General features: G+C 33.7%; 2 protein-coding genes across 6 annotated transcripts; both read left to right on the top strand.

The window, feature by feature from the left end:
- Positions 1-3,387: 3,387 nt before the first annotated feature.
- On the top strand, positions 3,388-6,458 carry LOC143232464 (carbohydrate sulfotransferase 1-like). The gene is made up of 2 exons (XM_076467952.1): positions 3,388-3,442; positions 5,679-6,458. The coding sequence occupies exons 1-2, from the start codon at positions 3,388-3,390 to the stop codon at positions 6,341-6,343; spliced, it is 720 nt and encodes a 239-aa protein (XP_076324067.1). The 3' UTR covers positions 6,344-6,458.
- An 80,672-nt stretch (positions 6,459-87,130) lies between these two features.
- On the top strand, positions 87,131-286,205 carry LOC143249496 (zinc finger protein 423-like). Of its 5 annotated transcripts, XM_076499430.1 has the most exons (7): positions 87,131-87,269; positions 101,892-101,999; positions 180,277-180,366; positions 262,622-262,836; positions 263,943-264,302; positions 280,714-280,914; positions 282,363-286,205. In XM_076499430.1, the coding sequence occupies exons 1-7, from the start codon at positions 87,230-87,232 to the stop codon at positions 285,639-285,641; spliced, it is 4,293 nt and encodes a 1,430-aa protein (XP_076355545.1). In that variant the 5' UTR covers positions 87,131-87,229; the 3' UTR covers positions 285,642-286,205. The 5 variants fall into 5 exon arrangements, with proteins under 5 accessions (XP_076355545.1, XP_076355554.1, XP_076355574.1 ...); XM_076499439.1 differs by lacking the exon at positions 180,277-180,366; XM_076499459.1 differs by lacking the exons at positions 87,131-87,269; positions 101,892-101,999 and adding an exon at positions 162,603-162,706.
- Positions 286,206-288,358: the final 2,153 nt, after the last annotated feature.

Below are 288,358 nucleotides of genomic sequence, written 5' to 3'. Positions count from 1 at the left end.
TCCAACTTTCCTGAAAGCCAGACGACGTAACATGACAAGTCGCAGTCATAAAGTTTTTCTGTTGTGTAGCAGCGTTATGTTTTTGTTCACATTAATATTCATTTTATATTTTCTAAAAAGACAAAACGACTACTTTGTGAGGCGTAAGTACAAGATCTGGAGTACTGATTGTTATTCACTCAGAAATTCAAGTTTCTTTGTTCTGATGAAGTATAAATATATATAATACAAACATGATATTGTTTGTTAGTTTTAGAAAAAAGCTACATCTTAGGCTGCCTGCTCTCTGTCCACCGTGAGGAAAATAATTCCCCCTTTAGCATTATGAATCCGTATACTTAGAGCTGACCCATCGGGGGAGTGGGGGAATCATGATATATTTTGAAGAAAGAAGATTACTGCTTTAGCTGACCCGTATATTATGATTTTTTTTCATATTTCATTAGAAATACAGTTATAGTAGGAGCCCCCAAAACATAACGAAAATTTTCCTTTTTTGGTAAGGTAATAATTGATTAAGAAAGCAAATCAATTTAGGATACTGTTTTACCTTTTTATACCGTGCTATTTGTATGAGGCCCAGCATGGCCAGGTGGTTAAGGCGTTCCACTCGTTATCTGAGGGTCGCGAGTTCGAATCTCCGTCGCTCCAAACATGCTCGTTCTTTCAGCCGAGGGGCTTTATAATGTGACAGTTAATCCTACTATTTGTTGGTAAAAGAGTAGCCTAAGAGTTGGTGGTGATGACTAGCTGCCTTTTTCTAGTCTTACGCTGCTTAGTTAGGGACGGCTAGCGCACAGAGCCCTGGTGTAGTTTTGCGCAAAATTAAAAAAAAAACGAACAAACAATACTTGTATGATACATTATCGCACAATAGATTCTTACAGTATAAAACTCATTTTATTAATCATTCAAAAGGTCATGATATAATTGTGTAGATAATAAGAAAAATGAACTTCAAAGTTATTTGAAGAAAATAATATATGTATTTCAAGGCTGTTTTAAGTGTTTTCCTAACAATTTATGTTTTGAGGTTAAGCCCTATCTTGCTTGTTGTTAAACTATAGCAAAGAAATGTTAAAATGTTGTATACGCAGTAAATAAGATTCGATTTGCACAGAAGAATGATCAAATTAAAAAGTGAATCATTTTTGAAAATATCACAAGTAACAAAATTCAGATGGAAATACTAAAAATTTGTTAAACTTAAAATAACTTCAGACATACCAAATCTTTGACGTAATTCCAAAATGTCATATTCATTATCAAAGAAGACAAAGGCATATCTATAAGAAAATCAATCCCAGTCTATTTATCGTAATATGAATATATGTGAAATTTATTTATGTAACATTCCACGTCGTTGATGTTGCAAGGGTGGTGAGATATGTAACGCTTAAAATTATAGCTGGTCATTATTATAACTGTTTATTCAACATGAGCAAATACGTTTCATATTTTAAACTATACCACTCCAAGTGAACAAAACCTAAACCTAGCAGCAAAGTTAGACGTTTCGAAACCTTTTTTATCGTGAACTGTTACAAAAGTGTGTGTTTAAACAAATCCTAAACCGATTTGCTGCATGTTTCTTATGTTGTGCTGGCTTCGACACTATAATTTATTGGCTTGACGTTAAGGGCGCTCTACCTGAATGTCCTCGCCATTTCAGGGATGGGAGCACTATAATGTAACAGTCTATCCCACTTTTCGTTAATAAAGAGTATACCAAGATTTGGCGGTGGATGATATTGACTACTGGTTTTACTTTATTCTAACATTTTAAAATTAGTGACATCTAGCGCTCTCGAGTAGCTTCGTACAAAATTTAAACAAGCACTTAAAGAAAACCATTTTCATTATAAAAAAAAGCGAAAGAGATGTTAATAAAGTTACATAAATATTGTATATGAATTATCAAAAATTTGTAAGTGGTGAAAATGATCACAAATCGATTATAATTATCGGTTTTCGAACTATTTGTATTCAGTTTTTAATCAAACTTTGTTCGATAGGTTGCCCCAGTATTGCCTTTTCTCCAATAAAAACACGTTGCTGGTGTTTACTTATTTCTTTAATTTTTCACAGAGTTATTCTTAGACGTAACTGAATAATAATTCGAAGAATTTTTATTGTGGTGAAAAATAGAAAATCAACCATTCATTCTGCTTAAATCGAAATGACATATTACGTTTCCGTTGTAGCTATATCATTATACGTATATATTCATATCGAACATTATGCTGTGTGTTATTTTGTCGTAGAGTATTGTCTTTTTAGTGAGTATTCTGTGAAAATGATAGGTCCTTTTCTCCAAGTCATTTCACAAACCATTATCACCAGTCATCATTGACAACAGTTTTTTTGTTAGGAGTTAGTCCTATTTGAAATATAGTTTTTTTCTTACTGCACGAAGATAATAAAATATTTCCGGTTGATATTGCAGCAACAATAGGAATAAGGACTATTCAAAAAATTAAAAATCAATAAAACTACTTTTTACTGATCTAAATGCTGATTAGTTTCATCATCTTTCAACTCAGCACATCAAAAAGCCATAAAGATTTACCACCTTACAAATCAAAACTAACCGTCACTGCTTTATTTATTCACGTTACGACTACCTTTGCGGCCTGGCATGGCCAATCGCGTAAGGCGTGCGACTCGTAATCCGCGGGTTCGCGCCCGCGTCGCGCTAAACATGCTCGCCCTCCCAGCCGTGGGGGTGTATAATGTGACGGTTAATCCCACTATTCATTGGTAAAAGAGTAGCTCAAGAGTTGGCGGTGGGTGGTGATGACTAGCTGCCTTCCCTCTAGTCTTACACTGCTAAATTAGGGACGGCGAGCACAGATAGCCCTCGAGTAGCTTTGTGCGAAATTCCAAAACAAACGACTACCTTTTCTTTATTACACAAATAAACATAAAAACACATCACATCATAAAAATTATTACTACTGTTGTTTTTGTATTTTTGTAGTTTCATGCAATGGAAGTTTCTTCAACATTATATTAAAAACTAAGAAAAACAAAATATTACATATAATAATCCTTACCATTTTGCATTGATGTTCTGGCTACTTTTTCACTTTGCTAAAAAACTATGTTTGAAACAATATACAATATATAACAGCCCTAATCATTGTTGCTATAGTCTCTGATGTTATAGTACTTTTTTTTTCGTTATATTAACACGTAATGCATACCTTTATAGTGTAAATTTGTTTTCAGTCCTACAGGACTATTTTTTAAACCAATGAAAAGAATATTTTGTTTTTGCTTTTTGATTTGATTCTTTCATAACGTAGTGTAACTAAATACTGTGGCTTTGTGAACCTTCTGCAATTCTACAATATACTACCAATATTCTACAAAAAAATATATGAGATGATAAAGGAGGCAAACCCTATCGAAGTGTTCCCTGATGAGAATAAAACAAAAGGCAAAATCAACCAAATCAAATAATAAACATGAAAGAAACGCAAGCACCTAAAGTCCGAGCAAGTATTTCATTATTGATTTTGTACTTGTTGGAAGGTATTTCGTTATGGACTCTGTACTTCTTTGAAGGTGTTTCACTATGGATTCTGTACTAGTTGGAAGGTGTTTCATTATAGATTCTGTACTCGTTTGAAAGTGCTTAATTATGGTTTCTGTACATGTTTGAAGGTGTTTCACTGTTGATTTTGTACTTGTTAGAAGGTGTTTCATTAAGGATTCTGTATTTGTTGGAAAGTGTTTCATTATGGATTCTGTACCATTTTACTATGGATTCTGTACTTGTTTGATGGTGTTTCGTTATGGATTCTGTACTTGTTTGAAAATGTTTCACTGTACTTGTCTGAAGGTATTTGATTGTGGATTCTGAATTTATTGGAAGGTCAACATGAGTATTCATCCAAAAACAACAGAACAGCAAAAACAATGTCGTTTGTTTGCATTTATTTTCATGAGAGAAAGAAAGAAACAGCAAAAGAGCAAAAACGTAAAAGATAAACAGTTTGGAAGATGGTGCACTTTGTGAAAATGTAGCCAAAAATTGCAATTTTCAAACGATCATAAAATTTCAAGTATTTATACCTAAAAAGACTAAAGAATACCCTTGAAAATATTTGTTGCTGTTTTAATTTAGTACTACATGCCCTATTTCAGTGTTCAAATTCCGAAGTTAACGTTCCGCAGATATCGGCAGATATGAGGACATTTTGCCACCCCGAGGTGTTCATGACGTGTTGAAAGCTATAAACAACACCTTATAAAAACTAATCAGTGTTTCTTTATGAGTTACAGTAAAAGCCACTGTTTTCATCACAGTAAATTACATTTATAAGAAAAAACATATACTATATCGTAAAAAATCCTAACCATTATCACATTATGCAGTTGTATTACTGCCATTTTTTTTTCATTACATTAAAAAAAACTATACAAATATAACGTATTATAAAACAAAAACAACCTTAATTATTGCTTTATCCATTACGGTTATGGTCAGTTTTTATTTATTGTTCAATAAGTGTTCACTATATCCAGCCTCACGTAACAAATTTGACTCTTTTTTTTCTCTTGGCCTTATTGTAGTTTTTTATTTAAATTTTTATTTATGTAGTTATTTAAATGGAGTTTTTTTTTACTTCAAAACTGTTTCCGACTCTGATAATTAGAAATGCGATTAAGTGCATTGATATGATTGAAAAATATTTCCGAATTTCATTAAGTATTTGCGTGAATCATTTCAAGTTTCTTCAACTGACCAGGTAGTAAGTTTGATTATTATTCGACCACTCTTGAATATTCTGTACGCTATAGTTTTCGTATTAAAGTTGTAACCTACATAAAAGTCATATTTATTTCCCAACCTTACAGTAAGATATAACAGTCTTGAATCATGCTTATAAAAGCCAGATTGTTCAGGAAATTATTGTTATGTGTGGTGGACAAGATAGTGGAAAAGTTCAAGTACTGGAGCTTTCGATTAACATGTGACATGGAAAACACTTTCTAATTCAACTTTTGTATACTTTCTGCATTCGATGCTGATTTAAGGATTACGAAAACTTAAATATCAAATATTTGAAAAAATTACTATATATTTATTCTGTAATGGAATGATAAGTATATGGTATCTTGAAAAGTCAATTTCATAACTAGCTATAGTTTAAAGTTCTGGTCAACATGCATCCTCGTGTTTAACTAACATGATAATTATTAGAGTTTCTATGTTTAATTTAGTTATCCATGAATCATAAAATTTTAAATCTGTTGCATATATCTTATTATTCGTTTCGAATATACTGTTTCCACCATAAGAGAACAAATGTTTCATACAAACATTTATCATGAAAATCAAACATTATTCTAGTTATTCACATCTTTTGTGATTTATTTTCACTCTCCATAATTATAACTATATCTTTATATATTTATGTATTTTTAGAAAATTAATCTCATTAACTTTATTTTTCAACTTTCAATTTTCATTTTTATGTTTTTGGTTAAACAATAAAATTGTCGTCATGGTATGATGTTTGAATAATCTGGTTAAAAAGAACGTAAATAGTGAACAAGTAATAATATTTTAATGGCGCGTATGTATGTAAAATAAGTGGTTTTATTTTTGCTTTCAAGCACTGATTCATGAAGAAATAGTAATAATACTATTTATTAATTGTTTTTAGCTTTTCCTTCTACTCCTATAAAACTTCACATTATACTACTGACTTACGCAGGAGATGGTTCTTCATTTTTGGGAGACATAATTCAAAGTCATCCCGGCGTTTTCTATATGTTCGAGCCTATTCATTTTTTTGGAGAAGAAATACCGACGATGATAGAATTTCTCTCAGATATTTTCAGGTGCAAATTTAAGCGGTGGATTTCCTTTCTGGAATGGGCCAAACAGAATAAGAAGTTCAAAAACCTTGAAAGAAATTACCACTACTGGACAGCTTGTTCCACCAAGGAAAAGGATAAATGTTTTGACGTTAACTTCGTTACATCTTTCTGTAAAACCAGTTTAATAAAAGTCGTTAAAGTTATCAGGTTTTCATTAAACGAAGTAGAACACTTACTGGAGAAAAATAAAGACTTGAACTTAAAAATCATTCATATGGTACGTGACCCTCGCGGAATTATGAGGTCGCGTCTAATGGAAAGAAATATTATTTTGTGGTGTAAAAAAAAACTATGTTCTGACTCCAAATTCTTATGTAACCAAATTAGGGATGATCTCACTTATGCGTGTAAATTAAAAACAAAGTTTCCAGGAAAATACAAACTTCTACGATACGAAGACCTTGCCAAAAGACCTTTCGAAATAACTCAAGATATATTTCAGTTTTAAGGGAAAAACACACTTTCAGAGGAAGTTCTACAGTATCTAGCAACACATATTAATGGAATAAGGTTTCCAAATTCCCAGAAAAATTTACCTCGGGAATATACAACGATTAGGAACTCCTCTGCTTCTGAGACTTTACGGTTAAAAGAACTCCCTTTTAATGTCCTTTTAAAAGTTCAATCTGACTGTAAAGATGTTTTAAGTCATATGGATTATACTTACTTCAATTCTTCTTTTCAGTTAAAATCTACACTACCTTTTGGGAAAAAGTTCAATGAGAGTAATATATGTTAATGAAACGATTGCTGTGATACGTAAATTACTTTCGGTTTGATATAAACAAGGAAATTTCTAAAATTGTTGTTCTTGCAGATTATTTGTATTGTTAATATCTCACAGTGATATGACTAAAATTTGTTTTATTTTGCAACATTAACTACACCATTGATACTGAATACTCACTTCACACAATTTGTTTGTTTGTTGTTAGACTTACCAATGAGGCAGTAAGAAGGACAGTGTGTGCGTGCGTGTGGCCTATACTTTGATAGCAGCTTACAATGAGTAGTAATAAATAAATAAATAAATAAATAATATTTTATTACATTAAATTAAACACTGTTAGTTAACTCCCGTCCTGGTTTAAGTCTTCATAAAAGAAAGCAAGCAATCAATGGTTTCATTTGCTTTTGAGTGTAATGACGGTTGTTCTAAAATATTTTATAAATGTTTCGTTCTTTTACAACTTATTGCGAGAAAAACATCTGTTTTTTTTCAAAACGTCTATATAATAAGGACGAAGATTGTTATGATATTATGGTAGTGGGTTAGGTTTACCTAATAGTTAGTGTATATGGACTGTGAATCCGAAGATGCATGGTTTCCATCCGATTGCAAGATAAATTGTTTGTTATAAATTCTGTGAAATAGTAGGTGCGCTAAAACTGTGGCGATTAAACTCCAATTTTCGATTACACAAGAGTTGATGAAGATTGCTTTTAGCACTTTCTTCACTCAGGTTCATCAGTTTGAAATTAGAGACAGTTATGCACAGTCGGCATTTGTATAATTTTGCACAACAATTCCAAAATAAATCCAGCAGCGAAAATGGTGTAACAACAGTTTCATCCGTTGAACAAATCTTGGACTTTCACCTACCTCTACAGCTTTTATTAAATAGGTTTCACATTTTTCAAGCTCTAATCAGGACTTGTTTCAAAAAGACGAGTTTACACTTTTTAATTTCGTAACTTTTAAAACTTTTGAGTCATTGAACAATTTTTTTGTATTTTACTCAGATAGGAGAGTAAGGTCCCGTTCTTTAAGTTATAAATGATCTGTAGTGCTGCTATTTATTGACAGAGACAATATTTTCTGCAGTCTGTAACTAGAAGTAAAGATCCAACCCTTATCAGAGTTTAAAATTAAATGGAAATCTAACACAAAAGCAGCAAAACTAAAAAGTATGTCAAAATTGCAATGTGTTCATTGATTTTGTAATTAAATATCTTTTTACTGACCTTTAAAGTTTTAAGAGTTTTTGAACTATCCAACACTTGAGGAAAAGCTTGATTTCTCTCGGAATCCATGAAATCAAAGTAAACGATTCTTTCCAGATAACACAGATGAATAGGCATATTTTAAGAAGATGAATGCCATTTCAAAGGAAGAGAGAGCTCTAACTTCTCGATGCAAAAGCTAGAAAACTTCATGAAATTATTGTATAAGGTGTTCGAAATTCGTAATATGCAGTAAGATAGAAAAATTTATTAGTTTTATGATTGCTATTGTCTTAAAAAACTAGAAAGAAGCGTAAAGTGTGATTTAAGCATATTCCACATTCATAATGTTTGTAGAAATAATCTTAATGAGTTAACTATAGAAGGTTGAAATTCTTACGGGAGGATCAGTATTGGAAAAGTAACAACACTGAGATATTAATGTGTACACATTGTTATGAAAAATAATAATATTAAAATATGGACCAGTATCATGCTATAATTACAAACATATTACGCAATTATAAAATTTGAAAAAAACTTTGTTATTTCTACAAATAATTGGTAAGTATCCTTAAGATTGCAAACAAAAATTAGGGGATATCATGGTTATAAATTAATTCATATCTATTTTCAGACTCTATAAAAGAGCATTTCTTTCAGCTGTGTTTATATTTGATAACCATATGTTGCTCATAGATGTAATCATGTTTTAATAATTTTCTATTCCTACTCTCCTATCTTAGCTTACGAGTTTTCCATCAACTAAGCTAACTGCTAAGAAGGCATTTTATAAGAATTTAAACTGCCATATTCTTCCTCCTTTTCACAAACAAAGCTTGTCCTCAGATCTGATCCCAGAGTTACAAGATGACTATTAATTTTTACCGGTTTATCTTCTGGTAATTTAAATTTTTGTGTCTCTTTATACACTATTTGAGCTCGTGATCGCTCACACTATAAGCCAATGCTTTACCATCTGTGCAAAAATGATAAACCACTAGCAATTACTACTAAATTACGTATTTAACAGGGTCAAACATTATATAGTTGTTATGGTGCTAGATTGCGGAACCTCGAAAAAACATTGTCTCCATGATTTAGTGTCATGAATGCAGTATAAAATGGTGATGAAAAATTCCACTATTCAGTTATATAGACACAGTAGGTAGTGTTAACTAGTGCTCTCTCTTCGATCTGGGCCCGAAATGGTCAACTGTGTTAAGGCGTTTGACTCGTAATCCTAGGGTCGCGGGTTCGAATCCCGGTCGCACCAAACATACTCGCCTTTTCAGCCGTGGGAGCGTTATAATATGACGGTCAATCCCACTATTCGTTGGTAAAAGAGTAGCTCAAGAGTTGGCGGTGAGTGGTGATGACTAGCTGACTTCCCTCCAGTCTTACACTGCTAAATTAGGGACGGCTAGCACAGATAGCCCTAGAATATTGTACGAAATTAACAAACAAACAAACAAACCCTCTGGTCTATCATATGAAAATTAGAGATGACTAGTACTGATACCCTGTGTATAGATTTGTGTGTAATCCAACAAACAAACGTGTTAAAAACCCATACTAACAGAATATAAACCAGTTGATCAACTTATTGACTTAACGCACTTAACATTGTTTCCTGAAGAAAATAGTAAATTGTTACTACATACTGAAACACATAAGTTTGTTTATAGTTTTGCTAGACAAGGAAAATTAGTAAATCTTTTAATATTATGTTGTGCTAGAGAAATGGAATTTTGAATAGCCACATTTCTTACATAAAAATACATGCGGTTTATTTATTTTCTTAGGAACACTTACTTACGACCCACGTCTTTAGTTTTAACTAACTGTAATGATTTGTATAAAGTTTGGATTTGTTCCAGTCATCAGTTACTCATGAAGGTTTTACATTTATTTTTTGTACAAATCGATTACCTACTTCCCATCTTGTTCTAACATCGATATTTCCATTTTTAAACAGAAAAAATATTCACCAAAAATTGTTAATAAAATTTCATCTAAGTGAGAAAGGAAAGAACAATTAATTTTAGTTGCGGTATAGCGGCTGATGTTATGACTCTGAGTGTTGTTTTTTGTTTATACCGAGTGCAAACTTTTCATGCATAGCTTCGCCATCTCTTAACCGATTTGAAAACTAATTAACGTTGTGGATTAAAGAGGCCAATCCTTTTTATCAATATATTTGACAAGGCCTAATGTTTCATTGATCTGTTTACTCTAATCCTGCCTAAAATAATTTTAATTTGAGTGTAGGCTGGTAGAAATCCTGATAATTAATAAAATGTAATCAGGTATATATGATTCCCACGCTTGGCATTGCTAACGTACAAAAATATAGATAAAAAAAAAGGTCTCATAGATTAATTTGCTCTAACCCTACCTAAAAGAATGTCTAGTACGGTGACTATTGAGAGTTTTCTGTACTTATGTCTTTGTGGGCTGAATATAAAGAAATATCACACTTTAGTATACACGAAACATGATAACGTAGCTTATTTGAATCATTAAGTATATCAGAAGAATGTTAGCTGACTTCGCAAGGAAAATAATATTGAATTTTAAAAGTCCAATAAACCTAGTGAAAGTGTTCACAAGGCATTATAAGCTATACTATTTTCGACTTACAATACTTCTCACTAGATAACAAAAACATTCGTAAATTAAAATCTTTATATTGCTATTTGACTGTATGTTTTTGAGTAACCACCAGTTTGTGTGACATGATTTTTATATCTTTCAGAAACTAATTAGACACGGCAATAAATTAGGTTCATATGACAACTATGGTTGATTTTTATATTTTATATTAATTTGTGCAACATCCTTGGAGTGCTTACAATGCGGAAACGAGATAAAAGTATAGGGTATTAAGTATCTTAAAAATTATGTTTAACTAACAGAACAATAGATTAGAAGCTATTACTTTATTTTAGTTTTGAAATTAAAAAGTTATTATGTTTGAGAACTTTGTTATTGCAAAAGACAACACAGAAAATGAAACGTTTATACTTTTCGAGAAGACACTAACAGAATAATGAAATCTAAAAGCCTGACCTTTTAAAATCCCTAGTAAATCAATTCTACTGAAAATGTTATACTTATTACTAAAGCTGTATTAAAAAGCTATTATTGACTACCACAAATAATATTTGGTACTGTTTTTGTATCTACGAGAGGTTTATCTTCAAGAAACAGTAGAATCTAATTATTTAATTTTGTACCCTATTTTTGTTTTTACATATTGCCTTTCATGTATTCATTAAAGTAGTTATTTTTACTTTTTAACTTACATTTTAGTACAAGTTACACAGATCACTTTTACTTAAATATACACCTGCTAATGTGTTTGTAAAGTTCACACCTCTTATGCTATTTTCAGTCATGTCTGTCAGAAATATATACAGATCATTAGAATCTTTAAGAAACACTATCATTATATTTCAAATGGTTATAGAACGCTAAAATAACTAAATGGTTTATCATAAATGTGATGTCTTTAATTGGTGTCATCCAGAATAGCTAATGTATGATTGTGAACATGGAGTTACTGACTGAAGAAGCCAGAACACCCAAATTGGTAAAAGTGAACATGATGTAAACATTTAGAAATTTAACCTGATGTTATATTTTCCCTACACTAGATAACAATATGAGCTTGATTGTTTGTGCAAGAGTGAAATAGTGAAGAGCACAATTTACAAGACATTACAAAATAATACATAAGGTGTTACTCTATAAATGAGCATACAATTTTGATATTTACCCAACTGAGGAGTTACGTAATAGTGACCCACAATTTTTGTATGTATTGAAATCTTAAATCGACGATTAATGCTATATAAGTTAAGAAATGATTCAGTGAGTGATCAAATGAAGAAAATTTGTGAAAGAACAGTTTTTAAGTGTGGATAGACTTTCTTTTCAGGAAATGATTCGGTAAAAGGGCGAATGTAATTGCAAGTTGTTTTGAGAAACAGTTCAGCTGCAAAATAATAGGCAAACATTCTGTTTATATCTTTATTGTAAACAAAAAGACTCCTTGTAGATGTTTTGTTCATATCTTCATTATAAACAAAAGGAAGGACTTTATGTGGAGGTTCTGTCCATATGTTTATTGCAAAAAAATAAAGAAAAGATCCCTTATTGAAGTAAAGACATTAAACTAAACAGAGCTCAAATGTAAAACAGTACTAGCTGCCTATGATTTTTTTTTTTTTTTTTTGGATAATGGTAAAATTAACTTTCTTTGCTTTGGTGCCTAATTTCCCAGCAATGCCAGTCAGAGCTTATGAGAGAGCTGAATCATGGTGCTGAGAAAAGTTTTGTATTTTTACTTCAACAACTAATTTCTTATTATCATACACTGTTTCTCTTTTCACTTATTTTATCAGTTTATTTCAACACACCACACACACATATACATAATGATAAAACTGAAAATTTTTTTTCTTCAAAAGAAAAGAACATTAACTGAGTGCAATCTATAGACCCATTTTGCAATGAGAAAGAAAAAAGTGCCTGTATTAGAAACCTTCAAATTATTACTAATTTTAATGAAATTAATTTACAATTTGTATCATTTTATCAATGTTAAAATAATGCCTCACATAAATGGAATTATAAACATTTTATGACGTATATAAAACTGAACACAGATTATCGTTTGTAGCTATGGCAACATAACACGGTGGTTAACATCATTAAGTTAAGCGTAGTTTATTGCTTGTAACCATGGTACAACAATATAAAGTAAGTATTAAAATGTTTTTGGTGTAGTTAATTATAAGCTAAAAGATGATATGTATGAAGTAATCATGTATGTATGTGTATGTATGTGTATGTATACGTATGTATGTGTATGTATATGTATGTATGTTTATGTATATGTATGTGTGTATGTATGCATGTGTATGCATATGTATGTGTGTGCTTTAATGTTTATAGTTTTCTTTACAAAATTTAAAATAAAAAACGAGAGGCCTGTTCAGATTTCGATAAGATATTCGTTGAGGGTTAAATTAACTTGTTAGTTTATATTGTTGGTTAGAATAAGATTAATAAAACACAACAGTTGATTCACGTGCTTGACTCACACAATTTTTTTATATATTTTTATCATTTTACAATTTCTATTACCCACAAATATCCTTCTCCAACCCCTCTGACATTTATATTTCAAAATCTAAGTAAGTAACTTCTAATTTAATAGTTAGGTTTAGGTGGTTAGCATGTCAATATGTCAACGTGAGGGTCCAAGGTTTACAAATTGTAGACAAAAAGTTGATGATGGTACTATTATTGCTGCTATGCTTTTAATTTATCATTTCAAAATTATAAAAAGTTGATCCGTAGGTTCACTGTGTAATTTTTCGTGAACTTGCGAAATAAATGAGCAATCTAATAGTAAAAAAATGAAAGACAATGATGAAACTAGTTTCATAAGTAGCACAGATATGGAACTCTTCTGTCACACGAAGTGATTACCCTTAGTGTTTCAGAGCTCATTGTATTGCTATGTGGTTACCAATACGTTGTTATTGTATTAATAGGTTTTATTAGTATGAATGAGCTTTTTCAATCTTTTCAGAATTAATCTGGTAGATAATAGTACCAGTAATTTGTGAAAGCATATTAACGTCTTTATTCATTATAATTTTCTAAATTACAAGTCCAATTATCAAGTACTTGAAGTGTTATGTTTACTTAAAGTCACACATACTGAGTCTGTTTGTTGTTGAATTTCGTACAAAACTGTTTGTGAACGACCTGCGCTAGCTGTGCCTAAGTTGAAAGTAACAGACTAGAGAGAATGCAGATAGTTAACACTACTCACCTTTAAATATTGTGCTACTGTTCTATCAACAAATAGTGAGATTGAGTGTCGCATTATAGCGCCATCGAAACTGAAAGGACGACAATGTTCGTTGATAGCTTGTCGATTCCAGATTGCAAGTCGAGCGCTCAAACCATAAAACTATCGTATTGAGCCTTGACATAAATTTTCATTAAGAAGCTTTAGTTTGTAAATTAACAACGTAAAGCTTCTTTCCAAGAATTTGTTTTTGTAGTGCAAAATTAGAGAATAAGTTATCTGTTCGCTACAAGAAATCGAATCTAAGATTTTATTTAACATTGTAAGTCCATAAATTTTATAATGATCTAAAGTGTGCGTGGGGTGAACATCGATTAAATAAAAAAAAATGTCCTGTTATAATTCTGGAAATTTTTTATAACAATAATTTGCAGATTAACTGATTTCCATTTCCACCTCTTACTTCTATTGAGTTCCTCACAAGGCTGGTTGTGCATGTTGGTTGGAAGAATGAACAATACACACTACATTAGAAATAAACAAACAAACAAACATTTATTCAAAAAGTGTGCCCTTTAACGTCAAAGTTTTTCTTTTTTAATTAGCATTATTAATAATATTAATACATAAATTAAATGTTCTTTTATAAGTAATGTTTACCTGGTTATCTCTGACCAGTTCGATTTGCCACTAGAGTTCAAGATTAGCAGAAAATATATAAATATTTTAATCCTGTAACGAAACGTTTCTCTTTACAGTTGATTATGCATACTAGGCAATTTAAATAAGTAGTTTGAACTATGAGAAATAAGCTACATTATTTACAGTGAAGCTATTTCAGAATTTTCTTAGTAAACGATCTGCAAATTCTCTATTCAGTAGCTGAATGACTTGAATAAAAAACAACTATAAATGAAAACTCAACTTTCATTAATATATTAACAGTTTCTATCGATATATCATTATCGATTTATATGTAGGTTTTGAGCTTAAATTTAACATTGAACTACTAGTTTCCATTTGTAGGAACAGCGCCATCTGGCGACTACTTTAAATGACATATTCTAGTGTTGTGCATTTGACGCAAGGCGCTATCATACATGTATTTTTTTCCCTATTTTATTTATTCAACTATTAAATATACTCATCAGACAAAGTGTATTATTTTCACAGCCTTCTACTAACTTCTTTTCCCTCTGTCTCACACAGGCTTAATGAATAGTTGAATAATTTTGATGAATGTTTTCCAGATGAGTATTTCATGAGCCTCACTGGTTTAGGGGACGGGGGTCTCTGAGGGATATTATGCCTAAATTAAAGTTCCATGCATGACAAGTTTTACTGAAACCCATGAGGGTAACAGTTGTCTCTACTGGCTGCTTATTACCAGTTTGAGTATTTTTCTTTGTCGCCAGCTACGACAAACTTAATGACCTAACATAGATTATACTAGAGCTTTTAATATGCTTTAATTACGGATACTTAATAAATAATAAATATTTTTGAGTATATTCTATTTCTGGTAAACATCACAGAGCCAGACAAATACCACTTATGATTATGCATATCTGTAAAAAAAAAAAAAAAAATTGTAGATTAAAGAAAAGATTGTGTTCCCAAACACAGACTTACATGTACTATAGCAGAATTGTTCTTGTTGTGGTGATTTTAAAACATGTTTTGAGTCTTTTCATTTCAAATCGTTTACTTAAATACATTCTTGTCATTTATAAGTCACATTTTTATGAAGTGTTTGTATAAAATTCAACACTATTAACGTGTATGAACCAACACACTACTGTTATGTTTTGTTGACCCGCAAAGATTATTTTAATTTTCACTAGCCATTCAGACACAAAACTTGCGATTTAGTTGTCCAGTTTTAATACTTTTTTTTTTTATAGGGCGTGTGCGTGTGTTCAACATCGGTATAGAATTTGTATTAGATAAACATGTTCCTATATTTTTAATGAGGAATGAAGTTATTATTAATATTATATGTGTTTGCATATCTGGTACTTCTTGTTGCATTTCTAATATAAGTAAGTGTCCAAATTTTCTTATACGCTTAATAGAGTAAAATGATATCAGAGTTCCTAGGCGTAAAATGGCTACCCCTGACATGTGCTGCCATCTAGAGTAAACTATATGTAACTACTGTTTCTAAGACTGCTCATTTAACCAGCTGGCGAACAGGCGTGAATGTGAATGATTAAAGAACAATTTAAATTATTTTCTGAAGTGTTTATGTGAGACAAGCATTTCATATTTTTCATTATTGTAAAGTAGACTTTTTTTCAGAAAATTTCACTTTGTTGATTTTAAACATTGAGGAGATATAGACAACAGAATTTTCCATAGATACACAGTTGAAGTTTACTGATTTTTTTTAAAAAAAATTGCATGGTAATGAATGGGTTGAGATAAAACGCTCCCACCATCAGCTTTCTTAGAGCTGTCTTACCTTCTAAGAAATATAAACTTCCACCAAAAGGTTCAGCTGTAATGACGTCTCTGCCTCATGCAAGTAGTCATGTTTTTTGTATTATTATTCTTGATAAGTTTTGTTTGTTTGTTTGTTTTGAATTTTGCGCAAAGCTACACGAGGGTCATCTGAGCTAGCCTTCTTTAATTTAAAAGTGCAAGACTAGAGGAAAGGCAGCTAGTCATCACCATTCACCGCCAACTCTTGGGCTACTCTTTTACCATCGAATAGTAGGATTAACTGTCACATTATAACGCCCATACGGCTGAAAGGGCGAGAAAGTTTGGCGCGACGGGGATGCAAACCCGCGCCCCTTAGATTACGAGTCGCATGCCTTAACACGCTAGGCCATGCCTGTTCGTTTTTAAAACATTATGCTTTTTCATGACATTAATCTTAACTAGTGAAAACCGCATTGAAAGTCAAAATGGTCGTCTAGCCCAGTTATATAAAAATGTTGCATCAATTATTTATGGTACATTTTATGGTGATATGGTAAACGTTGATATATGACTGCATATTCAATATAATTAGGTGTTATGTTGATATAAGTGTTAGCATGTTTGCATATGCCTGGTAAATAAGGTTTCATTGACAGGATCAGATCGATATAATTTTGTTAAATAGGTTTTGATATATAATTCTCATTTGATAATCATTCGTTTATTCTTGTTGATAACTAGTCAGTAACAATACGTATGTCTGACATCAGCTGACTAAAAGTGTATTTTATACTTCAAATTTATACATACGACCGGTAACAGGTGTATTTATTATGTTTATGTATATACTGATACATAACTCTCATTATATTATTAATAGTGTTCATTGTTTCAACATGGTAAGTGTCGGTATAGATACCAATATGTTTATGTATACGTGGTAAGATTTGGTATATAAGTTTTAGTCTGATGAATATCAATATATCACTAGTATGATATAAATGTTTGTTTCTCTATTTTGTATTACTAAGTCTAGTCTTTGTACAAGCTTGATATATGTTTGTGTATGTTATACGAATGGAGTAACGTAAATATAATAGGTTATACACCTGGTAAGTTTTCCATACACTTGATGAATGTCGATGTACATCCTATATCAAATAAGTGCTGGTATATTTCAATATTATGTTAAATGGCGATGTATGATTGATAATAGATAAGTGTTAATATTTTTATATGACTGATATGTGGTAGTATATGACTATTATCATATAAATATATTTACTGTTATTTTTTTTTATAATTGTCAGTTGATGACTGAAATCAAATAGTCGTTAGTTTAACTTTGAGCTTGTTGTATGATTTATATGATTGTTATTAAATCAATGTTTATATTTCTGGGAGTAGCTGAGAATGGTCTATATATATTTTAATTGTGTTTCTGTGTATTTTATAACTGTTGAAATACAACTGATTTCAGACTAATGTATTCCTATATATCCTGTAACTTGAAATACAGTCTTAGCCCCAATATTTGCATATTTTGTAATAAATAAGATTATTATTAAGATGGAATATAAATACACTTAGCGTTGTCAAACTGAGAAATGCATTATATTAAATATCTTCATATGTAATTTGTATAATAAGACAGTTCCTATGAATATCGGAAACAGTTTATTAGGCAGCAAACACTTTTATCAGATACACGTAGAAAAATGTTTAATTAAGCATTTCACCTATCGCAAAAACCTTACCAAAACATATTGTACTCTAACAGCCTCCGCAACACGATGAAGTATACTGTCAATAAGGTTATTGATGTAATCCGCCGGAATTTCATCCCAACTTGTTACTAGAAGGAGCTGCAACTCGGCTACAATAACGGATTTAGGATCATAGCAATTTTCCGACTCAGTTCTGCCCAGCAGCTCTCAATGGGAGTAAAAGCTATGGACTCTGCTGGCCATGGTAATCTTTCAACATTCTCCTGGTCAAGATAATCCTCTACTACATACATAGTGGGGGTAATGACATTATGAGCTTGAAACATACAGTTGCTGTCAAACCTTGTACTACCATACTGCAGAATCATGTGGGCTCCATATAGGAAATACAGACTTCCCTCATCTGTTCTACAAGCAAATGATGAGTATGAATTTTATCATCAACTTTAACAAGTCAGAAACAGGACTCATCTCAAAATATGTTACTAGTGTCATAACTGTAAGTTGGCATATTGTCTTGCCCAACTAATATGGTGACGGCAGTGAATTCTGGTTAATATCATTTGCAAATAGCTCAACTTGAAAAAAAACCCTTGTTTGATTAGTTTCCTATTCATTGTTCTTCTGGATGCCCTCAAATGAATGTATCCATGTTATTCCTGCCGTGAGCTGTTGTAAGACTTCTATCGACCATGATGTGTTAACCTGATCAAAATACGGTCATCTCGGGCAATAGTTTTGGCGTTTACCAGTATACTTTTTTTGCACAGCGTTTTCTGTGATGATGATTCAGGATTCTGGATACAGTGCAATGGAGGTACCCTATTGTTTTAGCAATGTCCATTTGCTTCATACCATTTCTCAACAGTCAAACAACTTGGAGTCCTGTAACTTCTGGCACGTGATGAGGCATGACTCTATACCAATTACAATGAAATTCTTTGAACAAAACGTTGATCTGTTTTGAAAAAGAACGTCCTTTTATACAAAAAAGGCGTGTATGTGTGTTTTGATGAACAAATGCTCAAAACTTAGACTAAAATAACAACACGTAAATGTTTGTCTGATCATACGTTTCCTTCCATTACTACCCAATAACTATTCCATGTATATAGACAATAACATCAGTATATAAGAGTATGGAAACATATTGACCAATACTGTATTTAAAATACAAAGACGAAAATACAAAAAAAAAACACATAGGCGAAGATATCAAAATTAAATAACAGGTTTAACAATTTATTAATTTTTGTGTGTAAAATACAGCAAACATAATTACCACTATGTTTCCATATCGCTAATAAACGAAAAATACTCTTCTAATGGCATAATGATTAATGTTTGTGTTAATGTCAGTAAATAATTGGTAACATAAAATTATATCAGTATTTTTATTGTTAGTAAGTTTCATAACATAAATATTAGTATTTGTTTGTGTTTAACTGAAGAAAACGTCAGTGAAACAATGATAAGAGATAAGCACTTGTACCAGGGTTATATTTTTTGTGCCATACAATCGGTATTTTGTTTCTAAATGGCTGTTAATATAAATTCAGTATTATATAATTCACAATTTGATACATAACTGATTTTTAACAAGTGGTATATGAGAATTAGTATGTTAGCAAGTGTGCTTATTTTTCTGTATATATGCAATAAAGTAAAAATTGCAATAAATACATATTACTGAAATATAGAAACAAATGTGTTATCTAGTGACGCGACGAACAATTACTTTTCGTTAGGTTTGTTTGTTTTTGAATTTCGCACAAAGCTACACAACGGCTATTTGCGCTAGCTTTTCCTCATTTAGCAGTGTAAGACTAGAGGGAAGGCAGCTAGTCATCAACACCCACCGCCAACTCTTGGGCAACTCTTTTCCCAACCAGTAGTGAGTTTGATCGTCACATTATAATGCTCACATGGTTAAAATGGCGAACCTGTTTGAGGTGACGGGGATTCGAATCCGCGACCATCACATTATAAAATCAAGCGTTTTAACCACTTGACCATACCGTGACTTTTCGTGTGGCTTATTATGACTTTGACCACTTGACCATACCGTGTGGTTTAATAAGAAGATAAAATGAGTAACAGCTATATATTTTTCAGGACTTGGGTGATCGTGTACAACTGGTGAGAAAGTAATGATTCAACTGCAGACCAAAGAAACACAAATACATTATTACATTATTTCACTTATAGGAAGTTCAAGGTCGCTAGACTGTAAATTAAATTATTTATTTTAGTTTTATCTCAACGTACCATCAAAAACACAAATAATCAGCACCTTTAACTGAAAAGTAAAACAAATTTATTATTTGGGTCTAACTAGTAAGGTAAGTATTTCTCGCTGTTTTTTGTTTTTTTTATCCTATTTTGTACTTGAATATCACATTTGATTTTTTCTTTGTATTTCTACAGGCCCGGCATGGCCAAGCGCGTAAGGCGCGCGACTCGTAATCCGAGGGTGATAACTAGCTGCCTTCCCTCTGGTCTTACACTGCTAAATTAGGGACGGCTAGCACAGATAGCCCTCGAGTAGCCTTGTGCGAAATTCCAAAACAAACAAACAAACAAATTGTATTTCTACCCAATAAACACAAAAGACTGATAGCATTTGAAATTTTCTTGAAAAATATGATATAATAATAATTTCTTATCGAATTTTTCGATATGAAAAATTTAAAATGTTTTTCTGATCTTATGATTTCGGTAGGAGCTTGAAAAACCACAAATAACATAAAACTTTTATGACTGGCAGCAACATAAAGCTTATAAAAGAAAAGGCTTAAGACTAAATGTGATCTTAATTTTTAAAGTTTTAAAGGTGCTTCAGCTGTTAAAGGTATTTTTTAAGTTGTTTATTCGTTTCTTTCTTGTGAGACTTATCCATTTGTTTGTTGTATTACATCCAGTTTATTTGGAAACCATGAATTGAATCATCTGATAACATAATTTTTAAATTCGTATTGTGAAACAAATTTGTTTTAAATAAAATTCTAAGAGCTAATTAAACAGAATTTAGACAGCTGAAATAGATTAGCTCCTCTCAGTGGTTCAATGATAAGTCACTAGATTTATAACGCTATAAAAATCTGGTTTTAATACCTGTGGCAGACAGGGCGTAAATAACCCGTTGTGTGGCTTTGTGTTTGTCAATGAATAAAATGAAATATAAGATACGTAAAGAGTTTGCTATAACAAAGCTAATCCTAGTGGTTTGAATATGTAATATTAACTTTTGTAGAACTAGTTACCAAATGTACCAGTTTCTAGGTAGAACCTTTTTTTTTTTTTATAAGCAGACATTTCAATTATGTATATTTAAAGAGTAAATAAGTGGTAACATTTAATTAGTAAAAGATCTGAACAGCTATTTATGTCTCAGTTTTATGCACTAACGAATAAATTAATGTTTACATAATTGTAATCACCTCTGTATCAGTTAAGTTTCAATCATAAAAGCCTCTTAACAATTCGTTTTCTATTGTTGTTCTTAGCTGCAGCAAAGCGGTTCATATATTGGTTTTAAGTTTTTCAAGTACAAATTTTTAGCTCATAACTTCTTCATCTCTAGCCCGGCATAACCATGTGGTTAAGGCACTCAACTCCTAATCTCAGCGTCCACCAAACATGCTCACCCTTTCAGCCATAGGTGCGTTATAATGTGACGGTCAATTCCACTTTTCTTTGGTAAAGGAGTAGCCCAAGAGTTGGCGGTGCGTGTTGATGACTAGTTGCCTTCCTTCTAGTCTTACATTGCTAAATTAGGGACGGCTAGCACAAATAGCCTTCGCGTAGCTTTACGCGAAATTCACAACCAACCAAACTTTCATCTCTTCACCGATTTGAGATCTAATTACAAGTTTGGACTCACGAGGTAAACACTTTTGATTGATGTATTCGATAACACTTAAGGTTCCATAGATTAACTTACTCTTATCTTTCCTAAAATAATTTCAAATTCAGGGTAAGTTGATAGATATCCTGATGAGTAATAAAATCGAATCAAGTACACGCTCTCTTCACTCTTGTCGCTGAAGCGCAAAAATATAACTGACAGATAGGAATGAAAAAGGCTTCAGATTTATTTACTCTAATTCTGCCTAAAATAATGAGGTGCCGCGGCTGTTGAGTATTTCCTCTTGCTTTACTATAAAATGCTTAATGTTATGTATAAACTATTTCTGAAATAAAATCCACGCATATAACTTGTTCCACCTGAGTAGTATTAACAGCAACAAAAATATCTCCTTGAAAGCCAGCTTGATTGACTATTTATTCTGTGTATTTTAAAATAAACAGCGCCCAGGGCCAAACATTATCGAAATAAATTGTACTGCTTGGAATTAGAGCGATATTATGTCAGTTGTTTGTTACACGATAGCTACACAAGGGCTATCTGCGCTAGTCGTCTCTAATTTAGCACGAGTAATGGGATTGACTATCACATTATAGCGCCCCCACGGCTGGGAGAGCGAGCATTTTTTGTGTGATGGGGATTCGAATCTGCGACCTTCAGATTACGAATCGAACGTCTTAAACATCACAACGTGCTGGGCCACTATTTCATGTTTTGTCAGAAAAAGTAACTCCTTATTGAATATCGTAACCACCATGTTTCCATAAAATACTTTGTACTTTGTTTTTGTGTGAAACATTTTGGTTCAATTTGAAATACAAAACAGTAGATCTTTACCAGATCATTAAATCATATGATTGGTACAATGTTTTGTGCTTAGACGTAAGAATTCATGTCACACTTTTAAAGTTAACACAAACTTATGATTTTATAACGAATACTTTCTGAAATAATTCCACTGCTTAAAGAACTACTGACTCATGTCACATACACACTGATACTAACCAGATAAAAGTCAGTAACCTGGTCTTGAGACATTCGTTACTCATAGTTTAAAGTTTATATCATACTCCAGGAACCATGGGCAAGTTGTTTTAAGTTTCGTTATACTTGCTGCAGACATGTGTGTTTACATATTTAAGGTGTATTTAGTTCCTATTTCACAATTGTTTTCATAGTTTATTTTAGAAGTAATAAGCAATAAGTATAAAATTACACATGTCTGGAAAAACGTTTTAACAGGAAAACGAGATATATATGAAAAAAATCTGTCTTTTCATACTGTTTTACAAAAAAACATTTTACAATGGTTTGGAGAAGGAGCAGAGTAGGTTGACTTCTCGTGTGCTAACAATTCAGCTGGACAGCATTGGATATGGCGTAATTTGCGCATATGGGTTTCTATTATTTGTTTGTTTGTTTTTTGAATTTCGTACAAAGCTACTCGAGGGCTATCTGTGCCAGCCGTCCCTAATTTAGTAGTGTAAGACTAGAGGGAAGGCAGCTAGTCATTACCACCCACCGCCAACTTTTGGGCTACTCTTTTACCAACGAATAGTGGGATAAGCCGTCACATTATAACGCCCCCACGGCTGAAAAGGCGAGCATGTTTGGCGCGACGGGGATGCGAACCCGCGACCCTTGGATTACGAGTCGCACGCCTTAACGCGCTTGGCCATACCGGGCCAGGATTCGTATTGTGTGATTAGAATTTTTTCATATAAACTACCACAATGGGCTCCATCCCGCACTCATTAATTAAACACATAGCAGTAGAAAGAGGTTTTAATTCTGATGTTGTTAGCAGAGCTGTCAAAAACAGGGTTTGGTTTGAATTTAGCCCAAAGCTACACAAAGACTAGAAGACTACAGGAGCTAGCTGTCCCTAATTTAGCCGTGTAAGGGTAGGCAGAAAGCAACTAATAATCACTCTTTGGCTACTCTTTTTATCAATGAGTAGTGGGATTTACCGTTACATAGTAACGTCCCAACGGCTGAAAGAGTGATCATGTTTAGTGGAATGGGTGTTTGAACCCGCGAACCTCGGATTGCGAGTCTTCTTTATGGCCCATCAATGTATCTCTCAAAAACTTGTATATATATAGTGTATTATACTACAATGTACATATGTTGTTATTACCCAAAACAAACTGAAACAATAATAAAAAATAAAAACTCGGCACCAATTGAAAGAATCTCAGGGTACAAGCTATAATGTGGGATATTAAATGTACCCTAGCCCTTAGAGGTGACTGAGGAAGTAGGACGCACACTGCGGTGGAGATACACCGTCTGTTACTCATAACCTCCATTTTCCAATTTCACATAAATAAATAAAATAATGTAAAGGAACAGCAATAGGAATTAAAATAATAGATATAGAAATAGAAATTAGGAGAGCGAGATGTGAGTGCTCATGCATACAAAGTTCGACATCTATATCACCATTTTAATTTACTTAACTCTAACAGTACTAATATTCTCTAAAATATGTATATACATTTAATCCGTGATGACGAGAAAACCCACTTGCAGAGAAAAATACATGTGTGAAAACGGATGGTGTAAACCAATACAAATGAACACCTGTATACTTATATTAATAAATATAATCAAACATTTAAGCACGTCCTCTACATTCCTACACTCAATTACATAACCACCTTCAAACGTGTGGTCAGCTATCGGTCAGTTATCTCTTTTTCTCTTTGTGAACCTGACGATGACCGAAGAAAGTCGAAACGTTGTTCGCCCCTCTACATAAAAAAATTTTCTCAGCCCATACCAGCCGTTTTTACATGTATATATATATACACGTATGTATCATTCGCAGCTAAAACAATTAATAAGATGTTTTGAATAAAGACATTCATGTCTTAAATATTGTCCAAGGAGGTTAAGCTTGATTACGCTTTGGTTTTAAATGATACTCAGTACAGGAATACATATACAATGGCCCTCTCTTCCTCTCTTGTTTTTAATCATCAAACAGTCTTGTAAGTTAAAAATTGTGTCCGTTGGTTTAGCGATAAGTCTGAACTTTTATGGCATTAAAAATCAAATTTCCATACTCGCAATAAGCATAGCACGGACAACCCAGTATGTAGCTTTCTGCTGCAACAAACGAACTATAAAAAACCCTAACGGTTTCAGGTATACTTTAAAATATGTTTAAGTTTATATCAAAATAACTGAATAAATAAAACAAGGACATATTTAAGTCTTCCACTTAAACACACATAAAGTAAATACATTTGACGAAGATCTTAAAATGTGGTAATATAGCGGGCAGCACAGCTGAAGAATTGTGTTATTTATGATAAAAGCATAAGTTTGGATACCGTGATAGAGTTTTGCAGCTGATTGACATCAGATATGGAATTACCTTGAAAATAATCTAATGCGCATGCTTGAAATTTTTTTTACTTGAAATCCTTAAATTATTATTTTTTTAAATGTGAATACAAGTATAACATCTTCCTACGCACACGAAAAGGCAAACGCCAATATGTTGATTCTTGTGGTTCATGGAGATGAATGTCAACAGTGAAAGGTAATGATTTGCATTGAGGATACGAATTTCATGGCATTATGTATGAAATTTGGTGTAAAAAAAAGAACTAGCAAAATTTTACAACATATTTCTTGTCGAAAGATATGGTCCAGACAAGCATTCTGTTTCTAGTGCGTTTACTAGCTATGGTATGGTTTCTTTCTTCAGCATGGTAAACAGGAGACTTGGAAACCCTGTGTATCTACAGAAAAAGCCAGAAACATTTAAAAACTTCTCGAATATTCTGGGAAATATTGTAACAAACTATGAAGCTACCCCAAACGATATGTAATAATACTTTACGACAGTACCAACAATTGTAATAATAGGCTGGTATTATTGACAAGTGAGAAAAGAACTATGGGGCGGCTACCTAGGACAAGAACAGCTTTCACGCTATAATGTCATCGTGAAGTAGATCAGGATGGAGGGTGGACTTACCTGTGGCTAAAATATTATCTTCACCCAACCTTCCTCATCCAGAAATAGCAGAGATAATATAATGCAACATTCATTCCTTCAGTAGAGGATTCTCAAAGTGCATAAGAATTGTTGTGGATGTCGAAAAAAAGTCCCAGGAAACGTTGCAAGTGTGCAGTAACAGGTCTTTCTTGTCCAGCTTTTTCCTTATGTAACAGAAAATATGCACATGAAGTGTATGACTATCAGATGTTTTTAGAAATGTTCTGGTTGCAACATTAATCCCATAATGGACCACTGAGTATGCACAGCTTTTTAAGGGAATCGCCAAATAGCAATTTTTCTATATTATTTCATTGACGGTACTGACACTTAATTAATTGAAATCTTTTAAGCACCTCTTTAGAAAGTTCATGCGGCAGTTTACTTTTGGAACATGACATTATAAAGTAGTTTAGTTAATAAATTAAGCCTTCACCTTAAATATTAAATATTTAGTTATTTGTTTTCTTCTTGATACGTTAATTTTTGTTAAGTATTTTAATAAACACAAATTGCAGATAAAAATGTTGACGTTTACAAAAAGATACTATGTGTTGCTATATTTATAGAACTGCGATAGTTACTGGCTCGTAATTTGAGGGTAGTGGGTTTGAATCCCCGTGACAAAAACATACTCGCTCTTTCAGCCGTGGGGACATTATAGATTGACGGTCAATTTCACTATTCGTTAGTAAAAGAGTAGTCCAAGAGTTGGCAGTGGGTGGTGATGACTAGCTGTCTTTCTTCTAGTCTTACACTGCTAAATTAGGAACGGCTTGCGCAGATAGCCCTCGTGTAGCTTTGTGCGAAATTCAAGAAACAAACAATACTTATTAATGGTTTTTAGAAAGAAGATTGTACAGTCTACGGCGTATAAAAGAATTCCGTATTTCGTTATAAATAACCTAGTCTTCCCTCTCATGTTTTGAGTACTTATGAGAACTTTGTTTTTGAATTTCGCGCAAAGCTACACGAAGGCTATCTGCGCTAACAATTTCTACTTTAACAGTGAAAAACTAAAAGGAGGCAGCTAGTCATCACCACCCACTGCCAACGTTTCGGCTATTCTTTTACAGGTAAATAGTGGGATTAACAGTTACGTTACAAAGACCCCACTGCCAAAAGGAAGATCATGTTTGATGGGGTTAGAATTCAAATCCGCGACCCTCATATTGCTGGTCAAATGCCCTAGCCTCCCGGTCATGCCTGGCTAATTTGTTTTGTTTTTTAACGAGAAGAAATTCTTTGTTTAACGCATCTACACAATACAAAGACTACATCTTCCAAACTAGTAATGCTTGAAGACACCATACATTTTGAAATTTAATTTGTGTTTTGGTTAGAGTGCGCAGTATTTCATCCATTTCAGATAAGTGTGCTCATGGTAATTTTTTACAAGATGACTTCGGTACTTGGAAGAAAAACATTGGCTCTTTCCATCTTAATTGTAAAAGAATTTCTTTTTAAACATCAACCCTTTTATAAACTATAAATTTTGTTTTCTTTCAGTCTGCTCTCATTTGTTTTATTTCTGATTATCTTTACGTATTCACAACATGTTTTTTTTTTTACTTTTGTTTTCCTCTGATACTTTAATCATTCTTCTTGTTTAGATTCTCTTCTAATTCTCTCGCGCTGCCCTTCAGTGCATTTCAAGACTACTTGTCTCGTTATACAAACTATCGAGAGTGTTTTGTGGAACATTTATGTTAAACTCGTTACGGTATTTCGCATTTCAAGCTGAGCTACACTATATGCAATTCATGAGCTAAACGTCAAATCATAAGCTCAAAGGTTCAGTCAGAACCACCTTTAACTTAGAACAGCTGATCACATAGAGGACAACCAGTCAGCAGCACATGAGGCCTTTCCGGCTACCCTTAAACGAATAATAGAATTGACTGTTGGGTTATGATGCTTAAGAGCTCAAAGTGCAGAGTACGATAGTGCGGCTCAAGTATTCAAGTGCACAGCCATGCGCTTTTATCTTCATGTTATACCCTACACAATAGAAACATGCTTTAAAATGTCTCCTCCACTACTTTTATAATAAGAGAAAACTTTAACAGTCCTCTCATGATAAAATTTTCGACGCTATGATATTCTTTAAAGCACAATCATTAATAGTGTATTATTATTATTTTATAACTACTATTATTATTTATAAGTAGTAAATATTTTATTCTTATTATTTTACATGTTTAACTTAGTATATGACTTTAAAACAAACCTAAATCTCCTAAACTATCCGAACCTTATGAGATATTATCGAGTCGGCAAAAAATATCGTTATGAGCCTGAAAGTTTTTGTTTTTTCAATTTCGCGCCAACGTACATGAGGACTATCTGCGTTAGCCGTCCCTAATTTAGCAATGTAAGACTAGAGGTAAGGCAGTTAGTCATCACCACCCACCGCCAACTCTTGGGCTACTCTTTTACCAACAAATAGTGGGATTGACCGTCACATTATAACGCCCCCACGGCTGGGAGGGCGAGCATGTTTGGCGCGACGCGGGGGCGAACTCGCGACCCTCGGATTACGAGTCGCACGCCTTACGCGCTAGGCCATGCCAACCGTGGGGGCGTTATAATGTGACGGTCAATCCCACTATTTGTTGGTAAAAGAGTAGCCCAAGAGTTGGCGGTGGGTGGTGATGACTAGCTGCCTTCCCTCTAGTCTTACACTGCTGAATTAGGGACGGCTAGCACAGATAGCCCTCGAGTAGCTTTGTGCGAAATTCAAAAACAAACAAATTTATGCTGAGCAGTACGAAGTTCAAGGTGAACTGAAGAAGGATTTATACGACTTTGAAAATACCTGTCCTCATAATAAGAGATTCAAAGCTATTTGTGTTACTTACAAAGGTATAAAGTAACATGAAAAATCACTTTATTTTTAATTTATGAAACATTAAGACTACAAACTCTCATCGCCTTCTTCCCTCTCAACTAAATGTATTTTTTATAACTTAATACAGGTAATTCAAGGAGAGAGTTTGTTTGTTCGCGCAAAGCTACACGAGGGCTATCACCGCTTGCTGTTCCTAATTTTGCAGTGTAAGACAAGTCATCACCACCCACCACCAACTCTTGGGCTACTTTCTTCCCTTTTCCACGAATAGTGGGATTGACCGTAGCATTATAACACCCCCGACGGCTGAAAGGGCGAGCATGTTTGGTATGACGGAGATTTGAACCGGCGGAGTAGCAGTTGAGTGCCTCAACCACGTGGCCATGCCGGGCCTCAAGGAGAGAGACGATAAGAACATTCAAACACTTTTATTGTTATTTTGATATCTAGCGAATCAAAATTAGTGTTATTTCTTAGCTCGTGTATGACTGTAAATTTTCTTTATTGCCTTCTTGGTGGGATTAACGGGTAAAGTGTCATGGTTTCTGATTTGTTACTCATTTCTATTTTATAAATGCGAACCTGTTTTTCATTTCCAAAAAAAAAACAAAAACAAACAACAATACATCAACCAGTTGGAGAAAGTATCATTGTTTCTAATACAGCAGTAAAATTCCGTGAAAAAATAGTTGTGCTATATTTTATTCTAGTACGAAAACTTAAAGTGTAGACGTTTTTATTCATGTTGAAAATTGAACCTATACACAAATCTGTCTGTGCTACTTTCTGTAATTCGTTACTAGTAGAGGTTTCTGTTTGTATTTAAAGTGTAAATTACTCCAGACTTGTTATTTTGAATCTGTCTTACCTTTTAATTTGATTTCATTTTGACTCGTTCAATTTTCATTTTTCTTTGTTATTTTGGTATATGGTTATGATGTTTTACCTTTCTTAACAGTTTTATTGCGTTGCTTGTATGAGCTTTTATTTGTCTTGTGCTTTCATGCTTTAATAAGATTACTTGATTTACTTATATGTATATACATATATATTATAGCAATTTTCGTTTTTGTAGCATACACAACAGGCTATTTGTGCTATGCCCACCACACGTGTAGAAACCCTATATTTAACGTGATAAGCCTCTAGACTTGTCGTTGAATCACCGGGGGGCATAAATATCTTTGTACTTGTCTTCATTTTTTCCCCATTATGTATCTCAGAGTAACTCGTGCATATGCCCAAATCCTCAAGGTCAGAACATTGCACAAACGTTATCCTGAGACGTTTGACGAACATGAAGATCTGTTTCGTGTAACAGCCCAGCACATAACGTTTTTCAAACAAAATACAAACAGAGCCTTACGCACTTTAGTGCCAGTTGGATAGGTTGAGTTATTCAGAATAAAAATAGCGACTTTAGAAACTGCTTCATATAACATTGATTGTATTATAATGAATAATTAAGTAAAAATTTTTCTTATCGGTTTCAGAATATAATTCATTTGCCAAGTTAAAAATTATATAAAACTCTCATTACTCAATTTCCCTGCAATCTTACAGAACTATAATTTAACCATAAGACTTTATTACTGTATCAAAATTCTATGTATTTTGCCCTCAAAATATAATTGTTTATGAACATTTAACATTGGTTTGTATAAGTTATTGAATGTTCAAATAAATATCACTTATTAATGCTTTTTCTAAGATTGCTGTTGAAATGTTAGAGGTACTTTATGTTTGTTCGTTTGAAGTTTAACACAAAGCTACACAATAGGCTATCTGTGCTCTGCTTACCTCGAATATCAAAACTGAATTTCTACCATTGTAAGCCCGCAGACCTATAACTGTGCCACTGGTGGGGGGGGGGATGTTAAATGTAATTATTTGTTGTTCGTGAAAATTATTTTGAAATGTATTATATTCGATATAACGGTAATCAGGAAACGACCGTTTAATAAATAATTAATTTTCATATTAGTTGTTCTAAAGCTGTGTTCATGAGTAATATGGTAGACGTCAAGATTGTCTCAATAATGTGTAGTTTGATTAAACAATTTTACATCACATTTTTGTAGGCATGATTTTTTTTTTTACGTTTTGACTCTTTTAATAGATATCTCATTTTTAAGTGGCTGATACCTGTTTGTTTGTTTTGTTTTTGAATTTCGCGCAAAGCTACTCGAGGGCTATCTGCGCTAGCCGTCCCTAATTTAGCAGTGTAAAACCAGAGGGAAGGCAGCTAGTCATCACCACCCACCGCCAGCTCTTGGGCTACTCTTTTACCAACGAATAGTGGGATTGACCGTCACATTATAACGCCCCCAGGGCTGGGAGGGCGAGCATGTCTGGCGCGACTGGGATTCGAACCCATGACCCTCGGATTACGAGTCGAACGCCTTAACCCACCTGACCATGCCGGGCCAAGTGGCTGATACACGATCAATTCATGGTAAGTATCACATCTTTAAAAGCTTATTAATTTTGTTTATTATTTTTGTTTGTAGTTTAGTAGAAAGCTACGCAATGGGCAATCTGTACTCTGTCCATCACGGGTATCATTGTAAGTCTGCAGACATACCACTGTGCCAGTGGTGAGTGCATTATATTTTGTATTCTTACCCATTTTCTAGCTCATCATGTCTGTAAGTGGACAGTTCTTTTTATTTCAACTTTTTGGAGTTTGTATATTTGTAATGTTTTGATAAGATACATGTATTTTAAACCACAATTCCCTAAATCTAGCTCTAGCATTGTTTCTTTTTCAAACATTTTGAATTCAACTAATATTCCGTATTTTTATTGTATTTCCTTATATGTCAGAACTTTTATTAAACTCTTCAAAAAACAGTTACTTTTTTAACTGTTTTTTTACACGATGATATACGTAATTTCTCACAATAAGCCTATTTCGAGTTATGTTGGTTTATGATCGTATTGCTTCGGCCAACTTACCAAGCTGAAGCCTTTCGGTGTTTCAGTGATGACGAGAAACCCACTTGTTGAGAAATGTATATGCAAAAACGGCTCGTTTGGGCTGAGAAAACACTTTACATAGAAGAGCGAACAAGAGATGACCGAAGAAGGTCGAAACGTTGTTCGCTCTTCTATGTAAAGTGCTTTCGGTGTTTATTTACTTAGAAGTTGGGTACACCATTCTTTACATGTTAGTCTGTTTTATGTGAAAAATGAAATTTATTAAACGATCCTTAAATCATTTTCAATGAAAAGGTTAGAAGTTTGACGACAAACAAAACTTTGTGCAATCACGATAGATCCTTTTTCATGACTTTCGGGCTGAATGGATTGTAAAAAGAATTGGATGTGACGTAATGAACTACAGCTCGTTTGCTTGTTTGTAGTTAAGCACAAAACTACAGAAGGACTATCTTTGTTCTGCTCATCACGGGTATCGAAACCGGTTTAGAGAGGTATAAATCCGCAGACATTCCACTGTCACTGGGAGAGGGCAAATTATGGCATTTGGGTTTGTTTTCCTTGTGATAGACCATTTAAAACATTAAGATGATTAGTCATGAAAAGTGAAATTAAGCTTAATAAGACGAACTAAATGTAATCAAATTTAGTGTGGTTTTAATGTATGTATTAAATTACCTTCGGTATGCCATTTTATGTGGTAATCTATGCATACCAGTAATACTTTTAAAATATATGGGAGACCACAGTGTTTCATCAGTTTGAATATTTTGTGTGCTGTATTTATGTTTGAAATCTCCAGGGACGTCTAGATTTTAATGTTTTAGTTTAATTTTCTCTCATACGTTTTCTTTCCAACTCTGGCCGACAAAAATATGTTGTTGTTTTTTTAATAACCACATGGGTTTGAATGGCAAATTTAAAATCTAGCAATATATATGACATTAAGCTAAACAAACAGCTTTCTTGTTCATATAAGTCTTGCTTTAGTAAAACATATCTTCATGTTTTCACTTCTTTTTGCATTCTTAGTTGTTTACTAATTGAAAAAAAAATGTTGTACTCAGTTTTTCAACTCTGTTCTTCACCACATATTTCCATTTAGGTTTATTTCAACAGAACAGTTTTTTTACTGTTTTTTATGTATTGAGTCTGATATTTATCGTGTTTGTTATTCGAATAAGGGTTAGGTGTAATCTCTATGACATACATGAAGATAGTTTGCAAGTCACTGATGTCCCTATTGATTCAACTCTCATCAAAGGTCATTCTTCTGGACTAGTGAATTGGTGAATTTCTAAAACATTTATTTTCTTAAAAACAGAGTTATAAAATACTTTAGTTTTAACTCTACTTCACGCGATAAAATAATTTTTCTTAATAATAAAGACTGTAGAAAAATTACATTAAACGAATCATCAAGAGAATCTTACTAAATGTTTTTTGGTCTAAGAGAATAGAGTTCACGAACAGAATGCAGTTAGTGAGCGTCAAATATGCCCCATTCTCGCGAGACAGTATTGAGTAGCCTTTTTGTGTTAAGAAATAAATACACAATAATAAACATAAAAATATTAAGAAAATTAAATTATATAACACAGCAGATCTGCTTATTTGCATACGTGAGTGATGTATGAATAATGCCTGTAAAATCATGATTTTAGTTCGGTTTCTGAGAGCAAGAATTTTCAACCACAGTTTCAGTTTTCGGTTTCGATTTGAATTCTTCAGAGAAATCCATTGTAAGATGTCAGCACAAAATGACAGTCAGTTTTATTATTTGTATTTATGATTGAAGTAGAGGGCCACATCACTATGAATTTATTGCGTATGTTCAATTGTATAGTTATCAAGTGGGTACCGAGTTTTGGAATAACTTTTATATTAAGAAAACATTCTATTTTCTTGGATATTAAAAAAAATTGCTTTATTTAGAATTTAACGTAAAGCTACACAAACGCTATATCCGCATATTTGTCATTAAATTTGAACTCAGACTAAATGGAACGTAGTTAATCTACAATACCAAACCAATCATTGACTTCTCTTACCTCATCAAACAGTGAAATTTAACTATAATTCTCACAGCATATCAAGAGTGGTTTGGTTTGAATTTCGCGCAAAGCTACACGAGGGCTATCTGCGCTAGCCGTCCCTAATGTAGCAGTGAAAAACTAAAGGAAATGCAGCTAGTCATCACCACCCACCGCCAATTCTTGGGCTACTCTTTTAAGAACGAAAAGTGTGATTGACAGTCACTTATAACGACCCCACGGTTAAAAGGGCGAGAGTGTTTGTTATGACGAAGATTGGAACCCGCGACCCTCGGATTACGAGTCGAGCATCTTAATCACCTTGCCATGCCGGGCCCACTAACAATGAACCTTTAATTAGATTAAATACCACATACACCCTATCAAGCTTTCGTTTCATTTCCTGTTACTCTTTCTATAACTTTGCAGTGAATGTTTCATTCAACTTTTAAAGTAGCTTGATGGTTGTTCAATTTTACGGTTGTCTTGAGGAAAGGTTGATTTCATGTTCATCAATAAATTGTAAGAAATGAATATTCAATACATCAGACGTTAATATAACCAGCTTCTTTTTATTACATTGACTTTGGTGAACAGTTTATTTAAAACGAAAAATAACTTTTGTTTTTGTATCTGGAGTTACATTTTGTCAAGTCTTTTTGCTAGTCTTTTGCCATTTGCAGGTTCAATAACCCTTATTTGTAGCATAAAATACGAGGTCACTAAGTTTGAATTGTGGTTTCAGATAAATGCGTGTGGCAGAAGGTACAGATAAGGTGATTACTTAAATATTATGCATTCATATCAGATTAAGTCTTTTTATCATCACTCCAATAACTCAATGAAATTCGACAGCATTTTCTGCTCTAAAGTAAACTTAAATATACGGGACAAAAATGAGAGAAAATGTAGATCAAACCATAAGACTGAGAGAAACGCAATTAACTGGGTTAATTCTTTCGTTTACAGGAAGCTAGAAATGGCTGACCTGAAAACGATACTTCTTCGTTTGATTTTAATTCATTGTACTACTAAAGATTTGTTGTTGTTTTTAATTTCGTGCAAAGCTACACGAGGACTATCTGCGCTAACCGTCTCTAATTTAGTAGTGTAAGACTAAGAGGAAGGCAGCAAGTCATCACCATCAGCTGCTAAATCTTGGACTGCTCTTTTACCAAAGAATAGAATAGTGGGCTTGACCATAACATTATAACGACCCCCTCCTCCGCAGCTGAAAGAGCGGGCATGTTTTGTAGGATTCGGATTGGAACCCACGGACCTCAGGTTTCGGATCAAGGACCCAAACCACTTGGTCATGCCGGGCCATTGCCATGTGTCTTGATAACAAAATACTAATAAACAATGTTTTTAAACCATCCTTATGCACATATCAAATTGGTAAAAAGACTTCTATCTAAATTTTAAGATAAATTTTTAAGCTATTACAAATAGACAAACTGTAACAAATGAAACATTAAGTAATTAGGTTACCTATTCAAAAGCTGTGGTTGTTATCAAATAAATCCATATTCGAGTGTAAATATTTCATTGACTATACCCAATGAAGAACTAATATAATGCCTGAAAGTTTTGTAATCGAAGTCAAAATTCATTATGATCTGATAGCATGTTGTAACACAATCACATCCAACGTATTGAGCACCCTATGGTGGAGCTATACAGAATACCTGTATAGCACTATGTAGAATTATCAGCCACCTGTTGTCACTCCCGCTTTAAAGGATATTCCAAAACATAGGACGGCACCCTTTAATCTGAACTCATCGATACAGTATACAGGACACCTGCACTAAAGTGGATTCTTTGTTCTATATGTATAAATGTTAACTACTGCTGTCAAACGTGTGCTTCCGCTCGAAATATGAACAAGGAAAACGTAAATTTGAATGTTAAATAAATACTTCAGCAAAATTGCTGCGTATGTAATCCAATGTTATTATAGCTCACAAAAAATATACAGTATTCGTCAGAGCCTTAAATAAATCTTTAAATTACTGGCCAGCAATCATTCAAGATCAAACACATTAGTGTTTTTATTTACTGCCTCAAGTAGACGATTTGAAAAGTTAAACATTTCTTTCTTGATGATTTGTTCCCCGAAGCCTGAGTATACAGTGAATATTCTTTAAAAAGTATCTGAGGCGAAACTGATGTTTTAATTTCCTGCGAAATCCATATAAAATGTTGAATAAAAGGTATCACAATGTTCATTTACTAAATAGTGTAACTGTTTTTTGTTTTTTTTCTGTATTTACATTAAGCCTATTTCAGTTGGCATATGTTATATATTGAAAGCATGAAGCAGTATCTATGGTTCATGTCTATCCAATTCTTTCTAGCGGAACACAGTACTATCAATTACTAACTAAACTTATTCCGCTTACAGCTACTCGAGGAAACGTTATTTTTTATTCATGAAACGCAATTTTATCTTTCTTACTCCAGAACCAATATAATCTACTGTGATCATGGTGTATGGTGTTTTGATAGTGATTCAACAACACCCTCTACTATAGTTAAAAGTATAGAAGAAATGCATCCTCGAGAGAATATATGTCACAACTGCCTGTGTACAAACGATGTCCATCACGCACCGAACGTCTTCGACGTACATTTGTAAACAGACTGACGTAAAAAAATCCCAAAAAAACGAACAATATAGAAATCCCAGAGCATGTTCTCCATTCGTTAAAGCCATTGCCGCTTTGTATTGGGGGAATAATCTCTCCAGTTTGTGCTTCTGTTCAGAATATGAAGAAACCACGACAGTAAAACTGCTGTGCTTAAAAAGGGGAAAATACCTGAGGGAAATTTGAGAAATACGCTTAGTATACAGGACGAGAAAAGGCTTAACTACATATTGCGCAGGTATGAAATATGTGATGCCATTTTCCCAAATACCTTGAAACAGAATAATAAATCGTATTTATAAGGAAACATAGTGTTCACTTTATGTTTCATTACAAAGGTATGCCTTATGAGGAGGAAATGTTTTTTTAAAGATCTGAAGAGCAGAACTAATTTTAATTAAAATTTTGTTCGTTTGAAGAAAGTCGATCGTTTCTAAGTATCTTAGTTGCAAATATCTTCTGTTTTACGGTTTTAACCTTCATTCTTAATGTTTAAAACACAATAATATATGATTAAAATTTTCTTTATAAAGAAATTTGAAAGGAAGATTCAGTCATTTATTTTAACCAAACATATCCTCTGTGTTACTGTATTGTAACTTGTAAGATAATTAAACAGATGGTTATGATAACTCAATTATAGTAACCAGAAAATCAATAATACGGACTACGTAATGACTTCTAGTTAAATTAGCACGTATTCGTTTTGTAGCCCATATTTCTTGACATACTCTATTTGGTATTGAAATTCTTGTTTTACTGCGTAATAATATTTGTATATGTACTTCACCATATTACTTGTCATTCGTATTTTTACTGAAAACAAAATTTGATTTATGGTGTCCTAATTACAATCGCACACCATCAGATATTTATAATAATTACATCGAATAAAAAAGGTTACACAAATTTGTTTTGAAAAAGGGGTATATTTATATTGTATATAACAATGTGAAGGGTATATTTATTTTATATATAACAATGTGAAGGGTATATTTATTTTATACATAACAATGTGAAGGGTATATTTATTTTGTATATAACAATGTGAAGGGTATATTTATTTTGTATATAAAAATGTGAAGGGTATATTTATTTTGTGTACAACAATGTGACTAGACTTGTCGTTCAACTAGCTGTGTCTGGAAAAGTGTTTAGCCAACAAGTTATGGTTACATCTTGCCACATTTATGGAAGTGTATAATGTAACAATGGCAACGCTACCAAGATAATCTGCTGTAGTTCCAGTTAGCATCACCATACCACCCACCCTCCACGCTAAGTGGTTGACTGTCACTCTTATAACACACCCATATATTAAATATCGAGGAATATTTTGTGATATTGTACAGGCTCAAACAGTGATTGCCAGCTTCAACATCCAAAGGGGTAACCGACTTTCCGCTACAATTATGGCGTTCTTGTTCATATTAGGTCTATGAATTTACACGAGGTTTCTAAATTGTTCGTATTTTCTTGTGCATGGACTGTATCTGTTCCTTAGGTCTCAAATACGCCTTTGACCAAAACACTTCCATATATATGTGTGTGTAAAGAGATAAAAAAAGATTTATAACTAAATTCATATTTGTGCTTGTTCTATCTAAGTTAATCTTATAGTTTGACACAGATGAAACTTTTTCAAAATCTAAAACTTGACTTTATACTCAGTGAACGTAGATTATAATACCTTTATGTATGATTTGGGGAAAATATATTTTTATTTGCATGTAAGTACAAAGCTACACAATGGAGTGTCGGTGCTCTATTTACCACATGTATCGAAACCGGGTTTTCAACATTTACAGACTTACCTCTATGCCACTTGAGGTGGGAAAATATGTAAAATACAATTAACATCATTTTAAGTCAGATAAGCATGTGTTCCTTTTCTCACTAACTGGTTGTTAACAAGCTTTTATAACACTGCAATTCATATTTATCAGATTAATTTCTATCGTATTTTTTACCAAAGTCAAATAAAAGAAAATATTTCTTTAAACTATAAAACTGTGTAAATCGTTGTTTTATATATAACTTAGATATAATTAATTGAACAGCTAATTAAAACATAATAAATTATTATTCGATTTATGTTTAGAGATTATTCTATTGGTTTAGTTTTTGAACATTAATTAAACCATTCGTCTACAAACTACTTATAGTAATCAACACGTGTTTTTCATATTCACAACCTTAAATGTTAGTTTTCTCAAGTTTAAAAGTTGCGAATGCTTTCATTTGTTTCTTTAGAATTGAGCATAAAGCTACACAATAGGCTATTAGTGCTCTGCCTACTACGGGTATCGAAACCCGTGTTTAGTGGTGTGAGTCTGCAGACATACTGCTGTGCTACTAGGCGGCAAGTTAAATGCACTAAATTATTTTTACTGTTGATTAATGGCTCGCCACAACCAGGTGATTAAGACACTCGACGCATATACTGAGGATCGCAGGTTCGATTCCACGTCACACCAAACAAGCTCGCCCTTTCAACCGTGGCGGTGTTACAATGTGACGGTCAATCCCACTATTCGTTGGTAAAAGAGTAGCACAAGAGTTGGCAGCGGGTGGTGATGACTAGCTGCCTTCCCTCTAGTCTTACACTGAAAAACTTTGAACGGCTAGAGCAGATAGCCCCCGTGGAGGTTTGCGCGAATTTCACAAACCAAACTGTTAATTATCAAATACTCTTACATCTGTACTTAATATATATGCCAAATAAAATCAAAATTAAAGTAGGCTTCCAATTATAACTTTTATTAACATAATTCATAATATGTTACAAAAATAAATATTGCATTAATTTACTCCGAAAAGCGAAATGAAAATCACACTTAGGATTTTTGAAAACGTACATGTTTGTAGGAAGAAACGTTGAAGGTCATCTTACTAACCAAATTTATCGCTCTGATTAGCCAAGAAATATGTTGGACTTTTTTGAATAATAATTCCAGAATGTCTGGCGTCTTTATAGATTTTCTGTTTCCTAGGTGGTCCGAACATAAATTATCTTAAGCTTGATATGTAAATATGTAAATTTTTAAAAGTACAGGTTATTCCCAGGGGTAAAGTAATTTTGCAGGTATGGGAAATATTTTGAATGATATACGATTTATCTGTGTGGTCTGATGTATTAGAACTTCGATCACGTGCGCACAGACTGCTATGACCTTTTACCAACATGACGTCGTAAGGATGAGGAAGAACCAAAAGTTTTGTATGACTTCTGAATCCTGTTTTATTTATTTATTTTCAGCATCTATTATACTATTTCAACTTTTATACATGTTATTAAGTTTCGAATCAGTGGTCTTGGTCGTAAAAAGACATGTTTATTGAAGGCGATAAATATAAATTTAATCCTCACAAGCACGTTACTTCTTTTGTTTTCAATACAGTTACAGTCTGTATGTGTGTATGATTTTCTTATAGCAAAGCCATAGCGGGCTATCTGCTGAGCCCACCTAGGGGAATCGAACCTCTGATTTTAGCGTTGTAAATCCGTAGGCCTATCGCTGTATCAGGGGGGTCTACATTCTATATGGATACGGCTCGGTATGGCCAGGTGGTTAAGGCACTCGGTTTGTAATTCGAGAGTCGCGGGTTCGAATCCCCCGTCACACGAAACATACTCGTCCTTTTAGATAGCAAATAGCTCGATGTGGTTTTGCTATAAAAATCACACACGCATGTATAATGTAACTGTATCGAAAACAAAAGAAGTAACGGGTTTGTGAGGATTAATTTTATATTTATCACCTTCAAGAAACATGTCTTTTCACGACCAAGACCACTGATTCGAAACTTAATAACATGTATAAAAGTTACGGTCAATCCCAATATTCGTTGATAAAAGAGTAGCCCCAGATTTGGCGGTGGATGGTGATGACTAGCTACCTTCCCTCTAGTCTTACACTGCAAAATTAGAGACGGCTACCTCAAATAGCCCTCGTGTAGCTTTGCGCGAAATTAAAAAAAAATCCAAACCACATTTTATCATATCTTCGCATATTTAATAAAGCAAAATAGTTTCAATTCATGGTTTTCCATTTTTTCCTGTTGCATTTACTCATATAGTTTTACTAAAGGAGCTGTTATTCCATAGCTTTGATCAGTTATGTTAATATAGTAGATATATAACTTTTTATTATTATTATTAATCTTATCTCTAGCTTAGGAGGCGTGGCTTGGTTCCGTGGTAGAGCACTGGCCTTTCGAACCAGGCGATTGGGTTGGAATTCGCATCACACCACAAGACTTTGTATATTTTAAGTTTTCGATGCGTTACAAAAGTAACAGTTAATTCTTAGCGTATATAGTGGTGCTGACTGACAATATTCATTGTGTTCATGTGTAAAAGTTTACGGATGGAGACAGAAAATGATTTATTGTTTTGACACAAATACAAAACTCAAAGACTTTATCTCAAAAACTGAGTCTTGGTATTTAGCACAGACCTTTCAGATAGTTCACTAAATGACACAAGCCAGTGATTTTAAAATTCGTAACCTTGAATCATTTGTTAGATCTACTAATATGCTGCAATATAAAAATCTATATTGTAAAAGGTAGGGAGCACGGCATGGCCGGGTGGTTAGGGCGCTCAGGTTGAGAGTTCGAATCCCCCTCACACCAAACATTCTCGCCCTTTTAACCGTAGAGGCGTTGTAATGTTACGCTTAATCCCACTTTTTGTTGGTAAAAAATTAGCCCAAGAGTTGGCTATGGATGGAGATGACGAGCTGTCTTTCCTCTTGTCTTACACGGTTAAATTAAGGACGGCTAGCGCAGATAACCCTCGTGTAGTTCTGCGCAAAAAACAAAAAACAAACAAATAAAAATACAAAGGAAATGTGGAGGGAGTGTATCATGAAACATAATGGACCTAAAGGGTCCCCATCTCAGTTTTTTTATTTTGTCCTATTCGGATACATCAGTTGACCATAATCTTGCTAAATATAAGGCTTTTAAAAGATAATGTATCACAGATCCACGCATTCTTATCTTCCGTTGACAGAACCTCCCAATGCTAGAAACCGGTTCTCGATACCCGTTGTGGGCGGAGCACCAATAACCCTTTCAGTAGCTTTGTGCTTAATAACAAAGAATAATAATTGTTGAAAGGAGCTGGAAAAATGATATATGAAATAATTAAAAATTTGTTGCGATAAGTCTATCAACTTAAAACACAGGAAACATGGTTTTATTACCCCTGGTGGGCAGAGCACAGACAGCCCAGTGTGTGGACTTGCGCTCAACAACAAATAAACAAATACAACTAATTTGTTTTGTATTAAGGTTACCACCACAAATTTTGTTGTCTTTAAATTTTTTCAGGAACTGATTTTTCCTATTATTACAAAATGTAATATACAAATTTTTCACGAAGACCGATGTCTTCTGATATTAAAAACAAAAAACAAGACGGTCCAGAAAAACTTACAATTTAATGACTTGTTGCGCTTTCACGTATATTGTATTACATTTTGTAAACATTCGTTGAAAAAACTAAATATAATAGTAAAATGTTTATGGAGGTAAGACAAAAGTGTTGCAATTCGAGGATGTTTTCTATTGTGATTCCATAATGTCCTCAAATTATGTTATCTTAATAATAGTGGATTTAAATAAATTCAACATTCCAACTAGATTATATTGCCATCTGCTATCGAGGTTTCATACTTCTCAGGTTTCGGTATGTGGTAAGATTTAATGTTTCCTGTCTTTGTTTTCCGTTGACTTTATGTTCAACATCTGTACATTGATCTTTTTATCTCTCTCTTGTATGTTTTTTATCGTATGCTTTTGCTTTCCTTTGTATCAGATTCGTGTCTTCTTGAAATTCCTGTTAAATTGTAATTTTCAAAATCACAGACGTACGTGACAATAGTCTTTTTAGACAATTTCTGGTGAAGAAAAAGTTTTAACGACTTCTAACGATTCAAAATGACGATTTTCACACTTAAAGAATCTATATAGTGACAATTGTGCGTAACTTCTTCCTAAGTGCGTACGTATTGTGACACGAAATGAGATACAAGTGTAAAACTGCTGTTATTGCAGTATCTACAAACTGTGGTTTCAGAAAACAAAACAAAACAACAAACAAACAAGTTTTTGTATTATACATTGTGCTGTCGTAGTGCTCATACCTATTTATACAAAAGTTACACCTTCACCGTACACTGGTTTTATACAGGTGGAGCTGTACTAGAGTCTTCGCTATAGCACATTTATTTAAAGGTCATCCATACACTTGCAAATGGTAACAGATCATGGTTCAGTGAGAGTCTTAAATTACTTTAAAATTGGATGTGCAGTTGGCATGGTTACGTAAAAAATTCTACTTCACTTTTATACATGTATGTGTCGGGCTCTGTTTTCTTGCCGCTCCACAGATTTAACATTCATCAAACGACTCCGCTAACTTATGTAAACTTACAAGTAAGTTTTCTCTCATTTTCAAGCCTTCTCAATCTTCCCATATCTTTAATGGCTTTTTTATCCTTGTAAAAAATGTTACTTAATATTATTCAGCAAAAATGTAATAAAGATCTACAGCAAGAAACAAGAAAATATTCCTTCAAAACAATTTTTATCGTGCAGATTGAAATATTTTGCATTAGACAACTAGCATGTCTTACCAGCAAATGAAACAGAAAACAAGCTTTTTGTCAAATTATTCAACACTTCTTTACCTTTTAAGGTGTCTTACTACATGAAAACGCTAAAACATTTAACTACATCTTTTTTATACTAATACAACAGTTGTCTATATACCCTAAAACTGTTTCAACACAACGTGTTCTTTGTGTTATAACAGCACTTTGATAAATGATAATTCCCAATGTTTCAACAAATCTTCTACAGAAATTGGATATGCTATATTCAAAACATTTTCGACTCTCACTAAGTCGTTGCTCTCCTTGTTCGCCCTTTCAGCCGTGGGGGCGTTATAATGTTACGATCAATCCCACTATTCGTTTGTAAAAGAGTAGCCCAAGAGTTGGCGGTGGGTGGTGATGACTAGCTGCCTTCCCTCTAGTCTTACACTGCTAAATTAGGGACAGCTAGCACAGATAGCTCTCGAGTAGCTTTGTGCGAATTTAAAAAACAAACAAACTCTCCTTGTTGCTATGTCTGGACATACTTTATTTGACCACTGTGTATCGTAACAATAGCTTTGTTGCATAGTTTACATTACTAAAGGTTTCATCGCACGTTTATCATGTCTAAGGTTTTGGCATTACAGATTTCAATACATCTGTATTTTAAAACAGTTACTTGTAACTGATAAAATCAAGACACAAATTAGTGTGTGGTGCGGCCGAAATAACCTGCAGGACATACTGTTGTCATTAGCAGGACTAATAGTTTAGCAATTTTCCCCTTTTTGTATCACAAACTGTGGCAATCCAAACTATCATATATTTTCAATGAATATACTCTACTAGGCCTTTATTTCACATTCCAAAATTCAAGACAATTCGTTAGAAATTACATGAGATATAACATCTTCAATTTTATTGAATTTCTCTTATTATTTTTCACTCCCCCCTAGTGGTACAATGGTAAGTCTATGGAGTTCTAACGCTGAAAGATGGGATTCAGTACAGGTGATGGGTAGAGCACACATAGCCCATTGTGTAGCTTTGTGCTTAATTCAAAACAACAATTTTTTTTTTCGCGCCGAAAGTACGAAAACTTTACTTAATTGAAAAAAAAAACTTAACTGGATTTTTTTTTAAATTTGGTACACTGATAGATTGTTACAATTTACAATTAGATGTCAGATTTCATCTAAATATAATCACACAAAGTTATTCAAGACAAGACAATCAATTTTAGCCAAAATATTTTTGCACATGTTTACACATAAAGTTATATGAGCTATCTGGCTGAAACTGTTACTACAGCTTCATCTTAAAGTAAATATGGATCTTTTCCATTTTCGCCATTCGAATTAAAGATAGCTGATTTAGAACAGCAAAACTAAAGAGCAGACATGCAGATATATAAGTTTTGATCGAACCGAGTAAACTAGATCAGCAGTTTCTAGCTCAAATTTTCAAAATAATAATGCGGGTGAACAGATATTATTCATTGCAACTTTTAAACAATGGAATTTTCCTAATTAAAGAGTGTTTAGTGTAACGTAATATTAATATCAGGTTAATCAATTAGCGTAAATAATGATGTTTGCTTGATACGGCTGTATCGAGTGCATGAGGATGATGGCATGAAACTGTTAATTTAGATTCCGTGACGTTACAATAAAGGAAGCTAATAACGCTGTTTTAGATAGGAAAAAACATTACCATATATTTTAAAGAATATGGTTGGTTCTGTAAAATATAGATTTGTTCAAAAAATATGATTGCAATTCTAAAATAAATGTTGGTTATAATCTTACTTGCTGTGATTTGCTGATATATATTGACATTTAATTATGCCATTCAATCAAGAGCACCTTAGACGTGAAAAAAGAAAAGGTGCGACCAGAAAAGAAATGAACTCAAAACTGGTGGCCAAACTGGTAACTACACTTATAGTATTGACAGGACTTTTACAGCACATGTTCAATCATTAGTTAGTTAGGCCACGTTTTCTGTTCAATTTGAGACGTGAAGGTGGGTAAAAACCTACAGGGTATACATATACTCAGGAAGTATTTAAAATTCCTGGAAAACGTTACATGATACTAAGACATTTTCAAACCATAAGTATACGAGGTCTGTTAAAAAAATACGCGGACTGACGTCATAAAACAAAATGTACTTTATTTAGAAGTTACAGGTCTGGGACCCCTTCAAAGTACTCTCCTCCCCAACGCACACACTTATCCCAACGGTATTTCCACTTGTTGAAACAGTCCTGGTACGCTTCCTTTGTAATGTCCTCTAGCTCCTTCGTCGCATTTGCCTTAATCTCGGGAATCGTCTCAAATCTTCTTCCTTTCAAGGGTCTTTTGAGTTTGGGGAACAAGAAAAAGTCGCAAGGAGTAAGGTCAGGTAAGTAGGGGGGTGGGGAAGAACAGTGATCGAGTGTTTGGCCAAAAACTCAAGTGTTCTGAAAGCTTAATTTCGCAGCAACGCGGTGCATCTTCAATTTTTCGGTCAAAATCTCGTAACAAGATCCAACTGATATCCCACACTCTTCAGCAAGCTCCCTGACAGTCAGACGTCGATTTGCCGGCACCAGAGTATTGGTTTTGTCGACGTGTGGGTCGTCAGTTGACGTGGAAGGACGTCCAGGACGCTCATCATCTTCAATAGACTGTCGACCATCCTTAAAACGTTCATGCTACTTGAAACATGCCGTACGCTTCATAGCAACATCACCGTAAGTCGTGTTAAGCATAGCAAAAGTTTTAGTCGCAGATTTTCCAAGTTTAACACAAAATTTCACAGCAAGTCGTTGCTCCTTCAGGTCATTCATTCTGAAATCCGCCAAACGAAAAAATCGCACTTCACTTAAAACCGCGTAGCTAATATACAAATGAAGATATCTGCAATCGGAAAATGGCGTCGTAATCAGCTGATATGTGCGAACCTAGCGACACCAAGCGGATTCCCCTGGAACCAACTGGAGCCGCGCAATTCAAACAGTCCGCTTATTTTTTGAACAGCCCTCGTATGTTTATCTAAAAGTTATAGTAAATTTGAAAAATAGGTTTGGTTCTTGGTCTGTTTATCAGGTCACAAACCATGCAATTCCAAAGTTTTTTTCATTTCAAAATTAAATCGAGTATGGTTCTTTAATTTCGACAACATTATAAATTATGTAGAACAATAAATGCAATATTTACACATTTTTCAACTTGTGTTTAATATTATACATAATTAACAATTGAATAATTTAGTTCTATTGTAGACTCTATGCTTTTTTTTTACCATTCACAAAGGTATTTCAGATTGGAAAACCAGGCATAACTTATATCTGAAATAAACTCAGTTATGTAAAGTTTTTTTTTATTGTTAAGAAGAAACCTACTCAACAGACTATTTGTTTGTATCAACCATGAGTATCTAAGCCTACTTTTTCAGCAGTATGAGCCCTCAGACGTATGCTAAGCCACTAGGAGGAGGGGAGCATTTTTTGAAAAATTAAAGTCATTTTATTTATAAACTAATTGCGTAAGTTGTTTGTAAAATTTTTACTGCGTCTTTTATACCCATACAGCTCGGCGTGGGCAGAACTATTAGTATGTTGAATTGGTTAATAACAAGTAAGCTGCATGAGTTCCAGAAAACCGTACATTCTGATGTGTACCTTTATTGCTATATGTATTGTTCTCTAGATATATATAAAGGGGATTAATATTTAGATTTATGTAATGAGAGTTAAATCAAAGTATTTTTTAATTACTGTCATACAAAACTCAGGCAGTGTTTTTTATTGTTTTATAAACAAAGTTTGTTCACTCTGGTCAACGCTTGAACAGCATTACTTGAACATAACACAAGTTCAAGGCAACTTAATTTAGGTTCACACCTGAAACACTTGATACTAATACACTTATTATCCTTAGCTCAATATATGTTTCTACTACGGGTGAGCAAACCAAAGATCGATAAAAGCATTATTTTATTTATTTTGCACGCAATAAACTGAGGATATTAACTTAAAATCGTTAAACTTAACGACGACGTTATCAGAGTGAACGATACAAACATTTTAGGTCTACAAAAACTGCCTTTTTAATATTTTTAAGGATGCTGATAGTACCTAAACTAACTGGTTTTAAACACTTCAACGAAGGTCTCCGTTTATTTAACTGCTTTGAGTTAATTTCCACGGTGTCGTGCAGCCTCACCTTCCAGTTTTATATTTAATTAGCCCCTATGTGTGTGGCCCTTGAAGATAAAACCTGTGCGGTAGCAAATATCCACTATTCACTTGATGTGACTGTGACGACCTACGCTCAAAATGAGGATTACTAATAGCTCTTTTGATTATCTTTTTTATTGAGGTCATTGATACACCGGACAGGGTTGTCTACCTAAAGATTGCGTCAGCAGAAACTTGAAAAGGAATCGTATTAATTAGATTTTCCATGAACATGTGATCAGTAATTATGGCTACACGTACACTCATACACCTACTTTTACACCTACGAGTGATATAATGTGATAGCTTAATTGTAACGCTGTTATCAGGAGAATAATGTTGTGGCTAAATATACGAATGTGAAAAACGTGCAAATTATTATTTTTCAATTTTTCAGTACGCATCTGATAAAATTAGTACACATTTATAAGTGTAAATAGTAATAACCCGAGAACTTTGAAAAGGGGTGTTTATTACGTTTGTCTTTAACTGATTTTTTTTAATCTGTGTGTTTATCCAACATGATAAATAATGTGAGTGACGAAGAAAAAAAGAACTAATGAAAAAAATGTATTTTATATGCTTAAAAATTGTTCTATCAATATTATATAAAATTATAAAAATAAATGAAAATTTATATACGGTGAAATTTGGTTGGTTAGCTTCTTGTACAAATTTGAACACAGTGGTGAGCAGGACTTCTGTTGTAAAGCGGTATTATGAAACTATTCATAAATGGTTTTGTGATAAGAATGAGCATGAAGAAAAAGAAAACATTTCTCGAAAATTCAGCAACAATAACAACATGCAGTCAAAAGTTTGGATGAAATTTGTTTCAGGTACTTTCAACGTAGTTGCTGCTAATTTTGAAATTTTAAAAATTATTGCTCAACATGGAAAAATCTCTTAGTGATGGGGAGTATATTAAAGAATCATGACTAGAATGTACTCTTTTCCTTTTTGAAAGTTTTCCAGAAAAAGAAAAAAATATTCATCGCATTAAAGAATTGCCAGTGAGTAGAAACACAGTAAAATATGTAATATTAAAAATGAAAACAAACATAGCAGAACAGCTAACAAAAGGTATTGGTTCATGTAAATTTCTTTCCATTTGTCTTGATGATAGTGATGATGTTACATCATCAGCTAGGCTGGTCATTATTGCTCGATTTTGTAGAGGTAATGACATATACGAAGAACTAGTTAACTTGGTAATGTTACCTGAACATACCACGAATTATCCAATCGACGAGTTGACCTGTCAAAAATAGTTTTCATGACAACTGATGGTGTGCACCTAGTATGACTAGTAAAGAAACAGGTTTTGTAAATCTGTTTGCAAAATATTATACACGAGGAGGCAAAAGCTGGCATTAAGGAGATTCAAAAGTGATGGAAATTGTGACCCAGGTAGTTAATTTCATTTCTGCGCATGTTTAAAAAAAACAAACAGACAATTTCATAATTTACTGAGAGAGGCGAATTCGGTGAACACAGGACTACCTATCTACGACAATGTTTAATGGCTAAGTAGAGGCTCTGTCCCTAAACGATTTGTTGAGCGTTTGGATGAATTTCATCTGTTTTTGACAAAGGAAATTTTTTTTGTAAAAAATTATCTGATGTTGTGTGGATTTGTAGATTGATTTTTTTTACAGATTTATTCTCACATTTAAATGACTTCAACACCAAATTGCAGGGATCTGACAAACACTTGATATCATGTTTGATAACATAAAAACTTTTGAAATCAAACTGAAATCAATTTTTTAACGTGATGTTTACAATGGCACTTTTAAATATTTCCCAAACTTAAAAAAACACATGACCGATCCTGGAATTCATGAGGAAATATACATTCAGAGCTTGCAAATGCAATTTTCAAGCATCATTAATTCAACTTTTGAACAATATTTTTTTTAAGATTTAATAAATTCAGGTTATTTAAAGAAACTACAAAATGCATAAAGTATGCAGACAGTGTAACGTTCGGCAAACTGAAATGCTGCAGACGACTGACTTGTGTAATTTGGAGATGCAACTGGTTGATTTACAAAGCAGCTCAATTTGGAGGCAAAATTTGTCAACTTAATAGCTGAACTAGAAAATACCGAATGAGATCGTTTAATGACTCTAGAATTCTATTCCTGAAACATTTGACTGTCTGAAAATCGTCGCAAAGGCAGTGTTAACAATATTTTCATCAAAATATTTATGTGAGTCATTATTTTCAGTGATTTACTTTGTAAAGTGTAATTATAGGAATAGACTTAATGATGAAACTTGTAAATTCACAAAATACCTTCTGTTAATATTAAAACAATGAATAAACGTAAATAAAAAAAGAGTCCATTATTATTGTTACTACTTCATTAATTTTAACTCTTGTGAATTACTATAGTTATTAATAACACGTAACTCGTAATGCTGTTTCATTTAAAATAATTCAGAATAATAATAAGTGATATAATTTGCTACTAAAAATTACCATGGACACGTGAGAGAGTTTTTTTTTTAGAAGATTATCCTTAATTTGGGAATACATTCTCAAAAAGGTTCGCCATCCATGAATTAGAGGGAAGACAGCTAATTATCAGCAGTCACCACTCACTTTCGGTGTGTTCTAATCGAATAGTAGAATTAGACTATTACTTTATGTCATGATACAAAATACTATTTAGTGCAGATATGATTATTTATGTTGCGAGTGAATATTTTATTATTGTTTTGTTTTCTTTGTAACAAGAGAAGTAAAAGGAAGTATGTTAAAGTAAACGTTAAAGTAAATTTATTCACGTAGAGAACATATAGTGAGCAAATGATTTAATAATAAACGTATAAATAGTGTGAGATAAACAGATAATATCAAACACAGCAGATAAGAAATAAAATCACTAAAGAGAAGATCGGGTAGAGAAGAAAGGCCAAACTATTAACATTGACCTAACGGTTTATATATATATATATACATTAGAGTGAGACTTACTGTGTTAAAAGAGATAAGAATCATAGTTTATTTCGTTAAAAGAGTTCTAAGGTATTTAAAAGCCCTCTGGACTTTGACAAAAGGTAAATAATTATTTGGAAGTAGGCCTAAACAGGAAAAAGGACTAGACAATTTTAGAAGTATAGGAGACAACCGTGGTAACGAAACGTAAGTAAACTATTCTCGGATGAAAATTGTTCGGCTTATCAACTGAAATTGTAAATGAATTGAATAAGCCTAATTGGATTTTTGACAAAAATAAGAGAATTGTAGAGTGTTTATAATATGACTGTGATAATCTATATTGTAAAACATTTGTTGTACATACGTTTAACTAGTTCGTAATATATATTATTATTAGTGAAGTGAGTGATGTTTGATTATTTTTATTACCTCTTCAGATTTACCGTCAACACGTTACATAAAACTAGTGTTGAAGAATCCATAGCCCAACAATCACACAGTGTGTATTTATACTATTATAAAACTATTTTAATTGAGCATTGGCGAACAACAGCCCCAAATTCTGGAGTGTGATTTTGCAACAATAAGAAGCGAACCGTGGATGATGAAGTTCACAGTACGGCAAGCTAAATAGTAGGTCCAAATGCACGTAAAAATATTCCAAAAAGAGACGTTGGAGGAAAGTATAACAAATGTCATAATCATCATCTCATGATCTTTCCTTGTGAAATCTACTTATTTCTATAATTATTTGTTTGATACAAGAGTATTGAAATAATTATTGGTTTTGTCCTTCAGTATAATAAAAACAGCTTATACTATTTTCATGTCGAAAATATAAACATCCGAGTTTGACCTAAAGCAGATTAAACATGAAACTTTGCTGTTGTTAAGTGCAGATCTAATGCAGCGTCCGTGGTTGTGTCTTTTCTTTCGTGCTAACATCGACATTTTTATATCGTTGTTCAAAGAGTTCTTTTTGGTCATGTATTATTATCATAGAATGTTAGCCTACAAAACCATTTAATATCTTCAAAACATTTCCTGTAGTTAGTATTAATTTTAAATAAAAGCACAAATATAAACTGAATGTTCAGTAACAGTATATTACAGCTTACGTTGAGAGTAATATTGGTTAAGTGTACTGAAAACAGATAGTACTGAAATACATTTTGTGATAAGAAAACTATTTAAATTTGCTTTGTATAAATAAATAATGGGTTGTATACTATTCACAGTATTTCTTATTATATAAATCAGATTATTTAAAATAAGCATCAATAATTTTAAGAATAGGTAATTAATTCAAGTTTAATTACTTTCTGAATTATAAGATTAGTCTTTCTTGTGCAGATACTCAGCTCAGCGTCATTTGCAATAAATGTTAGCTCTGTGGTCATTTCTCTCTGTTCTCGTTCATTTATTTTCATTCGGTAATCCATTGTTCTGAACTAATTTTAAAAAGTATCTTGCATAGTTTCAAGTACTATGCCTTTTCTATTTCATAAACTTTGTTCAGTAAATTGCTGTTGAGTTTAGGACTACAGAAAGTGAAATATTTTATTTCTATGGCAGCAATGGCAGGACGCTGAAAATACTTTTGTTTTTATGTTTTAGTTACAGCTTAGAGGATTGTTTTTACATATTTAGAGTTGAGAAGTTTAATATGCATCTAATAAAACTGATAATCTACCTTTAAAGAATTTGACTGTGTAAAGCAAAGAACACAATAAATATTTCAAGTATTATATGGTACTGTATATCTTGACTTGTAAGTACTATGACTGGTAGGTTGCAGTTACATATAATATTAAAGTACGTGTGCGTGATTACATCTTTCAGGATTTTTGTGTATGTTTTCTAGGTCCGTATTTTCTGTAATTTCATCTAACAAGCATTGTTTTTACAAACTGGTTAGTAATGACGCTAAAAGTGATTTAAAGTCTAGATTTAAATGTTTAATTATCTGAGATAGAAACAAAAACCTGCTTGAAGAAAGTCAGGGTAAATATTTTCTTGTGTGTTTTAAGAGGCTAGCACAGTCATCTCCGTATCTCTGTTCATATCATTAAAGAAGCTCATATTCAGATGGTAATTATAGGGAAAGTGTACAGTAAAACATATTCTTGAAATTTTCTACCGGCAATTATGCATGAAATTATAGTTTCATTCCAATTCCTGCATCAGATTCCTTCATCCTAGCGTGACTTATTGTCTTCAGTTTGTATTTTCTTGTTACTATTTTAATTTCCTTTATAAAACTAAATCTCTCACGGAAAATTTCATACTATGATTGTCACAAAATGTACACCATATATTTGGAAATTAAACAGAAAAACAGTCCTTCACATGTCTCATCAAGATCAACCATAAGTGATATTTTCTGCTTTTGCTAGATTTTTTTATTGCTGGATGACCAACAGCAATTAAAACCGTTTGGAGTTAGCAAAGAAGATATAATAAACTAGTGTCCAATGTGGCTTTCCTTATTAACTTCAGTGAGATTCGATTTATTTTATATTGTAAATTGAAAATGTTATGTGAACATTAACAATCACATGCGAAATAAGGACCACACTATTTATTAGAGAAAAATGTTTTCTAAGAGTGTTAATTTGAACTTCATTATTATGAGGTTGCATAGTTTTGTGATAGTTCTGGTACAAATGTCAAACTTGGAAAAAATGTACCGTAAAATTCTATGATTAAAAAATATGCATGTTAAATATATTCGATACCTCTAGTATTGTTTGTCTGATTGTTTCTGAAATTCGCGCAAAGCTACACGAGGGCTATCTGCGCTAGCCGTCCCACCCATCACCAACTCTTGGGTTACTCTTTTATCAACGAATAATGGGATTGACCGAACGCTATGACGGCCTTACAGTTTAAAGGACGAGCATGTTTGGTATAACGGAGATGCAAACCCTCGACTCTGGTCATGCCAGGCGTACCACCTCTGCTAAACACTTTTTTTAAAAGCAGAACTGACAAGATTATTATTCAATCTAATGTATTAAAAATAAATAAATCTTGTCTCCCTTTATCCCCAGAAAGCAGAAGTCATGGCGAACACACACACACACACACACACACATATATATATATATATATACAGTAAAACCTGTCTAAGGCAAAATCGCGCGGGTCCGAGTAAAATTTCCGGCTTAAACATAGTGAACGTGCATTTAATTATATATAATTTTTGATCGGAACGTTATACTAGCTTGACTCAAGGGAAGTAAAACGTTTGTGAATAAAGTTATTATATTGTTTATGCTATATTTATTAGAATAAGAACAAAATAGACATTCAAAATATACATAGGTACACAAAATCTTAATCAAATGTATTTGAAGAAAGTGTCCAAATTCAACTGTTTCGTATTAGTTTCATGGGCTTTCTCATGCGGTTAAAAGAGAACATCAATTCTACAGTCTTTATATGAAATTCATTTTCCCCTTTCATTTTTGCATACAAGTTGATAGCGTTAATATAAATTAACACTTGCGATGAAGTAGTAATTTCTATTTCCTACCTTTTCCATTTTGTTCATCTTCTGAATCTCTCACACTGTTACCATTTTGCGATTCAATTATAGATTTTAAAATAGTTTCATCAGTTTCTGTTAAAACATTCTTGTCAACGTTCACAAAACTTTCCTCGTTCACAGAATCATCTGCACCAATTTTCTCAATCATAGTTTAGGTTTCACTAGAATCGTCATAACAAACAACTTCTCCACAATCTCTGCCATTATCGGCCCGGCATGGCCTAGCGCGTAAGGCGTGCGACTCGTAATCCGAGGGTCGCGGGTTCGCGCCCGCGTCGCGCTAAACATGCTCGCCCTCCCAGCCGTGGGGTGTATAATGTGACGGTCAATCCCACTATTCGTTGGTAAAGAGTAGCTTGGCGGTGGGTGGTGATGACTAGCTGCCTTCCCTCTAGTCTTACACTGCTAAATTAGGGACGGCTAGCACAGATAGCCCTCGAGTAGCTTTGTGCGAAATTCCCAAACAAACAAACAAAACTCTGCCATTATCAAGAATAAATACACAGTTTCGAAAGCATTTTATTACGCATTCATCTTTTACGCATTTGATTGAATGACTTAAAATGCAATTGCATCTAACACGTCAGTTTTCATGGTCATTTCAGATGCTCTCTTACAATAATATGCTGAAGCATCAATTTTCTGTATTACATTTTTATACACTGCATAATTCCATTATCTTATGGCTGTAGAACTGATGTTGTACATGGAGGTATGTGGGTGTGTTTTCTTATAGCAAAGCCACATTGGGCTATCTACTGAACCCACCGAGGAGAATCGAACCACTGATTTTGGTGTTTAAATGCGTAGAATTACCGCTGTACTAGCGATGAGTGTAGAGGGAGGTAGAAAGGCTAAACAAACATTTAAAAGTTGAACTTTTAGGTGACAAGTTACGTCATCTAGGAAAAGTAGAATATTCCTATTTTCTTGTTCCATTCTTTTGTTTTATTTAACTGTAAAAATAATGACAGCAGGAAAAAGAACAGAATATATTTAACCAATACTTACCACGCAACGCAGCTTTCTCAATATAGATGGCCTTTTATTTAAAAAAATCTTAAGATCATGCTGTCAAATTTTGATTTTTCCGGTTTGTACAGGTTTTCCCCCCTTTGCTGTTTCCGGCTTAAACAGGTTTTACTGTATGTACATACATACACACACACATATATATATATTTCATGATAGTAGTAATATATAAACTTACATTTCTGGAGGACACGGACAATTAACTGCCTGTGATCACAAAATCGAAAACTAAATTCATCGTTTGAAAAACAGGTAGCTTACTTTTGAGAAAATTAATGATTTTAGAAACTGTCACCATAACTAATGTTTTGAAAGCAGATCTCGTGAAAACAAAACGAATATGAAAGTGAAACTACATTCTAGAAACAACGATCACTCCATTTTCTGAACTGGGATAATTTATTGTACGACAGTTTGTGCTACTGTTTCTCAATTTGTATAAAATAAATGTTTTGGTAAAAAGAAAGGATTCTCAGCAAATTTGTGAAACCGGGAGTATTTTTATTTCATAATTATATAAACGTAAATAAGTCTGCATGATTCTTCAAGTGCGATCTATTGTTTAGTTGGTCTGACTGTACAATTTTGCCTTTAAGCAGAAACAACTGTCTACAGACAGTTCTGTTTACTAAGTTTTATACTTTTACGTGTATAATAATTAAGTAAAACTATAGAACTTATAATTTTTACAGAAAATCACATTTCGCTTTTATTTTTTTTAAATGTAAAAGTAATGTCTCTCTAAAAGGAAACATAAACATTGTTTTTCTCCTTCAAAGAAAAAGTCGTTTAATTTTACAATAATACATGACTGTATATTTAGCTAAATAGAAGGGATAATTTTAATTATTTTATTATACATATGTGTAAGATCATTATTCTTCATGTTCTGAAAGCCTCACTTTTCCACGAACTTGTTTTTCTCAATATAAGAATTATTTTGAATAATATTTCTTGAACAGTAACAATACATATATTTATATAGGCTTATATCTTTGCACTAGAATAATTCTTGCTAACACAGACAATATTATTGCTCGCACTTATTTTTTTGCATTGTTGGTCGATATTGTCGTTGAGTGTGAAAAATAGGTAAACGTTTTTTGTTTACTGATTTCCATTTCAGAATAAGCTAGTAGTTAATTTAGAGAGCTTTCTTGCAACAAAGTTGCATCCAACTTCATTAAACTTTAAAGTTCGCATACAGAGAATATTCTTCTTAAAATTAAATGCAAAAGAAAAAATGGATCGCAGTAAATAAGCCGTTGATGCCCTTTTCGAAGGGTAACGTAGCAATAAGTAGAGATAAATATTTAGAAGCATAAAAAGTGTTAAATACTGTAACAAATATATTATTATATATTTACTTTAATATCTTTGTTTATTTCAGTTAAATATATATTTATAAATGCATGTAACTTATACTGTTAATCGGGTATTGTGAAATTCCCGCCTATTCACTGAACTGGTACAAGATTCTCGAGTGTAAGACTCAACACTGTATATACCAGTATTACTGGGCAAAATGAAATTTCGAGAACCACGCCTAATGTTTATAAACCGACGCACGAATGGACAGTCTGTATTGTTTTGCTACAGTTCGTATACTGCAAACCTCGGAAGCTATAACTGTAATCAACGCTTATTGATCGCGAAACTACAGATATTTATACAGGAATGTTTATATATTTTGAACATTAAAAGCAGTTTTACTTCAGCGGATTACATTTGGTCGTTATTATTTCTACGAAGACATTATTTAACTTGAGGGGTGTAAAACTTGTGATCAGTGAGGAGGCAGCTAGTTCTCCGTTTCGTGAACTGTGCCTGTATCAACTTTGAAATTAATTTTCTCATCGTGAATCTGCGATGAAATACTCAGTTCCAGACCAGATATAAGACTCAATATTCTTTGTAAAATTGTAAAACCTTTGTATCTAAATTATTGTTTGTAATAACTATATGTAATAACCGTTATTATAAATTATATTGTTGATTGTATATTAAAATATACTTGTGTTAAGAAAGAATACTGTGTGTATCAATCTTGTTAGCAGATATCATGAATTTAATTTATCTCAACATTTAATCAACTTCTAAATTAAAATTTTACTTTGTTTTCAGATGCAATTAAATACAAAGGTTATCCCGATCTTGGAAGGTATAATCCTCAATGTGAACATGTATTTGTGATATAAATGTATAATTATCTTGTGTTGAAAAATACCCTTAGATACCATTTTCAAAATCAAACCATTTTGGATGACATCACCCTTTTTAATTACGATATATGAAGTTTTTAACGACATTATATCGGCTGTAGTTGTCACGATAATTTGCCGATTTGCACATTTAATATTGTTTTAATATAACGTACTAAATTCTCTGTATATGGATAATGTTCAGCAAGTGAATCAATCATGAATTTGTAAAACGTACTATTAAATCAATAAATCAAGTCATTAAAGTATAAGAACAGCACTGTATATAACTTATGTTACTATACATACTCTAGAAAACTAATTTATGTTTATGTTATCGGGGTTGTACCTGAAAAGCCTTATGCACTTGTTTAAAATAATATATATTTGTTATATGTTTAATTTATAGATAAGTATTTCCTTAAATAAAATACTATAAATGCATTATTTCAGTAACCTTTTAACAACCACAAATATTTATAAAGTGAGACATTTGTTTGCTAATGAAGTACCTCAAGTGAAATAATTAAGACTAACATTATCAGTGTAATGAAAATGCTTTATAAACCAAGTAAACGTAGTGAAATCTTCATCGTAGATAATTATAGTTTAAAGACAGTATAGCAGAACAGAGAATATCTTTCATTTATTCAATAAAAATTCAATTAATTACTTTAGATTACAGAGATGTATATTCAAGACATCATTTCATCTTTAGCTTTATTAAGACTACAACGAATACATAAAGTTCATCGACACTTGAAAAAAGAAAGTTCGAAACTTGATGCTGCTAATTACGTTCCTCATTTTAAGGTGTAAGAGCGTTATAAGCGTGGCAGTGTATCCTATTATTCGCTTCAAAAAGCCTGAAAACCCTGTGTAGCGGTGAGTGCTGCTGGCATTCTTTCTTCGCTCTGGTCTGTAACTCAAAATTACGGACGACTACACCTAAACCTCAGGGATCTCTGATCTAGTCATTTAACAGTTGTGTCAGTAAGGTACCATTCAGATTATAATTCCAAATCCATATATATTTACTAAACATTATACATTATGTATAATCACAAATTTCTCTGTTGAATAATCAGAGAAAATTCAGTAGATAAATACATAAGCATATGTTCATAAAATAAAATAATTTATACAGCTATGCAAGCACAATCAGACAAAATAAAATTATGTGGTATAACTTTACATAATAAACATAGGAAGAAAATAATCCATAGACATAGTATATCATGAATTACGATAAAGGAGGTTCTGTTAAGGATCGCAACGAATTGCACCGAACCTCAACAGAACGTTCGGAAAAAAGCACTTAAAACAGTAAAAATTTAGTTCGAAAACACTTTAAGACATTTAATATCGACTACTAAGGCTGTACACATATCAAAATGCACAAACGATCACGTAAGTTAAACCTGTAAGGAAAAGAAAATCCGCTCAAGATGGTCCGTTTATAATTCTTATTATGCTCTTCTCAACCTAGAGCAAAAACAGCTTCGTATATTGCACCCAAACCATTAGTAGAATACTAAATAAGGTACTAAAAAGGTCTTAGGGGTATCAAAAAGTCAATTTGTTTCTTCTTCCATATTTTATATTAGCTAAAAACTTGTGATGTTTATTTTAGTGTGAACGACGTTATCACTACATCTTGAATATAATTATAATATAATTATAAGTAAGAGCATAGAGTCTGTACAGGGGTTTGTAGGTTGACTAAGTAATGTCTACAGTTACAGTCCTCTGCTGGGACAGAAGTAAATCTTGGGATTAATATCACAATATATTCAAGGGCTCGACTCCCCTCGGTGGACACAATAGATAGCCCAATGTGGCTGTATTATTAGGAAGCCCAATCCCTACAGTGTTTTCAGTTTTGTTTGTTTACCTTTTTACGATCCCTATTTGCAGATCTTCTGATTCCGAATATTTTATTTATCTTGTAAAAAAAACATTTTTTAACATTACCTTAATGTTCCAAGTGGGAAAAAACAATTCAAAATTGTATATGTTTATAAGAAAAGAAAACCAAACAGTCAAAACTTTCTACGTTAATAACAAAATGAAATTATTTAAGAAAATTTGAAACATTCTAGGTATACTTTTGCTCAATAACCCTTTTTATGTCAAAATAAAAGAAACATTCTTCCTAAAGAAAGAAAAACACTATTAATGAAAATTTCCACAGAGATTTTAAATTTCATTAAATGGTCTAATTTTTTATTAACTTGAAAATGTATTTCCCATTCCAGACGTAACGGAGACGTTATTGTGTTTTTTCGTATAGTGCCGGATGACTGTTTTTATTTATTTATTTATTTAGATATAAAGGTAATATTTAAAGGTGTCATAGCGTTCATTGTTAACCCAGTTATTTTCTTAGCTTCAACAATGTATTATACATATATTTATTTATTTGTCAGCTATTATTATTATTCATTAATGAAATCCATATTTCAACGTGCTTTATTCATTTTGGACAAACAATAGTGTATATAACTTTCGTAATATATTTTACAGCAAATAAACACCCAAAACCCAAATAAAATAAAATATACTTGGATCTTGTACAATGCTTACATAGTTTTAGATAGTATGTTGGAATGTCTCAAACCCCTTAACATGAGGTAGTTAGTACAACTTAACGCAGAAATTATTTCACAAAACCAAAGAAAGGGAGATCAGCACAAAACAGGAATACCTAATTGAGCTGTTACAACTAGCCACATTTTCTTGTTTCCTCTGATGAGATTCGTACTTTTTCAGTCACGTGTATTTTCGATGGGAAATTTGTCATCAGGTACTTAGGTCACTCCTTCCTTCAACCACTTAGAATAAGATCCCAAGCCACTCCCTGGTTAAGATAGGTAGATGACATTTTTTTGCAGTTTTACTTGGACAGCATTGGACCTGTTGGTCTATCTCGGCTGATCCATTCTATAGGTTATATGAAAATTTTTAAAATCTTAAAATTTTTAAAAGACAACCCTTATCATTAATATAGTCATCAAGCTTTCTCTTCAAATTATTTAAATTTACTCCTTCCACAACAACTAAAGGCAATCAGTTTCATAGGACAACTACTTTATTTGAAAAATAAAACTGTCTTAGCTGAAGATGACTTCTACCTTTCAAAAATTTATATTTGTGTCTCTTAGTATTACTATTCTCACTGTTAAATGTCAAAAATATGAATCATCAACGCTACCATTTCCTTTAAAATATTAAACATTTCATTCAGAACCTCCCTAACTCTTTTTTTTCCAAGATAAAACATTTTGAGAGATTTCAGCCTCGCCTCGTATGACAATCCTTCCATCCCAGACACCTTTCTAGTTACCCTTGTGTGAACCCTTTCCAACAATTCAATGTCCCTCCTAAGGTAAGAAGTTCAAGAATGAACACAATATTCCAAATGTGGCTTAACGAGTGACTTATACAATAAAATTATAACATCTTTAGATTTGTATTTAATGTCTAAATCTACAACCTAAAATCCCATCTGCCCTAACACCAGCAACAGCACATAACTTGGATGGCTTTAAAGACTGATCGACTGTTACACGAAGATACCTTTCTTTCATATCACGAAATTATACTTGTAATTCAAATTATAATAACCCACGTTCATTATCTTGGATTTATTATAATTAAAACTCATCTACCATTTATTAGCTCAACTCACTAAATAATCTAAATACGTTTGTAAATTAATAGCATCCTGCTCCCAACTAACAACACCCAAGATCTGCAAATTTAAGTAATTTATTGACTATTCCTTCTTCTATATCATTGATCTAAATCACAAAGCGCAAAGGTCCTATGACTGAGCTATAGGGTACCCCACTTGTGATATTAAATGAACATTTATAATAGTTCTCTGCTTTCTTCAGTCTAGCAACTTTTCTATTGAATTTGCTCATTTAATTCCCTTAGTTATAGAAATAATATTTTTGTTTCTTTGTTTCAAGCCTTTGATGTGGCACCTTGTCAGGTGCTATCTCAAAATCCAGATACATCAAACCTACACTCTTGCCCTTATTTATTTAAGTAGTGACTTTTAAAAGAACTTCAAAAGATTTGTAAGGCAAAATTTTCCCTCAGTAAAACCATGTTGACTATCCAGTAAAATTCTAAAATTGTTAAATTATTTTACAAAGCATCTTCTGTCAGATTTTCCAAAACTTTCCCACAACTGATGTAAGTGTAATCAGTCTGTTATTGCTTAGACAGTTTTCTTTTTATCATATTTGTACTGGAATCTGAACAAAAGTTTTTCAACACGTGAACAACCAACTAAAAGATAATTCACAGTTGAAAATGAGAACAATTACACAATAATTTTTAAAATGTTAATATGACACAATCCCCACCAATTTTCACCACTAAAATTTAATGAGTGAAACAACGTATTCAGCGGAAATTACACAAAGTGTTTTTCTTATCATGTAATCTATCAGGAGCTCGGCACTCTAGAAAGTCTCGTAAATTTAGCACATACTATATGCATCACAGAAAAATATCGGTGAAAAAAGATACATAATTACCTGAATGATTCATTAACCGGTTACTGTCATGTTTACACAAAATATTAACGAGCTTTTAAAAACACAGATAATACATGTTTAACAAATAAACCCAAAAACACTTCAGCAAACAAAGGAATCCTAATATCTGGCACTATACCATATGGCCCGGCATGACCAAGCGTGTTAAGGCGTGCGACTCATAAGCTGAGGGTCACGAGTTCGCATCCCCGTCGCGCCAAACATGCTCGCCCTCCCAGCCGTGGGGGCGTTATAATGTGACGGTCAATCCCACTATTCGTTGGTAAAAGAGTAGCCCAAGGGTTGGCGGTGGGTGGTGATGACTAGCTGCCTTCCCTCTAGTCTTACACTGTTAAATTAGGGACGGCTAGCACATATAGCCCTCGAGTAGCTTTGTGCGAAATTCATAAAACAAACTATCCCGTATATAGAAAACATCAGTATATTTCGAAAAAAATTGAGAAAATATTAGAAGGTAAATATAGTTTTATTATAACGACTAGATTAATTTTTATCATTGAAAAAATTAAAGAAATATTACGAATTTATATAAAAATTCATCTCCTAGAAAACACAAATTCAGTGTAGCCATTGGTGAGTTTCTTTTTACGTAAAACAGGACGCAGTTTGAACACCAGATTAAAAGAATACCAAAACAGTCTTCTAAAGATATGAACAAAAACAATCACATTACTACGAAGATGTTTTAAAAATACTAGAGCACAAATTTATATTAACATAAAAAGTAATATAAAATAGCCATATTAATATAATCGAGCTGTCCCACAATCAACAAATAACTAGGCATGACTCTATGCTTTTGATCGTTAATTCTCCTGGACATTCCTAATCTTCCTCAAATATTTCGCTCAAGGTATTGAATTTCATATTTTTTGCTCATCTATAAGTAAATATGTTAATTCATGCCTATTAATATGCACATACATAAGAGTAACCGCTATCGATTCTCTGATTTAAATACATTGTTATATTGTTGAATGTTTATTTAAATACAAAAACCTCCTTTGCCGTCACAACCTGCGTACTTGAAAATAAGTTTACTGACGACTGAAATTTCGTATCTGCTTATTAAATACAATGTTTTCCTTGTTCTTAAAGCTGTAGCTTGTAAAAATTGCTTATAATCGATAAGTAAACTGATACGAAACTACTTTCAAACTGTTGTCTACAAAAATAAAATATTATATTTACAAAGATATTTTATATCTTTCTGATAATACATTGTACAGTTTGGGGTTATTAAAAACATATTATATATATATGTGTGTGTGTGTATCAGCGTACTTACAAAGTACTTTTAATCTCGAAAAAGCAGTACTGGGGAACTCTGACTTAAATAAACTAATGTTTTAATGAAATAATAGATTCGCGTTTTCATTTTATCCATGGTATTCATTTTCTCACCAAATCTCTCAGTGGCATTTATTTCTTCAGAGATGCAAATCATAAAATATTTCTATTGGAAATTTTGAAAACGAATCCTCCTTTCTTAAATTTTTTTTCTGTGTATTCTTCGCTCATCTTTCATAATTATATTAGTTGTTATTGTTGGCATGTACTACGTTTATTTGTATGTTGAATTTCACCCAAAGCTACTATAGGGTCATCTGCACTAGCTGTCCTTAATTTTAAAGTGATCAGATGAGAAAGAAGGCAACCAGTTAATCTCATCCACCGCTAACTCTTATACTTTTTTTTTATCAAAGAAAAGTTAGATTGACCGTCACATATAACGGCTCAAAGGTCGAGGATGTCCGGTGAAAAGACTTGAACTGACGACCTCCATATTTCGAATCGAACGTCCCACTCACCAGCACTGACCAAGCTTCTAAGACTTTAAGTAGCAGTTTACAAATGTGTACTGTATAGCTCTTTTATTTTAATAATGCTTTCAACTATTACTACTTTATCGTTATCTGTGTAAAGTCGTTTTATTTTCATATTTCAGAATTTTAGTAATTTAACTGTTTTATGTACTTGGGTCTCATTCATAGTTGTTTCTGATTAATGGAATCCATTAAATTTAAATAATTGTTGTTTAACCACTTCAAATAAATAGAAAAGTGGTAGTACTTAGTTTATTAATTTTCATTGTTGTTACTTTTGAACAATATATTAATAAATAAAACTTAAAGTTTACTATTGATGTCATTCTAGAATCTCGACAAGTTAAACAAATACGAAAAAGAAAGAAATATAATCTACAGTCTATCTTTCTAAATAGCACTTTTGTAGAGTGATGAAATTTACTCTTTAGCTACATGCCAAATTTTACAAAATTCCGAAGCTTTGTCTAATTATTAAAAGTGTTGTAAGCTGGACTTTTACCTGAACACTGTGTCTGTCATTGACGAATTAGTAGTAACGTATTTGTCAAAATGCTTAACATCATCCGTCATTGATGAAAAACAACTACCTTAATCATAAATCTTTAACTTATTCCATCATATGCTTCTCCCATTACGAGGGGCATTTACTTTTTCAGAAGATGGATATCTTATCTTTTAGTATGATTAACTATCATGTTGATCTACTGTTCTTTAAAACTTCTAACTGCCGTCTCACCGTTAATGTAACAAACTGGTGTAAAAACGTTAAATATTTGAGCCAATATAAGAAATACACAAAGAAGTTTGGTAGTGGTTAGTTTATTTTATAAAACAAATATATTTATAGGCCATTCACTATTATATCTAAGTAATTTTGTTTCTCACATGGCTCTTAGTGACTCAAGAGTAAGCCTCATGGCTTATAACGCTAAAATCCGGGTTTCAGTGACCATGCTGGTCACAGCACAAATAGTTATTTGTGTGGCTTTGTGCTTAGCAATAAATAATTAACAAAGCAGCATTGTATATCGTTTATCTTTTTTAAAAGTGACTTGCTACTTGACATAAAACATTCAAATTGATATAATTGTCCAGCGAAAAGACATATTTTAAAGGTTTATTAAGACAACGTTAATTCATGCAAATGTTTAACTTCCCCCTATTTTGGTTGTTTACAAATGGTAAACTGACAAATTTCAGGTGAAAAAATGATTGCAACTATCCAAAGTGTCACACTGTCGACAGATCACCTTACGCAGTGCTAGAGGTCTTGATATTTTCCACTTTAAGCGAATGTCTGCTGACGATTACATTCGTGTGTTGCTCGAGCAAGTGTAACTGGCGAAAGGTGAAATTTTGAGTTGTTCAAAGAAGCTATTATGCCAGTTACAAAACGAAGTACATTTACTAGCTTCTTTTTTCTCAACATAATGTTTACCTGTTTTCAATTGTATTTGGCACTTGTACCTAAAAGGTTTTCTCGCGTTTCCTTCTTTACCATTTAAATGTTAAAGGTTACGGTTCTTTAAGCTGAAACTATACTAATAGAGTTTCTGTAACAACAAAGCCTTCATTGGTATTCAACTTTATGAGGAAAAGTCATTTATGTTTCGAAACGTTTACGATATTATTCAAACTGCAAATATTTAGCAGTAGAGTTAAAACTAATTCTGTTGATATCAGAAAGGTATCTATTAATTTGAAAATACATATAAATTACCTTCTTTGTTTAAGTAAGTTATAGATGAAAACAGGTAATTAAAGCATCAGCTTACGAAATAAACCGTTTTCCTACATGCTTCATATTGGACATTCAACAGTTTTATAAACGGAAAAAAATTATGACCTATGTCTTCAGAATGTGACTTTATTAACTCAGTATTTCACTATTACAGCTTTGTCAGAATCTGTCGATATCCTACAAGTACCTTACTCTAGTTGAATCTAAGCGTGTCTAATTTAGTAGTAATAGCCAAATATCGGGCTAATAAAATTATATTCTGTAGACATAGATCGTGATTTCATTTACGCTTATAAAGGTGTCTCAAAATAAACTCTAGTTTGCGTTAAACTAAGTTAATAGTTTTCATCTACTTGATATTTGTTTTTCATCAAATAAACCATAATTTTAGTTTTGTAGATTAAACCCTGAGTTGTTTGATGTACTCCTGTAGTATTTACAGAATTTCGACAGTACTGTTTGAAAACGTATGTAGCGGATGTGTTTAAATCTCTTTCTGTATTGATACATAGTTTAACATGATTATTATAATCAATCCACCTATTTGTTTGTTGAGGCTAATTGGCAGTTAAGCATCTTATTATAACAGTAATATTGAGTTCATGCAGCCAAAATGAGATCATAACATCCTGTATGAGAAACTGTAAGCGATGGAACTCTAGATGAAGTTATGAATTAATTGGACCTCTAGATTCAATCATTGTCAAAGATTTTGTTTTTTTAATTTAAGAAAATAAATCCTTTGATTTTGAATCTGATCATCCATAAGCTAACTCTACAGTTTTTAAGTTTTTAATTTTTCTTTATTTAATATCTATAATCTATTGAATCATTTCACATTAGAATTGAGTTCTGACATTGAATGGAAAAATCTCTAAGCAGTAATAAGAAAGAGACAAAAGATAATTCTGAAATGTTATTCTTTGATACTATTGTATCTAAATACGATCTAAACAATACGATCTATTGTATCTAAACAATGAACATATTAAAATAGTAGTCTTGAAATAAACGCACACAATTGTCTTCTAGTCTCACAGATAACCCACTTACTGGCGTTATCGAGCTAGTGACACAAAGTGAATGTACTACAGTGGAATTTCTAACTATTAAAACTCACTGGTTTTCATCTATGTTTGACATATGCTATCGATATGAAATATCTCCAACACAAGCTACCTATCACACACACAAACAAACTCGTTTTATGCTATAATGATTATACTGAAAAGTAGCAAAAACAGTTCCACGTATACGTCTGGGCACTTTAATATAAATTGACACACGGTATTGAATTAAAAGATATAAAAATATATGTAGTTGTTAAACAATTTTGTGTTTCTGTTGGTTTATTTGTTTGTTTTGTTTGTTTTTTGGAATTTCGCACAAAGCTACTCGAGGGCTATCTGTGCTAGCCGTCCCTAATTTAGCAGTGTAAGACTAGAGGGAAGGCAGCTAGTCATCACCACCCACCGCCAACTCTTGGGCTACTCTTTTACCAACGAATAGTGGGATTGACCGTCACATTATAACGCCCCCACGGCTGGGAGGGCGAGCATGTTTGGCGCGAGTCGGGCGCGAACCCGCGACCCTCAGATTACAAAGCGCACGCCTTAACGCGCTAGGCCATGCCAGGCCCTCCTGTTGGTTTAACCGGTTAAAAAAGGCCTAACTACATAGGTATGAAGTAGGGCAAAATTGAAATATTACTGGGAAATATAGCTACCTCTCTTAGCAGTTGGACACAGCTTACACGTACTTTTTGAGCACATGAGGTATGGTTGAACTACTGGTTCAGGTGCAGCGTAATAAGTTGTTTTTCCCAGATTTTATATTAAAATAAGTAGGCAGCTTAAGCTATCTAATTCACACACTCACACATATAGCCCCAAAATCTGTGTCTGTCTGTTTGCCCGTTACCTAGCTACTTCTAGGTCACTGAGCGAACCTCGATCAAACTTTGTGAGATAACACTTTGGAACAAAGATCATATTAATCAAGGTTCACAACCCTTCACCCTGTGTTTCTGTTGTTGAGTATTTATTATCTTGGACAAGTAAATTTAACTATCTCCATAGGTGGCGCCACTTCCTTACACACACAAAAAGTTATTAAATTTATAACACCACACACACCACAGCGTGAGAAAGAGTGCACAAACGTCTTATACGTCTTAGAAAGTACACTATCACTTTCTATGAGAGAATACAATGGAAAATGGTCATCACTATTGCAATAATACATAAACTTATCTGCAGTTTCTATTCCAACAGCAAACATAAGGTTAATATGAAAAGTCGTTTATTGAGTCGTACTCACCTCCTATGATATTTCAATTTCGGCCCGTAAGATAATCATGCGGCCAATGACCGTCAATTAGTTAATCACATGAAACAGTGTGGATGAACATTAAAACCTGATTGTTGAAAGCGGATGGCAGAAAGAACCGTAACTGCTAAACCTTTGGCCATTACCTCTCCCTACAAAGTCAGTCCAATCATCACACAGTATATACTGTTTTAATAATATACATATTGAATTCTTAAATCTTTTACAGAACGTTTGGTGAGATAATAATGAATGCTGTAATCATATATTAAGTTATGAATGAGTTGTGTAAAATCTGGGATTTTTGTGTTATTCATTATAACATCCACCCACAGATTTTTAAGCTCATAAAACCCGGTCAGAGGACAGGAATTTCAGCTTGTGTTATATTTCATTCCTTACCATCTTATTAAACGTAATTTCTTTCTGAAAAATACTACACCAGTTGTGCCTGAAGAAGTAATTTCTTCCAACTTATGAACTTGCACCAAAGTATATTTTGTGCATATTTTTGATAATAGCTTTTGATCATGTTAATCGGGATATATTAACAATTCCGAGAGTCATTAATATATATAGAATAAAGAATCGGGTTATTTAACTGTGTCATATTAATGTTCACGCTGTAAACATGTTCAAGGGTTTGCGTGATAAGTTACGTGGCTTTTCTGCCAACTATAGCGCATATTCATCGATAGTTTCAAACTAGATCCTTACCTCTAGGGAAAAAGGTTATACAATCATACGACTTAGTGTGTAAGGTATTGGTACAGTACATAAACCTAAAAACACAAAGCATACTCATCGTGTGCATAGAGACTTTTTGCGTATTTTAGTTTCTCTCGCCGTTTTATTAACATGAAGTGTTAATATTGAAATAAAACCCCGATCTTATCGTTTATTCAGAGAGCGCAGTTATTGAAATCAATATTTCAATAGAAATAACGAGGAGGCAATTAGACACTATTTAATATCTCTATTTCAAAATTATAAAATACGCATTGTTTGTAGTTAATCACTTGCGTATATTTATACTAAAAGTGAATAAAGTTTCACATCAATAGGAATATAAGACAAACAAGCCCATACCAGTATATGCCATTGTCATTTATACGTCATTCTTAATATTTAGGGCCCAGCATGGCCAAGCGTATTAAGGCGTTCGACTCGTAATCCGAGAGTCGCGGGTTCGAATCCAGGTCGCACCAAACATGCTCGCCCTTTCACCGTGGGGGCGTTATAATGTGACGGTCAATCCAAATATTCTTGGTAAACGAGTAACCCAAGGGTTGGCGGTGGGTGGTGATGACTAGCTGCCTTCCCTCTAGTCTTACTCTGCTAAATTAGGCACGGCTAGCGCAGATAGCCCTCGAGTAACTTTGCGCGAAATTCAAAACAAACAAACAAACACTTAATATTTATAATTTTTTATTACTTATTCCCCTTTTATAAAAAAACAAAACCTATTTCATTGAAATAAGTTGATAAGTGGACATATGTTTCATTTTTATAATTCGTTGGTAATACATATTATTAATATCATATCAGTTTTGTAAGTTTCTTTAATTGTAGATTACATTGAATGCCAGTGAAGTTGGAATGATTCTTTCAGAACAGTACATTAACCCTGGAGCGTTGTACTGACGTTAAAGAGATATTTACTTTATAGAATTCACGCCTTCCAACTTCTCCCCAACTCGCTGCATATTCATACAATCGACTTCACCACATGCTAGAGTCACGTCGACTAATATGGGACATCAAAGAGATCCCAAGCCATGAAGTAAAATATCAGGCATACGTAAGCAACTGCTAAGTTCGGCCTACTAAAAAAAAAATTAAAAAATAGACAGTTATGTAATGTACTGTTTTAATAATTAATATTTTATTCTGCCTAACGCCAGACGATTTTATTTAGTTGAAGGGAAATTCTTGCTGTGAAAGTGTTAATACAATCTCAATTTGTACTGCCACCTAGAGTCCAAAAATGATACTTTTTATGAAATATGAAAACAATATATACTTATAAACTGAACTCACTGTCCAACAGCTGTTTTTCTTTTTATTATTTCTCCATAGAAATATGTGTGATAGAATCCCTGATTAATAGTACTATTATACAAGCTTTGAAACACTCGATAATGATAGTCAGGTGCTCAAATAGGCTGTAACTGAACTTTAGCAGTTACCTCTAATCATCGTAGAATAACAGATTGAATGCGGCGACCATTATTTTATCGGTCCACCCCTACGCATTAACCACTACTATGCTTCGTAACAGCCTGTACCCAAGTCTTCTGAAAATGCTTTTCTATCGTATTAAAGTCATTGCGAAAACTCCACTCATTTTTTTTTTTTTTTACTAGCGTGGGAGAAGAGATAGAAAAAAAATGTACTTTATTCTTGAGCTAGTTCCAAGCTCTTCACTCTAACGACACCTTTCAACAATAATAGGAGACTCACAAGCTGTGAAACACTCGGTAATAGCTATCAGGTGCTCAGATAAGATTAAAACTCAACTTTTGCAGTTGTCTGTAAGTATCATAGAGTAATAGATTGAATGTAGCAGCCATTTGTTTCACGGCCCATCCCTACATACCAAGCACTACTGATACGGATGCATAAACTTTATTTCTGAAATACACGTGGTCAAAGCGTGGCATAGAAAATAGCGTACATCAACAACGAATGCAAGGGTTCGTGGATCACTCTTCTTTACCTCATACTCAGGCTTCATACTTTGGTGGCCCGGTATGGTCAGGTGGTTAAGGCACTCGACTCGTAATCCGAGGGTTGCGGGGTCGAATCCCCATCGCACCAGATATGCTCGCCCTTTCGGCCGTGGGGGCGTTATAATGTTATTATCAATCCCACTATTCGTTAGTAAAAGAGTAGCCCAAGAGTTGGCGGTGGGTGGTGATGACTAGCTGCCTTCCCTCTCGTCTTACACTGTTAAATTAAGGACGGCTGGCGCAGATTGCCCTCGTGTAGCTTTGCGCGAAATTCAAACCACACTTTGGACGTGGTTACGATATAGTAATGACAGTTACGTTCTGTTATTCTATCAGACGAGAGTTGGCAGTAGGTGCTGTTCACTAGCTGCGTTCCCTCCAGTATTGTTTCTGAATTTCGCGCAAAACTGCACGATGGCTATCTGCGCTAGCCGTCCCTAATTTTGCAGTGTAAGACTAGAGGGAAGGCAACTAGTCATCACCAACCACCGCCAACTCTTGGGCTACTCTTTTACCAACGAATAGTGGGATTGACCGACACATTATAACGCCACCACGGCAAGCATGTTTGGTGCGACGGGGATTCGAACCCACGACCCTGGGATTACGAGTCGAACCCCTTAACCCACCTGGCCATGTTGGGCCACCCTCCAGTAAGTCTAGTTTATCTATTCAATATTAGAAACGGTTATTTCATTATGGAACTTTACACAAAATTCTGAAACAAACGGAGATTTCAAATGTATTGTTGTAGAATCGTTATTATAATCAAAGCTTGTGTTATCCAATTAAAAAAAAATATCATAGTTTGAATAAACTAACGCTATATGTGTATTTTATTTTTAGGTGAGGAAGTGATTAAGAAAACGTCACAGATCAGGTTTCATGTATTTCAAGTGAAAAGGAAGACTATAACCACATGTGTCGTTCTGGTTTTTTTTTCCTGGAGGATTTTCCTAATCCAGTGTAATCGACTTGCGTTTTTTTTGTAAGTCAAAAGTAAAGTTTCTTTCCTCCTTGAAATTATTTTAAGAAAAATATTTTCTTTCGAGTGATTGGAATAGTTTGGACTCACTGCATAACAAAGTACCACATATTAGCGGTTCTAATCATTATTCTTTCTCTTTATTTAGTGTTAATTCTTCGCTATTCAATACATGCATCCATACATTATATATTATAACAACTGTCATCCTTTTTTCAGTGTTGTTTTTTTTATGTACAACTTTCTATTTCTATTTGTTTGAATTTCGTACTTATTGTAGCAATTAAAGATACATTAAAGATACTTAGAGCAAGGTTCATATTATTTTCTATTAGCAGCTACGCAAACCCTTTTCTGTGTCTTAAGATTACCAATAAACAGCTCAAGTGGCACAGTTGTATTTATGTGGACTTACAACACTAGAACCCGCAATTTGATTTCCTTAGTGGGCAAAGTACAGATAGCCCATCACAAAGTTTCTTTTTTGAGTAACTTTAAAGAAACGAGTAGTAATTATATTTCTGATATATGTTTCCAAATTAAAGGTTCTTGAAAGACAAGCCTAATTTTCAAAAATAAACCGTCATCTGTAACGAACAATATTATTTTCATAGATGATATCTGTAGAAATAAAATCAACTCTATATGATCAGATGTTATTTCTTCAATAAGAGTGGTGTATAAACAGTGTCTTCCTGTTTGAGAAAGCCTTAAACATTAACCGTTTCTAATTGCCTTTACGTTAAGCCCAACGCTATTTCAACGTGATAGTGTAAATTTTTATGTGGTTAGACATGATTAAAGATATTATTATTTCATACATTTTGTTTGAAGTGATATTTATTATTTTTTTCATTACGTCTGTTTGTACATAAGATCTTAAGGCTGATTTTCTACATTTGAGTTTTAGTGAAAAAAATATATAAATTACGTAAAATATATCCATATTGAAATGAAAAGATTTTATTGGAAAAAAAGTAATTTTATCTGTGAGATTTAATCTCCCGCATCCATGTTTATTTTTCAACATAATGTGGTGAAAAGTTTATATAGTTTTGAAACTCGTCTCGGAAAGATTTGTATGATATGATATAAAAGGAGAATTAGTCACCAAAAACAGGAGTTTAAAAAATCAAACAACGATTTTCTGCATGACAAGAGCTCGCTCACATTGACCCCATCTGAATGAGATCATTATGTTAAGTTAACCCTTTTCAGGGAACTGACGATTTGCCACAGCAGAAAGTCTGTTTTATGTGTGAAGAGTGGAAGCAGGTCCCTTGAGACAACAGTGTGCCTCTACTCAAACGCCATATGGCCCTCTTTTATCGAAACTTCTTTAATTTTAACGGAACTTTGGTCGACCTTTACTACACTAGCGATATCAACTTGGCCATGAACTCGGCTTTTGGACATCTAGAGGGCGCTTATATTCTTTTTCCACTCATGCAGACATCACGTGAGCGACCGTCACCCAATGCAAATTAAAATAAGCTCTGAAATGTTTGAGAAATAGGACGCTAAAGAAGTCAAAGTCTAAACAGATAAATTGTTAGATATCTCTCTTACTATTAAAAATAGTATTTAGTGACTTAACGCATTTTAAAATGGAAATCTTAATAACAGCAGAACAGAAAAAGAATAAAATTTTAATGTCTGACTCATAAAATTCAGCAGATATTCTAATCTTTCATGATTATAAACTTACTTATATTTGTCTCCAAGTTTCAATTCACTGAGACTTTGTATACCGTTTGCAACTTCGACCTAGGTTTCCACTTGTTTTATTTGAAAAGAGTAGATTTACGTTATTATGTAATAATTATATAGTTTAAATAGTTCATTCACAAAAAGAACAGGCATGCAATTGTTAAACAAAAAAAAAACTACCGATATGAAATAAGATGAAAATGAAAGTTTTGTAACTTCTTGAAGATTTATGTCATATGGAATTTAGCGTTTTCCTCTGGCAAATGTTCTTGATAATGGCGGAAGAATGGAAACCACACTGGATGAAGGTTGAAGGAGGCTAACAAATAAAAACAGACTATGTTTAATAAAGTGCTAACTGTTATTAAGCACAAAGCTACAGAATGGACCTGTCCCCCACTGGATTTACAACGCTAAAATTAGGGGTTCGATTCCCCTTGGTGGACTCAGCCGATAGCTCGATGTGGTGTTGCTATAAAAACACACACAAAATGGGCTTTTGTGCTTTGCCCACCTTTGGTAGTGAAATTTGATGTTTAGTATTATAAGCGCTTAGACTTATTGCTGAATCACAGAGGGGCTTAAATAGTGTAGATACTTGGTTTCTTTATTATGATTTTGTATTTATGTATTTCTGTGCATGGAGAGGTATCACAACCATTCTGAATAAAGGATGGAGGAAGCTCTTTTGTGACTTACCTTATCGATATTGCTAAATGATGACTATCATGTCCAGGAGTGGGCACAGACAGAAAGTGTACAGGTGGATTCAAGGCATTATGGATTAAAGCACCTAGGTTCTGTTGAATACTCTGCCTGAACAATCTATCAGAGACACCTAGGTTCTGTTGAATACTCTGCCTAAACTATCTATCAGAGAACACCTAGGTTTTGTTGAATACTCTGCCTAAACAATCTATCAGAGAACACCTAGGTTCTATCCCTGAAATAAGTTTTTGTTGGTTTTTTTTTCAAAGCAACTGGCACATTACCTATCTCTTCACAATTTAAAGCTCATTGAAAATTAACAATAAAGGAAGGCCACATTATGTGTTTCAAGTGTCTGAATTATCCATACGTAGCAAGACCACTAATGCATCACATAAACACGACCGCACCGTGTAAACAAACTAACGCTACAAATGCCTAAATTGCACAGCAGCCTTCCTTTAGTTTTCGTAGAACAGTGTATCGTTCTGTTGAATAATCTAGAGAGAAATATCTTTTTTTCTTTAGCTCTCAATGTGGAAGTTATTTCATAAACAAATAAGCAGTACGTGAAGGAAGTATTTTAATCTGTTTTATATAACAAATGAAGATAAATAAGCATCAAAATAATTTTCACAAAAATAAACAAAACTGTTGTCACTTTCTTATTCATAGTAATGTGTAAATTTACCCTATTTGGAAAGCATAAGCATATGAACTGTCCGGTTACAAGAACTTACTGAACTATCAGGTATAACCGAAAGTTACATCACGATGTCATAAACTATCAAAGATTTACCCAATGAGCTTAATTTTCTAAACTTCAATTTATATTTTTATTCGCTTTTGCATAAACACTGAGGGAAATTTTTCTGTAAAAAAATAGTGAAGTAAGTGTGAAATAATTTGGTTTTATCATATTATTTTAGCACAATGAAATGTACAAAAATTTGCATCTCCAGAGTATATAAATATAATTCAATTGCTTGTTCTTTATCATGTTAGCTGACGTATGATAAAAACAGTTTCAATAAACCTTTGATCAATGGTGATACAGTTGGTATTTTTGTTAAAAATATATTTTTATTGTAGACCTTTGACCTCCTTGACATCTGCGAGGTATACTGTGTAATGTGATAGCCTAAGATATATCAACTTAAAACTTGTATGTGTCTTTAGTGTTATACCTGAACGTAATACAATCATTTAAGACTTGGGATGAATTCAGAGGATCTCAATCTCAACAATCCTGGGATCAAGAAGACACTGAGCGGGAAATCCCGAAATGAAAATTTATTTAGTAATACTGCTACATAAAAAATATAATCAAGTTTATATTTTGTACTTTCTTTTTTTGTTTAAAATAATCTGTGCACTTTCATACATTTTATGTCTGATTAACTGTTAATAAAAATTTAACTTTAAAGGATTTCATCATATTACTTAGTCATTATTTTAAATAAGTATTTTAAAAATGTGTTTGTATTTTTTATTCACTAATTAAGGCTATACAAATTATTTTAACGTGGTCATCTATATCTAAAGTTAATTTGAAAGAAGTCTTCTGAAAACGTTTCGTTATAGAACGAACCAGATAAAAAATGATGTAGCTAAAAAGTGTAATGTAAAAATACCAACTAAGTCAGCTATGCAGCAGTGAGACGTTGGAAATCTTAGTAAGATAAACTAATATGGGCAGTCACAATACTATTTTCAATGCACTATTTTATAATATAAAATATTTTCCGAGAAGTTAGTTTTATGGTGAAGGAATCAATTACTTTTAAATATGCTTACAAACTGAGAAGCACACGTTTGTGACACTTGTTAGTTTAGCTCGTGAATCAGGAGGTTCTAAAACTTTAGCTAACTGAAATTTGAGTGACGACTTTGGTTGGAAAGTAAAGACGCAAATGACTTAACATTTAAGAAAAAAACTGTTGTTTTTTCTTTCATTTTTAAGACTGGAGTAGTCAAGGTGGATCACAGAGAATGAATTGGAAAAGGGTTGTTATGTTAGTAGTTACACACAAAACTACTCATTGAGCTATCTCTGTTCTGCCCACCACGGATATTGAAACCCGATTTCTAATGTTATAAGTCTACAGTCATATCACTGTGTCACTGGTGGGCAGTGAAAAAGGGAAATAATGAAACCATTCTTTGAATAACTGTAACTGAAACCGGGCACTATTGAACTTGAAAAAAACAGCAAGTCTGAACAACAGCTATTGTTGAAAATAAAACCAACTGGAAAGTAGCATCTCTATTACTCAACCAACCACAACATGTTGAAAAAGAAAAGCGTTAGAGATTTATCTTATCACGTTTATGTTGGCTTTGCTGCTTCACAAATACAGTGTGGTGACTATAATTCTACTATAGGTTAGCAGAACAACAGTGGCAGTTCGGACTGATAGCAACTAGACGACCAACAAGCTCCTATAATCCTGTTTGTGATGTATCAAGAATAATCTTTCTAGTTCAAAATAGAACAACGGAGACATTACAACTATACACAGTTTAAACAATAGAAAGACATATTTGATGGTTCAAGCATATTACAGTCACTTCTTCTGGACCAATCTTGGAATGAATTAAAAGTAAAATGTATCGTATTTAATTAGCTGTTTGGTTCTAAAATCTCTTCACCTGCTGTACCTTATGAGCCTTCAATAAATGAAAGTGCTTTCTTGTGATTAAAAACGTAATCCTGCAAATAAATAATATATATATATAATGTTACTTGCAATATCCTCAAAAGTTAGAAGCCCCGAGCATGGAAGCACAAGTACTCCAGTAATAGTGAATACATCTCTTACAATTAACTGCAAAACCAAAACTATTTCAAAACCTATGCCTTCTTTATCTCTAAATACTTGTCTTAATGCCTCTGATACTCGTACAGTCACAATATCCACAGCAGATTTCAACATATTATTCCAGCATCACTAGAAATAATTCTCAATGTAACTACGTCAATAAAGTTTTAGCATCAACTAAGTCTTTAACATCATCAACTGTTTAGGTGGATACCATTATCCAAAAAATGAGTTGATGCATATTCTAACGCAGATTATAATCCCAAGTGTTCACAATCCAGAACATACCAGTCACAATGATCTCATTGGTTAAATTACTGCGATTATAGATAATGAAAATACATTTACTATCGAAATACCGCAGTAAGTTAAAAGCTTGTTTTAGCCACTAACTATGATGAGCCAAATTTAAAAAGTACTGGATTTGTTTATTTGAAGAAAAAAAAAGCGTTTGATAAGTTACAAAAGTATCAGATGCTTTCATTTTACCATAAAGCTGAAAACACATCTGCCACGTGGAAACATACAAGAAAGTTAATATCTTTACATAGATCAATCAGTACCATACTCAAGTTCAAGTGAGACACTGAAACGCGCTCGACGAAAATTTAGTTTAATATAATTCGTAGTTCTACGAGGCTTAGCAATTCTTAGTAAAGACGAATGTGGAATTTATTTGAAAAACAAATACTGATGACGAGAGTAGAAGATGCCCTAGAATTAGTTAAATGAACGAAAGAGAAGAAATTTCAAAGTAAAGATTTTGTTCATGATATTATGGAACCAATGGTTGTTGTGATACATTCTTAACAAATACATACAGAGACAAGGCTATGTACCATTACTGCAGATAACTCATAAAATAAAAACCAAATTGAGAAAATGACGAACTACATAAAATAACATTTTATTATTATACATAAACTTGTACAAAAGAATATAATTTAGTATCTCTTCAGTTAAATTTGTCAAACAAATGCATTTGTTTTATTCTACAAAACTGACTGCCAGTGCGAAAAATATCGGTTACTACTAGCAACAAGGAACATTTATATGAATCTGGAGTACCAGCAACAGATACTAAAGCAAGAAGAAAGCGTTCCATAATAGAACGTTCTCTTGCATTTAATCAACTTGGTTTTGACATAAAGTAATGTCATTGTCGTAGAACACAATGCTAACGTATACGCTTTGTATCAGACAAAAAAAGTGTATACATAATATGTTGGTTTGTTGTAACTCAAAAACAAGCCGAAACAAAAACAAATTAAACAAAAACGCTGCATCAGCTGAAAAAATTCCAGGGCACAAGCTATAATGTGGGATATAAAATGTATCCTAGGTTTTAGAGGTGACTGCGGAAGTAGGACCCACGCTGCAGTGGAGATACACCGTCTATCAGTCTTAACCTCCATTCGTCAGCCTCACACAAAGAAGTAAAATAAAGGAGTAACAATAGATATAGAAAAAAAAAATTAGGAGAACGAAATGTGGGTGCTCAAATCCACAATGTCTCACATGTATATTACCCTTTCACTGCCTGCAGACAGTTGTGTGAAGGTGACTGCTCTCCAAAGCAATGAAAAATAATAATTAAAAATAAAAATAAGGTACTACCATTTAGGGGTAAGTAAGTTAAAAACCAACCTCTTGAAGTCAGCATTCCAACGCCCATTATGGTTGAAAGGCACTGATTGGTAACTTGGTAAACGAATTAAACAAGTATGAAGAGTCCCATCCAGTTATCTAAGTAAACTAGTTTAGCACCCAATTACCACCAATTTATTAAATCTGTTGTGCCTATCATGATCTAAACAAGCCTTTATATGCGGCAAGGTGTACATCCGCATAAAGTAATGCTAAGTTGTTAAATGATTTTATTCATTACTGAATTAGTTATTAAAATTTTTAGTAAAATTTCTCTAATTTTGTTTCTTTATATTTATTTAATATATTCTTATATTTGTTACAAAATAGTTTAATAATTTTATCTAAAATTATAATGCATGACTGATAAAATATATTGTAATTTATTACAAATTTTACAATATCTGAATAATTGCAAAGTTATAATGGATATGGCACATTACTATTAAAAGAGAGTAAACCATAAATCGGAAAAGCAAAATATTTTTTTATAAAAATGTTTGTATTCATATCTTTACCAATTATTTTAATTTCTAAATCTAAATAATGTACTTCTATATTAGATATTGATATATATTCAGTTTTCTAATTCTGCTGGATAAATAGTGTTGATAACATTATTTATTTCAGTATTATTTATACTAATTAAATCATCTATATATCTGTAAGCTAAAGTTAAAATATCTGGATTTGTGCAGTTTTCAATAAATAAATTCCAATAATAGTAAAGATATAAATTTTTTATACAAGTAGAATAGTTAGCTCCCATTGGAACTCCTGTTACTTGTTTAAAAGCCTGGTTATTGAAAACTATATAATTATTGTAAATACAGAAACTTAATATATCTTTAATGCTTTGGGAGCTAAATTTTCTTTCTTCCAGTTCTAGAAAAGGATAACAGAACTATTCTATTAATTAATTTAAAACAAATCAATAATATTCAAACATTTGATTTCACCACATTGTACACCACAATTCCGTTAAAAAATTAAATCTTTGTTTTAAATCGCATCATCTTGTACCTGCAACGGAACTGTTTCGATGCTACTACCACTGACGGATGAGTATAAATTCTCAGAAATATTATCAGAAATAAGTTAACTATGGATCATTAAGTAGACGACTTTCAATGAATGAAAACCTTTTTACATTTACCAGTCCATCTAAAACGTGTGTCATTCTTAATGACGAGAAATCCACTTGAAATAAAGATGTATCTCAGAACGACTGGTATGGGTATTACCACTTTTACTGATAAACAGAGAACAACGTTTCGACCTTCCTAAGTCATTTTCAAGTTTAAGATGACCTAGAAAGGTCGAAACGTTGTTCTCTGTTAACTATTAATTTTCCTATCAGTATACCAGTGAAGGTAAATAGTACCTTATTTTCATTTTTTTTTTTTTTTTTTTTTTTTCGAATTTTTTTATGTGAGACTAGCGAATTGAAGGTTAAGACTGATAGATGGTATATCCCTACCGCAGTGTGGGTCCTACCTCTTCAGTCACCTCCAAAACCTAGCATACATTTTATAATCCCACGTTGTAGCTTGCACCCTAGGATCATTTTTAAAAAATGTGCAGTGTATTTTGTTTCATGTTAATGTGTTTTGTCTATGGCTTAAAAATTTATAGTTATAATATTAATCAGAGGTTGGATTCGCTGTTTTTTACGCAGTCCTTTCTCTTTATTTTATTTATTCATTTGGCTTCATTTGGATGAATTTTTTTTTAATTTCACTATAATATATTATATATATGTGTGTGTGTGTGTCATACCCATCTATTATAATCATTGTAACTTCGCAGTTATTCAGATATTGTACTATTCGTAATAAATTACAATATTTGATTAATAATGTTGATGGATTTAATAAAGAAATTTTAGATAAAATTATTGAACTGTTCTGTAACAAATAAAAGAATATTCTAAATAAATATAAAGAAATAAAAATTAGAGAAAATTTACAAAAATTACTAATACTCATTTTTACTTAAAAATAAAGTCATTTAAGAACTTGGCGCTACTTTATGCCGATATACACCTTGAGCTGCATATAAAAGCACGACAGTTACAATAAACTATCACTTTACTGATGTGTTAAATAGTGCCTCCATCATACTGGGGCCAGGAATGCTAACTTCAAGAGGTAAATTTTATCTTACTTACTTCCTCCCAAATGGTAGTACCTTATTTTATTTTTAATGTTTATTTGTATATGTTTTTATTTATTTTATTCTACTTATTTTACATCTGTTTATGTTTATCTTTTTCTTATTCTCATTTCAACTTGGGAGAAGTAGTCACCTTCCCACAACTGTCTGCAGGCAGTGAAAGACGATGTGGATGTGGGACATTGTGGGCTTGAGCACACACATATGGTTCTCCTAATTTCTAATTTTCTTATATGAGACTAGCGAATTAGAGGTTAAGACTGATCGACAGTGTATCCCCACCGCAATGTGGGTCCTACTTCCACAGTCACCTACAAAACCTAGGAATCATTTTATTAATTCCACGTTGTACATTAGGATCTTTTTTTTTAAAATATGCAGCTTATTTTGTTTAATTTTATTATATTTTGTTTATGGTTTAAAATTTTATAGGTATAATATAATTTCTCATGATTTTGTTTATTTATTTGGCTTCATTTGGATGTAATTATTTAATTTCGCTAAAATACATATATATATACACACACACACACACACATATATAATTAATACTTTTTTCAAAAAATTCAATGGTGGATATATAGTTTTTCTTAATTAATATTGTATACCATTTATCTAATTCTAAGATGTTTTATTTACTGTACTTGGACATTTTACTCACAAGTCTATTGCTACTATTATCAATAATCCTACAATAATTTGGTTTCATAACAATATAAGAAAAACATAAAAATTGCATTAAAATATTAATGTTGTACAAAATCAAAACATTATCAAAGTTTCTAAGCTTAATGGCGTTAAACGTAACATTGTTTACAAAAATGAAAAATTATCTTTTAATTCTCTGATACTGTTTGCTGTTATGAAAAAAAAATAATAACAATCTAAACAGTGTTAAAGTGACAATGACTGAATTTTGAAATTAAACAGAATTATATATTACGTGAGTTTTGAAAAAACGTTTTTCAAGAGATCGCGTCAAGTTTTGAAGTATAAATTGTCAATTTCTAAACTTCATTAATAAGCAAATTGATAAAATATTGGTTAAAAGTAGACAAAACATTTGGTAAGGCATTACTGATTGAAAAGATATGAGATAAATAAGCTTTCGTTAGTTATCATAATGGTACAATATTTAACTTTTCATATAATATTGCCCCACCAGGGGCACAGCGGAATGTCTGCGGATTTACACGCTAGAACTCGAGTTTTGATACTCATGGTGGGAAGAACACAGATAGCCTAATGTGTAGCTTTGTGCCTAACTATAAAACATATTGTATTTTGAATAAAACTGAGAGAGAAGTATTAACCACATTTTAAAATTTGCCATTTCTTCTTTGAAATTTAATTTTTTTCTTATTAACCAAGCCGGCATGTCCAGGTGGTTAAGGCACTCGACTCGTAATCTGAGAATCACGGGTTCGAATCCCCGTCGCACTTAACATGCTCGCTCTTTCAGCCGTGGGGGCGTTATAATGTTACGGTCAATCCAACTATTCGTTGGTAAAAGTGTAGCCCAAGAGTTGACGTTGGGTGGTGATAACTAGCTGCCTTCCCTTTGCTAAAGTAGGGACGGCTAGCGTAGATACCCCTCGAGTAGCCTTGCACGAAATTCAAACCAAATTTATTGACCAGTTATAATTTCAAAACAAAAAATATGTTCTATTTTTAATTCAAACAAGTGTAGTTCTTATCTTTCTCTCGTAATTATAATTAAACATAAACTAGTCTGAAAATAATTAATTAATATCCATAGAAATATTTGCAAAAGTTATGCGAACGTGTGTTTTCTTATAATAAAGCCACATCGGGTTATATGTTATGCTCACGAAGGAGAATCGACCCCTAATTTTATGATTGTAAATCCGAAAATTTACCGTTGTCCCATTAGGGGACATTGTGAAGTTATAAGATAGCTATAATGAAATCTTACACAATCGATATGTTTATTTGTGAATTTCGCGCAAAGATACATCAGGGTAACTGAGCGAGCCGTCTCTAATTAAGCAGGGTAAGACAAGACGGAAGGCAGTTAATAATCACTACCCACCGCCCACTCTTTAATAACAAATAGTGGGATTGAGCAAGACATTATAACGCCCCCACTGTTGAAAGGCCGAGTATGTTAGTGTAAATGATTCGAACCCATAACCTTCTGACTGCAAATCGAGCGTCTGGCTATGCCGAAATTTTGTAAAGAGAATTATAGTTCTAAATGAAGAATATTTTAAATGGTACACCCCTCCATCCTCAAATGATTAGGCTAAAATTCGGGTTTCGATACTCACAGTGACAAAAAATAACATATATACATGTAATTAACTGCTTTCGATCAATTATATTTTTATAACAACACAATAATCTAGTGTTTATCTTCCGAAAGTTTCAAAATAAAATTAAGTTTTATATAAGGCACGACAGCCACTAAACTAAATATACTGTGGACTAACAATGCTTCGTGCAATATTGGAGAAGATTTGGTAATTATTCTAATAACAAATATATATATATATATGCGTGTGTGTGTGGTAATTTTTATAATTCAAGGTTTTTTAGCGTTATTATTTTAATTATTCACTGTTGTTTATATTATTAAACAAAACACATAGCATCAGTGTTCCAGTTTTCGTGCTGTATTTGGATTGATTTTAAAAAAGTGGAGTTACTGTAACTTAAGCACAATTTACGTGATGTAAATTGTTGATACTTTCTAAGTATACATGTGTATAATGCCCAAAATACGCATGACATAAAAAAATACAAACAAGGAACACTGTTTTATAGAATTTCTAAGAGATATGTGAGACAGAAAAATTGTGTATGTTTATTAGTGTATTGAAATACATAATCTTTTCATCAGTGTTGACAACATTTATTTATACCACCACAGATGTTCGTTGAATATAGAGTTTAGAGAATCTTTAAAACACGAAATGTTTAAAAAATTGTCAAATAAAATAAAGATAAATCCTCCAAACGGAATACTCATTAACAGGCACTTTTCATGTGCAAACTAGAAAGACATAAATTTAGAAAAGATATCTTTTCCTGGAAAAGTGGTTTTTAACTTAACAGAACTTAGAGATAATATAACTTTACTCAAGTCTGTCTTATGGCTTGGTTTAACTTAATCTTTACTGACATTGCATATTCAGACACTTATTTTGAGGGAGAAACAACCAAAATGCTTATTTTCCTTTTGACACAGTAAATTTCATAACTTACGAGCATCTTGTTTGTTTGTTTTTTACGTATAAACGTATTTGATGTATGCAATGATCACTAATTGTATACTTTTTATTTTTTTATACATACGAGTTGCCATTCGTGTATATATATATATATATACCAGCAACTTATTGATACAAGAATATCAAAGGACAGACTCTTGGGTCCAAATGATAAGGTAACATTTCATATAATACGTTTGTATTTGTATATTTTTAAATTTCACGCAAAGTTACAAGATGGCTATCTGCTCTAGCCGTCCATAATTTAACAGCGTAAGATTAGAGAGAAGGCAGCTAGTCATTACCACACACGGTCAACTCTTGGACTACTCTTTTACCAACGAATAGTGGGATTGAACGCCACGGATTGGAGGAATAGGGATTCGAACCCGTGACTCTCAGATAACAAGTCGAACGCCCAAACCCACCTGGCCATGCCGGGCCAATATGTAATATAAACGTTATTACTTGTGAGATATTGATTTAGTGTTAGCAGTTCTTCTGTTGGAACACATTTTAAAAGTCCTCAACTAACCGAAGCATGAAACCAACTAGAGAGGCAGCAACTTCTCTTTCGAAAATATATAAAAATGACCAATTGGTCATTCTTCAATTAAAATATTATTACTCCTTCTAGATTCATCATGAGTTGTCTGCCTCGAAACTATATTCTCAGGCACAACACTCCATGAACCATGGATCCTCTCTTTCATATTCCATTCATTACCAGTAATAACCTTGTCAGTTGTCCTTGTTATGTATTACAATCGTATGCCTAAGAAACAAATTTCCACCGAAATCACAACAGCGCTCCGATGTCCACTAAATAATGAATGAAGTGTAGTGTTTCTAATAACTTTACTCGTGCACCAGCGAGAATTCAAAGAACTAGATAACCGTGCTTTTACATCAGTTAATCCTCCGTAGTTTTAACTTAAAAAGCGCTGCCTACGAATATATACTAAAGGTTTCTGCAGCAACTTTTGTGACAGCTGACAAATGTTCATATATTAATCTGAATCTTACGTAACTGTCTGATTCATGAGTGAATTTTCCTTATAATTTTTTTAACGGTTTCCTTGTCACTGGTTGAGGAAAGATTTTTAATTAACCTCAACTAACTCATGAAACATATTACCTCTGGCCCGGCATGGCTAAGCGTGTTAAGGCATGCGACTGGTAATCTGAGGGTCGCGGATTCGCATCCCCGTCGCGCCAAACATGCTCGCCCTTTCAGCCGTGGGGGCGTTATAATGTGACAGTCAATCCCACTATTCGTTGGTAAAAGAGTAGCCCAAGAGTTGGCGGTGGGTGGTGATGACTAGAAGCCTTCCCTCTAGTCTTACACTGCTAAATTGGGGACGGTTAGCACAGATAGCCCTCGAGTAGCTTTGTGCGAAATTAAAAAACAAACAAACATATTACAAATATTTAGGGGAAGAGTTTCATATTTCTGCTCTTTACACTCTTTCTACCTTTACTATGCTTATAAAACTTGGATATTAAACTAAGATTAGATATTCACTAAAACCTTGAGTTTAACATTTAATATAATTAAAGCGTGGTTGAAAGAAAAACGGAATTATGTGACGATCCACAACTTGGGAAACGTTCCCTCTAGTGGATGAGATGGGACTGAACTGTGTTATAAACAGTGAAAATATAGGAAATAAAGTAGCACAACCTACAGTATAGATAAAACAAAAAGTTAACATGACAAGTAACAGTGAGGATATGGGAAATAAAGTAGCACAACCTACAGTATAGATGTGTGTGTGTGTTTTCGTATAGCAAAGCCACAAAGGGCTATCAGCTCAGCCCACCGAGGGTAATCGAACCCCTCATTTTAGCGTTGTAAATCCGGATACATACCGCTGTACTAGCGAGGGTCTACAGTATAGATAAAACAAAAAGTTAACATGACAAGTAACAGTGAGGATATAGGAAATAAAGTAGCACAACCTACAGTATATATAAAACAAAACGTTAACATGACAAGTGACAGTGAGGATATAGGAAATAAAGTAGCATAATCTACAATATAGATAAAACAAAAACTTAACATGACAAGTAACAGAATTCATACTTTTTTATTTTCCCCCATTTTTCATTACTTTATAGCTCTGTTATTAAAAGTAATTTTATTATAATAAAACGTATTATTTTATCCTTACGAAGAATGATAAAGACATGATATTTCTGTTATTTTGACATAAAGATACTTCTCACTATATTCCACACAATATATGATAAACATCGCAGATTTTCTCTTTGTGTTTCTTATTTTTCTGTTACTTTCCGAGTGCCCACAGTGGCACGGCGATAGTGTGTGGGCTTGTACTGCTAGGAACCGGGTTTCGATACCCGTGGTAGGCAGGGTACAAATAATCTTTTGTGTAGCTTCGTGTTTAAGAACAACTAATAGTTTCCAAGAAAGGAATAATGTAAGCCTGCTGAAGGATTATTTAGGTAATACACGTGTATCAGAAGCAGGAAAGAGTTTTTGAAATGTTCTGTATGAGTGATAATAATAAAACAGACAGAACAATCTGAGCTAAGCTTCTTAATATTCCGACTAGCATTTTTTATAATATGTTTGTAATTTCAGATACTTTGGTTTGTTTGGAATTTCACGCAAAGCTGCATGAGGGCTATCTGCACTAGCCGTCCCTAATTTTGCAGTGTAAGACTAGAGGAAAGGCAGCTAGTCATCGCCACCCACCGCCAACTCTTGGGCTACTCTTTTACCAACGAGTAGTGGGATTCGAATCCGCGACCCTCAGATTACAAGTCGAGTGCCTTAACCACCTGACCATAACGGGCCATTTCAAATACTAAGAGCACATAATGTATTATAACATATTCGCAAGGATTTTACCAATAAAATTAACGCAATATTACTTTGCTTATTTTACGACTTTTATTTCATGTTGATATTTCAAATACAAGTAATATAATCAAACAGTTATAGACAATATATATATATAGCATGTACGAAATTTTGTGGATTTTTAGGAATTTAGTTTTTCAATAATTTTTCCAATAATTGTAAATTTATATATTCGAGAATATTAAGTTTGAAACTAATTTTCATCGCTACTTTAATAACAAATTTTCTTTTTAGAAGCTTTCGTTTGCTAAATCGTTAATACATTCTAGGGTAACAAGTTTCTTTTCAATGCTTTCTTACCTTTTGTGCATTACAGACCTGTACTTGACGACAGACCTGGAAGAAATTCGCTAAAAATGCAATGTGAACAGTTTTTCAAAGTTTCATAGGTAACACCATGTTATCTTGAGCACACATCACCCAATGATACCAAGGTTCGCAAGATGAAACTTTTAATGTGCGAGACCGGATGTTAAAAATGTGGATAGCCCAACTAATAATATGGAGTGATAGTAATTTTCAGAAGGTCATTTATTAAAAGGAGTTCAACGTTATCATTTGTTTAAAAGAACAGGCAATAATTTTAAAGAACGAGTTGAAATACACGGGCAGGGTATTTGTGCTACACAGAGTTCAACTCAGGCTTCACGGATCAAGAAAGTGGACGTAATATGTAAGCAGGTTTATGTTCGATCGCAGCGTAAGTCTACGAGTGCATTTGCCGCCTCCTATCGCGCGTTCTCGTACCTTGAAGCCGACACGCGTGCGCTTATTTCCTGCGGGGATGCCGAGTCCCGCTGGGACTCTGTCTTCGTGACGTAGCGTAGGCCTCGAACCGGAGCCCCGTTTATATGAAAATACCACCCTGCACTGCTCCGCATTTAGTCATCTTCAATGCCAGGCTACGGCTGTTGTTACCAAATCCATTCTGGTTCCTGCAATTCTTGGTGGATAGAAAGAAGTAATAGTTCTTAGAAAACTAAGGCAATTAAAGGATTACGACTCTGTGCTGTGAACTGAGCAATCTGGTCGCCACAATACGCTGTTTTGGTTTTCAAGCTTTTACCGTGAAATATCAGAACGTCAATCCCCACCACAAACCATCATGTCTCGGCGAAAACAGGCTAAACCACGCGCGCTCAAACGTAAGTAAATTGTATGCACAGGGAATGTTAACTGTGTGAGGGATTTAGTCAGCAGTACACCTTTATGAAGGATAAAATTTTATGAAGGATAAAACTTCCATACACACTCACACGCATATTTTTATGTGTGGTATTACTGAATGAGGCGTAAGTGTTATATATTTGAATTGTGTTCGCCTTGCACACTCAGGAAAACGTGTGAAGTATAATTGTGTTTAATGAACTGTTTCGTTGTTAACGTGAAATTTATATTGTTATTCTTGACTTTTCTGTATTATAACACTTCATTCATCCGAATATTCTTACTATTTGATCGAATATTTTTGATCATCGTATCGTTCTGATCAAAATGTGATACTCGTCATAACACTTAGAAGCAAGCGTAATATTCATTTTAACTGTTCGAGATCTTTATGTGATGTTTATCATAACTGTTTAGGCAAAACGTTATAATCGTTGTAATTGTATGTTCGAAATATAATATTCATCACGACCGTTTACAGCCATTATATAGACTAACCTTTAAGTTATATGTCACTAGCAGTTGATTTTAAGTATAATTTAGTATAGTTGGTACATTATTAATTTCATTGTCTGATGAAGATGGGGTATGACCACAGAACAATCAAGCAATACTGTACACTAAAATTTTACTATGGAAACTGTCGAATGAAGTGTTTCAACCCAACCCCATGTGACAGTTGTCACAAGCATTAGCTGGAAATAAAGAATAGTATTTTGAGCTTTTATTTCTAAAATTATCTACCGTCGTCCTAGGAATTGGAAATGTTGACCGTACAGTGAGAAAAAGTGTAAAGTCTGTTGAAAGGTAAACCTTCAGGCTATTCTCTTCACTAGCTAGAAATTGAGTAGGCGTAGTGTCGCTGTAATCGATGTCATACCAGATAACAGCATTTAAGAAAGGGCGGAGACAAGATAAAAACATGTATATACCCCACAATAATATGAGGCTGTTGTCACCACGTCTTTAGCAAAAACTGTTAACCAAAATTTATATCACCCCTTTTCTCTCATAATGAATTGCATTATCTTCCTGGTAGAGAAACCAGCCAATAGGTATGAGGGAAGTGATGAATTGGTGATGAGGGGAGGGTGGTTGATAAAGGTTTGTTTGTTTGTTTTTGAATTTCGCACAAAGATACTCGAGGGCTATCTGTGCTAGCTGTCCCTAATTTAGCAGTGTAAGACTAGAGGAAAGGCAGCTAGTCATCACCACCCACCGCCAACTCTTGGGCTACTCTTTTACCAACGAATAGTGGGATTGACTGTCACATTATAACGACCCCACGGCTGAAAGGGCGAGCATATTTGGCGCGACGGGGATGCGAACCCGCGAACCTCAGATTACGAGTCTAACGTCTTAACACACCTGACCATGACGAACCTAAGGCAATTCAACATCTTACGTAAAGTGAAAATGGCAATTTAAATCACAACAAGTTTGTCACTTTGTCATCTCGAAAATACGATGTACTACAGAAATTAAAACATACCGGCCATTTATACTTTATAGAGTAAGTACTGTTTTAGTGAACATGTATTGTTTATATATGGGTGTTGTTTTTACTGCTTGTTTTTACTCAAATAGAGTTTATATCCAAAATGGTCTTGCATGGTCTGGTGGTTCGTGCACACAACTCGCGATTCTCTTACGCCCTTTCAGCCGTGGGGGCATAATACTGTGATTTTCAATCCTACTATTCGTTGCTGAAGAACAGCCCAAAAGTTAGCAGTGAATGGTATTAACTGCTTTATTTTTAGTTTATCACTTGAAAATTAGGGATAGCTAGAACATATAGCCCTCGAGTGGCTTTGTGCGAAATTCAACCAATCAGCAAATATTCATTCCATTACAGTGTTCACCAATAATAATCACCACCGTCGTTCTCAAAACAGTAAACGTTTCTATTTAAAATAAGTTGATCAGAACATTGTAATTTTGTTTTAAAGCCTTCACTATTCTGCGCTGTTTCAGACAATATGAATATATTTTACATAAAAATACAGATAAACGTAATAGGGTTTTCCTAAGGCTTCTTCCTTGATGTTAGGTTAAAACAAGAAGAAAAAAAAAGCCATTAAAGTCATGGTTCTGATTTAATGATATCCGAATAATAACTTACAATAATAAAAAACAAAACAAAAACAGTTTAAGTCGTTGTAGATTTGTGTATTTTCATTCACTTCCGGGCAAAATAACTACAACCTAATGTTCCAGAAAATCACCCAACATTTTAAACACTTTTTTTTTATGATGAAGACACTACTCTTTACAAGTGATCAAGCTACTAAGTATAATTTTTTGTACGTTTATAATCACTTTGTAACGACCCCTGGTAGTAGATTATTTCAAATTGTCTGTACTACCAACTTTTTTCACTAAAGCATATTTCATTTCATTTTTTTTTTTTTTGCTTCTATTAGAATTGTTAATTTGTAAAGTAAACGTAATGACTTTGGTGGAGGGTGCAGGGTAGCAAGGATTTCAACCATTCAAGACACCTGGCGGGGATAATAATGTTAAGGTTACCATGCACAACATTTCTGTGTTTTACCGTATATATATTTTAGGATTTGCTCCATTTGATATTTTAAATTGTCACATTTTTTGTGTTTCATATCATGGTTCACGGTAATCGCCATTGAATTACCTTGTTCAGGTTTCGCATGCATTCATCAGGTATGTTTTTGCTTTCTTCTCCTGTGTAATGACATTTTATAGCAAAAATATCCTATATTAAGGAAAGGTTGAAACTTACAATAAAGCTTTCATAGCTTGGCATATTACGAAATTTATAAATTCATTGACTCTGCACATCTAGTGACCATGGGCCTATTTCAACTGTGACCACAGTAAAAAATGCGTTTACTTTTGGAAGGAAAAAAGAAACATTTGATACGCGGATAAAATAAAGCAACATAAATTATAATGTCTGGAATGTACATTTTACTTATAATTATCATGATATAAAAGTAAATTAGTGTAAGCGTTCAAGCGTTGTAATAATTTGTTGAGATCAGTATTAGCCTCAAAAAAAGAGAAAAACAACTCAAATTATTTTATTTCTATTAATGCAACCACGTTTGATTCATGCCTGGCTAACTATCAACATTTTGTATTATTTATAATGCAAAACAAACGTCAATAAAAATCAATTTCTCATGCCTTCGCTTAAGTTAAACAAATCATGAATTATACCTTGTGGTCCTTTTAACTTTCAATCCAGCAGTTTCTTGTCATTTAAATGTCTGAAATTAAACTCGGTTATACATGGTATTGTATGTATAGGAGCTACATAAATACACTACAAAATGTGAATTCATTATTCCTCAGGTAATTCGGAGGTAGATTATTTCTTTATTAAATGAATGACCGTACGTAATTCATCCATACCTTCCTTAATAATTAGTTTAGTCAATTAAAGATTACTCGGAGTACATACAATGAAACTAAAGTAAAAGTTGAAATTAATTCAGTTTAATCGGCATCACAGAGTTGTGGCTTTTTGATATACGTAAGAAATATTTTATTGGGCGTTTCGTATGTATTACCAACTTTAACGTTGGTAAAACTTATCAAAATATTGAAACTGGCTTTTAATAAAGCAAAAGCGTTAACGGTAAGGAATTTCAATACATTTATTGACAAATTATAGAAGTCGACTTACGTTGATTAATTTTATATGATTTAAAAGAATCCATATGATTAACGCTAGAATATCACATGTTCAGATATTACCTCGTATCACCCCAGAACTAATTTAAGCGAACTGTTTGTTTTTAGATTAAAGATACACAAGAACTAGCCGTGTTTCAGTCAAATGAATAATTTCTTGTAAAGGAAATCAAGGACTATGCTTTGAATAACATTTCCTGAGTTTGAAGTCACTCACTGAAGAAAAGGCAAATACTCAAGAGCACCCATTTTCATCTCTATGACTACTCGTATCTGATCAAATAGTGAGATTTCTCAGTCACTCGTGTAGCTTGTTTATAGCGCCAAAGTGAGTTTAATGAAAACGGGACGAAAACCATGAATTCTTGGATTTACAGTCTGGGCATGATTTATGTGCCATACTCTACCCATTAATCTGTTAGAATGTTGTTCAAATCAAAGACGAATAACTTTTTTTTGTCATGATAAAAATGTGGGAAGATAAAGTTTCTAGTACGATCATTCACTTAACCTTTTTGTACAAACAATTAATAATAAGTTACAGCATAATTAAAAAAAAATCATTATCGAGTTGCTTGCGGTCTGGTAACCCTGGTGGTTAGGGCACTTGATTCCCATTTTGTAAGTCGTGGGGTCGAATTCCTTTACCGAATATTCTCGCCCTTTAAGGCGTGGGGGCGTTGTAATTTTACGGTCAATCCCACTTTTATGTATAAGTAAAAAGTATTTCAAGGAATAGTGACAGGAAAGTTAACTAGCTGTCTTCTCTTTCATCTATCACTTTCAAATAGGGGCGGCCAGCGCAGATGCCTGCAGGTAACTTTGTGTGAAAATCAAAAAAACAAACACGTTCTCGATTCAGCTAATATCGATATCTTATAAATAAATAGTGTTGTGTTATAAAAGATAAAATAAATATCTCGTAATGCACATAGTAGTAGGCCTCGTTTAACGTATTTTAAAGCCGGTGGGTAAGTGCAAACCCGTAACCAACTTTTAATCAATTGTTATTTTATCTTTTCTTATCAGGAAACTTTGGAAGAAACATTAAAGCCACATATTAAAACAGGACAACTACTCATTGTAAATAAATAACAAATATACAATAAATATTCGACGAGATTCATGACAGTGTGCTTGCCGAGTATTAGAAAAACCTTTGTGGAACACTGATGTATAGTGAATCGAAATGTATCTTCAAGATTTCGTACAAGTCTAACAATTTTTCATTCCTTCACCTTATTTATAAAGTTGCGTCTTACAGAAAGTTTTCAATTAGAATACTGACGAAAATCAACTTTATAATATCAAAGTTAGATACAAACTTAGATATAAGTATAGTGAGATTGTAAAATGTAGTCATTTCAGAAGCGATAGTTTATCGCAAGTTTGTTCACGTCACTGTTTAGGAATCGTATGTTGTGTAGTTCACTAGTTGTGAACTGGCGATTGTTGTAATATTGCGTCATGTTTCTAGAACCTTCTAAATTTTCTAGTTGTTTTAACTGAGTATTATTGCATCATAATATCTCGTAGTGTGTAGAATGCTCCAGGATTTTGTCAAGCTATAAATATGTGTCCAAAAATGTAGTTCAAGTTAGTTAGTTATCACTAGATTGCGTGTTTAGTCATAAAGAGTGTATAGTAACAATTTATAAAATGCAGTTATCACAGATTGTATTGTAATAATAGAGTATAAAAGAAATAATTTGTTCTATTACTTGTATTCTAAAGTTACTGAATCAGTCTGTGTGGACTTTGACGAAAAAAGAGACACTTATTTAAAGCTCTGGATACAACTGTAATAACCAACAATGTAGCAAACATCTGTATATGCGTGTGACTTGTTTTAACATATTACTTTAAAACAAATGGACTCTGTGTTGTTTGCTTATTGTTGATGTTTATCGTCAAAAAGTCACAGACACCTACTGTAAATCTTAGTTTGTTTGGAAGTTTGTGTTAAGTTACATGATGCTATCTGTGCTAGCCATCCTCAATTTAGCAGTGAAAGACTAGAGGAAAGGCAGTTAGTTATCACAACCCACCGCTAACTCTTGAACTACTCTTTTACCAATGAGTAGTAGGCTTAACTGTCATGTTGTAACGTCCATCACGGCAGAAAGGGTGAACATGTTTGGTGGAAGGGGAATTCGAACCACGACTCTCAGACTGCAAGCCGAGGACCCTAACTATTTGGTCATGCTGGTCCATACCATACTGTAAAAAATTAGACCCATACATAAAATCTGACAGTAATAAATATCACGATCACTGTTCTCACTTTACTATCATTTATCATACTGCAGAATGGTTGTAATGTTCTACGTTTTGGGTAAGCATGGTTAAAATGTGAATCTGAATGTTCATGGTTCAGAGCCTATTACCACAAAAGTGCTCTTCGCATTTTGAATACATCGGTACTTTATAAGAGTGATAATCATATCTCACTATTTTATTTGACAAAAATAGCCAAAGGAATCGGTGGCAAGTGTGTTGACTATCTGCTTTTTTTTTTTTAATCTATCTATTTAAATAGGTTTCCGTGTAGCTTTGTGCGAAAACCTGGGAACAAAACAGAATGTGCATTACTGGCATAGATGTGTAGATAGGTATTCATGTGTGTGTGTAAGCTATAATTATATTTCTATTAATGGAGTAAATCGTGCATTTATCTTTACATTTACTGAAACAAAATTATCGTTAACCTATGGAAACCATTCGGTGAATATGAGCCCTTTTCTTTTATAAATTAACCTTCTGCAATAGTAGTGTTTTAAGTAGATACGAGAAAGACATAAGGTTTTACATTGACTTTCTTGTTACAACTGAAGTGTTTGTTTTGGTTGAGTGATGCATAGATTTATAGATTTAATCTTTAACTGGTTTAGTTAGTGTGGTTTCTATAATTTAATATATAGTTCAACAATAAAATACAAAATTAGTAAAAAAAGTTTTTAAATTTACCATTGTCTATGGGACGGTAATTATCTATTATAACACAACAGCAACGTATTCCAAATGTTTGTGCATATTTAGAAAATAATACTAACTGTTATATATAAATGTATAAAACAGTAGCATATTAAAGCCTAAAACATCTCTTTTTTTTCTCTTACATCAGACGTTTTTCCGTGAAGATATATATATATACCATTGTTTTCAATGACTATCACCTCTAAGACCTATAATATATATTTTTGATACCAGTTGTATCGACAGTGATAAAAATTAACTGTTATTATCTATGTGGCGTCTTCTTAACCTCAGACACTAGAGGACAACTCGTATTCATCTGTAGTTGGTTTGCACATCTGCTTTAGGCAACCCCTGTAAGATAGGCATCTCCTTTACTACAACCGAGTGCTTTATTTAAAGTTGCATGTTATCTGGTGGTTATACTTCTCTTAGGCATGATAATATGAATGAACATTACGAAGTTGTTAGGAAATGAGCAGTCGAAGAAAGAAACTATTGTACGTATAGTTAAGTGTATTCACTTCCAGTTTGGTCATGGATAGTTTTCCAATATTATATCATCGATGCAAATACGGATGTAGCGATGTAAAACGAGTCAGTTAGTGTATGCGTTTATTACCGGGTTAATCATGGACATTTTTTGGGTGCAGATATGTTTCTAAAAATAAAAAAGAACGTTCTTATTACTTAAATTTATTATTTGATCTTGTGGTTGTTTGTTTTTGAATTTCGCACAAAGCTACACGAAGCCTACCTGTGCTAGCCGTCCCTAATTTAGCAGTGTAAGACCAGAAGGAAGGCAACTAGTCATCATCACCCACCACCAACTCTTGGGCTACTCTTTCACCAATGAATAATGGGATTGACCGTCACATTATAACGCCCCCACGGCTGAAAGGAAAAGCATGTTTGGGGCGACGGGGATGCGAACACGCGACCCTCAAATTACGAGTCGCACGCCTTTGCACGCTTGGCCATGCCGGGCCTTATGTTGTGAACAACATAGACGCAGAAAATACTATATAATTACCCCTCACATGACCTGTCCAATGTGAATACAGGTAAATGTGTTTTCTCTGTACAGGTCACGCCGCGGTTATTTAAAGGTTAGCAGTTAATGCTGCTAGGGAAGCATATTTTCACGTGGTTAGGTGGTTTAGTTACATAGTGGTTGAATGCGAACATTATTATGAAAACCACTATTACGAAACCATATTAAGCCTTTCGCTCAAAATTCTTATCTTAATGTTATTGATTGACTAATTGAGTGGTGTGAAGAGAAACTAACCGCACCTGGTTTTCCTTAAACCAAAATAACTATCAAGGTTTTGTGTTGAACTGCGTTGCTAGGGGAGCTAGTACAATCTTTTTATTATATAACTAGTGTAATGGCTTTAAAACGAACATTAAAACATATATTATTAATTAGGTGCAGTATAACTAGTTTCTTTCTTATGTATGTTACCCTTTCTCTTTATCCCATTCAATTTACAACTCAAATCCATCTTAATTTCTAATAAATGTTCCCATCTCAGTGATGTCGAGAAAACCCACTTGTAGAATAATATATATATGCAAAAACGGCTTGTTTGGGTTGAGAAAATATTTTACGTGGAAGAGCGAACAACGATTCGACCTTCTTCGGTCATCGTCAGGTTCACAAAGAAAGAACCTGCATATATAATGTTCCCATCTGCACACGATGAATAAAAGAAACGAGTTTAAATTAGCATGATTGCTTGAGTCTTTGTTTGTTTTCAAAAATATATGTTTCAGTTTAAGTTTTCCAGTAGAAATATAACAACTTACACCTTTGCAGCAGTAAGTACTCTGACTGACGAATGCTGTTTTGTTAACTTGTCAGCAGCTAGCCTAAAATAATATAGTCATTATAGAAATCAGTTTAACGAAATGAAATGAGATTTTATTTCTGCTTGTAGTGACCTATGCTTGTGGATGTTTATCAGAATCATTAGATTTATACATGCATGCAATACATAATATTTTCATTTTACTTCCTACATTACTAGCTTATTTCATCAAGCAACAGGAAAATGAAACATGCATTCATGCTATTCCATAATAAGATATGCCGACCATGTTGCCGGGCAGTGCCTATAAACTACTGGGTGATGACACTGTTTGAAAAACTGGTTGCTTGTCATCAAAACCATCGTCATCAAACACTAGATAGCTTATGGAAAGTGTTTTGGGAGGAGTGTTGTGCTTTGGATACAGCAGGCTTACGACAAAGCCTTTTGTAATGACAACTAGGCTAGGTCTATTGGCAAAATGCGCGGTCGTCAGAGAGAGCATAACCAGACGATACGGCATGTTCCAAATGACGTGATGGGGTATCACGATCATTTTAATATAATGTATTTAACCTCTATATTACTGTGCAGTGAAGTTTAACACGGTAAAGACACTATTAGTTCCCTTATAAATTTATTTGACATCAAGCACGAGATTTATTTGTGGGTGTGTGTGTACAAATAAATATATACAGCTGATTAACTGTCCATTGCTGCGTTATTTGACAAAAACGTATTTTATAAAACATAGTTTTAAAAATGTTTAAACAGCTCGTTGCATAAGTTACTTACATTTTGAGAATAATTGGCTAATTTTGATATTTATCTTCTAATCTTATTCTACATATTGTACAAGCTGAATGACCATCATACGATTTTAAATAATTATTAATTTTTCCTTTCAAAATTATATCTAAAATGTTTTATGAACGTGTTTTCTGAAAATTATTTGTAACTACTAACAATACATATAAAGAGAATGACAATCTTGTTTCTGGTGTTTCACGAAAACAACATTTTAATGCATATTTATTCGTCTCTTTTAACAACTGCTAAATTAGCATTTTGACATCTGTACATTTTAAAGCTATAATCAAATATTATTCCTAATATTCCTAATAGATTGAAACGCGAACATATTGACTCTCAAAGACGTGTTTTTACTTGGTCAAGTGTATGTGTTGTGTTCTTTGTTTTGATTTTATGAACCTACTGAGCTGAAAAAGCGTGTTCTCATTTGAACATTTTCAAAATTGAAATGTGCTGCAGGTAAAACATATGAGTTTTTATAGAGTTTTAGCTGAGGGTTCCGATTGAATAAAATTGAAGATTTTGCGTCTCTTCAACAACTAAGCAAACATTATAGGAAATTTTATTCAATGATTACTATTTTCATGTGTCAGCAATACCAAGTATTGGGTGCATGTATACCCGAACAAAGTATAGGACGCATGTATACCAGATTCGATTTTATTTTCCCAATCTCATCAACCTACTCTCACTACCCCTATATACAACCAATTAATACACATCCCCAGAAACAAATTACCAACCATTATAGAATTCTGTACCACCAAAACTGTCTTTATGTTCAATAATCAAAACTATCCACAAATAAATGCCTTAAATATGGGGAATCCCGTGTAACTAGTTCTAGCCAACACTTTCATGACATAGATTGAATCTCAAGTGATCAGTTCAACCTTTCACCTACCTACCAGTATACTGGTACAGATGTGTTAACGGTACAACTGCGAGATTCACGTCTACAAAACACACACTTAGTTTTTTCAATGGCGTTAACTCCATACACCCCAACATTAAGATCACTTGTGAACACAAAAAACTAACCAAATAGCATTTCTCAACCTCAAAATCACAAGAACCGATACACAATTCACAACATAAATTCACAGAAAAATCACCCATACTAGGACTCAGCACATGAAACAAAACAAAAACTCAACATATTAAGAAACCAAATAAACACAGCCATAAAACTGTGTTCATCTGATGAAATTAATGATGAAATCAACACAAGAAACACACTTCATCAACATTAACAAATTTCCTCCAAAAACCGTTGAAAAAATTGTACACACATACCTAGATCAACAACAAATAAACAATAACAACTTTCAAGAAACAACAAACTGCAAAACTTTACGAAACCTCGTACACTGTTGCATACTTACCACATATTCCTGATATCAACGAAAATGTAACCAACATTTGGAAAAAAGTTGCAACAAAACATAACATTCCAGTAAACACTAAATTTATTCAAAAATCAGGTACAAAAACTAAATTCCATATAATGCAACAACTGCCACGACTTCTATATTGAAGAAACAAGCAGAAAAATGGAAACCAGATTCAAAAACCACACACAAAACAACACCTTCACACGTTTTTAAACACTGAAAATCTAATAAATACAAGATAACAATAGAAAACACCCAGATACTAAGTAGGGAACAAATATACACAGACGTAAAATCAAAGAAGCATTATTTATACAGCAACTCAATCCAAAATTGAACCAATATAAAGGAACACCTTTATACTTATACTAATTAATAATCTAATATCTAATTGTAACGCCCACTACAATCCCGTATCTGTTTACACTCACGTCCCTAAGACATATGTCCAGCAACGTCCAGTTGCAAACTTTCTTTGTTAACCTGAAGATGACCTAAGAAGATCAAAACATTGTTCTGTACTTTATTTTAATGAAAGGTTTACTACCCATACCAGCCATCTTGATAATACAACCTCCTCTCAAATCTAATTATATGCCCAAATTAGCGCATCCTCTGTTTTATGTGTGTATGTCTGTATATACATGATGATGATGATGATGATGCTACGATGGCTGGAAGAAGTTTAAAAAGACTGAGGTGCTTTCGTCGTTTCGTACAAATTACATGTTGATCTGTACCGCAACGGCAGAGATATTGGTGTGACACACGGATGTCCTTTCATCTTTGTGTCTTTATATAGTAGATAACGATTTATGTTTACTTTAGTACGTCAGTTCCTTTAACAATATTTTAGTTTATAAAATAATTTCACAACCGTATTCGTGTACGTGCTCTTATATTTTTTACTTACACATTTTGTGCATGTACTCTGTAACTTGAGTACATGTTTTGCGTGTATAGTTCTTGAATTTTTTTTTCAAATCAAGATCCTCAAATCTAAAGGTGAAGGTGACTTTTTTACGTAAAGAACTAGAAATAACAGTGGAGGAAATATACTGAAAGAATTTTGTTTGTTTGTGTTGGAATTTCGCACAAAGCTACTCAAGGGCTATCTGTGCTAGCCGTCCCTAATTTAGCAGTGTAAGACTAGAGGGAAGGCAGCTAGTCATCACCACCCACCGCCAACTTTTGGGTTACTCTTTTACTAACGAATAGTAGGATTGACCGTCACATTATAACGCTCCAAACGCGAGCATGTTTGGCGCGACTCGGGCGCGAACCCGCGACCCTCAGATTACGAAGCGCACGTCTTAACGTGCTAGGCCATGCCAGGCCCTACTGAAAGAAAGCCAAACTAGTAAAACGGAACAAACTGATAATTCCGGAGGAGGAAAAATAATATTTGAATTTTAAATCAGCAGAACTTTATTTCTTAACCTGTCCTCGAATTATGCACTCTTCTATTTTTTTTCTTTAATGTATGAAATATTCCATTTTATTGTTGAATTCCGCGTAAAGCTTCTTGAGAGCTACATGAGCTAGCCGTTCTTAATACAGCAGTAAAAGACTGAAGGGAAGACAGCTAGTCAACTTTTGGTCTACACTTTACCAACGTATAAAAGGATTGTATGTACATTATAACGCTTTTACTGCTTCAAATGTGAGCATGTTTGGCGATGAATGTCATTCCCACGACTTAAAAATTGCGAGCTGAACATCAGGCTAAGCCATGCTTTATTCAAGTTTACGTGATGAAAACATATTTTATTGAACATGCACAGAGATAAAAACAGCTCATTTCACAATTTGAATAGTCGGTTTCATGCAATAAGCTTCGAATATATTTCAGTAAATTAATTACAAGTAAAAAAGTATATGAATTCAGTTATGTGTTCTTACTTTCTTCACCAATTTCTCATGAAAGAACATTATTTTCATATTTAGAGAATCCAGTAAGAATCCAGTTTTTGTCAATTCATAAAGAACAATTCATAAGGGTTAAAATAATTTGCATATACTTTGTTTTTGTTTAATATTCCTTAACATAGAACAGAAGAACTACAGTCTAGTACTTTGCAGAATAAAATAGTGGTTTAAAGTGGTGTGGGAATCTTGGTGATCTGAGTTATTCTGCTATAGCATACCGTAACAACAGGTCCTTGTGGTTAAGGCACTCGACTCGTAATCCGAGGATTGCAGGTTCCAATCCCCTTCACGCCAAACATGCTCGCTCTTTCAGCCGTGAGGGCGTTGTAATGTGCTGTCAATCCCCTATTCGTTGGTGAAAGAGTAGCCCAAGAGTTGGCGGTGGGTGGTGATGACTAGCTGCCTTCCCTCTAGCCTTACACTGCTAAATTAGGGACAGCTAGCGCAGATAGCCCTCGTGTAGCTTCGCGGGAAATTCAAAACAAACCAAGCCTTCTCAGAAAGGTAGATTAAGACGAAATTGACAGGAGATCGATCACATTAGTCGTGATCTATGAGCCATTAGCTGATCTCAGTGAAACTATATGCTTCTTTATTATTTTGTAACTAACATGATACTTAGCTGCATTTGTGGAATAGCAACAATTAAACACTGATAGTTTGTGACGATTTGAAATCCTTCTTAAATTTTGTTCCATCTTCATTTTGTTTTGGCCTTTGGTATGAAAATAGCAAAGTAATTGTTTTTAACATCTGTTGTTGTTGCTGGTTATTAACTACAAAGCTACAGAAAGGACTATCTGTGATCTGTCTATCACGAGTTATGAAACTAGGTTTCTTAGCAGTATAAATCCGTAGACATATTGCTGTATCACTACGATGCTTTAACTTATGTAATTTGCCTTTCACGTTATTCATTACTAGAAATAAGCTATCAGTGAAAAAGAAGGTGTTTCTGTAATCTGAATAGTACATTATGGTGTAGAAGCTGTGTAAAAGAATGAAATAACATCAAGTGTCTTTCGGTGCTTTGTAAATGTAATTTCCAAAAACTAAATTGATTTTTGCGCATTTTAGCATATTTTGTATCTAAAGATACGAACATTATTTCAGTTTATCAATAAAAAACTGGTATTTTAGTATTCTTTATACGGCTTCAAAATTTCTATATTTGTTTTTTCTTCTTCTGTAGTTTCTTAACGAAAACATTTTCGTATAAGAGCATGTGACACTTTAGGATTCTCCAGTAAAAACGATTTTTAACAGTTGTTTCGTCAAATAAAGCAGTGACCAATGAATATGTTTCTGACGTTCCATGATTCCTTCTGCTTTGAGAGAACAATAAAACGATAAAAAATACTGCTAATATCACCTTCACTTAATCCGTTTGATACGCTACTCATAAGTACGCTTGTAGCATTGTTGGTAGAGTTTCATTGTATTTTAATCGTGTTTGAGTTTTAATGTACGTAAATTTTGAAAACATCAACCTAATTTTCGATAGATTGCTTAAGCAAAGTTTCATGGTGAATAATGTGGAATAGACGGCAGCTGTCTGTCTTCTGTTTTTTGTCTTCAGATCCATATGAATACGAAACACTTTCAAAATGTCGTGCTCTACACTTGTGTTTTTACACCAGACAATTGCCGCTCATTTCAGTTTATTCTACCTTATCATTCATATATCTAATTGTGTGTTTTATCTAATTTTATAAAATTACAATTTCTGTTAGAAGTTAAATGCCTCAAAAGTATAAATTATCATATTACATTTATTACTTGTGGATGTTTTTTTTTTTACTTTATTGTATTCATTTTTTGTATTATTGCTTCCGATACCATTTACTCAGATAGTTACTTTAGATTTGTTTTTTTATAGTCGTTAGCAATCATATATAACCTTGTTACTAAATAAAACATTACCTTATCTATATAGCTCTCTATTTAATTACTAAAATTCTCGAGGGCGAACTAATTGAATAGGTATCTCTAAATATAGGTGACGAAGTGGGCGAAGAGTTTGACGACGAAAGCCCCGAAGAGGACGAATCGCTCTTAGCTCCCCTCTCCGGCAGCGAGAAGAACTTCACTGACCACATAATTACAGGTTAGTATACATCAGGTGCTTAGTTGTTGGTGGTTCATGATGATTAAGTTATTAAAAGTGAATTTGCATAATTGACTATGTAATGGTAATGCCTTTAAGGCAACACTTGTAATTGCTATGTTGGATCTACTGTTTTAAGCTTGTTTTCATCAGGAGGACATGCGGGTTAGAATGTCTATACGGGAGCTCTTTACCCTCTGTTGTTTTACTGAGGCTAACAATACTTGATTCAAACTCATTAGTCAATATAACTGAAAATAGCTGCATGTTTACACTTCACTGTGTTCTGATGAACAACAGTAGTGTGTTCTCTACGCAATTATTTAATAAACTGAGCACAGAGACATAATTTCATTTTAAATCCTTGCCAAACTTTGATGGTGATTGCTAAAGATAGGGTAGCGAGTTGAATAGAATAAAACTGAAAAGTTTCTGTTGATTGTTATTTTAGGTTTTCGTGAAGTAGCTTCAGTTGGAAGTCTGCTCACTGCCTTTTTCAGAAATCTTTCATGCCGTCCGTTTTCATGTTATTCTGACTGCTCTCAACAATAGGCGAATACGCAGCATTGAAAACAATGCCAAAATCTTTACCTTTTCATCTATTGACTTTTAAACTGAGCACTCGACTCATCGAAAATTAGTGTTGCTATTGTGAACGACATTATGTTTCCGGTATATTTAATGATACTCTCTGCATGTTAAAATTTGGAAATAGATAGGAAAGTTGTCGAGTTTATCGCGTTGTATAAAAACGGTGAAACGCAGGCAAACGAAGCTCCAAAAAGAAAAAAAAAAAAAGAACTGAATAAACTGTTTATTAAATGACTGATAAAACGTATTTTACAAATAGCCCAAAATAACGTCCACGCTGATTTTTGGGGCGTAGAATATGTATAATATGAAGTTAAATATACCTTTAAAAGCATTAATAGAATTTATTTATTTATGTAGAAATAGGAAATATCGTTATCTCATTGTTTTATTGGAAACGTTTCTTTGTAAGTTTCATATTCTAACACATTTAGGTGTTAATTAAATCATTTAATATACATCCTCCTCAAAAAATATTCATCGAATGACTACAATTATTGAAACTGTTAAGATGTATTTCGGTTAGTAATAAGAAACACGAAAAATCTATAATTACACTATTTGATATATGACTTGAAGTTTGAATAGCCAACATGCAAATTGTATCTCAGAACGACTGGTATGGGTATTAACACTTTTATTGTTAAGCAGAGAACAACGTTTCGACCTTCCTAAATTATCTTCTGGTTAACAAAGAGAGATAATTTGGAACTGACCGTTGCTGGACACATGTCTTAGGGATGAGAGTATAAAGGGGTACGGGATTGTAGGGGGCGTTGAAGTTAGATATTTGGTTAATAATTAGTATAGGTATAAAGGTGTTTCTTTATATTGGTTTAATTTTGGTTTTAGTTGCTGTATAAGTAGGGCTTCTTTAATTTTACGTTTGTTTATACTTGTTTTCCTACTTAATATCTGGGTGTTTTCCATGTGTATGTTGTGTTTATTTGATTTGCAGTGTTTGAAAACATGTGTTTTGTGTTCTTTGAATCCAATTTCCATTTTTCTTCTTATTCCTCCTATATAAAAGTCGTGGCAGTTGTTACATTGTATTTTATAAATAATGTTGGTGTTGTGTTTGTCAGTGTAGTTTTACATAGTACGGACTTTAGTTTTGTACCTGGTTTTAAATAAATTTGGTGTTTACTGGACTGTTGTGTTTTAAGTTTTTTCCAAATATTGGTTATTTTTTCTCTGGTATGGGAAACATATGGTATGTGCGCAGCAGTGTAAGGTTTGTAGTTTGTTGTATCTTGTGATTTATTGTTGTTGTTTGTTGTTGGTTTGCGTGTGTGCGTATAATTTTGTCCACGGTTGTTTCATGTGCCGAGTCCCAGGGAATGTATAATACAGCATGGGTGATTTTTCTGTGGATTTCTCTTTTGAGTTGTGTATCGGTTATAGTGAGATTGAGGTTAAGAACTGCTATTTGGTTAGTTTTTTTTTAATTATACAAATGTAGACAGTTTTATCAACCAATAGTTGAACTGCAAGTTGCTTTGCTTTGTAACAAAGTTTCAAATTCTCAAAACTTTAATAATACATATTATCTTTTTCTTTGTATTTCGTTCGGAACCATTTTCTATAAGACATGGCATCAAAGTTATAGACTACTATAACTTAGAGTATCTTGCAATATTCGACACAGCAGGCACTCGCACGAAACTATCACGCTTTCATTGTTTCCGTTGTATTTAACTAGGTGGTATATTATGTTAATTTACTTGACCACTTCAAAAGAAAATGTTTCTATGGCTTGCATTGATATTTTACAGGCCCAACGTTGACGTGATAGAAGTTCACAGTATTTTGCTAAGGATTTAATGGAATTTCTAACTAGGTTATTAAAAATAGATATGAAATCAATCAATCTTTTGATTCACTACTTGTCACAGAGTTATTCAGGTTTTGAGGGATTATACCCCTAATCAATAACTCTGAACCAGGGCAAATCGAAAAACACGATTAAGCTTCTTATAGTCTGTGTTATGCTTGTGATATTTTTTAAATAATATGTACCATACATGCTACCAACTTATTTTTTTAAATTATTCAGCAAACAAGCTGCTTGTTCATTAAACACAAACTGGTATAATTCAGTGGCAAGTGGTGAGTCGAATAGCAGATAAAACTATTTATTGTAAATATTTTAAACAACTTTTCTACTGAATAATTCAGAAGCATAAATAAGAATCTTACACATTGCTAAAATCTTACATAAATATAGGTTTACTATAGTGAACGAAAGACAACTAAAAAAACACCATATTCCAGCTAGGCTACGACAACAAAACACACAACCTACATGGTTGGAATTTAAAGCTCTACGTGATAGCTCACACTAAGTAAGTAAAACCTATTGCGTCCAGCTAAGAATTGCAGATCCAAATTTTTTTATTTTCATGCAGGTCCTCCGACGGCAAAGTAAAAATAAAAAGTGTTATTGGCGTTATTTCGAAAACGTTTTCGATTGTTTTCAATAAAACTAAAATTCCTAAAACCTTTTATTAAAACCTAATATGAGAATTACATTTATTGAAAATTTTACCCTAATATGTTTTTGTAACACATGTCGTTTTTGCCAGTATTTATACGTAAATCTCTGTGTTAATTGTTAAATATTTTCCTGCAAAATCTTACCTTTAGAACTGGCTCGGCATGGCCAGGTGGTTAAGGCACTCGACTTGTAATCCGAGGGTCGCGGGTTGGAGTCCTCGTCACACCAAACATGCTCGCCATTTCAGCCATGGGGGTGTTATGATGTGACGCTTAATCCCACTATTCGTTGGTAAAAGAGTAGCCCAAGAATTGGCGGTGGGTGGTGATGACTATCTGCCTTCCCTCTAGTCTAACACTACTAAATTAGGAACGGCTAGTTTTGCGCGAAACAAAAACAAACATTTGGAACTGATTATTCTGTTGTTGTATTTGCATGTGTGTGTTTTTCAAACAAAAGTTTATGTTAAGTGAAATGCTCTCCCCTAAAAATGATGAAATGCAAAATAAACATTTTCTAGCAAAGCTACTGTTAGTTATAGGTACTATGTGCTAATAAAAATCAACTGTTCTACCCCTAACAATACCTTAGACGAGGTAACCTAATCGTCAATATTCTCTGTACAGCTCATGAACTATTATCATGAAACACAACAATGATGCATAATAAGGATTACAAAGAATTGCACGAAACCTTGACAGAGCATTCGGTCAGAGAGCACCTTAAACAGAAAGATTCAGTTCAAAAATGCTTTAAAGCCTTTACTATTGACTGCTAAGGCTGTACAACTATATAGAAGCACGTATTTTAGACTTACAAAGAATAAAAAATCCTCTCAAAATGATCAATTTGTAATTTCTGTTCTTATTATCATTCTCTTGCGAGCCAACAAAAACAGTTCGATATCTTGCACCCAAACCATTAGTTGTATACTAAAAACGTACTACAAATATCGAAAAGTCGATTTCTTTTCTTTTTTTTTACATAAACTAAAAAAAACACATCATACTTTTAGCAAAGTTGTTATTTGTTATTAAGCGCAAAGCTACACAAAGATATATCTGTGGTCTGCCAACCACGAATATCGAAACCCGATTTCAAGCAGTATAAATCCGGAGACGTAAATGATGTTATCATTACACTTTGAAGTTAACTTTTTTGGAAGTATTTTGTGTTTTCCTTTAAAAAGCTGTACAGGCTGAAACAGGAATTACCAGCCAATAATAGATGGACATTAGATAAGTGTAACATGTAAATATTCAATGCTTTGTACACTATACAGTCGCTGTATAATACATATATTACATATAATACATATATTATATATTAAGTGAAGGAGTAGAAACATATCCAAACAAAACACATAATATTAAATTTCATTACTGTAAAAAGAAGCAAAAGTTTATTTAAAATAATAATTTAGGCACATGTTTTATTTGAAAATACTAATTTTCTATTGGTAAAATTTTATACTCGCCTATTACAGGTTGTGCCTTAGTGTAGGCATATATTTACTCATTGCTATACATTATATAGAGAGAGTTTAGTTACACGTAAGCTATAAATGATCATTATATTCTCAAAGAAATATCCATGACAATCTTCCGCTGCAGCTTAACATTTTACATCTCAAGATGATGCGATCAAATAGTCAATAGCTACAGTAAATCATCATGAACAGTATCACGTAGTTATGTTTGTTATCATTACAATGTATATAGTTAGCTACCATGTCAAGTAATCCTTTACCCATAGTTAAGCATAAAAAAGCCAGAAAACAAGATAAATAAAATATTAGGAATTTAAAAACCTACAAATAAGGATCGTAAAAACTAGAGATACAAAGTTGGAGATTCTGTAGACATCGTTTATTCAAAGTGCAAATCTCCTTTTTGACTCTGCTAAGCATAATTCTAGGTAACAGCATAGAGTCAAAATAGTAAATAATGTCCACAGTATGAGCATATAAAAAAATATATGTTAGTTCTACTTTTTCTCTTGAAGCATTAGTATCAACAATCAGTGTTACTGTTAGTTCTACTTTATCTCTTACAGCATTAGTATCAACAATCAGTGTTGCTGTTAGTTCTACGTTTTCTCTTAAAGCATTAGCATCAACAATCAGTGTTGCTGTTAGTTCTACTTTTTCTCTTAAAGCATTAGTATCAACAATCAGTGTTGCTGTTAGTTCTACTTTTTCTCTTAAATCATTAGTATCAACAATCAGTGTTGCTGTTAGTTCTACTTTTTCTCTTAAAGCATTAGTATCAACAATCAGTGTTGCTGTTAGTTCTACTTTTTCTCTCAAAGCATTAGTATCAACAATCAGTGTTGCTGTTAGTTCTACTTTTTCTCTTAAAGCATTAGTATCAACAATCAGTGTTACTGTTAGTTCTACTTTTCTCTTAAAGCATTAGTATCAACAATCAGTGTCACTGTTAGTTCTACTTTTTCTCTTAAAGCATTAGTGTCAACAATCAGTGTTGCTGTTAGTTCTACTTTTTCTCTTAAATCATTAGTGTCAACAATCAGTGTTACTGTTAGTTCTACTTTTTCTCTCAAAGCATTAGAGTCAACAATCAGTGTTACTGTAATTTCTACTTTTTCTCTTAAAGCATTAGTATCAACAATCAGTGTTGCTGTTAGTTCTACTTTTTCTCTCAAAGCATTAGTGTAAACAATCAGTGTTACTGTAATTTCTACTTTTTCTCTTAAAGCATTAGTGTCAACAATCAGTGTTGCTGTTAGTTCTACTTTTTCTCTTAAAGCATTCGTATCAACAATCAGTGTTGCTGTTAGTTCTACGTTTTCTCTCAAAGCATTAGTATCAACAATCAGTGTTGCTGTTAGTTCTACTTTTTCTCTTAAAGTATTAGTATCAACAATCAGTGAGGCTGTTAGTTCTACTTTTCTCTTAAAGCATTAGTATCAACAATCAGTGTTGCCGTTAGTTCTACTTTTTCTCTTAAAGCATTAGTATCAACAATCAGTGTTGCTGTTAGTTCTACTTTTTCTCTTAAATCATTAGTATCAACAATCAGTGTTGCTGTTAGTTCTACTTTTTCTCTTAAAGCATTAGTATCAACAATCAGTGTTGCTGTTAGTTCTACTTTTTCTCTTAAAGCATTAGTATCAACAATCAGTGTTACTGTTAGTTCTACTTTATCTCTTACAGCATTAGTATCAACAATCAGTGTTGCTGTTAGTTCTACTTTTTCTCTTAAAGCATTAGTATCAACAATCAGTGTTGCTGTTAGTTCTACTTTATCTCTTACAGCATTAGTATCAACAATCAGTGTTGCTGTTAGTTCTACGTTTTCTCTTAAAGCATTAGTATCAACAATCAGTGTTGCTGTTAGTTCTACTTTTTCTCTTAAAGCATTAGTATCAACAATCAGTGTTACTGTTAGTTCTACTTTATCTCTTAAAGCATTAGTATCAACAATCAGTGTTACTGTTAGTTCTCCTTTTTCTCTTAAAGCATTAGTGTCAACAATCAGTGTTGCTGTTAGTTCTACTTTTTCTCTTAAAGCATTAGTATCAACAATCAGTGTTGCTGTTAGTTCTACTTTTTCTCTTAAATCATTAGTATCAACAATCAGTGTTGCTGTTAGTTCTACTTTTTCTCTTAAAGCATTAGTATCAACAATCAGTGTTGCTGTTAGTTCTACTTTTTCTCTCAAAGCATTAGTATCAACAATCAGTGTTGCTGTTAGTTCTACTTTTTCTCTTAAAGCATTAGTATCAACAATCAGTGTTACTGTTAGTTCTACTTTTCTCTTAAAGCATTAGTATCAACAATCAGTGTCACTGTTAGTTCTACTTTTTCTCTTAAAGCATTAGTGTCAACAATCAGTGTTGCTGTTAGTTCTACTTTTTCTCTTAAATCATTAGTGTCAACAATCAGTGTTACTGTTAGTTCTACTTTTTCTCTCAAAGCATTAGAGTCAACAATCAGTGTTACTGTAATTTCTACTTTTTCTCTTAAAGCATTAGTATCAACAATCAGTGTTGCTGTTAGTTCTACTTTTTCTCTCAAAGCATTAGTGTAAACAATCAGTGTTACTGTAATTTCTACTTTTTCTCTTAAAGCATTAGTGTCAACAATCAGTGTTGCTGTTAGTTCTACTTTTTCTCTTAAAGCATTCGTATCAACAATCAGTGTTGCTGTTAGTTCTACGTTTTCTCTCAAAGCATTAGTATCAACAATCAGTGTTGCTGTTAGTTCTACTTTTTCTCTTAAAGTATTAGTATCAACAATCAGTGAGGCTGTTAGTTCTACTTTTCTCTTAAAGCATTAGTATCAACAATCAGTGTTGCCGTTAGTTCTACTTTTTCTCTTAAAGCATTAGTATCAACAATCAGTGTTGCTGTTAGTTCTACTTTTTCTCTTAAATCATTAGTATCAACAATCAGTGTTGCTGTTAGTTCTACTTTTTCTCTTAAAGCATTAGTATCAACAATCAGTGTTGCTGTTAGTTCTACTTTTTCTCTTAAAGCATTAGTATCAACAATCAGTGTTACTGTTAGTTCTACTTTTCTCTTAAAGCATTAGTATCAACAATCAGTGTCACTGTTAGTTCTACTTTTTCTCTTAAAGCATTAGTGTCAACAATCAGTGTTGCTGTTAGTTCTACTTTTTCTCTTAAAGCATTAGTGTCAACAATCAGTGTTGCTGTTGGTTCTACTTTTCTCTTAAATCATTAGTGTCAACAATCAGTGTTACTGTTAGTTCTACTTTTTCTCTCAAAGAATTAGAGTCAACAATCAGTGTTACTGTAATTTCTACTTTTTCTCTTAAAGCATTAGTATCAACAATCAGTGTTGCTGTTAGTTCTACTTTTTCTCTCAAAGCATTAGTATCAACAATCAGTGTTGCTGTTAGTTCTACTTTTTTCTCTTAAAGCATTAGTATCAACAATCAGTGTTACTGTTAGTTCTACTTTTTTTCTCTCAAAGCATTAGAGTCAACAATCAGTGTTACTGTAATTTCTACTTTTTTTCTCTTACAGCATTAGTATCAACAATCAGTGTTGCTGTTAGTTCTACTTTTTTTCTCTCAAAGCATTAGTATCAACAATCAGTGTTACTGTAATTTCTACTTTTTCTCTTAAAGCATTAGTATCAACAATCAGTGTTGCTGTTAGTTCTACTTTTTCTCTCAAAGCATTAGTGTCAACAATCAGTGTTACTGTAATTTCTACTTTTTCTCTCAAAGCATTAGTATCAACAATCAGTGTTACTGTAATTTCTACTTTTTCTCTTACAGCATTAGTATCAACAATCAGTGTTGCTGTTAGTTCTACTTTTTCTCTCAAAGCATTAGTGTCAACAATCAGTGTTACTGTAATTTCTACTTTTTCTCTTAAAGCATTAGTATCAACAATCAGTGTTGCTGTTAGTTCTACTTTTTCTCTTAAAGCATTAGTATCAACAATCAGTGTTGCTGTTAGTTCTACTTTTTCTCTTAAAGCATTAGTGTCAACAATCAGTGTTACTGTTAGTTCTACTTTTTCTCTTAAAGCATTAGTGTCAACAATCAGTGTTACTGTTAGTTCTACTTTTTCTCTCAAAGCATTAGAGTCAACAATCAGTGTTACTGTAATTTCTACTTTTTCTCTTAAAGCATTAGTATCAACAATCAGTGTTGCTGTTAGTTCTACTTTTTCTCTCAAAGCATTAGTGTCAACAATCAGTGTTACTGTAATTTCTACTTTTTTCTCTTAAAGCATTAGTGTCAACAATCAGTGTTGCTGTTAGTTCTACTTTTTCTCTCAAAGCATTAGTATCAACAATCAGTGTTGCTGTTAGTTCTACTTTTTCTCTTAAAGTATTAGTATCAACAATCAGTGTTACTGTTAGTTCTACTTTTCTCTTAAAGCATTAGTATCAACAATCAGTGTTGCCGTTAGTTCTACTTTTTCTCTTAAAGCATTAGTATCAACAATCAGTGTTGCTGTTAGTTCTACTTTTCTCTTAAATCATTAGTATCAACAATCAGTGTTGCTGTTAGTTCTACTTTTTTCTCTTAAAGCATTAGTATCAACAATCAGTGTTGCTGTTAGTTCTACTTTTCTCTTAAAGCATTAGTATCAACAATCAGTGTTACTGTTAGTTCTACTTTTCTCTTAAAGCATTAGTATCAACAATCAGTGTCACTGTTAGTTCTACTTTTTCTCTTAAATCATTAGTGTCAACAATCAGTGTTACTGTTAGTTCTACTTTTTCTCTCAAAGCATTAGAGTCAACAATCAGTGTTACTGTAATTTCTACTTTTTCTCTTAAAGCATTAGTATCAACAATCAGTGTTGCTGTTAGTTCTACTTTTTCTCTCAAAGCATTAGTGTCAACAATCAGTGTTACTGTAATTTCTACTTTTTCTCTTAAAGCATTAGTGTCAACAATCAGTGTTGCTGTTAGTTCTACTTTTTCTCTCAAAGCATTAGTATCAACAATCAGTGTTGCTGTTAGTTCTACTTTTTCTCTTAAAGTATTAGTATCAACAATCAGTGTTACTGTTAGTTCTACTTTTCTCTTAAAGCATTAGTATCAACAATCAGTGTTGCCGTTAGTTCTACTTTTTCTCTTAAAGCATTAGTATCAACAATCAGTGTTGCTGTTAGTTCTACTTTTCTCTTAAAGCATTAGTATCAACAATCAGTGTTGCTGTTAGTTCTACTTTTTCTCTTAAAGCATTAGTATCAACAATCAGTGTTGCTGTTAGTTCTACTTTTTCTCTTAAAGCATTAGTATCAACAATCAGTGTTACTGTTAGTTCTACTTTTCTCTTAAAGCATTAGTATCAACAATCAGTGTCACTGTTAGTTCTACTTTTTCTCTTAAAGCATTAGTGTCAACAATCAGTGTTGCTGTTAGTTCTACTTTTTCTCTTAAAGCATTAGTGTCAACAATCAGTGTTGCTGTTAGTTCTACTTTTTCTCTTAAATCATTAGTGTCAACAATCAGTGTTACTGTTAGTTCTACTTTTTCTCTCAAAGAATTAGAGTCAACAATCAGTGTTACTGTAATTTCTACTTTTTCTCTTAAAGCATTAGTATCAACAATCAGTGTTGCTGTTAGTTCTACTTTTTCTCTCAAAGCATTAGTATCAACAATCAGTGTTGCTGTTAGTTCTACTTTTTCTCTTAAAGCATTAGTATCAACAATCAGTGTTACTGTTAGTTCTACTTTTTCTCTCAAAGCATTAGAGTCAACAATCAGTGTTACTGTAATTTCTACTTTTTCTCTTACAGCATTAGTATCAACAATCAGTGTTGCTGTTAGTTCTACTTTTTCTCTCAAAGCATTAGTATCAACAATCAGTGTTACTGTAATTTCTACTTTTTCTCTTAAAGCATTAGTATCAACAATCAGTGTCACTGTTAGTTCTACTTTTTCTCTTAAAGCATTAGTGTCAACAATCAGTGTTACTGTTAGTTCTACTTTTTCTCTCAAAGCATTAGAGTCAACAATCAGTGTTACTGTAATTTCTACTTTTTCTCTTACAGCATTAGTATCAACAATCAGTGTTGCTGTTAGTTCTACTTTTTCTCTCAAAGCATTAGAGTCAACAATCAGTGTTACTGTAATTTCTACTTTTTCTCTTAAAGCATTAGTATCAACAATCAGTGTTGCTGTTAGTTCTACTTTTTCTCTCAAAGCATTAGTGTCAACAATCAGTGTTACTGTAATTTCTACTTTTTCTCTTAAAGCATTAGTATCAACAATCAGTGTTACTGTAATTTCTACTTTTTCTCTTACAGCATTAGTATCAACAATCAGTGTTGCTGTTAGTTCTACTTTTTCTCTCAAAGCATTAGTGTCAACAATCAGTGTTACTGTAATTTCTACTTTTTCTCTTAAAGCATTAGTATCAACAATCAGTGTTGCTGTTAGTTCTACTTTTTCTCTCAAAGCATTAGTGTCAACAATCAGTGTTACTGTAATTTCTACTTTTTCTCTTAAAGCATTAGTATCAACAATCAGTGTTGCTGTTAGTTCTACTTTTTCTCTTAAAGCATTAGTGTCAACAATCAGTGTTGCTGTTAGTTCTACTTTTTCTCTTAAAGCATTAGTATCAACAATCAGTGTTACTGTTAGTTCTACTTTTTCTCTTAAAGCATTAGTATCAACAATCAGTGTCACTGTTAGTTCTACTTTTCTCTTAAAGCATTAGTATCAACAATCAGTGTTACTGTTAGTTCTACTTTTCTCTTAAAGCATTAGTATCAACAATCACTGTTGCTGTTAGTTCTACTTTTTCTCTTAAAGCATTAGTGTCAACAATCAGTGTTGCTGTTAGTTCTACTTTTTCTCTTAAAGCATTAGTATCAACAATCAGTGTTACTGATTAAAGTTATGTGATGAGAGCTTGTATTGTCCAAAAGTACTTTTTTACCGATCACTATACAGCAAAAGGTATTTGCTTTGTTTTTGCAAATCATTTATTACTATGATATATTTATTAAACCTTACATATACAGACTGTTTTTGTGGGAGCCGTGTATGTTTTCATTTGCTTTTCATGAGAGGTGATAATACACAGTGTGAGGTAACATTTCATTTCATTTGTCACTTTTTAATAGAGCTTCTTGGTGTACCGTATGATTTGATGATAAATCTGGCAATCAAGGAGTAAGTGTACTCCACCAATAAAATTTTGATTGTTAGCTTATCCTGGATTTTAGCAATTTATCTAGAAAGCTTTGTTCGTGTTCAGACGTTTTTTGTTTTTGTTTATTGTTGTTATTTTGGTAATTTAGTGAAGGAAAATTAGTCTTTAATTTAAATAATGGAATTACAAATAAAGAGTAATAACTGATTGTTCGAAATGTATATTTTACTGGAGTTTTTTAGTGTGTGACATTTTCATTACATAACGTCTTCGTTATATAGATAAAAATAGACTGTTAATACAACTACTTGTTTGAAAATAAGTGAAATGTAAGTCGTACTTACATGTACGTATATGTTCCTTATCCTAGAGAAACTAGCCACTATTTTAACACATCAAGTTTACGTTTGCAAGGGATTCTCGTAAATGTCACCCGCTGGAACAGCTGTAAGTCTACGGATTTACAACACTAAAATCCGGGATTCGATTTCCTTTGGTGGACACAGCATATAGTTTTATGATGTGGATTTCCTATAAGAAAAACACACACAAACACACACTTCTCGTAAATATAAGTAGATTAGCAATGTTGATGTGTGCACATAAGCTTAAAATGTTGTGAGTTATATGAAAATACAGAAGTTATATTGCAGTGGAATATTTCAAGTTAACGTATGAAATACGAGCAATACCTAATAATTTACTATCTGCTGCACATGGGAGCATTCAACAGAATTAGAAACTTAATATTATAAATATGTAAAAAATTCTGGTCGAACAGAAAAGGTTGTAAAGTTCAATTGTTAGGATTGAGAGAAAACTCTGTGAGTATATAAATAAAACGAGATAAGTGGGTTAGTAGGGTTTAACTGTAAGCAGTGTGACGCGTGCTTAAGAGAGAAAGAAAAAAGAAATATGGGTGATGCTAAAAAATATAAATTTCATATGTAGTGTTACTTAGACTATTTAGCATAATGGGAACTTTATACTGTGTATGTCAGAAAAAACTGGTCGGTCAAAAGCGATGTTACAAAGTGACGTAGTTTTCTGTATAATTGCGAAAGAAAACGTTCTGTAATATGTTTGCACTGAATTCATGGCATATTCTATAATTTCATTATGGCTCCGTGTGAGCAGGCAACCTCTGTAAGGAAATTATGCGTTCTTGCTGAATGTGAGTATTTTGGAATAGCAGTATGAGATACGCAAATTGTATATGATTTCCAAGAATACTTGATAACACTTTGGTCAGTGAAATCCCATTAACTGTGAGTGCCTGTGGAGTAATGGGACTGGCTTCACTCCCCGGTTTTGAAATAATAACTTTCTTGCAGTAGAAGTCATAATGAAGAACTCATTTTTATCAGCAGACCCATGTACTGCTCCAAAAAATATAATATTCTGTATAATAAATCACTTATAACCCTGCCAAGTTCCAAATTAAAAAAATAAATCCTGTTCAAAGCAAAGATTTGTAATATATGAAAGATGTTTTTCACACTCTCTGAATGGATTAATTTCAAACCACACCACAAACTTCATGACGTAACTAATTGTCCACTTTTTAAACTGTAAAGAAGAGTATCTGTTTGCTTTAACAGAATGGGATAGCTGCGATGTGATTATTACGGGGAATCGAACCCCGGATTTTGGAAAACATAAACAACTCACAATGACCAAAATGATATTGGTTCGCATCTTCAACTGTATCATTTCGAAGTTAGTTTATTTCAGTTGTGTGGTCGTGGCTTTTAGATCAACACTCGAATTTGAATTCATGCTCACAGATTTTACTAAGAAGTAAGCTTCAAGGGTTATAACACTAGAATTTGGGATTTGAGACCGCAGCAAAAATAGGGCATGGTGCAGCTTTGTGCAAAACAACAACTGCTTTTATTGACTTCTTTAAATTTTCTTTAACGTCTCGTGTAAAAATTGATTATATAATATTTCAGTTTGAGAAGACAGTGAATACTATCGCTACTGTAAAATGTTAAATTGTATATGATTTATTAAAATACAATTTACTTTGGGCACAATGCGTTTGCTTTGAAAAATAACATTGCGTAGACGCGCTTATATGCATATATAAAAATACACGATCAAATAAGAAACAAATTAATTTACAATGTTTTTTATACCTATTCGTGTACAAACAAATTACAGATGTTTTATTCTCAGTGTTTTGTTCGTATTTACATTCTCTCATTTCATGGGAAGAGAAAATAGTTACTGAACTTGCATACATACCAAACTACTAATGTATCCATTCAGAGATGTCACCTTATAGGTCATAGATAACCTTGCATATTTACAACGCTAAAATTCGGCGTTCGTTTTCCCGCGGTCGACAGAACGTATGCAGATAATCCATTGTGTAATTTTGCTCTAGACCAACAACAGTAACCATTCAAATACAGTTATTGAGATAGAAATACACTGTTTATTTTTTAATTGAATGATCGTTTATTGGTGGTTGATATTTATAATTAGATGTTTATTTGTTTCTGCTATAATATTTTTAGCTTATTCCTTAAGGTTTACTGTTATATAATTTTGTATCCTTATATAGCTTTAATGTTACCTCGTTTTTGACTAAATTGTTTGGAATTTTACTTTGAAATGTGAAATATTGTTAAACATTGATATTATTGTTGAAAAAGGAAAACAAAATTTAAGTATTATCTTTTATTGTGTATATAGAGGGTTGAATACGCTATATATATTAAAACGAGTTTGGAGCTTCATATGTCCGGTCGTACGAGATATAATGGTTGTGCATCATGGCCATATCCCTGCAGCATTCCTCTTGTAAAGGCTTTTTCTTGATATTATTATGTGCAAAGCACACCACTCCTCTTTGCAGCTTCCCGATAGTACAGCGGTAAGTCTACGGATTTACAACGCTAAAATAAGGGGTTCGATAGCCCGATGTGGCTTTGCTATGAGAAAACACGCAAACACACACACACCTCTCTGCAGGCTTTCCATAGACCATCTAATGCACGAAAAGAACGACGATTCCCTAACATCTGTATCAACATTCTGATCGCACAGAAATATATAGGCGCTGCATCCTGCAATTTGAATAGTATATCTTCATGTCGAAAAGCATGAATACCCTTTTCATTCCTCAACTGTCTGAGGTATACAGCAGTTCAACGGAAGAAATGTCTGGAAGCCATATCTTGGTGAACTCTAACCCTATCGGCCTGGTATGGATATATTTTTGATTATGTTGGGTACTGTTGCCTGATATACTTAGACGGCTTTTGCCTCTGGTATAATAAATCTCTGATCTGAACACATTTCTCGTGACCTGAGTGTATGAATATATTGCGTCTAAAAGTTATAAGTTTTCGGTATTTTTACGTTAACAACGTACGTGTTATGATAACAAAGTGTAGTTATGAAACCTGCCATTTCGTTATAACTTTATATAAGCTTTGTTGTTACAAACTTGATGATCTGCATATTGAAAATTGTTTTAATATAACTTACCCAATCCTCTATGTGCGTATATTATAAGCTCTTTCTACTCTATTATTATGCTTAATTTATTTATTCATTGGGTTTCCTCTTACTCACAAAAGAAGCTCTTAAGGTTAACGTACATTTTATTGAAAAGTACCAAAGTTACTAGAGAAAAGTTTTAGTAAATACTTTATGACAGTTTTGTCGTATTACAACTTGTTTCTAAATAACGTATATATGTTAATACACATATTTTCACACACTAGAAACTTTGCTCTTCTTTTCTCTTCTGAATAAGACCAAAAATTATTATTTTTATGGTAATTATTAATACTTCTGTTGTTTAGCAAATATACCATTAATGTGCATGAGTGGGGTCAAGGTGCCCATGCCACGAGGTATTTTGCTTCGATGCCTTATGCTTTTCTATATTTAGTGTGAAAAAAATACAGACAAGAGAGACAGATCAACTGGTAGATAGGTGGTAAACTTTTAACGGTAAAATTCGTGTTCGATTATTGTGCTGGGTGCATCATACATAAACCATTTTGCAGTTTTACCTGTAAACAAACACTTAGCAGGTGAGGTGATGATGAACTAATGTTTCAAGAAGTCATCTGTGTGACTGAGAACAGTAACATTATCTGTTATATATATATATATAAATAGTTTATTCACTATTTATATATAAACCGTTGAATGGAAAAAGTTGTATTTTATTAATCAGGTTAAGTTTGAGTGAAAAGATTAAAGTTTTGATCATAGTAAAGAAAAATTAGAGTGGATGAAACATATTTATTACAGAGACAATATCTCATGGAACTTGTAAATTCCAACAAAAGTAAAGTTATTGTAATCGAACATAGTAAAAAACAATTTCTAAGAAAAAGAACGTACTGATTCTGAATTCGCACTTTAAAAGCTTAAACTGTTTTTGTATTGATTTCACAGTTATATTTTCTAAAGTGAATTTGTAAAGCATGTTGTGCTTTATACTTTAATTACAATTTACAAAACATTTTAATTGTAATTTACCGCCCACTAGAGGGACAGCGGTAAGTCTACGGATTTATAACACTACAACCAGGGGTTCGATTTCAGTCGGTGAGCATAGCAGATAGCCCGATGTGACTTTTCTATACCACACTATACTATATCAAAATAATTTGTAAAAATAGTAACTGTGGTGCAGGTTCAAAGTTTAGTTAAAGCCAGTATTGTTAATTTCACTTTTCAGTCTTTAAATTAGTTAACTGTTTAGCAACATTATTAACTATTTTACAGCTAACTTCTTAAAACTTTTAATTTACCTTTAGAATCGTTCGTGGCACTAGTTGATCGCTCGTTGTATATGAAAGTATTAAAAAACGAATTGTTTAGTTTTGTGCACTTTGTTTACTACGAGCAATTAACACCTGGATTTTGCATTACAAATGTCGTCAAAGTTACCGCTGAACTATCGGTAACTGATATAATGAATTATTGACAAATATTTTATAAACATACAAACAATATTGAGTCCGATCCGGAACTTCCTTGATATCTTATCTCTGGTTCACGACGAGCAAATCAATTCTGAGTAGATTTAGATACAATTCACTTAATAGGAGCTAACTAACTCTTTGGTGATCACACTTGAGTTTTTCACTGCTGAAGTTATATAAGTTAACGTCCGATGGTAATTCACTAGAGTTAAACGATTTCTAATGTTCGAAATGTATAAGTGTTCCTGGTAAAACCCGCAGTTTCCAGACTAATATGTGTTTAACAGTTACAGCATCCGAAGTTTATAGTATACCGATAGATCAACTGCAGCAAACAAATAATCTACCCCGCTATTACAACGGTAAGCCTATGGATTTAAAACGCTAAAATCAGGGGTTCGATTCCCGTTGGTGAACTCAGCAAATAGCCGAATGTAGCTTTGCTATATGAAAAGACACACACAAGCAAATATTATAAACTATTTTTTGGCGCTTAGGTTTATAAACGTTTAAATGAGGTTCTATAAATTTCAGTTGGCTAAACAACACGGAAGATACACTAGTGTTTTCGTAAAACATATATTGTTGATTTTTACATTCGAGAATCTGGTACAAGTTTAGTGAATAGGCGGGAATTTCCCAATACCAATTTTAAAGTATAAGTTACATGCATTTCTAAATATATATTTGACTGAAATAAACGTCGATGTTAAAGGAAACATATAATAGTAAATCCATCACAAAATGAATAAGATGTCAGTGATTTTTATCATTAATCCTATGTTACCATTGTTTTAACGTCTTTTTTTTAACTCTAGTAAAGTGAAATATTCTAGCGAATTTCCTTAAATCCATTATTTGACATATAGATATTAGGCTTAATTGAAGATTTAACGTACATTTCACCTTCAATCCACCGTCCCTTAATTTACATTTCTTAAAACTTTTGGGGTATATATATCGCATCATATCACGAAATGTTATGTTTTTGTCTGTTACAATACTTATTGTAAAGAACTGACAAAAACAACAATTTGAAATATTATCATTGTCTATGTAAAATACATAAGAACTACCAAAAACAGTTGATAAAATCCTCATTGTCTGTGCAAAATACATAAGGAATTTCAAAAGTAATTAATGGGACCAATTGCAATACTAATGGTATTTTTCTATATACTTTTTATGTCACTCGTATGCTACTGGAAAAAGAAGAAAATATGAGTAATAGAGACATAAAAGTGAATTAATAGGCTACAATATCGTCACTTTTTATACATTTATTTTAAACCATATATTACGGTAACATAGACTTACAAAGAATTTCATCGATTGATATAGCTTAGAAAATTTTGTTTCAAAACCAGATTCAGGTCGTCTATAATTCTAGAGTTAATGCTAATGTTAAAGCAAAACTTATCGTTTGTAAAAGGTTTTATTGGGTTTTTTTCTAATTGTGAAAAATGCTATTTTTCGTTAATGTTTAGTTTACTTTAACGAGCAAAGTTTGCTCGTTTAGGTGAAATATAAAACACTAGTACAGGGGTGGGCAACTCCATGGCCACTGGATAGCACAGTTGTGGCCAGCTCGAGTTTAGGAACCACTTTTCCTATCATTTATTTTTTTATCGCAAAGTTGGTAATCAGCAACTGCACTGCCTCACGTCATCGCTGATGTCGCGCGCTTCATCACTGCCACAGACTCCGCCCATTTTTAACATCGGTCTAGTTTAGATGTTTGATATCGAGTGTGCGTTGTTTTGCATGCGCGTGCAAACAAATTTTTATTGTGCAACTTTCAAGTGTTTAAATATATTTTGTTTTTAATCCCATAATATGGATAAGTAGATAATTCGAAAACTAAAGAATCCAAATGATGGTGAACACTCAGAAAATAAAGACAGTTTAATTGATTCTGGCATTACTGACGAAAATAGAATGGCACGTGACTGGAAAAACGTGAAACGAGAATTTAATGAAAATTGGGAGTTGAAATTTGCAGTGATTTAAACAAATAATAAACCAGTGTGTCTTTTGTGTAACAAAGTTTTTAGGAATAATAAGGTATACAACCTTAAGCAACAGTTTAACAATTTTCACAACGAATTTGATGTAAAATTTCCAGTTAATAGCAAAAATCGTATGAATGAAATTATCCGTCTGAAAGCACAACTTCATGAACAAAAGTAAGGCCTAAAAAGATTTTTATCGTCGATAGAACTAGTTACGTTAGCTAGCTATAATATATCTTGGATTCTAGCTCAAAAAACGAAATAATTTTCTGATGTTGAACTAGAAAAAGAAATATTGATTGTGGTCATTGAAACTGTGTTGGAGAATTGTGATTCAAAATTAAAAAAATGATATTCTTCAAAAGGTAAATAATTTGCAATTAAGTCGAAGGACAATTGTCTGCAGAATGATAGAGTTAGCGAAATACATAGAAAATCTGTTGCTTGAACAACTGAAAGACTATTTGTATTTTTCTTTAGCGCTATATGATTCAACAGATGTTAATGACACTGCACAGTTGATATTTTGGGTTCGATATGTAACTTCAGATCTTCAACTGAGGGAAGGAATGCTTAGCCTTTGTGGATTACGAGATCGAACATGTGAAAAAACATATTTGAAAAATTTCTTGAAATGTCAAAAAAATTCAATCTGGATTTTAAAAAACTGGTTTCTGTCACAACAGACGGTGCTCCCACCGTGACTGGGGCAAAATTATGATTTGTTTCTCTCTTTGAAGCAGGATTTAATTGCATCAGGAAAATGTATTTGCTCAGATGTCTAAAAGTGATGAACTGAAAAAATATGATGAATATTGCTGTAAAATTGTGAATTATATTAGAAGTGGAAGCTCTCTCATCCATCGACAGTTTGTTGAGTCTTTGAAGAAAAGCAGTGACTGTACATTTGATGATCTTACTGATTTTGCAAATGTAAGATAGTTAAGTGAAGGAAAAGTCTTGGAACAATTTATTTCCTTATTTCCTCAAATAAAAGAGTATCTTGTTGAAAAAGGTAAGATCGAGAATTTCCCTAGAATTGAAACTTTGTCATGGCAGTGTGATTTGCACTTTCTGTGTGACATGATGGTTCACTTGAATAATTTCAATACGAAGCTTCAGGAAAGATGTAAAATAATAAGCGAATAATCACAATCTATTCATGAATTTCAATTAAAGGTAAACCTACTTGCGGAACAATTATAAAAGAATGATTTGACACATTTTGCAAAGTTGAATAGTTTTCTAGAAAATAATAAGGCCTATGATGTCTCTGGTGCTGAAGATGATCTCTATGTAAACTGGATCATAATCTATCTCAAATTTTGAATCACGTTTCTCTGAATTTAAAAATTTGAAATTAATATTTGAATTTTTGCATGACCCATTTAAATTTGACTTAGGAAATTTCAGTAAAGAAATTACATCTTTTTTGTCTTTGGATAAGTATGGATTTGAAGACGAGATGCTATTCTGATAAATGAGAATCTTCCAAATTTAAAGATAGCAATTTCAAAATTATTTTTCATGTTTGGATCGACATGGGTATGTGAGATAAGATTTTCTACGCTAGATTTTCTCAAGTCTAGATACATATCTCGGCTTACTGACATAAATTTAGAGACAGAGCTAAGATGTTCATTGAGCATAGATATTAAACCAAATTTCACGAAACTCGTTGATGAAAACCTCCATCAAGATTAGTTGAAATGCAATTATTTTGATTAAACTAATATCTTTCTCTTTTTTTTTGAATAACGTGGCCAACGTTGTTTTCATTATCCACAGTTGTAGGCAACTATAAAAAATAAGTTGCCCACCCCTGCACTAGTAGTTTTAGTAGCTTCATAGAGAAGTTATTCAACAGGATAAATAATTCTTCAATAATGCTTTGTGCAGTTAGATAGTTCGAGAGTAGTTGATGACGTAAGCAATACATCTGATTTTTATATGCATTTGCTTGTTATTCTTTTTTTCTTCTCTCATTTACTTTTTTATTGACAGTTAGGTCGATTTTTAAAACCTGACCTGCTGTATCACAGCAAAAATTATTTTGGTGAAAAAAAAGATACACATTATAGTCAGAGATACAATTTAGGTGATATTTTCTGTGGGGACAAGCATTCATGTGGATGTGGGACACATTTTAATAATGGAAGGAATTGGAAAATATACTTCATTAGCCACGCCTTCCATGACGACACTTAATATCATATGTAGGTCAACAACAATGTCTACCAAATAATGAATAAGAAAAATTAGTAAAAGACTTGATATTCTTTTAGAACAAACATTCTGAAAGATAAAACCAAATCTCAGCTGTTTGTTTTAGAATTATTCGAAACGCTACACTGAGGGCTATATATGCATAGTCGTCCCTAATTTCAATTAGAAGGCAGCTGGTTAAAAGTATCCAACCCCAAACTCTTGGACTACTTCTTTTCTGATAGGATAGTAAGACTGAACTATAACTTTTATATCGCACCAAATACTCTAAGGTACAGGAACATGGTTTAGCTGAAACAAGACACGAACCTTGCATCCTCCAATTCATAGTCCTGCACATTAACCATTAAGCCACGCTCTGTTCATGTTGTGTTGCACTGGTGAAGAAGAGATTTAAAAAAAAAAGAAGAAAATGAATAAATATTCCCTATACCTTAATGTGCTTTAATTACTGGGTGAAGCACGTAGGTAAAGCATTTTATATTTCTATTTATGTCGCCAAGGGCACAAAATAGCGACAATGGCCAACTTTCTAGTATATTTTGTATAAACATTAACAAGTAGTGTTGTAATTTTCCGAGTAATTTCGAAAACGAGAGCACACTAAGAATCCCTTTTAGCACAGTACGTGAACAATGCATCTTTTGTCTACTACAGTTAATCGCTAAGATAAAAGAAAGTTATTATTTCCGTTACTACCGGCTTATTACTCTCAAAGGAAAGTAATTAACTCTGGAGCTATGTCAAATGCCTCTCTCAAAGTCATTGTAGATACATATGTTTGAGATTAAACTGGATTTTAGGGTTACAGCTCATTTAGGATCCTTTGAAATTAACCTTGTATTCATCACGTTTAATATTTTCTTCGAGAACATATCAGAATATTCTAGCCCCTTCCTTCATGTTATTAGATAGCCATAGTTTAACGTTCACAGCATTTCGCCAAAAGATCAAGCGATTTAGAATCCTAATTTTTAGAGAAGAGTAAGCCATCAATATTCTAGAATGTTCCACATGAAGCATCGTCTACAGATTATTTCAGGGAACACGTTTTTTGTCATATACTTTTCTTCAGTCCACACACACAGCAGGCACAACTACTTTTCTCTGTTGTTGTTTTTCGTGGTTTCTGTGTTTCAGATTATGCTTCCTTGGTAACCTAGATATAATCTTACAGAAACCAAAAGCATGTACACAGCATATAATCAATATCTACTGTGTAACGGGATGTGAAATAATAGTTTACGGCTAATATTTTGATGCTATTTAGATTACCAAGTTTCAGAATTTTAAATCATAAAACCTAAGTGCGAGTTGTTTATACCAAGGTTTTCTTTTCTCATCCAAGACATCAGAAATGTATTACTAACGCCCATTGCTTTAAAATCATTATTAATGTATTATTTCAAACAATAAATGCTGAAAGCAGAGTTATTATCGAGTTGTGGCTGTTTGCATAGTGTGTGCTATAAAGCGAGAGAGATTTGAGGTCCATGTCATGATATTTGTTTGCAACCTTTCATGTTTTCTTCCGTTATCATCATTCCTCAGAGAAATGTAAAACAAAATTGTTCGCTGATGTCATGAACTTTTGTAAAAAAAATATTTTATATTAATTTTATTTTATGAAAAAACAACAACGTAAATGTTTTATCTACACAATTGAGACCATAATTGAGGTGTGGTACCGCGATCCAAAAATTAGTAAAGATTGCAGTCAACTCGTGGACTCGATACCAAAGCGGATTAATGATCTTCTGAAAAATAAAGGCGGCCATAACATGTATTAATTTGTGAATTGAAAAAATTGAAAAAATCGTAATTTTCCGTCTTGTTTCAATTAATTTGCACAAGGGTGTAGATTGTATTACCCACGCTAATGATATTTTATCATAATCTGGTGTAAATTTAAATATGGTGTTTATATTATTTTCCCAATATTGATGATAATGGAATTGATGATAAAACGTACCATTCTATTTCTATATTCCCATCTCTTGAATATTATACTGAATGGCAGAATTAATAAAGTTGGGCGCTAGGTGGCCCCGTGGATGGTAGAACTCTGTATTTTGAAGCCAGGGAGCTAAGTTCGACCCCTCGTGACAACTTTAAGTATTGCAAGTACTATACGCTTTGGGTGCTTTACAAATATGACATTCAATCCCTTGGCGTAGCTGGTGGATGGTAGGGCGCTGCGGAATGACTGTCTTTTATCTCGTTAGTAATTGAAATTTATGGATGGCGCAGACAGCCTTGGTTGTTTTTATGGTAAGTACAAAATACAAAGTAATTTAATGTTTGTTTGTTTTTGAATTTCGCACAATGCTACTCGAGGGCTATCTGTGCTAGCCGTCCCTAATTTAGCAGTGTAAGATTAGAGGGAAGACAGCTAGTCATCACCACCCACCGCCAACTCTTGGGCTACTCTTTTACCAACGAATAGTTGGATTGACCGTCACATTATAACGCCACCCACGGCTGAAAGGGCGTGGGCATGTTTGGCGCGACGGGGATGCGAACCCGTGACCCTCAGATTACGAGTCGCACGCCTTAACACGCTTGGGCATGCCAGGCCCTTAATATTTAATAAAATGCAAAAAAATACAAAGTAATTTAATGTTTATTAAAATACAAAATAATTTAATGTTTATTAAAATACAAAGTAATACAAAGTAATTTAATGTGTATTAAAATATAGTGTAATACAAAGTAATTTAATGTTTATTTCATCACCGAAAAATGTGAAGTGTTCTTGTTTTTCTAGTAAAAGCTGTATAGTAGGCTAACTGCGTTGTGTCTAACGAGGGGAAATATATCTTGTATTTTAATATTACTATTGTTAATCTACAAACTTGTCGCTAACCTACTGGGGAGGCCCGGCATGGCCAAGCGTGTTCAGGCGTGCGACTCGTAATCTGAGGGTCACGGGTTCGCATCACCGTGGCGCCAAACATTTTCGCCCTTTCAGCTGTGGGGCGTTATAATGTAACGGTCAATCCCACTATTCGTTGGTAAAAGATTAGCTCAAAAGTTGGTGGTGGGTGGTAATGATTAGCTGCCTTCCCTCTAGTCTTACACTGCTAAATTAGGGACGGCTAACACAGATAGCCCTCGAGTAGCTTTGTGCGAAATTCAAAAACAAACAAACAAACCTACTGGGGAACGGTGGGAAATCTGAAAGGTATTCTCTACCGTAAGTTACATAATCACTGTTTCCATTTTAACATTCAAAGTAATATCTATGAAAATTGACGTACAATGTGTTTTGTCTTCATGTGATTGTGGATAAATGTAAACGTGTCCAGGAACTTAAATTTCCAGTCATTCGAAAACTTTGTTCACACACACACACTCAAGATTTAAATCATTTAATTCAAAAATATTGCTTTAAAGGAATAGTTCAAATGCTAATGACACATATTTCTAAAATAGTTAAGCCTAAAAGCTACAATCAGTATGAATGAGGACATTTTAGTTGGTTATTTTAAAGTAAAAGTTTAGCAAACAGCCACTACTGTAAAAAGCGACATAATGTCATCATGATTGTATTATTCATTCAGAAGTTGATTTGATGATCAAGACTCATTTTACAAACTAGAAAAGCATCTAGGATATCATAAAGACCTTTAACGTCATTACCGTGTTTTGTAGTAATGATTATCATTTTTTCTCATTAGATTCTTTTGTAACTGTCGTTTCACATCTACAAAACTAAAAATTCAATCACATTGTTATAAATGAATAAAGGAAAAAAAAACACCTTTGGATGTTCCTTTAGTCATAATTTGAATTATTAGGTACTGTTCTGTGTATTTTGCTTTGTTTTCGTTATACATAGCAATACTTCAATACACTATTGAACTGTAATATTGAGTTGAAAAATCAGACATTGTATATCTTTGTTATTATTTAAGATTAGTTATTTTTTCCAAGTCTTAGTGCCTTTAGGCTCGCGTTTCGGTATTTTCTTTTACTTATTGTCACCCAATTAATTTCTTTTTGAAAGATTTCTCCTTTGTTACTGTTCTAAAGTGAAGACTCCCCTGTGTTCTTATAGTGTTTCTATAAATGTGGATATAATCTGAGTTTAAAAATGAAAACGCTGTTAACAAGAGAATAAAGAAAATTCCCCTCAATACAACTGTCCTCGCAAATTCCAAAAGGGCATAACACACATTCCACTTACCTATTCTTTCGTTTATAATGAGTTATGGAGCTTGTTATATGTAGCTTCGTTAATGAAAAATATAAATTCCTCTTTCGTCAAAAATACCTTTCGTTAGTTCATTCAGCCCTTGCTGGATTTTGCAAGAATTTTTATTAGATTGCGAAGCTACGCACCTGAAACTTTTCTTAAATTAATTAGCTTCGAATTCATGAAGACAAGTGACATTTGTTAGCAGCATGTAGTAACTTATGGAAAATAAACGTGTATTTCCCTTTTTGTATTTCACTTTCACTTTATTTTTGTATTCTTAAATCGATATAAGGATGTGTACAAGGCTACACATAAAATGAACTGTTTAATAAACATTAGTTTATATAAATATGTGTTTTGTTACTTCATAATAATGAAATGTTCTACAAAGAGTAAAATGTTTTACAAAACTCTTTTATTGAGAAGTGAACTTTTCTAAAACGCGAAAAGACTTTATAAGACTTTAAAATCGTACGAAACTCTCTACACGTCTAAATACATTTGATATATTAATGTAAGTAACTGAACGTCGCAGATGCAGTTATAACTAGCTTAGTTGTTGTTGTATTTTGTTAGTAAGTACAAAATTACACAATGGATTAGATATACTCTGTTTACACCAGGAAAACGTACCCCGGATTTTAACGTTGCATGTCCCTAAACTTACTTTTGACCCACTGGGAGATCACTAGGGTCGAAAATAATTATGTTATGAATGGCCGGAAAAACAAAAACAAAATAGAAATAGCGTCTGAGAGCTTATTGAATATGCAACGAAATCATCTAAAAGAATATGCTTTGGGTACGTTTGACATATCCATATTTGTTAGTTTGTTTGTTATTAAGCATACAGTTACAGAATAGAATATTTGGTTTATGCTAACCGTGTATATCGAACCTTATTAATAGCACTATAAGCCCGCAAGCTTACTGATAAGCCACTGGAAAGGCAACATCTGAATTTTGTACCGATAGAGAGGTTGAATACGTTACACAAACGACTTACAGTAAGCAAATAAACAATCCGCATGCAAACCACAGCCTAGATAAAGGTGTGATGGAACGAGGTGTATCAGAATTACAGTTTGACACCACTTGTTTTTTGATAACTAATGCAAGACTACCGAAGACTGATCGCTTTTGGGAAAGGTAAGCAACATCGCTTTTCTATGTAAAATATTTATAAACCTGATAGAATAAATGTATCTAGATTAAGGAATTAGAATTTCCAAGATGAGAATAACCCTTGCCCTTAATAGCGTTGGAAAACAAAATGCATAAATCATCTACTTGGGGGTTCGAAGGCTATCTAGAAAGAAACGTACAATAATCGTATGCAATAAGTGGTAAGCAAAGTGCGGCGTTTTGTAACAGGTGAAAATTCAAGAACATAAAGATCAGTGGAAAAAACCGTCCAAGTTACTTTGGCAACAGCAAGCAACGTAATCGAGAAGAATCTTTTGCTGACAAAGCGACGAAAGTTGTCTGCACAAAAGTTGCTTCTATGAAATATCGGATCAGTCGTCGCTTACCTCAAGCAGATGGTGAATGAAACTGCTATTCATAGTATTATTTATCGTCGTCGTACGATAGATGAATTGTGGAAAGCTGCATGAAGAAGGAGTGTGCTTTGAACATGACAGCCATACTACATAACCTTTTGCAACGTAAACTGTGTTACAGGGCGATTGTAAAGATACACGTTGTTAGACAGAGCACTGAACTCTAAATCCTATTTCTGTAACGTATTTAACTTCTGTACAAGCAGAAAACATTGGAAGTGACTCTCTTTGTCTTACTTGCAACATACTTATTGCTATTTTTACTTGACTATCTAAAAGCTTCAATATTTACTTCTTCGCTGAGACACTGACTGCAAACTTTAGTAAAATCTACAAGTAATGTTTTTTGAATTAAAATATTATGAACATATCATACGAAGTTTACCATCGAATGGTTTCATGAGCCACGATGCATATTTAAGAAATGAATTCATCTGTTTTATTCGTAGTAAATATTTCTGATCAGTTTCGTTGAATTTGTATTAGTTCGTATTAGCCCATATAACTCCTTAATCTGGCCGGCATTCAAATTTCCTTTTCTTTGATCAATTCCAAAAAAAAAGTGTTCATCAAAATCTCTGCTAAAGTTTTGTTTGAAATATGACACGCAGTAAAAACAAACAAACAGTTTATATGTTTCAGTGTAAATTGAAAATAAAAACATACTTAGGAAAACTGCGCACAAATTACAACTTTCTTATGTATGCGAGTGGCATGGCATGGCCAGTTGGTTAAGGTACTCGACTCGTAATCTGAGGGTCGCAGGTTCGAATCCCCCTCCCACCAAACATGCTCGCCCTTTCAGCCGTGGGGGCGTTATAATGTTACGGTCAATCCCACTATTCGTTGGTAAAAGAGTAGCCCAAGAGTTGGCGGTGGGTGGTGATGACTAGCTGCCTTCCCTCTAGTCTTACACTGCTAAATTAGGGACGGCTAGCGCAGATAGCCCTCGAGTAGCTTTGTGCGAAATTCCAAAACAAACCAAACAAAAGTAGGGATAAATAATTTGTTGAATAACTCATTCTTGTCGGTTTTTTTTACTTTTTTTGTTTCAATACTTTTGTAACGTCACAACTTTCTAGCTAGCTGGATTACAAATATATCGATTCCTTCATGTCTTTATGAAGTTTAAAAAACAAGTATGATACTTGTGTGTTTCCTTTTTTATTAGCTATATTTTTGTGCTAGGAATAACAAGCGTGAGTCATGCGTATACCTGACTCGATTTTATTACTCATCAGTACCTCTAACAACTTACCTTCAAATCTAATTATATGTCACATGTAATGCATTATCCATTTGAGATATAGTTAAATCAATATATCTAATATTTGCAATACATTAATTGTTCATAGGCGATTAAAATCAGCACTATAAAACAATAATGAACTTAATATAAACAAGAAGTAGTATACTGCAATGGAAATTTAAAATTTTGATTTTAGGACAACATCAAGGAATTATAAGGTTCGTCAATGTTTCCTTATGATCGTCTGGAAAAGTTGCTTATTTACCAATTTACTAAGGTGAAATTTGTTGAAACGATAAGATTTTAATTTACCACGTAAACACGTGTAAAGCGATTTAGGTGGCTTTATAATTAATTACATTAAGCTTTAGCTTTCCTCAACCAATAACTGTAAACGGGTGATTTTTTGGCCATTATTTTGTTTCATCAGGATCCTTGCTATTAAGTACTACCGTAATTAATTATATAATCGTCTATATCCACTTTCATCAAAGAGTGTCTTGTTGTAAATAAGTCAAGCCCCTTTTTTTGCTGATGTTAGAAAATGCGGAGAGTCGATGGCGAAGAATATAACACTGTAAGATGAAACGTTTACCAAGGTAATAAAATAATATTTAATTCAACTTCATCTTAGCTCACGCGACAACAAGGAAGAAGTAGAACGTAACAAACCTGATGTTTTGATATATAGTAGATCTGTAATCACGCTGAAGCTTAAAAATAACAGCATCAGAAAATGTTTGTTTGTGAACAAACACTGTTTTTTTTTTTAATTTCGCCCAGAGCTACACGAGGGCTATCAGCGCTAGCCGTCCCTAATTTTGTAGTGCAAGATTAGAGAGCCCCCGCTAGTACAGCGGTATGTCTCCGGAGTTACAACGCTAAAATCAGGTGTTCGATTCCCCTTGGTGGGCTGAGCAGATAGCCCTTTGTGGCTTTGCTATACCAAACACACACACACACACGCACGCAAAATTAGAGAGAAGGCAGCTAGTCATGACCACCCATCGCCACTCTTGGGCTACTCTTTTATCAACGAATAGTGGGTTTGATCGTAATATTATAACGCCCCCACGTCTGAAATAGCGAGCATATTTGATGCGACGGCGATTGGAACCCCAGACCCTCGGATTAGGAGTCGAACGCTTCAACCTACCTGGCCATGCCGGGCCAACAAAGATGGGTATAAAATGAAAATGTTATGGGACTGCTACCCCTCTATTGTGTGAAAATAAACTGAACCTTATATTGATAGCTCACACTGTTATTGGCTATCGTCAAGCTAATCAGATCATGTCGCACCAGATGCCTATAAAAGTATATACCATTTCCACCAGTAGTGTTGTGAACACACTCATGGTTTTAGGACAAAAATTCTACTTAACAAACGTGTATGAATCACATTTTTGGCAGATTGATTGCGAATACAGCAACTGTACTGAAAATTCTGAGGGTTGTACATAGAACTAGTACTGTTGATAAGATAGGTGGTCGAGGTAGAAAACTCTAACTCTTCAGAAGTAATGTTTAGCCTCAACTAGAAAGGTGGGATGAGAATGACTCACTTCAAATCGATATTCCACCTGAACCAGTGCTTCTCTTTACCTCATATTTTCTATACTCTAAGCTCGATAAGTTCTTGAGTGTTAAACAGAACGGATGTGCTGTTAGTCCTCTTTCTTATTGTTGTAATCATGTGTATATAATTCTGACCCCATCGTAATTAAAAGTTAATATTTGTGAAGTTTATTACACGTGGGCCATTTTGATTCACCCTACCACTTATCATACAAATATTTTTTCCATACCAATTGAGAGTTAAGTAACTCCGAGTGTGGTCTTTAGGTGATACACCAAAATTCAAGAGAGATCTTTCCAATGGCCTAGCTGTGTGTACAGGTATGATCACTACAACTAGAAATAAGGTACACGTTAATGTGGCAGTTTTGTAAACTGATGTTCAACATATAACCTCAAGTATCCATAAAATTCAGGTTCCAGATATGTTGTTCACAGAACTATAATGAGCTTTGCAGCAAATGAAGTACAAATGTACAACTAATGTATATATTCACTAATGTTGTGTGTGTATTTTACTTACTGCCAGCCTTTATATTCGTACTAGCTTTTATGGTAGTATGTAACCGTTACATAAGGGAAAGGATAAGTGCATATGTGTTTTCAACCTTTATAAATCCAATTTACAAGAACGTCATAGATACACACAGTATATCTATATGGAAATTTAGAATCAATACATGAACAAATATCTAAAACAATATATATTCTCTACAACCTGAAAATCCTAAAATACGAGGTCTGTTCAAAAAATACGCGGACTGTTTGAATTGCGCGGCTCCATTTGGTTCCAGGGGAATCCGCTTGGTGTCGCTAGGTTCGCACAGATCAGCTGATTACGACGCCATTTCCCGATTGCAGATATCTTCATTTGTGTATTAGCTACGCGGTTTTAAGTGCGATTTTTTCGTTTGGCGGATTTCAGAATGAATGACCTGAAGAAGCAACGACTTGTTGTGAAATTTTGTGTTAAACTTGGAAAATCTGCGACTGAACCTTTTGCTATGCTTAACACAGCTTACGGTGATGTTGCTATGAAGCGTACGGCATGTTTCAAGTGGCATGAACGTTTTAAGGATGGTCGACAGTCCATTGAAGATGATGAGCGTCCTGGACGTCCTTCCACGTCAACTGACGACCCACACATCGACAAAATCAACACCCTGCTGCGGGCAAATCGACGTCTGACTGTCAGGGAGCTTGCTGAAGAGTGTGGGATATCAGTTGGATCTTGTTACGAAATTTTGACCGAAAAATTGAAGATGCACTGCGTTGCTGCGAAATTTGTGCCTCAGAACTCGTGAGTTTTTGGCCAAACACTCGATCATTGTTCTTCCCCATCCACCCCTACTCACCTGACCTTGCTCCTTGCGATTTTTCTTGTTCTCCAAACTCAAAAGACCCTTGAAAGGAAGAAGATTTGAGACGATTCCCGAGATTAAGGCAAATGCGACGAAGGAGCTGGAGGACATTACAAAAGAAGCGTACCAGGACTGTTTCAACAAGTGGAAACACCGTTGGGATAAGTGTGTGCGTTGGGGAGGAGAGTACTTTGAAGGGGTCCCAGACCTGTAACTTCTAAATAAAGTACATTTTGTTTTATGATGTCAGTCCGCGTATTTTTTGAACAGCCCTCGTATTCATCAAACTTCAAAGAGTAGAATAAGCAAAGGTGGAGGAGGGTATTACGTTATAGATACGTTCAAGTTGTCTGAAAACAATAATCGACAGTTTGATAATAGCAGAGAAGAAGTCGTTATCATGGTTGTTATACACAATCCACAGGAAAATATGGTTTAGGATAAATACAAATATGAGCTCTGTCTGTGTTGTTGCAGATCTAAGCAAAATTAATCAAAACCTCGACTGCTGACAGTTACAAGTTAAACATAATTACATTCACTCAGGAATAATATCTGTTGTTCAGAGACTCTTACATCAAAACAGTGATCCTGATTGCAACAAATATGTTGAGATATTACTTGGGTGAAACATTCGCAACCATCTCTTCTTCTGCATAGCTTCTTATTGAGAAACTGAAAAGTTCGAATGGCAATCAAATAACTTTGAATTCTGAGAATTATACAGGCTTTTTGTGAACAAAGGTTTATAATCATAGTTGATAAACTCATGATAGCATAGTTCTCTGTTTAAACAACATACATGAATAAACAAAAACAAAATATTAGTTTATTATGCAACTTATTCGCTTTCTTGTATTTTCTGTAAAATTAAGGGTACTACTAATAATAATTCACCTTTCAGTTTCAATTACGTTTTGTTCCTAACTCTAGCACGTTTATCACCATTGTCATTTCATAGTTATTTCCACTACTGTATACTAATGAGTGCGTATCTTACTTCTTATCAAAACTTCTTACATTTATGTCATCAAATGTGATGACACGTCACAATGATACTGACAATAATTTTAAATATTTCTCTCATAACTGCCTTAGTACAAGTTCATGTGATAAGGCCACATATTAACGCGTCATCCACACTTTACATGTTGGAACATTATTTACGTGAGTTGAATAAGAAACGTTTATTTTTATTCCGTGAAACACAGGAGCAGACGAAGCATTATACTCTTCAGGGTTCAGATGTGATAAGATTTCACATGAGGCAGACAATGATTTACGTTTACGTTGGATTAAAACTTAAAATAAAGTTTGTATACTTATCATCAATTTAGTTTAGTGTTTATTTTAATTTACTGTCTCTTTCTTTCATCGTGAATAGTGTTAACTAACGCAGAGTTTCATGCGAACAACAATAAAAATTTATCATGATAATAAAAAGAAAAGTATGTAGTCATTGTCGATTAAAATATTTAGCCTTAACCGAAAAGCTGTTAAAAGAAATGTAAAATTCCACATGACTGGTAAAGTGAGATAACCTGATCTCATTACCTCACATTCATAGGAGCTCAGTGTTTACTAAGATGATCAACTTTATGTATAAATAATTACCTGCTTCCTCCCCGTGTATTACTCCGTGCATCGTGCCACCGGGGATCCTATAGGAATGGTCATGATGTTAAATCAAGCGAATCCTTGCAAGAAAAAAATATTTTCAGATATCTGTGTAATTTCGTAAAAAAAGGATCGTGAGGTTCTGGATATTCTTGTACTCCTCACATGAATGAGACCCGGTTAGGGCATTCGACTCATAATCCGAGGGTCGCGGGCTCGAATCCCGGTCACACCAAACATGTTCCCCCTTTCAGCCGTTGGGGCGATATAATGTGGCAATCAATTTTACTATTCGTTTCTAAAAGAGTAGCTCAAGAGTTGGCGGTGGGTGGTGATGACTAGCTGCCTTCCCTCTAGTCTTACACTGCTAAGTTAGGGACGGCTAGCGCAGATAGCTCTCGTATAGCTTTGCGCAAAATTCATAACAAACCAAACCACATGAATGAATTAGATAGGTTTGGGAGAAATGAATCCTATTTTGCAACACATCGATAAACATTGTTACTTATGAGGGTTGAAATATATTTTTGTTTCAAACTGGCATAAATAAGAATATTGTCTGAGGAACAGAGAATAAGTGGTAACACAAACCCTGCGTATATCGAACACTTACAATAACGTTTATGTTACCCTGTTCTGAATGAGAAATTCATATTTATTATTACGAATGTTTCAAAATTCATACTTACTTTCCGATATCATTTTATTTCAAACTCCTTTGACAGTTCAAGGCTTTAATATATATTCTTGGATAATAACTCTTCACCTGAATCAGACAACTCATGTTTCGGACATTATTTGTCTTTAATCATTCATGGATTACAGAACATTATTGTTCAGAATCTCTCAGTGAAATAAGATGTTTTAAATAGTTAAATAATTAACTATTACCAGTGAACTAAGTGTAAACCAGTTAAACTATGCTCATTACGTTACTACTTCCATAAACTTTTTTTTTTTTTTGGTTGAATTGATGTAGTTGCACCGAAACTCTTGTCCAGATTGCTGTTAAAACCACAATCGTGTGTTTGAATGAAGCAAGTAATAAATGCCTTTGTGATATATTTAATGACAGATGTGGCGTATTTTTAAAAATTAAACATGTTTTAAAGTTCACATTTTCTGAAAATCACTTTATTATTGGAAGTCAGATCAATATTCCACATTAATGCGGCCAGCGTTCCTCCGTTTTTTACGAGTTCTTAACCGGAGTGGATTTCAAAAATAATAGGTGATATAAAATATCTCCAATAAATTTTCCTATTTGAAGTTCGCTGATCTTCTTTCCTTATGGAAATTTTATTTCATCTAAATTTCCACAGCAGCTGCTCAACATTTATATATCCTCTGTAGCAGTGCACTGTAAGTTTCACACGCAAATCCAGTGAGGATGGCGCTGTTAGTAACGAGAAGTGTACTGTCTTATAATGTTGGTAATATAGTGAATGTTATCTCACCGTTGGAATTATTTACTAATGGTTCATTTCTTTTTATTGTTATTTTGCTCGTTTTCTGAGTTTTGAGTTTTAAGCACAGCATAAGGTGATTGTAGTTCAGTGTGGTGTGGTGTTTGTAAGATCTACTCTGTTGAAGACTACAAGAGACTCTATGTTTCTGTATATCATATTGAAAATGGCAGCGTTAAGAATTACAATGAAAACTAATTTAAAAACTTATTAATATTTAAACTATTAAATTCAATCGATTCGACAATAAAAATGCTCAAGTGAGGCAAAGATGGACTCTAGCGAATAAGATGACCACAACTAGATATCAGGAGGGTAAAATGCCAAAATAATAAATAAAATAATGAAGGTATATCTTATGAGAAGATTTTCGATATAGTACAAGCACAGTGTTTTGAATCAATTCAAAAGAAAAATCATACGTTTGAAAGTGGTACAAATTCCATTTTCAGAATTGTAATTGCTATTTTATAAATCTCCCTCTAAGAGGGAACCGTTTGATGAATAATTGGTATTAAGGCCCGAAACATCAATATCGAGAATATGTATATAACTACTGATTTGAACCAACGAATAGTGTGATTGACCGTAAAATTGGCGGTGGATGGTGATGATCAGCTGCCTTTCCTCTCGTCTTACACTCCTAAATTAGGAACGGCTAGCGCAGATAGCCCTCGTGTAGCTTTGCACGAAATTGAAAACAAACCAAACCAAACCAATCCAACTTCATTGTTTGTGTTTTTCTTTGTTATCATTCACATTTAGAAGCTGTATGTCCAATTTTGTGGGCCTGGCATGTCCAGATGGTTAGGGCGCTTGACTCACCGAACATGCTCGCCTTTTCAGCCATGGGGTGTTATTGTGCGACGGTAAATCCCGCTACTCCTTGGTAAAAGGGTGACCCAACAGTTGGATTTGGTTGGTGGTAACTAGCTGCCTTCCATTTAGTTTTCACTGTTAAATTAGGGACGGTCAGCGCAGATAGCCTCGTATAGCTTCGAGCGAAACTCAAAAGGAATCAAACTAATTTTGTTTGACTCTTAAACTGCTATGGGAATGTACATGCCTCCCTCGAGATCACTGCTCTGGATATATATATGGAACACACTATATAAGTTTTGTTTTTGCTTTGAAAAGTGTGATACTAACCACATGTGGGTTTGGAATTCTGTGTCACCGTGAAGAAAGAGAACTCCCCAGCCTTCCCAAAGTTTACCAGGTTCAAGTTTCAGGCAAGTAATGAAATGTTTATTCCCTTTTTTAATTTATTCTATCTTTCCAATCACCTCGGTGTTTGTGGTGAAAAGGTGAATAATGGTATGTAGTATGCATAATTTATTACGTCCAATTCACTTATATCGTTTAAAAGTATATTTTTATTTTCTTCTTGTGAAAGACATTAATGAAAAATTGTTTATGAGTTTTCTTTCGGCACGGCATGGACAGGTGGTCAAGACACTCGACTCGTAATTCGAGGGTCACAGGTTCGAATTCCCGTCCCACCAAACATACTCTACCCTTTCAGCCGTGGTGCCGTTATAATGTGACAGTTAATCCCACTATTCGTTGGTAAAAGAGTAGGCCACGAGCTGGCGGTGGGTGGTGATGACTAGCTGCCAGCCTCTACTCTTACACTGCTAAATTAGGGACAGCTAGCACAGATAGCTCTCGTGTAGTTTTGCGCGAAATGCAAAAAACGAACAAAATTGAATCGGGGAATTCAAAAAGGGCCCAAGTCCACAATGTTTCAAAATTGAGATATTATATGTTTAATGATCTTTAAGAAACAAGCTATCCGATTGTGTACATAAAGGTCCCAAGTTCACAATAATGTATTGATTCTTCACAGCATTTAAAATGCATTGAGTGCTAGAGGGGCCCAACTCCAGGACTTGAGCCTCTCTTGCATGGATTTAGCTCAGTACAGCGAAGATATGACACAGTCGAGACGTATCAAAAATGCGATGATATCATTGGTGAAACGTTTGAGGTTATCTCGATGAAAGGTACAGATATGCTTGATTTCAAATCTCACCTTGATCAGTTTTATAAAAAGTCAGTCAGAAAGGATGGAAAGAAGTATACAGTCAGCAAATATAAGGTGTTCAGATTCAGCGCAGATTTCAGAAATGACATAGAGGTTTCCGAAAATATGTCTGCTCAGGTCACAACCAGATTCCGCCTTCTAAAGCCCTCGGTCAGGGTTGTTACATACCCAGAAGAGCCACTCTTTAGTGGGCAACATGGTGTAAAGGCAGCAAAAATGAAGAATGTTAAAAAATTGGCAAAATATCTTTCACCAGAGGCTCAGCAGTTCCTCAATAAGTTAACAGTTTTTGATACTAGGGGTGAAGATGAGTCTGACTTTGAAGATTAGATATCATTAGAATGATGTACCTCATTGATAACCTGTCCTCTTTCAGAATGAAAAACTCATTTTATTGGCAGTTATCATGTATCAGAACAATAGTTTGGATATAAACTGATCTTCAGAAGTGTTACACATAAGACAGAATAAGAAATAAAGATATCCTCAGATGAGAAATATGTGGTATTCCATTCTCTTCAGATTTACTTATTGTTTAATCCAAGAAGGGCCCAAGTCCAGAGACTTTAGTTTGCCAACCCTCTGAAATTAAAAGAGTGAAGTGCTTCATATTATAGCATTTATAAGCTATGAACTGGTGCTATATCTGGGTAAAGTATGAATCATTTGGCATAGCCTCCCTTTAAGATATGCAATTAAGTTGATTTCCTGCAAAAACATATTTCTTAGACTTGGGCCTCTTTTGAATTCACCGATTCAATTGTTTATGACTTTTCGTTCATCGAGAATATGCTTCGAAAGAAATACGTGTGTGAACGTTATGAGACATATATTATACAACACATCATTTTAAAAGAATACTCGTAGTTGGTGTACAACCATCCTCAATAAAGTATATAAATTCACTAATTTCTGTACTACACAAACTTTCTCTCCTGAGCACCAAGTATCACTGCTAATTCAATTCAAATAATATAGAAGTGTATGAACAATCTATATAGTATAATGCTTTAACAATAATAAAAAAATAAATTATATTTCCTCATTAAAACTTGGAATGCACAAAACTTCAAATTTTAAATAAGAATCACAGTTATCACACAGTTCTCACCATACAATGAGCAAATAACAGACGAAAAATTACAATGCAAACCATTAAATATTCGACAAAAAAACATATAAATTAGCATTTGCTACTTGTATTTGATTATAAAATGAGTTGTGGGTAATTTAAGGTCGTTTTAATTTTCTCCAAAAATTAATAAGTTGTTGGAAAATATTTATTTAATATTTTTCGTTATGAGATACTTGTAGTAAAAATAAAATAAGTTTCTAAGATTTGTAGAAAGCTATGTGGAACAAACCGAGATATAATAATGCAAACGCTTGTACTTTGACGTTGTTTATGTGTTACGATAATGAAAACTGTTGTGAAACAAATTTATTGGTATCTCAGACTTCGTTTCATATTTTTCGCAAACAGAAAAAACTATCACGATAGTTCAATGACATCAAAACAAAATAAAAATTAAAAAACAATTGAACATGTGTGAGAATACTACCATTAATGTTTCTGCTAACAGAATACTTCCACTAGATCTTTAATGTTTTTACTAACAGTATTAGTTTTTCCAGCAAATGACTTATGTTGTTCCTTTATTAAGTCTCGTTGGTAACGCCAGTGCACGTGCTAGCCGTAGGGCCTTAGCGTTTAACCTCTTATTCCAAACAATCGCCTGGTCATAGGATGAGGATGTGATTAGCAGTCAGAAACAAAAGATCGCCAACCAATATCGACAACGCAATGTCACGACTCGTTCTTTTATGTTTCAGGCCCATAAGCCATGTGTACACCAGGCGCTCGTAGGTGTTGCTCCAACTGGTTTGCAGCCTGCTTTTGTAATCAATTGACACGAAATAACACAATAGGAGCTCTTTTACTCTTTGGACAAGACCTGTGAGCAGTGTATGCACAATTAGACTGAATGACTTCAGGGCCCACCATGGGCACCCTATTGTAACAAGCTTGCTGTTAAAAACGCCGACTCAATTTGAAGTACCTAAACTCCCGAGGTCGACGCCTTATGGCTATGAACTGACCTTGAGGGTCGTGCGGGAAGAGAATAAAAGACCGAAAACCGTGGTATTGGGAAGAGAAAAAAGTAGTTGTGATTATCGTGAAGAAGGTTTTGTCTATGTTGTGTTAGAGACTTAGCTAATAATGCCAACGCCACTGTCGGCACATCCTCTGCCTTTTGGTGGGCTGATTTCAATAGCAACTGACGAATGTATTTATTGTAAAAAAGTATAAATCTACAGTGAATTACAAAAGTGACATTTCCCAGTAGCGCCCCCTGAGCGACTTCGTGTAATTATTTCACGCCTGTCACAGGTGAAATATCACTCACACGGTTAAATATCCACTTTCTCTATCATCTCTGGTCTATTTCTCTTGTTTCCTGAGAAGCAATGTATCACGTGTATGTTAGAAAAGTAAACAATTCATGGACTTAATCTCTGCCTTTAGCTGAAACCATGCGAGTCATCACAAGCAAGTACTTTTTTAACTTATAATAGACCTAAATTGTGGGAATATTCAAATACAGATCGTGTGGTTGAAAATAAAGTAAAACTAAATAATTGTATGGCTGTACTAAATAACATTATAAGCACAGTTAAGAATAATGAACAAAGCAAATTATGGCTAAGAATTATCAAAGTGTGGGATACACATTTTTGAAAGGGTTAATTAATATCTACTGGTCTCTCTCCACATAAATCTTGACTCTTTTCTGCCCCGTGATTATCAGCTTGAAAATAAAATTATACTAAATATTTACCAAATGCATTTGATATTAAAGCTCATAATTTCGCTTTTAATATGCCTTTTAATGGCGCTTCAATAAGTCTGTAAGTTTGCAATGTTGTAAATCGGGCTTCAATACTCATGGTGGGCAGAGTAAAAGTAGTCCATTGCATAGCTCTGTGATTGACAACATTTAGAGCCCAAACAAACACTTGATATATTAGATAATCCTTTATATTATATATTAAGCTGTCTTCTGTAATTCAAACTGTGTATAATCTAAAATCTTTGAAATTAGATTAATGATCTTCGTTTTGAAACAACAAAGTCCACGTACAGGATACACTATTGATATGTTACAAACACCAAATTATATATCCGATATAAAATTAACAATTCTCCCACGAATAATTGGCTTCAAAGCATGTTCACGTTTAAGTTCTATAAAAAGTAAGACAGTAGAACTTTAAAATTACCAACAGTTCCTGGTGAAGTTATTTTGATTGTTCCTTTGTTTCTCTTGATGTCGAGAAACCCACTTGAAATAAAAATGTAACTCAGAACGACTGGTATGGGTATTAACACTTTTATTGATAAGCAGAGAACAACGTTTCGACATTCGTAGGTCATCTTCAGATTAACCAATACAGACAATTGTATTGATTAAATAAAACTAAATAATTCTATGGCTCTACTAAATAACATTATAAGCACAGTTTTTAGCCTAATATTCACAGTGACTATCTTATTGTCAGGTACTATAAGCTAGGTTAGATTAGCTTACATATCACATTGTTAGCTGTGACGGGAATGGAGATCAGGTTAACCTGAAGATGACCTAGGAAGGTAAAAACATTATTCTCTGCTTATCAATAAAAGTGTTAATACCCATACCAGCTGTTTTGAGGTACATCCTTTTTATTTACTTTTGAATTTCGCGCAAAGCTACACGAGGGCTGTCTGCGCTATCCGTTCCTAATTTAGCAGCGTAAGACTAGAGAGAAGACAGCTAGCCACCTCCACCTACCATTAACTCTTGGATTAGTCTTTTGCCAACAAATAGTGGGATTGATCATCACATTCTAACGTCTCCTTGGCTGAAATGACGAGCACATTTTTGGCATGGGGGTTCGAACCCACTACCCTCAAATTACGATTACCTATTGTTGAACCACCGAGAGGTGGGGGACATGTAACGTACATTTGTTACAGCCATCGTTGTTATGTAAAAGGTTGTTAATTACCATTACAGCATATACAAACATAAGAATGTTAAACACGACAAATGGGTACTTACAGTGATTATATATTATGTAAATATGCCTGACTTAACCTTGTGGTTATCATTTCAGGCTGCAGATATAAGATCAAATGCTCAAGACTGTAATTCTACAAACACGCTATTATGGGGCTCTGTGATCGGGGGGAGGAGATCATGTGCTTTAACCAGTGCGAAATTCCTCTGACACGTCAATCAAATATATCGCTTTCAGCTGTTTGCGCGTTATAAATTTGAAGTAAGCCTCTGTTGTTGCTAATTGGTTGCTGTCCATCTGGCATCTATTCAAAATAGTGTTGGCCATTAAGCCCACCTGTTGCATGAAGTGACTTTCAAATATAAAATAACATTCATTGTGTAGTTTTTGTTGATTGTCAAAGTAATAATATAAACTTGGTATAAACTTGATTATGTCAAACGTTATTCTCATTATAGTTTCGCCAGCAAACGTCAAAAATATTCATTCAGTTCACATTTTAGGTTGTTGGTTTGAAATAACATGAACAACCCAAAGACAGCTACGGGAAATAACTTAACCATACAAAATATAGTGAGCTTAAACCTTAAAATAAAATCATAATTTATATAACATAATCAATGGCCTTCAGTCGCAGTATATTACTGCTCAACAAAACCAGTTCGATGCTTGTTTCAACTATCATTCAGTTTGAAATCTATTGATAATGTGTGTAACGTTTATGAAACATAAATATTGTAATGTATTTCTAAACAAATACCTTTATCTAATCACCTTCAGAATTCATTATACCGGCTTATGTTGAAAAGGTTTTAAATAAAAACGATCTCTTGATATAATCTTGATCGACTACACTTGCCGTCTTAATGTACAAAACACGTTTCATAGCATTTTGTGAAAAGAAAAGTTTAATGCTGGCTTTATGGTAATTAATACATCAGAAAATTAAATGAAGCGTATATTTATTCCAAAGTTTAAATGTTCTTAACCTATTATTTTTTATTATTCTATAAATCCTACATTTAACAGAAGCACTCTTGCTAAAAAAATCATAATTTGTTTGTTTTGTTTGAATTTCGCGCAAAGCTACTCGAGGGCTATCTGCGCTAGTCATCCCTAATTTAGCAGTGTAAGAGACTAGAGGGAAGGCAGCTAGTCATCACCACTCACCGCCAACTGTTGGGCTACTCTTTTACCAACGAATAATGGGATTGACCGCACATTATAACGCCTCTACGGCTGAAAGGGCGAGCATGTTTGGTGCGACCGGGATTTGAACCCGCGACCCTCGGATTACGAGTCAAACGCCTTAGCCCACTTGGCCATGCCGGGCCCATCATAATTTGACAGCAGATGTTTGGCAGGTTTCTGCTATTATATACATATATATCATTTTGTGTAAGAATACTTTGTTAGGGAACTAATAGGGTGACATGTAATGTTTAGCTGGTCACCTCTCGCTTTAATTGTGAAATATTCCCTCAATGTCTTCACTTTTTTTTTTCCCAGAGAAACATACACGTATACGTGCATTAATACAAAGACAGATAAATATGACTGTGTTATATATCTTAGAGTAAGATGACATATGTATAACTCTTTTGTGTGAGAAACTTCTAAACACGTCTGCATTTTCAGGATAATGACAATAAAATTCAGTCAGAACCATTATTGGGCGAAAGACTGTATGTATGTATGTCCGTTTTTAACTGGTTAACTGTATGTATGTCCGTTTTTAACTGGTTAACTGCATGTAGTCTGTTTTTAACTGATTAACTGTATGTATGTCCGTTTTTAACTGGTTAACTGTATGTATGTCCATTTTTAACTGGTTAAGTGTATGTATCTCCGTTTTTAACTGGTTAACTGTATGTAGTCCGTTTTTAACTGGTTAACTGTATGTATGTCCGTTTTTAACTGGTTAACTGTATGTATGTCCGTTTTTAAGTGGTTAACTGTATGTAGTCTGTTTTTAACTGATTAACTATAGGTATGTCCATTTTTAACTGGTTAAGTGTATGTATCTCCGTTTTTAACTGGTTAGCTGTATGTATGCCCGTTTTTAACTGGTTAACTGTATGTATGTCCGTTTTTAACTGGTTAACTGTATGTAGTCTGTTTTTAACTGATTAACTGTATGTATGTCCATTTTTAACTGGTTAACTGTATGTAATCCGTTTTTAACTGGTTAACTGTATGTATGTCCGTTTTTAACTGGTTAACTGCTCGACTCTTAGGACACCTTCCTCCTGGGGCGTGAGTTAGGAAATCGGTGCTCGTATGTAAACCTTTTTTTTATTTCACTACCCGACCTCCTGCGTCTTCCATATAGTAAATAACAAACACCAGCCACTTTCGAGCAATGTGTTCATGAAACATTGTTTGTAAATGCGAAAGAAGTGCGCTTTAAACCATGTACGTAATAATAAATCAACTAAAGTGCAGCCTCTAGTGTTACACAGAGTAAATGTTCTTAATTACAATCGGATAATGCTTAATTGTGTATTTTCATGAACGAACCAGTAAGCAAACACACATAGATTAGATTTGTGAGAGGAATGATGGCACTGAATCAGTTCAGGTTAGATTCAGCAAAATCCTTGCTTTTGTTCGTGCTATGCATCTTAACTCCGTGTTCTTAACTTGAGCCCCAGTTCATTCCTTAATACAATCACATGAAAGTGCAACCTTTATCAAATCAATGTAAAAGCAAAGTTAAATTTCTGAGGACTTTTGAACTAGAATGTATAGCTGCTATACGAAGTCTGCTTCTAGAATATTAATCAAAATGAGTCCCTTACATTACTGCTTTTGTCCTTGTGTACAGCGATTGAATTGCAGACTTTTAGAAGATTCAAACATTATATTTGTACAATAACATATTCTCAATAAAAGATGTATGAGTGTGTGCGTGTGCTGTTATTTATACGATATTCACCGAAAAATAGATGTACAACGCTCAAGTTATACACAGTTATAAATCATTTTGTATTACTTACATTGTAAAACAACTTTTAATATTATGGACATATAATAGTTATGATTTATCAACATTTCATTTGGATCCTCAAAAAAAATATCATGATTTTTGTTGTTGTTCTTACGTATTACAATTTATCCCAGATGAATCTCCGATTTATTATGTTACATATTGTTATTTGAAACAGCCGAAAATTTTAGCTTCAATTTAAACATTAATTGCATGCTAATATGTATTAAATTTATGATATTTGCCAAAAAGATTGATACACACAATTTTCTTTTTTAACACAAATATATTTTAATATACAAAGAATAATACAATTTATAATAACGGTTACCACAAATAGTTATTTGAAATAATGATAATATACAAAGGTTCACAAATTTACAAACAATACTGAGTCTTCTATCTGGTCTTGAACTGAATATTTTATCAACGGTTTAGGATGCGCGAATTAATTCAGAGTTGATATTGCTACACTACCTCTATTTTTGTCTGGCCTCATGCCGTTTTTGTTCAAGCTGACTTATCTTTGATGAAGATATCTAATGTCTTCGTAGAAATACTAACGTCTGAAGCTAATTCATTGAAGTTAAACAGTTTGTAATACTCAAAATCTGTAAACCTTCCTTATCAAGTATGTATGGTTTTTCAATTAATAGATATTAATCACAGTTATAGCTTCCGAGGTTTATAGTGTAATAAGTGTAGTAAATTGAACTGTCTCTCCGCGTGTTGCGATGGCTACCTTTTATAATTATTAGGTGAGAATCTCGAAATTTCAGTTGGACCAACAATACTGGCATTTATGTACATTTATACATTCTTAATTTTTACTCTCAAGAATCTTCTAGATTAATAACAATACAATATGTATAGTACATTTTCAAAAAATATTCCACTTCAACACTCATGACAGTATATAACACATTCAGTACAAATAACCTAATCATCATAAAATTACACAGCACATGAAAGTGCATCAGTACGAGTGCTACCAACTCCACTGACGTGGATCATCTTCAAATCACACTTTTGTGTTGTTAAAGTTCAATTTAACATCCTTCTCTTTTTGCCCATTATTTCGTTGAAAAATATCAATAAGTTCTGATCAATGTAAATAACAATAGGTTGTTGTGATGCAGATACAAACACATTGAAATCTTCTAAAGCTAACACTAAAACCAATGTTTCTTTTTTACACTTCAAGAGTTTTTTTGGTAACAGTTAAAGACTTTAGAAAAATAGCCGACAGGGTGTTCAATACCTTTGTGGTATGACTGTAATAGGACAACACCAGCACCACAATCGCCAGCATCAACAGCTAATGCGAAGGTTTGTTTTTTAATTTCGCGCAAAGCTACATGAGAGCTATCTGCGCTAGCCGTCCCTAATTTTTCAGTGTAAGGCTAGAGGAAAGGCAGCTAGTCATCACCGCCCACCGCCAACTCCTGAGCTACTCTTTTACCAACGAATAGTGGGATTGACCGAACATTATAACGCCTCCATGGCTGAAAGGGCGAGCATGTTTGGTGCGACGGGGATTTGAACCCGCGACCCTCAGATTACGAGTCGAACGCCTTAGGACACCTGGCCATGCCGGGCCTAATGCGAAAGACTTATCAAAGTCGGATGCCATCAATAGAGGGTACGTGCACACTACATTTGGCCTTTTCAAAAGCAGATCCAAACCTCTTGAGTGTATGTGTGTGTATGTTCTTATAGTAAAGCCACATCTGGCTATCTATTGTTTCTACTGAGTGGAATTGAACCCTTAATATTAGCGTTGAAAATCCGAAGACTTTCCAATATTCCACCGGAGGACCAGATCACTTGAACTTTTGCTTTTTTTCAATAAGTTTATTACTGGTACAATGATGTTTTACAAAACTTCCTATAATAACTAAACATTCTCAACAATTTCATCAAACTTTTTTTGCTTGCAGGGGTTAAATAATTTACCATACAATGAACTTTGGCTTTAATTGGAAAAACTTGGCCGTTACCAACTACATGATCTAAATATAAAAGTTTGGCTTTACAAACGTCACCTTTTTTTCCAAATTTACAGCAAGATTGTCCTTTTAAGTTATTCAAAACCACAACTTTATCCACGTGTTGCGATGGTTACCTTTTATAACCATTAGGCAAGTTTCTCGAAATTTCAGTTAGTACTAATTTTGGTAATCACTAGTATTTTACATATACATATCGTACATTATTGATTCTTACGCTCTAGAATCTTCTACAAATTTCGAAAATAGGCGGAATTTTGGCAATAGACATTTAACAATATAAGTTACATGCATTTCTAAATATATATTTAAGTGAAACAAACATTTATATTAAAATAAATACATAATAGTAAATCCGTTATAATGTTTATACTTAACAGCTTGTACACGGAGTGGCTGCATTTGTTTTTGTTGATTCGAGGTGGTGTCCCGAACCTTACTTTAAGTTTTAACCACCTTGAAATTAAATATGATACAGCGTTAACATTGGTTTATAATAGTTGTTACCTATTATAATTTATCTCGCACGAGCCTCTAATTTATCATGTTACGCATTATGATTTTCATTTTTATTGATTGTAATTTAGGTTTAGAAGTTAGTTGAATGAAGAGATGTATCAAATTTATGATGTTTGCCAACAATATTGATACACACAGGTTTTTTTCTTCATTGATTTATATAAAAATGTTTTACAAACTTATAAATAATATTGAGTTTTCTTACTGGTCTGGAACTGAATATTTGATCGACGGTTCAGGATGAGCGAATTAATTTTGAGTTGCTATAGGCATAATTTTTCAAGCAATATGGAGCTAGCTGGCTATTCATTGATCGCACGTGAGTCTCCATCGCTAAAGTTATATAACGTATTCGTAACCTTCTGACGTCCGATATTAATCCGCTGAAGTTAAACAGTTTGTAATATTCGAAATCTATATATGTTCCTGGTTAAATATCTGTAGTTTCCCGTTTAATAAGCGTTAATCACAATTACAGATTCCGAGCTTTATGATATACAAACTGTATCAAACCAATAATATATACTGTCTCTTGGCAGACGATCGAGATTGCAGAATTTTTGGTTGCCCGATCAGTATTGGCAATTACTAGTATTTACATACACACGTAATACATAGTTGGTTCTTTTGCACTCGAAAATCTTCTACAACTTTAGTGAATAGTCGGGAATTTCGATATACAGATTTAACAATATAAGTTACATGCATTTTTAAATATATATTTAACTAAAACAAGCATAGATATTAAAATAAATATATAATAGTAAATCCGTCACAGAGCATAATGAACCTAGGCTTTATCTCTGAGCAACACATATGACTGAGCGATGTAATTGTGATGTCGCTTACTTTGGTTAATGCTAGTTGCTTCTCAGAAGATTTTGTTTGCTCAGTTTTACGGAAAGCTACACGAGAACTGTATGCGCAAGCTGTCCATAATTTTGTACCGCAACACTAGGGGGAAAACAGTTATTCATCACTACCCACTGCCAACTGTTGGGCTATTCCTTTATCAACGAATTTGGGATTGACTGTGACATGATAATTTCCCACGTTTGAAAGGATTAGCATGTTAGTGTGACAGAGATTCGAATTCTCGACCTTCAAATTACGAGTCTAACGCCCTAACCATCTGACTAATGCTGGTCACAGAATAGTAAAAAAGATATTTTATGGTTTACTTATTATATGTACAATATTGTTCAAACTTGTTTTCTTATAAGTATTTTTGTTAATGATTTTTATATGTATATATTTATAGACATTGGTTCGGGTCAAACAACGATTTTTTTACTAACTCAAGTATTTCTAGTTAATAAAATCAAAGCATTTATTCACAAACATATTTAAAAGCATCTAGTCAAAATCCCAGCTTGAATCATCACCATTCATAGTTTGTATGTTGAGAACTAGTTGAAAAATCATTTTATATGAATTGGAATTCAGCAGTATTATGTATGTATATTGAAAAAGTTACATATACATTAACTCAGCTTATCAACATTTATATAACACGAAATTTATTTTTTAACTGTTTGGAACATACTTACCATTTTAGTATTTTTCTTTATTAATTTAACAAATATATTCACATTTAGTCTACAACGCATGCTAATAGTCTTGTGAAAGTCGTTGCTTTTATATTTATCATAATTTGCAACCCAAAGTGAGAATAATCGCGCCCAAAGTTGTTGTTTTTCTTGAAATATTTCCCAAATAAGTGAGCTTTGCATGGTATGGTAGTTAAAATACCAGGTTCACAAACGTAGGGCTACTCTTTCAGCCTTGAGGACGTTATGTATGACAGTCAATCCCATTATTTGTTGGTAAGAGAGTTATTCAAGAGTTAGCGGTGGGCGATCTTCTCTCTACTCTATCACTGCTAAATTGAGGACACCTATCATAGATAGTCCTTGAGTATGAAGCTCAAAACAATTTAAACAAACGGATATGAGTGAAAACATTTATCTAAACATTATTTCGTCATGTATGTTTGTTTGTTTGTTTTTCTTTTTCAATTGATAGGTTAGATAAATGGCAGCTAGTCAAAAGCAACCACCGCCAACTTGTGATCTGCTCTTGTACATCGAAGAGAAGAATTTTTATCGTTACTTTTATAATTCAACCAAAGGTTTTCACCATCACACCAAACATGTTCGCCCTTTCAGCCGTGAGGGCGTTATAATGTGACGGTCAATTCCACTATTCGTTGATAAAAGAGTAGCCCAAGAGTTGGCGGTGGATGGTAATGACTAGCTGCCTCTCCTTTAGTCTTACACTGCAAAATTAGGATTAGCGCAGATTGCCCTCGTGTAGCTTTGCGCGAAATTCAAAACAAACCAAATCAAACCAAAGGCTCCAAAGAATAATACATTTTGCTCCTTAGGGCCATTTCAATTCAGTTAATCACGATAATAGCTTTTATTGTGATAGAGATCTTTGACCCTTCACTTGACTAAGTTATATAAAAATATATTGCAAAATAAAATGGCAAAGACTGAATGCTGGCATAATCTTACCCTTGGTTTTGTTGAGTAAGAAGGGTTTTAAGAACTTTAAAAGTTGGACCACAGCCAACAACTTTCTTGATTCTGGAGAAATCTAACTACTATGCACACAAATATGTAACCTTCTAGACACTAGTCTTATAGAAATAACTTGAAAAGTTCTTGCTTGTTATTCTCTCCTCAATTTTTCATTCTCTGATGTTTCTTTTTAAAATTTCACGATGTTACAATAGTAAATGCAGCATAGCCTTGAGAGCAGTGCTGAGTATTTTCTCTGAGCTTGACATGTAAAAAAAATTACAGTGCTCAGCTGTGACTCAGTTGCGGTATAAATGCGAACTGAATGACTTTTACAGTTTTAGTTTTGTTTTTTACAGCGTATCAGTAAAGGTAATAAATACCTAGTTTGTTCAGTAGTTTTGTTAGAACATGTACAAGGACCACATTTTTCAAGTCTGTGATTTCAATATAAACTTCTATCTAAAGATTCAAAGTAGTAAGAAAAAATCAACGTTTCGAAATTTATGAGATGTCACGAATAAAAAACTTTGACATCGCTTTCGATATCGTATTCGTAAAATTTCAAACATTTGCGATAACGTTTTTAAACTTTTGTATAGATCTAATAAAATACTAGATCATGCAACTATTTTGTAATTTGTTATATCCAGTTTGTCACAAGGAACACTGATTCTCTTTAATTTTTTAAGAATTCCTGATTTGCTAAAGTTATAGATTCCAATAATAAGTGATTTATTTTTAGTGGGTAGAAAGTTAAATCATTTTCTTATTTTTAATTTCAATCATTTCACAATTTACTGTGCAAGCATTATCAACAGTCTTTATTTGAAACTTTAATGTTCAGACAAAGTCACATACTACGAAATTGTTGTATAATTTTTGAATGTACAACTTGTTTCTGAATACATCAGTCCAGCACCTTTATGGTCTTCCTAAACAAATCTGTGACTTTGGGCTATTTCTCATCCCAACACCAAGAAGGCTGAATGTAACCTAATCATAACAGTGCTGGGCTATGTATCGGAAGATTCAATATTCGAACAATGGTATACTGCCGAACACGTTCCCCATCATTTAGCTATGGGATCGTTATAATTCTAACACTTAAACCCCCACTTTGATCAAGAGATAGCTGTGTGGGTAATGGTGTATTGTTATGTCTAAATATCGAGGTTCTAACTTGTCGTTTAGTCCGTGTTCACGTAAAGTGACTTTTAAGTTTAAATACGCAATACAAAAATTATAATTTTTTCAAGTGAAATTATTTTAAGACGTTTTTTTTATCATCCAATATGCACACTGTTAAGTCATGGGTCATAGCTTCAGAAGGTCGAATTAAATTGCTGTTAATCCAACCTTATTTTGAATTACAAGGACAGTATGTGGAACACATTCTGTAAAATTCGTTGACGTGTCTGTGGTTCCAGACTTTTCGAACACTCTGTGCAATTTACCACGTTTCTCCAAACAAAATTACAGTACCTATAAAAAGTTATTAATTCACAAATAATCTAAAAAACATTCTTGATGACGAGAAACCCTTTTGAAATAAAAATGTATCTCAGAACGGCTGGTATGGGTATTAACACTTTTATTGATAAGAAGAGAACAACGTTTCGACCTTCGTAGGTCATCTTCACGTTAAGAAAACCAGCCGTTCTGAGATACAATCTAAAAATCGCTATTTTTATGAAGTGGCATTAATGAAATATTCGTTAATTTTAAGAAATTCGTATTCTCTTAAATTTGCATAAATGGAATATGTTGGCAGTCATGACGCGGTAAATCAGTATAATATGGATGTCTGTCGGTGTGACAGCAGTATGATTACTGACAACGTTAAGATCCGGGGTTCGATCTCCAAGTCTTGCAAAATGCAGAAAGCTCATTGTGTAGCTTTTCACGACGAAAACAATAATCTGGCTAAATAGCAATTATTATTTGAGAACCTTTTATCCTTCCATAATGATAATAATCGCATTTAGGTCACTGAAGGCAGCTAACACTTGTTAAGTTAGAAATGAGCGTAAGCGACTTTTAACCACTGAAGTAAGCTTTTTAATGACAACATTTTCGCCAACATTATTGTTTGGCAGTGGCATCACCATAAACCTGCAACATATTCTGCTCTGTCAACGGTTCCTGAATAACCGTTGAATAATAAGTATTCCCAACTTTCATATTCTATGAGAGAACTTAAAGAAAGTCGGTAGATAAATAGTTTACTCGGGTTGAAGTTTGGGTTATACGTCGGTAGATTGTGATCGACGAGAATTTGAGCGCTATTATAGGCTGTTAGAAATGTGGAAAATCAATATGTCGCCATACTTTAGCCACGCGCGATTCTGAGTGGAAGAAACAATTTAGTGGTATCGCGAAGTTCATAGTAGAAAAAAAAAAAAAAAACCTTTTAGGCCAGTCGAAAGCTTTTTTTTATTTTTTGTATTAGATATTCGCGCGCAATTACACAAGAGAGAAGGTTAACGGTCAACAGCACCTACCACCAACTTTTGAGCTACTCTAATCGAATGGTGGAATTTGATATTTAATTTAATAATCCATACATGTCCCAAAGTGTGGAGCGCGGTTTTGATAGAATAGGACGCAAACCGTGGAATGTCGTAAGTACCATCCAGCAGAATATTCTCGTTCACACCTTGTCCCAGCCTAAAGCACCGTAGGAGCGGAAGTAACATAAGCCTTTCACGGTTTGTGAAAAATCGTTCGATATAATCTGTGAAAACACATTAACAAAGAATTTACTGTATCCACTGAGGTCACGTGTAATAGTAGAATATGTAGAATCTCTGCAGGGGTTCTCTGTCATTACGATACTTTAACAGGAGTAGGATATGCCACTCTGAGTAATATTGTGTTTGGTGAAAAACCAGTCAGAAGTAGAATATGGACGAGTTGTTATAAATTTTATGGTACACTTACGGTTGTTTCACCCGTTTCGAAATATTATTCCTTCTTGTTGAAGAAGTTAGAAGCTTGATTTCTAATAAAATAACGACGGCTTCGGTTCACGTTATTCAACAGCTATATAATTTCCTTTTTTTTCGTTCCAATATCAAGGAGGCGACTCACTTTTGGTGAAGTATCATCTAATGTTTGCCTTAGTACCTCATTGAGATGTTATTCATTCTTAAAACTTTGCCTAAATGTTTTGAATAAAATGTAAGAATGGTTTGTAATTATTTTGTCTATTTTCAATTGTTCGTAAACGTTCATTAATTTGATAAAACATTTATGTCACACTAATCAAGAGTGATGTTTACGAATAATTGGTAATTACTGACTTTTATTCCATCGTTTGAGTAAACATCACACTTTTGAAAGATGTCTTTGTGAATATATTTATTAGCAACATAAGTTCACTTGGCATTAAATTTGAATAATTCTGGTACTTAAAATAGGCAAAGAAATATTAACCTGCTTTGTTTTAAAACTTTTCACAGAAAATGATGTCATGCGCTTACATGTGGGAGCTTCAGTAAAATATAACACTGGATTTGATTTTAATTCTAATTATTTCATTCATCAAATTTAGGAGGTGAGTTCCAGCTTTGTGCAATTTTAAACGTTCTGCGCTTTCAGCTATGAGAATGTTATGAGGTTAACAATCAATTCCATAGTTTGGTTTCAAGTTGGATTGCTTCCTTGTTTTCGAATTTTGCACAAAGCTACTCAAGGGCTATCTGCGCTAGCCGTCCCTAATTTAGCAGTGTAAGACTAGAGGGAGGGCAGATAGTCTTCACCATCCACCGCCAACTCTTGGGCTACTCTTTTACCAACGAATAGTGGGATTGACCGTATCTTTATCATGCCCCCACGGCTGAAAGTGCGAGCATGTTTGGTGCGACGGAGATTTGAACCCGCGACTCTCAGATTACGAGTCGAACGCCTTAACACATCTGGCCATGGTGGGCCTTTGAGTTGGAGAAAAAGCAATTGTAGTTATAGATGCTGTTGACTGAACACCTTCCTTCTGGTCTGTCAGTAGTTCATTGTTATTAGAGATGTCTACACATGAACTATAATTAGTTACGTAGACAAGCCGTTTAGCACCTATGTGTGTGGAAGATGCAGTTCAGGGTAGAAAAATCATTATAAATCAGTAATTGAAAACTTTAAGAATAAAACAGAAAGTAAAATTTACTCAAATATCCAGAAATATTGAAAGACTCCCACAGCAAGAAGATATTTTAATTAAATTAAATTAAACATTTGTACTATCTAACAGATGTGGGGCGGCATGGCCAGGTGGTTAAGATGCTCGGCTCGTAATCCGAGGGTCGCGGGTTCGAATCCCCGTCAAACCAAACATGCTCACACTTTCAGCCGTGGGGACGTTATATTTGACAGTCAATTCCACTATTCGTTGGTAAAAGAGTAGTCCAAGACTTGGCAGTGGGTGGTAATGTCTAGCTGCCATTCTTCTAGTCTTACACTGCAAAATAAGGGACGGCTAGCGCAGATAAACCCCGCGTAGCTTTGCGCGAAATTAAAAACCAAAACAGACAGATGGGTATCGGTATTATAACCTATCGAGTGAAATAAGTTATTTCAAATGTGGAGACCATAACAAAAACTGATAAGTTCTAAGATATTAGAGACTTTTGTAAAAAAAAGTCATTTATATACATTGTCAAAACCTTGAAGGATTTTAATTTATAATATGCAATCCTACAAGTATAACCAGAAGAGATTCGCAAGATATCAGATCTTATTAAGTCTGATACGTGTATAATACTTTGCTGAAGAAGTTATCATATCTTGTAACTATTAAAAAATGTAGTTATAGACCTAAATTTACGATTGAAAATACTTTAGTTTCTTATTTGCATTTCAAATTAACTAGACACGAAGAAAATACCATTTTTATGATGATGCTTTAAAAGGGTAAATTTCACAAATTGAAGTGTAGTTTATTCATAAAATTATAAATGACATTTAATATTTAAAGTATTTCGCTATCGCTATTCTACGCTACATTGCACTTTATATTTCTTACTTATTAAAATGAATGCAATATGTAAGTGAAAATAAAGCTAGATGAGTAGGAAAGAAATTTCGGTTTATAACCTTATAACCTTGTTTGTCAAGCTCAAAACTCCGCAATCTGGCTATCTGTGATCTGCCCTTCGTTGGTATCGAACCCAATTTTTAGTGTATTAAGTCCTCAAAATTACTGTTGAGCCAGCGGAATCATATTTTATAACTGGTTTTTATTTGAACAATTAAAATTAATAAAACACTTTTTGACGATGTGTTTGTTTATAGTGTGGCCTGAAGGTTAGCTTGCTGGACTGCGGACCTCAAAAGCCACGGTTCTTGCCTACGATATGTCACTGAAGTCGCTCAGTAGTTTCAGATATAAGTGCATTATAAAATTTAGAGTCAATACCACTATTCGTTTAAGAGTATTTGTGTTAGCGTCGCCTTGTCTCCTTCTAATTAATAACATACTTTCTTGTTTTGGCCGTTTTGTCAATATTTCCCATAAGATACCGCTCACGTTAAAAATACAAACATATATATGTATGCTTTGTAGGAAACTAATGATATTTGTTATTAAAAAAAAAGATACATAAAGGGTTATCTGTGCTCTGCTCATCACAGGTATCGAGAAACTGTTTTTGGCAGTATAAATCCGCAGACATACCACTTTGCCGCTGGAAGTCATCTCTAAACAAACTATTCGATGACAATGACAGAAATACCTCTAATTTGTTTGGTTTGGGGTTGTTTGCAGATAATTTCAAATGAAGTATGGCAGTTTATAAAGTTTTAATCAATGTAATGAATACTTACGACGAATAAGATCATTAAAAGGAAATTCAGTTCTTTAGCTCTAAGTGCAGTTGTACTGAATGACATACAATAGACAACTCAATAAAACTTGTTTTTTCCTCTCTCCTTGTGATAAATTTTAGTTGAAATAATCATAAATTTTTGGAACTTTTTCTGGCTAACAAACAATCTCTGTGGAAATAATCAAGAAAACAGGAATAAAACAAAAAGACATTATAGTTATCGTAGCGTTAAAAACATCCAACGATTGGGTACATAGAACGCAAATTGGAGTTGACATAAATCACTGAAATTCAAAACTAAGCGAACTCTGTTCGAATCCGTGCAACACACTAAAGTATTTCCCGCACTTTCAATTGTTTGTGAGTTATACGAATTCCAGTTAATCACTTAACGTGGATGGTGAGTACTAGGATGATGTTGAATGACTGCCTTCTCTCTGGTCAGTAAGTAGTTCAAAGATAAAGAAGGCTACAAATAACTTTAATGCCTTTGTTATAAATACAAATTGAAAACACGCCTGAAGTCGACAGCATATATCTTTCTCAGTAGTAGTTCCAATGAAACATTATTTGATATGCAAATAAAAGTACCTTGTTGGTTCTTTTGTAAGTTAATGTACGACTCTAAAATCCTCGGTGGACAGAATGTAGGTATCACGTTGCGTAGTTTTGCACTAAGAAAAGCAACAAGAAAATGAACTATTAAATTACTTCTGTATCAAAATAACGTTCAACTTCTGTTGAAATGGTGTTGACTTTTATAAATATGCAAAAAGAAATAAAGCTTTTTCATCATTTTGAGGTTAAGAAATGTCTGGCCTAAAATGGTATCTATAACATGATAAAACTCAAAATAACCTGATTTTTTTGTTTTTGTGTATGGGGGTAGAGTTATTTATTCAAAATAGTTGACATGGTAATATTATCTTTAATGGTAATTTTGTATAGTGAAGGGCAAAACATTTCTAGAATGTCACGTATTTTGATTATTTTATTTTAAATGTAGGAACGTGATTCTTGGGTTTTTTGATAACATTTAAGTAATAAAAAGAGTCAGTGTGTGTCACGTAACTCTTCGTAAGCTATTGGACTCGCAAGTTTCTTATTGGTGTCGAAAGAATCGTCTCGGCCCCGTGGTTTTCACAAAGGCAAAAACCTTTCACCTTAAACCTTTAAATAAAACCTGGTATTTTGCGAAAACGATTCTACGGGGATTTCTCCATACCGGGCTCTAAATTTGACATTAATTTACATTACAACACGTAAATAAGTAGGCCTACTAATTACCGTTAGTAACTTGGTTAAATAAATTAAAGTTACATTATAGCGGCAATGATCGTTAAACTAAAAAAACGTAATATAGTAGTTCAAACATTAAAGTTGTATTACAGCAGCCCTGTAGATATGAGCTATTGTCCCACAGGTTTGCTATTTATGGAATATTTCTTAAAATTTTATGGTAGTATCTGTTCATGATTCACCTCGAACTGTGAAGTGTCTCAGAATCGTTAAAAGGTACATTTATATTTTATTTACGTACTGCAATATTTAATGCAGTGACTGGTGTGTTAAAGTTGCATGTGCACTTTCTTCCATTTCCGGATGAATGGAGTGGAAAGGACTTAAGGAAGGATTTAACAAGAAAACGAGTTGAATGTGAAAAGGAGAGTGAACCATGTGCAAAGTCATGAACTCACTAGGTAGATAGCATCAGAGAAAACAAGAACATATTTAGGAAAACACAGGGAGAAGGTAAAAGACCAGAAATAGAGGAAGTTTTGATTTAATGACTTTTAAGATGGAAGGAAGGTTTTCAAGCTTGACAGTAAAAGGCTGAGAAGGCTGATAAGTATGGCTGTAACACCAGACTTTGCTAAACACCAGAACAGTGATACTATTAATTTTGGTTTGTATTTTACATTAAACTATTATTAATATATTTTTGTCGTTTTTTTCTTTTGCCATATATGGAGAGAACAACTCAATTATGTATTCTTAAACAATATTTAACCTTTATTAATATCTATTGAGTTTTAGAAACTATACAGGAATTTAATCTTATCCACTACCTAAATCTGTTGAAGGGCAAGTGTTAAAATTTATAATATTTTAGCTATACTAACAAGGCAGTACTTCTAATTACTCTTCTACAATTCATTTACATACACAACTGGCATGTATTGACCTGTAACATGTTCTGAAACGCAAATATTTGGTCAATTCAGTCTTACAGTTCGTAATGTTTCATTTCACTATGGAGTTTAGTCATTGAAAAACGTAAAAATAGTCTTTTATCAATATTGAAATCTTCGAGATTCTAAAGAATTTTCCCTGAAAGAAGTGTTTCAAGAGAATCTTTAATATTTGGAGTTATTTGAGTCCATATTGCTGGATATCATTGAATCCAGATAAGCGTGGAGATCATTCATTGAATCAAACTTATCTTCAAAAAATGTGTCGTCCGTTGTGAGACAGCAAAAGTAGGTTTTGTCATATATTTGCTGAATTAAGGGCCATTTATATCAACATATGACAGCATAAAGTTAGTGGCATATGGTCCATCAAATGTTCATATTTGTGGTATCGTTTCACAGAAGTCGGTACATCCATCATTCGATGCTCATCCTTACCCACATTATACTTCTGCAATTATCATAAGCATGACATTTCTTTATTAAAATGAGGTTAGATCTATTGCCACGTTTACTGCAATTGAGTATATATTTGTTATATAGCTGCAGAGCAAAGCGGGACTCATTACAAGTGAACTATTGTTGTGCCTTCTGTGATGACGAGAAAACCCATTTGTAGAGAAAAATATATATGTAAAAACGGCTGGTATGGAATGAGAAAATTTTATGTAGAGGAGCGAACAACGTTTCGACCTTCTTGGTGAACATGACGATGACCGAAGAAGGTCGAAACGTTGTTCGCTCCTCTACATAAAATTTTCTCAATCTATACCAGCCGTTTTTACATATATATTGTTGTGCCTTGCTGTGAGTGCAATATGCTTCATTAAACGTTGAATCTATGAGCCGTTCTCATGTATGCTGTTTGTAACCGTTGTCACATTGATAAAACATGTAATTGTGGCGACTAACATTGGATTAAGTAGGTGCTTTACGATTGTCTATTGTAATTGGCCATTTTCTGTGAGTGGGTGAAACTTCAACTGAACAGTTAGAAGCACTTGGAATTTGTAGTTAATTTTACAAAGTATCAACTAATTCAACTTAATATGAGACCATTACATGTAGATATAGCATAGTCTAAAAGACCAATGACAAATCATAAACAAAGAGCTGAAAGTGAGGAGTGTTGACAATACTTCATGATGTTCTTTTTAACTTCCTTGTATTGTAAGTTGAAGTAACAATTATCATGAACCATCACAAAACTGAATCTTTAAATAAAATATCAACCATTTCCTGAAAGTAACACCTTAGTCTTTAAAGCTGACGTTCATAAATAAGTATTTGATTTTAGTTCGTTCTATTGTTCTTTTCAAATTTTGTTGTTCCTAAATAAATCTTTGCTACAACATCACACGGACGTTTAATAAGTGAACTCGCTTTACTTCCAACCTGTGTAGAATTCCGTGTGGTTAGTTTTAGAATGCCTAGAGTCCGTGGTTCATTCTTTGCATTTTGGTAATACGTTAAAAGAGTAACAGTGGCATCCCAATTTCGTTTATAGTAGCCCAAGAAGTGACAGTAGAGACTGCTGACTAGCTGCTTTCTCTATATAGTGTAGCCTATTAGTGTAAAATTAGGGACGATCCATGCAACTAGTCCTCGTGTAGCTTTGGGTGAATGTCTGACACAAGCAAGCCAATAATGTAACTTCTACTTCATGCGTAGCAATTAAAGATAAAGTAAAAACGTGTAGAATTTTTGCTAGTGTTATTATTAGCTTTTGATATTAAGTATTATATTCTTGTTTAATTTATTTGTTATACTAGCCCCAATGTACTAACGATAGAATTAACATTTATGGAATCGAGAAAATACGAGAAACTTGCCGCGTTACGTTTATGAACAAAGTTAAAAATGCATAGTTCAAATCATCATATCTGGTAATTTGTTTTCTTGGTATTAGATAGTCTCTTTTAGTAAGTTTACTAGATGAACACATGTCATGTAATATTGTTTTTATTGTTATGTAGCGAATGAAGTTTTGGGCGCTCCAGTGAGGTTCCTATTAATCTTGGTGATGTAGATTTGGTGCTTAGAAATAGATGTCCACTATACCCTGCCTAGAATATTTCAATATGGCAATAGAAAATCACAATGGGTTTCAGCTTAGCGAAATGAAAACATTGCGGGGGTGCTGACAAGCTGAGCTGATGGTTGAATGCACCCTACGGGATAGGAGTGGGCGACTCAAGATGCACGACCTTTGAGTACTTAATGCCACCTATTAGTTGTAAGTGTAATGATTCACTTCCAGGAATAGGTGACTACGTTTCAAGTGAACTCTGACATATTCCATACAGTGATCATACAGTATAATACAGGTGACATATTCACAAAAACAGGAAATGAAATCAAAAGGTTTCAGGCCTGCCGTATTAAGCACTCGTGAGTTTAGCCTGCATGTATTTATCCTGCTAGCTACTATTGGGGTCAACAAGTACATGTCACTTATGACACTCCTTCATGATGGTAAGAGATTAATGAACACCATTTCACCCTTTTTTTTTCAAGAAATCTGTCGTGATGGCTTGTTTGTTGTATCAACGTACTGGGCTTGCCTTAATGAACTAAGTGTAAAAGTATTTGAAATGGAAATGGGTTCGTGCGTGTGGGAAGCACACAGGAAATATAAACACACAACACTTAAGAAAAATAGTAAAACATATCTCAAAAACGTGACCATAAATTATCTTTTTTAAACCAAAAGGTATGAATTTATGCACCTGTGGAAATTTATCGTTTTCTTGTGATTTATTATACATATACTACTGTTTCAGTTTAAAGCGAGTGTTGTGATTTATGTAGCTCATGTGTTAAATTTAGTTATTTTTAGAAGCTGTTTGTTTACTGTTTAAATTTAGCGCCAACGTGTCACAGACACTTAGTGTAAATAATAGAGCCCATTCATAAAACCTCACATGATTAAATGTTTTTGGATTTCTGCACTGAGAGCTTTTTATTTCGTTTAAATACAGAGTAAAACATTCTCTGAAGTATTAGAAATAAAACTTATAGAACATTAACATTAGGCAAATAACTCATTAGTAAGTTTTTATACAATAAACCAAAAGATTTTCACAGTTTTATGTCTTTTACCAAAAATTAATCTTTAATTGCTACAAAATGATGTTCGAATTACACCTACTTGTTCTATGAATACAAAACCTTTTTTGTGCTATCAATTATTAAGGAATAGTTTGGTTTGATTTGTTATGAATTTCGTGCAAAGCTACTCGAAGGCTATCTGCGCTAGTTGTCCCTAATTTAGCAGTGTAAGACTAGAGGGAAAGCAGCTAATCATCACCACCCACCGCCAACTGTTGGGTTTCTCTCTTACCAACGATTGACCGTCACATTATAACGCCCCCACGGCTGAAAGGGCGAGCATGTTCGGTGTGACTGGGATTTGAACCTCCTGGGATACGAGTCGAGTGACTTAACCATCTGGCCATACCGGGTCATTAAGGAATGAAACATACTCAGTGATGACGAGAAAAGCCACTTGTAGAGAAATATATATGTAAAAACGGATGGTTTGACTGAGAAAATGTTTATGTAGATGAGCGAGCAACGTTTCGACCATCTTCGGTGAACCTTGACGGAAGGGGGTCGAAACGTTGTTTGCTCCTCTACACACACACACACACACACACAAAATTCTCAACCCAAACACACAAACTTCTCAACCCAAACCAGCCGTTTCTACATATATAATGAAACATACTATTAGAATAACTTGTGACTTTCCATCAAGATCTTCAGTTTTAAACAGGAGACTACAACTTATAACCAACGTTTCCTACAACGTATAGCAAAACATAGTGTGGTCAGTAAAAAAGTTTATCTTTAAACGCAATTTAAAAAATGATTGAAATATTAATCAGTCACAGAAAACTGTATAAGCTTGTTTCTCTTTTACATAATACTTCAAAGTAAAAACACAATATGATCGATTTTTTTTTCAAACAAATACATTTTTCTAGTTTGATAACGCAGTTTTGTACTTTTATATGCACCATGAACAAGAACACACCTATGCTTTAGCCTTCTTTATTATGTTTCTGTGGTCTGGAAAAACAGTCCAAGTAAGATATGCTTATTAATTTTTACGTGGAATTCGACAGCTTAACATTGTTCTTGAAAAAGCTTCAGGTTTTATTACTGACGTAAATTTTAAACTGGTAATAATTCTAGGACTGTTATAACGATATGATTCTTATGACACGCCCGTGTTTAAACAATAGACTAGTTTACTATTGTCCTTTAAAATATTAAAACAATTATTTTTGTGAGAAAAAAAAAGTGTAATCTGTAGAGCTTTCCAGTTTTAGCTCCAAGTCAAACACATACCTGTCTTAGAATGTAGAATGAAAGAATTACACGACAAAGTATATTTATATACATATTAAGAAAAAATAGAATCATAAAAATACAATAGTCCAAAAACGAGTTCTAATTCTTATTTAGTGTCAGTTCCAGATGGTCAACTTCGGATAGCTTGTTACTGCACTCAGCGCTCTGTGTGTGTGTATATCTTTATTTCTGCTCGGCTTTGTTATGTCGCTATTTTCGAGGAGACGGTTGGTAGAAAATATTACATATAGGTAGGAACTATCATGAAATAGGTTTTTAATAGAAAATTATGTAAATTGATTAGCTGCTAGTGTTGAATATACATATGATATATACGGATACCAACATGTTAGTTGTGACTTACCTAAAAAAGTTATAGTTGTTTATGTATACATTTGTTTACAGTAGGAAACGAATTTTATGTAAATTTGCTGAGGTACTCAAATGTGTGTGTTGTATGTGTTTCTCTCCCACACCATTTCTAAAACAAAGTTTACGGTCTCTAAACAACCTACATATGTTCAAGCTATACGAGTGTTTAATTTGTGCTTGCGTAAGTAAATTGTGTAGAATTCTGTTTGCGCTAGTTTTGAATCAGCCCTTAAGTGACCACACTAATTTTGTGTAGTTGAATAATTGATTACAGTTTACTTATTTCGCTAATGAGGTTTTTGAAAATGAGGGCTTTTAAGTACTGTTTCTTTCTATATCTAAAGTCGAAACCTTAATATTTGTTGACTTAGAGAATGTTAGTTGTTCTCCTTGTTGAATAAGAGTAAAATAAAAAGTTTCAATAATAGCCCTTAAAGTAATAAGTATGTATCCTTATAAATCTTATAATATTAAAGGTATTTAAGGTAAGATGGTCCATTTGGATAAAACCATTTTAACGAAGAGAACTTTTAATTGACCTTGTATATAATAACCTTTTTTAAAAAAAAAATTAGTTTAGAGAAATAAAATATAAAAAATACAGATAACAGAGTTCAATAGAAGCTTTGAACTTACAATACTTATGGCGAGGCCAGTACAGATAGCGCATTATTTAGGTTTGTGCTTAATTTTAAAAGAAACAAATTTATTTCCTTTGTACCTTTTGATATAATTTTGGTTACTGAAACTTAAAGTTTCAACGGAATTACTGTGTTTTATGTATTAATGTAGTTGGCATAATGAGTTAACTATTTTATGATTTTAAGTGTTTAGTTTCATTACTCGTGTATAAATTGCCTGTCATTAAAGAAATGAAGAAACATGAAATTTCACATTAAAGAACAGTGCTTATACGCTATAACTTAATGTTATTCCATATAGTATTTCCTTTACATTCTAAAAATATTGAACAAATACCAACCAAAATTCGTTTAAAACAATTAGCAACTAATGATAACTTCCTAAAGCTTTGTGAAAAACACCTTATATCAATTATAATTAAAAATAATAATTTTCCAAAATGTGCACTTTTATCACATTTATTTAACTAATTTCTCTAGAGCAGTAAAAGATGTTTAATTTATATATACCTGATATATTTTATACGCCTCGACAGGTAGGTGAATATCTAATAGTTTATCTATATTACTTTTTATTCCAGGAGAGTCAATCACTTACGCTTAACACGATCGCTTAGCAGCAGTTGTAAACTTCTATAGCACTTTTATTTTAAGCTTTTGCTCAGCAGCAGTTGTAAAGTTGTACAGCACTTTTCAGTGTTCATTAATATTTCAATTGTTGTTTCAAGCTCTACATGTGATGGTGTTCAGAGCTCAGCAACAGGGGTACCTCAGTGTTCAGAATATTTCAATTGTTGTTTCAAGCTCTACATGTGATGGTAGAGTGAGGGGACCTCCAGAATCAAACAAAATGACAGACATGTGTGTTTTTATATTCATGGAAACAAAAAAAGTGTAAATGGTATTGTTTAATTAAATAATGAAAAATAAGCGTTTTTTAACAATTAAAATGAAAACCAAGAATAAAAAATTAATGATTGCTTCATCCCAAAATTATATTATTTTCTATGAGTTATGTTAATCATGACTCAATAATTAAGTTACTCTAAACCTTGCCTTGGAAATTAAAGACTAAACAAATGATTTAAATATTCAGTAAAACGTCAGACCAACCTCTTCTTATATAAATTAAAAACCTGCCACTATTTTGTATAATTATACTCCGTTAATGTTTGTCAAGAAAACTTATTCATAGTCACAGACAAATTTCTCACTGGAGAACTCAAACTACCTAAAATCTGTCATACACAAACCAAAACATTGTCTGGGAATAATGGGAATGATATTTGTTTATTTTTCTATCCAGTTTCTGGAAATATTTAGACGTAATAACCATCCTATTTACGGTAGAAATATTTTCACCAAGATTAATGCTTTGTTCTGTTTGATTTGTAGACTGGACTTTGCCTAAATGTTAACTTGCCAGGCCGTAAATCTAAAAGTGTATAGTTTACGTCCAACTTCAGTAAAATTTCGCTGCACTCCTCACTATGAGGCAATGAGTGCGTTATAATAATGACAGCCGGATCCGAAGTTCGATTAAAGCAGCTTAACTCACTTTGGCAGTGAGTGCTATTGAATAACTGGCTACTGTCTAGTCCATTAGCTCAGAATCATGGAATGCTATAATATGATAGGTTTTGTGTGTCATTGCAATGCGCGAAATTCGTAATCAAGGAAAAATGGTTTATGTTTAGAAAACAACTAACTTATGTAAATTTTAGTCACACGTACGATAGTTATCAGATGGATTGGAATTAAAAATAAAGCAGTATATATATACGTATTCCAATTTTTGCACAAGATATTTATTTTGAAACTGTTTTCGTCTATTATTGACTGTAAACCAATCAACGAACATTTATTCGTATTATTAACTTATACCACAGTAATTTAACATATAATTAGCTATTAGTATTTTTAGGGGTTGAAAATCTTTGAAATAATTGGTTTCAACGGTCAAATGTACTTTCTCTTAACATTTTAAAAGCGTAAAGACGACAGGTATTTTGTAATTGTTTGATAAGCCTACAGTTTACATCTATATAGTATATACAGAAGCCAGAAGAGGCTCGAATAGAAACATTTAAATTACATAAAATGGATATTTTTTATAATGTACTATTATAATCACTCCGTAAAAAGCAATAAATTACACTAAGTTAAAATATGTATATATATAATGTTTAAAGCTTTAAGCTAATGGACTAGTTGATACGTTTATTAAACCAGAGTCTGTTCAGATACAGTAACAAAGTCCACTTGCAGAATGATTTAGGGAAACATTGCAGAAGACAGAAAAACAAACAATCACTTAAGTTTTTTAAAACCTTAATTCATTCTTGCAACTTTCCGTTGCTTAAAAGCACTGATAAACTTTACAAAGTTACCAGCATATTTCCTTATCTATTACCTTGTTATCTCATTTTCTAACTCAAGACAAGGCCACGTTTTCCAAACTTTCACCCACTAAAAGCAAGGACAAATTAGAAGTAAGTGTTAACTCAGTGTTCTTTAAACAAGCATGCATAGTTACTTTAAACAGAAAAACTTGCGTTTGTAAGAAATCAAAGTATATATTAACAGTATTTTTCGTTACCTTTATAAATTATACATACATCATTTTGTTCTACAGAATATAAAACCACAAGGTGCTCAAACTAAGCAATACTATCAATATGAGAACTAATTATCGTCCAAAAAATAAAACAATTAATTGATTATAATATTTCAAATCTGGATGCCAAAGCAGCCTGGAAGAAATGCTATATATAGATGGTAATTTAAAGCCAAAACATTAGATTTTATACAATCTGTTTCTGTATTGAGATTTATGCATACGAAAGTAAAAATATATTTCGGCTAACAAATCAAATAGGATCTTCCTTGTAATGAAAGCGTTATTTTTTAAATAATTAAATCTTTACTCATGTTAATATAATCTAGCAAGGTTTCTGTGATACACTGCGAAGAAGACAGATAAAATATTTGTGTAACGTGTATGAAAAAGTAATGATATTTATCTCTGGATAAAGTGAGTTAACATAGTTTATAAGTTATAACAATTTACGATAACTGAAAGGATGTAGAAACAAATGAAATCCAACATGTAAATTAGCATAGTGGTATGCCAAAGAAATAGCGACTTCTTTTTTTTCTTTTTCAATAACACGTTTTCGTTTTTCTTCGTAAGTATTTTACTTTCTTTCGAAATATTCCTCGGTGAGATTACGAATGCAATTTGCATCCTTTGCGAGGTTGGAGTGTTGCCATGACAACTACATTCCCATGACGATCACCCCAGCATATCTAGCAAATATGTTTAATAAATAAACTCTCTCAAAGGACGGTAGAAGAGACATGCTACATAATTTTCACTTTTTTATGTTTAATACTTAGAGTAGAGCATTATACTACTCCTGAAAGCAATATTCAAAATGGAACAACGCTAGAGGAAATGATTGGTCAGATTCTGCCGAGCTCGGAATCTCCATAAAAGTAATGAAAAGACAAATTCCTAATAACACAATCACTGCTGACTGTGTGTACGTATGTATGCATTGAAGTCAAGTCATTAAAGAATTTCAACGGTGTTTGACTGAATATTGAACGAAGATGGGAAAGTTTTATGAACTCTGAATCAGTCTTATTTTCCCTTAGGATGGAACTAAATATTTTAGTTGGAACAAGCCTTACGAAATCCTGCTTCTTGTTCCCAGTGGGATATGGCACGCACATTTTGCTGACTCGCACGAGCTTCGTTTGTATGCATACGTGTTCTTAAAATCAAATAATTCCATCATTTCTCTGCAACTCTCAAGGCAGTGCTCCGTAAGTTTACTGCATTTCCTTAGCGTTCTCCGAGTACAGACAGTTTATAAATGGACGTGAAGAGTTGTTCCATACAAGAACTTACGGCGGTTCACGTGGGATACGAGCTTACCGTCGCTATTTCCTGTTTGACTTGTGAAGCTCCCTTAATCCCACCTCAGTTGTGGAAAAGTTTTGAGAAGCAAATTAAGATGTTCAGCTTCGAACACACTGGATTGCAGAATAGGCTGTGCACCCTAGGGTATAGCTATGGTAATGGACCAAGCCTTAATAGTAAGCAGGAGCCCCGTGCCTTCTACATTGAACGTCAATGCAGAGTAAAAAAGGTGGGAGGTCTGGGAAAACCAAGATACGGTTGGGTCATGTAGTTAGGCCAAGGGACACACTTTAATAATAGGGGCGGTCAATAGTAGAAGTAAACATAGTCTCTAGTGGCGGCTCAGTTTAATAAAGCTCTTTCTCTACTGATACAGATCCAACTCGGATCTCGTTGCTGAGCTTCGTCAGTCCCGTGAGATTCTTCTAATGGTACACAGCAGGTGGAAAAAGGAAAACTCAGTAATTACGCCAGCCGTTCTAACAGTGTCCCGACCATGCATTCATTACTCGCCGCCCGTAGTTTGCAAGAAGATAGCGCCACTGGGAAGAGCTAGTTGCCAGTGTAGTCGCATTTCTATCAGGTTGATACTGGTGTAAACCTTGTGGTATATATTCTTTATAAAAAATGTTGCACTTAATGTAGCAGCTTTTTTGAGGACTAGTCAAATACGAAACTACTAACACTTTTATGCTATCGATTAATAATATCTAATCTGTATAATAGAAAAAACAAAATGTATCAATATTTTAAAATTATTGTATATTTTAAATATTTTCTTACTTTAATTTTACTGCAGCTTTCTTAGTATAGTTCTCTTTTTTAATTTATTTATCTACATATATAAAGGGTATTCGATATTATGGGAGCTCTGAACAGAATAGGCATAAAATGTAAATACTATGGGATTGCCACCACTCTAATAAATGAAAGTGTACCGCCTCAGAGTACAGTCACATGCTGATAGTTAATTATTGTGATTGGCTGTTAACTAACTAACTGGAAACTGCCACACCAGCATAACGCTTATAAAACTACATACAGTCGTATTATTTTCAGCAGTAGTGTGATTACTGCACTCATGTGGTACATGACAAATGCGTGTAGAAATTAAAAAAATATATATAGCTTGTTAAAGCTATTTCATGCGACATATTGAAGCGAAATTTCATATGTCAGTTAAACGAGTATTGTTGGTAACAGATAAAGTCAAAGGAGTAAATCCAAATTTATTCGGATGTGTATCATATAGTTCAGGAAATGCTTTTCAACAGAAAGATGATAACTGAATAGAGATCCGGAAAATAAAGTACTTGCAAGGACAGCTTTCAGTAAGATATTGATCAATATAAGGTAACCTCAAGCAATGTTTAATTGCTCAATAATCACAACTTCTGACATACAGAACGAAATCCAAATGCTGAAATGGTCACCAGATGTCAAGCAATGGGATAACTAGATAGTATATTGGATGTCATTTCTTTTGAACTGTCACACGTTATTATAAAGATTGTTTTGAATTATTAGCTTAGCATGCGTATTTTAAAGAATAATATAAATCCCCAATGACGGCTAAACCTCTTGAGATATTAGGGAGATTGTAGTCGTAAACAGTGAGTGTGCATAACTAATGAAACAATGCGTTCTCATCTTTATAAGTAAAACTGTAAAAGTGTAAAGTAGGTATATTTAATTAGCTATAATGATGACCAGGTTGATTTGAAGTTTAATTCTAAGTACATAACTTACTTTAATCAGAAATTATTATTATTACTAACACCTACACTGAAGAATGTTGCTGTGGTGTTGGAGATCCATAGAAAACTGATAGCACCCTGACAGCTGATAGGTACAAAACAATTTGTATTTACTGCGTTATTTCCTCACAAAAGAGATATGTAGAGCATACATTCGTCTTTCCAGGCACGTAAAAATGTGTTTAAACGAAATATGGAAAAACAAACAAGTCAATAGATCTCTCACAACTGTGGCTAATAAGGATATTATTAAAACTATTGAACTATTGAAACTGGGGTCAAACAACAACCAAACTAACGTATAGTATAGTTCTTTTTAAAATCAAGTACAAAATTTTAGTGTATTGCAAAATTTATTTACCTTTCTTTTGTATATTCTGTAATCGTAAGTGCTTATTATTTGTGACACGCGTGTCACCTGTGTGTGTCCTTAATTATTACCAATATTGTATATACATGTTTACATAAGTAGTATTAAAGGTGTAATCCAGGAGTATTTTTCACACTACTTAATTTAAATCAAGTAATTTTATCTTGTTCAGACAATGTCATTTCATTTAACAGTTCAATATTAGTTTATTTCGTTATATTAACAACGCCTCTGTGAGGCTCATATCTCGTAAATATATAAATGTACAAGATAATTTACACATACATGCACACCCAGCTTTTACACTGTAGTATTGAAACCATAACTTCCATTCTACATTTATATCTTGACACTTTTAACTCTACCAGTTTTTAAGCAAGTGTTGTTCATGCATACAGAAGTATATGTAAACATGATTTAACTCCTAGTAAAATTATAGCACATAGAACTGTAAAATGTTTTAGAAACAGACGATGATATGAACAGCGTCGCGTACTTTATGCATGCATTTTAAAATAACCGAGTGCACACGGTTCGCTCAGTGGATTGTTTATTTGTTTTAAAATATTTAGCATAATCTTCATACAGAATAATAAAATAAGAAACATTACACTAACATAGAACAGCATAATGGAGCTTAACTTCATCATGGCAGATTTTTTTCTACTTCACTCATAAAATTTTATGCATAAAACCTGAAAAACAGAAGTAAGGTTTCACTGTGGTAAAGACAAAGATAATGTGTTACCTGTTAGCTGTATAGAGACATAGCAGCTTAATACATTGTTCATGAGTTGTGAACACTTCTAATATTATGCTTTAACATGGTATCTTAATAAATTGTTCATAACTTATTTCTACTTCTTATATTACGCTTTAATTGAAACATGGATAGTTCATGTAAAACTGGCCACGGTTGTTATTTGAAGAGCCAGCAGGTTGCAATCAGTAATGTGTGATGTTGCCAGTTGTCTACTGCTTAGCAAAGAAGTTGTGGTTTATCATTATATTTCCTTTATGTTCACGAGGATGATTGCAGAACTTACTATTTTGTAGGAAAGGTAGAACTTCTAATTTTTGAAGACAACGGTAAATAAACAACATTTATAAACCAATTTTGTAGGAAGACAATTGTTACTCTCCTCTACGTTATCAGTTGTTTTTTTTTAATTTACTGTAGCTGGAATTTGTAACTTATCATGTTCAGGTACACAGACAGCATGATGAAGTTGTATTAAAGTGTACAGTACTTATAGAAGTGATAAATACAGTAAAACCTGGCTAAACTGGAAAATGTATAGGGCGGGAAACTGTACAAACCAGAAATATCAACATTTTGCACTATTCTCTTAAGATTTCTCTTATAAAAGGCCCTGTAGTGGCGGAACCTGCAAAATGTGGAGGGAAAACTATCTTTCACCCACCTCGTTTATCAACAAGTATGATTAGAACCTGAATAATGCAGAAAAATGTTTTTGATTAAATATTAATTTCTTATTTAATTAATAGTTTCTTTAAATATTAATAAATTCTCGGACATTTTGTTACAGTAAGTAAGTATTGGTTAAATATATTCTGTTCTTTTTTTGCCTTCATTATTCCGAAGGTCGCATTTCGAAAGAAAGATTGACTGTACTTAGTGTCGCATTTGCTGTTGGAAAACTAGAGAAACCATAGGTAATAGGTAAAAGTGAAAATCCGCGCTGTTTTAAAAATTTAAGGAAGAATCAATTTCCCGTGGAATGGAAAGCGAATAATAAAGCGTGAATGACAAGTTCTGTATTCGAGGGATTTTTGAACAATTGAAACGAAAAATGGAAAAAAAGGAATATTCTACTTTTCCTAGATAATGCAACTTGTCACTCAAATGTTCAACTTCCAAATGTTCGTTTAGTCTTTTTACCTCCATGTACAACATCAGTTCTACATCCACTAGATAATGGAATTATGCAGTGTATAAAAATGAAATACGGAAAATTGATGCTTCAGCATATTATTGTAAGAGAGCATCTGAAATGACCATGAAAACTGACGTGTTAGATGCAATTGCATTTTAAGTCATTCAATCAAATGCGTAAAAGATGAATGCGTAATAAAATGCTTTCGAAACTGTGTATTTATTCTTGATAATGGCAGAGATTGTGAAGAAGTTATTTATTATGACGATTCTAGTGAAACCTAAACTACGATTGAGAAAATTGGTGCAGATGATTCTGTGAACGAAGAAAGTTTTGTGAACGTTAACAAGAATGTTTTAACAGAAACTGATGAAACTATTTTAAAATCTATAATTGAATCGCAAAATGGTAACAGTGTGAGAGATTCAGAAGATGAACAAAATGGACAAGATAGGAAATAGAAATTACTACTTCATCGCAAGTGTTAATTTATATTAACGCTATCAACTTGTATGCAAAAATGAAGGGGGAAAATGAACTTCATGAAAAGGCCGTAGAATTGGCGTTCTCTTTCAACCGCATGAGAAAAAAACCATTACAAAACGAAACAGTTGAAATTAGACACTTTCTTCAACTAAATTTGATTAAGATTTTGTGTACCTATATATATTTTGCATGTTTATTTTTGTTAGTATTCATAAACAGTATAATAACTTTATTCACAAACGTCTTACTTCCCTTGAATCAAGCAAGTACAATGTTCCGCTCAAATATTATATATAATTAAGGAAATGCATGTTCACTGTCTAAGCCAGAAATTTTACTCAGTCCCTTGCGATTCCGCCTTAAACAGGTTTTACTGTATATGAACATATGTATGAGAAAATATTTTTATAGTTAATTAATTCCTGGCGATTTTACTTGCTTAGATTATGAAACTTGTACCACGAGAAAAAGCTTAGGGGTCCAAGTTAAATGTACAATTCTCTGTCTACCAGCTTGTGATAACGTGACTGCTAAATTCTAACTACGGTGAACATTTATTCAGATGTTTCAGTATCGACGGTGTTAGTTGTTAAACTGAAAAGAAGATCCAACAGAGAATAAGCCATTTAACTACTTTGCAATATTAGAACAACTTGATGGTTCTGACAATGCGATGCCGTCAAAAGAACCTGAACACGTCACTCCTATCAGTGAAGTCCAATAGGTAGAGTAGTATCAAACGTCATTTACCAAGTAGGTAATTATCTTGGATATCTGGATAAGTGTTCATCAAGATCACAAATATAGATCCACCTTTGAAATGAGTCAGAAGAACTGCAAGCTAACTGAAGCACCAACAACTAATCACAAAGTCCCTAAAAGTATAACAAAGAGGTTCATCAGCAATTGAGGTGGAATATACTGCTGGAAAAATAAAGGCATGTGCCTGAGTGACCGTTTTCCCTGCTAAAACAATAGCACTTATCCACTATCTGCAGACACGTCTCTGTCACCAGTGGCCAAGGTTCTTTCACATACTGATGTGTAGACTATTATCCAACGTCACACTCACTGCAGTACCTTGTTTGCCTGATGGATCAAATCCTGGATCTTACTTTAGCTGGAGGTAAACAATTAAAGGGAAGAATATATAAAATAGCGATGAGGTTTGTAAAGTAAGATCAAAGCTGGTCAGGACAATAAAGGAGAGTCTTCATAAAACCTGTGACCTGGTAAAGAGTTTATAGAAGTAACAAATAAATGAACTGAGCCAGCTGCGGAGAGACAAAGTGGATGAGTTAATTTTCATATAAATATATATACATACATATTTATGTATATGAATTGAATTAATGCATTTATGTCTTCATGGCAGCAGATCAGTGTTATTCTGATGGTAGTTAGCATTTACATCAAAACTATAAAGCGTAAATTAAATGCTACCAATGTAGAGCACATAAAGAAGTTGTTTCTGTTATGTTAGTAAGAGAATAAATAGGGGTCAAAATCTGTACACACGGGTATGAATGTGAGTTGGCCAGGTGGTCAGGTGGTAAGAGCGTTCATTCCTGTCAATAATGTGTCATGCCCAGCATGATACCTGAAGGTTTTTGTACTAAGGGAATGGTTTAAAATGAGGGCATAGAAACTTGATATTGTGTTCCATTTTACCATATGTGTGGTGAAAGCTGGTGATAAGTTGCTATGTTATGCTTTAGGATACTGGCGTGAATTTCAGGCTTCGTCTGCTTTAACTTTTTGGTATAAGTTAATAATGTCACCAATTTAACCTTAAAACCTATTTTTCATATTGTCTTCGCCCCCGAGTAGCACAACGGCAAGTTTGTGGACTTATGGCGCCATAAACCAGGCTTCGATACCCATGGTGGGCACAGCACAGATATTCCATTATGTAGCTTTGTACATAACTACAAACAAACAAATATATTGCCTTTTGTAAATATACAGGTTAGATTTTTAACAAATTAACTTTATTTATTTACTCTAATACCATCTGAACTATGTAGTTTAACTGTTAAACTTTAAGATTTCATACCTTCAGTTTCACTCAAGTATGTGCTTCATTCATATCTCCAGAATTTGCTATTATTGTATTGTTTTTTGTAGTATGAGTAATTGCTAGTTTGTGCTGTGTTAGGTTAACGCAGGATAGGTTTCAGAATGTTTAGAGCAGTCTAGTCTGATTAGCTCTGACTGAGTTTGATATAGCCAGTTTAGATGATGAATTGGAATGATTCATTTTTAGGATTAACCTGTACCTGTTTAATTTCAGTGTTGCCAGGACAGAGTTATAGTTAATATTGCTAGTGTTTCAGCTTAGGTAATTGGTTGATTTATCCACTGCTATATGTTTAACACACAAGCGTATATGTTTATTTCTGTGCTGCACAGTTTTGGAGTTATCTGTGTTTCTTTGTTTACCTTCTCTACTAAATTCTGTATTCTTTTATTTTTTGTGTATGCATATATATTATTTATGACTTACTGTTTTGAAATAAGTTACAATGATTTATGATGTAAATCATATAACTATTATGATTGTTATATATTAATACTGTATGATATTTGTTGCGTGATTTAATATAACTAAAATTTGTTCTATTATGTTATGCTTATGGTAGTAATTAGATTTACTTCCATACCTCCTGTAGACATGCTTTTAGTTTATCATTACTCTGTGTTGTGAAGTTATTTTAAAGTGTTTTTCTTCAATTTCATTCTTAGTCAGGCTTTGTTTCTAAACTTCACTTTTTGATATGTCCTTATTTGATGTGTTTCAATGGTTTAATGAGATATGCGCATTTTGTCTTACCACTATATTTTGATGTCACGTACCGTAGGTTAAATGTAAAGTTGTGCGTAGTTTCCATACCCAAAATCGAACAAGAGATTAGAGATTTAGGTTCTGCAGTTTTTATCTAGTAGACAGATCAAACATACAAAACTTTCGGACAGAATAGGCAAATAGATTACTTAACTTTTTAAAACTATCAGAAACTATTTGTAGAAAGAACCCAAAATCCAAATATAGGCCTCGCTAAGGTGTTTGCACACTGTTCTATATCGATATTTTGTCTGCGTGCATGATATAGTTATTAAGTAAATGTCCGAATTGTAACAGAGAAAGTAGCTTATGATTGGACAAACATGTACGAGTCGTTATTTAGTCTGTAATAGTTGCTTTGACCTTTGTTGGAAAAAACACACATACACATCTGTTTATTATAAAAGAGTGTGCTTTTGGTATAATCTTTTTCTAAACACATCATCGTGTGGTGAAGTAAAACGGACTCAAAACATTGTAGAGATCAACGCTTTGTTCAGACATTTTCTCTGTACTTGGTGTAGAGTCATGCCTAGTCACATGCTAGAATTTATAGGACGTCATATTAATTGTTCGACTGTCCAGAAAGAGGACGAAGCAAATGGGCATTGCCAGAACGTCATCGAGTCACAGAAAACGTTGTTCCAGGAAAGTCTACTGCTGAACGCCAAAAAACAACTGCCCAAGATGACCGTGTTTTGATCAGGTTAATACGTCAAGGTAGAAAGTTGTCTTGCAACACCCTACAATAGAAATGGCATGAACATATTCATTCCAAGGTATTTAGATGAACTGTGAATAGGAGACTTACCATCAAAGTTATTTTACAATAAAAACTACCTGCAAACCGATATTATCCAGAATTAATCGAGTTACTTGGGCAAAACAGCACGCCAATTTATAAATTAGCACGTTAGCGACAAGTCATCTTCTCAGATTAGTTCTGTTTCCGATTTGTTAAAACTGACGGTAATATTTGCGTTCGTCGTTTCTTCCTGTAAAAAAGATGAAGAAAGATTGTATTTCCCACACGGAACACACAGAAGGTGGTGCAGTACCTGTTTGAACAGCCATTCATCATAGTAGGAAACACTGCTCTTCATATCATTCAAGAAAATGTTAGTGGTGCTCCTACAGACATCACATAGAGACGATATTTCTGCCATATGGTAGGGCAAGGTTTGACAACAACTTTGTGTTCCAGGATGACAATGCTGCTCACAGAGATTGCCACAGCCAACAAAGTATTCAGATCGTAATCTCATTGAAAACTGCTGGGCAGAGCTGAACTGTAAAATTGCTAAACACGACTCTAAATCAACTACTGTAGCTGAGTTGCGTCGCCTTCTTGTGACAGGTTGAAAAGAAATAATGGCGGATTACATCAATAACTTTATCGACAATTGCCACTCGTTTTGACGAGGTTAATAAAAGAAGGACCAACCACGTATTGAATTGTTTTGAACTGATATAAGGTTACGTGCGCTATTTATAATAATTTCATGTTATATTTTGACATTATATATTTATATATTGGTAAGGTTTTGTTGTAATAAGTGAAATGGTGAATTACATATCTTCCCATAGGTGTCTGATAAAATTGACTACTATTTTTATAAATCGTTCATGATGTCTAAAGAACCTTCGCATTATACAAACTACATGTGTAACTGTTTAATATAACATAAATTTCTCAGTTTGACAGCACTAAGTGTATTTGTATTTCACCTTAATAATAATGGTATTATTTATTATAAAATAAGGAAATATTTTGACTAAGACTGTATAATAATGCTTGATTATGAAAGGTCCTAACTTGCCTTACAAAAGTAAGGAAACATGATACGTTGACGACAGATGAATGTAAATGTAGCTTAGAAGGAAATAGTTCCCAATAATTTTCAATTATTCAACTTAAATAATGGAAGCGTAATAAAAAAGAATAGTATTGGTGATATAGTCAAAAGTCCCTTCGAAATCTTTATTTCTATTTTGGTTTTAAATTAAAGAAATTTTCTAAACTTTAAAGATAATAAATGTGTTAATTATTTTTTGTTTTGTTTCATCGCTTGCTCTTCCACTCACAGAAAAAGACACCTTTTGTTTTGGAATTTCGCACAAAGCTACTCGAGGGCTATCTGCCTTTGGCTACTCTTTTATCAACGAATAGTGGGATTGACCGTCATATTATAACGTCCCCACGGCTGGGAGGGCGAGCATGTTTGGCGCGACTCGGGCGCGAACCCGCGACCCTCAGATTACGAATCGCACGCCTTAACGCGCTAGGCCATGCCAGGCCGAAAAAAAGACACCACACACATGAACTTGTATTAGGAAACTTACTTCGGCTTAATAAAACATAAGTTTTCTAGTAATCGAATTTCATCATAAAAATATAAAAGGCTATTTGAGGAAAAAAAAAATAATAAACACAATTAGTCATAATTAAAGTTTTCACATTTAAAGTTTAGTGGCTGTTATTTCTAAGCCTAAAATTATATTTATGTAATCCATTGTTAGTATTAGACAACTGCTCCCGCTGGTACATCGGTAAGTCTACGGATTTACAACACTATAATCAGTGGTTAGATTCCCTTCAGTGGACTCAGCAGATAGCCCAATGTGGTTTTGCTTTAAGAAAAACACACATCGTTAGTATTATCGTTGGTTATTTGTCGATGTGTGGTAACCTATTTATGCATTGTATTATCATATTAGGCTCTTTTAAATATTTCATTCCTTGTCCTTTATGGTTACGATGAACACTTTCCTTTTATTCGTGTCTGATGGCTTGCTGAGTTAATATGAAACTAATGTTTTCTTATATTACTCATTAGTTTTGTACCTACCTTGAATATTCGAGTCCCGTATTTTAACATTCTAAGTCCGGAAACTTACCGTACAACAGTTCGTAAAAAAATCAAAGAATAATTTAAAGTTCAAAGTATTCTAGCTACACTAACTCAATCTTGGCTTAAGATATGGTTGTTTTTTGAATTTCGCACAAAGCTACTCGAGGGCTATCCGTGCTAGCCGCCCCTAATTTAGCAGTGTAAGACTAGAGGGAAGGCAGCTAGTCATCACCACCCATCGCCAATTCTTGGGCTACTCTTTTACCAACAAATAGTGGGATTGACCGTAACATTTTACGCCCCCACGGCTGGGAGGGCGAGCATGTTTGGCGCGACGAGGATGAGAACCCGCGACCCTCAGATTAGGAGTCGCACACCTTAACACGCTAGGCCATGCCAGGCCATTGACTTAAGATTATGTACTGCGTTGTTTAGCATTAAATGTAGGTTAGTTTATTTACATTTCATACCTGCTGTTAGCAGAGCACGGACAGCACATTGTGTAGCTTTGCACTTAAGAACTAACAAGCATACAATGCTGTTTGAATGATATCTGTTTCGTAGTTCTAAGATGCATATTTCTTATGTTTTACTGTTAGATTTATCTTTGTTTGATCTTTGCTGTCATCAGATTAGGCGGTTTATTCTGTTTGTTTGTATATCACAATATTTGTGTTAATATAACATATAGTATCAACACCTTTGGTTTCATACTTTACTTATTTTGTTATTATCACTAGGCATTTCTTATTTTGTTACTCTTTATTATGTCTTATCACATTTATGTATCTAACCTTTACTATTTGTCTCTTCGTTTGTTTGTCTTTAAACATAAAATATCAAAAAAGGTTTATCTGTACCCACTATGGATATCGAACCCTGAATTTTATTATCACAAGCTATTAAGCTTCCCATTGAACCACTTAGGGTAATCCATCTAACATGTAGACATGTAATCGTTAGAATCATATTTTATAATATTACTATTATCACCAAACTTAGGTTCCATCAACTAACCTTTTCATTATATTCAAGTTAACTATAATTAGAGCTTCGGTTCTAATTGTATGCTCCAGGCTACTCTGTTTATGATACTATAATATTAATATTTCTCTAACTTCCTCCATGTATCTCGCACTTAAAAGGTTATATATAGATTATCCACAAGTTTCTCTTCCACTGAAGACCCAGTGGTTAGGGCTCTCTCCTCGTAATCTGATGAGAGTAGGTCCGAATCTCCATCATATCAAATATGCTTGCCCTTTAAGATTTGGGGATATTATAATATTACAGTCAATTCCACTTTTTGTTGGTAAAAGAGTAGCCAGAGAGTTGGTGGTAAATGGTGACGACTAGCTGCATCCACTATAGTTTTATACTGCTAAATTAGGCACAGCTAGCGCAGATAGCCCTCGTGTAGCTTTGCGCAAATTTTAAAACAAACAAACATGCAGTAAAACTTTAAATTTTCTGGTGTTTATTTTTGTTTTTATTGGTGTTTCGTTAGGCCTGAAATGGTGAAATTCAACTTGACCTTTTTCTCTCCTCGCATTTGTAAGTTTGCAACTATAAAATATTCCTTTAATTGCAACAAGCAGATCAGAAGTTATACTATTACATTGTACTCCAGCCCATTTCAAGGCCATGTCCATATATGGTAATCAATTAAATATTCAATATGAGGAGCACACTTCTCTTTGTTCATTATTCTGTAAGAGTCACGTACAGTTCCAGATCTATTGTATATTAATTTTGTTTGTTTGTTTTTTTTTACTTTTGCGCAAAGCTGCATGAGGGCTAATTGTGCCAGCCGTCCCTAATTCTGAAGTATTAGACTAGAGGGAAGGCGGTTATTCAACACCACTCAGCCTCTATTCTTGGACTACTCTTTTACCAGGAGATAGTGGATTTTGACATTATAACAACCCCACGGCTGATAAAACGAGCATATCTGGTAATGGTGATTCGAACTTGCAATTCTCTGATTACGACTAGAGATATCTCAAGAACATATTAATACTTTGACCAATTACAGAGATTAAAATGTTTTTAAAGAGATTATATTATCTATGATTGGTTTGTTTTCGTAAAATAATATATGATATATACTGAAAGATATCTTAGAATTATATGTGTTTCTTTGTAAGTTTAATAAACGCACATTTTGTGTACTAAAAGTAAGACAACACTTTTCATAACTTGATTGCAGCTTTTCAGTAATTAATCTATACACAATTAATATTTTAAACACTTATAGTCCTCCCCTTTTTGGTGTCTTATTGATTGAGCTAAGGAACGTTTTCTGGTAGTGAGCGTTTTTGTTTGGCATTCCAAACCTGCCGTAGAAATGACAGTGTATGCTGTCATCAGCTTATTTTCCGGCACCCTAGTGAGAAGTTTCCCACAACGTCAGCAGTTAAATGCCAGTTGCACTCGGCAGGAACCTTGGAGTTTTGTTGAAGTCCACATCTTTTCGGCCCACGTTGTGTAATTAAAGATTGGTCCTTCCCCGACATTCAGCTTTGTGCAGAGACTCAGTAATGTCTTTTACCAGCGGGATCATTCTCTGTGGGCGGTTGGCACCAACACGAAGTAACTAGGGGGCTGTAAATCTAGGCTTAATCCTAAAACCTGGCTCTAATTGAGTCGCCTCTGTTTGCCTTCTGTTGCAGGTCTGGAAGACTCAGCGATTGTCTTCAATCCTCTAGGCGATACAGAGGCACCCACTGTTGCCATGGAGACCGAAAACAACTTTGAATCAGGTAAGTGTCCAGGTTTGAAGATTCCCCGTGGAGCTTCCTTCTTGTTTCTCTGGGGAGAGGAGTTAGAAAGGTTGGAACTCTCAGTCTGACAACTCAGGGGTCCTGGATCGATGTATTTCAGAGTTCTGTGTATTTCTGCAACAGTCAACCAATATTTTAACTTGATATTTATAAACACTCGTGTTACACTTATAGGCGTATAGATAGATATGATATATAACTGATTAACACGCAAACCCTCTAGATAGCAAGCACTGATAGATTTAGAAAAATATTCACCTACGTAAAGAATCATGATGTATAATAGCAAATTCAATGTGTTTTAAGGTTTGTTTAAAAATAGGAATGAGTAAAAGATAATATTAATTAATAAGACATCATATGCATAACTGTTGGTGTTGAGATAATTATGATTAAGCTATTTTTCATTTATTCAACAATACTTTATTATAAGTCAATATGGTATGAATAGCATCTGGTAAATAATAAGTCAGCTATTTAGTTCATAACTGTTTCTTTGTTTTTGAATTTCGCGCAAAGTTACACGAGGGCTATCTGCGCTGGCCATCCCTAGTTTAGCAGTGTAAGACTAGATAAAAGGCAGCTATTCACTACCACCCACCGCCCACTCTTAAGCTACTCTTTTATCAACGAATAGTGAGATTGACCGTTACATTATAACGCCCCCACGGCTGAAAGGGCGAGCATGTTTGGTACGACGGGGATTCGAACCCGCGACCCTCATATTACGAGTCGAACGCCTTAACCCACCTGGCCATGCTGAGCCGAGTTCATAATCGAAATAGTATCATGTACATCAACGAAGACTATTATAAATCAATACATCAGAAAACGCAACATTATAGTTATTACATCACATTCAATATCCTCTGTTAATGATATTTGAGCCGTAATTTGTCATTAATTTAAAATTATTGGTCTTAGTTCAATTTGACATCGTTTCCCTATTGTACTTGCTGTTTAACAGAATATGTTGAAATTGACGCCCCACTACTGTAAGGTAATTTCTCATGTTTCAGAAGTGCACTTGATGTTATCAGCATAAGTTAACAATGACACAGGAAGCGATGTAATACATTTCTAATTTAAAAATTACTTCTAAATGTAATTCCTATTGTACTTACTGTTTAACAGAATATGTTGAAATTGACGCCCCACTACTGTAAGGTAGTTTCTCATGTTTCAAAAGTGCACTTGATGTTGTTATCAGCATAAGTTAACAATGACACAGGAAGCGATGTAATACGTTCCTAATTAAAAAATTACTTCTAAATGTATGTCTCAAGTCAAAAACTTGAAAAAATTAATGTGGTAACTGAATGTTAAATAAAATAGGAACATTTGAATTAATTACAGCATAATGTAACTCATAAGATGCATAATCGACGAAATCTAAAGAATCTGAACGTTTTTGTGGACATCACACAAAGCTATAGAATGGGTTATTATTACTGTGGATAATATCACATCACACTTAGCGAAACGCTGATCTTTTTAGATTTGTTTTTTTTTTGTCAAACACAAAGCTATAGAATGGGATATTATTACTGTGGGTAATATTACATCACACTTAGCGAAACGCTGATCTTTTCAAATTTGTTTTTTGTTTCTCACAAAGCTTTTGTTTTTGAATATCGCACAAAGCTACTCGAGGGCTATCTGTGCTAGCCGTCCCTAATTTAGCAATGTAAGACTAGAGGGAAGGCAGCTAGTCATCACCACCCACCGCCAACTCTTGGACTACTCTTTTACCAACAAATAGTGGGATTGACCGTCACATTATAACGCCCACACGGCTGAAAGGGCAAGCATGTTTGGCGTGACGGGGATGCGAATCCGCGACCCTCAGATTACGAGTCGCACGCCTTAACACGCTTGGCCATGCCGGGCCACTCACAAAGCTATAGAATGGTTTATTATAACTGTGGGTAATATCACATCACACTTTAATTATCAGCAAAACGGTGATATTTTCAGATTTGTGTTTTTGTTAAACACAAAGATATAGAATGAGTTATTATTGCTGTAACCATCGCAGATGTCGAAGCCCGATCAGTTTCCCATTTTATATACTTTAATAAAGTAATATATGTTGTTGATGCTGAAATTTAGAAAGAGCGCATGAATAAGTAGTTTGGCTATAAATACAAATACAAATATAAATACAAAGCATCGTGAAAAAGGGAAATAAAATGAAACGAGCAAGAAATTACAAATATTGATATATAATAGGATGACGTCAGCATTGTCCTGGTCGATTGTCAGCGACCTCGCACTGTGGATTCATATTCATATGCTCATATATTAAGTAATATTGACTGTAGTCTTCTTACACCTCTAATTACTTGGGATCTTCAACATGGATGAACTTAGCGTGACTGTAATTTAAATAAATTAAGATTCGTCATTTTAAAAGATGCAACAGTCTTATACATGTCCTTAGATGTTTATTAAATTGAAACTCGGGACAATATATATGACATATCTTCAGGTAAGATCATGTAATATGAGACAGAGTAGAATAATCTGTAAAGAAGTATCCATAATCAATTATAACGACTGTTGTAAAGAGTGTTTGAGATTTGCAACTGTATAGGCAAATAATACAGTTAAACTGAGTTGTCATCAGTGCCATATTTATCCAACTCCTCTTTCTCTCGAAATGTTTAAATAGATTTTTATGCGTTACTAGACCTAGACATGTATCGCTATCATTGTTAAAACCACGTCGCCTATATCCCAGTTTTTTTAAGTCGTTAATGTTTATTTAGACTTACACTTGAAAATCAAAACTTTAGCATTTGGCCACCCATCTTGAAGCCTTTTTCTGTTTATTTTCTTGGAATTAAAATGGGTAATGTCAATTTTGAAAAATATCAACATTTTTTTTTAGCTTTCTAAGATACCAGAATCTGTTGCATCTAGGAAAGTGTTGGAAAGTGATCAAAAGTATAAAAACTGTCTGGATCATTATGTTGTTCATTTAAATCCACGCTCATGACCAAGACTAGCGTCCCTTGTCTGCGTTTGCTGCATGAACAGCTTCCGTCAGCCATGGGTGACAGCCAAGCACGAAATAAGGTGTTTCTGTAATCTATCCAAAACACAACGTCATTTTACCTTTGTTTTTTTTTTAGATTTTAATGGAACCTAAACAAGTTTAAAACAGGACCTTATTGTGGGGAAAAATCAGGTATTCCCCGCTTTACTCAAACAACAAATTCAAGTGTTTCTTGAAATGTCTTTAGCGTTAACCATATATACTTTTTGTAATCATTACGTTGGCTCATCAAATAGTTGTGATTGCATGTCGTTAGACGGGTTTTCTGATGATTCTGGAACTGTGATACTTATTGGTGGAAATACATTTTTGTGCTCTTCTTATCCAATGATATCATCATCAAATAACTATTAATGAAAAGGATTCCCACGAATCCTCAATAAAAGCTCATGCACATGAACATTTATAATTATGACATTCGCAGCAAATCTTTCTGTTTGGTTTAAAGGTGAAAAGTAATATTGGTGTTAACATTAAAAAAATAATAATTAGAAAAGAAGTTTGAAATTTTTTACTTTTCTTTTGCAACGAGAATAAAAAAAAAACGATTCGAACCAAATTGTGAATAAAAACATCGTCCAGGAACAGATAAAAGAAATTTTTTTGCGTAATTACTTTACTCGTTACCTCCAAATGTTAGAAAAATTATACGTTTATGGTTATGCTTCCTACCGCACCCACGCTTGTTTGAGATTACTTGGATGAGATTTTTAAGTGGATTTGAATGTGCATTAGTTAAGAGATCGCTCTAATGAAACATGCCCGTGAACGATTCAGTACGTACAACTGAAATGCACTTTTATAAAAAAAAATTGCATTTTATAAAACATTTCTAAGTTTTTTGAAAGATGTTGAAAATGTTAAGCTTTCTACACATCTCTACTGAAGGACAAATTGTACACTTAGAGGACATTACATTTGCCGTTTCGCTGTTTATCTTCGTTTATAACATCAAAACGGGAAAGTTATGGTCGAAACACGTGGTTTTAAATGTATAAAAAATGAGACTAATATTTCAGATGTATAAACATTAGTAGTTAATTAAATAATTCTGATGTTATATTTGTAGCTCAAAGATACACAACAAACTATTTGCGCTTTGTCCACCGTGTGGAATCGCACTTCGGATTTAGACATTGTATCTCAGAACGGCTGGTATGGGTATTAACACTTTTACTGATAAGCATAGAACAACGTTTCGACTTTCCTAGGTCATCTTCAGGTTAACAAAGAGTTAACAGCCATTCTGATATACATTTTTATTTCAAGTGGGTTTCTCGTCATCAAGGATTTACACATTGTCGGTGGGGGTAAGTAATATAAGAAATAGAATACTATATGCCACAAAATCGTTAAAACTGTAATACTTGTTACAGTTCTCATAACGTTAACAAATGAGATGTTACATTTTTTACGTGAATGAGATTGTTTTTATTAACTGTTTTCTTCCCTCCAGTCAAGTGCTTAAAGTTATTTTGATTATATTTGTGTAAATGAATAGTTACAAAGTTTTCACGAAATTTGTTTTGTTTATTAGATTTGGGCAGACTAAACTGTATAATAAAAAGATACATAATGATCAAAACTACTCATTTTTGGTTTTTCTCTATATAGATAATATAGAAAGAAGTATACGCAGTGTAACGTACTTCTTTTACATGAAGTATTTGAACTTCAGATACTTTAATATTAATTATATTTACCAATTTATTTAGCATTCAGAATTTGAATTTGTCTAAAACAAGGTGGTCGCAAACTGTTCCTTCAGTTTTAAAACATCACACATTAGATAATACAATAAGCCTGGAGCTACGTGTTGAATCCTGAAATTAATACAGTTCTGTAATTAACTGGATTTTATGTTCACAAATCTAATTCTGATCGAAGGAACAAACTAATACATTATGTAGAAAAAAAGTATGTCTGGTACAGCTGAATAGTAAACAAAAAAGTAGAAAACGGAAAATTAAATACGTGTGCATTATAGGCCTCATTAAGTTATTGATAACATGATGTTCCATCCAGCTTATTGCCAAATCCAAAACCTGTTCAGTACAATCGAATAATTATCAAAGTTCTTAAATTTGCAAGAAGTAACGCTTTCAAATCACAAAAAAATGGAAAAATTTGAATTAGATGGATATGATGGATAGGTCTTTAAACTCTTTTGTACAAGGGCCGGATTGTAGATCGTTTTAAGCTACGCGAGCTGGAGGGCTTGTATTATAATTAAGTAGGGATGCATACATGATCAGAATTCAACATCACTAATTTATTTTCCATAAGAACATATTGAAAATATTTAAGATGCACAATCGTAGTTTTTTAGCATTGGTGAGAAGCACGTATCTGGTGCTATTCTGACAAAAATTACACCTAACTGAGATTTAAAGATAATGCTCTCTATCATCAAAAGTGATTGCAAATTCTCATCAGATAAGAATGATCTGTAACTAGGTTTCACATACTTCATCTTTTCACAGAAAGAGGTAGTGTCAAAACTGAAATGAATTCACAAGCAATTTTTTTTTAAATGAACGTTTTGATCACTTAGAAGACATTTATAGAACACTCTCAGTTTCCCTTGTATTTATCCTTCGTCGTTCGATTGCAGATCAATCACTTCAATTTGAACTTCAGGTGGTAGTTCATCAGTCTTTTAATCAAATGGATTTTGAAAGATCCTTATTTCTGTTGCACTCCCATCAAGATTAGAAAAACGCTCCTGTAACTGTAGTTTCACCTCAGAAAGGATATCTTGTACAGCCTAAGTGGGAACGAGGATCCCGCTTCTTGCTTGAACTTTTCACAACATGAAAAGTGTGTGAAGCAACTCCTTATGAACTGAGACTCAAAAGTAATTACTTTTTGCCGAAATGCCTTCACCTCGGTGTACATATCGCGGATAAGCGTGGTTTCGCCTTGTAATCTAAGAGTGAATTCATTCATGTACATGGTCAAGTCTACATAAAAAGAAGACTTTCACTGTTTGTGAGTAACAGTTGAGGACGTCTTTTTATTTAAGAAAATTTCATGTTTTAAAAATTGCGACATAACCTTCCCACAACTAAGCCACCGAACTGAAGTGTGGTTGGGCAATTCGGGATATGTTGCTTCTATTTACGCCAAAGATTCACGTAATTGACGATGGTTGAGTTCCTGAGAGCGAATAAAGTTCACTGTTGAAACTACAGTTTCCATGACACATGACAGAGCCAAATATTTTCCACACACTGCCTGCTGATGAATAATGCAATGAAGAAGCATAGGTTTGGAACAAATTACAATTTCAACAGCTTTGTAAATTTGCCCAACTAAACCTTTTCCTGCACCACACGTATTTTACCACACTTCAGCTGTTTCCATTCCAGGTTGCACTAAGTTAGTGATTTTTCGACCTCTTTGAAAATATTCTCACCTGTGGTTATTCCATGCATACTGTACACAGGAGCTAATTCTTCAGTCACTTCAAAATTAATATTGACTTCGCGAATAAACAATAGCAACTATGAAGTGTCGGACACGTCTGTTGACTCGACAAGCGCAATGGAAAAGCACTCAACTCTGGTCTTATCTTTCAGCTGAGACACAATATTGCTTCTAATGTCCTCGACTCGACGAACAACTGTATTCGCCAAAAGGCTAATAGTCTTTAATAAGTCTACTTTTTCTGGGCACACTTTTTTGGCTACTTCAATCATAGATAATTTAATTAGCTCACCATCAGTAAATAGTTTTCCTCGCTTGGCTAACAGGTGTGCCACTCGGAAGCTTTCTCTTGTTGCAGCTTCACTTTCGGCTTTTTTCCTCTTAAATACAAACTGTTGTGATGATAAGTTACGTTTCAGAGTTTCGAATTTGACTGAACGTAGCTTTCCCGTGAACTAAAAATATTTGAGTGTTTAGTTTGGTAATGTCTGCGAATCTTGTGTTATTTTAGCACTGGCATAGTCTCGTTGCATATTAAGCACAACGCTTTGTTACGTGATTCAACAACGAAGTAGCCCAAACTCCACTATTCTTTAAAAACACGACATTCAGAATCAACTTTTTTTCCTTTCCTTTTCCTGAAATTATAACTGGGAAGAGTTATGAACTTGAACATAAAGTAAACAGCAGCATTCACTGACACACATTAAGATACACGGGGCAGGCGTGGGAAGAAACACGCTGCTTCAGTGCCCTGAATTGTTTTCATTTTTAATGATATGAAAATAAAAAAAATAAAATGTAATTGACTAAAAGCCAATCTAGGTGCGATACACTTTTCTATTTGCTGGAAAATATCAAAGTGTATCGCACCTAGATTGGCTTTTACTCAATTATGTTTTATTTTTTATTTTTATATCACTAAAAATGAAAATAATAGTAATATCATGATATTACTTTAATGAACTGTTAACGTGTTGTATCGCAACTAGATTGGCTTTTGTTCAATTACGTGTTATTTTTTGTTTTTTTTATAATATTACTACTTTAACAAACTCTTGTCGGACCGAATGTGGCCCGCGGGCCGTGGTTTGTTTGTTTTATTTTAATTTCACGCGAAGCTACACGAGGGCTATCTGCGTTAGCCGTTAACAGTATAAAACTAGAAGGTAGGCAGCTAGTCATCACTACCCACCGCCAACTCTTGGGCTACTCCTTTGCCAACTAATAGTGGGATTGACCGTCACATTATAACGCTCCACGGCTGAAAGGGAAAGCATGTTTGGTGAAATGGAAATTCGAACCCGCGACCCTCGGATTACGAGTTAAGTGCCTTAACCATCTGGCCGTGCCGGGCCCATTAGTTTGGAGACCCCCGTGATAACTTAGTTTATTTAACAGAATCTTTGTTGTTTTTTTATTATTATTGTATTTTGGAAAAAATATTTTTTCACAACATATATTATAATCACTAAGCACCACAATGCTCAGCATTGTAAAATCATATTTTACAAAAGTGTACAAAATAAAATCATATTTTACCCAGCACAGTACATAACCAATAATTTTTAAGGACTATCAAATTATCAAGCAGTTAGCTGAACATCGGATAAATATACGAACGATTTACACTTATATCGAGGCAAATCGTTTTATTTTGTTTGGTTTATCTTAATTGTCTGACGCATTAAATTTATATTTATGTTAGCAGACAAGAAAAGCAACAACGATATCCTTTTTACAGACTTCAATCCTAAGATTTAAGTGACGTGACTCGTTTCTATACACATGATGCAGCATTGGAAGAAAGATAACCATAAATCTGAAATACATTCTTTTCTCTCTTTTTTGAGAAGAAGTAGTTGATTAAATGGATCTGTTACAAGTTCAACACCGAAATCTGGTAAAATCAATAAACGCGTAGGAATGTATAGCTCTTTCCATTAATTTTTCTTTTCTTTTCTAAACACGTTTGTATAGATAATTTCAACTGTAAGAAGAAAGTTTCTTTATCACTGACAACTAAGTTATTTTTGTAACTATCTAAACAAATGCATTCACATTCAAAAGACTGCAACTACTTATCACGTTCGTCTGATGAAGTAATGATACGGATTCGGAAAAACCATGTGAAATGTTTGCTTCTAAATGTTTTATCGTGAAATGCTATAAAATTATTGTAATGGAATTTAAACATATGTATTCATTGTTGTTGTTTTTAACAGTCTGTTATAGTAAAATCATCACACATGCCATACAGTTATTGTAAACATATTTAAGATCAATGTATAACTAAGCACTCAGTGGCTAGATTCTGAGATCTAAAATTCATAACATTAAGATGCGGGCTTCAATCCATGCAGTAGCTACAGAACAAATATCCATCCCACTGTGCATAACAGCAAACAAACAATACACGACATAGAAAACTACAGAATAATAAAACCTGTGCGTTAAGCCATTGCTTCTTTCCCTAAATTTTAAACACTTAATAACATACATATTGTTCTTGGTAATATGATATAATTAGTTAGTTGTAGACAGGGATGTATTATTGTATAAGGGAGGCCAGGGCACAGTGAATCATTGATATCTAATTAGAGCAATTTTGTGGTGTTGCCGTGAGTTTATCCCAACTGGATTGTTTTGTTTAAAAAACAATAGATTGCAGATGGTCTTGAAAAGTGAGGATTTTTTTTTCTGTCATAAAAATATATTATTCATACTTATTACAACTGCTAAACGAGAATAATTATTAGTTAAATACAGAATGAGTATTCTACTGTATAATGTGGATAAAGGCTAAGTGGCTGATTGTAGGGGTATAAAAATTGACATGAAGACCATTCAGTCATGTTATATATTGGACAATTAACAGTCGCGTGTACTGCCTGTAATAAAGTGCTGTGTGACCATTTTAGGGCTTAGTGGCTGTGAACAGGATCGATCATTGATCAAGAAAATCCTCGCACCGTGTAAGTTCTCATCATTCGATACTCGTTGTAAATATTGCAGTCAGTCACTTTAAGAGTAACGTGAAACTGGATTGTTACTTAAGTTCTTCAGTCTTTTCTTGTTGATGAATTATTAATCTGAAATTAAAGAATATATTATAAAATCGCTTAATGTTATACATATTTTTATATATCTACTTTAGTTATATAGAAACTTGGTGATTTCGTAACCTATTATTTCATTTCTTCATTTTATCGTTTGTTCAGTTAAAAGCTACACGAGGGGTATCTGCGCTAGTCGTCCCTAAATTTGCAGTGTAAGAGAGAGAATATAGAGAAGACAGCTAGTCATCACCACCCACCGCCAACTATTGGGCGACTCTTTTACAAACGAATAGTGGGATTGACAGTCACATTATGATGCCCTCACGGCTGAAAGAGCGAGCATGTTTGGTGTGTTGGGGATTTGTACTCGCGACCCTCAGAGTAAAGTCGAGTGCCTTAGCCAACTGAACATACCAGTTCGAATCCCATAGTACCGTTAGGATTCTGTGACTGTTTAAATTGTTCCTCGTCGTTGTTATTGGCTACTAATGTAAAGTCTAAACAGACTATACTTACTGACTTTTTCAAGTCACCCTGTAACAAAATGTCCATTAGTAACGTTATTTCAGATACCGATTCACATTAATCGGTGGGCAGGGTACAATGGAACACTTTCACTGTTTTTGGTTTTTTTTATCAGCAAAAATACCACTTAGTGACGTGGTTCATTAAACGTTACTGATATAATAATGTAGCTAAATAACTGTTTGTAATTTATGTCTCGAAAATATTAGCTGCTAGTTAAAGATTACTAAAGACGATGAGAACATATAAGTAAACTAAAATAATACTCAGTGATGCTTCTTGTAACGTAATTAGTTTATCATTAATAATATTTGCAAATCGTTTAAGTTTTTCTCACGTATCGGAGAGATGACATCTTTTGATGTGATTAACATCCAATATGACTTTAACTCTTGAAAATATTCTTTATTGGTAATAACAGATTATGTGTTATTTTTGCTGAACCAAACACATTATAAACATTAACCAGAATCTTTTTTTTTAGTTCAAGCAAATTCAAAATTAGAAACTGTTTTGTTCAAAAAGTGTGTCTACAAACAGCTTTATTAAATAGTTAATATTCTTGCTTAAAGTGAATGTTTGTTAACTGTGTGGGAAAACGTTTCGGATTCAGGTGTTTCAAACTCTTTCCATGAGTTTTTCTTAAATAAATAAAATAATTCGTGTTAGTGTGTCTTAACTTAAGGTTATCCTGTTTGAAACAATATTATAATTATCTTTTCTAGATATTCTGTATCAATATTACAAAGTAACACCATCATACCCTGTTATGGAAACCTATGACAGTAACTACAACAAACAAAGTGGAGGCGACAAGAGGCAAATATTCGATTTCATTTATAATTCTCGTAGCTTTATGCCCATTAATGATATTTGTTGGCATCTTTATACTGATAAAAATGTATAGTGAGTGCTCTAGAACTTCAATAGTAATTCAGAGCAAACCAGTCTAATTTCTTTAACGTTTAGTTAAATGTTTTCTCCGTAAAATTGTTTTAAAAGTCAATTAAAATAACTTCTGACATAAGCAACACAAATATTGTTATTAATGTGATTTGTTTTTTGTAATTAAGCACAAAACTACACTATGGGCTGTCTGTGCTCTGCCCATCACAGGTATATTAACCCGTTTTCTAGCGTTTTAAGCCCGCAGGTATAACGCTGTTCCACTGGGGTGGCATTATTAATGTGATGAAACTGAATTGAAGGTTGAGTACGTTACATTAAAACAACTTGGAACATACAAAACAACAAGTCCAGTCACACTCTCAATCGATATAAAATCGCTGTGGAACGATGTAAATCAGAACTACTTTTTCACATATTTTGGCATTTTGTAAATACTATGCCAAAAAAAATGCATTTTTTGAAAGGTGTGTGAGATAAAGATGCATTCAGACCGAAGATTGAAAATTTCCAAGGCGGAGATATACATTGGAAAACAAAGGAATATGGATTAACTTGGGGTGCCAGGTCCATTCAATAAAGAACCTTGCAACAAGTGTTACTCTAGCAAAATGGTAAATAAATTTTGGCAAAATCTTTTCACGTGCCCCAAATAACAAAACATAATCAAAAAAGAACTACGTCTGAGAAAGCTATACGTGTCATTTATAGATAAGCTGCTTCCACGAATGTCAGTTAAACCATTGCATGTAAGAAGCAGCTAAAGAATGAAAAGGATATTTATGGTATTCTAAATAAAAGCAAACCGCTTGAGTCTCTAAACTCGGCGCCTATGAATTTTTTTGTGATCGGATTATTGAAAATGGTATTGGAAATTGTCAACATTGTATACTGGATGAATTATTGACAACGTTTGTGGAGGAGTAGGTGTTCTTTGAATATGATGACAGCCTAAAGACGGGGCGTTCTGCAACAGAAACTATGCTGTTAGGTTATCGTCAAAGTAGAGGGGCATGACCGTGCTTGATTGTAACGACGTGGTGAGTTCACATACTTGTTTTAACTTAAAGACTTGACCTCTGTATAACGTTAAAACGAAATTTTCTGGAACACTTAAGTCCAATAATCAAATTAGTAGTTACTTCTCTTAACAAAACGGTCCAGATTGAATTGAAATTGCTATATTTGTGTACCTATGAAGTTTAATTACAGCTATTTTGGTGAATGATGTAAAGTTTTTATTACGAGTGGGAAACCACAGGAGGAAGTTTTGAAACTATATAATTTTGACACATAGAATATACTAGATAAATGTAGTTGTGGAAAAGACATTTTTATTTATCTTTAAGAATATGTCAGACATCGATGTTCGATTCGATCGTTATGATTGTGAAAGTTCGAGTTCATATTTTGCCCTGTGACTAGTAAATATACACACTCATTTGAAAGTGTCTAAGTTTCTCTCTTTGAGAAGTAAACTGAATTACGCTCTTTATATCTGCTTTTTATTATTATGGTGTAAGCAGTTAACGTCTTACTTGTTACTGTCCCACTCGTAGCATAAAACAAAAGCGAATTTTTATTATTTTAATTGTGCACTGATAAACTGAATTTTCAAATGGATTGCATAGAACACTCAATCTGGGATTCACATGTTTGTCTGATAACTTTTACTACTTAAGCAGCAATTACTATGCTTTATTGCACTATAGTGGCATAATTATGACAGCTTTAAATATTAATCACTTACAGGTTTCGTACAGATTCTGAATATCTGTGTTGTAGTGAATTCGTTTATATTTTTATCAGATTTGACTACACTTTAGCAATGTAATTACTAAACTGTTGGGTCAAGAGCGGTCATGTAGTTAAAAATAATCACTCTCTCCTCTTTGTGTCTGTGGTTGCGTTATTAAAGTAATTGGAAGATCCTACTATTCGATTAACGTAGCCCAAAAGTAGACGGAAGATGGTTTTGCACATATGTCTTCTTTCTAGTGCATTACTTCAAAAGTGATGATACTTAGCGCGAACAGTAGCTTTGCGTAAAATTCAAGCAAAGTAAATTGAAAATAATATTTTATAATATGAAAGGCATTCTTTTCACAACGGATAATAAAAACTAATTCTATAACCAGCCAAAACTTGCAGTTCCAAGCTGTATCAACTTTCATCAGTCAAACTATACTGATAATAGAGTTCTAACTAATGAAACTATTGAACTGTATGTCTTTTATTGAGTTTTCTTTGCCACGAAATAATGTGCCAAACAATGGCATGAAAGTAGCTGATATAGGCAATACTGTAGCACAACAATGTCCTTTCTAACCTTGATTTCATATAATTCAAAATGTTCATCCGTTCTTTGTTTGAAAAATAAGTCATATAATTAAATAACTATGATTTCAAATTCTTGTAAGCAGACTAAAATTTTAAAACTTTAAAATATTTTTCTATTTTAATATAAATTAAATGCGATAAATACAGAAAATACTTACTTCGACATTTAAAATTATTTTTATAACATTCTGACTATCAAGTCACTACAAGTTAAATATAACTTGGGTTATCACAATTATAAAATGTTTTTATATCTTAACCCAAATTAGACGAGTTAAATGCAATAAAATATTTACTTGACATTTAAATTTCATTGCAAATAAAATTCTGACCATCAAATTACTTCTTATCTTAAATGACATTCTTAACTGAACATTTCTCTCTATACTTCGTACTTTTAACACAGTAACTCGTTTTGTATTCTAGAACACGGTATTTTAAAAGGCATCGCAGATAGATACGCAACCCTTTTGAAAAGTAGTCATTCCTAATAACAAAAAAAAAAAAAAGACGTTGCTTGGGGAGCATCAACAGCGCTATCTATTTAACAGCAGTTACTGTACAGACACTGACCAATGGAGCTCCAGGGACGTCTCGATAGCCCACAACGAAGAGTTTGGAGCAATAATAGGGTCTTTTCGGCTTAGAACTTCCATTTTTGTTATCAATTATTGCTCTCTTGTCGGTAGACAAGGTTTGTCAACGGGATCGATACATCTGTAATTAACTCTCTTTTTTTATTGCTTTGGTAAATGGATTCTGAAGCAAATACAACTAAAATGAGGTCATTCTTTCATTAAAAGAATCCTGGCAGAGAAATGTTTCAGACGTTTCTCCAAAATACTTATAGAAAGCTTAGAAAATAAAATATTAGAAAATATCGACTTATTCTTCACATTATTACTTGGGTTTGTTGGCTTTTAAAGAATATATCAAAGGATGAATACAAATCAATGTTGAAGAGACATCTGACCTCGTAAATCAAACTATATTATTACAGTGATAAAATCTCATTTCGAATCAAATATTTGAATATATTTAACAAATATAACTAATTTTGCTCTTGAACTAGGGTCAGATACATACACAGCATGTGCTCGTTTGTGGATCATGGGATAGAACTATATGTAGATACAATTCGAATCAGTTTTTATACACATAACACTCGCATGAACACAGTTGAACTAATCATCATAGTCACCGACCTGCTCAGTAAGACAACGTGCATACGAAACACAGTATTATAATATAGAAAGTTATCCAAATCTTAATTCATCTTTACATAACTAAAAACAAGCTAAAGCTTATTACAAGATACTTTAACTTTTATGTTCCTTTCTAATCAAATAATGTTTCTATGAAACTTGTAACTTTATTTTTTATTTGGTGTTATAAGAAAAATAACTAAAAGTAGAATTATTTAATGAAAACTAATAGGGTGGAAAACTAAAAGACATTACTTTAATTCAAAGAAAAAAATGTTTACTATTCGTTTTCATAATGATTCTGGAGGAAAAATTAGTGAATAATCTATTTTGCAGTTTTCTTCATATTAATAATGCATATATAGAAAGGCATGGCATGGTCAGATGGTTATAGCGTTCGACTTGCAATTTGCGGGTCGCGGTCTCGAATTTCCGTCCCACTAAACATGTTCACCCTTTCAGCCGTGGGGGCATTATCAAGTGACGGTTAATCCAAATATTCGTTAGTAAAAGAATAGCCCAAGAGTTGGCGGTGGGTGGTGATGACTAGTTGATTTTCCACTTGAAATTAGGGATGGCTAGCATGTATTGGTTTGGTTTGATTTGTGTGCAAAGTTACTCGAGGACTGTCTGCGCTAGCCGTCCCTAATTTAGCAATGTAAGATTAGAAGAAAAGTAGTTAGTCATCACCGCTTACCGCCAACTCTTGGGCTACTCTTTTACCAACGAATAGTGGGATTGACCGTCACGTTATAACATCCCTACGGCTGAGAGGGCGAGCACGTTTGGTGTGATGAGGATTCGAACCCGCGACCTTCAGATTACGAGTCGAGTACCTTAATACCGGACCACTAACGTAGATAACCTTGTATATCTTTGCTCGAAATTCAAAACAAACCAAACCAATATAAAAACAACGACGTGTGAGGAAGAGAACACAATCTTATAAATATTTTATACTGTAAATTTACTTCAGTACCTAAGTGCCTCCTGTGTAACACTAGAATTCCGGTTTTGATACCTGCAATGTGCAACATACAGATAGCCCACTGTGTGGTTTTATGTTCAACAAGAAACAGTACTACAGTACATCTTTCTAACCATACCGCCCAACCTTGTTATTATTATATCACCCTACTCTTGATAAACTAAAATAAACGTTTAGTATTTTCGCTTGGTATGAGCAATTATATTCATATTTTGTGTTTGTTTGTCAAATTTCACACAAACCTATAAAAGGGCTATCTGCTCCAGCCGTGTCTACTTTTGAAATGACAGATCAGAGGGAATGCAACTATTCAATACCACCCACCGTACATTCTCTTGAATAGTAAGTTTTGACTCGTCAATTCTATAACGCTATTATGGCTCTTAAGTGCTAAGTGTGATTTAGTTTTTCGGTGAATTATGAGCCCCGGAACCTCTGATCTGCAGTTCAGCACACTAACCACTCAGCTGCGCTTAGACTCACCTTCATTTTTTTATCACCAATTTAAATAAATCTTCAGAAAGTAAAATAGGTGAATGTAACTTTTAAAAATAACTGTAAACTAATAAAGAATGAGTGTGATGACGTACTTTAAAAACCAGTTTAAAGTCCCCTATTTAATGTGGAAGTGGGTAATTTGATGTTACTTTACAAAAAAGAAACAGCTTTTAACTGGAACAAGAGGCTAATTATTTCAAGTAGATTTTTTATTGTAATAGATTAGCAAAATCTGGATGTTTCGACAGATTGTTACCATAAGTTACACGAAAGATGAATACCTTGATTTTTTAAAAATCTTTATGTCTTCATTGATCAGATGAGTAAAGATTAGCTGTTTTCAGTAGATCACAGAGCTGCGACAATTGAGACTAAATGTTTTTATGAGATTTAACTAGAAAAATCGTTGTTTTGTCATTTGTTAAGTGCATGTCTGGAAATATTCAATTCAATTTATTCTTAGTGATGAAGTTAAAATTTTCATGCGGAATTACTACTTCTTCTTTTAAAAATACTTTTTTGCTGACACAGGTTCATTGAGTACACCATCTGATAAATCAAGTATCCAAGTCTTTGCATACATTTTTCTGGAGTGACGCCATTCAGTTTGGAAAATCCTTGCAAGAAGCTTCACATCGCATATATTTAGCTTCCTTCAGCCCTTAAAATATGCTAGTAATTTCTGTAATAAGAAGTTACTTACTTTACAAAATCAGTTCTGAATTTGTTTTTGTATCCAGCACATTGCCAGATGATTTATCATCAAATTGCCCCTTCTTTCTCCTGAAAAATGGTCGTCCCACGTCCAAATCAAGATCCATTTTTTTGGTTTTCTCAACTCCAATATCCATAATCTTGTTGCACTTTCTATTAACTTGCACATCATACTACAATCCATATTGTTTTCTCTAAATCTGCATATTGGTTATACTTATTCTTTCAGTACTTTGCACCAACACAATAAATGGTACAATTAAAGGATAAATACAGTTTTCTTGCAAGCCATGCTGAAAGAGATAAGTTCGTGCAGCTTTGTTACAAACAACAGAGAAACAGAGACATTAATGAACAGGTTGTATATCATCTATATGTGTACATATAAAGTATTTCCCAACTTCACTTACACAGCTGTGTCAGGGAGATATCTATTTGCATTAGTAACCTATCCCACAGTTTGGTAGAAGCACAAAGTGAAAGGTGCACAGTCTTCGCAGTGTATTAAATAAATAAACTTGACCTGGTATGATTAAACATAAGGACGCTAGACTCGCAAGTTGCGGATCGCGGGTTCAAATCTCTGTTACCGGACATGCTCGTGAAAGTGTCACAATGTGACAGCCAATCTTACTTTTCGTTGATAAATGAGTAACTCAAGAGTTTGCGGGGAACGGTTTTGGGTAGCTACCTTTTCTCTTTTTTATCACTGCTAAATTACGGAAGACTAGCGCAGATGGGTCTCGAGTAGATTTGCGTGAAATTTACAAACCAAACTACTAAATAAATATTTAGATTTAATGGAAGAACTAGCAGCATGGGCAAACAGCAACTTTCAGTTATAACTACTGCAAGGGATGTTCGTAGCATCGCAATTGTGTACATAGCAAGACATTTAATTTTCCTAATTTGTACATGCATACACCTTTGGGCTTCGGCCATTTTTGTTTTACTTGTATGTGCAATGTGATCTAAAAGCTTCAAAATAGCTTAAGAAAGTTCCTCTCTACCATACATAGAGAAACTACTTTTCAACGACTGTTTCTCCTTAAACTAATTTTTCGTATTGAAGAACTAAACTTATCTGATCCACGTGAGAACAGTCTGGTCATAATTTCCGTCAGAATTTGTTGCATGAAGTTTTGATCAAACAGTCGAATAAACTCGTCTTGTATGTCTTTACTAAAATAATTCACATTTCCACCTGCTTTTACTTTCATCATGGGATCCGCCAAGACAGGATCATAAATGAACAGTAATTCAGTGACTCCTCCGGAGTGCTCGTCTGTCGGTCTCGCACATGTTCAACATAAACTCGAAATGACGTTATTGGAGGGCTGAGTTATCCTTAGATTACTCCATGCAGGTTTTCGACTTCATGAAGCAAAATTAGATAATATTCTAAAGTGATATTATAATCTCTGGCCGTATTTGTTCATTGATAACCTTGTAATTAGAATTAAACAACTTAAAATGTATATGAATGGATTTAGCTTTATTTCAGGCATTTAAAGAAACGCTACATCAGAGGTATCTCTGCTAGTATCCATAATTTTTAACTGCTAAAGTAGACAGACAGCTATTTTATTTTATTGAATTTCGCGCAAAGCTACTCGAAATCTACCTACAATAGCCATCCATAAATTTAAAGTGAAATACTAGAGGGAATATAACTGATGAACACCACCATACGCCATCTGTTGGGTTACTCTTTACTAACAAACAATGAGATTAGCCGTTACATTATAACCTCCACATGGCTGAAATGGCTAGCATGTTTGGTGATAGGATTCAATCTCTCGATTCGCAGGTTGCGAGTCGACTGCCCTAACCATCAGTTTATATCAGCTAGTTAACAAAATAAACCGCCTACTCCTGGGCTTCTCTGACAGAATATTGAAATTATTTTGACCACCGCCCTTTTAACGTACGCTCGACCCCATAGTGCGGAGCACGATGTTTTATAAAAGAAAGAAACGCGAACCATAGATTCTAGGATCTACAGAATCCCAGTAACGTTCAAAGCCTGCCTGAAAGATGCTGGTTCCTGATCCTACATATCATCTTTCGTGTGACTGGGCGTTGTGCTCATGCTTCATATATTTTATCATAACCTGCAAGATACCAGAAAGCATTTCCGTCCTTTCCAACACAGCATGTAGCATATAGTTCATACATCAGGTTTCAACTTTTCTGGTGAGAGTTATTTGCGTTTACAGACAGCTAAATGACAATATTGTGGATTGGTTGGAGTGCTGAGAAAAGTGTGTTTGAAATAAATATCAAAAAGTACTTAGAGAACACACTAACATTTTGTCAACGCTTTCTATCACAAATGGCAACATAATGCTTGTTTGTAGTTAAGCACAAAGCTAGAAATTGAGCTATCTGTGTTATGCCTACCACTGGTATCGAAACTTTATTTTTGTCCGTGGCTGAAAAAAACGATAAGTCTACGGATATACAACACTAAAATCAAGAGATTCGATTTCCCTCGGTGGTGCCCGGCATGGCCACGTGATTAAGGCACTTGGCTCGAGTAATTCGAGGATCGCTGGTTCGAATCCTCGTCACACCAAACATACTCGCCCTTTCAACCGTGGGGGTGTTACAATGGGACGGTCAATCCCACTATTCGTTGATAAAAGAGTATCCCAAGAGTTGGCGATGGGTGATGATGACTAGCTGCCTTCCCTATAGTCTTACATTGATAAATTATAGACGGCTTGTGCAGAGAGCCATCGTGTAGCTTTGCGCGAAATTCAAAACAAGCCAAACCAAATTCCTCGGTGAACACAGCAAATTGTTATGAAAAGAAAAAACACGCACATAAATCAACTAATTATACAATTTTTGCTTTAGGCAATAAAGAAGACAAAAATAAAGAATAATTGGTGATAATGTCAGCGTAACTTCAGTGAATTATAATTTTCATACTTAATATTCTCATGCAGTTAATGTGCAGAGATTTTAAATGTAGATAAAGGTATTACATTCAAATATAATCAGTGTATTAGCATTCAAGGTGATTTAGGGTGTACGTTTAACCTATATTTTGATATCCCTCATTGATGTATGAGGAATGATAGAGGGCTGAATTTACGTATTCAAAACAGAAGCGCTGGAACTATTCTGATTTCTACGATGAGGAGCTGTAACGATGCTAACGAGTTTGAGTCACGAAAACTTTATTATCTTTTTTATCGTGTGTATGTGTGCGCAGGCGCGAATAGCCACCACTATATTCCACTAATTTTATAAATCGTGGTGTTTGAATTGCACTCTTTTCTTGGCATTGAAACTTGAAAACATATACGTAAAACATGATATCACCAGAGTAAAAAATCTGAAGATAAAACACGATCGTCATGGAGATGAAAGTGGGTTATAAAAACCTAAACGTTTATATTATGTTTTTCTTCATGAACTGGTTTATTTCTATTTCCTGTGATGAAACGGTTTACCAAAATTTATTGGATAATATCTATTGCTACAGTAAATGTAAGAGGAACTGGCAAAATGTTAAAAAAAATACAAATTGAGCCAAAGACTCAAAAGTAATACCTTTCACCTTCCACAGCGTCTACAAAAGAAGCGTAGGGAAATCCAAGTCTTTGGTAGAATTTTCTAACTTATTTTGGTTTGTTTTGAATTTCGCGCAAAGCTACTCAAGGGCTATATGTGCTAGCCATCCCTAATTTAGCAGTGTAAGACGAGAGGGAAGGCAGCTAATCATCCCCATTCACCGCCAACTCTTGAGCTACTCTTTTACCAACGAATAGTGGGATTGACCGTAACATTATAACGCCCACACGGCTGAAAGGGCGAGCATGTTTGGTGCGACGGGGATTCGAACCCGCGACTCTCAGATAATGAGTAGAACGTCTAAACTCACCTGGCCATGCCGGGCCTTTTTGGATTAGTTTTGTTTCAAAATACATAGTAATTTTATTAGATAAAATAAAGTACTTATTTTAAATAAATATAATGAAAATACAACACGGAGAAACATTTCGTATATAGAATGTCAATGTGATTGTCTGCTATTTCACAAAATAATCTGTCGGTTTCTTTCTCTCTCTTTTTTTTTCTCCTGAGAAAGGAAAAAATGGTATAACAAACTATAATGTTATAAATACATGAAATAATTTCCACAACAGCATTTCCATGAATATTGTCTCAATACCGTTCCCAAGTAATTCTTATATATAAAATTCCCAGGAATATAGAAGATGTGCCGTTGTACATACAGTTACTAGATGCTTTTATTGGTCATCTCTGAAAGTAAATAAATAGTTTAAATTGTATAAAACAAGCGCGTGATTTGTTTTCTTTGCGCAAAGCTATATAATGAACTTTCTTCGTTTTGTATGTTAATTATATGTTTTTTCGCAGTTATTTGTTTCTTTTAATTAAAATTCCCGGAAGCGAATGAACATAGTTGATGTTGTTTTGAATTAAACACAAAGCTATACAATGGATTATTGGTACTCTGCACACCACGGGTATCGAAACCCGGTTTGTAGCGGTGGGAGTCTGCAGACATTCCGCTGTGCTACTGGTGGGCCGACAGTGTTAAACAACGAGTTATGTATTGTTTAAACAGTTTCAACATTAACTAGTTTCAATAATATTGACCAAAATGTGTACTAGATTAGCAAAAACAGAAAATTTACGTTAATTTTTTCCTGCTTACTTCGTTCTCCTTGCGATAATAAAAATACAACGGAATACACAAAAAAAAAAACATATGAGATTTGCCCCAAGAAATTCTTATTATCTTTTCTTTGCTTAAAATTTGATAATCTAGTTCGTATTATTTACAGTATTCATAGGATAAGAAATACAAAATACAATGATATTTTGTTTTGTAATATTGAACTTAAATTTATAAGTTGAAACTATCAAAAGGTACATGGAAGATTACAGTTTCTTTAATTCGAATTTTTCATAATGTTCTTCTTTGTGTATAGGTTTTTCTTTACAACGGTGAAGAGTAAAAACAATACAGTATTTTCAACATAGTTTTCGTGACTCTGAAGTTTTTATTACTGAGTGATTATGTATATAACCTAATAAAATATGAGACAGGTTTTATGATGTTCTGACACTTTGGAGTGTTTGATACATCTTCCTCTAGAACGTGAATAGTGTTGTCTCACGCATTATCATTTTGATTCAGAAGTGTATGATTACCTTGAACTTAGTTTAAAGTTAGTTAGACGCATGCACTCAAAACTAAAAAAAAATCTCACAGCAAGCCTGTTGACTTAAAGTTCACAGTTTCTTGTCAAGTAACACGAGTTCTTTGGCAATATCTTCTATATCTAAAAGTTTATAGGCTTTACGTAATGTAATCATTAAATTGTGCCAGAAAGTTTAGGATATTTTCAACATTTTCTCCCGCCTAATGGAAGTAATCCAACCAAAATTATAAAATATTCGTCATGTAAACAGTAACAGTGTCATAAATCTACATTACCAATATAAATTAAACTATAACAAGCTTAACAAGCTACCAAAGTCTAGAGCATCGTAGAAACACGAGCTGGAATCTAGATGGGGAGAAATACCAAGTTTCATAACCCTATCTGCGTTTAAATTTTACTACTGATGTGTTTAGGTAGAAAAGTGCTGTAATAAAAGTTTCAGTTAATGCATAAGATTTTTCAGACTTACTTTTTGTTTATTTTGTTGAATTTCGCGAAAAGCGACTTGAGCGCTTATCTGCGTTAACTGTCCTTAGTTTAGAAATGATACATTATAGAGAATACAGCTGTTCAACATTATCTACCGCCAACCCTATGGTTTACCAACAAAACGTGGGGCTGGCCGTAATATTAAAATGGTTTGGTTTGTTTTGAACTTAGCTCAAAGGTACACAAGGGCTATATGCGATAGCCGTCCCTAATTTAGTAGTATAAGACTAGAGGGAAGGCAGCTAGTCATCACCACCCACCGCTTACTCTTGGTCTACTCTTTTATCAACGAATAGTGGGATTGACCGTCACATTATATCGACATACGACTAAAAGGGCGAGCATGTTTGATGTGACGGGGATTCGAACCCTTGACCCTCTGATTACGAGTCGAGTGCCTTAACCACCTATCCATGCCCGGCCTTATTAAAATGCCCCACAACTGAAAAAAAAACGCCATATTCGATGAGGAGATTCCAACCCCTAACCCGCGTAAGAAGTTAAGAGTTTTAACTACCAGACCATAGACTTTTGGTGGAGCCGAATTAATAAACTGTTATAAGTGTAATAAACATTGAATAATTGTGAAAGAATTTCATCATCAAATCAAATAACCCCAATACTCGTATTTAGATGAATATTTACATAAATATTCTCCCTCACTTTATCCGTTTTCTCTAAGACGATAATTGAGTTTCAAAGATCCCTGGTGTAAAGAACTTTGGGAAATAGGTTCAGAAGTTTTAGTAATTTACGGCTCTTTTTTACCGATTTTTTAAAATAAAACACAAATATTTTTTGAAAATCCCACAGCCCTTTAGCATAGTTCACACACTGTCTGTATGTTTTCCGGTAACTGTTGCTGATATCGACAGTATAAAAATATATTTTTGTGTAATACTAGTATAGGTGACAAATGCAACAATAGACATGAAAGATAGGGTTATTTCACACCTTCATTCTGACTACAGTGTTTAAGTCATGATTTAATAGCAGTATCATTTCAAATGTGTGTGAATTTTATTCCCGTTTTATTTACGGCCAATCTTCAACTATATCATATCTAAAGATTTAATTAAGTTGCACACAAAAATAAAAAAGAAGTTGCAAATACAGTCCCAAAGACACAGAAAATGTATCTATATCTTTTGATATTAACACTGTTCTGTGGAGTGTGAAATATGTAGAAGGTGGCCTGGGAAAATAATATACCAACGGTCCCTTTCTATTCCCTGAAACATTCAATTACTCAGCGACTGCTGGGATTACACGTCCTTGATTCGCACCCTCACCCACTAATTCAACCAGAAGCACCGTAATTTGGGTGGGTATAGTTTTAAATGATACAGGTGAACACTAGTATTCGTTTTTTCCCTCTTTCCTTGACTAAGCCAGCGGTGGTCTAGACACACTTGAGCTCGCATCTTACAACATAAAAGACCTACTGAGATTGAAGGGCGGTTGCCATCTGAAATTATCAGTAGCGCGGAATGTGAACATCGTCTCTCCAAAATTATGGGTAGTTACTTCTTACAGTGGTGTTCGTGAGGAAACGCCTGATGGAAAGGGTGCGATTGTCCACCTTAATGCATAGTAAGAATGGACAAAGGAATTCAAACTATCTTTTATTTGAATATGAATCCTAGTTTTTATCAAGATTTATATTTATCAAACCGACTACTGCAGTTAATTAATACATATAATTTCCTTGAAATAATCATAGACCATATGAGCTAGACAATTTGTTATTAAGGAAAAAAAAAACAACGATTGCTGTGTCATATGTGCTAGAAATCTTAGCTGTACAGTACAGTATAACTATGTATAATACTTGCTTTCCTTCCAGCAATTCTCATACGTTTTAAGAGGATTTGTTTGATAATCGGTTCTACTGTTTTTCTCAGTATTTTGATGTATTTACTTTTTTTAAAAAAAATTGGCTTAATTTAATCCAAGACGCCTTAAACATTCGACTTAGCTATGCTTCAGAAATTACTATATGTTTATTTTGAACTCCGCATAAAGATGCTCGAAAGCTACTTGCGCTATATAGCCTTCCCTGACTTACCAGTGACAGCACCTTGTGAACACTACCCACCGTTACCTTCTGGGCTACACTGTACCAATGAATAGCGGGAGAAACCGTCACAATGTAACCCCCACACGGCTGAAGTGCAAACATAGTCAGAAACGGGATTCGAACCCACGACACACGGAATGCGAATCGAGTGCCCTGAACACAAAGTCATAACAGAATCGACATGAATATAATTTGGACTATCATTGCACTGGAGCTACAAATACACACAACAAATTATAAACAGACGGTAACCTTAGACATAGCAAACAATTATCTGAACAATTCACTATAATTTTTGTGGCACTTTGTATTTGAGTGTACAAAGCTTATAAAATGTAAATACACTGTTGTGTGTTTAAAGTATTTAAAGTAGATAAATGACCTTTCCAGAATATTTACGTATGGACGTTAGGTACTTAGGATTTTGAAATAATCTGATGGTCGTGCGGGGCATCTCAATGGCTGTGAGTTTAAAATTATAAAACAGTAACTGATACCCAGCAACCAATTTCTGTACAGAAGACACTTTCAGCCTAATGGTGTTATCAAAAGTGACAAACCGATCGACTTATTTTGTAAGAAATGCCAAATCTAGGGACACTTTCAAAACCTAGAAGTCCGGCATGGCCAGATGGTTAGGGCGTTCAAAACTTTACATGTAAAGTGATTATGGAATATCGTTGTTTTAGCCAGGTTGTTAAGGCAGTGGACTCATAATCTGAGTGTCGCAGTTTCGAATCCCTGTCACACCAAACATGCTCGTCCTTTCGATCATGGGGGCGTTATTATATGACTGTCAATCTTACTAATCTTGGTAGAAGAGCAGCCCAAGAGTTGGCAGTAGGTGGTGATGACTGGCTGTCTTCCCTCTTGTGTTACACTGCTAACTTAAGGACAGCTAGTGCAGATAGCCTTCGTGTAGCTTTGCACATAATTCAAAATATACAAACAAACAAAACCTGAGTATCGGAGGCAAGTATTAAAACTGAAACCATTTTTCCAAGTGTCTATAAACAAATAAAAGAAATTCACTCACAAAACTTTAACGCATAAGCACTGTTGCCTAAAATGTGCCTTTCAGATACTATTTTTATTGTAAATGAGAGTTTGAGATAATTTAACTTCCTTTCTTAAACCGGAACACGGGTATTTTTTATCTTTCTGGTATGGTAATTTTTTAAAGTTTTCATAATGCAAATCACATACTGTTTTAGCCTCACATTTAATGAGACGTACAAAATTCATTTAAAGGTTATTTATTCAAACAGGAACGAGAAAGGAACTCAGTGTTACAAATTTTTAATTAATTGGTCTTACCCTAAACAAAAGAGATACCCAGTTCCATGGTAATTAGAATTATTCAATGATGTAACAGTTTTATCCACTAAGTTTGTTTAAGGTTGTTTATAGAGATAACATATGTGTATATAAGAAAAAGAAACACAGAATTAACAAGACATGCTATCGACAAGACAAACGATGGGTTTGTTACAGTTTATTAATTCTAGGCAATTTTTAAGCGTTTCTTGCTTTGTAATTTTATTTAATAGACCCTTCCTTTTGGCTCAGTGTTAAGTACGAGGGCCTGTAACGCTAAAAATTGGATTTCGATACCAGACGTGAACAGACACAGATTAACCACTGTGTAATTTTGTGCTGATCAACAAGCAAACAAAACTGTACTGGGAACTCAAATATGTGTTATGATAAAACGAAAGGTAAATTAGACCGTGTTTTACAGGATAAAGCATGTGAAAAGCCTATAATACTTTAGAAGTCTTATTATGCTTGTACTGAGAAAACCTTTAATACCAGCAACCATTTTCAACAACCAGAGATTGATTGTTTTTCAAACTGAACAGAGTGCTTAAGTCGGGCGCACATATTTAGAAATCAACATATTGTATAATAACAACTTGTAACGAAGAGTTAAATAATGCAAGGCACAAACTCGCGCTATCCTACCCTTCAAGATTTTACTGAATCCATGCCTCAATGCTTCCACCAGTAAATGTTGTTTGGCAACATATTACTTCTTTAGAAATTAAGAATTTCATTCATAATATACGGAACAATCAGAGGTGGCACTGCATGTCTCTAACAACTCAAACGCTTTAAAAATGTAATGATTCATTCTAAGTATCTGCCAAAATGCGAAGACGAATAAGTAATTCTGGATTACGCCGTTGAGCTGAATGTGGATAAGAGCTACCAGTGATGATTCAGGAGCTTTTGTCAGCTCTTAAGATTAAGATATTATCAGATGGACCCATTAGTAGGTACAGCAGTTCGAGTTAATGTCATTGGTGATAGAAGATCTTTGCTTCGTTTTGTTCAGCTCAGGGACGTGTTTATTCAAGGTATTCATCGACTAAAATGTTTAACAAACCTTTAGGATTTTTCTTTTATTCACATGTCAAAGGTGACTGTTGATTGGCTGTGGTGTCTGAATGTTGAAACGTTTTCGTTGACTGGCCCTATTTGACTTGCTAGCTTTAACGTTAGAAATAAATAGATTTTAAGAGTGGACTCGAAATCGCCTTTCTAATCTACAACTTGGGTGTTGTAAACAAAGCACAGCATATATTGAATGACTGACAGCTCGGGACAAGTCACGTATTCTCAAGGTTTCGTGAAAAATATGCTCTATTTATCACACATGTGTATTTGTTTATCTCTGTACAATTATAAACAGAGCACATCCCGAGGAAATAATCTTTAGCAAGTCTCGACAATACATCTTATACATATAAGGAAATAAAAATTATCATTCATTTATTTTTAATCAGAACTTTTTTCATATGAATGAATAAAAGGAAATAACTAAGACTTGAACATAAGGACTTTCTGCAGGACTAAAAGGCTGTAATGAATTACTGACTGTCAGTGATGTCTCAGGTATTATGATTCTTAGAATCTAGAAAAATAAATGAACATCCTGAAACATTATGACGAAATCAGACTTTTAGCTTTTGTTCAGAAGTGATAATAAAGTAAAGTTTAATCAAAACGTACAAATGTGGTTAACAATTTCAGCAATTTACAACAAATGTAAATAAAAACGGCCAAAGATTATTTGTGATAAATATCTGTATCACCATTAATAAACATAATGTTCATAAATGTTACTTTTGTAACTTGTTAACATCCAACTCTTATACAGAAATTTAAGGATCGAACTTTTTCTCTTTTTTTCGCCTGGTGAAAACTAATCGAACCACAAACATCTGATGATGCTCCATTAGTCTTGTGGCTGTATATATTGATATTATTAACCTTGTCGGTGCTTAAGCATGTATTCAATTACAGTTGAAACGAAAACCAGGTGTAGATGTAGTCCATGATCTACTGGTTTGAGCTGAGTAAGATTATTTTGTGTGCAGCTACTGATACAAATCTGAGCTGTTACATTGAACTTATAGTGTCACTGATAATTATAATACACAACAAACATGCAAGTCTACGCACAAATTGAACAATTTCATTTTACGTAGCAATAATATTTACTTATAACGAACTAGCTTTAAAATTAAACCTAATAAACACCCACAATTTAATATTAAAAATACTTAATCAAGGTGCGCCCGAAAGATTAATTTATCATTTTATCATAATAGTGTTGGGGAAGAAAAAAAGTTATTTTCAGAATAAAGCAAAGAAATAAAAAATCACGTTATCCTTTATTTAGAGTGGAGCCAGTGAAGTCAAATTACTACTCGTGAATAAGTTTTGAAATACGTGTGTAAAAGAACACTGTGGTTGAAACTGTAGACATTTGTCAATTTCTAACCACAAAACATCTAAAGAGTTTCCAATTTAAGACTCACAAAGGATTTCAAATTTAGTGCATTTCCTTGTAGTTATAGTTTTGTGACTAATGTATTTGTATCGTTTCATCTGATACCTATAGCCATATAGAGAAAAAACAAGAGAACTATTTTCGACGGAAATATTTTTTGTAATTACCAGGACAAAACACAAAAAGAAATAGGTTTGCCAAGCTAATTATGTGTAAATATACACCTCATCTTCTTACTTATGATAACTTAATTACAAAGTACGAGCAGGAATAAAAATTACACCTGATGTCAATAACCACACATGTGATACGAAAATGTAAAACCGCATGAGGTAGAAACGTTAGGCTTAATCTAAAATATCTTCCGTAGGGATTAACACGAAAACTTCGTATTAAAACGTTCGTTATACAACCTACTGCGTGTAGTTTATTTGTTCTTTAAGTCTTTGCTGTTGATATTAGTTTCACTATGGTCACTGCACAGAAGTGACCCTGATTTTTAAACACATTTTCTAAATAAAAAACTAGTGTATTGAAATAGAAAACTGTAGATTCTATTTTCGTCATTTAAGCTTCAGTCGCATAGAGCTTGGACGAAAATATTCGGTTCTTACTAACATACGTAAAGAAAATGTTATATATATATATATATCTTCCTGTAATAACGCGAGAGTAATTTAAAGATAGAAACTGAAACATCGTTCATAAACGAGTGAAGATTTTTAGTCTTAAAATAAACGTCTTGTTTTATATCTACTGTTGTATGATATTAAATAATCTTTAACAAAAAACTCAACAACACGTAAGCTTCTTTATACGTTAATAATTTATCGATCTTTTGAAGAACAAATTATCTTTTACCAATATTTATTGTCCTTGAATATTATTTTAATAACTCACGAGATCTTTTATTCGAAATGTATTCGTGTGTAAAAAATAAATTAACTTATTCTTGTGTGGGTCATGAACCATGGCAGAAACCTTCTTTTAACCTTATTCGAAATTAAATTTTCACAGAGAAAGATTTTCCGAAATTACAATACTTACTTTGCCCGCTAAGTAATTATATAATGAATTAAAGGATCAATTTTAGAAATACGATAAGGGGTCAAAAGCACACCCTGAATCCCTGTTTTGTTGATGTGGCAATGCTAAAATTGATCAAGAAGCTTAATATTCACGATTCAACTATGACCCAGTGTTTCTTAAACTTTGCAGGTCGCGTTCCTTTTATTCTCTGTAATGTACTTTGCCACCCCCACAAAAAATATAAAACGTTCAACTAATTTAAACCATGATATACATATATATGTCATATGACATATATATCATTACTGTTTAAATACCTATAATTTTATGACCAAATCTCTCCACTCATTTATCATCATTCTCAACTTCCTCTACGTTACTCTCGTATTGTCACAGTGAACTTATATGTGATGTCAATGATACAATTAGATCTAAAAAACAAAACGTTATTGTGGCGCTTCTCACTCTCACAATAAAGAAGTTTAGGAGCGACCTCCAGAAAGAGCGCCCCACAGTTTAAAACTACTACTAGTGGCAAACAAATATAAAAGCGAAAGTGAATCCCATTTCAGCTATTAGCAGCAAAGAGTCTTTAACTACAGAATATTTCATATACATTTCGTTGGTTTTCACAAGTGAATTGATTAGGTCTTTTTTGAATATATTTACTAAGGTTGATAATTGCTCAGTCTTGAGCGATAAGTGTGATGGCTTACAAAACTAAATATCGGACTTCAAGAACAAATATCCCACTTGTAGCTTTGTAATTAACAACAAAACGAAGGAAGAAATATTACTAAAAGAATGTATGTTGTTACAAATAAAACACATAATGTGGATAACCATTTCAGTGTACCACAATATAATAGGAAAAAAACTGTTTAGAAAAACAAAAGAAAACAACGGCTATTCAGAATTTTAATTTATCGCAAACTAATTCTGTTGTTTAAAAACAACTAAACAGTGTCCTTTACATTAAGTTACTCAGTTGAAATTAGGAAAGTCCAAGAGAAAAGTGAGCATATGCAACGTTAAAACGAATCTAAACCAAAAACAATCTAACTGTATATAAAAAACAACACTAACAAGAAAAAAAAATGAGATGACTGAAATATGTGAAACCAAAAAATAATGCTGTTCACGGCAATGGATATTTTAATAATTACAGTGTAGGTAAACATTGGCCCGGCATGGCCACGTGGTTAAGGTACTCGACTCGTAATCCGAGGATCGCGGGTTCGAATCCCTGTCACACTAAACATGCTTGCCCTTTCAGCAGTGAGGGCGTTATAATGTGATGATCAATCCCACTATTCGTTGGTAAAAGAGTAGCCGAAGAGTGAGTGGTGATGACGAGATGCCTTCGCTCTAGTCTTACACTGCAAAATTAGGAACGGCTAGCGCAGGTAGCCCTCAAGTGGCTTTGCGCGAAAAGTCTAAAAAAATATATAGTCTGTATGTCTAAAGTATGTATCATAGAAGATAATTTGACTACTAGTTCCACTTTATAAACAAATTCCCACAAACGTTCCTCATTTATTAGTTGTTTGTATTTTTAACTCCTTCATTCTAATAGATTTTTACTTGAACAGAAGTTTTAAAGTTTTATAATCAACATTTTACATTTAGTCTTAGTTATTTAATTGTTATATCAGTTGTCTGTAAAACTCATAATTTATTTTACCTTTACCAGAATAATAATTCATTCTTCAAACCATGATAATTTTTATTTTGAATTCCTTTGAACAGGTGACTTCTGAAAAAACAAAACATTTTGGCGATTAGAATCAAAATATGAAATAATGTTCATTGTTAAAAGATACAGTTTTAATTATGTAAATGTACGTGTTGTAACAAAGGAACAAGTAATCATCTTGAGATAAGTTTTAAATATTTCATACAAGATAATCCAGCGTATAGTATATAATCAGATTATATACGTATAGAGATATATTTGTTTGTTTTTTTCTTATTCTTTCAAGAGTATAATAAATAAATGTCTTATTTACAGAATTTTTTTTCCCCCTCCCCTCTCCCTGTATCCAATCAGGCTTGTTTATGGTGGTAGCGAACCAAACTCAGTGAGGCGAGATTTCCTAAGGGTCTGGATACATGACGTTAAATGTATGAAATAATCATCCGTGTACATATGGGATTTAATCACAAATAAGTTGTGTGATAAGATTGTAAGGTTACATAAAGATATGTGGTCTTCTTCTAACGTTATTTTTGTATACCAAATGTTTAAGTATTTCATTCTCAGTAATTTTTTCTTGGATTTGGTTTTGTATATCTGACTATTTTAAAAAAAGGATTATCATTATAGTATACTGTGGCATTGAACATTTGAGGTACTTCCAGCTCGACGATTTTTTTAAAGACGTAAATATATGTAAATAACCAGCCAGATAATTTTATTACCGAACAATTAAATGTGATAAGAATATATTTTGTATATTTACATATGCTGCTGTAAAAATAGAGAGACAAAAAATGCCTTGAATAATTAATTCAAGATTTAATTGTACTCATTGCAACAATTTTTTGTTCAAGATTTCATGAAAACTATAAATATTGATGATAATTTCTTTATTAACTTTTAACCAGTAAACTTTAATTAAGGGTTTTGCTCAAGAACTGAATTATTTTAACAAAATAAAAGCATATTGATTTCAGTGTTCGCACACAGCTTCAAAATAATTATCTGCGCTAGTTGTCCGTAATTTGAAGTTGATAGACTAAACGGAAAGCCATTAATCAAACTATTACAGCTATTTCTTCGCCTACTTATAATCTTATAATGCATTCATATGAAAATTAGTTGTGAACCATAAACTCTCAGATTCAGAATCCAAGCACGCTAGCTATTAGGCCCTTTCTTATTATCTGCACTAAGAGTGGACATAAACTTTAAAATATAATAATCGAATAATCGCTCGAAGCTACACTAGATCTAACTTCTTCAGCCGTCCTTCGTTTAAAGTGAATAGGCCACAAGAGAAGGCAGCTAGTGAACAACATCCACTTCGAATTATTAAACTACTCGAATGAAAACATGGGATTTAACTGCCACTTTTATAACACACCACAACATCAACGTACGGAGTGCGATTTTACGGCAACAAAAATGTAATCCATGAACTCTCGAATTCGCAGTCGGTATGCTGTTCACAAAGCCACGCCCTTCCAATAATGGAAGTCTTAAGCATTAAATTCGCGACAGACATTTATAATGTAAATCTTGATACCTGCGACAAGAAAATTCATTAGGTCAGTATAACTGTGTACTATAAAACAAAACACAAAAAGAAATGAAACTCTAGTAACAATGTCAGATAAACGTCTTCATATAGGTTAGAAATTTCTGTGCGTCTAGGCCTGGCATGGCGAAGTGATTAAGGCACTCGAGTCGTAATCCGAGGGTCGCGGGTTCGAATGCTCGTCACACCAAACATGTTTGCCCTTTCAGCCGTAGGAGCGTTATAAAGTGACGGTCAACCCACTATTCGTTGGTAAAAGAGTAGCCCAAGAGTTGGTGCTGGGTGGTGATGACTAACTTCCTTCTCTCTAGCCTTACACTGCTAAATTAGGGATGGCGAGCGCAGATAGCCCTCGAGTAGCTTGCGAAATTCAAAACAAAACAAACCAAACCAAACTGTACGTCTAATTATCACACGGTATAAAAAAATTGTTCATCGCCTTCCGCCCGCCCCCCAGTGGTTGCGGTTTATAATGCTAATTATCAGGTTTAGTCTGTGCTATAAACAAATATTTTTCACGAACTGTCTTAAGATTTAGCAGTAAAAGCTTTATTTGTTATCATCAGAAAAAATCTTGCTTGTACGACTTCCAATCCATATCCTGGATCCAGTAAATTAGGGCCATGCTCCGAGAATAATTCTGAGTTCGGGTAAATAGCTTTTGAATTAAAGGGTTCATTAAAACTGTTTAGTTTCAAGTATTTTTCTGGTAATTATTCCTGACACTAAAAGTAAACGCTTTCCATTATTTTTTGACACCTTAGTAAGTTCAGATGGTAGACTAAAAGTAAACAACGCAAAGCCATATGGTGTCTTTCCAAAACTTTTTCATTTGTTTTATGTTGTCGTTGCTTTAACCTATTTTCATTAGAATGTAAAGAGGATGTGAATGCTTTTTGTATCTGTTTACTTAGGGTCTTAAATAAAATATTAAAGTTATTACTATATTTTTATCACACGTGTAATATCAAGTATCCATTTCTGTTGCAATTGTTTTTTTACGAGTATTTATGTGTGCTTGGATAATTTTATGTGGCGACTAAAAACCTGTTTTATATAAAGGCGTGTAGCAAGTAAAATCTTCTAAATGAAATAAATGTTTCATTGTTACAAATACTTGAAAGAAGTAAAGTAAACAGTCGGGAAATGAGGCAATCATTGCAGCTTCTGCGCAGTTTTTTTGTCTATTCATCTTAAAAAATATGGAAACACAAAAAACTAATGTGTATAATACATGTGTTTAAATTTCGCGCAAAGCTACACAAGGGCTATCTGCGCTAGCTGTCCCTAATTTAGCAGTGTAAGACTAGAGAAAGGCAGCTAGTCATCACCAACCACTCTTGGGATACTCTTTAATTAACGATTAGTGGAATGTACCATCACATAATAACAACTCTATGGCTGAAAGGGCGAGCATGTTTGGTGTGACGAAGATTCGAACCTGCGATCTGCAGATTGCAACTAAAGCGCCGTAACCACTTAGCCATGCCGGGCCCAGTACTTGTTTTATATGCGCTGTTTAATGTGTTGAATTTCATTCATAACGTGTAAAGTGACTCATATGCTATACGAGAATAAAATTTATAATGTAAACTCTGTAAGTATGTAAAGTTTATATATAAGTTTAAGTTAACACATTAAATGAAAACCTTCATACAGAGGTTTTACAGTGGTACCAACATTGTGAATGGAACTTCAAACCCATTGATATATAACTCCTTATTCAATTTTCGCACACATTGTTAAGCAAAATCATTTGAGTTCACAAAACATCATTTGATTAAACTAGAATAATTGCCTTTACCAGAATGTCCTATCTATTGCTAAAAGCGGAAGATACAACCATACATAGATTGAGAGAGTAGCAACTACTTTTTGACGACCAAAACATGAATTCCGTTTGACGAGTGGCATGTGGCGTTATTGCTGTCGCAAACTCATAACGTAACGTTTGATTAGTAGGTTCGTCTCTCCTGAAGTTAATTGTCAACCGAAAACTTTATTACATTTGTTCAGAAAACTCTATATTATAGGGGCTGCCAGGAAACTCTGAGCGTTCCCAGAACAAGTTATATAGGTTTATATGTTTAATTTGGGACAGACTCACGCAGACACGAATAGCATCAAGTCCCGAGCAGACGACGAAGACACCATGGAACTTTCTTTTTCTTTCTTATTTTTCTCAATAATTGTGACAATAAACAATCAGACGAGCTTCAAAAAAATAGTAAGCCTGCTCCTCATATGAAGATATTGGTTTTGTGTTACAACGAACCGTAGTTTATGAGCGAATAACCTTTGATAAATCTCTCAAAGAAACAATGAAAGGATAAAACAGAGTAGTTAAGTTTAACATATGATACTATCTATCACTTGTATGTTTATTGCATTGGAGAATAAAAACAGAAGAGACCATTTATATTTTTATTTTGGTGTCTTGTCTAGTGCATGTTTAAACAGTTAGATGTCCATTGCATAATTGGTTAGGTTATTGAATATTTGTATATTTGGAAAAAGTTACCTGATCAGTGCTAGTTTTAGTGTTAGTTCAATGATTTTGTCCGTTAGTAAATTTGGAAGAAAATGATATATATAACTGAATATACGGTTCCTACAAGCAATAGATTATTTCTTAGCATCTGTATGCATTAAATACATAAATAATCTGAAGAGGTGAAGTGAGAAAAATGTAATTTATCAAATTATTACTTGACAAACATCTTTCTGTGTTCCTGGACCAATTGTCACTAAGCCTGTCATATACATTTGTGCTCCCAATGAATGCTATTCTGTTGATCTCAACAAAATTTGGCATGCTTAGGTACCCTAACCTCTCTTTGCAAAAGGGTCGTAGGGGTGGGTGCTCGAATTCAACCCTCCATGTTGTACTTTGGCAGTCTCTGAGTTTTATGCGTGTGTTGAACGAGTGCGTCAACTAATAATTAAATAAACAGGTTTTTAGTATCCACAAAATTTATCAATTGAAAGGCCTAATGTAAATGTAATAAGATTAAATATTTATATTTTAAATTCCGTTCAATTTATGTTCCAGCAAAAAAAAAAAAAACTAATTGTGAAAAACAATTTCGAATACATTATACACACCCATGTGTGTTTGTGGTATATGGAAGAAAAAGTTAATTCGACTTCTGAGAGCGTTATACCCGTCTTAAAGCAATGAAATGGTAGCAAACCAATCACCCTATAAATCTGTTATTTTGAGATTGTAACATTTGTATATTCGTGTCTCTAGAAAAAGAAAGGTGTATTACTTTAACGTTAGGCCCTGCATGGCCAGGTGGTTAAGGCATTCGACTTCCAACCGAGGGTCGCGGGTTCGAATCCACGTCACACCAAATATCCTCGTCTTTCCAGCCGTGGTGACGTTAAAAAGTTACGGTCAATCCCACTATTCGTTGGTGAAAGAGTAACCCAAGAGTTGGCGGTGGGTGGTGATGACTAGCTGTCTTCCATCTAGTCTTACACTGCTAAATTAGGGATGGCTATCACAGATAGCCCTCGAGTAGCTTTGTGCGAAATTCAAAAAAACTAACAAACAGTAAAAACAAGATTGTTACTTTAGAAGTCTGATTACAACCTTTGTTTATGTGTGAATAGTTCACTTAATAATTTAGTGCTTAATAGAATTTTCAGTATATAATCTTTGTTTTGCGAACACATAAATATTTTTCTCAAATCTCATAACACTTAAGAACTAGTTTGGCTTTTGAAACTTTAAGAATGATAAGGCCTCAGTTTCTCGTTATGTTCTCTTTGTAATTCAAACATTATTCTTAAGAATAATTGGAGGCATTAAAAGTGCATTGTTTATTTTTCATTGGAATGGCTAATGTGATTGTAGGAGACGAGAAAGTAATAATAGTCATTATTTGTGTCTAAGATGAAAAAAAATCAAATTTTGTTGTGAATCTTCAGGACGCCCCTTCTTGTCCTTTTAACGAACCAGGAGCAGATAGATGCAAAATCAAAGCCAGTTTGTTAGAATAAGTGCATGTGCGACTTCACAGCAGCCAATAAGGTACTGCTTTAGACTCGCACTATCACATCAGATCGTTAATTAGCCTTGTCACTAGGTGGCGATCTGTGGTGTGCGCACGCAAATAAAAATGTTCTATCACGTAACTCGAACTTGTAAGTGGTAAAGAGTATTGATAAAAAAATTATCCCTTTCAGCATTTCATGACAAAAATTCCCATGGTACTTTTTGTTGTTTTGAGCTCCAAGAAAACAAAAGTTATACATATTTGTGTGCATATATATCTATATGCATATACTTCTTAAAACATATTGTGCCATTGTATGTATCTAAGAAATATTTTAAGTTTTAAGTTTCTTGCTTTATTTATAATTTAAGACAAAATTGGATCAATTAAACACATATTTGTAGCTATTTAGATTAATTAACTTTTATCTATTTAATTAAAAGAGGGAGAAAACACGCAACGATTAGTATTGAAACGGAAACTGATTGTCCACGTCGATATTATTATGAGAATTTATCATTTATTATAGAATCAAAGCTGCACTGATTATATTTGTTCCATTTTTATACACCCATTTGCAAGACAACTACTTCTTAGCTCTTAATATAATTTATGCCTTACGCCCTTTTATAGGTAGGCAGTTAAGCTTTATGTCTCAAATCTACTCAGAGCATAAATAAAATCATTTGGGGCTAAATCCCTGATAAAAGAATGGTTCTGGCAGCAACTTTGCGCAATAATGTAAATGACTATGCATTTGTTGAAAAGATTCTACTTACAGGTAAGACCAAAATCTAGTTGTTGTTTGTATTTATTTTTGTAAAATTTATGTGTGTTTTTCTTATAGCAAAGCCACATCGGGTTACCTGCTGTGTCCACCAAGGGGAATCGAACCCCTGATTTTTGTTTTGTAAATCCATAGGCTTACTGCTGTACTAGCGGGAGATATTTTTTTTTGTAAAATACACAGTTGTCTCGGAAATTATAATAATATAAGAATACAAGTTGATTTTTCGTCGTCAAAGAGTTTGAAAATAATGAACCTATACAAGTCTGAATATTTCCTGTATTCGAGCATTAAGTAAGTATAATGTAAAGTTTTATTAGTTTTGTTTGCTGTTAATCGATACTTTTTACTTTCTGTATACAAAGATAAAATTGAATTCACTATACTCCACCACCACTAGGGCCGAGTGTGGACTATTTGTTAATGCCCTAACTTTCAGTCCACTGGTTCATATTCGCGTCCCGTTACCATAAAAAAAACAAACCTTGCTTAGCATTTTTTGGGCTGTGAGTGAGTTATAAAAGTGACGGTCAAATTCTGCTGTACCAATTGGACGTAGATATTGTTGACCAGCTGCATTCTCCCTTGTTTACCAATTTAAAATTAGTGACGGCTAGCTCAGATAGCCCTTGAATATCTTTGGCCGAATATCCGAATACAAAGAAAATTTACCATCGTTACGCTTTTTTTTTATATATATATTTGGCAGGAATGAACATATTAGTGGTCACTAGTAAGGAAGTAACGACAGGAACATTTATGTGTGTTATATAATATAAAAGCCAACCTTACGAAGCCAGATTTTTATGTCTGACATGAAATTGCTTTAGAAAATAAGATCGTCTACATATCCAAAGATCCAATTTGTTCTGAAAAACCAAATGCCTTATTTAACTATAAAAAACGCTATAATATCGCTCACTTGAAATTAAGAAAACAACTTTGAAAATCAGCGACAGTAGATTTAATTTAGAAAGTCCTTCATTCCACGCTACAATAGAAGCCATTACAACAAGAGAGATGTGATGAAAAAGAATTTTAAAAAATTAATGGAAAACATGAATATATTAATTCTATTTTGTTACAGATACTTTACCTTCTTAATCTTGAACATATTGTGTGAGGAGATTGAATATTTTTGTTTTAAGTATAAATAAAATAAAACCACAATGTAATATAGGCTTATGATTCGTATGATTTCACGAGCTTCAAAATAGTTTTATTTTGAATATATAATAGTTGAAGTATAATATCATATTTCTAATTTGCTGAAACTGTAATACGAAAAGTTTGGCACTCTAAGTTAAATATTTTGACGTTTAACATTACTCCATTAACGGTCGAAACATATTTTGTGATAATTATAAAAGTTTTCGCACGAAGAAACTGTGGACATACTTCTGATAAACCCGTGTGCCAGTTATTGGTTCTAATGAAATATCCGTATTTGACCGTCACTGTTATATCGCATCTATTGTCACAAAGTGTGAAAAGCGTTTTCGCGATAACTGGATACGAACCGTGGATCTCGTATTCACAGGCCGGTACGGTAGTCACTATAGTCAATGACTGATCTGCTAGTTAGTTTCGTGTTTGTTTAATTTATATTAATAATAATATGTTATTAATTAACACTGGATATATAATAACAATACGTACATCAGAAAGTATTCTTCAATGACGTTGTTTTATTAATTTAAGCAAATGTTCTATTAATTAATCACTCATTTGACGTTTTTAATTTAAACTTGTAATAATTGCAAAGAAAGCAAATTGAAATTAATTAGATTTTCACTTCTGTTTCCCTGAGAGGACTCACAGAAATTCCCAATAGAAACATGATTTTCAAGTCATGGGCCATATTAAATATAGTTATTTCAATTTTATTAATAAATTTATATCATTAAAGCTTCTGGGACAATAACTTCTCAAATCTACATGTAATTATCTTAGTCCAATTCAAGATATTTGTTCTGCACTGATAAGCAAACTTGGCTACATGAGTGTAAGTGAATCTTCTAATTTCCATTGTTCCCGCTAGTGGTCACAAAGAATTTTATTCAACTTTTTTTACACGCTTGTTCAGATGATACTACATTTGTGCCATCAAGTCTCAAGATGCAGTGGTCCGCATCATCAGAAGATTGCTCATTAAAGTAAAGCCAGCGAGACTGTCACCTGTGGGCGCCCATTATTTCGAAGGTCCATTCTTTCTGCTTCGCTGATTTCTTCTTGGACGTATCTTTACCCGTCGGTCAAGTCAGTGATGCGCGCAGGGCAGCAATTTTCGAAAAACACAAAGAAAACTCAGAATAAAATTCGGTTACAAGTATATAAAATAAGGTGTTGTCATTTTTGCTCGTGCTTCAAGTTATCCTTGCGAGTAAGGCTCAGCAAAGGGACTGGACAATGAGATGTGTACATGGTTTGAATAATTAAAACTCGTGATCTAGGTTGCACTTTACGCTTTGTTTTCTTAACAAATACATATATGCAATTAGCAGGAAATTGTGGTACAAGAGAAACACTACACGGTAACACATGTTCTATTTCTTTTTATTAAACTATGACGAAATGATTAAGCACAGTAGCTGTGGAATAGCCTAGGAAATTTGAAACCAGACATAATTGTTTCTGTAATTTGAAACTTTGTAATGTCCTAGAAACGATTAGTGATTTTCCTCATATGAAGCAAGACATTTGGAAAGTAACGCTAACTTTTCAGTTCATTTACTGAATTAAACTCTTCCAAGACTGAAACGTTTTGTCTTACATTTCCTGGGATTCTTAATTATTATTATAATTATCATTATTCATTTACTATTATTGGAGTTTTAATATTAATTTTGGGGTTGAAAGTGTTGCAGTTTTACAGATTTAAATGATTGCAAGTTTCTTTTGAGAATAATTGTTGTAACAAAAATTACATTTTGTTTGAACTCTTATAGATATATTTTGCTTAAAATCATAAATCAAATCAAGTCTGATTTTTGGACTTAACCAATTTATGAACTATTTTCGGGAATCAATTTACATAAATACTTGCATTTGTTGACTTCTCTTTTACACTTAGAGTTTATCACAAATTCGCTAAAACGTTAATTACCTTGTTTTGAGTAGGTCAACAGGTTTATAGGGTCTTTATCTTTAAGGGTTTACCTAAAACGTTACAAGGGATGAGCGTAATCTCGTTGTTTGAGTGCAAGGCTGAGGATCAAAAAGTCAAACGTTCGATTCTGCGACATGTCCTACGTTCTGCTTTTTCAACTGTAGACAACTAGAATAACAGTCAATCTTGCCATTCAGTTAAGGGTAGCCGGTGAATGCTTTTTACTACCTGTTCTTTCTGTGGTTAATAGTAAAGTTTGGATAGTTGTGCCTAAGCATCAGAATTTGTGACCTTAGTGTTTTGCTAATGTGCCTTATAAGGTGCGTCACAAGTACATGCCAATTTTTCTTAACCGATATCTTTATTTTGGTCGTCATTGGGACAAATATGAAACTGTTACATTTTTCTTAACCTTCATAAATTTAAATCATATTTCTTTGTTTTTGAATTTCGCTTAAAGCTACAGGAAGGTTATCCGCGCTAACTTAAAAGTGATACATTAAAAGAAAGGCAGCCAACCATCATCACTTACTCCAAAGGCTTAAGCTACACTTGTCAGATCGAATATTAGAATTTAATCGGCACTTTTATAATACACCCACAGTCTCACAATGCATAGCGAAATTTCTTCACAGTACTTGACTCAAACTGCGAAACCTTAATTCCACAGTCCATATTGATACATTCGTTCCTTTCTGTAAAGACACTTCTTTCTTCATTCAGAAGAAAGCAAGTTACAATCTCATGAAATTTACTGTGAAAAATAATTTTACTTTTATTTCACAAAAGTGGCATAATGCTTTAAGATATACATGTTTCTTTGTGATTGAAATACTTCTTAAAACGTTACAGATACAGTCTAAATTATAAGTCAAAATTAATCTGCTCTCGAAACTATGACGTATTGGACATCTTAACCAAAGATTAAGATCAGACATTTCCTTTACGAGATGGGGATAAGTCGAAAGTTTTAATGTAGATGTCTCTGCACATTTCTTCTGAGCGTGCCGCTAAGTGCTTCTTTGCAAGGTGTATAATTATACAAGACTCCACCGTGTCTTAACGAGTCAACTTGACAAAAAATCAATCTTCTCATGATCAAATCTATAAATGGCAAAATGTCACTAGTACACATAGTTCCTGCTTGTGAATTTATATATTTAATACTCAATAGTGACGTGTGGAATTCTCCTACAATTGGATTTTGATACAAATAATAGGCATGCCTATTTTGTAAATACTGATGAATGCTCCACTGCATTTTTGCGATCTAACAAATAGAAGCTGATATCAGCTTAAGATTGAAAGCTTCCTATCTTAATATTTTATACTGTGTTAATAGGATGCATTATGCATTATATTAACGCTTGTTTTGTTGGGTTTTTTTTGCCTGTAGCACGAGAAGTGAAATCCTGACTGGCCACGGGGCTAGTTTTATTATCAAGTGAAGATTTCATTTTATGTTTGTTAAAAGCTCATTGTCTTTGAAGGTCACCAGTCCCAATTCAAGGTCACATCGGTCATAAACCTTTTTAAAGTAACCGGGCTCTATATTTCGTTTTTCTCCAACTTTATGTAGAACGTCTTTTCTTAAACAATGAAGGACACGACATCAAATCGCATACATGCTTCACGACTGATCTACTTAATGTCGTGGATCACGCCAGGTTTGATTACCATCATTCCTAGAAAGAAAAAAAACAAAGAGCAGTTTCTAAGACTACGCAAAAAAATTGCTTTCACTCACAAATTTTCCAAATTCCTTATTTTAAAAGAAAATAGATATAGCAGCCATTTTAATTTAATTTTAGAGAGAAAGGTATATTTGAAGGTAGTGGTATGCTTGAATATTGAGTAGTTATACACGTTTTGATTTATGGAATATTAAGAAAAGGCTTAACTCGTTTACATAAATTGTCAGGATGATAGTATTCCATTTTAAGATTCCTTGTTTCGTTATCTTAGAAAGAAAAATGAAAGACTTCAACAACTTTTTACACTAGAAGCTCTATTTGTGTACTTTTGTGTTTTGTACATTTATTGTAAGTTGGTCTTGGTACCTATTTTTTAAAAGTCCACATGTAATATAAACTTATATAAGTACATTACAAGATACGGTTTAAGCTCATTCTGTGGCTATGAAGTTCCTTTTTTTTTCATATCAAAATTTAGTTATTTTAACCGTGTTTGTAAAACAATTGGGTACCTGTCAAATTTGAATATTTTTCTCGGGATCAAAAGTAGCAAATATACTGATGCATAATGAAAACGCAGTAGTCCACGTTTTGCATCAACTGCTCAATGAGCTCATACCAAATGCTATTTTCGTTTGAAATAGTAGTCAAATAGAATTTGTTGATTATTTGAGTGTTATTGTATTTCAGAGTAACAAATTATTATGAATCCAAATAGTGAGGAATATTTCATTAGCTCACTTTCTTGGTTGTTGTGGGGCCATTGAAAATAACTAACGAAACATTACTGAATAATTTAAATCGACAATATTGACCTTTGGCCTATCATAATGAAATTAAAAGCTTTTTCTTTCTTTATTATTCGCGGATTTTTATTCTAACTCTGATAAGAAACAACAGTGCAAATCTGGGTTTCGATTCACCGAAACGGACAAAGTGCAAATAACCCATCGTTAAATAAAAGTATCAAAATATAATATTTTACTTTACTTATAAGGATCGGTGAATTTTGTCGATATTTTTTATTTATTTAACTGCCATTATCAAAGAAAGGAGATATATCAACTAAAATATGCATTATTATTTATATTAGCAGATGTACATTTTTTTCTTATTTCGCGCAAAGCTACACAAGGGCTATCTGCACTAGCCGTCCTTAATTTAACAGTGTAAGACTAGAGGGAAAGCAACCAGTCATCACCACCAACTCTTGGGCTACTCTTTCACCATCAAATAGTGGTGATTGATTATTACATTACAACGGCCCTAGGGCTGAAATGGCGAGCATGTTTGGTGCGACGGGGATTCGAACCCGCGCCGCTCAGATTACGACTCGAGCGCCATAACCACTTGGCCATGCCGGGTCTACGTGGTAAGAGGTTTATGAAAGTTAACAGATAATTTATGCAAGTCATTTATTTATTTTATTTATGTTTAACTGGGGTTTGTAACTATGTATTCAGAAACTTGCCTAGGTTGGTATCTAAGTTCTCTATTACTATCTACATAGAATGAATATTTCCATCATTTTCAACTGTATCATCTGGAGATGCTTTTTATTTGGTCTGGCATGAACAGTTGGTTAGGGTGCTTGATTTGTAATTTGCAGGTCTAGAATTCGAATTCCAGCTCCAACAAACATGCTCACCCTTTCAGCCGTGAGGCATTATAACGTCACGGTCAATCCCATTATTCATTAGTAAAAGAATAGCCCTAAAGTTGGTAGTTGATAGTGGTGACTAGCTGCTTTCCCTCTAGTCTTTTATTGCTATATAAGAGATTGTTGGCGAGACAGCCCTCATATAGCTTTGCACGAAATTCAAACGAATGCAAACGTTTGATCTGTCTATGATAGTTAATAATACTCCATTAGTAAAAGGCAAAATAGATAAATATTATTTATTATCTGTTCATTATACGTTGTGTAATAACAGATTTATATAAAATGTGGAAACAAATATTTCAGTACAAATATAAATTGAATAATATCTGTTTCATGGAAGTATCTTTTTGCGCTTAAGTAATTACTTTTTGAGGTTTTGGTTACCAGTTGGAAGGTTTGGATGGGTGCCCACGAAAAAGAAAAACAATGAAGGAAATCATTTTCGTTAAACCTTACAGTCTTTTCTTATTCTTTCAGTTATCCTTTCTGTTCTTGAGAAACTTTCCTTGTGTACTTTCTTTGGCATGATAACATCCTAATTGACGTATAAAGTACAAAAAGTATGTGTATTTTTATATGTTTAATAATAAAGTACGTAAAGTACACATTGTTGAGAGATGTTGTTATGAGATGTTTATATCAATGAATATTAAATATAATGAATAGAATTATTTTTTTCTGAAATATGCCGGTGGCATTATAAATAATGGAGATACATAAGAATAAAATTATTTAGGTGCATTGGGGTTGTACCTTGTTGGGACAGCTGTAATTCTTCAGATTTACAACGCTAAAAATAGAGGTTCGATTCCCCTCGGTGGACACAGCAAATAGGCTGATGTGGTTTTGCTATAACAAAGCACACACACACATACACACCACTGGGGCTAATTATTTAAATAACATTTATTTTCTATTTTATCGAAGATAATAACCAACACGTGACCTAAAAACATCTCACTTAATATAAGTGTACTTCTCTTAAAAGTAGTATAGACACTATAGGAAAAAAAATCTTGAAATGATTGATGACATTTTAAAACGAAATGCAATTCTAGAATTAATGTTTTATCAGTCATAAATATAAAGAGCGTTTCTGTTTAGCTCTAAATATACAAATATGATTGAAAGTACGTATACTTCATGTAATGAAAGAGGAAACTGTGGAAATCCCACCAGTACTTCTAGTGGCAACTTACACTGACTGATTATACTTAGCCAGCACCGAAGCTGTGAAATCTATCCACGTTAAAAGAAAAATAACGTCTTCTAGACACATACTGAATAAAATTCTTAGATGATTAAATTATATTTGACAGGTACATATGCAAAAGCCTAGGAAAAGTAAGAGCTCAAACAAACATACACTATCAAATTATTGTAGTTTATTTCTTCATCAGGCTACACACTGGTTTATCTGCATTTTTCTTCAGGGGCAATTCGAGCTTTTTTTCTTTTTTACGTGCTTACTGTTGAGCTAGCTGAGTACTATTTATATTCTTATAAAGCATTTCTGTTCAAACATTGCTGAATTAATAAAGGGACTTTGGACCATATATCTCATTAATCTGTACTTTCTTGGACATATCATGATACGGTTCTTTTCGAAGAATTTTCAGAATATAATTTTAACCTTAAATTGTTTATATGTACAATACATTCATGATGCCAACTACATTTAGTAGGTAGTTTCAAGAAAGGCCATTTTTGAGTTTAGAACTTTTGTTTGTATGAATTGCGTAAATTCTGGATTTCACCTACTGCAGCTAATGTATAATTTTGGTCGTAATTATTGACACTTTCCGCGTTTGGGAGCGTTAAAAATGTTAAAGAAAATGGGTTATACCTGTGACGATCAATTCCACTTTTGTTTAACAGTATCTGTTAAGTTAGCGGTAGCTGCTATCTGTTTACTTCCTACGGTCAATTCCACTTTTTTATTGCCTCCTCTATGGTCGTTTTTTCTTTGAATTTCGCGTAATGTTACACGGAGACTATCTGTACTAGCCATCCCTAATTTAACACTATAAGACTAGAGGTAACTCTTGGACTACTCTTTTACCAACGAATAGTGGGATTCACCGACATATTTTAACGCCTCCATGGTTGAAAGGGCGAGAATGTTTACTGTGATGGGGATTCAAACCTGCGACCCACATATTTCGAATCGAGCGCACTAACCACTTGGCCATACCGGATCACCACTTCTATGCAGAAGCTCTAAGTTACAGACAACTATACTTGAACAATAGTTGTCAATAAATTATTTGCTTATCCCATGTGATGTATAATTTTGTTGAGGCTAAAAATACCTAAACTAAAACTATAATTCTGTGATAAACCTTATTCTAACCTTGCATTAACCCTGTTCTAACCTTACCCTTAGTTTGAAATTGATTAATGTGTACTCGAGTTTTCAGAAAGAAAGCAAGAAAAAATATTTTTGAAATGTTAACTTCCATAATTAAATAGTTTAATTTAAATCTCATCAATTAGTCCTCAAATATTTAGGCCCAGCATGGCCAGGTGTTTAAGGCATTCGACTCGTAATCCGAGGGTCGTGGGTTCGAATCCCTGTCACACCAAACATGCTCGCCCTTTCAGTCGTGGTGGTGTTATAATGTGACGGCCAATCCCACTTTTCTTTGGTAAAAGAGTAGCCCAAGAGTTGGCGGTGAGTAATGATGACTAGCTGCTTTCCCTCCAGTATTACACTACTAAATTAGGGACAGCTAGCGCTGATAGCTCTCGAGTAACATCCGCAAGATTCAGAACAAACAAAACCTCAAATGTTTAATTATGCTTTCTTTTATCTTGACTTTTCCAAGCTTTCTTTTAGTTTTGTGACTGAAATATCCTTTTCGTTGTGAATCTGATATTTTTTTCAGTATAGTTAAGTGGGGAAATGTTTAACTTAAAAAAAAAGATATCACTAAACTTCAACTAGATCGTATAGATTTAGACATCGGTTTTGAACATTTGAATAAATTACATCAAAGTCAACTATTGTATTTCCTTGGGTTTGTTTATCGGTAAAAAAACTTTCTCAGTTATTAAGTTGAAAAATAATTAATTAAAGAAATTAAATTAAGTGGGCATAAAGTCATTATGCTTAACTCTTAATCATAATTTTCCCTGCCTTTCAGCCCTTGAACTGAATAAACTACTTCATGAAAAACTTATTTGAATACCCAGCCGATAATAAACGGACAAAATTAATTTATTTTTATTTCTGATGATGACCGACCAAAAACGTAGTGTTAAGAGAATTGGAAGGTCCAAGATACTCATCTAGAGACGTTTTGTACATTCAACTGAGGGCATATAGAACTGTCAGACAATACGGGTATTTGGTCAAGAATAGCATGTAGTGACGAAGACTGCTACTGACTGATTGCCCTTTCTCATATCAATAGTTCAAAGTTCGGAGTGATTATGCCTAAATCATGAGGTCTCTGACCTAGTCGTTTAGTCCATGTGTCGTATAATTTACTGTTCAGATTGAGGATATTGAATACCAAACATTATTAAGTAAAGAAGCTATCCAATCCTTTAGAAAATCGGATAATTATTGGGAGAAATAGAAGATTTCAGAAACGTTTAACAGAAATCTTTAGTGCCCCAAAAAATTAAGTATATTGTAACGTTATGGAGCCAGAAATACAATAAAGATCATATAATAAAAGTATTTATGTATTCTACTGTTTCGAAACACTTCCGGGTTTTCCCTTTAAATGTCCAAGCACTTCCAGATACTGAAAATGTAGTCCATATTGTTTTCTAGTTAGTAAGACGTCAGAATCCGTTTTAATTTATATATATATATATTCTTTAACAAGTGAAATTCATAAAGAAATGGTCAGCTGTTGAGAAGTTCGAATCATAAACGACTATAACTAGTCTATCTCTGGGACAGCGGTCAGTGATCGCTAAAATCAGGGCTTTGATTCCCCTCGATCGACACAGCAAATAGCCTGATGTGACTTCTCTACAAGAAAGCACACACAGACTATAACTAGAAACACTTTAAAGACGTTTTAAATACGTAAATAATAACAATGTATAAAGAAAAATAATGATAATGATCTGCTGTACTTGTAAAAAGAAGTTTAAGTGGAACTAAATATAAAATTGAATAAATACAGTTGTGGCTGATAGAAATTTCCCATTGTAAAATAGTATTCACCATTAGCTTATATCGCTACACCGACATGAGGTATCGTTCAAAACTTTACATATAAAGTGATTGTGGAATAGCGTTGTTTTAGCCAGGTGGTTAAGGCAGTGGACTCGTAATCCGAGGGTCGTGAGTTGGAATCCCCGTCATACCAAACATGCCCACCCCTTCAGCCGTGGGGGCTTTATAATGTGACGGTCAATCCCACTATTTGTTGGTAAAAGAGTAGACCAAAAGTTGGCGGTGGGTGATGATGACTAGCTGCCTTCCCTCTAGTATTACACTGCTAAATTAGGGACGGCTAACGCAGATAGTCCTCGTGTAGCTTGCGCGAAATTCAAAAACAAAACAAATTTTTACTTGAACATCGAACAACATATTTCAGTTTTGTTTGTATGGTAAATCAAAAGGCAGAGACTATTATTTTCGTTAAAAATAATTTTGTATACCATTTTTATTCTGATTTAGCGATGCTAGATTATATAATTTTTGTTCTGATTAAGTAATGCTGTATTATATCAGTTTAGTTTTGATTCAGTGGTGCCACATTATACCAGTTTCGTTTTTATTCAGTGATACTAGATTACATCACTTTTATTTTGGTTCAGTGATGCCAGATGAAATCAGTTTCGTTTTGATTCAGTTATGCTGTGTTATGTCAATTTTGTTCTAACTCAACGATGTTAGATTATATCAGTTTCATTCCGATTTTATAGTTGTGCCGAAGTAGCGTTCTGTTAAGACAAATAACGAAGTTTTCATATGGCTCAGAAGCAGCTTACAACGCTCGAATATGGTGGTCAGTCCGTGAAGCGAACAGGTCGTGCATAGCTCACAGTTTTATGCAAAGATATTAAAGGAAGAAATAACGAACCTCCTTGTTCTAAGTTAATCAAGCAGTAAACAAATGGTTGAAAGAAATTTCAAATGTAAAAGACTAACAAAAATATATTAATTTTAAATGTGATGTATGAAAATTCGTTCTGTTTGAAATTTACATGTAATCATAAATTAATCAACTCTATTACATAATTCATAATCACATGTAACGTTAATGTTGGCTGTTTTATAAATGCAGTAACCTGTCGTCCCAGCATGGCCAGGTGTTTAAGGCATTCGACTCGTAATCCGAGGGTCGTGGGTTCGAATCCCTGTCACACCAAACATGCTCGCCCTTTCAGTCGTGGTGGTGTTATAATGTGACGGCCAATCCCACTTTTCTTTGGTAAAAGAGTAGCCCAACAGTTGGTGGTGAGTGGTGATGACTAGCTGCCTTCACCTAGTCTTACTCTGCTAAATTAGGGACGGCTATCGCTGATAGCTCTCGAATAGTTTTGCGCGAAATTCAAAAACAAACAAACAAGTAACCTGTCCTGTTCTAATAAATTATTTCTTTTAAGATAACATATCACTTAAACATCACAAAACAAAATATTTTTGTAAACGTTTAAATAAATAGTTGTTCTTAGTGTACTATGACAGGACATTCCGATTTAGCCATGTATATGTAAATAAATTTCAATGAGTGTGTAATATGAAAGTGGGTGTAGTGCGTAAAACAGTCTGTTTTGTCACTATATCGCCACTGACAGCTTTATCTGTTTTCCCACTGACACACCGGCCTATTTTTCAACCTCGACTTATGTTGTTCCGCACGCTTCGTGCTCCTTTGAATAACGTGGGTTTATAAATTTGTGAGTGTCATGACCTTTCTCTAACCAAATCAAATATAAGTAATATCATATCATAATCACCTGGCTTAACGTTGTGCGTTCGGCCGTTGAAATTCACTTGTTTGTTTCGCCATGAGTACTTTTGGAAGAAGCCGTTGGTATGATGATTATAGTAAAACTATATTTCTGCCATATCAGGCTCAAATATCAATGAGTTTAGGCATCATCCAAGTTCATCTGTTTTCCATTTTGTCATGTCTTTCATAACGCGAGTTTGACAAATAAAAAGTGGGTACCAATTATTTTCAGATTACAACAAGTTGCATAGGGCAGCTTACAGCACAAAAGTAAAAATGGGTGAAGTTGATAACTAACAGCGGAATTACTTTTGTCGCCCTCTATATAAAGTTTATTTTCTTTATTTCTTAACAACAAAATATAGAAGTAATAAAACGAGTCAAAGCTGGATTTTCTTCACGTTCAAACTGTTGTTTTAATGTATGATTATCTTTATCACAGACTTTGAAGACAGTAGTGTTAAGCTAATATCTTTAAGTACTACATTTTTATTCGATCCCTTAGAGTTGTCCCCCACTGGGACAGCGGTAAGTCTACGAATTTACAACGCTAAAATAAGGGGGTTCGATTAACCTCTGTGGACACAGCAGATAGCCCGATGTGGATTTGCTATAAGAAAACTCATACACGCCCTTAGGTTTTCCCGAGAAAGATTAGGTTATATTATAGAATTTCAATCACACATCAATGGATGTGATAGACATAGTGTTGTTGTTAATTTATAACACATTCTCCTTCTCGGAAAAACCTTAACCAACAATTAAAATACAGTGTGCTTAAAAATACAGCAATTCTATTAATATTGTTTCACGATAAATATAATTTATTATAATTACGTTTATACTAGCAAAAATCGGTTACACCATAACGTTATAGTATCATGTGTACCATCATGACTCAGTACCATGTTGAGCAATGTTATACTTAACAACCCACATATTATACGTGCTGATAATATGTGTAGAATATTCCGCAGACTGTGCAATGTCATAAGTAATGTTCAAAACGCACTTCGTTCGATGTCATCTTAATTCTAAGCCTACTAATCATCAATGGCTTATTAATGGAACAGCTTTTAAAATATAACGAAGCATATTCTACACAATAGCTAATTATATATTATATATTATAAAATGTTTAATGCAAACACAATTGTTCATTTTGTAATCAAAATATATTTGGTTTCAATGTTTATTTAGTAGGTAGTGATTGTCTCCAAGTCTAGTTATTGGTCTTATAATAAAATTCTCATCAAGGAATTATATCAAATTATTATGTTGAGAAAGTAGCATTAATTGTATCGAATTGTAAACTTACAACTCGCAGGTCGCAGAATTTTTTTTTTTTCAGACAGGTCAAATAAATTCTAGTATATAAAATAGGAAACAATTTAAACCTTAACTCCAGGAAAGTAAACTCTAATGATATTGTTGGAAAGTAAAGATGGAAACTACCACATTCCTTGGTAAACAATGATTACAATTTATATGTACGCACGACTCATCATACTGTAAACTGCTTATATATATATAATCAGGCTCATAATAAATTACCTTGTGTCACAATCCAAATTCTCATTCTTAAGTGTACTCCTTTCCACCAATTACAAAAGACGAAATTCAGAACCTGTGCCAGTCATTTATTAGGTAGAAAATATTTACGAAGCGAGTAATTTATGATAGGTATCTATAACATACAACCTCACCAGGCCTACCCTATTAATACTAATATAACAAATAATATTTGTCTTATTAGTACACTCATTAAGAAATATTTTCTCGGATCAGCACAAAAAAAAAAAAAAAACACAAGTTGTCTCATTATTATATCAAAAACACTTAATAACCTTGTTTGTTTTCTGTTTCTATTAGAACATTTAATTTTTTTTGTTTTGTTGTCAGGGAATCTTAATGAAGGTTTTAGAACTATTACATTTATATTATTATGTTGAGATTGGCATTTTGAGTTTCTGAAGGCGGCAAAAGAAAAACACGTTGATATTAACATTGTTCACAAAAAACCTTCAGGGTTGAAATAATATTTCTTTTTTGTTATCTTACTTATACAAGCTTTACTTTTCTATTACGTGTAATTGGTGTATCGTGTATCAATATGCTTTAAATCGATCTCTTTGTTATTGCATTATAAGATCTTACGGACTTCTGTGACCTTGTATACCTCATTAAACTATAAAATACTTTTATCTAAAGCTCACTCTCAATAAATGTCAGATTTTATTTTCATTGCAGATAGACAGTCAACAGTCCTTGTTGTCCAGCTTCTATTGTCTTCATTCGCGACCTTTTAATTAGGCTTCCCTACCTGCTCAAAAGCTAAGATACAGATCACAATTAGAAATACATTCGGTATATAATTTCGACCTGACCTCTCTGTGACATTATTTCGCAATTTACTTCATATGAGTCTTGAAAAACTGTTTGGTACCGATGCAGTATTCTAATGTAAACTCAATTATTTTACATACTATTTTCTCAAATTTAGATATTTTGACTAAAAGACGTTTCTCAGCCGAAACGATGAAATTGCCAAGATATCATTATCAATCTCTTCGCTGTGTATTCTACCTTATTCACTTTAAACAATACTTTGCAGTCTAAATGATACTGATTCGCACGTTTTTTTCAATCTAAACAACTGTAGCTATGATACTTTTAACAATTTACACAATGTTGTATTTATCACTTTGTATTGAGGTCAGTAAGGTCAGGCTGTTACGACACTCAACTCGCAATTTTAAAGTCGCAGGCTCAGCTCCCCGTCGCACCAAACATGCTCTCTTTTTCACTCATGAGGGCGTTATAAAGTAACGGTCAATCCCACTGTTTGTTAGTAAAGGAGTAGCCCAAGAGTTGGCGGTAGCTAGTGATGACTAGTTGCCTTCCCTCTAGTCCTACACTGCTAAATTAGGGACGGCTAGCGCAAATAGCCCTCGTGTAGCTTTGCGCGAAATTCAAAAAAACAAACAAACAAACAAACTCTTTTCTTTAAAACAAACTTTCCATTATGTGAAACATTTCTCCTCATGGGGACACGACCGATTAGGGTAAACTCAGTAGTGTAATAAGTATGCAAAACTGATATATTTTTATTAATTAAAATAGCATGTAATCACTACAACTATGACAAATTTACTGTCATGTACCTATTTTAATATCGATGATTATACTATGTAACACACATTTTGTTCCTGGATAGTATGTGTATTTCTTAATTGCTCATGTTGTAAATGTACAGAAAATCACCATTATTACCTTCAAACTTTGCTTTTGTGACCTGGATAATGAAATCTAGAAATTTATTTATTTTCTATGTAAAAACGGGCAAATTTGCACATTTTTATTTACATAAGGTCTAAATAAAACAACATATGAATCAAGATTTACATGTATTTATACTAAAGTTATACTAAAATGTTTAGAAGCGAGTAGTTTTTCGAGATTTGCGACTGTAATGTAGATCAATTTCACGTATTAGCCCCCAAATATAGTCAGTCTCCCATAATGTTTTTGTTATACGTTCCTTGGTGTTCAAAGTTCAGTACATCTTGGTGGAAGCGCTCGCCTTGCTCCTCTGAGTATGCTCCCATGTTCTTCTTGAATATATCAAGATGAGCGTCAAGGACATGAACTTTCAAAGACCAGCTGCAGCCCATATTGCCGTAGTTCTTCACCAGAGCTTCAAACAGTTTCACATAATTTTCGGCGTTGTGATTGCCCAAGAAGCCCCGAACCATTGTAACAAAGCTGTCCCAAGCTTTTTTTTTTTCATTCCTACTGAACTTTTTCAGGAATTCTGTGCACTCCAGGATCTTCTTTATTTGTGGTCCAACGAAGACACCAGCTTTGACCTTTGCCTCAGACAGCTTACGGATCTTTATTTGTGGTCCAACGAAGACACCAGCTTTGACCTTTGCCTCAGACAGCTTACGGAAAAAGTCTCAGAGGTACTTGAATGCTGCAGACTCCTTATCAATAGCTGTGACAAATTGTTTCATAAGACCCAATTTTATGTGCAATGGTGAGAACAACACCTTCTGGATGTCCACTAGTGGCTCACACTTGACATTGTGCCTCCACACAGAGAATTCGGTTTGTTGTGACCAGTTCTTCGTATTGTAGTGCGCTGCGGTGATCATGCTGTCCCAAAAGCAAAGATAACAGGGAAACTTGGTAAAGCCTCCTTGGAGACCCATCAGGAATGCCACCATTTTGAAGTTTCCGATAACCTCCCAGCCATACTTATCATACTTCAAGGCAGATACTGTCACAGAGTACATTTTTGCTCTCGTCTTGATAAATTGGCCACATACATAGCAGAATGCTTACAACTTCCTGATGCCATCTCTGATAAAATCAAATAGGTGAGATTAAAATAAAATCAAATTAAATCTATGTGTTCACTTAGGAAGCTGGAACTGCCTTGGAGACCCAACATATGAATCAAGATTTACATGTATTTATACTTAAGTTATACTAAAATGTTTATTACCTTCAAACTACAACATTCTAGAAAGTTCTTGAAAGTTTGAGAAAATTCTCTATCAGCTACTCAGCACTAAATCTTCCTGGAATGTTCTGGAAAATGGGTAAATTTGAAAATTTCATTACCCAGGTCACAAAAGCAAAGTTTGAAGAGAAAAATAGGTCACTACATTTACATTAGACATAAGCAACTGGGAAATAACACTTTCTGCCCAGGAACAAGAAAAAGTAAGAATTTTGTTACATAGTGTTATTAAAATTAAATTTATATTTAAAAATGTACATAACTTACCCTGTTAAACCTGTATTGCAAAATTTCCGCCAATCTACAAAAAAATGTACGAATCAACAATATATTTGTGTACATAAACATTTTTGTATCGTCTATATTGTTGTACAAGCTTAAATTTCTAGAAACTTTCCTCACGCCTGTAAATGTAACCAATACGAAACGCCAAGAGACAGTATATATTATTTGTTTGCTACTATTGTTATAATATAAGTCTCGGAAGCTATAAGTGTGATGAACGCTTTTTAATAACAAACTTAAGATATATGACTAGGAAAGTTTATAAAATCGAACTATACAAACAATACGGACATTAGTATATTTACCAAGATTTTTTGCTTCAATGGACTTTATGTGCTCTGCCTACCACGGGTATCGAAACCTGGATTCTAGCGTTGTAAGCCCACAGACATGCCGTTGTGTCATTGGGAAGGGAGCTATTTCCGAAGACATTATATAACTTTAGCCGTGAAATACTCGACGTGTGATCAGCGAAAAATCCAAAGCTAATTAGCTCCCTGCTAAGTGAATTGTACCTATATTAGTTAGTTAGTTAGTTATCACCATTAGATTCCATCTAGGAGCATAGGGCCGCAATCGCTTGCGGATTCTTCAACAAGTATTTAAGTGAGTAGGTTGTTAGCCCACTGCACCGAGCAGTCCCTAATTTAGCAGTGTAAGACTAGAGGGAAGGCAGCTAGTCATCACCACCCACCGCCAACTCTTGGGCTACTCTTTTACCAACGAATAGTGGGATTGATCGCACATTATAACGCCTCCACGGCTGGGAGGGCGAGCATGTTTGGCGCGACGGGGATGCGAACCCGCGACCCTCGGATTACGAGTCGCACGCCGTATGCGCTGGGCCATGCCAGGCCGTACCTACATTAACTGGAAATTAATTCGCTCATCGTAAGCCCTCGATAAGATATCAAGGAAGTTCCAGACTAGATATAAAACACAACATTGTTTGTAAAGTTTATTAAAAACTTTTGTGTATATAGATCATTATTTTAGTACCCATTATTGTAAATTATCAAGGAAGTTCCAGACTAGATATAAAACACAACATTGTTTGTAAAGTTTATTAAAAACTTTTGTGTATATAGATCATTATTTTAATACCCATTATTGTAAATTATCAAGGAAGTTCCAGACTAGATATAAAACACAACATTGTTTGTAAAGTTTATTAAAAACTTTTGTGTATATAGATCATTATTTTAATACCCATTATTGTAAATTATCAAGGAAGTTCCAGACTAGATATAAAACACAACATTGTTTGTAAAATTTATTAAAAACTTTTGTGTATATAGATCATTATTTTAATACCCATTATTGTAAATTATCAAGGAAGTTCCAGACTAGATATAAAACACAACATTGTTTGTAAAGTTTATTAAAAACTTTTGTGTATATAGCTCATTATTTTAATACCCATTATTGTAAATTATCAAGGAAGTTCCAGACTAGATATAAAACACAACATTGTTTGTAAAGTTTATTAAAAACTTTTGTGTATATAGATCATTATTTTAATACCCATTATTGTAAATTATCAAGGAAGTTCCAGACTAGATATAAAACACAACATTGTTTGTAAAGTTTATTAAAAACTTTTGTGTATATAGATCATTATTTTAATACCCATTATTGTAAATTATCAAGGAAGTTCCAGACTAGATATAAAACACAACATTGTTTGTAAAATTTATTAAAAACTTTTGTGTATATAGATCATTATTTTAATACCCATTATTGTAAATTATCAAGGAAGTTCCAGACTAGATATAAAACACAACATTGTTTGTAAAGTTTATTAAAAACTTTTGTGTATATAGATCATTATTTTAATACCCATTATTGTAAATTATCAAGGAAGTTCCAGACTAGATATAAAACACAACATTGTTTGTAAAGTTTATTAAAAACTTTTGTGTATATAGATCATTATTTTAATACCCATTATTGTAAATTCTCTTATTCTTTGTATATTAAAATATATTTGTATTAAAATGAAAAAATCTGCGTATCAAACTTCAAGTATAATATTCACTTATTATTGACATTTATTTAACTTCTAAATTTAAATTACTATTTATCTCAGTTTAAGGCTATTTGAAATTGTAATACGTAATACAATACATATAGCATTTTAATATGTATTGCATCTGGTCACTTAAGTCATTCTTTTACTTATTTAAAAAAACAAAAGACGGGAATGCGCAAGAAATCACATACTTATGAAATGGGACCTGGATGACAAAGTTTGATTAGCTAGTTTAAATGATACTTCTATGTTGTTCTTTCCAACCTAAACAGTCCTGTTTATAATATTCTCTTCTGTCCATAAAACACTGACTTTGATGCTATTTTTAACCTAAACAATACTTTATGTGAACTCCATTTAATCTAAATAATAGTATTATTAAAATTAGCCACTTTGCAGCTTAAACAAACTGAATGTTTTACGTTTCAGCCTAAATAACAGAGACTACGATCATTTTTTCAAGTTTATACAATACTGGCTATGATTGTTCTTATGATAGCCAGTTAGCATGCCAGGCGGTTAAGGAATTCGACACGTAATCTGAGGGTTGCGGGTTCGAATCTCCGTCCCAACAAACATGCTTGTACTTTCAGCCATGGGGACGTTATAATATGACGATCAATACCATTATTCACTTGGTAAAATAGTAGCCCAAGAATTGGCGGTGGGTGATGATAACTAGTTGCCTTCCCTCTAGTCTTACACTCCTAAATCAGGGAGGGTTAGCGCAGATAGCCCTCTTTTAGCTTTGCGCGAAATTCAAAAATAAACAAACAAACAAACAATTTCAGCCAGTTATGTCTAAACATTACTGACTATTTACCTTTCCAACCTCAATCACACATTCACAGCAAAGTCGAATGTTTTCAGCTATTTTAGTAATTTACGATAAACAAGTAACATATTTCAAAATAATGTGCCTAATGGATTTAAATTATTTTATATTCTGTTTATTGAGAAACGCACCTAAATCAAGGCCTAATTAACACTAAAATATCTTCATACCCTAATACACAATGAGGCAAATATTTTATGACGCTGACTGTATATTATACATAAATGATACGACAGTAGAATGTGTTTAGACAACGTATTTCATATTTATTGAGTAAATCATTCTAGGCCCGGCATGGCCAAGCGTGTTAAGGCGTGCGACTCGTAATTTGAGGGTCGCGGGTTCGCATCCTCGTCGCGCCAAACATGCTCGCCCTTATAGCGGTGGGGGCGTTATAATGTGCGGTTGGTCCCACTATTCGTTGGTAAAAGAGTAGCCCAAGAGTTGGCGGTGGGTGGTAATGACTAGCTGCCTTCTCTCTAGTCTTACACTGCTAAATTAGGGACGGCTAGCACAGATAGCCCTCCAGTAGCTTTGTGCGAAATTCACAAACAAACAAATCATTCTGAGTTAACCTGTGTGACAACGAAATAAATTATATATATAAATATGTATTAAACTATTATACATGAAAACACATTGTTCACAAAACGCCCCCAGTGGTACAGTGGCATGTCTACGGACTTACATGGCTAGAGCTTTGATACCCGTGGTAGGCAGAGCACTGATAGCTCATTGTGTTGCTTTGTGCTTAACTTCGAACAAACAACTTTTCGAAAAACTAAACGAAATGCTATCGAAAGTAGAGCATAATGCAAGTAAAATTTGTTTTTTATGGGAATTTCAGACAGTGTAAGCAACGTGGGTCAAAGCGGTGAATGTGTGTTTCAGATTGGACTAGTGAATTAGTGAACGTTTTCGATTTTGATGCACAGTTAGTGATCAAGCACTTTGTATAGGATGCCTTTACTTGTATTTATTGGGATAAAATATTATATTTTTAAATATTTAAAAAGTAGTTGATGTAAAAGTTTGTTGTTGTTTTTTACATAACGATGTAGTCTTGAATATTGTAAAACTAGTTTCTATTTTTACATTTCAAACATGTTTAAAGTTATCCTTAAGTAGCTGCGTAACCAGCAGATGTTAGTCACGTGACTTACCCCAGGGTAACAACGGAGCCCTCTCTATTACATTAGGCATGACCTCACGTGCCATTCTATTTATATAATTATGTGCACTTTTTTCTTATCACGTCAGTTCGGCTGTAATGAACATCAAAATGTAATATTTACTGCACTAGAAATTATCTAACTCTATTCTAAAGGAGAGCTGCTACAACGGAAGCAAAAACTATAGTCCTATTTTAAATTATTTTAAAATGTTTGAACCAAAAACGTAAGATCCCAAAATGTAACGTTAAATACAAAAATGAAGAGGTGGCCTATTCTGACAAGATACTTGGACCATGATCAGTTAAACGTAATATCACAATGTTGTAATTGATTTCGTTGTCTGCTCTTCTTTTCCATTTCGCAAGTCAATATTTTAACCTGGATATGGTCATTTTGACTAATTAACTCTTCAGTGATGACGAGAAAACCCACTTGTAGAGAAAAATATATATGTAAAAACGGCTGGTTTGGGTTGAGAAAAATTTTTATGTAAATATATAATTAACCCTTCGTTTACGTCTTGTGTAAATCTTCTTACAACCCCATATGTAAAGATTCTCTAATTTTTTTTGCGACGGACCATTCAAAATGTTGTACGCAAAATGTTTGCATTATATGATGTCAACTGCAATCGCCTTCGCTAACATCATACGATATCAACCACAATTGAGGGGTTAATAATATTTATATTGTAGTCACGAGAAGGTCAGTTCTATCAGCAGAACGTGAATCTGTCTCTAGAAGAACTAGACCATTAGTTTTTACATATAAGCGAATGAACTTGTACCAGATAATCCAGTCGTTTGTAGATATGACGTCATACGTAAAAAGAAAGTGTACCCCCTGTTGCTATTTAATGAGATCACTTCTCTAAATTTAGTTGAGTAACAATTATATGGAGAAAACTCTAGAAAATATTGCATCTTTCAATGGTCATTTAAATTTCTAAAGTAGTATAGAAGAGCGAACCTACGGAGTGAAAGCAGACTGAAAACATTATCGCCCTGCAGCCGTTGTAAACAGAAATATATTGGTGTTTGTATTTTGTTTGTTTGCTGCTACGTTCAAAGCTGCACATACGGGTTATCTGTGTTGTTCAACCCGCGAGTATCAGCACCTGATTTTTAGCGTTATAAGCTCTCGGACATGCTCTCAGAGATGGTAATTATGCACATTTATACTGCCACTTGTTGTGCTTACATGTTTGTGTCAAAGAATATATATGTATGTTTATCATTAGGTAGCAAATAATATGATTTATTTAAAATATTTGAATGCCTATATATCGACACAACAATTACGCAATGACAGAATTATTTAGCATAGTTTGAATACCATTCTTTATCGTAATGTATTTGTGTATGTGCTTAGTTTTTAAAGGTTCATATTTTGAAGATGGGTGAAAAGTGTGGTTTTTATCTTTTACTTTGTAGCATTGTTTATGTCCTAACCAGGTTTATCCACTCTGTCTGGGTGGGGGTAGAAGATAATAAGGGAGCCAATAAATAAAAAAAACCAACTGGAATTGATCTAAATATTTAATTAAAACAAATCAAATGTATTAGTGTTTGTAGACGTTTTGTTTAAATGACACAAAACTAGTTCATTATATATAAAAGCTGGTAAATAATAAATAATCAGTATGCCTACATTTTTTTCAGGGGGGGGGGCATGCGTCCTTCCTACTTCGCCTCTTTGCATAGTACATATATTCCTTAAGCTCAGTTAGGTGTACCAAACGAATGTCTTAAGTTAAATTCATAAAACATGGTACACTACAGAAAAATAACAACATATTTAGTTCATTTAAATAAGTTATTATATCATAAAAACTTCAATGATTTCAAAAATGATTAGACAATTATTTATTTGTTTTTCTAGATTCTTGAACTTTCAAAAGTCGAAGTTGGGAACGCTAAGATAATTTTTGCTTGAACTACTGTTTAAATTTGCTGTTCCGTATGAATATCGGGAATGTAACTCAATAAAATCATTAGTTTTTATAACGTAAGTTGTTGAGCACGATTCATAATGTAATTTCCGATGCTAGTGGAATGAATATACCTAATTTGTATAACTTTTCTAACTTGCAAGCAATTTTGTTTCAACAAATAGAAAGGATTGGTAAAATGATCGCATATTTAATTGATTTTTAGGCTTAAAATATGTGTATGGTTACTTTTGCAGAATCAATACCGTCTACTTACTCTACTATAAATCGGGATTTAGTACACAGTTATTTCGTTATTAAAGCAATTTTATTTATCTGTGCAACTTTTCTCCATACCACAGTTTTATTAGAAAAATCTGTTGAACAGTTTTGGCTTTTGATGGTTGAATCCTGTGATTTATGAACTGTTTATTTTTTATGTTTTTTGTTGTTATTTTCGATCCAAATAATATAGCATTTGTTTTCATTTATTACTGATGCTAAATGCATATTGAGGTACAGTCATCATTTGTTGTTGTTGTTTTGGAATTTCGCACAAAGCTACTCGAGGGCTATCTGTGCTAGCCGTCCCTAATTTAGCAGTGTAAGACCACCCACCGCCAACTCTTGGGCTACTCTTTTACCAACGAATAGTGGGATTGACCGTCACATTATAACGCCCCCACGGCTGGGAGGGCGAGCATGTTTGGCACGACTCGGGCGCGAACCCGCGACCCTCAGATTACGAAGCGCACGCCTTACGCGCTAGGCCATGCCGGGCCCTACAGTTATCATATGAAGTGGCGATTGAAACATGAGATTAGTTATTAGCACGTGGACGTCTCTTTCTTCTATATTGTATTATTACACACAAATTCTTCACCTCACCCGATTGTAAGTATCCATCACAGTTAACATGATAGAGATATTTTAGGGTTAGTGTTGCTTTGCTTATATGTAAATACTTTGTTGTACAAAACGTGAATAGTGGCTGCAATGTATTTAAGGGCTTCTTATTTTTATAATGGCTGCTTTTCTAACGATAAATAATCGATTTTTTCGAAGAAATTAAGTTGGCCTTTTATAAAGATCCAATAATGACGAGAATTCTAACAGATTTACTGTTATACTTTATTTTAATATCTATGTTTGTTTCAGTTTGATGCATTTGTATGTTGTTAAATATGTATTACGCAAGTTCCGTCTGTTTTCTAAATTTGTAGAAGATTCTTGAGTGTAAGAATCGACAATATATGCTTTACAAAAGCTCTAGGGTATCTTCGAACACTGTTGCCTAATGAATTTTCAAGAATTTTATCTAATAAGTATAAAAGCTAGCCATCCGAACATGCAGAGAGACAGTTGTTAGTTTGCTTGAGTCTGTATACTATAATATAAACCTCGGAAGCTATAATTGTGATAAATGCTTATTAGTCGAGAAACTAAAGACATTTGACCGGAACATTTATAGATTTCGAACATAACAGTCTTCAGTGAATTAACTTCGAACGTTAGTATTTCTACGAGAACATTAGATATTTTCGTCGGAAAAAAACTCCCGTGTGAAGAATAGAGCTAACTATCATTTCCGTCAAGTGACGTGTATTTATATATCAACATAAAAGTAATTTGCGCCTCGTGAACCGCCAACAAAGTATTCAGTTCCAGACCGGATAGAGAACTTTATATTGTTTGTAAGTTTGAAAAACTTTTGCTTATAAATTAGAATTAAACTGTTCTCCATGAACCGTCGGTAAAGTATCCAGTTTCAGACTAGATATAAGACTCAGTATTGTTTGTAAGTTTGAAAAACATTTGTTTATAAAGTATTACCCGTAAAACTGTTGTCATGAATTGTATTGTTGTTTGTAAATTAAAATACAATTTTATTAAGAAAAAAATTTTGTGTATCAATATTGTTGTTGGCAGAAGACTGTAAAAATGTTAAAATATGTCGATTTGTAATTTATAAATCCAGCGTTTCGGCGTTAGGAAATTATATAAAAAAATGATATTTAAAAAATATAGCAGGACGAATAAAATTTAATACAAGGTTTTCATGATTCGGATTAACTCTCGCGAAATTTTTGAGTTTGACTTTAATTAACTCATATCTTCATAAACTACATGCAGACGAAGCAACTTTTATGGCTGTAGAACAAGTTTTCAAAAATACCTCGTCTGCTTAATGCGACATTTCCGGATGATGCAACAGAATATGGCTGAGGTTCAAGAAAAAAGTAAAACAACATAGAAACGTAGTTGGGATTATGTCAAGTTATGTGTAAAGTAGGTAGTCACGTCGACTCCTATGCATTCGCTGTACTTATTGTACATATGATTTATTGTTAAAGTTTGACCACCGTCAACGTGACTTGCTGCGAAATCCGAGGCACCTAAGCAGGCAAGGCCACAAAGCGTATCAGGCCTTTTCTATTTGCTCGCTGAAGAGGAACGGCCCTAGCTCGAACCTATTTGGCCCTTAGCCTGTACAGGTGTTCTGTCATGTCTTAACAGAGAACAACGAGACAGTCACGCGAGTCTTTGAACTTTCAAAGGCTTCTGGTTATTCAGGCTTGTTCACCTACACAACAAATGTTGTTAAACGTTTCGTAGTGGGCTGTGTATTAACCGAAGATCGAGAACTTCAAACTGATCTTTTCATAAAACCACTGCGTTTTTAACTGAACAAAAAGATTTTTTAAACACTAAAAAACACTACCTTAAATAAATCTATCTTTAAAAGTAGCCACCTATTTATCTTTCATGTATGTATAGTTCGCACTTCTATCCACTATGTACGTATGTGTGTGTGTGTCTATGTATCAAGTTCACACCAAATTCGTACAGAGATTTTAGTAACACTCATAACGGTTCCTCATTGTCTCTTATTAATTCAATTTCCCATCACAGCATATATACGAATTAAAATCATATACCAAATAATGAGCGTAGCTAATTCAATATAAAGATCAAACTATAATACTTGTAATGTTTAGTATGAGTTCTTTAATCGGTTGAGTAGTTTCGCAGTTAACGATGTTTTCGGACATAAGCACATTTAAATGCTTTTAATAAGTCTTTTGAATGAAGTGGTGACTAGTTCACTAATGTTTATATTGTTCTGAGTAAGTGTTATGCCTAGCGGTAAACAATTTTTCATGTAACCGTACAAACTGACATAGGGACCAAGTGTAATCTTATGAGTTTGATTTTATTGCAATTGTTGTTGTAATACGTCATCCTTCAGCAATAGTAGTGACGTCATAACAGAACTTGGTTGTGTGATACTTGTGCCCGTACTTCAAATAGCTCACCACTGTTAGAATTTATCTATAATTATTATTACATATACGATCAAATCAAAGATCTAAATTTTTAATAGAAATATAAAGCAAAAACCCTTGGATTAGTGATAAAAACTGAACGTATATTGGATTTATTCGAAATCTATTTGTAGCCTTATGGTTGTTTTTCAGATAGTAAAATGTGTAAAAGAAAATAAAAATATATATTTAAAGAAATCCAATCTATACACAATAAGTGACTGGTCACATATATTGACATGATTTACATTTTCACCACTCTTTTGTCTTTATATTACATATAGTTTACAGAATCTTTAATGTAATGTTTATTGTAAACATGGAATCTGCTTACAGAATATTTTTATATCTATAGGTGAGTATAATGGTATTCATTTTCTATAGACCAGACAGTACTGAGATCACTGTGAATTTGAGATTATAGCTATATCTCGAATAGAGATTATATATACCTGAGGAGTGAGATATTCTTATGCTGTTGATAATTTATACAGCGAAGCGATTACTTCTAGCTACTCCTATCTGTATGATCTTGTGTGCTTGTATACATATACGCATACGTGTGGAACCTACTTCAATACAGTACATGATGAAGAAAATAAAATAAGTTCACGTTGACGGAGTTCATTTAATAGAACATAATGTCTACAACAATGAATATTATATATTCATCAAAGTGAAGTAGTCGTTGTGAGCACTGTTTCTCGACCTGTTTTTCAAGGTATTTAGATCTGATGCTATACAGACAAATGTATATTTTCCTATGCGTAGTAGAAGTTGGTAATTCGTGTAGACATGTCTTTAAACAGTTAGTTGAGTCCTAAAATATGTATATATAAATATATTATTTTGAGAAATTACGAACACTAACTACGGAAACATTCATTTCAGCTTATCATTTGTTCAGTGAACAATTTATAAGGAATTCATTTTCACAATAATAACGCACTGTGTAGGCCCGGCATGGCCAGGTGGTTAAGGCGCTCGACACGTAATCCGAAGGTCGCGTGTTCGATTCCCCGTCAGACCAAACATGTTCGCCCTTTTAGATGTAGAGGCGTTATAATATGACTATCAATCCCACTATTCGTTGGCAAAAGAGTAGCCCAAGAGTTGGCGGTGGATGGTGACGACTAGTTGCCTTCCCTCTAGTCTTACACTACTAAATTAGGGACGGCTAGCGCAAATAGCCCTCGTGTAACTTTGCACGAAATTCAAAACAAACAAACGAACTGTTCATTCTGGCGCTTTCCGAAAACAAACTAAAAGTTCTTAAAGTCAAGAAAATATTTATGACAGAAACCTAGCTTAATTAATAAAATATCTTCCCAGGTACTCAGCACACACAAAACAAAACGCCTTAAGTTGTCCCAAGATGTGTTGTATGATTGTCAATTACAATACAAAATCGTATTGTTTGCTTCTATGACAAAAAATAATTTTATAGTTTAAATATAATTAAACAAATACCGATGAAGAAAATGTGGGATTGCATGTTTTGTTGAGAAAGCCGCCGTTATTTTCAATTTCACGGTCACGCAAACATAGCATTTTATTATATATTTCTCAAACTAGTATCTGTTCTACTGAGATAAAGTTTACCTTTGAAGCCATACTTGGCACATACACACGCGAATACACTTCGTATCACACCCATTTGTAGTGAAGTTCGGTTAAAATAACACCAAACACACGTCTTCTCCCTTACATTTCATTGTATTCATGGTAAGTTTCTCAGTGTTTTATGACTTGGCAGTGCCCTGCCCATATCACCAGAATTAATCTGTTTGATAACAATAAACCTAGTTAGAAAAAGGTCATATTTAATAGACTTTAACTTTGTGTCACTGTGAATGTTTTTTTTTGTTCATAATTAACTTTTAGCTGCATCAAGAAAAATCTGACTGACTGTGTTTCAACAATTATTATAACAATTCTTACAAAGGTTTTTTTTTTCACGTGTTCTAAACGTGGTTTGCAAACATTTGCTCCAACAGCAATTAGTGTACATCATAAGCATAGCACACGAATATGAGTTCCTAATGCTCATCGTAAATAGTTTTCTGTGAGCACCCTAACAAAATATCACCGCTAACAGAAATTGTTATGATGTTATTTGAAATCCGAGAAAGAACAGTTATTATATTGTGATGCACATTCCTCTCTATAAGTTTAACGAGTTTACTGGTAACTATATCCGAGTAATTATTCGTACAAACTCATCCATCTACACCTGATGTAAATTCTTGCTTGTTTTAATCCTTTGTCTGACGTTGTCTCTCTGTGTGTATGTGTGCGCGCGTAAGAATTTGAATTAAGACAAGGCAGCTTTGCGCACGCCTTCTGTCTATTCGTTCATTTTGATTTAATGTTTAAGATTCCTAGGCTTAGTTTTCTTTGTGTAATTCGACCATGGATCATATGCACATGCAATTAACAAAAAAATAATTTTCTACGCTTCTTATACTAAAAAAGCGAGTATGTCACTCAAGCTGACTTCATTGGTAAATCATAAAATAATAGGCTCTGCAATTTGCTATCAATCATTAATTTAAAGTAATCTAAAACGATAACATAAAAAACAGGAAGAAAAGTTAAGAACTGGATCAATTAGCACTCAGTTCCTAAAGAGCTTAATATGCTAATACCACAGATAATTTCCTTTTTTAATTGGTTTTAGACTTCTGCTAAAACATACTCCATGTTAATACCTTCATAAAAATTAGTTACCGAATCACCCATCTTAGTTATCCGAACTTCCATCTTCTACATATACTAACAAAATCTATAATATTGTTTGAAGATATATATATCACGACACACTGTTAATATTAATCTGTACATGTGTAAGGTCAATGTAAGAAGAATAGATGCCACATGTAAAAAGTCCAGATATATCTGTTTCTGTTACAGTTTGATTAATCTCTCTCTCTTTATATACGTGTGTGTGTGTATATTTATATATGTATGTATACAAATATACACTACATATATAATTACATCCGTGATCAAACCTTTATTTTCACAGATTTATTTTACACCCTTAAAGCCAACGTACGGACCTGTTTTCAACTGCTGAAGGTATTGCAATATTTGTGTTTTATTTTTATATTTTACCCTTTATTGATGATGTTTGTCTGGAGCTTTAGTTTTCATTCTAAGTTTTACCAAGCCAGATGATTTGGTTAGTGTAATGACCAATGGAAGACAAAAATAAATCTGAAATGCTATTATTTCACCCTTTTGGTTTTTAAATCATAAATGAACAAAATATACCAAGCTTACTTGATTTTTATCATTAATTTTAGGTTTATTGGTTTCTAATGCATCTTCATCTTTCGGCATTCGAACCGTGTTGACAGCAGCCTGATTTATTTTTCCACATTTTAATTTAACTTTTTTCAAAGGAAAATGAGAGGGCGTTGTAGTCTAGTGGCTAGCGTCGCAACTGCTGGCCGTAAGTGGCGCAACAGCATGTCTGCAGAATTAGAACGCTAGAAACCGGGTTTCGATAACGTGGTGGGCAGAGCACAGAGAGCCCATTGTGTAGCTTTGTGCTTAATTACACACAAACAAAACAAACCAACTACTAAAAGGCGTGAAATGTAAGCCTGCGGAATGCTATTGAACACCCTCTGCAATTTTAATTGTAGATGTGCTGTAAACGTTACAAGCAAATCATGCTTTGCTATGCTTTGTATAGGTAGTGAGCGCTATTGACTGGTTCCCTCCCTTTTATCAACAGTTCTAAATTAGAGACAGCTATGTCTTGACCTCCTATGTCTCTCAGCTGACCCTTCAGCCCATTTGTTATATAAGATGCCGTTCGGAGGTCAAAAGTGCTAAATACCATCAAATGAAAATTACAGCATATATAGGAGGAAGAGGACTAGTTGTTCCTGATGAATGTGGCTGTAAAGAAGTTAATGTTTCAGCTGAAATGTTTGCACACTGGTTTAATGTGCGATAGATACTGAGTGTGCGAATGACTCTCTGAAAGAACAGTCTGATAACCACTAGAGGGAAAAAAAAACTTTGAATCTCGCATTTGCCCTTCATATATCACAAGAGCAGAAATAAATTATATTTAATAGCCCTACTACTTTGTATGAACAATAGGATTAACCAGTTTTGTCTTAGAAGTCTAGTCTCACAAATGTGTAAATATTCACGTACTTTGAAAAATCATATTATCGATTCATTGGCCTTAAGTTTCCAACACTGCTGAATCTTTTATTTACTATCAAGCACTTACTACGTTTAGCACTTGAGGTAAATTTGTTTGAAAAATGTAATTTATAAAGTAATCATTGATTCCTGAACAAAATATTATGGTATATTTTACTTCATTCATTAATCTGTTTTTTTAATAGGTACTCAACTTTGGGTACAGTTATTCCTTACTTGCAAGCACTACCTATCTATAGATAAGGTACGTGTAAATTTGTTTCTCGGCTGTAGATGACCCAATAATCATGAAACCGATAATTTATTCAAAGAATATTTGCAATGTTGATTATAATCATCATATATTATAAATGATTTAACCAGTGGTGCAACTGTTGTGCCTTCTTACAAGAGTTTGTAGAGTAGATTTTATAAATTAATAAGACAAATAAAAAAGCAAAGGTTAACCCACTTTTAAAGCAGAAACGTGCTTTGTTTGTTACATTTGTTAGGTTTTTAAGAAATGGCTTAAGACGTCTTAGGTCAATGATTAAACTTAAATATGTAATGTCGTGCGGAAGTAAACAATTCATTAAATTTCAAATAATATTCTCAACATCAAGTTATTTTGTATAATTTTACACAGAACTTACTTTACAAATTACTTTCTTGTTAACAAACAGATTAAATGAGCTTGAAATAATCGTGATGTTTTAAAAGTTAGCTAGAGTATTTCAGAATATGTTTATATACATTACTTTCAAGTAAATTTGTTTCGTTTTGGTTTGTTTTGAATTTCGCGCAAAGCTACTCAAGGGCTATCTGCGCCAGTAGTGTTAGACTAGAGGGAAGGCAGCTAGTGATCACCACCCACTGCCAACTCTTGAGCTACTCTTTTACCAACGAATAGTGGAATTGATTGCCACATTATACCGATCCACAACTGAAAAGACGAGCATGTTTGGTGTGAACCCACGACCCTCAGATTACGAGTCGAACGCCTTTCCCCACCTGGCCATGCCGGGCAACTTTCAAATAAAGAAAATAGTATAGCATAGCAAAAGGTAGTACTACCACAAAACAGAACGTTGTGTACTTTCTTTTTCATACGATAGCTTTCAGTATCTAGGCATTGAATTAAAAACCCTAGGAGAAATCTGTATTTTTTGTTCTCTGATCTTCCATAATCACCCTGAACATTGTTAGTATTTAAGGATATAAGTTGATTGAGTGGATACCAAAAAATCCCTTTATATTTGTTTATCATCTCTTACTTTTGTAGATCCATTCATAACTATCGGGGCGTGACCTAATGAATAATGTGTCGGGTTATTGACTAAGAGTCCCAGGTTCGTGTCATTTTACAGAAAAACTAGTCCTTCCCGTTTTCTTGGCCTGGGCTCATTACAAATGTGATGTAAAATCCCACAGTTTAATCAGAATAGCCCAAGAGTTGACGGTAGGAGCTGTTAAGTGGTTGTCTTCTCCTCTGGTCCATCAGCTCCAAATGTAGGGAGAGCTAGCGCTGATATCTCAGTTTTGAGCGTATAACAGAAAGAACAACAAGAAAAAAAAATTCTTTACTTAAGGGATGATTTTATTTTCTCTTAGAGCCATAACAGATATTAAGACTGAAACGACACCATTCTCGTTCATTTAGCGATTAATATGTAGCGTCAGAACAGAAAAAATAAACTTTGTTTTCACAGTACTACACTTATTTAATTGAAGGTTTGAACAAATTACGTGAAACACAGATTCATATATGTTGAGTTAGTTTCTAAAGGAGACCCCAATGCAAACTATAAGCAAACGTTTTGCTTTCAATTCAAACTAAGTGAGCACCATTTAAAACATTTATATCGCTCCTTCAGTGCTCTTAACAAACCAACCCCACCAGAAAGGTGAAATCACGTAAACCTTCAAATTCTTGCAGTTTGATAGTTTTCTGTTGGTTCAGTGGTCTGTACTGAACGTGACAGAATGTTTGTCACTGGTGTGTACTTCCTGTCGCCTCCCATGACTTCTGGTAGGCGATGTATAAACTTACTTTAGCCAGTAGTTTGTCGCAACAGCCTTTAATTGGATAATTGGTTCGTTTAACTTACGTGTATCAAGTGTGTGAACTGCAGACATATAGATATTGTGACGCCAACTACAAAAACAACACTTTTGTTGTTATATTGTTGTCGTCGAGAAACATTATAGTCAAATTAGCAATTCTTTTAACAGTGTTGTGTTTTTAAACAATATTGTTATTTAACTGGATAATTATTGAACTGTTGATGATGCAGTGGAATAGATATCTTACTGTAAACATTATAACAAAGGAATTACCACCTAGGTATTATTACTGTTTTGAGATTTCCATTTCTACGAAGCAAATTTATGCTTGGTTGAAATAGGGAAAACAAAATTAACATTTTAAATTATTTTACATATTATGTAGTATAATGTTCAAGTATAACTCACACTACGTTTCATTCGTTGTTTGATTAATGTGACATTAATATTGAGAAACAAACTGAACCAGTTGATACTGCGTATGTGTTTATGTCCTTCATCTACTTTTATGTTCCTTCAGACACTTCTGTTTTAATGTAGGTAAAATGTAATAATATGAGATCACACACTGCATGATCAATTGTAGATGACTGCTTTCATTTATGATGTGCTGGTTGTTCTCTTTAAGTAGAGCATGACATCAACACCTAGTTTTTATAAACTGTGTTCATCTCCAATGTATAATAGAAATATTTAATGAATCCAAGAGAAATATGTGGGATAAAGAAACAAAGTTAAAATTCTTGTGAAATTTCTGATACTGCTATGATCGTCTTTAACGCATTATATTAATCATAAGCAACATAACGCATTATATTAATCATAAGCAACATAACGCATTATATTAATCATAAGCAACATTTTGGCTAAACATCCAGAATTTCATTTCCTGATAAAGTTTTTTTTTTCTTTTCTGTTTATATCTGTCTATTACTCAATTATTTAAAAGAAAAATTGACTGTTTGAATCATGAATGAATTCTCGCAATCACTACTTTAATTTTAATGCATATTGTGAGAAAATCGTTCTGAGGAATCGTGTAGTATTACAATATTGTATGATAATAATCTTCTGTACTAATGAAGCCTTTTTTGTAAAAAAATAAATACAGAAGTTCTTCATTACTTAGTAATATGTAACATAAACATAGAAAGTGAACTACTGACGCTGACAACTTCCTGCTGTCGGAAAACCAAAGTAAACACGGGATTAGGACTCGCATCACAACTAACACAAATTGAAGTGTTCATATTAACATCGTCTACTTAAACAGACATCTAAACGGTTGCTCACAAGCGTATTTGCTAACAATAAACTTCACTGTAAAAGTAACAAAGCCCTTTTTCGTGTACTGGTGAAAGATTTGATGTTTATTACCCGATTCATTACTTGTTTGTAATTAAGCAGAAAACTACATTATGGGCTGTCTGTGCTGTGCCAACCAACGGTATCGAAACCCGGTTTTGAGCGATGTAGGTCCACAAACAGTGAAACAACTAAATTGAAGGAGTGTCGTCGTTTTGTTTATTCCATATTAAGAAATCTTACTTTGGCGTGTGACCACTTGTATACTGATTGAAATGAAGCAATGTTAGTTATTAAGAACAAAGTAACTAGAAGTGGGTGGATCAAATTATTTTTGATATGTTGCTGTTTTAGGTGGACGGCTTCTAATCTTGTACTAGTTGTTGTTGTAAAGTTAATATTTATATTGTTACCATTACTCAAATTTAGTGGTTATTTCTACTGGCACCTCCAACTTAATTTGAAGTCCTTTTCTTCTGAGCCCGGAACTGGATTTCGGTGTGGATGAGGTTATATAAGGTGAATTTCAATCACTATTTACAAAACTGAAACATGCAGAGAACCATAATAACCATATGTATATTTCATTTAAATACCTCGAACCTACGTTTGGTTGCTTTTTTTTTTTTGCACCTTGACCTTGGTGTGAAAAAACTAGGTAGTTTGATGTCTGCTATCATCCAAACTATAGACTTTTACTCTACATGTTTGAACACTATTTTCCAAACATAAACGAGGCTGATTGAGAAGCATTTTAAACCAAATATTGTATACTTATCAAGTACGTTCCTGCCTTTTTCAAACCCTATTCTGTTCACCATGCTCCCCAGTAGCACAGCGGTATGTTTGTGGAGTCATACCAATAAAATCCGGGTTTCGATACCCGAGATAGACAGAGCCTAGACAGCCCATTATGTAACTTTGTGCTTGATTTTAAACACACACTGTTCGCCCCATTCTTCCCTAAGTGGCTTGGTGGTTAGGACACTCAACTCTCAATATTCGGGTTTTAATCTAATTCCCGAATGTGCTCGCCCTTTCACTCGTGGAGGTCTTATAATGTGTCGGCCAGTCCTACTTTTCTTTGGTAAAGAATAATCTAAGAGTTGGCGGTATGTTGTGTTTACTAGCTGCTTTCCTGCTAGTCTGCTACCGCTAACTTAGGTACGGCTAGCGCAAATAGCTCTCGAATAGAAATCCTACAAACAAACACTTTCCGTGACTAACTTTATTATTTTTTTTTTTCAAAATTCTTCAGTTTCTGTGTATGCCTGTTCCCTGTCTACTATATACATGTGTGTGTGCAAAGTAATGGATTATTTTTGTTGTAGTAATATAATAACTACTTAAAATATCACAAATTACTAACAAAATATAACTTTGAGGTTTATGGTTGTAGATTTTGACCTACTGTATTAGGAAAACCTACAATTTATATTAAACCAGACCTTCATATTATTGTACGTGTACATGCTATATATTTGAGTTATATTCAAGTCGAGCAAATGCTATGCGATAATACAGGTTTTTCTACTTAGCTTGGCGGCGTCACTTGTTATGTTTTATACCTGTCATCAGCAGCTACTTACCAGCGGAAACAGGTGGTGTCATTTAGGCTAATAAAAACAGGTCTCTAGCAGCATAAAGATGGTGATCAACTGGTTAACTTTTTGCCGTTAGCTGGAAAGCATTTCCACCCGCGCTCCGCTCCCTTCCAAGATGCCCCCCGCCATTGCAGTATTAAACAAACCTTTAATCGAGCGCACCTTTCATCACCCTATGGCTCTTACCCTAAATGTGTCGCCTTGAAGTCTGGAAAACGAGCCGTTTGAGTCGTTTTAAAATGGTAGAGCATAGACAAAAGGGCACCGCACCTAAACCAGAGGAACAGTTGTACTTGAGTCATGTGTATGTTAGATCAACAATGTCGTTGAAAGCACTGTAGAGTTGTTATTAATAACCACAACAAGTTACATTTTATAGAACAATTATGACAATAAAGCTACTGATATATTCATGTATGTAACAGTTAATGCATGTGAAATATCGACGTAAGCCTACATTAACTTTACATTGAATATTTGTAAAACTTTTTTCCTTTTTTTATACTTTAAATTTTACGTCAAATTTAAACAAATTTATCAAATAAATGGTCGTTTTATAAGCTACTGAAATAAAAGTCGTAAAAGTAAAGCGCATTAAAAAACAAAATATTTCTCTGAAAATCTTTGTGAAGAATCTAAACAAATTATTGTTAATATTACATTCTTTTGTGAAGGATAACATTTTAATTCTTTTTTAATACTATTTTGATTTTAGGTTCTGTAATTTGCTTTATTTACAATGTTTACATGATAACAATCCTTGGAACACGTTTTACTGAATACTATGAAAATAAAAAAAAAATGTTTGTATTTGTTCTAATTAGACACGAGCTTTTGTAGTTGAACATATGATACTGACAGAAATTCGTGTATTGTATTATTAAAATCTTTTCACTCCGAATAAATTATTAAATATTATTACTTATAAGACAGTCTGTCATATTTATATCATAATAGAAAATCTCTAATAATTAACGTATTAAACGTAAAGTCGATTTAAACGTTATTAATGTTTATAAAGTTTATTTTCAGTTTAAGGCAGTGTTGAGGAAGTATCATACGAGAGGGCGAGGGTAATAGAGCTGTGCTTTTCGATACCCCAGAATATTGCCCTCGCTCTAAAATGTGTGTTATAAGAGTGGCATTTTGCTTCAGTAGTGGTTGGTATGGCACTGTTGACTATCCACTTTCTCTTTGGTCAATATTACAAACCTAGGGATGGCGGTAGATAGCCTTAGTAGTTTTGCCATAAATCCTAAAATATAAATATCATAGACTAGAAGTTAACTGTAACAAGACAGGCGTGTCCTTTTGCTTAATGTGTTCAGAATATGGATCGCTTTGGGATCGTGCGTACGCTATAACAGAGATAGTCAAGACTCTCTATTGGAGTTAGCTATTTGTATAGCTTTATGCAGAAATTCTGAAGAAATTGTGTTACGGAAATATAATCTTTAGATATTCGTTTTTGACATTAACACTACAAAATTCTGAAACAGCAAATGACCAAATCACACCATTTAAAACAGTGAACACAGATCATTGAAAAGACAAACACACTAAAAAAAATTAAAAAATTCTTCATGATCTGTTTGTTACAAATAAATAAATAGAAAATAATACTTTGTTAATTAATTTCGATTAATTTGTTACTGCACACTACTTTGAATAATTCTCCTCTTCATAATAATATGCTTATTACATTAAAGTGTATTTTGACTAATAGATAGTATAAGATGGTCAGTTAATGTATTTTGTTTTTTATCGTATTAATATATGGAAAGCAAACACTAGTTTAAAGAATGATATTAGGTCTATTATGAGTTAAAATTAATTAAATGCTTTATTTTAGGCTTAATACAGGAGTAAAACGTATATTTGGGATTTGAAATATCTCGAAAGACTTACAGCGTTTGATTCTAATAGAAAGTTAGAAACGTCCTATAGAAAATTAACGGTTAAAGAACAAATGACAATATTTGCAAATAAATATTTGAGAAGTGCTAGTTTTTTTTTTTTTTTTTTGCTTCCAAAGTTATCAAAAATTATTTGTGAAATGCGCATTAATTTCAAATGAAAACACATGAAAACTTGATTGTACTTAATATATTTTTTAACTTTTTGGTGGCAGTGTTAATTTCAATTTTAATCTCAGTGAAATAATAATTATAATTGTATTTGAACTTGTTATAACTTTGGTATTGCTATTTTGAAAATGGAAAAAGATAGTCATAATATTTTAAACTTGATTTTAGTACTTTCTCATTAACTGTAAAACCAATCAGGATGCGTAGAATTTTGTTACACTGACTGATAAATCGAATCAGTCCTAATTCTTCTTAACAATCTGATGCTGCTTTCTTATAAGTTAAAATAATTAGTTATAATGCTCGAACCTTTGAGGCTGCTACATTATAAATAGCAAAAGATAGCATTCGTTTTATAAATTTTAATACTACTGACTTGCACATTGAATGTTCGTTTACATTTTTATCATTTAACATCCACTGTGACTGTATGGTTAGCGTGTCCAGTTTGTGAATCCGGGAACTTAAAGTTCACGTTCCTTTGAAGTGAAACCGTGCTCTGCATTTTGTGGTGGTGAATGCACTATAAAAGTGACAGTCAAGTTCAACTTTGGTTCAGCTAGCCCAAGATTTTTCAGTGGATCTACTACTTCAAAGTTAATGATGGCTATACACAGATAGCCCTTTGTGCGAGAATTCCGAAACAAGCCGCTTTTGAAAATATTGTAGTTTATTAGTTTGGGAAATAGGAGTAAGGAGTCATAAAGTGTATTCTTGTATAATTAAGTAATGTTTTAAATACTGGTAACCCTCTAGTTGTTCAGTGGTAAGTTTTAGGGCTTATGTTATTAAAAGTAGGGTTTTCAATCTCTGTGCTGGGCACAGCACAGACAGCTCATTCAATAACTTTATGGACTGTGATGTAATTTACTAACGCGTGCTTTCATTAGTTTGATTGTAATATTCTTGTCTGTTGTGTCAATTTCCAATAAAGTATGAAAACCGCTAGCGTTGCCAACATGTTAAGTGACCTGTTTTATGAATTTAAATAATGTAAGAAATATAAAACTTTCGGTTTCTTCTTCAATTGGTATTTCAAAATATATGTAAAAATCATGTTACTATTAAACATTTCAATGTTTAATGAAGAAAAAACTATTTACGATTTACAATAATTATTAACTGATTATTTTCTCTCCCTAGAGAGTCGCTCCCCAGTGGCACAGATAGAAACCAGGTCTCGATACCTGTGGTGGGCAGAGCACAGATAGCCCATTATCTAGCTTTATGCTTAACTTAAAACAAGCAAACCACAGAGAATTAAAAACAGACACTCAGTGTATTGGTAGTCCAACATATCTAAAATATTTCTTTTATAAAAATTAAATGACAGTTTTTAGAAAAGTGTATATATAACGTTGTTTTTTATACAATGAAATCAATATTAATCATAAACTATGAATGTACAAGAAAGTATGTGTTTTCTTTCTTAGTTATTGGAATACAGACTATTTCAATAATGGAGAAATTCCACTAAAATACTTGCTTTTTAATAGTACGCAATACAAACTGTTTTTAAATCGGAGTGCATACCGAATTATGCAAATGTGAACAATCTACAGTTTTATGATGATAATGCCTACAACAGCTATGGAAACACTGTTGAGATTTCAGGTTGTGCTTTATTTTAACTTGTCTTCACGTCTCTGTACGTAGACTGATATGTAAGTCACAAAAAAAGGTCAAATTTGACAGAATATTCGTTCATATCTTATCACTATTTCTTAATTTTGAATGGAACTTGCATTGTGAACAATATAGTGCTAAACGTGACTCCTGAACACAGCTGGTCTTTCCTTGCTTCCTCTGGCAGGTGGAAGGCGAAAGTCAGAAGGTCAGTTTGGATAACCTCATAGGTCAGCTGTTTATGAAAGCTGATCCACACGAGGTCAGCATATATTTATTTGAGGCTTTGTTATTAAGTGGCTCGTGCGCTTGTAGATGGAATAGTTCTGTAACCAGATGTGGGCTGTTAGGGGTTGCTTTCAAAGTTAAAGGTGGTGGCTGACCAATGCAGGTTCTTTATGAGAAAATAGGAGAAAACGCTCAACTTTCCACACCCCCCGCATCCTTTCAGACGTGCCCAAGCTGACATTCATCAAGCTTCTACTGATTGTCTGCTAGTGATGTCTCTATTGGCGCCAAGCTCTCTTCTTGACAAAGATATCGTTCCTTCTATCACCCCCTACTGCGCGCCTTTCGCCTTTGTCTCCCTAAGAGTCAACTCGTGGTTTAGCTTGCGTGTCCTCTTTTCTTGTTGATCGTGCCCACTCCCCACAGTGTATCCTTCTTAGTAATGCTCCCCACCCAGCTCCCGGGGGGGGGGGGAATGAAGGAACTGAGACCCCACGTGCACATACCTCCCAGGATCTCTACTGTGGAATTCTTGTGTCACCTGGGACCACGACGGACGCCTTACTTAACTAAATAACGTTGGCTGGAAAACAAACACAGATCCACAGTTTGTGACTTCTAAACTAGTAGCCAATAGGCTTTCGTTAACAAATCTCGTTCAACCTACGCTTTTATGCGGACACTGATTAGAAGCTTGTAGTAGAACAACCTGTTCGTTCTGAAGATACGGTCTACATAGGTCGCAGTGGCCTGCCACTGTGGCTTGTTCCGCACAGACTACAGTGAACTCTTATTAACGCTTGCTTAACGTAGTTATAGCTAAACTATTACCAGCTAAGTTTCGTTTTTTACCCGCGTGCATGCCATCGACCACAGACATGAAATTGATGGAAGTTGTTGCAAGTAGGTGTTTACTTACTGTTCGTCATTCAGTTATACAACTAAGTTTACAAGTATCAGGTCGTTCCTACGTTATTTGGTTTAAGTAACTAAATATGTATCATTCTTAAAACACACCTCTACACTTTTAATAGTTCGTTGATGTGCGTTTTAAGTCTTAGTTCGATCTAGCGTAAAACTTTGCTAGACCTTACGATATTGAAAATGTGAATCTTTTATAAAACATGTTATTATTTATATACTGTATTGTTACTTATAATATTTTGTTTCTAAGCTCAGCTCGTAAAGCGGCAAATATAAGTATGTAATATCGAGGTTGTGTTCAGTATTGTGTGCATTTAGTGAAATAGTTGAGCTCAGTGTTATATGATTCCAACGTAGTATTTGTTCGTTATTTATAAGTGTGGTACCAAATAAAAGGTTGCTTGTTACATATCGCTAGTGTTTAGTACAAACAGTTACACTATAGTGGGAAGTTCGCCACGTAAACCATACTCGTTTTTCTGTTATTAACGTGAAAGTCGAGGACACGTTTTGTTTTTTTAGAATTTCCGAAACCGATATATATGTATTAAGAAATTTGGAGTAACTATGTGACTTGCGTAGTACAAATTCTCAGAAGTGTTTTTAAAAAAAACTTGTGGTATAAAGTGTATATTTAACATTTAGTCTTTTTGTCATATTTGAACAATTCTATAAATGTTCTAAAAAGCAACTTTAATACTGTTTAATAAATTAAAAACCAGAATTGAAGTAAGTTGTCTTTTGTACTGAAATTTGAAATTTTTGTTTATTTGTTCAAAGTTTCACTGAAGGGCTACCAACACATAGTCGTCCCTAATTTGTAAATGTAGATTAGAAGGAAAGCAGTTAGTCAATTCCACCTACCGCTAACTCTGGGGTATTGTTATCTGATCGAATAGTGGGATTTGACTGCCACTCCTGTAGCCCACCTTGGACCCAAAAGTACAGAGTGCATTTCTGTGGCTACGGGACGCGAATATACCTCTGATTCACAGTCTGAGAACTCTACCCACGAGGCCATTTCCGATTCCGAAACTTTTGAATTTATATTATTTTGTTTTCGATTTGTTTTGTTGAAAAAACCGGACGAACAAACCGACAAACTAAACAGTTTTTTAGAGCGGCCTTGTCGTAGAAAATGGACAATTTGATATGATTACAAGAATATCGATATGAAGCGATTTAACATGTGTGAAGAATGTCAAATAAATGAGCTTATAATTAATTATTTAAAAGCTGTTTTTTCACTCTGAAAAGTTCTTGATTATTACTGAAATCGGTACAAATATACTGTCTTCAGTGATCAACGTATATAGTGATGTCCTTTCTAACGCATACAAATTAACATTTACTGTTTACGTTAGGCTTACATTACTGTTGTATTCCAACTACCTGTAAACGATTAAACGATCCATATTGAACATCTGAGAATTTAATATCTATTTAAAGAACACGAATGAAATGTTTTCCCAATGTATTTTTCGATGTACGTGTGTTCCGCTTGTCGGAAATGTCTTTACGATATACTGTCTGTTTGTGAGATGGGAATTGTTAGCATAACGACATAGAAAGACAAACACGGTAAGATCTTATTATATTATATTTATATGAATTTAAAAGGTTTGACATATAGTTACGTTATCATTCCTATCAGGAGACGGTCATAAGAACAACAAGTTGCATTTTTTCCGTTGAGTGTTGTTATTTATGTTTTTTTTTTTTATTGTTAGGTTTAGGAGAGAGGGAATATTAGTTTGGCTTGCAAAATATGTCTGACTTTTTATGATTCATCAATTTTCAGCTTTAATTATTCATAAAATATTTAGTGTAACATTTAACAAGGAAAAACTCTAAAGCTAATCGCTAGTATTTGTATGTTTCTTTAGTAAGTGTATTATATCATTTATTTTATTAGTGCTTTCACTAAAAGTATTGGTTAGATTGTTTAATGTATTTAATTTTGTTTTAATTACTTTACATTATCATTATTATACTTTTTATTATAGAGATTATTTTACATGTTGACTTAATACGTGGATTTAGATCTAGCTTAAAATCTATAAGCTTGTTGAACTTTGTAAAATACTGTTGGGTTTACTGTCGCAAATATCGTTAACAGTCAAGATATCCTAGCGATGAAACGAAGAAATATGTATGATCTTAGTAAGAAAGAAGAATATAGTCTACTTATTACTAGGTTAATTATTTAGTTTTGCTTTGAATAAGTAGCTTTTTATGACTAGAAGTTAATATTAATTCTTTATGAGATACAAAAATAAGATCACATTTTCCCATCGAAAGAAATACTGCTTCGTCTTGGATTCATAAATGTTTTTTGTTGTTTTAATTAAAATTGTATGGTTTAAAATAACACACTCCAAGTATCACTTGCTTCTACTCCTATGATAGCAAATAATTTTCTCATCTCTTAAGTTTCCATTGGTTTTTGATCAAATGTAATACGTTCTTTCGTAATGCAGGATTAAATTATCTTTAAAAAAATTGTCATTTTGCCTTTTAATATCACATCGTATCTTTATTACCATTTTACTGCCTGGAATTGACCATTAAAATTGCCACTGTATGTTTCTCTGATTGTATATACTGCTTAACAATGCTAAGAATAACTTAATGTTGTTTGGAACGAACCTAAGTAAAAGGTTTATAGGTATAAGATATTAAACACATACTGACTTGTTTAAGTACTGCATATAACAATATTTTATAACTCTCTCCATTATAACATTAAGTTTTATGTTTACAGAACTGGATCAAGCGTTGTACTACCTATACACCCTTTACCTGCATCGTGTAATGTTCCTTTGTGTCAGAGCAAAGTCGTATTGGACGATCATTTCTTCTGTGTCAACTGCTCTGAATCGAACTCTGTATTGGTTTAGGGTGCGACGTAAACTTACCGCTGCACCACAGGGGGGCTGCAGTCTTCGTAACAATGTTAAACTCAGTCATGTAAATTCTACTTTCTTTCGAGTTAAAAGAAAAACGTTTTGGGTTTGCGTTAAAATATAGTATACAATAAAATATATTGCATTAAAAAAACGTTTTCATGACACACACATTTTGAATAATTTTTTTTCAGTAGCTTATCACTTGCGAAATATATATATATATTTGATAACAGAAAATTTCCATTCACAAGTATACTCCACTCTATCAATTGTCTTACTTTTTAAAAACAAGAAGTTGGAAATAGAATACCACAATGCGTGGTATGAACAAAGTACGTAAAATATGTTTGTTTAGTAGTATTATGTACTCTAAAATACAATATCCAAATGGTTGCAGCTGTATTATAGGGCACCTAAATCTCTTTGGATTCACTGCACTAAATTAAGAGCCTAGGAACTATACTGTATAGTAACTAAACCCCAAGAGTTTTAATATATTTAATATGAATCTTTACACCTGTGCTATACGAAATATAAATATCTGTAGTCATTCTGGACGCCAAGTGCGTCTTTGCATATTATTTAATTTCTTGCACTTCTATTGCACCCATGTCCCCGCTCAGTAGGTATTCTCCACGACACACAATTCTCAGTAATTATACTGTAAAATCAGAAAATCCCCCTAACCTTTTCAGAACTGCCTGTTAAAGTGTTAAACTTACTTCATCATAAAATGTGGTTTTCGTGGGCAAAAGCCTTGTAGTGTTTACTAAAGTCTACCAAAGTTTTGTGATTTTCACCTAATGTATTAGAAATTGGTAGTATGTAAACCGTAATGAGTACAAATGGTTACGAAGTTGGTCATACAGACCTATGCATTGTTAAAAGTACACCGTACAACATGTAAGTTTTCGTAGATACACTTTCTACCAAGAGTAAAAATGGTGGTGTTAAATGTTTAATTATAATGTTCAAACCATAAATTACTTCCCCGATTTTTGTTTAAACCTGCTTCTTGTTTCTTATTTTTCATAAGTATATGTGTTTGTTTATTTTTATTTTATTTCTAAACCGACTTACCTTTCTCTATTAAGTGTGTAACTCAGTTTATTTACTTGCTTATTCATCTGTCATATTTAATGCTCAGCTGATCTGTTAATCAATGAGTGCTTATTTTGTCTCTTGCGTATATATATATTAATTTAAGAATTAAGTAGAAAGTGCTTGTTTTGTTAATTTGCATTGCTTCATTGTATTGACCATTGTATTGGTTTAGGGTGTGCCAAAATGAGGCTCGTGCAGTCGACAAGACTATAAATAACAACTTGATTGATTGGGGTAGAGCACCAAAGGGTGTAGGTTGATCGCATCTGTTTTACTGAACACAAATAATCTGGCGGATAAGTTAATTTCTTCACTTTTAATTTTTCTAGGGTTGAATGGGGGGACGGGAACCCCCACCTCCTGGAGGTCTACAGACACTCCCGATGACCAATCTCTTTCCTTGTCACCCACGAGCTGTGCCACACCCTCGGACCCAGACGTTGACCTCACCTACACCATTGGAGTGACGGAAAATACGCCTTACGCCTGTCAGTTTTGTGACAAGGCCTTTCCTCGCTTGAGCTACCTTAAAAGACACGAACAGGTAAGGAAATGTTCTTTAGATATTGTTTTAAAATCCTGAATTATCTTCACCTAAAACAAATAAATATCTTAAATATCATCCACTTGTTTCTCATTGTCTTGTAGATATTTCATTAAAATTACAATTTTCTAGATTTTCTGAATTTAAATTATTCTGATATGTTTTGATGGAAGAGAGAAGTTTAAAACATTTCACGTGAGTAATTATCGTCTGTTGAGATTTTGCATCAGTCTTACACACGAAACATATATTACCAACGTATTTCGAAATTAATTTACATGAGGATTGAATGAATTACCTACGTATAGATAGTCACATCTCTGGTTCTGTGTAAACACAGTAATATCATGAAATATTCAAGTGAACGTGATGGCTCTGTCTATGTGCCAGACACACTAGAGAATTGTTACTCACGTAAAAACTTAGTTGTAAGGCTTAATTTGAAATTCAACCAAACAATATTCTAAAGTATTTGTGAAGAACGATATCATAGTATACCAGACCTACAGACTAAAAATATACAGAAAAAATATTAGATCCTTATGTAAGTATGTGCTATGAAGGGAAAATGTAATTTATTCTTTACCATCCTTGAACGTTAACTTGTGAAACTGTAGTACCAGTTCTGTCTAAACTTACTGAAGTGAACAAAGTTAAAGTAAAGAAATTGAAATAAATTCAAGATAACTTGAAGTAAATAAAGTACAATTTTACTTACTTTTATTGCAAACTTGTTCATGACTGACCTTAGACCTTTATTTTTCAATAACAGTCCACATATCTTTTATTTTTTCTAGTTAGTAAAACAATTACATAATGTTATCGTACAGTCTATATAGATTTTGAATATTTTTAAACTACTAATTAAATCTATATACTCTCTACAAAATAGTGTTAAATATTAGTTTTTATAGCAAGCATCAACATATACAAGTTATAAATGGCATGTTCTGAAAACTAATCTCATTTTTTATTACTGAATATGACGGGAGCAACATTACTTCGTCCAAACTTCAATTTTTGATTCGTCTAAGAAAACCTCTTGACGATAATGATGTTATCGGACGAAAGGGAATAACCGTTTTTTTGTTGCTTTTTTCTTTCAGATTCACAGTGACCAAATGCCCTTTAAATGTGACTATTGCCAGCGGCTATTCAAGCATAAGCGTAGTCGCGACCGACATATCAAACTCCACACAGGGGACAAAAAGTATCGCTGTCCCCACTGCGAATCTGCCTTCTCTAGAAGTGATCACCTTAAGATTCATCTGAAGACACATGATCATGCTAAGCCTTTCCAGTGCACCGTCTGTAACCGTGGTTATAACACCGCGGCAGCGCTGACTTCACATATGCAGAACCACAAAAAAGAATCTGCCCACACTTCCTCTAACGCCCAGTCACAGTCGCAGTCATTCCGATGTCTCCAGTGTTCGGCGTTTTTCAGCACCGCTAAAGATCTCCAGGTAACATAAACAGTTACACTTAACCTTAGAAACCGAGGGCGTTTCCGTTACAATGCATGTTTTGCACCTTCAACTTCACTAATATTCATTTCAGGAAGAATGTGTAACTGTTGTTGTAGATGTTTAAATAAGCAATGGAAAGAAGTAAGGGGAACAAAAAAAGTTGAACCAAAGAATATTTTCACAATTATTCACTGCTTTTTATCACTTACATTTCTCTCATATTCATAATTTTCTCTTAATATATTTTAGCTAAACTTGTACAACTCAATGAGTATAATACTTGAAACTTCTATATTCAAACTCTTTTTAAAAACGTTTTTAGAAAACGACCTTTAGATTCCAGATACATATATAAGTATAATTTTTTCGTATGTTGGTAAACGTTTCCAAAGTAAAGAGCTGATCTTTGTTTATTTCTGTTAATGGGAAGAAAGTCCATGGCCAGGTGTGTTAAGGCGTTCGACTCCTAATCTGAGGATCGCGGGTTCGAATCCTGGTTGCACCAAACAAGCTCCCCTTTCAGCCGTGGGGTCATTATAATATACGATCAATCTCACTATTCGTTGGTAAAAGAGTAGTCCAACAGTTGGTGGTAGGTGGTGATGACTAGCTCCCTTCTCTCTAGTCTTATACTGCTAAATTAGGGACGAGATTCAAAACAAACAAAAGCTAAGAAAGTTTAGTAAAAAATTTTCCATGAACCAAATTTTTACTTCAAATAAATTGTATTTTTTTCTTTTTACAATTTCATTATAGCTCCTGAAATATTTGGCAATTCGAATATCAAATTTTTAGCAATATGTAATTCACACACATACATATATATATCACCTTCGTATTTTGCTAATTTTAAAATTATATAATTTTATATACTTATATACATATATATATATATTAGCAAAATACGAAGGTGATAAAATAAAGAAATCAGATTTTTAGAGAAAAAATAACTTTTAAATGAATTATTTGGAGACGTTTCGAGCAAACGTTTTAAGCTTGTTTCTTGCTTGAGAAAGAGCGAGTGCTCTAAACGTTGCTAAGTAAATAAATTACTATCACAGTTTGTTTGTTTGTTTTTGAATTTCGCATAAAGCTACTGAAGGGCTATCTGTGCTAGCCGTCCCTAATTTAGCAGTGTAAGACTAGAGAGAAGGCATCTAGTCATCACCACCAACTGCCAACTCTTGGGCTATTTTACCAACGAATAGTGGTAAACTATATTACCATTATATTATAACGCCCCCACGGCTGAAAGGGCAAGCATGTTTGGTGGGACCGGGATTCGAACCCGCAACCCTCAGACTACGAGTCCAACGCCTTAACCCACCCGGCCATTCTGGACATACATTACTATCACAGTGAATTAAGATAGTTTTCTTCTGTAAAACTATAATTTCATGTATATATATATGTGTATACTGTGTTTCGTTCGTTTACTCTCCGTAAACATCATTTGTAAAACATGGATGTAAAACTCCTGAGTGAATATCACGACGTCACTGATTTCTCTGCTCAAATATTCAAAAGTTACGTATATCAACTAATAAATTACTTCTATCAGTCACATTACAGTCCGTATTCATTTCACTGATCACGCAGCTGAGTTAGGTAATAAAACTTTTTATTCAAAATTCCTTCAAAATTTCTAGTGAAAATTTGCTTACGTAATTTACAAAATGTTTATTTAAAATTAAATTATGTAAGTTCTCTGGACTAACTTTACGAGTACTCTTCTCCCACACTGTTGCAAAGTTCACGATTATCACGTGGCTTTAAGTAACTACTTAGGTTATATTACAGCTTTAAATCAGGAGATAGCGCCATCTACTTTTTATAATTTATGTTCTTCAGGTAAAATGGCCTTGGTTGGCTTATTCTTGGTCCGCTGAGGACTTCCAATAAAATAACCTTAAATGTCAACCCTGCTTTAATTCATAACCCTAGCGGTTCCTTCAGAAACACTAAGTTAATCCTTTATAAGCCATATTACATGACGTATTTTTGATTTCTCTGTATAACGCTTTTCGCAGCCACAGTGAAAAGGTAAGCACAAATCATGCAAAAAATATACACTAAGTAAAATTTTACTTGTTTTCAACTAAACCTGCTATAGAACATGTTCTTATGTAGTTGGTACTTTAAAAACTTCTCGACTCTTAGAATAATTGTGTAATGTCTTGCATTTAGCTTGTTAACTTTTCAGTATATACTTTAGAGTTGATATTCCTGTTTGAGTAAAGTTATTTTAGCTAATATGGATTATTTGTTGTTATTTTTTTTAATTATGCTCAAAACTACACGAAGGCAGTCTGTGCTAGCCGTCCCTAATTTGACAGTATAAGACTAGAGGGAAGGCAGCTAGTCATCACCACCTACCGCAAACTCTTAGACAACTATTTTACCAACGAATAGTGGGATTGATCATAACATTATAATGCCCCCACGGTTGAAAGGAGGAGCATGTTTGGTGCGAGGGGATTCCAACTCGCAGCCCTCGGATTATGAGTCGAGTGCCTTAACCATTTGGCCATGCCGGGCCTTGAATATGTTTAGTTATACTTGTGAACCGTGTGAGACATTACCTAATTGTGTAGAAGTCTGAGTGGTTGTCATTTTGTAGTTTCAAGCAATATACTTGCATAATGTTACAGTGTTAATTTGCATGATAATTAAATTGGAAATGACACGAAAAATAATCCCGATCAGTTGGTGGATAATGTTAAGGGAACCATGCTCACTTCTTTATACAATCTAATACAAGCTTTTCGATGTAACAGCGTAGGTTAGAAAGTTGACAACGCAGTCCAAGAAGATTTCATACGTGTTTCGTGTGACCTATCTCAGACTGAGCACTTCGTGATATCTGTAACTTACCACAGTCCGGCAATATGACATTGAGTTTAATACTGTATTCGTATATCATGAAATGTATGTCTTCGTGTCGGAATAATGATAAAATAAGACAAAGATGGAATAATTTAAACAATTCCCCCCAAAAAAAAAAAAGTATAGATTTCCTCAACCATACCATAATTCATGATGATGAGAAACCCACTTGAAGTAAAAATGTATTCTCAAGACAGCTGGTATTGGTATTAAAACTTTAATTAAAATAATGTACAGAACAGCGTTTCGACATTTTTTGGTTATATTAAGGTTAACAAAGAGAGTTTTCACATGGATATGGACATATATTTTTGGAATTATATTCAAAACTTGACTTAACATGTAGTTTCCAGAGTGTATTAAATGTTGGCCCCATTCAGTTTTTAGCCTACCATATATTTCATCATCGTTATGGCTTACAAAGCCGGTCAGTCTATTGTGTTTAACCTGGCAAGTAAGTCTGTGATTATTATCAACTGCAAAACGCCAGAAGTGTTCAGTACTGTTTTAGAATTCCCGTGATCTCTAGACACATCTCTGATAATATATACAAAAGAAGTATATTAATTTATAAGTTTTTCGTCAACATAACAGGGCATGAAATATGTGATCGAGTTCATTACGCTGTTGCTTTCGTTATATGAAGTTGTAGAACCTTTTCTTTGTGTCTGTATTGCATGTGTATTGAAATTATTGAAAATCTTAGAATGAATCTGTCTCCTAGAATCTTTGACACAACCCATTTATTGTTCTAATTCAATCAAAAGACTCTTACTGAAGTAACGAATTTTCATAATGATTTTCTTTAAAAATATATTTTCGAAGAGCGAATGTTTTAATTTTCAAAACATTGTTTAAAATAACGTAAAACATTAATAAATGTTTATTTTTTTTTACTTTCTTCTCCTCACATCAAATAAACAAACGTTGTTTGTATCAGAATCTTACTACCCGGCCGTACCTGTTCGGATCAAATCAGGTACCTTTTAAAATCAGATTTCGAGTCTGCTATTATGATGTTGCTTCCTTGCTCTTGTGTTATACATTCTCTCAATCTACACGTTTGCTTTTGTAATACCGAGGTATACAGTCTTATAATGCTAAACTGTTACTACTGCAATATTGTAATATACAATTTTGTAACGCTACTCTGTATGCAGTTTTACAGTACTACACTGTTGCTGCAGGTTTTATAAAACTACACTGTTGCGACTGTAATAGTTTTACACTTGCACTGAACAATTCCATACCTCCTTCTACTGAAACTTGGTTTATTAATACAGTGCAGCACCATTTATGTCTACATCTAAAAACCATATATTGTTCAGAACATTTGTGGTGATCACTGATGTGCAGTACGATTGTAGCTTTACTTCTATATATTCTATTCCTGAAATACATTGCTTTTATCAGTATATAAGGTCACCATTTAATCTACAACTATTTTGTTGTTGTTGTTTTTCAACAAAGTTCGACATTGTTAAATGAAAATCATTTTCAGGTAAATGTGTTACAATGGTAATTTAATTAACATGATTCAGCGGTTTGTTTTGTTTTGTTTGTTTTTTGAATTTCGCACAAAGCTACTCGAGGACTATCTGTGCTAGCCGTCCCTAATTTAGTAGTGTAAGTTTTGTTTGTTTGTTTGTTTTGGAATTTCGCACAAAGCTACTCGAGGGCTATCTGTGCTAGCCGTCCCTAATTTAGCAGTGTAAGACTAGAGGGAAGGCAGCTAGTCATCACCACCACCGCCAACTCTTAAACTACTCTTTTACCAACAAATAGTAGGATTGACTGCCCCACTGGGAGGGCGAGCATGTTTAGCGCGACGCGGGCGCGACCCGCGACCCTCATAACCAGGCCAGTAGTGTAAGACTAGATGGAAGGCAGCTAGTCATCACCATTCACCGCCAACTCTTAAACTACTCTTTTATCAACGAATAGTGAGACTGACCGTCACATCATAACGCCCCCACGATTGAAAGGGTGAGCATGTTTAGTGCGACGGGGATTCGAACCCGCTACCCTCAGATTATGAGTCGAACGCCTTAACTCACCTGGCCATGCCGTGCCGGATGGAACCATGTACGTAACAGAAAAACGCATGTATTTCTTACATATAAAACAACAAAATAACCATACATTACAACAGCAACGAATTATGAAGATTGTTGTTTGTAATTAAGCACAAAGCTACACGAAGAGATATCTGTGCTCGACCCACCACGTGTATCGAGAAACCCGGTTTTTAGCGTTGTAAATCTGCTACTGGGGGGACAGTTATGAAAAAGTAAGTTGAAATAAATGGATGAAAACTATCGTTGAACCTAAAGGCAAAACTAACTTTTAGGCAGGCTAGAAATATGTTAAAATAAAAGTAAACTGCATGGAAAAGCGTAAACTTATTGACTCCCTTTCACCTGAATACTGCCTACTACGATTTTGTTGATGGAAGTTCTGAAGAGGAATAGCTGAAGATAGACGCAGAATCATCCAGAAAAACTTTAAATCTACTGCTAGCCCGATAAGCGTTAACCAAGGTACTTTATTATTCAAGTGTTTTGTGGCAATTGTGGATATTAATAAATTATCCTTACTCCTCATCAGTGATTCAAAGAATATTTGGATAACGCTGAATTGCGTCTGACGTCACTGTCCTGAATAGCTATTTATACGTGTAAGTGTGGAATACCTTTAACGTTATTGTGTTAAGTTGTGTGAAAACCATTGTCGTTATGTGTAATACAAGTTTTCTAAGGCTTGTAAAGTATGGCTAAAATATTACAGTAAGGAGACAGAAGTTGCATCATTGCAAGATCTCGATGAAAATGAGTGTATGCTTTAATCTTTAGCCATATCATTCATCCGTGACAGAGATAATGTTGTAAATACTTGAAAAATAAGCAAGTAAATACAATAACAACTTATTGTTCTTTGCTGCGGGAATATTTGTCATTATAAAATCTGTGGAAAGGGACTCTTGGATTAATTAATGTAGTGGGACTACTTATGATCAACTATAACATAGTAATGTATTACCAGAATTAGCTATAATCTTAATTAGATGCTATAAAATTACTTATCGTGAGCAGTAAACAAAAAACAAAACAAAACTGATTCAATAAATCAATGATAAGTTAGGGGACATCGGTATTGCTTTGGCAAATAATAAGTGGACAGAGGATTACCCTAAGATACACTATCTAGATTTAGTTATCACAATATTACACCAAATTTGAAGCTTGAAATCAGATATGTTACTATTGAGAACGCAACATGTCGATAAAACATCAAACATGACATTTTAAAGTTACTGGCAAACAAAACTCTCTTTTAAGAATCTAAATTTAATCACAGGAGTGACATATTACGTCACAAAATAAAATTGAGTTAACAAATGGATAGATTGCAATGTCATGTGTATAATACCGATCTTCTACATTTTCGAGGTTCAACAAATTAGTTAACAAGAAAGTTCAGTAGTACAGATTGTAAGCCTCGCAGCACGGCTACTTTAAATGTGAATCGAGTAGGTTGGCAATAAATTGAATTCAACGAACGCATCTGAATTCTTGTGGAAATTAAATCGTTTTAGGTTAATTATATTCATGTTATCTGTACAAATCTATATAAAATTGTTCGTCAGGTTCACAAACGTTACCAGTGTGTGCATTTAGAGGCTCTTATTTTTCGCTGTTATTAGTAGTTGCTAAATGTATACACCAGTTACGTACATTGCTTGTAAAAGCCCCATGTACTGATAGACACGTTTCGAAAGTTCTATAAAAATCTTCAGCCACTACATTTTTCTCTTTTTACATTAAGGGTGAGCCGATTGACCAAGAGGTACAAACTAAAGACTGTTAGGGGTGAGTCGATTGACCAAAAGGTACAAACTAAAGATATTGCTAATATTTCTCTTTTATTTTCTTTTTTTTTCTATTTTATTGGTCATTTAGTCAAGCGTTTTTGCATGTGTTGTATTTTTATGAACTTTGTTGGTTTGTTCGTTTTTAATTGAATTTACGACCATGTCGGATTTAATTCGAACTTTGAACCTAGAACCATGCAAGACACTAGTTTTGTATCTAATCGCGAAATATTCCAACTTCTCTACCCAACAAAATAGAAGTATGCGATACAAGTTTGTACGTGTTAAATTATGACTTTACCTGAATAGCTTTTCAGTTCTTCAGAATATAGAGTTAAGGTTAATGTTATGTAAGAATTTTCTCTCACAAACATTCAAGGTTGTAATTGCATACTTAAAAAAAAAAGTCGCCTGTGTTATTATTCTAGAAATAATTATGTCCTTGACAGTTTTGAGATTAAGAGAAAAGACGAGATGTCCAATTTCATACGTGAGAAAGCTGTATTAGTTGAACTAGAACTTCTTAATATATTATTAGTAACACATCAGGCTTAAACAAAAACGAAAAGATAACTCCTTTCTAAATTATTATATATAGTGAGCCACTGAATTTATTTTTAAAATGTTACAATAGTTGTTTCAGTGAGTTTTAATGTGATAAACATAGTGGTCTCTCGCTGAGACAGCGTTAAGTCTCAGAGTTACAACGCTAAAATCAAGGGTTCGTTTCCTTCGGTGGACACAGCAGATAGTCCGATGTGGCTCTGCTATAAGTAAAACATACACACATAAACGAAGTGTAATGTTAGTTTTCCTTTCTTCCTTTTTATTGTATATGTGTAGATTACGCGAAACATTTACAATTCATTGGAGTGTGTACTACTGTCATGAACAGTTTCACTCATATCGTCTGGTTTTCAGAACCCCGTGAAAGAGTTGACACGTATTTAGCTACGGATTAGATACAGTAACGTGTAAGAAAAGGAAATACACACATGCACGTTATGTATTTTTCTATCCGCTCGTTTCTACGTCTATGTACATATCATTTATAACATTATTTTTCATGACAAATAACACATCTGATATCTCTCAGGGCAACAATTATAATTAGATTTCACGGCTTAAGCCATAAACAATTACAAAATCTCTTTGAATAAACAAATACTTGTACTTTTCTAATTTTTATGGTCTTTTATCACATGACTGTATTCAATTATTTTATCAGAACTACACAACCTGAAGGATGGTAGTAGATTTACTCATCTTTCCCACGATAAAAATGAAGGATGAGAGGTTTTTAGATAATACTACTAGTTATATTGTCAGTTGGATTGAATTTCTTGATGTGCTTTTACGTATTCTTTTGAATACTTTGTTGTTTGGAACAGTATCTGTTCCTTCCATTCCTTCAACGTTTACAGCTTGTCTTTATTATTTTTTTTTGGTAACACTTGTCACTGGCGGCTCTTTTTAACTTGATAGTAGAGTCTTACTACCGTAAAATAACAGTTGTCAAACGAGTTTTAGATATATTGGGAGAGGTGCAGGCCTGTCGCATGTAATATTCAATTTGGCGTGGCAGGTGAAGTCTTCTAATTATAGGTGGAGGACATAATACGTTTGAAAGAGAGAGAAAAAAAAATATATATAAAGTCATTTCTTTGTTTCCTGTTTCCTCTTTGATTGGCGTGAGTAGGTAGGTACTGAAACTCATTTTGTCTATAAATCAGAGTTATCTGTACCTATCTGAAGTTTTACTTGTTTTCTTTTAATGTAGTGAAATGGATTAGAGTGTTTCTCTTTCTGTGATAAGTTGGAAATTAGGTTACGATAGAGACCCAACATTTTCGTGTACGTGCTAGCCAAGTTTAAAAACGTATTCTTCATAGTTCTCATTTGGCGATATATTTTCTTCTCATGTAAATGAGAAAGAAACGACAATGGCTGTAACTAGTGAAAATTTATTCAAGGGCCAAACACCTGCAAGCACAAATGGCCAGCCTTAAATATTGTACATCTTTTCTATATGGGTGTAAAATTATACAGTATATTAAGTTTAGTTTCAAATGTTAACCGAGGTCTAGATCTCGGTGACCTTATACCTGGTTATATACGGCCACAGTAAATAATAATATGTTTTGGCATTGTACAAAATATTCTAAACCTTCTGCTCGACAGAGATAAAACAAAGTATAGCTATATATCACAGCCTTTATGCATCTATGAAGTACTGAACGCTACATAATTAATAATAGTAAAGCAATGTAAGATTTTTGCCCAAATTTACACGAGTGCTTTCTGCGCTAACCATCCCTAATTTAGCAGTGTAGGACTAGAGGGAAGGCAGATAGCCTGTTGGGCTGCTCTTTTATCAACGAATAGTGAGACTGACCGTAACTTATGACGCCCCCACGGCTGAAAGTGCCAACATGTTTGGTATAATGGAAATTCCAATCCGCGACACACAGATTGTGAGTCGAGCACCCTAAACATCTGGCCAAAAGATAGTTAGCATTTCTGTCCAGTTTTGGGAATATACTTATAATTATGTAAACCTCTTGTATATAACTACTTTAAAGTGATTCCCTGTCTGAGCACCAAGCAACACACGAAGAGATAAGAATAAATTGATAAACATGACTGTTTATGCGATTTGAGTTACCCAGAAGTGCACAATAGTTTTAGGTACTGTGAAAATAAAGCTATAATAACACATACGAAAAAGTCTTAATTCCAGAAAATACTGTTAACGAAAGGTTTAAAGATGAAAATACATTCGTAACTTAGTTTTCTTTGAAGCAAATTATTAAGTTTCTCAGATTTTATAGCGTTGATACTATACTATTGAAAACTAGTAAGCATTCTGGGGTGATTCTAGGTTCTTTTAACAGAGCGTATTAATAATACGGTTAATTACTGTTATTTTACACAAAATTTTTTCATTTGTTATTTCATTTCAAAAATAGTTATATTAGAAGAAAGATTAACCTTTTTTTCCGTTCGACTCTATTTTTGTTGAGACATTTTTACAAGTGGATGACATTCTAAAATTACCGCTACCACCCCCCATAAAGGCTAAAATGCTACTTAATACACGGTTATTGTTTAATTTGTACGTGAAAAATATTATACACTTTCGCTGATTTCCAGAAAGAGAGGAGCTAACTTTCTGTTTTACGATGTACAATATAAACGTGCCTGTTGAAGTTCTATCTTCGAGAACTCTACTGTAACTGAGACCGCTGTATTGTAATTGAAAAGTGCTAGGCTTTGGATCACACTATTTATACCAGTGGAGGCTCACCCATTCCTTCCCTCTTGGAGGGCAGTTTGTTCCAGTTGAAACCGCTAAACTTGGATCAATGTACAGATATGTAGGAAGAACAATAATAAACTGATTTTAGATTTTACAGTACAGTGATTCTCTCAACTTTCTTTAGCTTTGGAGGATTATAGTTTGTGAAATAAAGACTGTGATTTAGATTTCATGTAGAAAGGCTGTGTGTATTTTGTTTAGTAACAGGCAACAATAAGTGAAAATAAAATAGTTTTTTGTTGCAAATAGTATATTACCATATTTTGTAGGAACTCGAGTTGTCTGGTCACCTTAGTCACTATACTTGTGACTTTTCTGTTATAAACATGAACGTCCCCTCACTCATTATGACTGTTCTAATGATTTGAAAACTTACAAGTGGGCTTGAAATGTTACATAATCGCTCAAGAATGACGTGTAGATATTGTGGGATGAGTGTAATTAACAATCTATATATAAAGCACAAACATAAGTATGTTTGTCTGTTTGTTCGTTATCCAACTACTCCTGTGTCGCTAGGTTAATCTCAACCAATCTTTGTAGGGTGATGGTTTGGTAAAAAGGCATGTTGATGGGGGACCACAAGCCCTTCCACCCCATTGTTGCTGTTATTGAGCATTTATTATATTTGGCGTTAAGTTAGTGTTAACTACATTCGTAGGTGACGCCATGTCCTAACACCTAAGGCCCGGCATGGCCAGGTGGTTAAGAGTCCGAGAGTCGCGGGTTCGAATCCTCGTCACACAAAACATGCTCTCCCTTTCAGCCGTGGGGGCGTTATAATGCGACGATCAATCCCACTATTCGTTGGTAAAAGAGTAACCCAAACGTTGGTGGTGGATAGTGTTGACTAGCTGCCTCCCCTGTAGTCTTACACTGCTAAATTAGGGACGGCTAGCGCTGATAGCCCTTGTGTAGCTTTGTGCTGCGCGAAAATCAAAACAAACCAAACCTAACACTCAAATCAAAACAAGAAAACAAACATGCATTTTCTATTAAACAACATATGCACAAGGTGTTGGAGGGACACGCACAAACGTCTTATATATCTCAGAGAGTGCATTAACACTCTGTATGAAGGAATGCAACGACAAAAGAAAACTTTAGTGCCACTTTTGCAACAAACTCAACTAGAGTATCTACTGTATCAGCCACCATAAGGCTAACATGAAGAACCGTTTCTTGAATTATATCAATTCCTACTGTGACCCGTGACCTTTCAAACTCTACGGTCAATGACCCTCAATTAAGTAATCCCGTGAAACACTGTGAAGGACATTAAGAGCTGGGTTTTGAGATCGGGTAAAAGTTTCTGACTATCCCTCGTTGACTTTCTGGTCCCAAATTTTCTTTGTATTTTGAAATATTTCACACTTAAATTAATGCTATGAATTGGATTGTATTTGCGAACAGAAAGCACTCGCTAACGCCACCACTTTCTCCACTATCTCTTCCAACAAAGTCTCCCCGACCATCACACGGTGTATAACATGTTATGAGTATATACGTATTGAGTTTTTAAAGCTGATAAAAACTTTTGGTGATGTAATAATGAATACTGTAATAGGCTATGTTACAAATAGCATCCGCTCCTACATTTCTTTAAAGTTTATAACCCTTACTAAGGACGGGTATATCAGCTTGCAACAAATAAATAACGACTTAACTCTAAATTCTAAGGTCCATATTTCTCGTGTTAAGATTATCGTCTAGAATTTCAATAATATACGAATATGTTGCTACTTTTTTGTTCACAACTTCCGATTCTGAAATTAAATACGGTATTTAAATACTAGGCAAATTTTCAAAAGCCATTTTAACATTTAATTCAAACTATACTGCCCCTTCCAATGCCACAATGGTATGTCTGGAGACTTATACTACTAGATACCGGGTTTCGATATCCGTATAGGCAGAGCACATTGTGTAGCTTTGTGATTAATTACAAACAAACAACTAAATAAAAATATACTAATTGTATTGTAAAAAAAAAACAAACGTGTAAAATAATTTCACCGTTTTCAGATAGAACGAAGTATACTTTAAGAAATACTTTACAAAATATTTTTTTGTTTTTAATTCAGCACAAAGTTTCACAATGGGTTATCTATGCTCTGTCTACCACAAGTATCGAAGCCCTGTTTTCCACTATTTTAAGTCTGCAAACACACCACTATGCCACTGGAAAGGGGTAGACTCACGAATTATATGTCTTCAATGTGACATAAAAGTAACACTAAAATGGCTATTATTTTGATAGTTAAAAGAAATTGGCACTTGAATAATATTCAAAAGATGTATTAGTCTCACATTCTTGAAAATAGTTAGTAATGCTTCTGAGTTTTTCTGCTACTACACATTTTCTAAAACATAATTCAAAGAAACGTTACAACATGACTTAAGAAAAAGATTTTTTCTTAATTTCGGGGAAAGGTACACGAGGGCTATCTGCGCTAGCCATCCCGAATTTAGCAGTGTTAAGAGTAGAGGGAAAGCAACTAGTTATCACCACCTACCGCCAACTATTGAGCTACTCTTTTACCAGTGAATAGTGGGATTGATCGTCACATTAAAAATCCCTCACAGCTGAAATGGTGAGCATGTTGTGACGGGGATTCGAGCCCACGACTTCATATTACGAGTAGAGCGCCCGAATCACCTGGCCATGCAGGGCTATTCAGTCAAAATAACCACCACTAAACTTACAAGTTCTCTTAAATAATGGTCAGCCGGTTAGGCTGAAAATGATTTTAGACTTATAACTCGTTCCTAAGTCTTTTATATGCTCTTACTTAAGTTGTAATTGTTGTTCATATTACGGTGGTTTGTTTTGACTTTTTGTTTATTTTTTTCGCGCAAAGCTACACGAGAGCTATCTGCGCTAGCCGTCCCTAATTTGACAATGTAAGACTAGAGAGAAGGCAGCTAGTCTTCACCGCCCACCACCAACTCTTAGGCTACTATTTTTCCAACGAATAATGGGATTGACTGTCACATTTTAACGGCCCCACGGCTGAAAGAGGGAGAATTTATTGGTGTTATTACGGTGGAAGTAATGCTTATGTAATTACTCATACGTTTTGCCAACAGATTTAAGTAATCGAGAAAACATATAATATTATAAAGGATCAAGGGTATGAATATTATTATCGTAATTTGGACAGCAAAGTTAGTTCAATATACGAAGGTTTTAACATAGTAACAAATAAAGATTTAGAGGTAATCCCACCCTCTACATCCTGCATCTCATTGACCATAAGAAAAGCAACCTTCAAACTTTGGCTTTGAATTCCTTTAGAATATTCAAAATTGTCTAAAGTATCAACCTGTCTAGATTGTTTGAGAGTGACTCAATAGGAATAATTAACCAATTGATTTTACTAAATCGAAATAGGGTTAAGTTCAATTTTGACCCTTTTAGGACATTCCACATAGTTCATAGAGTTTACATACAAATTTTACTTGAGATTGGCCCAATTGGCTCAGGGCAGCTAGGATGCAAACAAACACATTTCATTTTTATTTATATAGATTCACTCGGAAATGGTTTGTTGTTATTTATTTTTGTTAAGCACAAAGCCAAACAAAGAGCTACCTGTGCTCTTCCAACCATGGGCATTGAAACCCATTTTCTAACAGTATGTGTCCACAAACATACCACTGTGCCACTGGGTATCAGAAATGTTATGTATATGTACAAGTTGAATATCCATCATATGAAGGGAAATAATTATTTTTTTTCTTGTCAAAATTATATATAATAAATGTTTCATAAACATGTTTTCCAACAGTTAATTATAATGTAGGAACATTACATGTAAAGAGAATGGCTATCCTATTTTTAGTATTTCACGAAAACATTTTTATGTGTATTTCGTAATCTCCTTTAAGTATTGCTTGATTATCATTTTGACTTTTGTATATTTTTAAGTTACGTTCTTCGTAATAAATTTTTATAGACTAAAATATGTGAAAAATTTATTATCGAAAGCGTATTCCTACTCAGTCGACTGAAACATTGCGAATTATTAATTGTGATGGTAAAGGCAGTGCATTTTATTATGAATATTAGGGTATTAACTTTTTGCTGTATTCTTGATTTTGGCTTTGTTATCCTGCTGAGCTGACGAAGTGCGTTTTCATATCGACATTTACAGTATTGGAATGTGTGGCCTGGCATGGCCAGATAGGTTAAGGCGTTCAACTTATAATCCGAGCGTTGCGGGTTCGAATTCCGGTCGCACCAAACATGCTCGCCCTTTCATCCGTGTGGGCGTTATAATGTGACGGTCAATCCCACTATTTGCTGGTAAAAGAGTAGCCCAAGAGTTGCCGGTAGGTGGTGATGACTATCTGCTTTTTCTCTAGTTTCACACTGCTAAATTACGGACGGCTAGCGCAGATAGCCCTTGAGTAGCTTTGCGTGAGCCCCCCAATGTCTGTGGAGTTACAACGCTAAAAACCGGGTTTTAATACCCATGGTGAGCAGAGCACAAATAGCCCATTGTGTAGCTTTGTGCTTAATTCAAAACAACAACAACAGCTTTGCATAAAATTTACAAAACAAACAGACATGGGAATGTGCTGCGGGTAAAACATGCGAGTTATTAGGTTGTAGGTGAAGGTATCGGACAGGTGAAATTTGATTATTTTACGTTAGTATGTCTCCGTTATAACTAAGTAAACATAATGGTGAATTTCAGCCAATAATTGTGATTTTGTGTCTGAAATACCGACGTTGGGTTGCATATATACCTGATGGAATTTTATTATTCATTATGATTGCTACTAACTTACACCGAAAGCCAATTATATATCCGAAGTAAAACATTGTCAGATATATACGTGTGTGTGTGTGTGTGGCTGGAAAATAATTAACAAAGACAAACTTGCTTCCCACAGTAGAAGTCCCTTCATTTGGCAGAAGCTGAGTGTTGATCGGTACCGCAACGACCGAGCTCGTTTGTTTGATTTTTTGAATTTCGAACAAAGCTACTCGAGAGCTATTTGTGTTAGCCGTACCTAATTTAGCAGTGTAAGACTAGAGGGAAGGCAGCTAGCCATCACCACCCACCGCTAACTCTTGGGCTACTCTTTTACTAACAAATGTTGGTATTGACCGTCACATTATAACGCCCCCATGGCTGAAAGGGCGAGCATGTTTGGTACGACCGGGATTCGAACTCGCGACCCTCAGATTATGAGTCGAACGCCTTAACTCACCTGGCCATGCCGGGCCTGCGACCGAGCTATCGGCGTGACAAAAGAACGGTTTTTCGTCTTTATATAGTAGATATATATGTGTTTGTTTGTGTGTGAGAGAGAGAGTTTCTTGGTTCAGACTAGTTAACTTGTGTTATAATATTTTTTGGGAATGGCGTGAAAACAAACTTATCTGTGGACGTACCATAGATCAATATTTTTTACATAGACATTGTATTTGCAAGGTATGTGGTGCCATCTGTCCTTTGTTATAGAAAAATGTTTCCTCTGCTTCTCCTGTATAAACTTGAATATGTATTTTCCTAGTCTTTAACCAGCTATTTTTTACATTGATCACAACGCAAGTGTTGGGCGTGGAAAGAAAAAGAGAGTATGGGGCGACTCCTAGTGTCAAGTTAACTTGTTAGGTTTAAAAAATCTTCACTCTTTCTGCACCTGCCTGCAAGTAATTCTGCTTGCAGTACGGCAAAATATATTTTAATTTATAATTGTAGTTTTTCCCAATTATGAAACATTTTTACGCCATATTTTTATAAAGTCATAATTGTATTTCTAATAAATATATTTTTATATCATTTAGTGCATTTTTAACACATTTAATTAAAATAAACTTATTATCGAAAATGTTCCTCCATTGATAATTGCTGAGATCTAAGGCACGGGGATGGTAATATCCTTTCTTGTAACCAGATATATTAAGTACGTAAATACACATATATATATATATAATAACGTCATGTATATACTACATTTACTAGAGATAAATGAAATTGTTTTAAAATATTTTTTCTGTAATAATTTTAAACTATTTATAACAGTTAATAAATAAAGAACAGTCAGGAAGTCAAAGTCTCCGAAGGCCCACAGTTATACCAGTTTAACAGTCCTCTGGAATATTACTTTGTTCTATTCTTCAAATACTTATATTATTTGTCAGAATGTGACTAGATTGTCTATATCTATCATTCGTCTGACATCATTATTCGTGGTAGGCGATATAGCACCTGGCATTTTGTCTGCAGGTTTAAGTCAAAGAGCTAACCGGCTGTACTTAGCTGTTTGATGAAGTCATCAGTCTAATTGAGCTTTCTTTCTTTGTGTGTCATCAGACCCACGTCGAGACCCACCGTGAAGGGAGTGCCTCGCCGAATGAGAAAACGAGCCAGTGTGCCTTTTGCCATGAGTTCTGCCCTAGTCCAGGGGCTCTCCGACTTCACGTGGAACAAAGCCACCCCTCTGAGGCTCAAGGCAAATGCCCAGAATGTCGAGAAATCTTCCCTTCACTACAGGCCTTGGTCCACCATAAAAAGGTAAATCGTGTCCTTTTACCCCAGGAATTCCACGTTATGACTAGCTTGAAGAAGTGTTTCGTTTCGGGTAGTTTATCAAATTCGAAAATCTACAGCCTTCTTGGCTCTTGTCTTGTAGGTTCACAATCTACCTGCTTCTTAGAAATATCCCCAAAACACATTCTGATGTAATGTTATCATATACATAAATAAATAAAAATCGTTTTATTCTAATAAAGTTTTGCACTTTACGATAGTTACTATTTGTTACCTTAAACAAAACAAAAAATACACCCTCCCTATCGAATTGATGGAGTCGATATGTCACCTGATGCATGTGACGACTGTTTATTAAACATTAATTTTTTATGGCAAATTAATAATGACTTTGTCCTCTCTTAGGTGACTACTAAGCAATACTTATTGCGAGTGAATTAATTAAAAAAGGTATTATCCTTGCAAATAAAAAAGTGTTATGAATATAATAGCAAGCGATTGTTTTCCTAAATGCCCCAAAATAAAGGAAATAGTGTGTTAAGTTCGAAAAAAAATTTTACACGCTTTTCTTTATGCGTTATTCTCACTTTACTATCAAAATATATTTTTAAATACACAATTGTTATTTCCATTTCTAAATCAAAAGCTTCCATGATATATAATTTCCACTTTTAGTTTACATTTTCTGCATGCCTTTCCGTAGTTCGTCACGCGGTGAAACAATGGTAAGTCGTCGGATTTATAATGCTAAAACCAAGGGTTTGATTCCCCTCAGTAGAGACATCAGATAGCTCGATGTGGTCTTGCTATTTGAAAACACATATTCCCGTTGCTCATAGATTGCCTTGAATGTTTATATCAATAATATTCGAAGTTCAATCTGTGCCATGAGTACAGCGACGCAGGTAGCTTTGCGTTTAAGTAGAAATGATTTTCCACCTAATAGTTCTCAGTGCTTTACAAAAAAATATCCAAACTATTCAAATGTAAGTGCACCATCATGTAAGTCGAAACGTTCTCAGACTAAGAAGTTCAACGCCCATCTGAATGTTGGAAAATCTAAAAATTATAAAGTTTACCGTCTATTTTTCTTTTTTCACGTGTCTTGACTACTTGCAGAGGTTTTAGGTGTTTTAATAGCTTATTGTTTATATTTTAAAATACATTTTACTAAAGTTGTGCGATTTTCTTCATAAGTTTGTTCTGTTGTTTTATTTATTTTTCTTCGTGTTTAGAATTCACCATTAGATGTGATAATGTTACCATTAGTTGTGATAATATTACCATTAGTTGTGATAATATTACCATTAGTTGTGATAATATCACCATTAGTTGTGATAATATTACCATTAGTTGTGATAATATTACCATTAGTTGTGATAATATTACCATTAGTTGTGATAATATTTATTGTTATTATATACGTTTGCGCTTTTAATGAAATAATTCAGCTTTGAACGCTTCTTACCTAGATTCACATTGATGTGGAAATGGAAAATATTGATGAGACCGTTGAAAAGAAGAAGGAATCCAACAAGTTCCTCTGTGGATTCTGTGCGAAGAGTGGTTTTTCAACACTGGATTCATTACAGCTACATGTGCAAAAAGAACATGTGCCAACATCGGGTGAAAACATGGGCCATTTTTTACTAAATTCCCCATCATTTGGTAATATTCCTTCTTTAGCTCTTACGTGCCAGCAGCACCAAGTATATGGTATTAAAGGAAACTTTATTTGTGAGTACTGCAATATGAAATTTGGTAGCGTTCACAGTCTTCAAAAGCACACACTTACTGTTCATAGTTTTACAGATCTCTTATCAAAAATGCAGGAAAATATTTTTTGTTCAGAGTGCAAATTGGGATTTCCCACTTCCGGTGCTCTTGCAGAACACATTAATACGTTGCACGAAGGAAGAAAAAACGAAAGTCCAAATAATGACCCAAGTCCCTCTGCATCGAAAGATTCTATATTAATAAATACGTCTCTCAGCAACAATGTTGGATCCTGGGATAAATCTTCCATGCAAACGAAACCACAATCGGCAACTGAATCGCCAATAAATGAGACCGTTCCTCATTTCCCACACAGCGGCCCTTTATTGTGTAGTCAATGTAATGCAGCTTTTCCGGATTTTGAGTCTTTCCGGACTCATCTGAAAACACACTTAGATGCGGTAATTCAAAAATATACATGTAGTGAGTGTGAGGTCGAGTTTCCCACTGAGCAACAACTGAATGCACACGTGATGACACATTTCTTATCAACGTCAACAGAATACGGTTGCAGGTGTTGTCTTAAGCTTTTCTCCAAACCAGACGAACTACAGAAACATTTAATGGATATCCACGCTCACCATCTTTATAGGTGTTCCCTCTGTAAGGAAATATTTGATTCTAAAGTTAGCATTCAAGTTCATTTTGCCGTAAAGCATAGCAACGAATGCCGGCTCTTCAAGTGCACGAGCTGTAATGCAGTGTTCCATTCTGAAATGGAATTTCAACTACATGTTAAAGTAATGCACTTGTTTAAAATTCACCCTTTTCGGTGCCTACTTTGTGACCAATGTTTCTCAACGGAATATGAGCTTCAGTATCATCTGAACACTCATAAAAAACAGTTTTCATGCGCTGTATGTGATGAAGCATTCCATGTTGAGTTTCTTCTCGATAAACACATGGAAGTTTGTCACAACAGTGAAGTCAGGGGCTCATCAGTGGATAGTCTAAGTAACCAGCCGTCCATATCTACCGACGGTGTACAGAATCTTAGCCTTAAGCAATCAAATGATAAACCTGAGACACCGTTGTCCTCGGTGGAATACAGAAAACATTTCAGCTGTGAAATCTGTGACGGAATTTTCTCGTCAGAGACGCACTTGAGCTCCCATTGTCGACAAGTTCACAACATCCGAATTCCATGTTTTCAAAAGTTCGGACAAACAACTTTTAGTTTGTTTTGTGCCTACTGTAATGAATCCTGTAAATCTCGTACAGAATTGGAAAACCACATGAAGGCGCATACTGTCAGCCCATCTAAACATAAATGTAACATTTGTGATGAGATATGTCCCACTGCAGCAACTCTAGCAGAACACAAACTTAGCCACTGTAAAGTAATGACAGGAGGCGTGTGTGTGACATGCAAGAAAACTGTACAGAACGAAGAAGAATTTTATAAACACATTCAGGAGCACAACGCGAATGGACTCCCAGTTCCGTGCGTTGTTTGTCGACAAACTCTAATGTCGGACGTAGAAATCCAAGTTCATGCAAAGTTTCACTTGAAAACACGTGATCCTCTTTATCCTTGTTGCGTGTGCGCAAGACAGTTTGAAGCCAACAAGCTCATAATCACGGGGAAGCAAGACAACGGTCATACTTACATGTGTAAAGATTGTTTTCATGCGAGAAGCGAGGACCTGCGTTGTCCTGAGTGTAAGGTGAAATTTGAAACCGTGAGTGCGCTAGAGAAACACAAGCTAACTCATAAGAAGACGTACCAATGTATTAAGTGTCAGATGTCATTTGAAAGTGAGACAGAGATTCAAGCTCACGTTACTTCACACATGATACAAGAAGGGACCAGCCACGAGTGCAAGTTATGTCATACGGTCTTCGAATCTCCAGCCAAGCTCCAATGTCACTTAATTGAGCACACGTTTGAAGGTTGCAGCTGTTACACGTGTTACATGTGCAGTACAGTGTTTACAGCACCACATTTGATCCAGCAACACATGTTAGAACATGGGCTTAGCTCTCGGCCTTATGATTGCTCTCACTGTCACCAGAGGTTCTTCTTTCGCGCAGAGCTAGAAAATCATTCCCACATGCACAAGGAGAATATTGATAGTGGGGAACAGTTAAACTGTCCAGATTGTACCAAAGTATTTAATAGCATTGTTAACCTCAACAATCATCGTAAGATTCACGAGCAAAAGAATAACACCTTGAAGTGCTCATCGTGCCCAGAACTTTTTCATAACTCAGCAGACATGCAACAGCACTATTTCCGTTATCATGGAGATTCTGAGCTTGATGGTAAAAACAAATGTTTTCCTTGCACGGAATGTGGAAAGGAATTTCCCTGTCTAAGTAACCTTCAGGGTCATGTAAGAATTCACGCCCAGGGAACCAAGTATACTTGTCCAGAATGTAAAAAAGAGTTTGCTCTCTCTAGAAACCTAAATATACACTTACGTTCTCATAGTGGAGAGAAACCTTATGAGTGCCCCGTTTGTAAAAAGCGCTTTGCTCGTAAAGAAAATCGAAAGGCACACCTAAAGTCTCACACTGGCCTTAAACCTTTCATGTGCCCACACTGTGGAAAAACGTTCTCTCGCAAATGTCATGTTAAGGAGCACATGCGCATTCACATTACTTCTACCACCCATCCCTGTGAACTCTGTACCGAAACCTTTAGATCGCTTAAGCAGTTAAAACGCCATCTTATGGACGCACACCAAAAACAGTATGATCACGTATGTTCTGTGTGTGGAGATGTTTTCAACCAATCAAAAAATCTTCAAACCCACATGCAAAACAAACACGACGTAAGACCAACAAACAGCGAAAACGATCTTATAGACGTCCTGTCCGAATTTTCTCCCAGTCAAAGTTCAGCATCTGGAGATATAAAAGATTTTGAAGGAAGTGAGACAAATAGTTTAGTAGAAGAAGGAGATACCAGGGGTTCCTCAGTTTCTGCAACACAGGATAAAGTAACTCTTCCAACAGAAGTTGCAGCATGATTTCGAAAAGGATTAAACTCTTTTTATAGATGATGATTAGTTTCTGTCTGCCTCAAAAGTGACCTTCAGCAGAAACTTTGGTGCTGAAATACCATTTTGTTTATCTGGGAAAAAAAGTAAAAACAAAGTGGTGTATTGTAAATACTGAAGAGTTTCTATACTTGTTTATATAATATTGTCTTTTGTGCAATTATGTTTTGTACTGAATTCCTATATTTTTGCATTCCCTGTCACAGAAAGCGGGATGTTATGGATAACTCATTATTTATTGATTTATAAATATGTAATTGAAGTAAACCTTTTCAATGAAGTTTCTCCTTCTATAAGGCAACGGTTTGATCGTTGTTTCTGTGAAAATATGTCAAGGATAAGTCATTTGATACAACATTTCGTATATAATTATAATACCTCTTAACCGTGTTGATGGTTTACCTTTATTCAGAAGTAAGGGATAAAGAGTTTATTTGTTTGGGTTATGTTCCTTAAAAGTCGGAGATCTCCTGTATAAGAAGAGTTGTACGCTTTATCGGTTCTGGTAAATTAAAGATGAAATTTGTCAATCAATTCTCTTGTCTCTTTGTTGTTTGTTGTTAACACTAATAAAGTAGAAGAGCATAAGAGGTTTAAATGTTACCCGTTTTAATGTCATAGGTATAGAGAGATTCACTAGATTTGCTATCGGATATTATATGAAATATAATATATATTTTATTTACTAAATGGTAATGTTTCTAGTAAAACCAAGAGTACAGGTTTAGTTACGTATATCAGTATCTTGGACCTTCCAAAACAATTACAGAAAACTAATGTGTAAGAATAATTTGCAAATACTAATAACATGCTGCCAAAGATAGAGAGTGCCTAGGAAAATGTCGCATTTTTATTTCTCAGGAAGGATATAAGCAGTACAGTGACATTGCTATCAGTGTAAAACCAAAAGCCAGAACATTTTTAATACATTGCCCCTGCTTGGTCGTTTTGTAAGCGGAACCACTCGATAAACTGAATATTAAGGACAGCAAGAAGCTCCATAGCAGTGCCTTTATTTCTAAAGTGAAATTCAAGGTTAAAAAAAATAACTCTTTGACACCAAATGTCTTGCTGAAAAATTGAACATATCTCTTTTCACCGTTAGAAAGAGGAAGAAGAAAAAACAAAGTGATTCATAAGCCCTGAAATTTATAAGCTTTGAAATTTTCGCACAGGTGACTGAAAAGCTAGAACTAGATAGTTTCTGTTTGACAGGTACATGCCAAATCTTCTAATGCTGATTCAATAAACTTGGTTCTTTCATCTTATTAAAAGTTGACGTCCACGTTCAATGGAGAGTCAGTGGAAAGTCTGTCAAGAGACCCATTACATGCGTAATCATGGTAATCGAAATCAGAACGATTGACGACGGAGAAAGTAGTTCCAAAGAAAGTACGGGACTTTGAACATAATCCTTAAAATATGTTATTAACCATCGCTATTAAGAACCACTTTCGTAGCAGTAAGATAAGTGAATGTGAATATGACAATTTTAAATTTCAAATAATAAAGTAACTTAAAACTATTTTAAAAATGAAATAATGGCATGATTTATGACTCACATTTACTATTAGAATATGCCAAGTAAAGACTGCATCTGAATGTTTGTTGCGATTGGCGAGGCCTAATGGTCAGCGAGCTTAAACTGTAAATCTGCAAAATGTTTGAGTTATGAGAGCACTACAAGAATGGCTGTTACTTAGTTAATTACGTGCCGTGCATTTACAAGGCACGTGGGTCAGTGCCTTCAAACTCCAGTTTCAAGTAGATGAAAACGACGTCCCATTCCTTCTGGATGGGATTTCAGTCCATAGTGAGGCAGTTCTCATTTAACACCTGGTATCCATCACACAGCTGGTTAGACTGGAATAAGGGAAAGTAAAGTGTTTGCTTAAGAACGCAACTGCACGACACAGGCCAGCCTCTAACTCGCAACCATCAGACAAGAGTTGGTGAAGACTATTGTTGACCAGCTGCTTACCCTTCTAGTCTTACAGTTCAAAATTAGAGGCATCTGATAGTGATAGCTTTGGTGTAAAATCTCTCACAAAATTCTGAAACAAGCAAACTATTTTTGGTTATGAAAGGGATTTTAAAAGTGTGATACTGTCACATCTCGACACGATTTGAAGACGTAAAGTTCAGCAAATTTATTGACCTTTATTTCAGATGCACTACTTCTTGTATCACTTGGTATCAAAATTTATTAAAGTATTAAGAAAAACCACTGATCTCAGCAGATTTTAGCTTACAGAAACTTCATAGTAACATAAGTTCCAAACTTGATATTTTCTTTGTGAATTGCGATTTCTGCAATACATATTGTAAGTTATTTTATCTTCTTATCCACCATACTTCATCAGTATCAAGTATGCCAAGTTCTTGTGCAACGTCGGTTATAACTCGTACTGGTAATTAATAGCAATTTATAATCATTGCTATTATAATGCATTATTTCTCCTCAAAAACATTGTGAAAATGTTTTCCAGTGAAGTTACATGAATATATTGGCTTCATTTTCTGCCATTGACTTTTAACTTTCTTACTTTCAATTAATATTGATAATGTAATAATTAATAGCAAAATGTTAGAATTTAGAATAAATATTTCCACACAAAAAGTAATGTTATTGCATTGTTTATTGATACTAAATATGTGGAGTTATACCAGTATGCAAATATTGCGTT

The sequence above is a fragment of the Tachypleus tridentatus genome, chromosome 1 (genome assembly GCF_004210375.1).
Source record: "Tachypleus tridentatus isolate NWPU-2018 chromosome 1, ASM421037v1, whole genome shotgun sequence".
NCBI lineage: Eukaryota > Metazoa > Arthropoda > Merostomata > Xiphosura > Limulidae > Tachypleus > Tachypleus tridentatus.
The sequence above is the reverse complement of the archived record's forward strand: the minus strand, read 5'-3'. Positions and strand labels throughout refer to the sequence as shown.

Bases quoted from the DNA above. Each gene is read 5' to 3' on its own strand.
- LOC143249496 (XM_076499430.1), top strand. From the start codon at position 87,230: ATGTCTCGGCGAAAACAGGCTAAACCACGCGCGCTCAAAC. The intron at 262,837-263,942 runs GTAAGGAAATGT...TTTTTCTTTCAG, and splicing joins ACCTTAAAAGACACGAACAG to ATTCACAGTGACCAAATGCC. The intron at 264,303-280,713 runs GTAACATAAACA...GTGTGTCATCAG, and splicing joins GCACCGCTAAAGATCTCCAG to ACCCACGTCGAGACCCACCG.
- LOC143232464 (XM_076467952.1), top strand. From the start codon at position 3,388: ATGATAAAGGAGGCAAACCCTATCGAAGTGTTCCCTGATGAGAATAAA. The intron at 3,443-5,678 runs GCAAAATCAACC...AATTGTTTTTAG, and splicing joins TGATGAGAATAAAACAAAAG to CTTTTCCTTCTACTCCTATA.